Here is a 260,175-nt window from a genome sequence, read left to right on the forward strand (position 1 = left end):
GCTCACAAGCAAGCAGATTTGGGGATGTAAAGTCTCTAAGTGAAATATTCTGTTTGGAGACATGTGTCAGATTTTCTCCAGTAGATCTGCATTGATGTAAATTAGTTAATATGGTGATATTCACTGGACTTGGGAAATTAAGTCTGTGACTATGATGTAGCTCTTAATTTTATTTTACTTCCTGGCTAGGAAGGTAGATGATTTTAATTTTTTTAATAGTTTATATTATTTTTATTTATTTACTGAAAAAATGGGTCTTGGGGGAAGAAATACACTAAGTTTGGCTCTTCCTTGTGAATATAGAAAATGTGGAATAGGTATCATTGAACTCATGTTAATGATGTTTTATTTCAAGTACTGTGGGAAAAGCAAAGGAAGGAAAAAAAAAACTTTTTCATTGGCTTCCTGAGGCAGGAATAGAAGAAGGGAGGGATGGTGATTGCAGCTACCCTCATCCAAACAGGCAGCCTACATGGAATTTTGTCACTGTAAGGCAGATTTAAAGAGAAATAGCTATTTTGTTTAATGCACGTTTCATATGAGGATTTGGAGTCTCCTCTGAAAAGAAAACATGTAAGAAAGCCAACACTGAGGCTGTTCCTGTGCTTGTTGTTACCTTGCCAAAATAATCACTTTTACACACAATTGCAGGCACTTCAAAAGCACTTTTTGGCTACTCTTACCAGTATGACAACACTACTTGAGGACCATTATTTCCATGTCCCCCAAATTAAAATGTCTTTGGTTTCTTGTAAATCTTCTGCTACTTCTTCTGCTTGCAGTTCTGATGTTTATGATTCTCTGGACGTGCAGAAATAATCTGTAATTGTTATTACTTTCCACTCCCAATCTTAAGACACTTTTCCTTTGCATGTTTGCCACCCCGTCTCTTTGTCTTTTGTAATTTTATGCTCTGCTATTCTTTTCTAAGTTCTGTTATAAAACCAGCATGGGTGGCATTATTGAATCAAGCAGTAATCACTTAAAGAGATTAATTTTATGTTTTTTGTAATCAAGAACTTCGAAGCAGAAAGGTTTCAAGAACTTGACTTTTTGGATGCACTGAACATGAGGGCAAGGAAATATTGTGTCAATTAAGCATAAATCAGAAAATGCTTCTTCATAAAATCAAAAAGTTTTACAGAAATATATATGAATTTCAGTGAACTTTCTCCAAAGCCCTTCCAGGTTTTGATGAACTCGTGTAAAGCAGGGACTGATAATTAAAAGGTGATCTGGACAGGAACAAACGCAAATCCAAACCAATGTGGTTAATCCGACGTTCTCCGTTTATTGTTAACAGACACTAGTTTTTATGCACTTCCAGATAGTTTACAATCGTGAGCACACTCTCATTGGCAAGGAAACATTGTTTGTTCCTGTCTTAAGGTGGCTAAAGTTTCACCCTGCAGACCTATACTAATTCACACCTAGATAGCTCAGTAAATTGTGTTATACCTTAACAAAATTTCTGACTGCGCCACAAACTTATTCTTAACTGCGCCACAGGCTTCAAGGCCTCCGAGGCCCACATCTGAGGCCTAGGCTGGGGTAGCTCAGCCTTCACTCTAAACATATAAATCACACACGTCCAGATCGTGACCTCTTTCTCTCAGAAATTTCCTCTACAATTCCCCTTTTTTCTTTTTGAGCTACCCAGACTGATTCGAAGGCGTGGCTAGTTACTTTCCGTACACATTGCAATATGCACGGTATAAAGACTAAAATAAGTATAATAGTAATAAAAATTATAATACCAAAACCAACTAATTCCATGAACCATCCAGTGAAACCTAAAGAATTGAGCCAGTCAGCAAACTGAGAGTTTACAACAACAAGCTTCTTCATATTGTCCCTCAGTTGTGTTACCTGTCTATAGATTGAGAGTGGTCAGACAAATTCATGCAGCACATGCCTTCAAATTCTTCACACACATGTCCTTATGCTAAAAGAAGAAAATCAATGGCAGCTCTGTTTTGCAGAACTGCGTGACAAACGTCATTCACGTCAGTGGCAAGATCACTTAACGTATGAGATGTGGTATTAATTTGCTCTGAGGTCCAGCAGGCCAGGGATCTCAATTGTGTGAGAGCTTGCGCTGACGCAACCCCGGGGGCAAAAACTGGGGATATTACTACAGAGGCGCGCCCCCAAAGTGATACATGGTCATTACAATGGGGTTCTAGTTGGAAAGGACTTCGTTTGGTTCATCAAGGCTTCTGGGGCAAATCTATAACTTGATGGATGGTGGGAGCAAACAGGGTTAATTTACCAAGGTAACATGGGCCTCCCGTAGCTTTGTGAGGCACTGCAGACCAGGCTCAATCCCCACAAATGAGGAAAGTTCCTGGTGCCAGTTTTCTTGCCACACCTTTCGATGGCGTCACAGATTGTATCTGATTATTACAATATTCTGAATAGTTATAATACAGTTGGGATCTGGGAGACAACCAAGTGTTGCTATCATGTGGCTGATGTTCATTTGGTGTTGGTTTCATAGCATGAAGCCCAAATATCAAACAGTAATTTCCTGGGACAGAGCCCAAAAGATTGAATTCCTGAGGTGGGAGACTAATAAATTTAAGATTCTGCACAACTGCACCAGCTTGCACTTCTAGAACACTTTTTGCGTCTATTTTGGCTTGGGTCCAATTTTTGAATTCTGCCATGGAACCCAGTGGAACTCTGATTAAACAAGTACGACAAGGACTAGATGGTGTGTTTAACGACAGGTAGAACGAATCCTGCCCTGTTTGATTGGCCCACGTGACCCACATGTTTTGTCTTTTATCGATATCAAGGATTCCAGATACTTTAGTTACAAAAACACTACTTAACAAAAACACTGTGACCCACCACATATTTTTCCTGTTGGTGATTGTTCTGTTTAACATGAAAGAAACAAGCTTACTTCTAAACTTAATTCTGAATACAAACTATACTTATACTAAACTTAATATTATACTGATAATTATCTAATTTAATTTCTCATACTCTAAAAAAATCATTTCCATCAGAACTGGACTTGTTGTGGGATGTTCCAGGTAAATCGTTGTCGTCAGCGCTGTTATCACGGTTGGCTGGAATCTCTGCCTGTGGACATGCACGGGTGAATTTGCTCAGTACCCAAACTGGACCAGTACCTGTTGAAACACACATATAACCTCTACCATTAAACAACACAGGACGCAGCCCTTGCCAGTCATGTGTTTGCATGTCCTTGTGATAAACATAAAGTCCTGGGATTGCTTGTGGTCTTCCTTCTTTCACTGCTTGGTGGTGTATTACAACCGCAAGTTCCTCTCTACCTTCTGCTAAACACAAGTAATTTAGGGTAAGTTGTCAGTCTTAATTTCTACAGGTACACCCATAACTGCAAAGCAGGCAAATAAATGCCTTTTCACATGGAGAGCTTTTTCCCCTGTCTCTGCTGTTGCCCAAATAAACTTTGAATAAGTATCTACAGTGACATGGACATATTTCAGCCTACTAAACTCTGAAATATGAGTGACATCCATCTGCCACAATTCTAAAGATTTCAGACCCCTTGGATTCATGCCCAGACCAAAGTCAGGCCTTGAGCATCAATCAGGGGGGTCTGACATTGTCAGTACATGATTCTTGCATTGAACAGGTAAAAAAACACCCATTCAAGCAGAAATGTTGCTGAACCAGGTTGGGACTCCCCTTTTTTCTTTTGCCATTGAAAAACAATGGCAAGTGTGACATCTTGAACCAGGTTGCAAAAAAATATTCTTTCTCCCTTTTTTTTTTTTTTTTTTTTCTTTTTTCTTCTGAACCTCAAATCAGAGAAACAGGGCTCTTTGTTGTCCAGAGGTACAAACTTGAGGAGTGTTGGCATCACTTGGCCATGAAGCCAAGGCAGAAATGCTTGGAGATCATCATTGGGGATTCTTTAATGAAGCAGCTGCAGTAATGTGTCCTTGCTGTTACATGGTGTCTTGAATGGCTGCGGTGAATGCTGCAGTTTGATTGCTTTGCATCTTGCGCTACTCAGAGGAAGAGTCCTCTAACTGTGTTAGTTGAGCTGAGAGACTGGCAAGCTGGGCTATTTTTTGCTGTAGAATATTTGTTTTCGGTGTTTTATGTTGTGATCGCCTCCTGTTACAATTATTAAAATTGGGAGGGTCTGAATCTGATTTGTCTGTGTCAGAATTCGAGGGGAGCAGACAGTGTTGTGCAACTTCTGTGTGACGTGACCGGGCTGCTGTGGGCTGTACCTCTATAATCTGTGTCGTGGCTTCTGCTGTCCCGCCGCCATGGCCACGTTCACAGCTGCCCCTCCATGCGTGCCTCTGCCGGCAGCGCCGGCTGTGAAGTGGCTGAGCCGCACGCACACGTGACAGCGGCAGTGGCCGTGCCTCCTGGGGGGTGCAGGGGCAGCGGCACCTTGCTCCCGTTGTTGGCCTGGTCACCCTGGTCGCCGCCCTGGTCACTGCCCCCAAGGTCCGTCACCTGAGCCAGCCTCATTTTGTCATCAGCTCCACCTGTCTCTTCGGGTTTCACCCCGCCCCGGGCGTGGGGCGGCTGGCTCACTTCCTGATGCCCCTCATTCGGCCTGGTGGCTGGCTGAGTCACTTCCATTGCCTGCGCTCATGTCTCCAGGCGAGCTACAACTTCCTGCACAGAGGTGCTGACCGGGGCTTTCTGTCCGTGCGTTGGCCGCACATTATGAACACTAAAAAATTTTTTGACCTGAGATGGCTTCGGAATTTCTGTTTTTTCAACACTGGGTCCCTCAAACGCCTGAATTGCTGCTTCAGCTGCTCTCCTTCCAGCGGACATACTTTGCAAGGTTTGTAAGACTTTCTTTGCAATAGCTCCGAACTCTAGAACGGTCTTTTTGTCCCTTCTGCCCTCCACAGCCAAATTCCAAAGTAGTTGCCCTATTTCTCGCCATGCTGTCTCGCTAAAAAGGAGTGAGGGCTTCTTTAATTTGCCCTTATCTCTCACCCATAGGGCGAATTGCTCTAAATCAATGGCCTTTAGTTTTTCACCTCTCTTTGAAAGGATATAAAACAGGAGTCGCAAAGCCACGTCCCAATCATTATCCATTCTGCCTGCCTTCCTCTATCTCGGCTCGCGGCTTACCTTCCAACCACTGCGGGGTGCTCCGTATCTTCCAAACGACACAGCCGCGACACCGCTCCAGCCACCCTGCTCTGGCTTGTCCACCTCTGCCGCGCAGGTATTCCACCTCTGCCGCGAGGGCAATGCGTGAACTCCAGAGGCTACCAAGGTCCCCATTTGCAAAAAAGCAAAAACGATCTGGAGACCTTTTTACAGAAGGCTTCAATGCTCCGGCATACCAATCCCAGTCGCTTTTAAAAGTGATTTGGGATCTGAGCCCCCCCTGCCGCTCCCTCCTGCAAGCATTTTGGGGACCATTCCCCGTCAACTATCATAGAAGTGACAGTCGTTATTAAAGCAATGACTTTTTGGAACTCTTCGAAGTCTTCCTGTCCCTGTTGTTCACGGGCGTCAAGTAAAGCAGGGACTGATAATTAAAGGGTGGTCTGGACAGGAACAAACACAGATCCAAACCTATGTGGTTAATTCGACGTTCTCCCTTTATTGTTAACAGACAGTAGTTTTTATACACTTCCAGATCGTTTACAATCGTGAGCACACTCTCATTGGCAAGGAAACATTGTTTGTTCCTGTCTTAAGGTGGCTAAAGTTTCACCCTGCAGACCTATACTAATTCACACCTAGATAGCTCAGTAAATTGTGTTATACCTTAACGTAATTTCTGACTGCGCCACAAACTTATTCTTAACTGCGCCACAGGCTTCAAGGCCTTGCCCAGGCCCACATCTGAGGCCTAGGCTGGGGTAGCTCAACCTTCACTCTAAACATATAAATCATGAACATACAGATGGTGACCTCTTTCAGAAATTCCTCTACACTCTTGCCTGTTTTTTTGATGCCTTCTTGCCTTGCCTTTGTGCTGTTTTTAGAATAGTGATCCAAAATGCTTGACTGGTTGTTTGTTGGTGGTGCTTTTGCGGTTTTTTTTTCCTTCCCTTTTCATAAAGAAGCTTTTAGGGACAATATACTTTTTCTAGGATCCATCCTTACCTCTGTGCAGAAGCAATCCAATCCCCAGCTTCTGTCTATGCTCTATCAGCTGCTCTTGCTCTGTTCCAGTTCATCTTGTAGCAATGCCCAGGGTGATAAATGATCATCCCTGGGACCCTGGGCAGGCTTTTGGCAGAGTCCTGTCTCTGACTGTTGTGCATCTGAATGTTTCATTGCTTAAGTCCAAGGCAGTTCTGTTGTCACTTGTTTCCTGGAAACAATTGTAATTAAATCTGAAGGACACTTATAAAAATTGCCCTAATTTCTGTTAAAACTTTTTTACAGGCTCTGCTAACTGCTTCAATCTGTCCCCAAGCTCTCAGAAGGGCCCTGTGTGTTCTTCTGCCTATTTCTATGTTGTGTTTCATTTATGTAATTTTCCCATGTTATTTTTATTTGGTTTAGAATCATGGAACCACTGTGGCTGGAAAAGACCTTTAAGATTGAGTCCAAACATAAACCTAACACTGCCAAGGCCACCCCTGAACCATGTCCCTCAGTGCCACATCTTCATGTCTGGCAAGTGCTGAGGTTTTCTGAGAGGCTCTTCCGTGACCTGCACAGACAGGACCTGCAGATCACGCTGGTGATTTGTGCTCAGCTCTCTAAAACCACCTTGGATGGATCTTTCTCAGCTCCATCTTGTCTTGCACCAATTATTTCTCCCCTGTCCCTCTCCCTCCATCCCCATTTATACTTTTCCAGTTTACATACTTAAAAGAAAATAAAAATATGGCCAGACTTACAGCTCTCCATTTCCAGCTATGTTTGATTCTAATTTAATGACTGCTCATTTTAAAGCTATTTAGTGTGCCACTGTTGGTTTGTATGGTTGCAGTTTCTCAATCACTCTTTTGCACCACAATGCATCCCTCTCTGAATGTGTGACACTAGGCACTAATGCTTTAAGAATAATCTGTACGTAATTAATCTGTTGCCTTTAGATTGCCAAAGGCTTTCCACAGAGGAATCAGCTTCACCACAAACAGGGTGACCTTTATGTGGAAATGCAGTGGTGGCAACAGGCAGGATCTGCTGATTCCCAGCCACTTCCCCGTTACAGGTTGGCACTCTGAGTCCCATAAACAGAAACTCAGTGAAAACAAATGTAACTAATTATTATGAAACTCAGAGTTTCCTGTATGTTCTGGTTTCCCTCCAGAAAACAAAGCAGTTTGAATGTTTAAAGTTGGTTAATTTGGTCCCCTCTTGAGTGCTTTGATGGAAGGGCTGGCTTCAGTCTGGTTACATCTGATAGAAAGGGCTGAGGTCAACTATAGAGAACAATTAATTTTTACTCATTTAATCTTGGGATCCAGTGGAATTAGGAGATTTTGTTTTCAAGTGGCTTGGTTGCTGTGCTGGATGACAAAGTAACAATGCCACAGTCTGAACACAGGAATAAAAATCCATTGATGGATTTACAAAGGGGCTACAATGTGCTGCTGTGCAGCCCTTTCTGCTGGGCAATTTAAAATTCAAAGAAATAAAATCTCTGTATGGCAGTGTCCTCCATGCACGTACAAAACTGAGTGAATTCTTCTGCTCCTGGGAGATCTTCAGCTCCAACACTCAGAATCCAGAGGGAGCTGGAGATGCACCAATTGCTGGGCTTCAGCTGAGAGCAAGATCAAAGAAATCATCTGGAAGAAGGATGGAAATGTGGAACATTGCTATAATTTTAGATATTTATTCTTATTTCAACCACTTAATTTTTTTCCCTTTTTGGTTTAGTTTGGTTTGTGTTGTTTTTTTGGTGTTGTTTTTTTTTTTTTTTTAATTGGGAAAGATTGTCTCATTTCTTTCTCTCTTTCCCTTGGGCAAGAAGAAATACAGAGAAATGCAGTGAATGTCAATGTCTCCCTCTGATCTCTCCAGTGCCTCCAGGGCCAGCAGTCAGAAATACCACGGGAAAAACATAATTAATTAACTTAGTGTTGCCTTTTGCTCAACCTGGAAATGAAACTCGAGATCATTTTAGTAAAGACGTAATATAAAAGTGGATTTTTATTTAAAGGTTTCACGGGCAGTCATAGAAAGATGTGCACAAAAGCCCACCCCCACAGGGGTGAGTGCATTTTTATAGGTTTTAGGAAATTAGCATCATTGATAAAAAGCACCAATTAGGAGCACAAGTGGAGAGGCAATTCCCCCCCAGTCAAGCCCCTTCTCTGGAGTCCCCCCTTGGCACTGGCTGTTCTCTGTCCATGAAATGGATCTCCAAGAGTTGTTCATGGCCTTGGTTCCCAGGAAGAGCCAAGACAGCACTGGGGTCCTGTACCCCTCAGGGCTTGGAGCTCTGGAATTTGTTTGGTTTTCTGTCTAGGAAGAGGCCATAGGAAATTACTGGGGAAATGAGCCATTAATACAATAGGCTACAGAACTACAAATACATGTGTGAAGAGTACAGAGAACATATCAAAGAACTAAAGGTAAAACCCAAACAGCATCACAGAGGTGTGTTTAGTAGCAGTCACTGATTGCAGCGTGGCTGGTCGAAACTCCACATGTCACTCACAGAACAGAACAGTTCCTTTTAACCACCAGTGGAGGCTCAGCTTCTATCAAAAAAAAAAAAAATTTATTCTATTCACATTGTCAGATTTGGCAACAGATATTTTTGGCAGTTACAGAGAAACACCCCTAAAACTCACTCAGTGGATTTCCCCCCAGGTATTAAAGTCACCTGTGATTATGGGGATGATTTTATCTTTCTGTAGACACCTGCAATACTCCAAGCAAGCAAAGTCACCAAGCCATTCCTAAGAGGAATTTCTGAAGAGCTTCACAAATGCACAGAAATTCATTCCAGCAATTCTCAGGAAAAGCACAGCTTTTATTAGCAGAGAATTTGAAGGAAGTCCAGCTGATAAAACACAATCACTTCTAAAACTGAGCTGTATTATCTCAGGTTTTGTCACATTCTGTAAGTGAGAAAACGAAGGGAAAAAAGAAATCCAAAACAAAACCTGGGAACACATTGTTTTTATTAGAGCTTTAGAAAAGTGCTTCTTGTGTTTCATGTTTGCTTTGACACATTGAGTATGGATTGATGGTTTGCATTAGAGCTTGACTTTATGACAAATAGGTTTGGTCCATTTGCATATTGGGGGTTCATCTCCCAATTGCAGCTTCAGGTAATGAAGGCATTGACCCCAAGTTTGCTCCCCCCTGCTCACTTTTGTTTCCATCTCTCGGGGCCTGAGGCAGTGAGGTGTCCTTGATTCCCAGGCCTGGAGAGGAATTGTTGTGTCTGCCCAAATTTGGGAAAGCAGCAGCTCACACTGTACATGGAGTTTGGAGTTATACACTAAAGAATTGCAGGGTTACAAATATATGGAAAATAAACAAGTTAAAATCCTAAAGTATCAACATGAAATAAATGAAATGGATGATCCAGAGATGTTGCAATATTGGGAAAATTCCACTCTCACTAAATAAAACAGTATATGTTGATTTTGCCAAGTTGCCAAGGGAAGACTGGAGCTGGTGCCACAGGGGGTCACCAATCCCTGCAGCTCTTCCCCCCCAGCTCATGGCCAGAGTGCCTTTGCCATTTCCCAGCCATTTGTCACCCCTGCACACCCAGACTGTACACAGCTGGTGCCACTTAGAGCTTGGCCTAAATTAAAGCTGGCCCTAATGCTTGAACAAAGAGAAATGTTATGGTTTCAGGCTCTGTCTATTTACAATATAGTATCTCAATTTCAAGCAAGAAGAAAAGCAACCCTTCAGCAAATATTTCTCACTGATGGATGAAAAAGTTCCCAGCAACTGGATGTGCTCAGTTTTCTCCTCCTTGGCTTGGATTACACAGCTCTTGATTAAAATGTTAAATATTGATGTGATTTCTTTGCCATATCAGGATTTTTTTTCCTGGCTGAGGTGTGATTTCAGGCACCTTGGAAATTTCTAGTCCCTTCTGACCTACCTTATTTTAGGGAACTCTGCAAATTCTAATTTACCTGATACTGGACAGGTATAATCTAAGGGGAGGGATACAGGTAAATAATGTCAGAGCAATTATAGGCTAATTATATTTCAAAAATTATATTTTAAAATATAATTTTGAGCATAGGCCACATATAAATGTCATCTTTTTTCATTAACCAGACCACTCAATCTGCTAATTCAGATTATTTTACAAAAGAATCTCTATTTTCTCTATTTTTTTAGGATTCCAGCGGTGCTGGGCAACACAATACAGCTTAAACACAACAATAATAGGGGAAGCACGCCATGGACAAGGCCTGTGGAAATGGAATTGTTAAATGTCATCTTGGGAGGTTTTCTAGGATCAGTGGAAATAGCTGGGTTTGTTAACTGACATACAGAAAAAGAAGAATTAGCTTGCTTAAACCCATAAGGATGCAGTTATCCACCTTTTCCCTCTTCATCACTGCTTCCTCCAGGTTTGTAAGGATTTTCCTTTATCCATGTAACTCGTTTGCTATGGTTGATGCACAATGACAGTTAATGCAATGCATATTCCCAGATAATTTGCACATTTGCAAGGAACTAATTTTGTCTCAAAACAAACAATTTCTTCCATGGATGTCAACAGCAAGAAGTAGAGTTGTTCCAGTCTTTGTTGTGAACGATGGGGAGCTCAGGATTAAGAACTGTGGTGGGAAGGCTGTGACTGGAGGAGCTGTGGGTTATTATTCTGGTACCATCCCCAGCACTCAGAAGTTGCAGGCAGTTAAAAAAAAAAAAAAAAAAAAAAAAAGGAGAACATAAATTTTAGCTTTGAATGTTAAGTGTGCTGAACATGAGCTAAGTAGAGCACTTAGAATCATGGAATCACAGAATGTCCTGAGCTGGAAGGGACCCCCAGGATCACCCAGCCCAGCCCCATCCCTGCACAGACACCCAACAGCCCCACCCTGGGCACCCCTGGCAGCGCTGTCCCAACGCTCCTGGAGCTCTGGCAGCCTCGGGGCCGTGCCCATCCCCTGGGGAGCCTGGGCAGTGCCAGCACCCTCTGGGGAAGAACCTTTCCCTGATCTCCAGCCTGAGCCTGCCCTGGCACAGCTCCAGCCGTTCCCTGCCCTGTCACAGAGCAGAGATGGGAGCTGCAGCCCCGGTGGGATCTGACCTCAGGCTCCACAGCTGAACAGACCAAGTGCCCTCAGCTGCTCCTCATGGGCTTCCTCTCAAGGCCCTTCATCCTCCTCCTGTCCCTCCTTTGGACACTCTCTAACAGCTTTAGATCCTGTTTATATTGTGGTGCCCAAAACTGCCTCCAGAGCAGAGCAGAGTGGGACAGTCACCTCCCCCAGCCAGCCTGATGCACCCTGGGACACTCGGAACCAAAGCAAGGATTGTGCTCCTCAGGTCATGCCCAAGCTTTGATTTCACCCTAAACAGCATTTAAATCCTTGTTATTGTGCGTCCATTCTTTCCACACTGTGTGTCACTGGGTTTCAACATTTCCTCCTGCCGTGCCATTGTCAGGTCTTTTTTTTTTTTTGCACTTCTTTCCCTCTTCTGTTCGTTTTATTTTAAAATAAATTTTTCTATGGACAAACCCATGCTCTCTTCTTCCTTGCCTCTCCAAGACATTACCAACCCTCCCCAGACTCCAGTGTTGGCTATGCTTGCAGAGTCTGCCTGGGATCTGGGATGTAGCCAGCCTCATCCCTGGTCCCCCAGCTGGAGATGGGGAACCCTGGGCTGTCCTGTCACAGCAGCTGTGTGTTCCCATGGGACATGGGATGGACAAATGGACCAGAGAGGATCTGCAGATCCCTAATGATGGAAATTTGACTTTGATGTCTCAACACTATTTTAACAGCTCCGGGGCATCCTGGATGGACCCTGGAGCTGGTTCCTTGTCCAGGACTGCTGATGGCTCCTCTCTGCACCCTGTGGGACTGTAGCTTGCTAGTGAGGGCATGGCTTGCACAGGGGGCACTCTTGGCTTCTGGCTTGTCCCCCTCCTGGGGAAGCCGCATTCTTGCTGCTTTCTGATGCATCTTGTTGCAAAATCCTCATTTTGGAGTTCCAGTAAATTATTGTTGTCTTCCTGTGATGTTACAAGCTGCCTTCTGCCTTGTGTTTGCATGGAGCGTGAGCCCACAGCAGCTGCTTTGGGACGGAAAACAGAAGAGCAAGGATAAAGCAGGTGTTCTGTGAGCAGTCCCTCTCTCTGGCCTGGCAGCTGCAGCAGGAGACAGCTGCAGCTCCGTGGCTCAGCTGCTCTGAAGCTCATTCTCCCTCAAGTCTGCCTGGTTCACTTTCAGGCCACGCTGCTGCTGTAAGGGGAGCAAGGATTCAAAGTGAGCATCTCCTCGGGGGTGAGGACAATGATCACAGGTGTCACTTGGTCACACTGTCACCGCAAAGGGCCTTTGAGGCCCCTGTCACTGAGCCTCTGCTGGGAAAGGATGTGCTCCCAGAGCTGAGCTTGCAGAAGTGTCACTCAGCCACTGAGGAGAGGCTGAGGTAGCCCAAACCAGCCCCCAGCAGTTTCCAGCATTGCCTGCCTGATGCAGGGTGCTGGGAGAGGCACAGGAACCCCCTGCCTGCACAGGGAGGAAGAGGAGGCCTGGGATGAACAGACCTCAAGCTCTGCATGTCTGCACTGAGAGTGTAGATGAAGCATTTTCCTGAGGATGATGAAGTAAAACTTACAAAGAATATTTTTCCAATTGCTGAAAGATTACTTGATTATGTGACAGAAAAAAAAGAAAGGGAAAGGGAAAGGGAAAGGGAAAGGGAAAGGGAAAGGGAAAGGGAAAGGGAAAGGGAAAGGGAAAGGGAAAGGGAAAGGGAAAGGGAAAGGGAAAGGGAAAGGGAAAGGGAAAGGGAAAGGGAAAGGGAAAGGGAAAGGGAAAGGGAAAGGAAAGGAAAGGAAAGGAAAGGAAAGGAAAGGAAAGGAAAGGAAAGGAAAGGAAAGGAAAGGAAAGGAAAGGAAAGGAAAGGAAAGGAAAGGAAAGGAAAGGAAAGGAAAGGAAAGGAAAGGAAAGGAAAGGAAAGGAAAGGAAAGGAAAGGAAAGGAAAGGGGAGGGGAGTCTGAGAATGGAATGGGTGCTTTGAATTTTCAGTGTTATTAAAGGCATTTATGATAAAAGGTTTAAATTATGGAAAAGGCTTTTAAAAGCCATGAGAGAAAAAAAAATCTAAACCCAACAAAAACCAAACAAGATGAAAATAAAGCTGACTGCCAAGAGAAGAATACTCAACCCTAGATCATAAAGTTGCAGTCCAGACAGAAAGCACCCTAAACACAGAGACAGTCTGACTTAGAAATCATAAATGGAAACAACTGTCAAAATTAAAGTTCAGTATGATAAAGAACAGTCTAAATCTTAGAAAAATAAAGTCTTTTCATTAAGTGACTCATAACAGTACAATGATTGATTAAGCTCAGCTCTACCCAGCGACATTTATAGTTCCAAGGTGATTTTTTACTGTGGCATTTTGGAGTTGTTTGCCATGTAATTAGGAACACTCACATTTTTCTGCTCACCTTTTAAAAGTGGATATGTTATAGCACAATGTTTCTACTTTCAGCAGTCATTGCTTCCTGATGCTCTGAACGTGGCTCTGAGCTCCCTGGTGCTCAGCCCTACTGCTGTGCCCCTCACACAGCATACGGAAATCACTGAGCTCTTCTGCTCCACATGCCACGAGCACAAAAGCAGGTCAGGACTGCTGTCCTCATGAAATGTCAGGTTCCTGCAGCAGTGCAAGGGAGGAAAATACCACATCTCTTTGTTAGGCTTCTTATTTCTATCATTTTGGGCAAAATTTAAAGGCCATAGAGGTTTCCTGTGAGAAAGCCAATGAGAACCTGTCTCCACTTAACTCAATACAAATGTAATTTTAAATGCCTTCACTGAACACAAACAATTCCCTTGTATGCAATGCAAATCCCAGAATTGTGGGTTCTCAGCTTTGGCCTCTCATTGGTGTAGTCAAAAAGAAGCAGCAACTTTAGAGGAATGAAAGATCCTAAGTCTCCTTTATAGGAAGCCCTGTGAAAGCAAGAGACTCTTCCAGTATGGGTTTTTGTTTGTTTGGTTGGTGTTTTTTGGTTTTGTTTTTGTTTTGTTTGTTTTTTTTTTTGTTTTGTTTTGTTTTGCTTTTTTTTTAATTGCACTTTGGAGATTAAGAACATGTCAAAACTAATTTTTAAAGCTGCTTTGGCTATACCCAGTTCATCTGGGGCTATTTTATTTTGCTTCTCTCATGGGGTGCATGAGAAGAATTTAGAAATTCAGTTAAGGAAAAGACTTGCAGTTGCCTTTGGATGCTTGTACCTGATGCAGGAGTGAGGACTTGAGAGACACCTGAGCAAGCTGCAGCAGATGAATCTGTTAACACAGAAATGTAACTCTGTCCAGAATACAAGGGTTAAGGTAACTGTAAGAAAATCCAGATTTTTCAAGGTTAAATGCCCAATTCCCAATCTAAAATTGTTAATCAAAAAAGAGATCATGAGTACTGAAAAAGAGATACTTTGACTTTGTAGAATGAGCTAAACATCTCAGCACTGAAGAAGAATAGTGCAAGAACTATAAAAACATTAAATAAAAGAAAGCTTTGTTTTGGTTCCTATTTAGTGTCTGTTCCTGCTGATTTGTTTTTCTGAATCAGAGTATTGATGGGGGGAAAGTACTCATCAGGAAAGGGTACCTAGGGGATTTTATTGAATTGTTAACAACATTAACAATTAATAGCAATAGCTAATAGCAAAAATTGTAAAGGCAGTCTATAGACCTGATGGGAATCTGGTTTTACCCTTTCAGATGAGGTGATGATAAACCCTAATCCTGCAGTAAATGTTTGCAATATGTTATCCAAGCAGTTGATCAGTGCTACATAAAGACACCTGGACCTACTCCTCCTGCAGCCTGGAGGCCTCAGGGGGTGTAACCTCTCACCAGGAATTACTCCTGATCTCCAAAGTACTGTTGTGTTTCCATCTCCTGCCTCTCAGTGGATTGACTGCAGCCCTGACAGAGGAAAACACCAAATCCTTGAGTTTTAGCCCAGGGGTTTCCCCATGTTTAGGAGAATTTTCAGGTTCTTGTGTCCATATTCTTTCTGGGATGTAGGGTGTACTGCCTGGGGAAATATTCCTGCATAAACAAGACTAATGATATTTTTTTTATATCACAGAGAACCAGAGAAATAGGATGTAAGAGTGGTTGTGTTCAAACCAGGCCTCTCTGCTGCACCCAAATTTTAAATGAAGAGGCTCCTAATTGTGTGCAACTTCTGTCAAGGGCTCCCTGTCAAAAGGGAGGAGGCATGGAGGGTGTTTAATGTGCAGCAGGGATAATCAATTCCTTACACATGATCAGGATGATGCCAAGATGAGTTTTTGCTGTTTCTTTTAGATACCTTTTGTGCATCCTCAGTATTCTTAGCATGCATCCTTGTAATTCCTTAAGTCTGATAACTCAGTATAGTCCTGGTATCCTGTTAGGCCAGGAGACCAAACATCCTAAAGGCCTCCTAGCAGGAGACCATAAAATCCTACAGTGTCGTGGGAAACCAAGATCTCCTCTAGAATATATCCTGGGAACTGGAGATTTGGCCCATCCAAGGGGGAATTCCACAGATGGGGGATTATCATGCCACTCATCCAGGCCTCCCATTAGGGCATGCTTTTTAGATATGCTAATTTGTAAGGTCTATAAATTGTACATGCCATCTATTGTGTGTATGCATTGCAGCTGTCCTGGTTTGAAAAGCCAGGTGTCTGCTAAGGAAGGCAGGAGTCTCCCTGAAATGGAAAATGCAAAAACCCCCTCCCTCCAAATTATAATAATTTTGAAATTAAGGGGCTCTCAGCCAAAGATATGGGAATAGGGATAATAGTTCTTTATTAGAGAAGAAAATAAAAAATAAAAATGCAGTAACACAAATCAGCACTGCCAGAGTGAGAGCAGGCCCTGGCAGCCTGTGGGTCAGGGAGGTGGCAGCAGTCCCATCCCATGGTGGCTCAGCCCTCCTGCAGTGCCAGCTGTGCTTCTGCTGGAGCAGGGATCCTGCACAAGGGTGGAGTTTTCCTCTGAAGCTCCAGGGCTGCTGGAGATGGGCCTGGGCTTCCTCTGGGAATGCAGTGGGGAAGAAAGCTGCTCCTCTGGGAATGCAGTGGGCAAAGGCTGCTGTGGGGTTCCAAAGTCAGATTGGATCCAGGTAGGAATGCTTGGCTCCTCCCCTGGGCGGAGCATCTCCCCATGGGATGCTGGAATTTTCTCAGCCATGCAGGGACACTCACTGGCCATGGACAGCAGAGATCTCCTGGAGGGAGGATTGGCTGTGGCAGAGATGAAGAAAAAACTGCCCAGTGAACAGAGAGAACTGCTCCAGCTCTGACAGATGGGGACAGAACACACACCCCAGCCACATCCTCCATTTCCAACCTAAGACAGCAGCACATCCCACCTTGGCCAAGTGGTGCCCCAAGAGGATGCTTATTAAATACCGAGGTAAAATCCCCTTATCCCTTAACTGTGTCTGGCTCTCAAATTTTTAAGACCAGGAAAAGGCACCAAAGGGGCCAGAGGCCTGTGAGCCATCCCAGTCCCTGTGCCCATGGCATCACAGCAGAGCAGAAAGGCAGGAATTGCACTGGAAAGAGGGAGCATCTCTGGAAGATGTAAAACAAATGTGGCATAGACCTGCCCCTCCGCACAGTGCTCAGGTGCAGGGAGAGAGCCAGTGCTGGACTCTGGAAGAAGAAAATGGGGGGCTGTGAAAGAGTGCAGGAGAGATTAGTAAGAGTTCTCTCAGTAAAGAGACTGGGACCTAAAGAACTGCACTCCAGGTTTAGGGGATCTGGAAGTATTCCAGTGAATGAACCCTGGAGCCCTGGTTACTATTTGGCTGCTGTAAAAGAAGAAAGGGTTGAGCAACAGGCAAAAATGCGAAAATACCGCATTATTTTCAACACTTTCAAGGTATTTCTGAATCTAAAAAATGTCAACTATTCAGACTTTGAGGGAAGAGACAATTTCCTGCTGATCTGATCCCAAAACAATTAAAAGCTTCAGCTCAGCAGTTAAGTCTTTGAGGTAGAACCAGATGTGTTTTGTGCTGTTGGGTGAGGAAGGAGCTCAAGGTGTGACCCAGCGAGCCCTGCCTAGGAAGTGTTACTGCTTCTGACTCAGCAGTTGTAAAAACTCAATTAAATGCAGCTCCTGCGGTAGCAAATGGTCAGAGTGCCACGTGAGCTTCAAAAACAAGAGCAGAAAAGAAAGAGGAAAAAAATTATCCAAAGGAGCACAAGTCCAATGAAAGCAGAGAAATATATTTGTGATTGAAGGCTGCTGTTTGTGGTCTTTTAAATAAGAGCTGGACAGGCTTCCAATTATAACCAGGTGGCATTTAAAATAACTTTAATAGATGGCCTGACCCCAGAAACATGTCCATGTGTCTACCCTTAGGGTACGTAGATGTGGGAACAGCATGGGATGTATTAGAAGGTCTGGGACAGGCAGGAATATAGCTGTAAAAAATGAATATAACTGGAAAAAAAAAAAAAGAAAAATAATTGTGAGTAAAAGGAATAGCCTTTGCAGCTATAACTCCCTGGCACATTCCCCTGGGGAAGGACGGAAAAGGAGGGTGACTGGGCAAAAAGAAAAATGTTAAGACTTTGGGGAGCCTTATATAAATAATGCAGGAATGGATATGCAACAGGAGAAACATCAGCTCAGTATGGCAATGGACTTGAGGGATGGGGGAGGATATAAGACAAGGCTTCAGGATGTGCCCTACTTGATCCCCAAGCCGAGATCAAGATGGAAAAAGGGACGGTGAGACCAGGGCCTCCATCTCATCATGTGTGGATTACACAGGTGCTGGAAAAGCAGGTGAGGGACTACATCCTGCAGCTGCAGGGACTTCCCAAGGTGTCAGGGCAATAAAGGGCAAAAATGCTGCTGGGTACTGGTGTGTCCACACCTCCAGCATGTGGGGCCACCGCAACAACCATGAATCTGCTACAGGATGGACAGCAAAATCCAAAGGAATTTGATCTAATGAACTGCACATTGGCTTCAGAAGAGGAATTAAAGCATCTTGTGCACAGCCTAATGCTACTGCCAGAAGAGTAGGAGCAAGACCTTCTGCCACCAGCCTTTTTGTGGTAAACTGAATTACTACTGGGTTTAGCAAAGCAACAGCCTTGTTTTCTGTCACAGAGAAAGCTGAAATAGCTTTGGCCACAGCGATAAACAGGGAGCCAACCCTGAGAGGCTCGTTAGAGCAAGGACTGGTGGTAGAGTGCCACATTCCTATACGGATCCTGTTTAGCATATCCTGAAAGCAGCTCTCAGGGCTCCTCAGCAAACCTCTTTCTGTTTATTAACAATTCAATTTTAATTTTTCATGTGGGAATTTGTATCAACGAGATTTTTATTACTGATTTTTAGGATTTGACGCTGTTATGTACCAAACACCTGTTGTAGCTCACACCTGTGCTGGCAGCCCTGACTGTGAGGGGCTGGGACAAAGTGCAGTAAACTTAGCAGATGCTTTACTCACCCTGCTACTAAGGGGTGTTGCTACAAGCTTGTCTTGGTAAAGGACAGCAGCAGGGCTTGGGTTCAGCAAGGGTTTCACAGTGCCCAGCTGCATTATCCTTGCATCATCTGCATGCAGGAGAAGTTATGCAGAGTTTACCTGGAAAGCCTGTGTTTTGGATGTGGCTGTGATGTTTCATGGCCACTCAAATACAAGATAAAAAATTAATTACCCAAGCATTAGTTATGATTATGGAAACAGGATTTAAAATATATTGGGAAGAGACCTGCCTGGTACAGAACGAAATGAAATGCCTGGAAGTAGATTTGGGTGAAAAGGCTGACTTTCAAGGAGCTCTTCTGGAAACACACTCAGACCAGCCATGGTGTGTGAGCCAGGTTGGTGAGACCTGATAAAAGCTCTGAACCCCCAGACTGGAATTCTCTGCAGAGAATTGTGCAGCCTGGTAAGTGAGGCTGTAAGGGCCTTGTGCCAGCAAGGAGGCTGTGAACAAGGGCAGGGTTTGGGGTGATGTTAGCCAGCTCTCCAGCCACACCCATGGGCAAGAGCAGCAGTTGAGATAAATTAATTTGGATGCGCTTTGCATTCTCAAATAACACAATCCCCTCAGAGAAGAATCAAGACTATTGCCCAGACCCTGACCCGTGCAGCCCAAATAAAAGTGATGGGCGAGTATCTGCTTGTAGATTGTGGCATACCTTAGGGTTATGATATTTGTTTCTCCTTCTATTGGTTCTCAGTTTCTCCTTTTTTTATAACACCTCCCCCCCCGCAAGAAAAAAAACCAAAACAAAATAAAACAAAACAAACCCAAAAAAACTTCAAGCACAAACAGAGCCAAAGTCCCATGCTGGCAAATAGTCAGTCATTTATCCCTGTCTCAGAATTCCCCCCTTGGGTAACTGATCCTTGGGGTTTTTTCTGCTGGCTGCAAATTTAGGAATTAGAAGTATGAAATAGAAGCCTTCTCATTTCAGACTACACAATAAGGTCTCCAAAAGAGCAAATAATCCTGACAGTCTCAGGATTACAGTCACCAGAGTAAAAACTAAGGTCATAATTTGAAAGAGGGTGGCTAAACTATTAGAGCCTGTATAGGTCTTAACTTCAAAGGCTTAAATTCAGTTTTCTTTGGTGAATTCTCACAGTATGAACTAGAAAGCTATGTACATAATTTTCTTGTTTCCTCCTTCTTCTCAATTTCAAGTATGTCTAATTCGAGGCACATTTGCTAGATCTGAAATAATTTTTTTGTTGTTTCTGTCCTGCACCTCAGGCAAGAAATTCTCAACTAAAATCTCAACAAAAGCTGGCAAAAATATACCCAGCTCATATCTTGTTTCTTACCTGAATGGAACTGTTAGAGATAGACCACAGAAGCCATATGGGGCAGAACCACCACCAGCAGAGCCTCAATGCCTAAACAGCCCCAGCCTGCTGAGCCCTTGAGCATCCATGGATGGTTCCTGCCCTGCCCATGGTGCCCAGTGGCATCCTGACACTGCCTAGGAAAGCCTGTGCCTGCCCTCGATCCGTGCTAAAGTGGCATGAGGAAGGGGATTATTTCTGCTACAGGCATTTGAGTCTGCCCTGGCTCCATCCTGGTTGAGCCCGTGGGAAGCAGGACCAGAACTGCAGAGCTGCAGTGCCAGGACACTCTGGCTGAACCTCAATGAGCAAAGAACTCCCTGGTCCACTTCTGGATGTTGATTTTTCCGACTTGTAATAGGACCACAAATCAGGCAGGGAGCATGTCCTGGGGTGACTTTATGATGTTTGTATCCCCATTTGTCTGTTTAACCCAGAAATGAGTTTTTCACCTTTAAGGTGGTTCTGAGAGCCAAGGGGGGGAAGAAGAAGTGCAGAGTTTGTTTTCAGAAGCTGCACTCACTCCTCCACATTCCTGCTCCTGGACTGTGTGGTGAGGGCAATCATTTGCTCCATGTGGCATCAGTGGCATGGTGGCTAGAAGGAACCTTTCCTTTAAACATCCACCCCAGCACCGGCAGTCAGGGTGCCAGGAGAACTTGTACCTCTATGTCAGTCACCTCTGAGGCAGCTTGAACTCCTTCAGAGGCTGCTAAAACTAGAAACTGGGAACAGAAATGTCACTTCTATTCACATCTCTTGCTTGCCAAGGGGCTGAGCCACTGGATGTACCAGGTTTTGGAAATGAGGAGTGGAGATGTGGAGAGGAACAGGGTTTCTGAAAGGGGGGGAAAGAGAATCCTTTGCAGCTGGGTTTCTTTTTCCCATCTTTGTTTCTAAGGACGCAGAAGTTTTCTTTCTTTTCCTTCCTAGGAATTCAATAGATTCTCTAATCTGCTGGGATTTACATTCATTACAGAAAAATGTGTCTGGTCTTTCCTTCTTCTTCCTTTCTTTCTCTTACACACCATCCATTTTTTGCTCTCTCTTTTTTTTTTTTTTTTCTTTCCTGTAGAGACGGGGATTTCAAAAAATCTGCACTTAGCTGTGGCAGTACAGCTGTGCAGAGGTAATGTATCACTACATCCAGTTCTAGGCTCTTTGCCTTCTCATGAAGGAGACAATGGTCCTAATGACTGGGGGCATTTCCACTGGGTGATTGACCAAGGTTCACCATTTTTCATTGCGATTATTCTGATGCCATAAGGTTTTGCTGTTGACAATTCTGTCCTACATATAAAGGTGTAAGAAATTCTTCCTTGTGAGGGTGGGCAGGCCCTGGCACAGGTGCCCAGAGAAGCTGTGACTGCCCCTGGATCCCTGGAAGTGCCCAAGGCCAGGCTGGATGGGGCTTGGAGCAGCCTGGGACAGGGAAGGAGTCCCTGCCATGGCAGGGGGTGGAACTGGATGATGTTTAATCTCTCGTCCAACCCAAACCATTCCATGTGCTCCCAGGTGCTATATCCCAGTGAATAAGGATGAACTCTACTGCAGATTTATTCAGTTAATGTTGATGTTTTGATCCCCTCTTGTGTTTTTTTCTTCACACATTTCAAGAATCAAAATGTTTTGCTGCAGCCATACTCAAGCCATGCCAACTGCATTAAAACCAAAAAGTCAACTAAGAGGGATATTATATCATAAAATATTTCATAAACATGGAGGTAAGGCTGATACATCCTTTGTAGATAATATCTAATGTATATAATATGTTGATTTAGTTCTTTGCTAAGCAATAAATACCAGTTTTTAAATTCTTTGGGAATATAATATTTGAAGGTTATGGTGTGGTCAAACATATACTTTTAAGAATGATTGGGCAGTGAAGAGCAAACCATTTCCATGTTGTGTTTGGGGTTGCCTCAGGTGGTGCACAAGTCTTAACTTCTTTTATTCCAGTGCATGTCATTTTTATTACATACTTCTTTTCTCAATTATCTGATTTCTGCATCAGGAACAGAAAATTAATTCTTTTATCTGAATTACACAGAACAAATTTACAGGAGTTTCTTTTATGTCCCCCACTTTGCTCTGAATAACCTGACCAGACCTGAGTGTGTCCAATGGAGCACTGAAAACCCACCCGATTTATAGGATTTCTTCTAAAAAAGAAATCCAGACTATACCTTAGTACTACTGCCACTGCAAAATCAGTGACCCAGGAGATGATACAGATAGTGAGGGAATGCTTTTTCCTTAGCTGAAGAAATGCAAAAGAGCATAAGGGTCAGCTGGCACATAACTTGTAAACCCATAAAAGGGGCTGCTGTGCCCTAGGCCAGGGACTCAGCCAGCCCAGGTGTTATCACCAGGTCTGAGGAGCTTCCCACTGACACCTGGAGAGGGCTCAGCTCAGGGAGCAGAATTTCTCAGTCAGCTTCTTAATGTCTGTCCTCCTCTTGGTAAATACAAATATTCCCGATAGTCTTATGACTCTCTAGCCCGTTTCTGGATCCTCTTCAGTTCTTAACTAGTTTTATTTCATGTCCATGACTTTCAATCTATATCACTCAGGTAAGAAAACATCTGTTTGCAACCTGCTGCCTTTCACTTTGTTGTGTCTTCCCTTGATCTCCCATTAAGTAGAATAGAATCTGAACCACTAGGGCTGGAAAAGACATCCAAGATCATCAATCCAACTGTTAACCCAGCACCACGGTTCACCAAGTGCCACATCTGTGTTTTTTGAACGCCTTCACTGTTTCTTTGTGCAGCTGTTCCAATGACTTACCAGCCTTGCCCTTGTCTTAGGTTACAATGGAAGATGTAACCAGACGTATGTATTCTATCACCATTTTCATTAGCTGTTAAAAACAGCTGGGGCAGTGTTCTTTATCTCCTGCATCACTCATCCCTGAGAACTCCCTCTGAGGGCTCTCATTTGTTCATGGGCCAGTGAGTGTCCCTGCATGGCTGAGAAAATTCCATCATCCGTGGGGAGATGCTCCGCCCAGGGGAGGAGCCAAGCATTCCTACCTGGATCCAATCTGACTTTGGAACCCCACAGCAGCCTTTGCCCACTGCATTCCCAGAGGAGCAGCTTTCTTCCCCCCTGCATTCCCAGAGGAAGCCCAGGCCCATCTCCAGCAGCCCTGGAGCTTCAGAGGAAAACTCCACCCTTGTGCAGGATCCCTGCTCCAGCAGAAGCACAGCTGGCACTGCAGGAGGGCTGAGCCACCATGGCATGGGACTGCTGCCACCTCCCTGACCCACAGGGTGTCAGGTTGTGTTATCACTCTGTCAGTTTAAGCCAGTGTTTTCTGCCTTTATTTTAATTTTCCTATTAAATTGTTCTGACTTGGAATTTCCTGCTGGTTTGTTTTCAAACTAGTACACCCATGAAGAAATTTCTCCTAATATCCAATTCAAACCTTCCCTGGCACAACTTGAGGCTGTCCCTGTTCCCTGGGAGCAGAGCCTGACCCCTCTGCCTCTGCTGTCCCCTCCTGTCAGGAGTTGTGCAGAGCCACAAGGTCCCCCTTGAGCCTCCTTTTCTCCAGGCTGAGCCACTTTCCTAGCTCCCTCAGTTGCTCCTGGGGCTCCAGCCCCTTCCCCAGCTCCATTCCCTTCAGACATGCTCCAGAGAACTTGATTTTCCCCCAGTAACAAGCACAATCTTGTGTAAGTCTGTCATATTTCCACCTGTTCTTTAGTTTCTTACTGGAATGAAGGAATGAATTAGCATAGATGTATCTTTGCAATTTGTGTAACAACATGTGGAAGATATTTCAGTGCAAAGAACTTCTGGAAACTTGGCTATTTTCATATTTTTCATCATTTGTCAGTCTAAACATTAACATTTCTTTGAACACAAGGAACATATTTTATAATCAGAAATACTGTTTTTGCAGATGGCTCTGTTTCATCTCAATAAATAAAGCTTTGTTTGGGATTGCACTGAAGTAAACAATGTGGTTGAAATTTCAGAGAAGAGAATGCAAATAAAGGAAGAATGAAAATTGAATCTATTTAGCTTTGTCTCCACTTGAAAATCAAGTTTCATGTTTGGGACCTTTTTGTCAAATCAGAATTTTGCAACTGTTATAAAAACCTTACAGAGAGGATTTCATTCCCTTAAAGTCTTTCTGGTAGAAGAAGAGATGTCACTGCCTGGAGAACCATTTAATTTTGCAATCTTTCCATTACAAAGACATTAAATCTTTTCTCAAACCCAAAAGAATTATTTGAGCCTACTTTTGATCATAATGGAATAATTGCCCAGAAACAATAATTTTCTGTGTTTTTTACAGAGAAGACACCCAAATTTATAGATCCTAATATGAGACTGAGGGATGGGTGGATGCTTTTTGTTACAATATTTATAATCAATTATCCATTCTGTTTGCAGACCTAAATTTTGGGAGGAGGGATATGTTGCTTCACCTTTCTTTCTTTCTTGACAGACCATTGGAAACATCTTGAGTTTCCTGGGTGTAACCATCTCAAGGTGTGATTATGAGCTTGTCTTCAGCCTGGAGTGTCACTGGTTTCTTAGTCCTTCATTTCTCTGACCCATTGGGAAAGATTTGAGCAATAGCACTGAGTCATCAGTGAGACAGAACTTCACAAGGAATAATGTGATAATCCCCAGAATGGAGTTTTGCATGAGTGCACAAAGTGCTTGCAGATGGGATAAATTACATCAAATATCCTCAGGCAGAAGGACAATCTGCCTTACCAGCTCCTCTGGCTACCCAGACTTGCCACCCCTGTTTCTGGTTTCCTCTCACTATATTTAGAGTTTCCATAAAAGTATTATTTTACCATATCCAAGATAACTCTCCTGAAGTCTTCCTTTTGAAGGTTGCATTTTTGGCAAAGAAAACCAGCATTGTTTGTCCAGGACAGATGTGTCTTCTTGTTCCATCTTCTCCCCTCATTCCTGTCCTTTAAAACAATGCCAGGGATATTACTGCAACTTGGGATCCTCTTCTGTGTTGCAGATATCCTCAACACCACTTATATAATTTTAAGTTATGTGAAAGCTAAAGGAGAAGCAGCAACATTCAAAGGAAAAACTGTGAAGCAAAAAGATAAAAATGAAGGAACAGAAGTCAAAAATAATCAGGAATGAGGGAAATGGCTGAGGAAGATGGCACCTAGCTGCATGTTGAAGAAGGGATATTTCTCCTAAACTATGTCACCTTTTGAGATTGCTGGGTCTGCACAGGCAATCTTCTCCCAGCACTCCCAAGAGATCCCCACAACTGGCCCGAAATAGAAAGGTGCCTTTGGGTGCCCCACCATCCCCCTGCCCATTTTATGCATGTTTTGCCTGCTGATCTTGAATATAAGCACCTCAAATTTCCCTGGAGGTGCAGAGTGGGGCTCTGTGAAGTACAAGCTAGGACTCACTGGACTATTTGAGCAGAATGGTACTGTAATTGTTAAGACATTTGGGCTTTCCTCCTAATCAAACAACATATTTGAAATGCAGTAGCCTTGTATTAAAACATATTTATGACTCAACCAAGCATCAGATGACAGGAGAGATTGGAAAAGTACATTTTTGTTTCCCCAATCACTCTGTTGCTCCCTCAGAACATGTCCCCAAAATCCATGTCCAGGCCCTGAATCTCTGGCCCATCTGGCTTCACTGACCATCCACTGCACTGGACACCCCAGGCATGCAACTCAGGAGTTTGATTCCAGCCAGGCTTTTCCTCAAGGCTGCTGTGAATCCAATCCTCACCAACTTGGACAGCCTCCCAGAGAGATTCAAGAGCAAAGTGTGATTCAGGAATGCCAACCAAACACCTGATCAGCAACCTTTGCAAAAGTCAGCTGTTGTTAATGGATAAATCATTTTGGCAAGATGGCAGACAGGAGGCTGTGCCAGCCAACGTGGGAATGCAGCTCCCAGGGCAGGAGTCACAGTGCTGCTGCTGGCATTTGTTGTACTGCTTTCAGTGCAATCTTGTCACTTCTCTCTCAGGACTGGCTCTCCCTGGAGCATTAATTTAAGCATCCAAATCTGGCCAGCAGGATGTCCAGGATATCCCACAGCAGGCACCACAGAGTCATGGGGATCATCACATGGCACGTTCTCTACTGTGATGGTGCTGTGCTGCCTTTCTTCATCTCCCATTGAAGAGTCTTCAGCTAAACTGCATCACTCTGCACTTTGCATTGCCTAACCTTTAAACACAATTTATGGATTTTAGTGAGTGTGGTCTAGTGCACGGTAGTTCAGGAAATGTGGCAACTTGCCACCCATACCCTAAATTCCTCGTGTTGTTTCCTGGTTTAAGTGTCTCTGTTATGCAAAAAAGTATCTTTTTTATATTGCAATGCATAAATGATAAAGCAGACAGAAAGAGAAAACGTTGAGGCAGAAGTAGACAATGCTGTATTCCAGAATCCCAGAATGAGTCAGGCTGAAAGGGATCACGGTGAGGCATCTGGTCCCACCTCCCAGTTCCAGCAGGGCCATCCCAGAGCACATCGCACGGGGCTGCATCCAGATGGTTCTGGAATGTCTCCAGTGAGGGATGCTCCACACCCTCCCCGAGCAGCCTGTTCAGGGCTCGGTCTCTGCACAGGAAAGAATTTCTTCCTCTTGTCCAGGTGGAACTGCCTGGGCATCAGTCCCTGCCCGTTCCTCTGGTGCCATTGCTGGGCCCCAGGGAGCAGAGCCTGGGCCCTGCTCTGACCCTCCCTGCACACAGGGACACCCAGGGCTGAGGGCCCCTCTCTGACTGGGGCTGCTCTCCAGGCTGAGCAGCCCCAGCTCCCTCAGCCTTTCCTGGGCACCGAGATGCTCCAGGCCCTTGCTCAGCTGCGCAGCCTCCGCTGGCCCCGCTCCGGGAGCTCCCTGTGCCTGCTGTGCTGAGGAGCCAGAGCTGGACACAGCACTCCAGATGTGCCTCACAGGGCTGAGCAGAGGGACTGAATCCCCTGCCTGACCTGCTGGCAATGCTGTTCCCAGTGCTTTCCAGGATCCCAGTGGCCTTCTTAGGCCTAGGGGCATAACTCCGAGCACTGCTGGCTCATGGTTAGTAGTGAAGGACCAGGGGGATGGTTATTGCTGGTGTGATCCTTGTTACAGACTAACAGAAGCTGTTATTACAGGTGCCCTGTTTGAACTGACCCATTCCCAACCTGCACCAGGCAGTGTCGTGCTGATATGCTCCTGTTGCTGGCAGAAATGCAGCTCTGGAGATAGGCCAAGTGCCTGCCTTCCAGACAGCACTAAGAGTAAAGTACCTGAAATTTTCCTTGAACAGCTACTGATGCCTTGTGAAGGCTGACCTAGAACAGAGACTAGATGGAGCTAAAGAATAAAGTCAGGATTTATTAAGAGGCCTCAACAGATCCACCTTGGGCAGCACAACCCAAAATGGCCACAAAAATGGATGACGGGTCATGAGGTCTCACACTTCTCTAAGTTCTGCTCCATTTGCACATTGGAGTTCATTCTCCAATTCCAGCTCCAGCCCATGCAGTCCATCCTGCTTGTTTTTCTCTCTTCAGCCCACGTTGTTTGTGCTCTTGGGCCTGAGGTTTGGATCATTTGTCCTTGGTCCCCAGCTGGAGAAGGAATTGTTTTGTCTCCTTACTGTGTGAAGAGAGCTCACCATCCCATAATAGGAAACACAGACTCACACACTAAAGCAGCAAAGAGTCTGAAAAATATAAAAGCTAAAACTTGAGGCATTACTACATCTTCTTTTTTTTTTTTATTATTTTATTTGCTAAGGACTACAAGTTGCACATAAATCTCATTAAAAGCACATAATGGATATGTTAAAGCTGTAGCAAAAAATTGTCTGGTGAGGCCAAAGAAGACAACAAAAAGAGTGAAAAATGTTCCTTGGTTAAAATTAAAAAATTGACTTCATTACCAGATGATGAATACTACTCACTGGGAATTCTCAGTTCTCCTGTAAAACAATATTGAACTGCAATTTTTTATAGTGAGGTTTAAAAATAGTTCTTGAAGGCAACTGTGTGGAATAGAGCTATATTTTTCAGGAAACCTGCTATTGCTTTGAGTTGTAGAAAGTATTTGCTTCCTGCCTGCAAGCTGAAATTCTCCAAGGAAGTATATGACCAGGATGTTATTTGTACTTTCATTTCAGGTTCAAGTTTCTTGCAACAAATGGCTTCAATTATCACTGTAAAGGGGGATTTTAATTTTCTGATATTAAGAGACTTTGTTCTAGATTTTCCAGGGAGAATCCTTCTTTCTTATGTTACCAGTTCAGAAAGGATGTAAGTCTTGATCTGGGTTTTCTAAATTTCACTGTGTATTAAAAATTACAGCAATTGTCAGAACTTTTTAAATGCCACTTCAGGTGGAGCATTCAGGTAAACTGCCCCATGCCAGGATTTATGCCTGTGTATAATACCTGGATAAAACACATGCCTGCAAGCACAGGCTACATCCCCAAAGACAAAATGGTTGGAATCACTCCACAGATTTGTTCCTACGTCTCTCAGGGCAGGAATTGTCTTCCTATATACTTACAGAGCCCACGCTGTGAAAAAGCCATGGACATGAGGGAATCAGCCTAAGGAATTACCTCATGGATTGCTCCACGTGCATGCTGGCTCAGGCATTTCCAAGAGGCTTGGTGGGCATCTGGTGTCAGCCAGGGCCAGCCCACCACGTGCTGCAGAGGAAATTTCTGAGAGAAATGGGTCACCATCTGTATGTTCATGATTTATATGTTTAGAGTGAAGGCTGAGCTACCCCAGCCTAGGCCTCAGATGTGGGCCTCGGAGGCCTGAAAGCCTGTGGCGCAGTTAAGAATAAGTTTGTGGCGCAGTCAGAAATTATGTTAAGGTATAACACAATTTACTGAGCTATCTAGGTGTGAATTAGTATAGGTCTGCAGGGTGAAACTTTAGCCACCTTAAGACAGGAACAAACAATGTTTCCTTGCCAGTGAGAGTGTGCTCACGATTGTAAACGATCTGGAAGTGTATAAAAACTACTGTCTGTTAACAATAAAGGGAGAACGTCGAATTAACCATATTGGTTTGGATCTGCGTTTGTTCCTGTCCAGCTCACCTTTTTATTTTTGGTCCCTGCTTCAATGTGCTCATTCATCTCTGGGGGTGAGGAGAGATCCAGATTGTGCTTAAAACAGAAAGGGAATGAATTTCCAAGTTACCAGTGAGCGGATGAGCTAAACATGACTTTTTGGGCTGGATTTGTCCTGGATTACTGTTCCTTGTTGCTTACCATGGTTTGGCTTTGCCACTGCTGCAGCAATAATAAAGTCATAAATTTGGTCATGACACAGGACAGTCTGTTTCTCATAAAAAAAGGCAGTGATAACAATAGGCAGTGAATTGGTTTTTGTCCACTCCTGGCAACAAAGTGAAGTAACTTTGGGATGGCAGACTGCTTACTGCAAGGGACTTGAGTCAGTTATTGGGGAAATCTTTCAACAAATTAAGGACTCCCAGCTCCTCCTGTGCAGAAGGGACAGCAGGAGCTTCTGTCCCCCTCAGACAACTCTTTCCAAATGACTCCCTGGCTGGGCTGTCCCTTACCTTCCACCCAGTGTTTTGAGTTACAGCACAAATCTGTGCTTGCCCTGTCTGTGTGAACTGTGGCACCAAGCTCAGAAAATCACTTGAGTTGTGTCCTCAAGGAGTGCCCAAGAGAAGGAGATGCAAATGGCAGGGAAATGCTGAACATCAGGATCCCTGGGCTCTGCAGCCAGTGGTTTGGGAGCAATGTGTGATCCAGAGTAGAACAATAGCCACAAACCCTGTGTCAGCCATGGCAAAGCTGGGGTATGTTCTGACAGGCAATGGAATTGAAGTGAGATGGTCCAAGATGCTTTAGTGCACAGGGTTCCCAACTCTGGGCAGATTTTTCAGGGGAAAGAGGCATGTAGAAAGGGATTTTACTCCCTTCCCAGTGCTGCTGCAAAGATGTGGTGCTCACAGGCCAGGGAGGAAACGCTAAAACGGTCATATGCTGGAACTCCTGAAAATCAGGCTGTCTCCAAAGGGGCTTCTCTGCAGAAAGGGTTTCATTTTAGAATCAACAATCTCCCTCCACTGAGCCAAAATCTGCCCCTTCAGGGCATGATCCAAACCAACCTCCTGGTCTAAATCATTTGAGTGTTTCATGTAAACATCATCTTCCTGCAGGACTTGGGTCCAGCCTTGGCCGTGACTGTTGCATCCTCATTTGGGAAGTCAGCAAAAATGAAAAGTGCTCTCACGGGTGCTACTAGAGCTCTTCAAAACTGTGCAAACCTCCCAGCTCTTAATATATGCTCTTAGAGCACATTTTGGTAACTAAATAGCTTGAACCTTTTCAAGATGTAGATGGGGATGGATAAATCTGTGTGGCACTTCTATTCTTACCCGATTTCTATTCTTACTTCTATTCTAACACCCGACTGAAAATTAAAATCTATTGCTTGGAGTGGAAAATGCAGCCAAATGAGAGTGTAGTGTTCGAGAGCAACAAAGCAGCTGGGTGTGAGGCAATGCTTCATAAATCTCCAGGCACATTTCAGCTGTTTTGCCCATGCCTTCAGATGATTTAGAGATCAAGGTATCTGGAGAAGAAATATGGTTTTCACTTCTGCAACTTGGGCTCCTGACTTTTGTTTTCTTTCTCACTTGTCTCAATATAAACAAAAGTATTCAACACCAAGGCAGATATTTACTTGTTAGGAATGTCTCTTACCATGAAAGAAATACTTATGGGAAAGCATACTATTATGGGAAATACTTATACTGAAATTAGTCTTTGGGAGTCCAGAGTTTTCCAGACAGCTGCACTGGGAAGATGACAGTGCTACTGGCAGATCAGAAGGCGTGCCTGCTTCCCTTTTCCACCTAATGCCTTTCTTTTCTGGACCTGCATCCTCATGTTCAAACCCAGAGCTGGGAACCAATTTAGATCTGTATTTGCAGTTCAAAGACAAACCCCATTAGATGGGTGGGCAGAAACCCTGAGGTATTTGCAGCCTTTGCCCTTCCTTTTGCTGTGTATCCCACAGACCCTAAGAAGGGTCTCCTCCTCTGCTCCAGTGGCCACCAGGATGAGGCTAATTGGTACCTCTGTTTCTTATTCTCTCTTTGTTGTTGTTGTTGTTGTTTGGGGGTTTTTTTTGTTGTTTTTGTTTTGTTTTTTTTTTGGGGTTGGTTGGTTGGTTTTTGGGATTTTTTTTCTTTAGAGTGGTGTCAGTTGTGTTTGTCTTAACCTCTTTTTTTGTTTGTGAGCAATCTGTTGGTTTGTGACCAGTAATCCGTTTCTGTTTGGCTTATTGCTGTAACACAGAATATTTTCTCTGCAGCTGTCCATCACCTGCAGAGACTGAAGAGAGAAGCAGCAGCCAGAGTAACATTCCCTTGCCATGTCCCTTGCTGGAACAGGCCATCAGCTTCTGCAGATAAGCAGGACTGATCCAGGATTGTACACACACTAGCATAGAGGAGGGAAAGGGAGCATTATATAGAGCATTCTTGCTCCATAGGGATTCAGATTTCCTTCAAACATGGAGCTGGGAGACAGTTCTGTTTTTTCATTCTGTAAAAGTTCCACTCAGAGCTGAGTGCCCAGAACCTGCTGCTGTGAGGGCGTGTGAAGGGGAGGGAGGGACACAGGAGGCTGCCTTTGGAATTCCCTCTCCCAGCTGCAGCTGGGTCGTACCTACAGGTCCCAGGTGTAGGAGCTGTCTACCACTGGAGGTGCAGCAGATCCAGATGTGCTCATGTGCCCTGAGTGAGGCTTCCCTGGTGTATTTGGTACTGTTTGGTTCTGCCAAAGGTGCTCTTAGGAAAGGAAACACAGCCATTCTTATCCTTATGGAAAACATTTTGTATGGGAAATCTCGGCCATTGGAGCAAAATGAGATTTAAGGTCTCTTCTTGCCCAAAGCATTCTATAATCTTTCTTTGCTTTCATGCACAAGTACAGGCTCGGGTTTAAACTCCCAGACATTTGGATCCTGCAGACTTCTGGCTCTCTGGTGACAACAGGCACTGAAATCACCCTCAGCTCCCGGGATTAGCATCTTGTAAAGCACTAGGTCCAGCAACTCACCTGTGTCTGGAGCAAATCAAGTGTTATTTTTCTGAATAGGGATTTAATTATAGTGGTGCCTGCATGCTCACACTATAAACAATCTTTGTGCATTTCTTTTCAAACTGCTCATAAGATACAGAAGCAGAATTCTTGGCCCAACAGAGCTTGTAAATTTTTTTAGTACCTTGAAGACAGGTTAGCCTGAAGTTAGGATTTGCAAGGCAATTCCATGAAGCTAACAGGCTAAAAACATTACTGTTTGTAGAGAAAGCCCTATCTGATATTAATCTAAGACACATTTATCCTGTTTCACTGCATAACTGAATCTTCTGCCTGTTTTACAAATCTATTTTTCTTATTTTCTGCACCTTCACCTGCCGCTCAGATCCATCTGAATTCTGGATAATGGAAAAAATTCTTACATCTTGTTTAAAAACTGCCCCTTTGTCAGAGTTTGTTCCTAAGGAAGGCTGAGCACTGGTGTGCCCTGTGCAGGGGCTCCAGGGATATTAGAGTGAGAAATTAATGGCAGTTGGGCACTTTGTATCTTCCCAGAGCCTGGGGCAAAGTGTCAGCAATTCCAAGTGTTTCCTTCTGGCTTCCAAAAGGCCAGTGCTGTAAAGAGCATTGTAGGGGAGGATTCTGGCCCAGGAACTGCCACAACACTTGTGCAGCCCCACAAAACATCTCTGGCAGATCCTCTCCTGGCTTTTCAGGGGCACCAGTAGCCTCAGAGGGACAGCATTCCGTGCTCCCAGGGCAGCTGGGGTCTTGTGTGGAGCCAAAGGTCTGTGTGAGATGGTGTGATGCTGGTGCAGACACACAGGGACTCTTAAAAGTCTTTTTTTGCTCGTCCATGGGTGTGAGAGCCAAAGCACTGGAATCTATCAAAACGTGTGACTAATGAAACAATTAACCAAATCAACTTCTTTGTAATTTACTGAATGCTCTCTGTGGGTCTGCTGTCACCACTGAGGCAAAGCAAAGGGTTTCAGATTTGCAAAATACACCAACGTTCATGGACTGAATAGTTACACCTCCCTGTGAAGAAAAGGCATTTCCAGCTTGCTTCCATGATATTACTATTTGAAAATAAGATCAAAGAACCAAATATTATTTATTTTTGCTTTTTAAATAATGCATAGAATCAAAGAAGATCCTTACCATCAGAATGATGAAAAAAAGATGTTCATTTTCACACCAGCAGCTTCAAGATATTGGAGGCAACACTAGCATCCCCGAGAGCAAGGTCATGATATGCCCAGAATAACACTTCTCATTGTTCTTTTCAATGTGTACAAAAACCACTGAGCCTCCATTTTCCAACCACGACTGCACAGAAATCTCATTTAGGAATGTGGGTGAGTTGCATAGTGTCCCTTAACCCAGCTGACTGCTGGTGTTGGCAATTCTTTCCTACCTTGTACAATAATGTGCTAATCAGAAAAAGACTGAGCAGAACCCTTACGAATCCCCCTGATTTTTCCCCTGGAGCCAACAGCCCTGTCCTGGGTTGTAAGATGTGGTTTGGTGTTGTGTGTTCTATTTCCCATCTGTCAGAGCTGGGACAGTTCTCTCTGTTCACTGGGCAGTTTTTTCTTCATCTCTGCCACAGCCAATCCTCCCTCCAGGAGATCTCTGCTGTCCATGGCCAGTGAGTGTCCCTGCATGGCTGAGAAAATTCCAGCATCCCATGGGGAGATGCTCTGCCCAGGGGAGGAGCCAAGCATTCCTACCTGGATCCAATCTGACTTTGGAACCCCACAGCAGCCTTTGCCCACTGCATTCCCAGAGGAGCAGCTTTCTTCCCCCCTGCATTCCCAGAGGAAGCCCAGGCCCATCTCCAGCAGCCCTGGAGCTTCAGAGGAAAACTCCACCCTTGTGCAGGATCCCTGCTCCAGCAGAAGCACAGCTGGCACTGCAGGAGGGCTGAGCCACCATGGGATGGGACTGCTGCCACCTCCCTGACCCACAGGCTGCCAGGGCCTGCTCTCACTCTGGCAGTGCTGATTTGTATTACTGCATTTTTATTTTTTATTTTCTTTGCTAATAAAGAACTGTTATTCCTACTCCCATATCTTTGGCTGAGAGCCCCTTAATTTCAAAATTTTAATAATTTGGAGGGAGGGGTTTGCATTTTCCATTTCAGGGAGGCTCCTGCCTTCCTTAGCAGACACCTGGCTTTTCAAACCAAGACAAGCCCTCTCCTGTGTGTGCAGCTTCTGCTCATGCAGTCAACCTGGTCTGACCACAGCATCTGTCCCTGCAAAAGTGTGGATGCTGCTAGAGTGGCAAGCCTTGCAAAGTGAACAAAGTGGTCTGTGGGAGATGGAGAATGGCTTAAAATGAGGTTTTAAAACCCACTCAACATTTGTTTTTTTCCTTTATTGCAGATTTATTTTGGCTGGCCTTAAGTCAATCTCTTATAAATTTAGGTAATAGGAAGACAAGGAACTGCTACAGCGAAATATCTGCATTCACAGATCTGTGACAGCTTAGAAATGGATCTAATTGTTTTCTGGTTTTTTTTTTGTCAAGGTCTTTGTTGGAATTCCAGAACCAAGATGTAATTTGGGTCTGTTAACACTTAAACCCTGGTGTTGATTCATATTGCCAATTATCACCAGTAGGTATGTGTCAACTTGCAGTTAAGGGGCTGCCATGAGAAAATAACCTAAATCATATGTCCATGTGTATCCATTTTCCTCCTACTCACAACTTGTGAAAGAAGATGGCATTTCCATGACACTGGGAAAAGGTTTTTTATGCTCTTGTATCGCTCCTCGACACATCTTCAACATTTTTATCCACATGCAGCTTTCTGTAATATAGACCTGGAACAGACTGCTTCCTGGCCATTCAGTCAGGATTTACTCCCTCCTTAAATGGATGCAATTAAAATGTTGGGTGGGCCTGGACCAAAGCTAGTGACAATTTTTCCTGTGTGAGGTGTGAGTCAAAAAGTGCAGCAGTGCTTTGAACACTTTTGATCAATTAGCCTGCAAGGGAAGGAAAATCTCCAGTAAAAATGTGACGCCTCGACAAATGTGAGTCTTGCACGTGTTTTCTGTAAGAGGAGAAAAGGCTGATGGAGATAGGAATATCAATGCAGTTTTGATTATGTACAAAGGCAGAGTCCTCTGTTCCTCCTGTGCAGGAGGGACTGAACATCAACCTTGTTCTTGGCTCTAGGACCAACCCAGTCTCACCTGCTCTTTCTCAACCACATGTACAGCTTGTCCAAGCTGTGTGTTCATTTTCCTGGCTTTTTTAATACTCAAAGATGCTTTCTTTCTTTCTTTTTTTTTTTTTTTCAATCTGTATTGTAAAGGGTATCTATCAAAAGCTCTGTCTGCATATTATTTTATTCCCAAATGTGGTTTTTTTTTCTGTGATTTTTATCAAGCAGGGCAATAAACAGCAACAACCTGTGTATTAGGGCTCCAGGGAGCTCCTGGACAGACTCTGCACTGTGGCTATGAAAGCAGACTGGCAGAAATCCGACTAAAAAAGTTACATGACAAAAGGCCCCAGTTCCCAACATGAGCATTTCTCACACACTGGACAAAGCATTCACACTCTCTATGGCTGTCCAGGCAGAAATTTTAATAAACTGAGCTGTGACAGAGGGGGAGTTGAGCTCTCTACACCTACAGTTTTTGGTGAATTTTGAGTACCTGGTTTGTTCAGTAACTGTTGAAAATGTCTGCAAACGCCATGTTCAAATTATAGCAAAGAGGTGGAGACAGTCAGGAGAAGAACAAAGTCCTGTCTTCCCCTCTTCTTCTGAAATAGCGAGTGGTGTGTTTAAACTTCCCTCTGTAAGGAATGCACAAGCGGTTTCAACTATAAACCTCTGGATTCCCTGTTTCTGGCCAATTTGGACTGAGAGCCGACTGATCTTCCAATACTCTGGAAAAAATAGTGCTCTGAGCAGTACCACGAGCCACTGCGCCCCCACTCAGCCCCTTTCCAAACGAGGTGCAGGAGAAAGGGGGAAACCCCTGGGGTGCTGGGGCCAGGCTGCCGCGTCCGGGCTGTTTGCGGATGGCCGAGGGAATGCCGAATCCCGGTGTCCGTGCTCGGGCAGGGCCGGGCGGGGCGCTGCCGCGGGCAGTCCCCGGGAATGGCAGAGGGAAGTTTAAACACACCACTCGCTATTTCAGAGGGAATGCCGAATCCCGGTGTCCGTGCTCGGGCAGGGCCGGGCGGGGCGCTGCCGCGGGCAGTCCCCGGGAATGGCAGAGGGAAGTTTAAACACCCCGCTCGCTATTTCAGAGGGAATGCCGAATCCCGGTGTCCGTGCTCGGGCAGGGCGGGGCGCTGCCGCGGGCAGTCCCCGGGAATGGCAGAGGGAAGTTTAAACACACCACTCGCTATTTCAGAGGGAATGCCGAATCCCGGTGTCCGTGCTCGGGCAGGGCGGGGCGCTGCCGCGGGCAGTCCCCGGGAATGGCAGAGGGAAGTTTAAACACACCACTCGCTATTTCAGAGGGAATGCCAAATCCCGGTGTCCGTGCTCGGGCGGGGCGGGGCGCTGCCGCGGGCAGTCCCCGGGAATGGCAGAGGGAAGTTTAAACACACCACTCGCTATTTCAGAGGGAATGCCGAATCCCGGTGTCCGCGCTCGGGCGGGGCCGGGCGCTGCTGCGGGCAGTCCCCGGGAATGGCAGAGGGAAGTTTAAACACACCACTCGCTATTTCAGAGGGAATGCCGAATCCCGGTGTCCGTGCTCGGGCAGGGCGGGGCGCTGCCGCGGGCAGTCCCCGGGAATGGCAGAGGGAAGTTTAAACACACCACTCGCTATTTCAGAGGGAATGCCGAATCCCGGTGTCCGTGCTCGGCCCCGCTCCCGCCACCGTGGGCCCGGGCTGCTGAGCGCGGGCGCCCTCTGGCGGCGGCGGCGGGCGCGGCCTTCCCTCGGGATCCCCTCACGGATCGGGGCCCAGCCGGATCCCCGGGATCGGGAGCGCTCCGAGCCGCGGCTCCCGGCCCCCCGGGATGACTGCTGTGCCCATGGCTCTTCCCGCTCACGACCCACAGGGATCACAGGATTCCAGAACGGTTTAAGTGGGAAGGAACCTTAAAGCCCATGTCCTTCCACTCCCTGCCAGGGACACCTTCCGCTATCCCAGGTTGCTCCAAGCTCCATCCAGTCTGGCCTTGGGACACTTCCAGGGATGTGGCAGCCACAGCTTCTGTGGGCACCCTGTGCCAGGGCCTCACCACTTGTTCCTTCCCAATATCCCATCTAACCCTGCCCTCTGGCAGTGGGAAACCACTGCTCCTTGTCCTGTCACTCCAGATCCTGGTCCCAAATTCCTCTCCAGCTCTCCTGGAGCCCCTTTATGTACTGGAAGGGGCTCTAAGGTCTCCCCGGACTCTTCCTCGGGCTGACCATGATTCCACCACCTCATTTTAGGTGTGTAATGGCTATTTCAAACAGATGTGATGTCTTCAGGTTTTAGCACCGTGCCACAGTCTGGCTTCAGCATCACAGCGAGCCCAAGAGCAGGGCTCGGAATTCAGCCAGGCAAACCCATTAGAAATTTGTTTGGTGAGCTGGATAATACTCAAAAACACACTCACAACCTCCACAAGGGGGGTTCCCACGACTGGGATTTCCACTGTGCCATCCCCTCAAATTCAAGGTTGCATTTGAAGCTTATTCCTCCCAGACTGTGACTGCTCGTCCCTGTAACTTGGGTAACTGCACAGTACTTGTATTGCACTCAGATTCTGAGCTGCAAAGATCTGAGCTTTAGTTACTGAAGTTAAAATTCTACTTGACATGCTGGCTCATAGGCCTCTTCCTTATTGTCACAATGTGGGAACCCAGGGCACCGGGAATATTTCTGTCTGCTCTGGGGTGTCCTGACCCCCAAGGGAGCACTGACTTTGACCCTCATTCATGGAGAAAGCCTCCAAAGCTTCAAAGTAAACTAGAAACCACAAAAGTGTGAAATAGATTGTAGAGAGTAGTGTAATATGCCACACGGGTGAGAAATTTAGTTTTTAGGATTTTTAGGATGTTATTAGATGGGTTCAAGATGGAGGATATAGGGTGTTGTCTCAAGTTCATTTTACTTCCTTCGTCTTTTTGGGTTTGGGTGGTATCTTGTAATTGGGTAGAAAAATCCGCATTGCGGGTCTTTAGGGGTCAGTTATTGGGGTAGAAAGGAAAATAATTTAGGTGTCACTTCTTAATTGGGTAGCTCAGTTTTTGATTCAACTTAAAAGGCCTTGTAACAAGAGATTGTTGGCCATTTTTGTGCTGTTTTTCCTGCGCGCAGAGTATGGTGCAGACAGAGTGCTGAAGTTTTGATAAGATAACAATAAACAGAAGCTGAAGACCGAAAAAGTCCAATGCGTCTCTCGTTCCTGACACAGAACTGCTCCAGGAGCGTCTCCCCTGCCAGAGGAGCCCCCAGGGAGTTGCCCAACTTGGGCCTGCAAATTCACATCACAACTGTTGCTCTTCAATAAAACAAGAAAAACTGTAGAGTAAATCTGTCATTCTGTGTGTTTCTACAAGCTCTTTAACCCAGACTGTGCTTTTCTTTCCAAAACTTATGCAGGATTTTTTTTCCCCAAAATATCACATCAAAGATACAAGTTCCACCTGGTCTTGGCAAAATGTAATTGGTAACAACTAATTAACAACTGATGCACCAGTACTCTTCCATTTCTGGAGCCTGATTAATTCCCAAGGAAAGCAAGGAAAAAAAGAACAGGGCAGTCCTGCTTCCTGAACAGTCTGTTGGCATGGGAAGGGGAAAAAAATCAATGAAAGGTGAACTTTCAGGTGTGCTTTGATGTTGTGGGGCTACAGCCAGGAGCTTCAAAGACAGCTTTTTGTTGTCCGTGTGCAGAAACCCCAGCCTAGCACTCCTGGCAGCTCCTTTTCTCCTGAGGTTTTCCAAGTATCATTATGTTACCTGTTACTCATTAGGCAGCCCAGCTGAAGGGAGGGAATCTCAGGATCTTTGATCATCGAGTATCCCAATAAAACACATTGCCCAAGTTTTACTGACAAAGGAAACAGAGAATCTTATTCTAGAATGTGTTAACAGATATATTATGGATGAGGCATTAGGGAATTATCCGAGTTGGTCTGGCACTGCCTAGGAATGTGATGGAAGTGCTATGCCCAGAACTGCGCCCTGAGCTTTAGGAATAAGGACGTTAGGTGAGGGGTAGGAGACAGCAATGGAATCGAGAATAAAAAGGTTGGAGGGGCTGGATTTGCATGTTTTGAAAATGAAGGCTGTGGGGCAAGACAAGAAGGTGTACAGTGATTTTCCAAAGGTTATTACACAGGGAACACTGAGCTGGTGTGTCCTCAGGGACACCACAACAGCCACTGTGCTAAGTCACAGCAAGAAGGGTGAAGAAATTTTGTTGTCAGGCACTTGAAGAGGCTGCAGAGGGAATATCTATCCATGGTGATTTTTAATCACAGCATAGACACACATAACTGGGGAGGATACAAAAATATCATTATCCTGTCTCAGGACCAGAGGTTGGTCTAGGCGAGCCCTGGGCAGTGAGGAAGGTGTTGGGGCAGTGCAGGCACAGCCATCAGCACTCCATGTGCTCCAGCTTCATGCCAAGGAAAAGCATCCCAGAGCAGACAGTCTCATATGACAGGAGTATCAAAGCAAAAGTCTGCAGCAAAAGAAGGAAGAAGAATTTGGTGGGAGACCATGTTCACGTTCACGTACAGCAACACCAAACATGTCTGATCAACATATTTTCTCCAGTGACCAGGGACAGGACCGAAGCAATGGCTGGAGCTGTGTCAGGGGCGTTTAGGCTGGAGATCAGGAAAGGCTCTTCCCCAGAGGGTGCTGGCATTGCCCAGGCTCCCCAGGGGATGGGCACAGCCCCGAGGCTGCCAGAGCTCCAGGAGCGTTGGGACAGCGCTGCCAGGGGTGCCCAGGGTGGGGCTGTTGGGTGTCTGTGCAGGGATGGGGCTGGGCTGGGTGATCCTGGGGGTCCCTCCCAGCTCAGGATATTCTGTGACTCTCTGATTGAAGAAGAGCTGCCCGCAGTACCTGAAAATCTGCAGCATCCCTGTGAGACAAGAGCAAGCGACAAAGACACAAATATGGGGGAAATACCCAGGGAAATGGGGTGGTACAGAAGCAAGAAAGAAAAGTAGTCTTTTGAAGCTGGGTTTCATTCATAAATCCGTGGGTTTCAGGGGTTTAACAGATAAGTATTGTAGACATCTTGGGAAGAGCTGAAAGTGCTCCTGTCCTGGTGCCTGCTTTGTCTCCAAAGTGATGGCTTTGCTAACAGAGCATGCTGGGGGCCCTCACTGCCCACTGAGGCGAGTGGGAAAGGCAGAGGAAAGGAAGACCAAGGATAGACAAAATGTTTCTTGTAGGTGATGACAAATTTAAATGATAGAGTGTGTGTAAGTTTACATCACCTAATGGGAAGTTACGGGCCTTCAAGAATCCAAATGGTCTGGAAATATTAAAATGTAAAACAAACCCCATAACAATGTTTGGGCTGATGGCTCTGCCTGCTCTAACACTCTATCTTGCATGAAACAGATGACCTTTAAATGTCAGAGAAGGTTGGGAGGCAGAGTTTTAACATCTCATGGTAAATAGCTGTTTTTATTGTTTCATATTCTTGTATTAGGGAAATTGAACGAGGAAGGTGTTCCTGCCCATGGCAGGGGGTTCAACTAGATGGTTTTTAAGGTCCCTGCCTACCCAAAACATCCTGTGATTTTATGACAATGGGATTGGAGGATCTGAGATATGAGGAGAAGCTGAGAGAGCCTGGTCATTTAACCTATACAGATAAGGCTCAGGAGGATCATATCAGTGTGCATATCAGGAGCCAGACTCTTCTGGGTGACAGAAGGGGCAGAAGACACAGGCCGAAATACAGGAAATTCTGCTTAAACCTAGAAAAAAGATATTTTATTGTGAAGATGGAACAGGTTGCTCAAAGAAGTTGTGGTGGCCCCATCCTTAGAGCTACTCAAAACCCAGCAGAAGGTCCTGAGGAACCTGTTCCTGCTGCCCCTGTATGAGCAAGGAGCTTGGACCAGATATTCTCCAGAGTCCTTTCCTACACCCGCAAGTCTCCAATTCCGGGGATCACAGAGGCTGACCAACCAACCTGTACCCACACAAGCTCAGCAAGGTTAGCTCTCTTTTCCAGCTGGTACATGACACCTGCCTGGGGGCTTTAAGCTGTTTAGGAGGAATTTCTTCACAGAAGGGGTGATTAGGCATAGGAATGGGCTGCTCAGGGAGGTGGTGGAGTCACTGTCCCTGGAAGTGCATAAGGAAAGACTAGATGTGGCACTCAGTACCATGATCTAGTTAACACTGTGGTGTTGGCTAAGAGCTTGGACTCAATGATCTCAGAGGTCTTTTCCAGCCTAACTGATCCTGTGATTCTGTGATTCTGTATTCAAGAGTGAGAAGAGGCTCCTTGCAATAGGAACTGATTGTGCCCCAGGAGCCATGATCTCCAAAGGTGTTTTCACATTAATAAAAAGCAGAAGAGTGTATATTCTTACATACAAAAAAAGCCCTCGTTGTCAGAAGTTCTGACAATGGCATATTTACAACAGCATGTCCCATTAGAGACATCAAGGGTGCACTTTTAGGATATGGTGGAAATCTCTGTTCAGAGCCAGGTCAGGAAAAGCTCAGCAACCAAAGGAGACTTTCATGGGAATGCCAACATCCCAACACCAAGAGAACAGTGGCACAGCTGAAGGCCTGTCATTAGTGGTGTCCCCCAGGGCTCACTCCTGGGCACACTATTGTTGAACTTGCTCATCAATGACTTGGATGAGGGGGTCGATCTCTCCCCACCAGGGTCACTGTGCATCCCCTCAGAGGGATCTCAGCAGGCTGGGGATGGGCAGAGGAACCTTCTGAAATCCAGCAAGGGCCAAGGCAGGGTCCTGCACCTGGGGAGGAACAGCCCCAGGCACCTGCACAGGCTGGGGCCAACCTGCTGGGCAGCAGCTTTGTGGAGAAGGACCTGGGGGTCCTGGTGGACAAGAAACGCTCCACGAGCCAGCAGTGTGTTCTTGTGGCCAAGGGGCCACTGGGATCCTGGAAAGCACTGGGAACAGCATTGCCAGCAGGTCAGGCAGGGGATTCAGTCCCTCTGCTCAGCCCTGTGAGGCACATCTGGAGTGCTGTGTCCAGCTCTGGCTCCTCAGCACAGCAGGCACAGGGAGCTCCCGGAGCAGGGCCAGCGGAGGCTGCGCAGCTGAGCAAGGGCCTGGAGCATCTCGGTGCCCAGGAAAGGCTGAGGGAGCTGGGGCTGCTCAGCCTGGAGAGCAGCCCCAGTCAGAGAGGGGCCCTCAGCCCTGGGTGTCCCTGTGTGCAGGGAGGGTCAGAGCAGGGCCCAGGCTCTGCTCCCTGGGGCCCAGCAATGGCACCAGAGGAACGGGCAGGGACTGATGCCCAGGCAGTTCCACCTGGACAAGAGGAAGAAATTCTTTCCTGTGCAGAGACCGAGCCCTGAACAGGCTGCTCAGGGAGGGTGTGGAGCATCCCTCACTGGAGACATTCCAGAACCATCTGGATGCAGCCCCGTGCGATGTGCTCTGGGATGGCCCTGCCGGAGCTGGGAGTTTAGACCAGCTGCCGCCCTGTGGTCCCCTCCAGCCCGCTCCGTGCTGGGATCCCGGGGCTGTGCGGACACGGCAGGAACAGAATTCCGTTCCATTCCGTTCCATTCCGTTCCATTCCGCTCCGCTCCGCTCCCCGCCGCCCTCAGCGCTCCCGCCGCCGCCTGGCGCGTGCGCAGCGCGGGAGCGCCGCAAGTCGCGCGAGGCGGCGCGGCGGGCGCGCGCAGGCGCGGGGCGGGGCGGGCGCGCGGCGCTGATGCAAGAGCCGAGCACGGACTGACCCCGCGGCTCCCACCGACCCCGGCCCCTCCGGCCCGCGGCCCCGGCCGCAGACATGTCCGGCGACGAGGTGAGAGCCGCCGCCCGCCGCCACCGCCCGCGGGAGAGCCTCGCCCCAGGGCTGCGCCGCGCCGGGGCCGCCGCCATGTGGGCGCCTGGGCCTGAGGCCTGCGGCGAGCGCGGCCTCCGCCCTGCGTGGGGCCGGGGCGGGCGGGGGTCCTGCCGGGCCGGGCCGGGCCCGAGGCAGCGCGGGGGGCGCCGGCCGGGCCGGACGCGGGGCCGCCGCCTTGCCTGGAGCCCCGGCGGGCCCGCGGGTGTGTGCTGGGGCCGCGAGTCCCGGGAAGGCCTGGGGCTCCCGGTGTGCTGCCGGCGGCCGCCCCTGGCGCGGAGAAGCCGGAGAGGGAGGCAGATGGCACCGCCACCGCTGCTCCATCGTGTTCTGCGCTCTTTAGCGGCGTTTAGGCAGTTACCACTCGCTTTCTGGAGCTTTAATATACCGGGTTTTAACCTTGAGAGCCGAATAACAGCATCTGGGCAAATAATAACTAAACGTTTTCCGGATCTGGCGGTGTTTGTCTAGGCACAGTACCGGGGAAGTTGATACAACCGTGTGTGTCTGAGAAATTTTTCGGTTGTTATAAATGCCCCGTATTGGCAGCTTTACCGGCGTCATTTCCATTGCTCTCATGGGGAAAAGAAGAGTTTTCCGTGTGTGAAGTGCTCATCAGCCTGGTGTAGCCCGTGGGAAGCTGCTCCAGGAGATGGCTGCTTCTGGCTTTGTGTCTTCTCTCTGGTGTTTAAAATACCTGTGTGGCTTGTTTCCTTCAAAGCAAAGTGATCACTCAAGCCTTGGAAAGAGGCTTGTCCTACGTCATAAAGGAGAACTGGTATAATTACGACTTTAGTGGTAGCTGTGACTGACTTACTCAGCTGCTTTAACATCTAGAATGAATGCGTTGCATTTTGGTGCCTAGATATGTCATGGGAGCTGCAGTTCTCATGTCTGGGCTGTTCTCTGCACTCAGGAATGCTTGCATCAGGTACTGTCTGACTCAGGTGATCACAGGGCCATGGAGCAGTTCATGGAGTGTCCTGCTTTGAATTTAGTTTGTATCAGTAAAACTGGTTTTCTTGCATAGTGGATCACTTTGACGTTGAGGTGATTCCTGGGATTCGTAGTGAAGTTGCACCTCTGGGCTGCTTTATGTGACCGAGATGATGGCAGATAACACAGTGGAGCTGGCACTGTTCTTCAGGCTGGTGTGCAGTGAGTGCAGGTGCCTTCCAGAACTCTGGTTACTGGAAGCCAAATACTTTGATATTGGTGTTAAGTTGGTGAAACTTTTTTAAGCCTGTGAGGTCGAGGAAGGTCAAGACACATGAAGACAAATTTAACACTGGAAACTGGGATAGATGGTAAGAGGTTCATTGTGTTGAGCTGTAGCTTAAAGTTTTCAGAGTTGTGTATGAATGAAGGTCCTTGCTGGGAACATCCCTGAGTGCTGCCCAGAGCTGGGGCAGCACAGGCACTATTGTGAGAAGTGGTCTATTAATGTCTGTTCACTTTGTTAAAAATCCTACAAAGTACATAATCCCACTGAAGACCTAAAAGTTCTTTGAGCCCTGCAGTTTTGTGAAGCTTCGGGCAATAATACTAGAGAGTGCTGTGTTTTGACAAATTTAAGTGCTGCTTGGTCTTAGTAATTTTGCCCCTCTCCCTAGACATAAGGCAGTGTAGTGTAAGGACACCTGAACTGACTTGATCAGGGCAGGGGTGATGTCTGCTTCTTAGACATGCCTGTGTTTATTCAGACTAAGGAAATGGGATTTATTTGTGGCTTCTGTTGGAATCCCTGCCACTTGAACTGTCACAGCAGTTCAGAGGTTCATTGGCTTCAGTCTTGAGTTGCATTTGGTGTATGAAACCTTGATTCTGTTTCCCCCTCTGTTTGTTCACTTGCTAATCTTCTGTAAGTTGGGATTTGGACTGTGTAGGCACTTGAAGTAAGGAGCAGGTATATGGAAATGGATGTGAGAAGGACCCGTGTGGTCTACAGAGGAGAAACCCCCATATTTGGCTCTGAGAGTAGGAACAGGATGGGAATTTATAATTTTTTTCACCCAGGAAAAGCATCCAGGTTTGTTGTGTTTGTGCTGGGGGCTGAGGTTCCTTCAGTGGAAAATCTGCAGCTTTGTAGTTTGTCACACTAGCAGGTATCATAAAGTTCAGACTAAGCCAATGTGCTGAGCAGAGAAAAGCAATAAAGAAAGTTTGGGAACACCTGCCTCAGAAAGCCAGAACATGACTGGCTGGGTTATCAGGCTGGTTCATTTATGTCATGACTTGTTAAAGCAAATGTGACCTAAGGCTCCTGCTTGAGTGCTTGCTGAAGGCCTTGGTGAACAGAACATTTCAGGCTTAGGCATCCTCCTCCTCAGGTTGTGGAGTGTGCCATGTTCTGAGTAGGTGTTGGGTGTGCAGAAGCCTGGCTTGCCCTGCCTGGCTGGGGTGGCCCTGCTCAAGGCCACCTGGATTTGATGCTGAAAATCAATCTCCTGTATCCAGGAGTTTTCTTGGTGTGCTCAGTTTATGGTGATTCAGATGTCTTTTCCCTCAGAAAAAGAGAGATTTGGGGTGGGTGGGCCGGTTCCTTCTTAGAAACTTGTATCTGATCAAGGCATGATCTTAGGTTTATTTCACGTGAGAGAATAAAAACCTCTTCAGAGTCTTGCAGAGCATCTTCGTGGAAATGAGTCAGCCACTTGTGCTCGATCCCAAGGCTGTGCACTGGGCCCATGCAGGCAGCTCTCCTGCTGTCCCAGCAGGCTGGGGAGGTCCAGGAGGAAGCAGATGTGGAACCAGTTGGACATGCTGTGATTTCTGTGCGTTGCAGCAGCATGATTCACACCCCTATCTGTGGAAGCAGCAGAGAAAAGCCCTCTGGCTTTCTTTTGAAGATCATTCCAGCACAGTGTGTGCAACTAAAGACCCACTTCAGCAGTTTGAAAGCCTCAGGGGCCCCGTCTATGTGCAGGCTTTGGGGATGTTGTGCTGCAGACACCCATATGAGCAGTTTGATGCCTTTAGTAGAGCCTGTATGAAACATGTATGTTTCAGAAAATGGGAAGAATATGACAAGAGCATGTATAGGAGAATGAGAAATGCAAGGAAAGGTTGTGTTGTGGGGAGAGGGAAACCACCAGACTTCAGGGGGTAGCTAGGCAAGAAGTTGGAGAGCTGCTCCTTGGTGAAGTGCTGGCTCTTTCCTGAGTGAGGGTGTTCATGATGGTGAAGTACAGCTCTGTGAGAACGTTCTTCCATTACTGGATAAGGAACATTGGAGAAAGTGTCTAAAATTGTTGTATTTAACATAAACTATGGTGTGACAGTCCAGGCAGATGTGTGTAACAAACTGACCAACAGCTGGGATGTCAGCTTGTGTCTGAAGTGAAACAAAAAGCTTTAATGTGTTGGAATAAATCCCTCAGGTCTGCAGATGATGAATAGGTTAAAAGTGAGTCTGGGGTTAGTGCCTCTTTCACAGCCAGACAAGGTGAATTAAGCTGCTTTGCTGGCTAAAGAGCTCATTAACAGCTTTTAATCACTTGGTGTCTGAGGTTCAGTTTCTCACTCTGGGGAGGGAGAAGGATTAGACCTTTGCTGTTTCAGTGTTCAGAGCCGATGCAGGTCTTGCTGTATCACCAGCCCCTTCTAGGTTTCCTCCTCATCCAGAGTGTTCTTGTTAAGAGAGTGGTTGGCAAATCTTGCCTTGAATAAATCTGGGAATTAATGTGTCTCACAAGTGGAAGTGATTTGTGATCAGACAGTGTGCTTTGGTGGAGTTAAATTTTCTTCTGTGTTGAGTGGTGCTGTATTGCTGCAAAATTGGAGTCCATAATGGTCATTAAATAATGGTCATAAAATAGAGGTGGTAGCCAGTCTGTCAGAGTCACAGCTTTAACATTTTTTCAGCTGCACTAATAAATTGGTGACAGGAAACTTGGACTACAGGAAAAGTAGCAGGTGCTGTGAACTCTGTCAGTTTTCCCTTGTAATTGACACAGTTGAGGTTGAAGCTGAGGAGCAGTTTGGGAAAAGTGTTACAAATAATAAATGGGGGGTGATTATTGAGCTGCTAAGGAGCTCTTGACTTTTACAGATGATTTTCGATCCTACTATGAGCAAGAAGAAGAAGAAGAAAAAGAAGCCCTTCATGCTGGATGAGGAAGGAGGAGGAGACACACAAACAGAAGAGACTCAGCAATCAGAAACAAAGGAAGTTGAACCAGAGCCAACAGAAGACAAAGATATTGAAGCAGATGAAGAAGACAGCAGGAAGAAAGGTAAAGTGAATCCATGTAGATAAACTCTCAAAGGTGCTGTTTTGATATTACAGGCCAAATTTCAAGAATTTGGCATCCCAGAGTATAATGCCAGAGCCTTGGTGTGTTCAGAGATTTGTGAGTGATCTCTGCTGCCTGTTTGGAGGGCAGCTTGCCCTCTTACTTGGAATCACGTTCACAGACACCACCAAGCTCCCAGGGGCTTATGTAATTTCCAGTTTTCTAACTCAAACAGTCCTTTGTGTAAGGCACTGAAAATAGATTCCCTGAAATAGTGTGAAGTTTTAAATCTTCCATGTGCAGTTGTTGCAGTAATTCCACAATTATGGCTCTTTTTCATTTGGATAGTTAATAACAGAAACATGGTTAAAGGAGTTTCTAGTTTTTGGGCAATTCTAAAAATGATAACCAGAGTGTTCTTTGGAATCATTCAGGAAGTAAGTGTGTGATTGTGTATAAAACCATGCTTTTTAAATTGAGGCCAATGTAATTTCAAGATTACCTAATTCAGAGAGTGCCATTAACTTAAATCCTGTTTGTTGATAAAATTGGCTCCTCCTACAGACCAAAGAAACTGCATCTTCCTCCTGCACTTCTCATTTTTTGTCCAAGCATCTCTAATGACAAAAGTGACTAATTTATCTTGTACAGCAGAAAGAAAGATTAAACATTTAAAGAATCAAAAGGCACAGTTAGAAGGTGCAGAAACTAAAACAGCATTTAGGGGCCAAGGGAAATGATCTCTTCAAACATGAAGGATATCCACAGGGGTTACAGATCATTGCTCATATCTTACTGTGATGTTTTAAAGATTTGGATGTCAGAAGGTTTAATGTCTGAACTGTTTCTACAGTTACACTTCTTTAGGCAATCCTTTGTTTTTTAGATACAACAGATGATTTGGATGATTTAAACTTCTTCAATCAAAAGAAAAAGAAGAAAAAAACAAAAAAGATATTTGATATTGATGAAGCAGAAGAAGGTGTAAAGGTTTGTTTAGATAACTTGACTATGGCTGAAAATTCTGTTGCTTCTATTTTCTTGAGATTGGCAGTGCAGGAGTTATCTCAAGTCTGTCATTGTGTCTTGGTGCAGTTCATAACTAAACTTTAAATGTCTGTCTGTTTTTTTTTATGAACATGTTGCTCCTGCCTGGGCTTTTTGTCCAGAAGTGAAAAAAACCCGCCTGCTCTGCACAAAGAGCAAGTAATTCACTAGTCTGTAGGAAGGGCTGATTAACTTCAAGGTTAATTGTCTTTTGGGGTTAGAGAGATAACTGGTTGTCAGAAGCCACACATAGAGCAGTCCTCTAAAGGCCAGCACTTCAAATTAAGTGCACATATCTGCCAAGAAGTCTGTTTTCACTCTGGTGTTTCCTTTAGAAAGGATTGGCTACTGTGCTGTGTTCCAGAAGGTGTACAAGATATTTTTACTCTTCTCAAGTTTTATTCCAAGTAGTGTTTTTGTATCACATGTCAGTGTAACTGGCAAGCCCAGAGAGCAAGAGGACAGAGAAATGTTATGTTATGCATAAACCTCCTTTTCAGATTCTGTCTTTTGGGGAAGAATATGTTCCTCTGATCTGCCTCAGGAGACAGAATACTTGCTCTGTGTTCTTTCAGTGTGCAGAATTGTGATAACAGAGTAGCACAGCTTTGCTTTCCCTTACTGCTGCCATGAAGGGTGTTTGTTCCCTCCTGTCCTCAGATGGCTGCTGTCTTTAAGTGCAGTCTGACCTTGTTCCTGGCTAGCCAGAAGTTAAGCCAGAAGGTGCAAATCTGGCCCTGCTGATGGCAGTAGTGCAGGGTATAGGGCTCTCTTGAACATGCTGGAATTCCATTCTTACCTGTTGGGTTTCAGGGCTGTGGTGGGTGTCACCAGTATTCACCTCTATAGTGTACAGCTGGTGTTATTTCTGGTGCTATGGAGGGCTGTGGTTAACATGGATAAACTACAGTCTTACTAATTTGCAGGAATTGAAAATTGAAGGAGATGTGCCAGACACAGTAGAACCTGAAGATGACCTTGATATCATGCTGGGCAATAAAAAGAAGAAAAAGAAGAATGTGAAGTTTCCAGATGAAGATGAGATAATGGAGAAGGATGAAGGTAGAAATATAACCTAGCTCATTGAGGTGTCAGAAGTGAAATGTAGTCCACCTTGTATGTGAATAAGTTCTGTTCAAATGCCTTTTTTGTTCCAAAAATTATTAGAAAAATGTTCTATAAAAGCACTGTATAAATTTCCCATGGGTGCTGGTGTCCCTTTTTGACAGAGAAGACTTGAGTCCACATATTAATGGAATTTCCTCCTGTGTACCTTTTAGAAATCATGTAACCATGAGGTTAAAGAATGTTTCTTAATGAATCCCCAAAAACTTTCTTTACAGCATTTGAGGATGAAGATAGCAAAAAAGATGATGGAATTTCTTTTAGCCTTCAGTCAGGACCTGCGTGGGCAGGCTCAGAAAGGGACTACACATATGATGAGGTAATGTTCCAGAGACTTTTAAAACATATTTTCCATGTTCATCTGCATCAGTAGAGCCTTATGCTCATATTTCCTATTTCTAACTTCAGAGTGAAGGACTTACAGTTAGTAGATCATGAGCAGAAGCTAACAAGGCATGTCTTGTATCACAGTAATTTTCACAGGGGGCAATATTATCATAGTTCAAACACCCCTGCCATGGGCAGAGCAAACCCTTGGGGAAGCAGAGCTGGGATTTTGCATTTATCGCAACGTGTGTTAACACAACAAATGTGTTCTGAAGCAGGTGGGGAATTGCTCTTAGGCAAAGGTAGTCTGATACTCGCTGTGAATGCTGTTTCAGGTGGCTTTTAGAGGTGAGGTACTTTGAGGAATGGCAAATGCTCACGTGGGTGTGAATCCCTTCTTTTGCAGTTGCTCAATAGAGTTTTTAACATCATGCGGGAAAAGAACCCGGACATGGTGGCTGGAGAGAAGCGGAAATTTGTCATGAAGCCCCCGCAGGTTGTGAGAGTAGGGACCAAGAAAACCTCTTTTGTCAACTTCACAGATATCTGCAAATTGTAAGTTTCCCCTTTGGATTTCCCAGGAATAGCAGATGGATACACTGCTCTGTGCTCCTGTAGAGTTTTCTGGCAAGTGACTGTGGCAAACCAGGAATGGAAGCTATTTCAGTCAGAGAGCTCGTTACATTTCTCTGTGAGAAGATAATTCTGAACATGATTTATTGAGATAATTTCTAATTTTATACTCAAATTACAAAAATGATACATGGGCTGAAACTTGGTGAGTTCATTGGGTTCTAGCATGTTGGGTCAACAGTGACATTTATGTTCAAGCCTGGAGGAGAAGGGTGGGAAAAGTTCTTTCTAATTTGAGCTGATTACAAATGCTGTTCTCTTCATAAATGATATGGACTCCAGTAGTGTTTCCCACTGTTTTCTGCAGTGATACCTGTCTTAATTATGTCTGGTGAAGGCAGCTCTGTTCTTTGTGAGCATTTCTGGGAGTGCAGATCTGGTGGGTATCAGAAGTGTGCCAGAAAACAGGCCTGGTGAAACCCTGCTGAGGATCTGGGTTGTGCACTAAGGGGAGTTTTTAATGGTAGCTACTAATGTTTTTTCAGGGGTTGGGACAGTAAGAATGAAAAATCTGTAATAGAAAACTTCTTTTCACTAGTTGCTGTAATTTTGAGTTGGGAACAATGGGAATATTTTTTTTGTGTGGACTGCTCTTTGGTGCAGACCCCTGGCACTGCTCCCTTTGAAACTTTCTAACTTAAATTGGATTTATCCTGCCAGTCCTGCATAAATACCAAATTTCTCTGAAGGGGGAAGGTTAAACATTTCCTTACTTTATTTTCAGATTACATCGTCAGCCAAAACATCTCCTGGCATTTTTGTTGGCAGAATTGGGTACAAGGTAAGGCTGCTGGGCTGTGTGTGTGCTCTGGATTGATATTGGTCAAATACAACATTTTTGAGGTTAGATCTGTATAGATGTGCTGGAACATGAGGCTTTTGTTACCTGCACTTCAGCACTGTGCTGGTGACTGAGGAGAGAACATTTTAGTGAGGAGGTACAGAGGGAAACTCCAAGTCCAAGGGAATGGTCTTGTTCACTTCCCTGAGATAGACAGACAGGTGAGGGCAAAACTTCCTGTAAGAAGTAGCTCTTAAGTACCTCAGAATTTTGCATTTTTTTTTTGTCCCTACAACACAATTCTCTCTGTGCTCTTCTTGAAGAATGTATCTTTGTCTTGCTTCATGTTCCTGATTTGTTTTAATGCTTTGCACCTGCAAATCAAATAATTAATTTTCTTTTTTCAATTAGTGGTTCAATAGATGGTAACAACCAACTGGTAATCAAAGGAAGATTCCAGCAAAAACAGATAGAAAATGTCTTGAGAAGATATATCAGTAAGTAGAACTCCCTTTCCCACTGCAGATTTCTCTCAGCCCCCTTGTGATGCCCATGTATGGCCCAGGTGTGTGCCCACCATGGAGGAGGCTGAGGGGCCACAACTTTCCTTAATCATGGAATAGTGCAAATACAGGTGGTTCTGCCATGGTTAGACCATGGGCTGTACTCTGTCCTGCACTAAAGCATGCCAAGGAAAACAGAGCATTTGAGAACTGCTTGTTTTCATCTGAGCCTCATATCTTGGCTTTGATGAGGACTGTGGAAAACAACAGTAATTGTTGATTTTGCAATCTGTTGTACCCGTGAATTGACAGATGCAGAGTTAAGATAAGTTCTGTTCAAATGCCTTTTTTGTTCCAAAATTTATCAGAAAAATGTTCTATAAAAGCACTGTATAAATTTCCCATGAGTGCTGGTTTCCCTTTTTGACAAACAGAGAAGACTTGAGTCCACATCTTAGTGGAATTTTCTCCTATGTACCTTTTAGAAATCATGTAATCGTGAGGTTAAAGAATGTTTCTTAATGAATCCCCAAAAACTTTTTGTGCCACAGCTGGTCAGAGGACTCAGATTATGTGTCCCAAAGCTCCTGCTTTAGTGCTGTGTCAGTACCAGAGCTGCTAACACCTGGCAGTGCTGCCTCAGCAGAGGAGCACCAGTGGGAAATCTGTACCAGTTATTAACATTAAAGCAGTGTCAGTGTAATGCAGCCTGGAGTTCCCGGGTCCGTGCGAGCCCGGCTGCCGTAGGTGTCCCGGATAGCGCTGGGCTGATAAGCACAACCTGTCCCGGTCCCTCAGGCAAGCTCCCAGCTGCAGGCAATCTTAGCAAGCAGCTCAGCTCTTAAGTGAGATCAGCTCTTGGGTGAATTCAGCTCTTCAGTGATTTCAGCTCTTTGCTCGCTAAGTGCCTTGGCAGATGCAGGGAGAGAGAGGGGAGAAGGTTGTGTGAGGTTCCACAGGGGTGTCTTTATTGGCAGCTTCTGCAAAGGGTTTCAGTGACAGCTCTTCTGCCAAGCTGTGCAGAAATGGGGCTTTATATAGGGTACAGGGGTGTTGGAAATTGTCCAGTCACCAGGGTCAGGGTGAATGTGACCCATGGTCTTACAGAGAGATAACGAGGGTCCCAATGTGGAAGAGGGGCTGCTTTGGTCCAGTCATCATGACTGGGCATTTCTTACTGTAGGCAAGTGACCACCAGGGAGGCCTTGCAGGGCCTCTGGCTGCTACATCAGTGTCTGATGTACCACACAGAATCTCCTCCTGGTTAACCAGGGGCGATTTTTAGTGTTCACAATCAGCCCCTGTGAGCTGGTGGGTGTGTATGAACAGCTTTTGCAGAGAGCTGTGCAGCAGCAGCAGGGTTGACTGCCCTTTGTTCCCCTGCAGAGGAGTACGTCACCTGCCACACGTGCCGCTCCCCCGACACCATCCTGCAGAAGGACACCCGGCTATACTTCCTGCAGTGCGAGACCTGCCACTCCCGCTGCTCCGTGGCCAGCATCAAAACCGGCTTCCAGGCTGTCACAGGCAAGAGAGCACAGCTCCGTGCCAAAGCTAACTAGGTTTGCTAACCAACACTGGAGTTGGCAGAGTGTTCTGGGGAGATGGGACTGGACAGGTTTGCAATCGGAGTGGATTTACCATTGTATTAAAGCGAGGTTGTAAAAACAACAAGAAATTTGGCTTTTGATTGATTGGTCTGTGAAATCCTTGCAAGATGTAGATCCTCAAGCTGTTCACATACATTTGCTCATTGAATATATTTTACCAACTGTAAGGAGCGTGGTGGGAAAGGAGGTGCTTTTTAATTCGTTCAGACTTCTGTAAAAGACAAGATAAATTAAAGATACTATAACAGTGAGTGTCTTGGATTTGGATTTTTCCTTCAGTTTCCTCTTCAAACACAGGTGGGAATGGTTGGTGTGTTGTTCTGCAGATCATGTCACTGACCCAGATCATGTCCAAGATCTGGACACGTTCTGCAGATCATGTCCAAGACCCAGAATGAAGGTTTAAGATAAAGGTTATTTTGCTTTTACATAACAGGCTTATTTTAGTTATACTGTCATGAAACAGAGAAACCAGTCACAGAGTCCCAGGACTGACAGGCCAACATGAGCCCTGCTCCTGCTTGTACAGCCATGGGTGCCTTGTGCACAGGCTTAATTAGGCAAAAATAGCTCTCAGACAGTTCAGACACCAGATTGGTGCTGAATCTTAACACAGAATCAATAAACTGTACTGTAAGTTTTCATAGTGTCATAGTACTAAATTTTGCAATTTCTAATAGAGAGACATTTATATTTCTGAAGTCCTGCACTCTTCATCACTTTAAAAAGAATCTAAATGCAGCAAAAAACAAAAAAGTAATAGGCCTAAATGTCATTGTATGCTGGCTGCAACACAGTCTTCTACAAATCCTGAATTTGCAGGAGATACTGCCAAGTAATTTGGGTTCCAAATTAACACTTTTTGCTTCAGGATCTTCCCATGCCCTTCCTCTGCTGGCAGTGTCAGTGACCTCGAGGGGACACCTGGTGCTGTCCTCGCTGGGTTTTGTGTAGAGGTTCTTCCAGCTGTGGATGCAGATGGGGAGTGAAGGTCCCCCCTGGGTTGCAGAAGTGGGGACAGTTGTCACTTGGTTGCCAAAATGTCCCAGGGGGAGGGAAAGGTGCAGCAGCTCAGGGCCCCGGGCACCCACCCCTGCGGGTCAGGGGAGCAGCCTCCTCCCCAGGGGAGCTGGTCCTTCTGAAGGCAATACAGCAAACACCACAACTTGAAGGGTTTCTACTAAGTTTTAACCTTTGTATGTTAACACAGCACAGTATTGCTGGGGAGTCACTCACTTGCTATTTGAAAACTTTGACAGCACTGTAAGGTGGAAAATCAAGGTTTTATGGTTGGTCTCTTAAAAGCATTTTGAATTTCAAGTGAGCTATAACAATGTTGGATGTATCTTAAAGTGAATAAAGCCAGGATCAGTGCCTCTTGTAACATTATTGTTGTATTCTTGTTTCTTCCTCTAGCAAAGAGTCTCCTGTTGGAGGTTAACAAGTATGAGTTGCCTTTTTGTTTTGGTGACTTGCTGGTGGGACACCCTGAAATAGCTGAAGAGCAATGATACTTTGTTTTTAAATGCTTGTTTTTCCCTGGGTCAAATACCTTTAACTTACTTAAAAATACAGCGTGGCCTTGAGCTGGTGCTGTATTTCAGTGCTTTAAATGAAAAGCTTGATTTAGTGTAATTGGATCAAAAAGATCCAAGTTATTTAAGGAATAAATCATTGTTCCAGCCTCTCAGCTGTGAGCTCTGGCTCGCAGGGGAGTTGCAGAGGTGTATTTTGTAGATGTGCTTTGAGTCTGTGCATGAAACCCTGAAGGCTTTTAATGACTGATATTTGAGTGTAGCATCTTGAGCTGTAGGCTCAGATCCTGCTGTGGAATAAGAATCACCTCACTACTGTAGGAAAAGCCTGTCTAGGAGCAGATACCATTTGGGGCTTTTTTTTAGGAAAAAGTTCACAGTACATTCAAATAATGTTGTATGAACACAAATGCCTCATGCTGCCTGTGAGGCTGCTGTGAGTTTCAAGTGCAGTGGCGTTCAAAGGCCAAAAAGTTTTTACTTGAGCTGGCTGAGAGAAAGCAGCTTAGGGATGGAGCTCTTAACAGAGGAGCGGTGGTTCCCTGTGTCCGTGTGCAGATATCTTTTTGGAAGCAGAGCTGGTTTTTTCTCTCTGAGCTGAAAGTCGGCTGTGTGGAGATGTGGGAGCCAGATTGTAGGTACTGAAAGTCCCTGTGTGAACAAGAGCTGGGCTGCTCCTTCTCCGTGGATTTTGCCATGCCCAGTTCTCCACCTGATCCAAGTAATCTGAACAATGCAGGGCTGTTCCTTCCCAGCAGTGAAGGTGAAACATCTTCCAGCCCAGAACATTCAAGAGAAAATCATCTGAGACTTGTCCCTGGAGGTGCTGGCAGCACAGACAGAGTTGCTGTTGTGGTCAGTCAGCCTGAGTTTTACTGATGCCTTGGAAGAACAATCTCTTTATCCCCACTTCTGCCAGGATGTGCCTTTATCTCTGCTGTCAGGTGGTTGCAGCTCAAGGGTTTGGGGACATGAGTAACCAGGGACATGGCAACATCTCGTCCCCTAATTGAGCACAAATCCAGTGGGATCAGCTGCCCTGGGGCTTGTGTGCGTCTGTTCTGCTGAAATCACTGGTGGCTGCTATGAAAATCAGTGAGAATAAACTCCATTGCTGGGAGCTTCTGGCCAGAGCGAGAATTTAATCATTTTTGTAACCACAGCTGGTGTAAAGGAGACGCATTTATGAAATGGCTCCATGGAGAGCTGGGAGTTCCTGGTTGGTCCCAGACTGTGACGCTGTGCAGCGTGTCCTCCAGCTATGGCCACCACACCCTGAGATCTGGGGTTTGGGGCAGCTCTGGGGCAGCTTCTCAGGGAGACTGGGGCACCTGGGGTTGTCAGCAAGGAGAGGAAAAAAGCAGATTTTCAGAGCTGCTGCTACCAGGACAGATTTTGTCACAAACTGCAGGGGGTGCTGAGCTTTAATCAGGTGAAAGAACCTGATTAAAGGTCCTGGTGGTGGCTGGGGGGAAGGCACAGGAATAGAAACAGCAGGAAGTTGCTGAAAATCAAGAAATTGGGAAGTTGAGTGTGATGCTGACCGCTGAGAATCATTAGAATTTATCTGTTCATCTCCTAAATAACGTTTCTCCAGCTCTCTGTTCTGCCCCTGTGCTCAGTTTTTGCCTAGAGGATTATTCCAGATTACTGAATAGTATCCAAGGTGAGAGGCCAGGCTGTGAGAAGGATTTGAACACAGACGTTGAACAGAAATCAGTAGCTGCACAAGAATTCAGCAGTTCAGATTCTGGATGGAGACAAACTGCAAAGCCTCTCCAGCTCCTAAAAGAATTGCTCAATTTTCTTGCTGAGTTGTTCCTGCCATGGTGAGGGTCTGTGCCTTGTTGCCAGAGTAGCAGAGGATCCAGGTCACAGGGGGATCGGGACAAGGCTGTCCTGGTGAAAACCTTTCCTGGTTTTTGCAGCAGTGCCAGCAGGCCCACAGCTGGAGTCTGCAGAGGGGTGGATTGCCTCAGTGGCCATGGGAGCAGCCAGGGTTAGGCTGGACCCGGCTGGCTCTGCCCCTCATTCTGCTCTCTGCATTTGTAGGGACAGCTGGCAGTTCACAGCTTGCTCTGGTTCCAGGGGTTTGTCCACCTTGGGAAAACTCACGTGGCTCCAGTTTGGCTTAACAGCTGAAAGGATTGTGGGTGAACAGGCAAATCCTATGGCAGAGAAAGGAGCACAATTCCATGTGTCCTTTCCCTCAAAAGCAGGACCTGAGGGAGCAGAAAGGTTGCTCTGATCAGTTGTTTAAATGATCTTGTGACTGGGGCAGGAAAAAGGCTTTTGGGAAGATGTTATGTGGCAATATCTTCCTCCTAAAGTGAAACATCTTTTTCTCCTAAAGAGAACCAAGCTCGGGGGTTGGTGCTGATCATTAACACACATTATCTCACCTGGACAAGGCTTTGCTTTGAAGGGACCTCACCTGGCTTCAGTCCCTGGGCTAACAAGTTTGGTGTTTGCAGCTCTTTCTTTATCTTAGCTTTTTTTAGTCATTATTTTAGCTCTTTCATTATTTTATCTGTTTTGGTGATGAAGACAGGGCAGTGCCATCAGCCCTTCAGCCAGTCTTTAGTTTCTGGGAAAAGCCTGAAGCCAGCTTTTCCTGTAGGTGTTTCACCATATGTGGAGATAGATAAGCATTCACAGAGGTATCACAGCACATCCCTTACACTCTTACATATCCTTGATACAGGATGGTTGTCAGTCTGTCCCAAGCCCAAGGGAGCAGTTCTTTTTACAGAAGGAGAAATTCCAGCTGGCCCTGGAAATGTTGCTGCCCAACAAACCCAAGGAATTGGGTTCTCCTCACCGGAAGAAAAATACTCCCTCACTTCCCTCTGCTCTTGTCTGTACGGACAGGCTCATTCCTTGCTGTTCATCCTTTTTCCTTTTGGCACATGGCAAACACCTGCATAATTCTGGAATAAAGCAGTCACCACGTTACCTCTGTGTTGGGAAGAATTTTCTGCCCAGTACCCACCAGAAATGTGTGGTACCTCCATCCCTCCCTCCCTCTTCAGCCCATTGCATCCCCCACAGTGGTCTCTGGACTCACAGAAGTTCTGCTTTTTCTAACAGAAGCAGCATCCTTAATTCTGCATTTTATAGTAAAGCAAGTCGCTTTTAAAATCCATTGTTTCTTCCCCCAGCACTGCTTTGGGTAATTGTAAGTTTGGTGTATTTCTTTCTTTGGTGTGAGAGAGCTACACTGGGGGGGAGCAAGACTGTGGAAGCAGTTTGTGCCCTGATTTTCATCAGTGTCAGGTGCTTTATTACAGGGAGGAAATCTTAATGTGATTCATTTTGAAAATAAGGCACAGAAGGCCAATAAAAAAAAAACTTCAGTTACAGTTTTCCTTTTGTGGACTGAAACATGTCTGTGCTGCTCATGGCCCTCAGAACCTGCTGCAGACCTTGTACTATGTTTTTTGTTCAGCACCAAAATTGCCATTTTTCCACCAAGGCTGTGAAAAAATAAGTTCTGAGAAATGTGAGCTCATCTGAAATTAAGCTTAAAATATTTTTCTTTGCTGTCTTGCCCCACCCTCCCTGACACCCTCGGACAAGAGAGGGAGGAGTGGTTGCTTTTTTTATTCTTCTGAAGGAGCTGTCTGGGGTTCTCCTGATGTGGTGATTTGGGCTCGAGGTGTGGCTGTTGAAGTTTCCCTTTTGGTGGGAAAGCCCTTGCTTGGGGCTGCCTATGGAGTCTTGAATATTGCACACATGGCAGTTTGCTTTTAATTCCAGACCTTCTCCACTTTCCCAAAATTCATGTAAACAATGTGCTGAAGCACACTGTTTCCCTCTACTCTTTGTTCTGGATGAGGGAGGTGGCCTGTATTTAAATCCTGCCCCTGGCCAAGAACATCCCTGGACTTGAAGGTGGAGTGTGCTGGGGCTGGAGCCTCTCTGTCCCTCTGGACGTGCTGTTGGCACAGAGGCCACTCCTGAGCTGGCCCACAGAGCACACGGGCCAGCTCTGGCCTGTGGGGACAGCAGGAGGGGCTGAGCTGGAGCACAGGGTGCAGCCCAGGAGGAGCTGTCCCAGCTGAGCTGCCAGACCTGCTCTCCTCACCCCACCTGGCTCAGGCTCAGCCAGCATGAGGAAGCTCTGAGCAAACCCCTGGAGTGCTGGGGGCTCTGCACCCTTGTGCCTGGGCCAGCCTGGCAGAGGCAACAATCCCCCTGCCAGGGAGGAAATTGGGCAAGGAAAGGTGCCGAGCTCGGTGTTTTCTTGCTGGACCAGAGCAGGGTGTCCATCCTGCCACATGCCCTCTGTGCAGGGCAGGCAGAGCATTCTCAGCGTGGCTGAGTCCTTTGGCACCATGTCCCCATCCAAGGCTTGGGGGTGTTTTCCTGCCGGAGGATGCACAGGCTCCACAACTCCCTACCTGGAGCCTGTGGGGTTTTTGACCACATCTCCACATGCAAAACTTTATTGAGAATGATGCCTTGGGAAGGCTGACCTAGAACAGAGACTGGACAGAGCTAAAGAATAAAGTAGGGGTTTATTAAGAGGCCTCAATGGATCCACCTTGGGCAGCACAACCCAAAATGGCCACAAAATGCAAAACCTGTCATGAGGTCTCACACTTTTATAAGTTCTGCTCCATTTGCATATTGGAGTTAATTCTCCAATTCCAGCTTTAGGTTATGAAGTCCCATCCTTCTTGTTTTTCTCTCTTCATTCTGCCATTGTTTGTGCTCTTGGGCCTGAGATGTGGATCATTTGTCCTTGGTCCCCAGCTGGAGAAGGAATTGTTTTGTCTCCCTACTCTGTGAAGAGAGCTCACCATTCAGAGCTTAATATGAAGCCCAGACTTACACACTAAAGCAGCTCAGAATCTGAAAAATAAAAAAGCTAAAACCTGAGGCATCAAGAAGAGGGAATTGAACCTCCTGCAGTTAACAAGAAGACAATACAGGAGGGATTACAACCACTGTGACAGACACAGCAAGTGGCTCTCACAAATTCCCCGAAGGACAGTCCTGTTACAGCTGCAGTAACTGAAATGTTCCCCAAGTGCTGCACAGCCTGGAACTGTGATTCTCATTAAAGTCAATGGGAGTTAATAAAGTCAATGGGGGTTTTTGTTGCACCTCCTGACTCAGACTGAATGAATGATTGCAGACATTTTGGTCCCAGCAATTGTTTGTCCATGTCCAGAAGCAATGGAAGGAGCATTTGGGACTGGAGGAACCCTGCTCTGCTGCTCTAATGCCTGTCCAGGCCAGCGTGGGGAAACCAGAGCACCAAAGCTTCCCGCACATCTGCTGGTGCCATGCCATGCCATGCCATGCCATTTAACCCAAATTGTGTCAGCAGCCTCAGACATTCCTGTTTCCTTTGCAGAGGTGCAGGCAAGGCAGCAGGGACTGAGACTTTGAGGGTGTTTCTAAGCTAGACCACACTGTTTTTGCCACTGATGGGATGGGAGCAAACAGCAGCACAAGTGAGAAGCCAGCTGAGGTCCAGGACACTTGGGAATGGGACCTTCCCTCTGCAGGTGGTGGGGAAAATCTTTCACAAAAGCTTTATTTACTTATTTATTTCAAGCTCACACCGTGGCAACTATGTATGTTCAGTTGAGCTGCTCAGTTTTTGTTGGTCACTTTTCTTCAGAATATGCAGATGTGGAATTAATTGTTGCCTGTGGGGTTGTTCTGGAGAGAATGGACTGGCCCAACCCTTGTCTTCCCACATCCCAGCAGGGACAATTTACAGGGAGTGACTCTGTGGGGACACTGGACCATGGAAAAGGAAGTTGAGTGCAAATAGGGTGGGAGCCTTTACATTCATTCAAGAGCTAATGGGATCTGACACATCATTTTATGTCATGGATGTTTAAAGGGCCTTGGGGAGGACCACACCTCTGTTAGGCAGGACAACCCTAAAGGGCCAAGAGCTGGCTGTGCCTGTGAGCCAAAAGATGAGATGGGGAAGAAAATTGGCTTGGCTGAACTTCTGCTTGGAACTAATGAGAAAAGAAGAATTTTTGACTTTTGGAAGAACAGGGAAACAATTTAGAACAACTACAAGGATGACGTGGGGTTATGCAGGGAGAAAATAAGAAGGGTCAAAGTTCAACTTGAATTTATCTGGCTACTGCCATAGAAGACAATAAAAAATGTGGTTGTAAATACATCAGCAACAAGAGTAGGGCTAAAGAGAATCTCCCTCCTTTATGGGATGTGGCTGTGGGCTGGTCTCTTTCCCCAGCTATCAAGGGATAGGACAAGAGGAAATGGCCTCAAATTGTGCCAGGGGAGGTTTAGGTTGGGGATTATGGAAAATGTTGTCATTTTGTGTTGGTCAGGCATTGGAACAGCTCCCCAGGGCAGTGGTGGAGTCCCCATTCCTGGAGGGGTTTAAAAGAGGCGATGGGCACTTGGGGACATGGGTCGGTGATGGCCTTGGCAGAGCTGGGGGCAGTTGGACTGGATGGCCTTAGAGGGCTTTTCCATCCTAAATGGATCTGTGGGAAAACCATGCTCAGAGCAGGGGTGACCCCTCCTGAGCCCCCATTCCTCTCCTGACAGACGAGTGGAGCCAGCAGGGAGCTCTGCAGCTGCTTTCTGGCCCAAAGGCTGAATGGAGGGGTCAAGAGTGTCCCTTTCCCACCCCCTGCTGCCCCCTCACCTGGGTTCTCTGCACGCTCACAGACAGACCTCGCTTAGCACCAAAACCCCAGAGCTCCTGTCCTTGGGGCCCCACCCACAGCCAAGAGCAGAGTGACCTGCCCTGCTGAGAGCTCCCCGAGTCCCTCTCTCCCCTCCCAAAGTAATGAACAAAATCAAAGCAGCTCTTTGCTGGGAGGCCTCACCTATACTCTAAGGCTGAGCTGGAGCGAGCCAGCCTCAGCCCCCGAGGCCCTGCAGCTCTCAGAGCTGGGTATATGGCTCAGCAGACCGAAGGATGGGCTGATTCTCATCTTGACAGACAGTTTGACTTGGTTTGCTTTGGGATTTCCCCCCCCGCCGCCCCGTTGTTCCTCCTTCCAGCCACACAGACCCAACCATCAGCCTGATGCTGCTGCTGTCTCACCTTGGAGTGGACTGACGGCAGCACGGATGGACAGGTGGATGTTCAAACATCTCAGACCCACCATAAACTCAGGCAGTTTTGCTCTCCAGGGCTGGATGGTGGCCCAGCCAAAGAGCCCATCCAGGTTGGATGGGCCTTGGAGAAACCTGGTCCAGTGGAAGGTGTCCCCAGGAGATCATCTTTAAGGCCCTTTCCAACTCCAACCATTCGGGATCACTGGTCCCTCCTGACACCGCTCTGGTGTCACCCAGAGCACCACTTGTTTAAGGAGCAGTTTTTAGCACTGCTGGTTTGTGCAACCTGGCAAAGCAGCCAGATTTTTCCATCTGTTATGAGCTGGACCAGTGCAAAGTCCAGAAATTAAAGGCCTGGATTTGGCCCCTGCTCTCCTGCATCAGAGAAGCAGGGTAAGCCTTCCAAGGCTCCAGGAGAAAACCTCAGAACTCCTGTGAACACAGATGTTTTGCTCAGCCCAGTGGGATATACCTTGGGCAAGGAAAAGTAAATCCTGTGGGCAGCGCTGAGGGAAAGGGAAAAAAGACTTGGAAAGGAAAAAAAAGACTTTTCTGGAATAGAAGAAACAAGCATGTGTGTATGGCAGAGAGAAGAGAGGGGAAGCAAATTAGATTTCTTTCTTTTATTATACAGGATCATATGTACAAGGTCACTTCTCTCCCAAACAGCAGCAGCACAGTCAGTTCACAGCCAAACCTGCAGCTCATCTCTCCAGGCCTGGAGAACAGCTCGGGACAACTCAGTGCAGACCTTGCACAGGAACGGGGCAAGGGCAGGGCAAGCACGGGTCTCCCTCCAACCCCTCCTCCAGCAGCCCAAACTAAGAAATGCAAAGAAAACTTTGTGCTTCAAGAGCCATGCGTGCTCCAGGATGGCACCAGGGGCAGGGAAGTGTCACCCCTGGAGCTGTTTACCCTTCACCCTTCCAAGAGATGCTGTGGATGAGGTTGGAACACTCAGGACCACCCAGGTGTTGTGTGGGAAGGACTGGCCAGGGGGAAGGTGTGGACTCTGCTCTGGGTTCCAAGCACTGCTGTGTGTGTGTGTTCTGGAGGGAAAGGGGCGGGCAGGACACACCAGGTGTGAGTAAAGTGCTGTGTGAGTTTCAGTCCCCGGGAAAACGGGAGGAGCCCAGGAAGGAGAAACGAGGAGAGAACAGCTGAGGCCTCTCGGCTGCAGGGTCCCACCATGAGCCCTCTGCTCGCAGCATGGGGCAGGGGCCACAGCAGCTGGGAGCTGGGGAGCAGGGGAGGTGCTGCCCACCCACATGCACCGCGCCCAGGGCATTCCCTGTGCCAGCCTCGGGCATGCCGTCACCTTGGCCATGGAGCTCAGGCAGGAGCGGAGCGGTGGCACCATGCTCCTGACGTGCCCTGACTGGGGCAGGAGGAGGTGTGGGCAGCCAGGGAAGGGGCTGAGGTCTCTGGCTCCAGGCTGTAGGAGTTGGGTGCTCCACATCCCTTCCAGGAGCAGCTGGTCCAAGGAAAGGGTCTCATCCACGCTCCTCACTCTGCACAGGCTTGCTCAGCCCTGACACTGTGGACAATGAGCACACCAAACCACTGAGGGTGAAGTTTTCTTGCTTTCTCCTGCTTGGGGTCACTTGCTTTCCTGCAGCTTCCTCTCCCCTTCCCTCCTCAAGCAGCTTCCCAGAGCACAGCAGCTGCTCCAGCGCCGACTCCTTTCCACCTGGAAGTGACTGTGGACACACAGCAGCTCATGGGGCACAAGAGAGGTGGCAGGAGGTGGCCGTGCTGGAGGACAGCTCACCCCACAGCCTCTGATCAACAGGATCTTCAGCACAAGAACACAAACTGTCCAGACTGAGACACTACTTTTCCCTCAGTTAGGAAATGCTCTGGCTCTCACCTCGCACAGGAAAAATGTCTTTATTGGGCTGGGCTGAGCTCTCTCTGCTCTCCTGCAAGCAGCTCTAGAACACCTCTGGCTGCCCTGGGGACACACCTGCTCTCCTGGTCTCTGTGGTGGCTCTGGGTTGTGCAGGTCTGGCTCCTGCCTCCTTGGCTGGCTGCAGAGCTCCAAATCCATTGCAGGGGTGGTGGGGATCTGCTGGGAGGATGAGTTTTCTTTGCCTTTGCTTTACAGATGGATGGAAGATGTCGGGCCATGTTTCTCCTTTGAATGCCAGGTAGAGATGACAGCAGCACTTCCATTCAGCTTGCCTTGCTCAACGTGCCAGGACAGGGTTTAGCTTCGTGCTTTCCTCACACTGTTGCTCACAGCTGCAAGGAGAGAAGGGGGAGCTACAGCACTGTCCTTGAACCCCAGAGATTTGTCACTCAGGAAAGGGGGTGAAGGGCTGGCCAGTGACCCAGCTGAGCAGCCAAGCTCCATGCTAGGGAAACACAGAGGATCAGTGGAAAAGAGCCTCTCCTGAAGCAGCAACCCCCCAGGCCCAAGAGGCACAGAACGAGAGCTTTGGCTCCATCAGCAGCACGGGAGCTGTACCTGGTTACTGTAGCCTGGCATCCTCCACGTCTGTGTAATGGCTGTTCTCCTGCAGGGAAAAGGGAACCAGAAACAGTGAATCACCCTGTGTCCCTCCTGCCCTGCATGGGACACCTCACATGTGGTCACCAGCTGGTCCCCTGCTGTGGGAGAGCAGTGCCAGGGTGCTCAGCGTGATGGACGAGCTACAAAACACACCTGGTATGGACACCAGGCAAAACCACCTATTTCCTCTGGCTCCTGATTCTGAAATGGCTCTGCCAAACAGACCTGGGGTGTGCAATTCCCTCCAGGCCTTGGAAGTAATAGAATCACAGAATCATTCAGATTGGAAAAGACTTCCAAGATCAAGTCCAACCATTAACCCAGCACCTCCCACATTCACTTCTCAGTTCCAATGCCTGACCATTTCTTCTTTCAGTGAAGAAATTTCCCTGATCTCCAATCTAAACCTCCCCTGACACACTTTGAGGCCATTTCCTCTCATCCTGTTTCTTGTTCCCTGGAACTGCCCAGTGCTGCCAAAGTGCCTCAGTCCACGAAGGCAAATTCTGCTGCTGAGCACAGGAACGGGTCCCAGTTTGCAGCAGAACTCGTTATCCAGAATGGTAACACTCATCCAGCACTCCAAAGGCCACAATAATGGTGCTGAACTGCTCCCCAGGCAGGGCTTTGGAAAGCACAGCATGTGTTTGGACTGCCTTGATGGTCTTGGAAGTCTTTTCCAGCCTTTATGGTTCTCAGTGGAATTTGCTCCTGGAGCTGCTGTGCAGAGCAGCATCACTGGGGGAATGGGGTGCTCAGCAGTGGGGTTTAACCTCCTGCACAGGGCGAGTACTTCAGGGATGGAAATGGATCCAGGAGTTCTCTGCAGGGGACACGAGGGGCTTCAAAACGAAAGGAGAGGGAACAGGCTCTGCCTGAAAGCCAGGGGAGGTGGCCTTGCTCAGGGCAAGGCAGAGCCCAGCTGCACTGGGATTGCCTTGGAACGGGCCCTGAGGCAGCTGGGAGCCGGTGGGGGAGGATCAGGGCCAGCCCAGCTGGTGGCACTGTGGCAGGCATCCCCTGCACACCACTGGTGCAGAGACCCCAGGGGAACCCCCTGGCATCTGGAGGGGAGAAGCAGAGCTGGAGCAGGAAACAGAAGACTTTGGGACAGCATCAAGAGTAAGTTCTGGCCCAGCTGAGCAGGGAAGACATCATTCTGGTCCCTGATGGCCAAGAACACCTGGACAGGGATGTGAAGGTAGAGAGAAGCCTTGGCTGCAGAGCCCATGGGACTGTGAACCTGAGTACCCCAGAGAAGTGACCAACACCAAGAACAGGATCAAATCCCTGAACTTAAGAGAGCAGATTTGGGGTTGTTCAGGGATCTGCTTGGTAAAATCCTATGTGAGACATCTCTGGAGGCCAAGGAGGCCAGGACACCCAGACTCCTATGGTGTGAGACTTCAACAGGCACCCAGCACCAACCCCAAAAACTGTTTAGATGCAGACTGGGCAGATAAATGACCAAAACTGCATGAAACCAGAAGAAAATCTGACTGCAAATCAACCACATTGTGCTGTAAATACCTGAACACATCAGGAGTCCTTTAGCTTTCCCTCCAGAGCAGTTGTCTGTGTGCAGGGATCTCCCCTTGAGCAGGGCCATCCCTCAAGACACCCCTCAGCTGACACCAGGCATTGATGGGCTGGCAGGTGACTTTTTTTGCACACATGTGACATTTAAGGCATGTCCACAATAATCTTTGTATCCCCTACTAAGTGCAGTAAATAGTACTGTCCACCAATTCAGCTGCACTTACTCAGTGTTTTCCATATCCAAATTTATGGCTCAGAACTCAATAAACTCCCTCAGCTCTGTCTGAGTGATCTCTGCCTCTTCTCCTGCCACCCCCCTGCCCCTCAGAGCCAAAGGGATTTTAGGGACCCCATGTGGGTGCCATGTCCATGGACAGCAGGTGGTGACAGCCACACTGGGGTGTGGGATAAAGGAGTCACTCCCAGGAACTGGGGGGACCTCAGGACTGCTCAGTGCTGGGAGCCCTGGGGAGCTGCCTGCACACACTGCCCTGACCATCCAGAGCACTTGGAAGCCGGTCTGAGGCTGGCAGTGGAATATTTCTCGCCTTGATGCCACATCAGGAATAGGGAGTTACAGAAAATAGAGATGTGAGCTGAAACAGTCATCTTTTTCTTCTCCTCTTAATGAGGACCAGCTCTTCCCAAACCACTGCCAGCAGATGTCCCTCCAGTGTTTTCTTACCCTAGCAAAGGCAGAGAAATGCACATTTTTTGTTGACAGGCTCTGTGCTGCTTTATCATCATTAACATCAGCAAGTTTCCCCCTAATGTCTACCATCTGTTTGCCCTGATGTATGTCGAAACTGGCCTTCCTTTTCCTGACACAGATTGTGCCTTTCTTCTTCCCAGTGCCTGGTGTGACCTCTCCCCTCCAGCAGGGCTGAGGGACTCCAGCCTGGAGGCCCCAGACCTGGAACAGCTCAAGGACCCCGTTCAGAGCCCTCACCCAGCATGGCTCCAGCAGGACAGAGCAGGAGAGCACAAACCAGCTGGGAGTGTTTGGAGCTGGAGCAGTTTAACGCCTTGGGAAGGGCTGTGGATGTGCAGCGTGGGCACCCAGAGATGGAGGGTGAGGAAGAGGAGAGGGATGCTGAGCTTCATCCTCACTTCTGCTGCCACCAGTGCTGGGGTGGGGAGGGACTGAGCTGTTCCTGGGGCCACTCAGGGCAGACCACGCCCTTCTGCCCTGAAGTCCTGCTGCCCTCAGCCTGGATCTGGAGCTGATCCTGTTCTCAGCAGAGTTTTGGTTTGATAAATGACAGTGCTGCCACTGATACCACAGTGCCTGTTCTGTACCCAAACACTGGGCTCCCATCCAAATGCACAGATTTGTCCTGGGCTCACCAGGGACACCCCTGTTTGGGGCAGGACTAGGAGCAGTGGGGCTGCTGTGTGCCCCACACATTGCTGGGGTCAGACCTTGGCTTGTGCCATGGGACATGAGCCTCTGGAGAGGGACTTTGGACAAGGGCCTGGAGGGACAGGACAAGGGAAATGGCTTCACATTGCCAGGGCAGGGACAGATGGGATATTGGGAAGGAATTCCTCCCTGTGAGGGTGGGCAGGTCCTGGCACAGGTGCCCAGAGAAGCTATGGCTGCCCCTGGATCCCTGGGAGTGTCCAAGGCCAGGTTGGACAGGACTTGGAGCAACCTGGGATGGTGGAAGGTGTCCCTGCCCATGGGAAGGGGGTGGAATGAGAAGTTTTCTAAGGTTCCTTCCAATCCAAACTCTCCTGTGACTCCGTGAATGTCTGGTCAGCTGCAAGGGCACTGCAAATGCAGCTCATCTAACACAGCCTGTCCTTGCCGTGCGTTTAAATCCATCTAAGAATCAGCTGGGAGCAGAGTGGATTGGTTTAAACCACTCCAAGCTGTGAAATCAAGGATAAATGTCTGAATTTCAAGAGCCAACCATGTTTCTTCAGCACCTCCATGCGTGTTTGCATGGTCAGTGCTTCTGCAGGCTTGAAAGAACAAGTTGTCAGCAACAATCAGATTTAAATACTGCAATCTCTTTGCAGGAAGGAAAAAACTACTTTTCCTGGGGATTTGGCAAGTTCCAGTAAAACTGTGGCCCACTCCTTTGCTGCAGGGATGCTCTCTTACCAGTTCATCTTCACACTCCTCCCGTGCCAGCCCCTCCTCCTCGCCCTCGTCCCCATTGAGCGGCTCCTCCACGGTGGCCTCGGCCTCAGAGGCCGTGTCCTCCTGGGACACCTGGTTCTTGCTGCTCTCCGCCTTCTTCCGGGCCTCTGCAGGGGCAACAGCCACGTCAGGGCTGGCAACCAGGGCCACAGCCTGACTTCAGGACAGGGCTGGCAACAGGGGCCACAGCCTGAATCCCTGGGCCAGAGAACCCCACATCCACTGCGGGAGGGAAATAATAATGGCGGGAACACTTCCTGCCATGGGGAGTTCTGCTGATTTTGAACAGGCAGCCCGGGACACCGTGGAGAGGGCAGAGAAGGTTCTACATCCCCCAGCAGGATGGTGGGAGCCAGGGATAGGGATGGGGATAGGGATGGGGATAGGAAAAGGGGTAGGAAAGGGGTAGTGTAGGGTAAGATAGGATATGGGTAGGACATGGGTAGGACAGGGATGGGATAGGATAGGATAGGGATAGGGATGGATAGAATAGATTAAAATAGAAATAGGATAGGAAATGGATAGGAAAGCAATGGGAAAGGAATAGAATAGAATAGAATAGAATAGAATAGAATAGAATAGAAGACGATAGCATATGACAGACTAAAATAGAATAGTAGAACAAAAAATGCAAACTAAAAAAAAAAACGAACTATATGACAAAAGAAAAAGATCTCATAATTTTAAACCTCAACTCTGTCATCTCAGGAATTTTGGTGTGTATAATTTTGGCTTGTGATTCTACCCTGGAACCTGGAGGTTGACACTTCCCTGTCAGAACCTGGAGGAATTTGTGATGCCCAAGGCCAGCCCCGAGGCATCCCTGCCCCCACTGACCTGCAGACAGCTTCTGTTCCTCAGCAATCTGCTCCAGCCGCCCCAGGAGAGCATCAATGTTGGATTTGATCTGTGTCAGCTCCGTTTTGATTGTCTGCAGCTCGCTGCTCTTCACTTGGGGGGAGGAAGGAAGGAAAGGAAGGCACTCAGCGCCCTGCAGAGCAGCCCCACCCCACAGCTCCCCCAGGGCAGCTCCCTGAGCAGGCAGAAAAAGCAGGGAGGAACTCCAGGCTGGGACCTGGGGGCTTTGGCACCCGCAGGCTATGCCTGCACTGCAGCTCCTCCAGAACTTTACACTAATATTTACACTAAAAATTTTTGAAAGCAAATCAAATCATATCAAATTGGATAATTTACCTTCCTGAAACACCATTGGAACCTCAAAGAGTAGAGCTCCTGGGTTTTGTGAAACTGGACTTTTACGCTTATTTTAAACACACGGGAAGAAATAAGTCTAAAACTTTTAAAATGTTTCTCCCTATCACCCCGTGTGTAAGAATCAAAACTTTTGGTACAATTACACTTCTGGCAGCCTTTCTAAATCCAGTAATGCGGCTGCCATCAGGAACGGCTTTAGTTTAAAAAGATCAAGCCTCAGCCTTTTAGTGTCTGGAGTGGACTAAGTATAGAATAAGCAGTTGTACCCCACAATAAATTCGGATTGTTTGACCATCACACCGAATCCCCGTCTCTCTCTCTTCATCGCCCACACTGCACCTTCCCCAGGAGCACCCCTGCAGCCGGGCTGCCGTTCCCAGGTGTTCTGAGGCGTTTTTTGGGAGCTCCCCGCGCTGTGCCCAGCCCTGGCACATACTCACACTTGAGCTTGGCCGAGCTGTTGGCGATGGCGGCCGACCTGGCGAAGAGCTTGACGGGCAGCGAGGCCTTGACGCGCCGCACCAGGGGGATGGTGACGCGCGGCCGCTTCACCGGCACCACGCGCGGCACCGGCGACACCCGGCCCCGGTACTCGAAGATCCTGAGGGGAAGGGAGCCAGGTGGGACTGGGGCAGCCGAGCTGTGGGGTGCCCCAGCCCGAGCCCCGCAGCATTCCTGGTGATTGGGGCCATGGGATGCCAACCCACAGGCTGGGCTGGACCCCTGCCCCCAATCCCTCCTGCCCCCCAATCCCCCCTGCCCCCAATCCCTCCTGCCCCCAATCCCCCCTGCCCCCAATCCCTCCTGCCCCCCAATCCCCCCTGCCCCCAATCCCCCCTGCTCCCAATCCCTCCTGCCCCCCAATCCCCCCTGCCCCCAATCCCTCCTGCCCCCCAATCCCCCCTGCCCCCCAAAACCCTCCTGCCCCCCAATCCCCCCAATCCCTCCTGCCCCCCAATCCCCCCTGCCCCCAAACCCTCCTGCCCCCCAATCCCCCCTGCCCCCAATCCCTCCTGCCCCCAAACCCCCCTGCCCCCCAAAACCCTCCTGCCCCCCAATCCCCCCAATCCCTCCTGCCCCCAATCCCCCCTGCCCCCCAAAACCCTCCTGCCCCCAAACCCTCCCGTCCCCACCCCACAAAGCCCCTCGGGCTGGGCTCTCACCTGTCGTAGAAGTCGTCTCTGTAATAGTCATAGTCGAAGTCGTAGCCACTGTAGAAACACGGCATCAGGGGTTAATTAGTGCTGGTAGTTAATTATTGTTGCTCCCTCACTGCCTGCTGGGCCATCAAGGATAAATAAATGGGTCCCGGTGGTGAGGGACTGTGCAGGCTGCAGGGAGGTGGGCTTGGCCCAGGGGGGCTGAAGGCAGAGGAGGGTGGCGTTGGCAGAGGGGTGTTAACCTGCTTATCTCAAGGAGGAGCAAGAAGATGCGTGTGGAGAAAAGTCGGGACAAAGGGGTTATTTATGGGGATATTTATTGATTTAAACCTCTCTCCCCCCAGGCAGACAATGACCATGTCCTATTTTCTTAAGCCTGAGCTGCATTTTAACCCAAAGTAGGAGCATTCCCCACTCCCTGGAGACCCAGTAACACTTTTCCCCTTGCTGCAGGCAGATTTTTACAAGGCAGCACAAACCAGGTGGTTTGACCCCACACACTGGGAGCAGCTGCCCCAGCTGAACACGACACCCTTCCCTGGTGTGCTGAGCTCATCAACCCTGGCCAATTCAGACGTGATGCTGCTGCTGGTCTCCTCTCTGCTCTGAACAAACAGAATCGGTGCAGCCCCAAAAAGCAAAGTCTGTCCTGCCTTCTGGAAGTGGCTGAAAAGAATGAGAGGTTGGTGGGGGAGAGGGACTGGGCTGAGCCATGAGGGACTGGGGATGGGGAAGGATGGCCACTCAAGAGTGTAGCTGAGAGTTAATCTGGTGTCCTGCATCTTTGACAGAAGTGGCAAGAACAACGTGTGGCTGACTGGGGTGGCTGGTGGGAAGCGTGGTTTGGACCAGGAATTCCAGGTCTGTCCTGCCTATTGCAGCACTGAGCTTCCCAGCCAGTGCTCAGTTTCAGTAACTGGCTGGTTTCTGAAAGAGGATTTTTCCACGCTCCTTGGGTTCCCCAGACCTGAGCACCTGTGACACGGTTGGAGACACCACAGCTGCTTTTGGGCCAAAGAACTGGTGCCAGGGTTAAGGACAAAGAGGTGGCTCATGCACCTCCTGCCCCAGTCATGCCCTGCCCTGCCCTGGGGACTTCAGTGAGGAGATATTCCATAAAGCTGGGCCTTATCCCTGAGCAGCTGCTGCCTGTGCCTTTGCCAGCTGGCTGGGGATGGGATGGGATGGGCAGTGCAGGGTCTCACTGCTGAGCAAAGACACTGCTGGGGAGATGTGACTGTGCAGATTCCACTGCATGGTGGAAAAGAGCCATTTTTGACAGACGAATTCCAGATTCTTTTCAGGTCTTCTGATCTGAGTTGTAGCCAACATTCCTGCTGGGTTCAGAGGAGACAGGAACATCCCACAGCCTCTGTCCCAACCTCTGCCTCATCTGTGTTTATTTATTCCCTCTCTGGACTGAAAGAGAAAGGCAATTCCTCCCAGGGCAGCTGTTGCTGGAATGAACCCAGCTGTGTGGGGCTGAGGGGATGGAGATCACAGAACTTCCATGGAGCTTTTCATGATGGGTAACTGGATTTTTGTTCTAACCCACAGTGAAACCTGGAGATACAAAAACCCTCCAAGAAAATAGCTCCCCTCAGCCTGCCAATTCACTTTGATCACTGAGGATGTTTGACTCCAGGTCTGTTTGAATCCAATAAATACAAAATACCATCAAAATAGGAAGCCATTTGAAAGGAAAATTGAAGTAGGCTGCTTCTACGCTGTCAGACTCTCCCTCTTCAATTTTTCCCCCTCCTTAGATGCAACTCAAATGAAATTGCTGCAATTTTGTAATATTTTCAATCCTGACAGGCTCTGGTGAAGTGCTTCTGGCTCTCTCCAGCTGAGCCAATGTTGTCCCCAGTCCCAGGCAAGAGGAGACAGTGCAATTTCCCTGTGGCTCCAGGGCTCCCCAAGAGATGAAGCAGAGCCTTCATCCACAGCACAAACTCCCTCTGATACCTTGGGTTTTAAGATTTCTGTTCTGTTCTGGTGTGCAGCTTTAGCTTTACATTAAGTGTTACTAGGATCTTCTCACAGGGTGGTGAAGACAAAAAAATCCTGTTCTAGCTGGAGACTCAAGGACAGTCCCTTCAAACTTCAGGCCCAAAGCATAAACAACGTGAGAAGAGGAGGGCAGGCAAGCAAGGAGGATGAAACTTCATCATCTGAAGCTGTTAATTGGGCAGTTCACTCCTATATGCAAATGGGCTAAAATTTATAAAACTGTGAGCTCTCGTGACCAGGCTCTGTTTTGCTTCCATCTTGGAGCCATCTGGGCAGAGCCAGGACAGTGGCTCTGGTACTGCCAGGGTGTGGCCTTTGAAGGCTCTTCAATAAATACCCACTTTATTCCTCTTAGCTCCATCCAGCCTCTGTTCCAGCTCCTTGAAGCATCACCTCCATGAGGAGCTGCTCCTGCTGGGAAGCTCTCTGTGGCTTGGAGACCACGAGGCAGCTTTGGACCATTTGTTGATAAACAACACAAAGCTTGGGGGTGTTGGGCAAAATTCTGAGATGCCCAAATTCCTTTTTCCTGACCACAATTCACACTCCTGGTCTGAGCCAGAAATTCTCCTCCAAGCCTTTGGTCCCCAGCAGAGCTGTGGGATCAGCACACGGGTAGCTCCATGGGGCTGTGGGGATGGAGAGGAGCTGCAGCTCCAGCCCCAGCACACAGCAGTGCCCTGCTGCTGCCAGCACTGTCCTGGGCAAAGCCTGGCACCTGGGAACAAGGAATGTGGCTCTGAATGGGGTGGGCACCTCCACCTCCAGCACTGACCCTGCCCTGAGGCATTTGGGTATCTCTGCCCTGTTCCTGGGCTTGGCTCCAGCACCAATAGGATGAAGCTCAGCCTCAAATATCTGTAGATCCCACCTGGAGAAAGTTAGAGAAGGACAGAGATGCCCAAGAGCCCAGGTGAAGCCTCTTCCCAGACCAGTCAATCTGCTGGATGAAGTGGCCAATGAACCCTGTGGCTGTTACTGCACTGTGTTAGTCCCTATTTCCAAGGGGAATGTGGGAGCAAGGCTGGGCAGCCCTGTGCTCTCCTGGTGGGAATCACTCCTGGCACTTCTGCAGGGCATTCCCAGAGGCAGTGAGGGGGTCACACCATGCCTGCACTGCAGGGCAGGGGTCCCAGAGCATCTGTGGGTGCAAAGCCCAAGGGTGAGGGGTTCTCCTGCCCTGGCCCTGAATCTTTATGGGACTGGGAGACACTTCCACCCTTTCAAAATTAATTAGGGGCATAATTATCCCAGGGAGCTGGTCCTGACCTCCCAAAACATGAGCCCAGGCTCTGCAGTGCTGCTTCAATTCCTGCTGACCATGGGGCAGCCCTCAAGGAAGGCAGAGGGCTGGAATGAGGGATTTGGGCAGCCTGTGGCTGTGTGCCCTGCTCTAACACACCAGTCACTCACGGCTTAACAGATGATGCCAGGGAGGCAGGGGCTGGATGGTTTTAGCAGCATCCCTGGAATCAGGCTTTGAGCACAGGGCAGGTCTGCCAGGATGAATCCAGGAAAAAAGATGGTGAAAGTGAGTGCCTTAGGACAGGTGATTTATCCTGAAAATTCCACTGCACGTAGGATAAACCATCCTGAGACTGAGGGATCATTCCTCAGTGACCTGGCAGCTCTGTCTTTGTGTACAGGAACAGTTTTTGGTGGTTTTCAATCAGCTGGTGACATTGCACCTTTCAGAATAAAGCAGAGTGAAAGGCTGGAAAGCAGGAAGGCTTCAAGGAACACCATGCTTCCACCTCCTGATGCATTGCCTCTGCTTTGTTGGCCTTTAGCAATCAAACATTTCTACTGCCTCAGGCTCCAAATGCAACTGTTCATAACTGAGGGGTGATTGTTTGCATGTGCCGCCTCTCCACCACATTTGTGGGGCCACTTCTGAGCCTGGACCTGAACAGCAAGTGTGCATTTGAGCATCTGTGCTTTAATTACTGCCTGGTACTGCTAATCATGAGTGCCACGGCGAGCTCAGCTCCCACACTTCTGTCCTGGCATTACTGCAGTGGGCAAAGGAATCCCTGCTGGAAAGCTGCTTGGAAAATGTGGCACTGATCAGTGATCTTGTGGAGCTGTGTGAGACTCCTTCCTCCTGCACACAGCCAAGGCAGTGGGAAATAAAGGAACGTGGGATGAAGTCTGGCATTCCCAAAGTGCTGGGGCTGCTGTAGGTTGGGACATCACTGCTCACCTCCCCCTCTGCCCCGGGGCTGCTCTCAGCCCTGTCCAAGTGCATTTGGCACTGGGATGTCACTGCTCCAGCACTAGGGCCTGGGAGGGGTGTTTGGGGATGGGCTGACACCAGCTTTAGGTATAGCAGGGGATGGATGCCAGTGTTCTCTGGCTGTGACAGTCAGTCAGCAGTGCTTTGTCCCTGTCACCACTTCAGAGACCCCTCCTGGGGCCAGTGAGCTGCAGACACCCAGCAGCTCTTGCCTGGGCTGTCCTCTCTGTCCTTGTGGCCATGGAGCAGCTTTAACCCAAGCTCTGCAGGGCAGGGCAGAGATTTGTGCCCCCAAAAGCCCAGAGTGGCACTGGCAGAGCCACCTTCCCTTCCCAGCCAGCTGACAACATCTGGGTGGCATCTCTGGCACCGACCAGAACATGGCCCCAAATGCCCCAGGAAATCCTGTCCAGACATTTGCTGTACAGGCAAAAAAAAAAAAAAAAAAAGCATTGTCAGAAGGCAGACTGGGAGAGTTTGGAGGGGCAGTGAGTGACTCCCTGGGGACATGGTCACAGCAGCTCACTGCCCAGCCATCCCCACAGGCAGCATGGCCACGTCTGTGGTGGTGGCCAGCGTGCCAGGCAGGAGCAGCCAGGACCTGCCCTGTGCAAAGGGATGCTCTGGGAAGTGCCAGAGGGAGAGAGGCCCAGAGATCAAGAGTGGAGGAGAGCAGTGATGACAGCAAGGCCTTGTAAAAAGTGAAGGTGACTCGTGTGGAGACACCTGAGAAAACTGATGGTGGCACGAGCCTGGGTGGAGGTGGATGGGAGCCTACATCCCCAAGAATTTCTGTTTGACACCTGGACACCCACCTAGGCTGGTGGATAAGTAAAAATGTCACAACTGTTGCTTCCTGTATGTTCAAAATGGAATTTCCCTTGCCTTGCCTTCCCCTCAACCCTCCCATGCAGACTTGGAGTGATGCAAAGCAAAAGTCAGCCTTTGGAAAAAATCCTCTGCTGTGTTTAACACAGCACTTCTATAAATTACAGTGCTGTGATTTTTGAAGTCTAACATTTAGAAAAATTGATGGTGGTTTGGGAAGCTGTAACCACAGCTCGCTGCAAACCTGGGATCCCTGTTTTTCAGGAGATATCCTAAGTTCTGCCAGTCCAGATGGCAAAGTTTTAATCTGACAGCCAGTCTGGGAAGAAATATTGCTGGAGCTCAGAGCAGTGCAGTTCTCCGGCCCATATTTTAGCATATCCATATTTGTGGGAGGGAGCAAACATCTCTCTCAGCAGTCTGAAGTCTGAAATATTGGTCATTCCAGAGGAAGGGATTAGTGCTCCAAGCACGGCTGAGCAGTAAATGAAAAGCTCGTTAGTGCAAGATGTATGGAAGGAGCTGATGTGTGTTATGGCCCCAGCCCCACGTGAGCAGTCCACGTGCAGCTGAACTGCAGGATTTGTGTCATCTCTGCTCCCACTTCCTTCCCCTCAGGTGGCATCCCCTGGGAACCCAGACAGCCATGGCCTGTGAAGGTCCAAGGGGTCCCAGGGTGGGAGGAGAAATGTGCCTGAAAGCTGCACGGGAGGAGCTTGGCTGAGAGGCTCCTGGAAGGAAGCCAGGGATGCCCTGTGGGTGGTGGGAGCCTGCTGGGGCTCTGGGGGTCTGGCTGTGTCAGAGCTGCATTTCCTAACCAGGATTTGCCATTCCACACCACACTGGTGCAGGATCACATGGCTGAGTCTGAATCACAAGGTTCTCTTCCCCCCTCACACTTTTTTTTTTCTTTTTCTGGAAAAATCTCCAGTTCTCTCATGGTTTCCCCTTTTGCTACACCCACCTATAACCCCAATACTGATTTTAGTCTTTTCCTCCCAACCTCACCCCTTCCAACTCCTTACTCAGACCCTTGGTCTCCTCACCATGAGACTGACATCAAAATCATGACAATGTATAAATAAAACACATTTGAGGACCTTGTTACTTAGTTTTGGGTTCCTGAACACGCAGGGCACTCCTGATATACCTTTCCAAGTTTCCCCTTCTGCAGCAGAAACAAGAACTTCATGAGTTTCTCCCGCATTCCCCTGACTCCAAAGTCTGGGGCTTAAAGGAAAATCTTCACCTCTTGTGGAAATAACGATAAATTCTCTTGAGCTGAGGGCTCGCTGGCATCTGTAACACACTCCATGAGCCACAGACCTCTCCCTGTCCCACCTGCCCCTCCTGTTCCCTTGGTCCCTGGGCTGTGCTCCTCAGAACAGGCTCCCTTGGGATTTCCCCCAGCCACCTCCTTGGTTCAACTCCATTTGTCACCCCAAGGGCTTCCCACTTTCTTCCTTTCTCCTCTCCCTTTGACAATCACTCTTCCCTTTCCCTAAATGATCCCTGTTCCCTGTTTTTCCCCCACATCCAGCACCTCTGTGCCCACTCCTGCTCCCTGGCTGCAGGGGAGTGCTCCTCTTGCTACCCCTCCTCTGCCCACCCTTCTCCAACCCTCTCCAGGTCCAACACCTGCACAAGTGGGACCGTGCCCAGGAGATCTCCCATATCACCACAGGCATTGGCCAACCTCGGGGCTGCCCGAGGGGCACTGCCAAGGGAAGGAGCCCTTGGGAGAAGCTCTGGATGTGCAGCAGTGCCCAGGCTGCTGGGGGCAGGCAGCAGGGAGCTCAGGGCACTGGTTGGGGGGTGCTGGAGGGCAAACACCAGCCCAGAGACCTCACCCATTGTGGTGAACACGTACCTGTACAAGGCAGAGGCTGCTCTCTTCAGCCCTTTGGGTCTGTTGGGTTTGGGCTCCCCGGCCATGTTGATGTCTGCAAGGAAGGGACACGCAGCTGTGACATGGCACATCCCTGCCCCCTTCAGCTGTACCTGGGCACGGAGCTGGGGTGGACGCACACAGCCCTGCCAGAGAGAAATGAGCTCCCCCCACCCTCCACCCATTGCCACCTGCTTCTGGCATGGCTGGGGCTCCACAGGAAGGTGAATAAACCCCTGCACTTGGGAAACCTCTTCCCTTTCCTTTCCAGAGCCACCCACCATTCCCTGAGCAGTCAGCACCCTGCACATGGTCCAGTCCACACACACAAACCCAGAACAGCTTTCTTGGGAGAATTCAGTGAGATAAGGCAAAATCCAGACCTGCTGCAGGGTGCTGACTGCTGAACACCCACCCCTGGATCCTTTGGGAATAACCAGGAATGCTGGGCACCACCCAGCAGGGCACTGCTGTGGATGTGGCTGTGTTAAACTCTGCATGGTGCCCGTGCCTGAGCTGCTCTCTCGGGGCAGCCTCGTCTGCCAGGGGAGGAGAGAACGAGCTCCTCTAATCCCCTGAGGGAATGTCACTCCTTGGCCATGGTGCCAAACGTGCTTTTGATGTGAGAATACAGTGACACAGCCGATTTCATGGAGCTGCTGAGAGCCTGGCAATCCAACATCGGTGTGGAGCCATAACTCAGAGAGGTGAGCCGTGGCAAATGCCCCATTGCCTCCCCAGTCAGCCCTAAACCCTGCTGGTTCTTCAGGCCCTATGTGTATGAAGAGGTGTCAGACCTCTGGGCATGTCAGATCTGAGCTGAGCAAGACAGGCTTTCCTCATGTGGACCAGCATTGCCAAGCCCACCATGAAACCATGGCCCTCACACATGGCAGGAATAAAGAGGAAGAAGCATTTATGTAAAAAACCCTCATATTTCAAAAATCCAAGTAGCAGAAGGTGAGGGAGTGAAAGAGCAGCTGCTGAGTCCATGGGGTTGGTAAGAAGCCTCTCCATCAGCTGGTGTGAGGCCAGCGATCTCCAGGAGCTCGGAGGAGCCACACCTGAGTTTCTGGAAAAGGCTGGCTGGGTTCAGGAGACTTCATCACAGCTGGGTCACCTACTGAATGTGTTGGTCCTCAGGGGTGTGCCTTGACCTGCCCTGAGGGACCCGGTCCCCCACAGAGAACCAGGGGCTGATGTACCCACCCCTGGGCACATCCTGCAGCTCCATGAGACCAGTGCCCCATGGGAGCTTTGGGATGGACCAGAGAGGTGGTGGGAGAAAAAGATCCCAGAATGGTTTGGGTTGGAAGAAATCTTCCCTGAAAGCCCATGGGCAGGGACATCTTCCACTATCCCAGGCTGCTCCAAGCCCTGTCCAGCCTGGCCTGGGACACTTCCAGGGATCCAGAGGCAACCACAGCTGCTCTGGGCACCCTGTGCCAGGGCCTCAGCACCCTCACAGGGAGGAATTTCTTCAATGATGCCTTGCTTTCTGCTACCTGCACCTTAGGGGGAATCCAACCAACTTAGAGCACATCAGGCCATTCAAAACTTTTGATTTTTTCATGTTTTATGAAGGGGCTTTATTAGGAAATGTGGACAGGTGGGTCCACACCCCATCAAAATCAAGAGCCTACAAAGTGATCCAAAGGAACATCCTGCTGACTTAGGAATTAACCTGGAGAATCAGCTCCAGGAGCACAGGGAGGCCGCAGCAGTGCTGGGATGAGCTGAGCAGGAGGAGCACAGGCTGCACACGCAGGACACGAGTCCAGAGGAGCATGGACAGTCCCCTCAGCAGGGTGTCTGCAATGTCCCCTGGCAGTCCCAGCCTGTCCTCTCTCCACATTCCTACACAGCCACCCCTCCTCTATTTAGAAAAAACCTTCCAGCCTTGATTGTCTCACCACAGCTCTTCTCTGCGGGGTTCTCCTGCAAGGGGAGCATCCCAGAGCTCACTGCTCCCAGGAACATCCCGGAGCTCACTGCTCCCAGGAGCATCGCGGAGCTCAGTGCTCCCAGGAGCATCCCGGAGCTCAGTGCTCCCAGGAGCATCCCGGAGCTCAGTGCTCCCAGGAGCATCCCGGAGCTCAGTGCTCCCAGGAGCATCCCGGAGCTCAGTGCTCCCAGGAGCATCGCGGAGCTCAGTGCTCCCAGGAGCATCCCGGAGCTCACTGCTCCCAGGAGCATCCCGGAGCTCAGTGCTCCCAGGAGCATCCCGGAGCTCAGTGCTCCCAGGAGCATCCCGGAGCTCAGTGCTCCCAGGAGCATCCCGGAGCTCACTGCTCCCAGGAGCATCCCGGAGCTCACTGCTCCCAGGAACAGCCTGAGGAGCTCACTGCTCCCAGGAACAGCCTGAGGAGCTCACTGCTCCCAGGAGCATCCCGGAGCTCACTGCTCCCAGGAGCATCCCGGAGCTCACTGCTCCCAGGAGCATCCCGGAGCTCACTGCTCCCAGGAGCATCCCGGAGCTCACTGCTCCCAGGAACATCCCGGAGCTCACTGCTCCCAGGAACATCCCGGAGCTCACTGCTCCCAGGAGCATCCCGGAGCTCACTGCTCCCAGGAGCATCCCGGAGCTCACTGCTCCCAGGAGCATCCCGGAGCTCACTGCTCCCAGGAGCATCCCGGAGCTCACTGCTCCCAGGAGCATCCCGGAGCTCACTGCTCCCAGGAGCATCCCGGAGCTCACTGCTCCCAGGAGCATCCCGGAGCTCAGTGCTCCCAGGAACATCCCGGAGCTCACTGCTCCCAGGAGCATCCCGGAGCTCACTGCTCCCAGGAGCATCCCGGAGCTCACTGCTCCCAGGAGCATCCCGGAGCTCACTGCTCCCAGGAGCATCCCGGAGCTCACTGCTCCCAGGAGCATCCCGGAGCTCACTGCTCCCAGGAACAGCCTGAGGAGCTCACTGCTCCCAGGAACAGCCTGAGGAGCTCACTGCTCCCAGGAACATCCCGGAGCTCACTGCTCCCAGGAGCATCCCGGAGCTCACTGCTCCCAGGAACAGCCTGAGGAGCTCTCCTGCGCTCAGCCTGGCCCATGAGGGGCAGGCAGATCAAAGGCAGCTGAGTTTGCACCTTGTCCAGGACATGAACAGGACACTCAGCTATCACACAGTCATTTTGCCTCCTTCTGGAATTCCAGGCCCTTGGGACCAGCAGAGATCAGAGGTTTTCTGAGAGGAAGCTTTTCTCACAGCAAACCTTTCATCTCTCTTCAGCTAAGCGAGCAGGTGCTCCCTGTCTCTTGGCCACATCTCCTCTGGAGCATTACAAGGAGCTCCTGGGTTCCCCAGGGCCCTCTCCATCCTATCTCAGGCTGCACATGAGGGCAACATCTGGGCTGGAAGCATTCCTGGCATGCTGAGCTCTGCCAGATCTGCAGCTCCGCTCTCTGGAGCTCGAGAGAAGTGAGCAGAAGTTTCTGGTATCTGGATAAACCTCAGAGGAAGCAGCATGGCCTCAGCACAACCTCCTGTGTCAGGCTGCTGGGCCAGCAGCAGGGTGGGAATGGGCTGCAAATTGCTTTCCTGGGTGCCCGCTGCCCACAGCAGGCTTGGAAATCACCATTTTTCATTAAAAATCCCCTCCCCAGTTCCAACTCTCATCTTGGAGCTGGTGACACCTCAGAGCAATCTGAAAAAGCAAAGATGCAGCTGGGGGGATTTGCCCGTTAGTTCTCGTGCCACAGCAGTGCAGATGTGGGGGAAGTTCTCTTGTTTAACATCTGCTGCCTGAGGTTAGGCTGAGCTGGTCTGGAGATCAGCTCTCCTGACAGGCTAAGGCCTGGTCCTGGAAGGGAATCACTGAATCACAGAACACCTGAAACACTGGGGACTGAAACACAGGTGTCACTGAAACACAGGGACACCTTCCACTGTCCCAGGCTGCTCCAAGCCCTGTCCAGCCTGGCCTTGGACACTTCCAGGGATCCAGGGACAGCCACAGCTGCTCTGGGCACCCTGTGCCAGGGCCTGCCCACCCTCTAAGGGAACAATTCCTTCCCAATATCCCATCCATCCCTGCCCTCTGGCAGTGGGAAGCCATTCCCCTTGTCCTATCCATGTCTTTGGTACCAGGCAATGTCTTTCCCCACCCTTGTTCTTCCCCAGCAGCTCCAGGACAAGGCCATGGGATGACCCAGAACTGTGGTTTCGCTGTTTGCCTCCTACAGTCACAGCCCAGAGCTGAGGTTTTGGGCCACTATGTCACACGTGCCTCTGATCCCATCCTACACAGGAGCTGGGAGCCTTCAGCCCCTGCCTGGGGGTGCTGCTGGAATGCTGGTCTCCAGCTCTGTGCCTGGCCAGGAATCCTGCTGACCCTGCCTTGTCACTCTGGCCCTGCTGGGTCATCACTGGGTCATCTCTGACCCTCTCTGCAGATCCAACATCCCAGTCTGACTGGGCACTAGCCATCCCTTCATCATCCCCCATGGAACTGATGCTGTTTGGGTTTTGCCTTTTTAGTTCTTTGATATGTTCTCCGTACTCTTCACACATGTATTTGTAGTTCTGTAGCCTATTGTATTAATGGCTCATTTTCCCAGTAATTTCCCATGGCCTTTTCCTAGACAGAAAACCAAACAAATTCCAGAGCTCCAAGCCCTGAGGGGTACAGGACCCCAGTGCTCTCTTGGCTCTTCCTGGGAACCAAGGCCATGAACAACTCTTGGAGATCCATTTCATGGACAGAGAACAGCCAGTGCCAAGGGGGGACTCCAGAGAAGGGGCTTGACTGGGGGGGGAATTGCCTCTCCACTTCTGCTCCTAATTGGTGCTTTTTATCAATTATGCTCATTTCCTAAAACCTATAAAAATGCACTCACCCCTGTGGGGGTGGGCTTTTGTGCACATCTTTCCATGACTACCCCTGAAACCTTCAAATAAAAATCAGCTCTTATATACACAGAATTCACAGAATGACCAGGTTGGAAGAGATCTTCAAGATCATCGAGTCCAACCCAGCCCCAACACCTCAACTGAACGCTGGCACCCAGTGCCACATCCAGGCTTTGTTAAACACACCCAGGGATGGTGACCCCACCACCTCCCTGGGCAGCCATTCCAGAACTTTATCACTCTTTCTGTGAAAAACTTTTTCCTGCTATCCAACCTGTATTTCCCTTGGTGCAGCTTGAGGCTGTGTCCTCTGGTTCTGTCAGTTCCTGGAGACAGAGCCCAACCCCACCTGAGCACAGGCACCTTTCAGGAGCTGCAGAGAGTGCTGAGGTCACCCCTGAGTCTCCTTTTCTCCAGGCTGAGCACCCCCAGCTCCCTCAGTGGTTCCTCACAGGGTTTGTGTTCCCAGCCCCTCTCCAGCCTCCTTGCCTCCTCTGGATGTGCTCGAGCGTCCCAAGGTCCTTCCCAAACTGAGGGGCCAGAGCTGGACACAGCACTCGAGGTGTGCCCTCACCAGTGCTGAGTACAGGGGCAGAATGACCTCCCTGCTCCTGCTGGCCACACCATTCCTGATCCAGGCCAGGAGCCATTGGCCTCCTTGGCCCCCAGGGCACACTGCTGGCTCATGTCCAGCCTGCTGTCGACCAGTGCCCCCAGGTCCCTTTCTGCCTGGGCACTGTCCAGCCACACCATCCCCAGCCCATGGCATTGTAGGGGGTTATTGTGGCCAAAATGCAGGACTGGGCACTTGGACTGATTAAACTTCATCCTGTTAGACTCTGCCCATCCATCCAACTGTTCCAGGTCTCTCTGCAAGCTCTCCTACCTTCCAACAGATGGACACACACACCCAGCTTTGTGTCGTCCACAAACTTACTAACAGAATTCAATCCTCTTGTCCTGTCAGCTGCTGCTTGGAGAGAGAGACCAACCCCCGAAATATTACCTCCTTGCTAAAATTATCTCGAGTTTCATTTCCAAAAATGGGGAAAAATGCCACAGCACAGCCCACCCAGCAGGTTACTTGTGGATGTGACAGTCTGGTCAGAGAGAGAGAAAGCTAGATAAGCTTTCCCATGAATTGGTCTGGGAAATATTAGGGAGCTGGAGAGAAAGAATTGTAAACAACACACAGGTGGTGGTTTTTAACAAGTTGTTTACCCATGGATGTCTTCTTAATTAGCCGATCATGTGAAATGTGTTGATTAAATGACCAGTCAGGTCTCACCTGTAGCGATCCAAGATATAAAAGAAGAGGACTGACTAAACAAGCTGGTTTTAGTCCTTTGCTTTCTGATCTGAGTCTAGGTCATCTCTGACTCAACTGTGACAGCTACTGGGGAAAAAGGCCATGGCACAGCCCACCCCACCCAGCAGGCTGCTGGGGAAAAAGGCCATGGCACAGCCCACCCAGCAGGCTGCTGGGGAAAAAGGCCACGGCACAGCCCACCCAGCAGGTTACTGGGGAAAAAGGCCACGGCACAGCCCACCCAGCAGGCTACTGGGGAAAAAGGCCACGGCACAGCCCACCCAGCAGGTTACTGGGGAAAAAGGCCACGGCACAGCCCACCCAGCAGGCTGCTGGCCACGGCGGGGCCGGCGAGGGGACTCACCCAGGCTCTGGCCGGCCAGCACGCGGCCGTTCTCGCCCAGCACGGCGGCGCGCGCGTGCCGCTCGTTGGAGTACTGCACGAAGGCGTAGCCCTTGTGCACGGAGCAGCCGACCACGCGCCCGTACTTGGAGAAGATGGTCTCCACATCCGACTTCTTCACCACCGCCGTGTTGAGGTTGCCGATGAACACCCGCGAGTTGATGGACTTGGGGTCATTCTTGTTGGTGATGTTGCTGGTCTGCACCTTCAAGGACATCTTGGATGCCTGCAAGGATAGGTGGGGAGTCAGGAGGGTGTGAGAAGGAATTCACAGAAAAACGGGTGGGGGGCAAAGCTTTCAGTGGAGGAAGCAGCTCCTCAATTTCAACTGGTCACAGTGGGGCAGATCCCATCTCTGGGAGCCCCTGAGTGTTGGGAGACCACTGGCACAGTCAATCCTAAATTCATGATAGAAATTAATTGATCAGGCTGACACCTGGTTGGTTCTGTGCAGGGCCAGGAGCTGAACTTTAACGATGGATTGTGAGTCCCTTCCAACTCAGGGTATTCTGTGTTTCTAAGGTTGCTTTTAGGGGAGAAACCAAGATTTAAATCCATTTCACATCTAAGTAAAAGCTTTAATGCTGTCATACCAAAGCTTTTACCTCTCCATGCTAAATCACAATTCAAAGAACTCTTTCTGAAGCAGTCTGCATCCAGCACCTTGGCTCATGCCCACTTTTCCAGGCTTTCCCCTGCCAACACTTTCCAGCCCAGCCTTCACCACACACAGGGATGGGTTTGTCCTTGCGAGGCCACACTCGCACCTGGAAGGGGACTTGGGATTTCTGGATATAAATGAAGAGATGTAAGCAGTGATCAGCCCAGGTGCTCCTGCTGGCGCCTGCGTTGCACTGCCTGCACGCCGGGATTTGGGCTGGATTTTGTGCAAACAGGAGGTGTCACTGTTAGCCTGGAAATCACATCACATCGGCTGGGAGCCAAGCCAACCCCTTCCCGTGGCTGCAAGTCGTGTGAAACCCAAGGCAGTGTGGCCTGTCTGCTCCAACTCCTGCAAAACCCCCAGCTGTGCAGAGAGATCAGCTTGGTTCCCACCTTCCAGAGCCAGAGGGATGTTTGGGATCCCTGCTCTGCTGCACACACAGAGTGTAGGATTGATTAACCCAGGAGCTGTGCAAGGTGTTTTGTGATGCACATGGAGGTGCTGCTCTTCCCCAGCCCCTTCCACCAGCAACCACAGGTGCTCCCACTCCCAGGGGCAACACCACCAGGGTGTCCACAACTTCTGGAGGTCCCCAAGCCTGGCACAGGGGTTGTGCTGCTACCACAGGGCCTGGTGTCCCCTGCCTGGTGGTCTTCAGCACCTCTCCTGGTACTGCCTGGCTTTGGGGTTTTGGCTCTCTGCGCTCCAAGCCCAAGTCTGAACAGCCTGGTCCGAGGTGGGGCCAGCTGGTGACATTGCACCTTTCAGAATAAAGCAGAGTGAAAGGCTGGAAAGCAGGAAGGCTTCAAGGAACACCATGCTTCCACCTCCTGATGCATTGCCTCTGCTTTGTTGGCCTTTAGCAATCAAACATTTCTACTGCCTCAGGCTCCAAATGCAACTGTTCATAACTGAGGGGTGACTGTTTGCATGTGCCGCCTCTCCACTACATTTGTGGGGCCACTTCTGAGCCTGGACCTGAACAGCAAGTGTGCATTTGAGCATCTGTGCTTTAATTACTGCCTGGTACTGCTAATCATGAGTGCCTGCCCGCACTGGTGCAGCCCCTGTGGGCCCTGTCCCCCTGGTCCCCAAGCCCTGGCAGGCTCTGCTGCCCCAGCCCAGCCTGCCCGAGGCACTGCCAGGGCAGTGTGGGATGTGCCAGCTTTGCTGAGCCCTAAGCCATGGAGTTCCCTTTCCTACACTCCTGCTCTGGCAGGCTGAGCCTGCCAAAAGACCACGATATTTTGGGGTAGCATCCAAGACTTCCCAAAACCCCAGTCCTGCTTCTTCTTCGTGTTCTCCTGCACAGAGATTCCTCACAGGACACACAATCTCTGGTTGCTTCTCCTCTGTTAGAGGGGAGAATATCATCACACCCACCTCACCCTTCGCCAGGGGAGCCCTGTTTTGGCTCCTCAGGGATGTCTGGATGTTTGTGGGAAAGGGATTTGTAGAAAATTCTCAAGAAAAACTTGACAGAAGTAGCTAAAGCTGATAGGCCAAGAAACGTTTATAGTATATTGTAATTAAGAAATAGTTAATTTCTGATTGTAATGACATAAATTATAACATCTGCATTATCTCACCCTTCTCACGAGACTGAAAAAAAAAATCAAAATTTTTAAAATGCTTCTCAGTTGCTCCATCTCTAGGTCAGAAAAGGGCATAATCCAACAAATGTTTTCCCTTCTGAGCTCCCAGCCCCTCAGGATCTGCTCCTGCCACAGTCCCACTCTGCCCCAGGGTGCCCACACAGACAAGCATCAGTGTTAGGGCTCACCAGCACAGCTCTAAATCCCAGCATCTGAAATTCCAGTCCAGGACGGGGGCATGGGAGGAGACTGCCCCATCCCCACAGGCAGAGGGGGTTTGCAGCCTGAGCCAGGAGCCACAGGGTGCTGGAGCAATCCCCCAGCAATGGGCTCTGTGCCCAGCTGCCAGGGGCACGCCTCCACCTTCCAGGGGAGCACAAAGAGCTGGACGCTCCATCCCTGTCACCACCGAAAGCCAGGCCACACAGAGCACTGGAGACACCTGGCAAGTCTGAGCCTCTCTGTGAGGATGTGGCTCCACAATAAATCTCTAGCTCCAACCCCTGCCACTCCATTAACCTGCCACTGAGGCTGGAAATAATCTGCCTGCTAAATCAAATCATAAAAAAAAAAAAAAGACTTTGTCTGAGTCTGGCTCATTGTATTTTCCCTTTCACACTTACAGATTAAAAGAGCCAGCTACTTTTGTTTTATTACTTTAAAACCAATTCCTGGCAGCCAGAGTTTTCCTAAAAACACTGGGAAAAACAGCCAAAGGACAGGACTTTCGAAGGAATCTAAGTGAATTCAGTTCTCAACCTCTGGCAAGTGCTGCTCCAACTTCCACCCCTATATCAGCCCTTGTTTAATGCTCTCTATTCAGACTTATTTTTGCAGTGCCACCTGGAAGAGGTTCCCAAAGGAAACTGGTGCAGATGGGGAGAAATGGAGGCTTTTCCCACCTCTTTGGTCACTCTGGGTACCCAGCTTAAGCCTCATTTCAGAAATCCTGAGTATCTGCACCAAGCCCAGCTGGAGGCTGCTCCAGGGTGCCAGTGCCCAGGGAATCTCCATCCTGAACGTGCTGGGAGTGCCTGAGGCTGTGCAGGACCTTCAGAGAGCCTGCACACTCGTGGGGTATCTGCAGCCAGGTGGCCCTGGGTGGCCTTGCTGCCCCAGGACACTTCAGACCTGCTGTGAGCCCTCCTTTCCCTGGGGACTGAGCATTGTCACACCCGTGGCCTTACACCTGGTGACTCCTGGAGCTCCTGAAGCCTGTATTTTCTTGTTTCAGAGCCAGCCTGCCCTGGCACCTCTTTCCCCCACCCCAGGCCATGCCACGGAGACACCCTTGGTCTCTCTAAGCTGCTTCCCCTCTACAGGATGCCCTTCCACTTTTCCATCCTCATCTGCTGGAGTCAGGGCAAGTCTCCAACCCATTTTCTACCCACCCATGGCCCTCCTTTCCTGCAGACCTCTGAGAAATTCCCCTGGTCCCTGGGCAGAGTCTGAGCCCTTCTCCCCATCCTTGGAACCCACCATCCAGCCCGCAGTGCCCACCTGGATGCCAGGATGCTGCAGGACTGTGTCCAAAGCCTTCCTGAAGTCAGGGCAGACACCAACCATGTCCCTTTGCCACAGGAGAAAAGTAGCTTGGTCAAGTTTGGCCACACCATTTCCAGCTCTGGCCCTGCTGAGGAATGTTCCCTTCCTCAACATCAGACACAGCACTCACATCAAATATTCCTGGCTCTGCTTTCACACCCCAGCACTGCAGAGCTTCTCTGCTGCTACCCCCCAGTTCCAAATCAGGCAAAGCCCAAAGCCTCCCCAAGCACTTATCAGCCCAGTCAGGTATTATTTGCATGAGCCTGAAGCTCTGGCCAGCTGTTTGCAGCTGCAAACCCCAATTCCATCAGGGGCTGAGCTCCTTAAGCCTGTGTAGGAGAATGTGGGTAAAGCTGCCTCTGTGCCTGGGCTGGAACAGGCTGGGATTCAGGGGGGATGTGGGGAGGGTGGGGGTATAAAACCTTTGTTTTTCTCCAAATTTCATGGGCTCGCAGCAGGTGCCACGTGAGCCAGCTCTGCAGCTGTCAGTGGACCCTTCCCCACGTTGATTTGTGTCCTAGGTTTGTGGCCTAGTTTGCTATTAAAAAAAAAAGACCTGGATGAAGGTGAGGTGTGGGCAGGAAGGTGGATCTTCACTTAGGGAAGGAAATCCCCTAATGCATCTCCCAGGATGAAGATTTTGGCTGCCATGGAGTTTGGGGCAGTAGGAAAAGGGGAACCTGTGCCTCTCCTGGGTTCCTGCTGCCCATCCCCACCTGACACCCTCCTTGTCTGGCTCCTGTGACCTTCCTGCAGCTGTGCTGTGCTTGGTCCCTGTGCTGTGTCCTCTCCTGCCCACCTGGGAGGCTGCATCCCAACAATCCCATAGAGCTGGACGTGGGATGAGCAACTTCCACTTAGGAATTCACTTAGGCTTTATAAAGCCTTGCCTAAGGGTAGGACACCCCACATTGCAGGGCCCAGTGACAGAGCATGGAGCTCATCCTTGGAATTCCCAGCGGCCCCGTGGCCACCTCGGGACACGGCAGGTCTGTGCAGGGGACGTGCCTGGGCTGATGGGACACGGGACAGGGCCGCCAGATGGCCAAGCCAAGGTCAGGCAGGGTGATGGCCATGCTGCTGGGAGGGCTGGGCAGTGGGACCCCAGTGTCCCTGCAGATGGGAGCTCTCCAGGGCCATCTGCCCACGCTCTGCTGGCCCTGCCCGGGCAGGCAGCAGGGATTTGGCAGCAGGGACAAGGCAAGGCCAAGACTGGGGAATGCTCAGAGGGTTTGGGCCCATCACTGGTGTCTCACAAGCCCCTGGGCCCTGCTGTGCCAGCAGCCTGTGCACGGTGCTCTGCTGCTGCCACACATGAGCCAGGCATCCCCTGGAGAAATCAGCTCCCTTTCTCCTCTGTCCCACTCATCTGGGATTTCTTCTTAAACACAGCAGTCACTTGGCACCTCTTACTGGCCTCCTTACTCCAACAACTGGAAAAGGGCATTTAAACCATGTCTGTTTCATACTCCCCTCCCTGCATTCCAGCAGGGAATGTGTGTCCAGGTGAGATCCAGCAGAGCCATCAGCTGGGAAACAGCACAGCTCCACAGCTCAGGGGGAGAGCAGCCTCTCCAGCCACCATGGAACACCCAGCAGGGCTGAGTCAGAGCAGATGTGTCTGCTCAGAAACACCCACACAGCACACACACATTTTCCTGGTAATTCCAGGACATTCCAATAACCACTGCTGGCATCAGCAGGAGCATTTCCACAGCTCTGATTTCACCTTTCACCCCCCATCCCACAACTGCCACAAGATGAACTAGAATTGGAAAAGAGAAAAGATAAAAGGCAACAAGGCATAATACTTGGCCATGAATAAACGAAGGTGTAAAGGGGTTCTTCACCTCCAGCACCCCAGAGAACATCAAGGACAGAGTACTTGGGTTACCCCTGTTTTCTGCAAGGGAAACTGAAGTCTGGACAGGAGAGGACTGGGGTAGAGGGGGGTGTGCCCCCAGCCTCACCAAAGCCTCTAGAGATATTGAAGTGGCACTCCCAGTCCCAAATGCCCCCAAAGACACAAGGGGACTTAAGGATGAGATTGCCAGGAGTAAGATTTCTCCTTCCATACTTCCTTCCTTCTACCCTTCCTAGAATCACAGAATCACTTGAGGTGGAAGGGACCTTAAAGCCCATCCCATTCCACCCCCTGCCATGGCAGGGACACCTTCCACTGTCCCAGGCTGCTCCAAGCCCCAGTGTCCAGCCTGGCCTTGGACACTCCTAGGGAACCAGGGGCAGCCACAGTTGCTCTGGGCATTCTGTGCCAGGGCCTTGCCACCCTCTCAGGGAAGAATTTCTTCCAAATATCCAATCTAAACCTACTCCCTTCCCCCTTTCCTTGCTTTCTGCCTTCCCTCCCTCCTGCCTGTGCCATCCCCTCTGCACAGGGAGAGACCCTGTGAGTCCCCAGGGGACAGCACTGAGGCCACACCACGGTGACCCCAGGAGCAGCTGGGGACGTCCATCTGCACCCAGGCTGGGCTCTCCAGCACCCTCTGACCATCAGCCCTGCACCCTGAGCCTCCACACAGCCCTGGAGCCTGGCATTTACCCAAGGTTCTCCAGGGGTTCATCCCCCTGGGCACAAGGGCACCTGCGTGCCACCGCCAGGTGAGAAGAAAATACAGCGGGGATTAACTGAGCTTTGCACCCCAGAAATTCAAGGATCCCCTGTGCCATTTTTAGGGGTGGTGAGTGTCACAGGCACATCCTTCTTTCATTCAGGATTTTTCATAGAGGAGCACAGAGGAAAGAAAGAGAAAACAATTTCTATTTCTGCTCCTTGTTTTTCCCATGTGGAATGCGTTTGGAGAATTGTTCACCTGGGGTGATTGCTTGGTTGGATTCTGCTGAGGATTGTTTGAGCTGATGGCCAATCCAATCCACCTGTGGCTGGACTCTCAGAGAGGGTCACGAGTTGTGAGTAGTTAGATATGGTAGAGAAAGTAGGTTTGTAGTTTTAGTATCTCCTTTAAATAGTATATTAATGTATTATAGCATAGTTATAATAAAGAAATCATTCAGCTTCCTGAACTGCAGTCAGACATCAGCATTTCTTCCCACCAGGTTCACCTGCATTTACAATAGGTGAGGACCACTCCAGGGTCCCAGTGAGCTCCCACACCCCAGGACAGGCCGTGCCCACCTGCACATGCCCCTGTTCCATGCAGGGAGGGGGACGGATGCCAGCAAACTCCTCTCCCTGCCTCTGCTTCTCCTCTCCTCCTGTGACAGCACACCTGGCAGCAGTGTCACACACTGTCCCTCTGCTGCCAGCGTGCAGGAATCCCTTAAAAATCCTGCTATTCCAGCCCGGAACGCCCGAGGCTGGCACTGGAGTGCTGATCAGCTGTCCCCTCCCTGCTCTCAGCGCCTGTTTCCCAGATTCATTGAGAGCCAGGTGGCTGCAAACCCCAGGGGCCACGGCTGAGTGACAACTGTCACGGCAGAAGGGAGAGCAAAAAGCAAACCCAGCCCCCCCCGTGTCCTGCAGGAGCTCTTTGTGTCGGTGTGACAGCAGCAGCCTGGCTCTTCTGTCCCTCTCCTCACGTTTTCTCATGGGAGGGGAGAGGGGGATTTCTATCCTGGGGTTTTCTATCCTGCCCACATCTCCGCCAGGAACACCATCACACGTTTGTCCAGCTTGGAGGTTTGACAAATGCAGACATCCTGCAGGGACCTCGGGCACAGGGACAAACCTGGTCCCTGCCAGGTTTGGGGCAAATTTGGCATTTGGGGTTTTGGAAAAAGCACCAGCAACCTGTGTCTTGCCAGCACGGATGGATGGTCCAGCCTGTGGAGCTCCAGTGTGAGTGGGTGCACCTTGTTCAGGTGTTTTTAACCATCTCAGAAACTCCTGTGCAGGGCCATCCCCAGCCCTGACCTCACTGCTTTTTGGAGGCTGCCCTTGCTGCTTTCATCCCAAACCTTTCATGTCCAAACATCTTTCTTGCCACTTGTGAGGGAGCAGCACAGAAAATTTTGGTACTTGATGGGGACAAAACTCTGAGTAGGGTCTATTGTGACAGGATACAGGGGAAAGGTTTTGAATTGAAAGAGGGTCAGTTTTGGTTAGATAGTAGGAAGAAATTGTCCCCTGTGAGGGTGGGCAGGCCCTGGCACAGGGTGCCCAGAGCAGCTGGGGCTGTCCCTGGATCCCTGGTAGTGTCCAAGGCCAGGCTGGATGGGGCTTGGAGCAGCCTGGGAGAGTGGAAGGTGTCCCCTGCCCATGGCAGGGGGTAGGAACAAGATGGTTTTTAAGGTCCCTTCCAACCCAAACCGTTCTGTTTCTATGAACTTAAAGGCTGAATCAGCAGCATTACATGAGAAGACAAAAATCCACCACAGGAGTGATTTGTACTTTCTTGCAAGCAGCCAGAAAGATGGGTTTTAGGGAAGGCCTGGGCATTTAACATTCCCCAGCACAAACAGATTGTCATGGCTGTCCCACGGGGAGGATCTCACTTTGGGCAGCCATCAGGCTTCTCCTTGGCTCTGAGGGGTTTAGGAGAATCACAGGATCACAGAATGGTTGGGCTGGAAGGGACTTGAAAAATCATCCTCTCCCACTCCCCGCCATGGGCAGGGACACCTTCCACTGTCCCAGACTGCTCCAAGCCCCGTCCAAGCTGGCCTTGGACACTTCCAGGGATCCAGGGGCAGCCACAGCTTCTCTGGCCAACCTGCTCCTATTTGTTTTTCTTTCCTTTAAGTTGAAAAAAGACAGTTTTGAGACAGGGGATTGCCCTGCCCAGCTCCATGGGCACACAGAGCTGCACAAGCCGTGGGCGGCAGGGTCCCTGCCACCCCCAGTGCCAATCACCCCTCCCTGGGGAGCCCCGAGCCATTTCCCAAATTTCCTAGCGAGTCCCCAAACATGAGAGCCCAGCTCAGAAGTGTTGGTTTAATAACCAACACAAACCCTGCACTCTTTTCATTAACTCCTGAGTCCCCAGCAAGTCCTGCACACAGACCTGGGGGGCTCAGCCCTCCCCACAGAGAGCAGGGAGATCCTGCTCACTGCTGGGAGCTCCAACAAACAGAATCAACTGGGAAGAAACCAGTGCTTGGGTTTTCTGGGGAAAACAGCTTCAATCCTCCCAAACATGAGTGTTAAAGGACTGGGAAGTTATTAAAAAAGGGGGTAGATGAAGATGGCACAATTATTAGACTGGTTCTGCAGGCCCAGGGCTGTATTTTAGGGGAATATTTGCTGTGCTGAGAGCTGGCAGGGCTGGAAAGGTGGAGCTCAGCAGGAGCCAGACTGAAGCTGTGGGATCCCTTTGCAAACCTTGTTCCCCCTGTAAGTGCAACCAAGCACATCCCAGTAGGGGAGGATCCTTTCACTGCGGGCAGAGCAGGTTCTGGGGTCTCTTGAGTGCCCTTCTGGGCTGTCCCCTCTCCCATCCAACAAGGGACTCCTTCTACAGGGCCTGTGAATTTCTCCCAGCACTTCCCAGGGCTCCACCTTGCACATCATGGAATCATTAAGGTTGGAAAAGACCTCTGAGATCATCAGGTCCCAGCATCCACCCAGCACCACCTAAACTCTATCCCCAGGTGCCACAGCCCCAGGCTTTTTGATCCCTTCCAGGGTTGGTGACTCTACCCCTGCCCTGGGCAGCCTGTGCCAATGCTTAACAATCCTTTCCATGAGGAAATTTTTCCTAACATCCAATCTAAACCTCCTGTGGCACTACTTGAGGCCATCAGCATCCTGCCCATCCAGGCTCAGGCTCTGCCAGTGGCAGTCCCTGAGCTCCTGGTCCTGTGGAGGTGCACCAAGCCCTTGCTGGGGACCCCTGGCTGTCACCTACCCCCTCTCCAAGGCCAGCCCACCCCACCAGGGCTGTGTGGCCAGAGCAGAGATGCAGAAGGCACCGATGTAGCCCTGCAGCCCCTGTGTATCCCCACTGACCCCCAGGTACCTCCTGGAAAGGTGGGGTCCACGTCCTGCCCAGGACATGGCAGGCTCAGGTTCAGCCCAGCTGCCACCCTGGAAGAATGAAATGCTGTTCCCACCTGACCTGCAGGGTCAGCTGTCACTCCTCAGGCTGGGGACAGCCCCCAGGGACACAGGCTGAGATGCCTCTGCACCCCTGATCATGGCAGAGCACCCAGACATTCCCAGACATCCCTGCCTCTGCCATCACCTGGGTACCCCCAGGGGACTGGGGCTCCCATCCCCGTTTCTAACGTGACCCCGCTGCCTGCTCCACTCAGTTTATGGGCTGGGTGATGGTGGGTCAAGGGGTTAAGTTAGAACTGCAGTTAGCAAAGATCATGTACTGCGATTGGAGCTTAACAAGGACACTAATTGATACCAGGCGGGGATAACTGAAACAAGGCTGGGAAGGACAGGAGACACATGAAGTACTGTAAGAGTGCAGGAGCCAGAAATACCACTGGCCTCTGGACTGTGACCAGCAGGCCAAGGAGCCCTGCCAGCTTGACACCGGTGAAGAGTTTACCGTGAGGAAGAGGCCTCACTTCCTCCCCAGAAGCCCACAGACCCAATTAAAGAGGACAACTGCACAGCCATAATGGACATTCAGCTAATTATAATATGGGGTGAGAGCTAATGTTTATGTAATAGGCATCATAGAAACCATCCTGGAAACCACCTGAATATGTGAAACCTTCTTGGATAAACAGAGAGCAGGAGTTTGTGACCCTTCACACAGGGCTTTGGGAGGTCACTCCCTGTTACCCGAATTTTTACAAGTGTTCAGTTTTCTTTTATAGTTCTTTTGAAAGTTTTAGAGTTCTCATAAAATTTCTTTAACCTTCTGATGATGTTTACATATTTGAGAGTCAAGAGTTCCCACACAGTTTCATGTATAAATAGAATAGTTTACATATTCCTGTGTGTGTGGAGAGAAATGATTGATTGATCTTTGAACCAGTGTAGTTGGAGAAGTGGTATTTCTGTCCTCCAATCCACGGTCACCTTTGGAATTCTATAAATACCAGATATGTGAATAAAACTGGGTCTTTTTCTCTTTTGAACTTAACCAGGCTTCTGTGTACTCATTTATTGTCCAAAAACAACAACTCCCCAGGTGTCCAGAGCTGGAATAAATAAACCCTCTGCTGAGCTTGGCTGCAGAGCCGTGTGTCCGTGCCCCTTCCCCACGCTCGGGCGGAGGCAGCACCAGCCCAGGCTCGCTCTGGACACACAAGGGCAGAGCCAAGAGGCAGCCCTGGCTCAGCAGGGCACGTGTCCTGCACGATGCCAGCAATAATCCAGCCTGCCCTGGCAGATGTGGCTCTGCAGGAGGGCTGGCTCCAGCCCCTGATCCTGCCCCGCTCACGCCAGCCTGACGCACGGGAGCAGCCTGGCCTGGCACCTGGCTGGTGCCTCCGTGCCAAAGGCAGGAGCAGCTCCTTTAACCCCTCTTCTCTGCAGTGATGGCCCCACAAGTCTGGGGATACAAGTATAGGTTTCACAAAATAGATGTATTTCAAAAAACAAAAGTATATATATTTCACCCCAAAAAAAAAACCAATCACAAAACCAAAAAATAAATATATTTCAAAAAACACAAAAATAAAATCCCATAATTTAACATTAAAAAATTAGTACAAATAATACAAAAACTTTTAATAACTAAAAATAAGCTATAAAACCACTAAGAAATGAAACACACCTCTATAAAAAGCACATATTAAAAACAAAAATCGCAAAAAAACCCTTTCTCTTCCAACCAACCAAACAAATAACACAACCAAACCCAACTCCTATCTCAACCAAACCAAACCAAACAACCTACCAAAAAAACCAAACTTCCTTCCTAAAGTGCTTGCTGGCCCCCCATCAACTACCAACCAAAAAAAAAAAAAAAAAACCACAAACCACAGAGCCAAACTCTTTCCCAAAAAAATCCCACAAACATATAAAAAACAACATAAGAACATCATACTCAATAAAAAAATCAAATCCCAAATAAAAAAAATCTTAATTTTAAAACTAAAATCATCTTATAAACTATTAAGAAAACCTTTTTCCCTATAACACATAAAGCTATATAAAACATTTTCAAATTAATATTAAACAAAACCCTCTATACTAAAATAAATATTAAAAATAAACATAGTCTCATAAAAATTAAAAATAAAACTTAAAGGAAAAGCTGGTCAGCCCTGGCTGATACAGGGCTGGGGACAGAGGTGGCTCCTCCCAATCCTCCTTCAGCTCTCCACCCCGCTGTGCCAAGAGCCTCCCTTTTTAATTTTTAATTAAAACAAGTCATTTTAAACTGCAGAAATCCTGCCAATCCTTTGAAAAGCTGCCTCTGGTTTAAATTTCTGAAATCCACTGTAACGGAGCCATAAATAACCAATAGGTGTTAAAATAAGTATTTAATCAGCTGTTAAAGGTACAATAGTCACAAAGTCTATCAGGTCAGCACTCAATTTATAGCTGTGGCTCGTTACCATCTGTCCTATATATTATTTATGCCTGTAGAAGCTTAAAAATCTATTCATTAGAGCATGAAATCCTTCCTAATAAGTGTGATAAAGGATGACCTAGAGCTGGACAGTGGGAGCTGTCCAAGCAGGGCCTGCTCCTCACCCTGCCTTGCGTCCACACATCTGGGGCTTCCCCAAATGCTGCACAGAACTCACAGAATCGCTGAATTCACAGAATCGCTGAATTCACAGAATCACTGGATTCACAGAATGACCAGGCTGGAAGAGACCTTCAAGATCATCGAGTCCAGCCCAGCCCCAACACCTCAACTGAACGCTGGCACCCAGTGCCACATCCAGGCTTTGTTAAACACACCCAGGGATGGTGACCCCACCACCTCCCCGGGCAGCCATTCCAGAACTTTATCACTCTTTCCATTAAAAACTTTTTCCTGCTATCCAACCTGTATTTCCCTTGGTGCAGCTTGAGGCTGTGTCCTCTGGTTCTGTCAGTGCTGCCTGGAGACAGAGCCCAACCCCACCTGAGCACAGGCACCTTTCAGGAGCTGCAGAGAGTGCTGAGGTCACCCCTGAGTCTCCTTTTCTCCAGGCTGAGCACCCCCAGCTCCCTCAGTGGTTCCTCACAGCGTTTGTGTTCCCAGCCCCTCTCCAGCCTCGTTGCCTCCTCTGGATGTGCTCGAGCGTCCCAAGGTCCTTCCCAAACTGAGGGGCCAGAGCTGGACACAGCACTCCAGGTGTGCCCTCACCTCACAGGGCTGGGGTCACTCTAGAGCTGCTCATCTGCTGTGGCAAGCACATTCCTCTCTCTCTCAGGATTTTTTCATAGAGGAGCACAGAGAGAAGAAAGAGAAAACAGTTTCTATTTCTGCTCCTTGTTTTTCCCATGTGGAATGTGTTTGGAGAATTGTTCACCTGGGGTGATTGCTTGGTTGGATTCTGCTGAGGATTGTTTGAGCTGATGGCCAATCCAACCCACCTGTGGCTGGACTCTCAGAGAGGGTCACGAGTTGTGAGGTAGTTAGAAAAGTAGGTTTGTAGTTTTAGTATCTCCTTTAAATAATATATTAATGTATTATAGCATAGTTATAATAAAGAAATCATTCAGCCTTCTGAACTGCAGTCAGACATCAGCATTTCTTCCCTCTGGGTTCACCTGCATTTACAATAATCTGCACCCCCTCTGGAGACAGTTTTACCCCAGAGAATCATGGAATAGTTCGGGTTGGAAGGGACCTTCAAAGATTGAGTTGTTCCACCCCCTCCCATGGGCAGGGAGACCTTCCACTGTTCCAGTTTGCTCCAAGCCCTTCCACTGTTCCGGTTTGCTCCAAGCCCTGTCCAACCCAGCCTTGAATATTCCCAGGCATGGGGCAGCCACCGTCTCTACCTGCTTGACAAGGCTGAAATTTTGTCTTTGAAAGCATTTTCTCCATGAAAATATATTTTAAATTACGGCACTTCTCTCCTAGAAGCCCTCCCTCCCCAAATAGGAGCATCCTTTGACTGCAGAATATGCAACAAATGGAGTTTTCAGGAGTCTCTGCTTCCAATCATCTCAGAAATCTCTTCTTAACCGACCAACATTCTTTCTGACAGCAGCAAAATAAATTTTAAAGGTCAACTGAATCAGATAAGCCCAGTCTGGAAGCCCTTTCAGATGCAGAATTCCATGGACAACATTTAGGTTCTGTTTGAGAAAAGAAACAAAATTCTTTGGAGGAAAGAATCTTCAAAAGAAAAAAAAACAAAAAAAAAAAAAAAAAAAAAAAAAAAAAAAAAAAAACCCAAAAAGAGGAACAAAATGGAAAGGAAACAGCAATTAAATAGAATGTCATCTGTAATCCCACCAGTGCAAAACCTGATGATTACCTACCAGGCACTGGACAATGCTACATGCACTAATCTAATTAAAGGCCTTTTTTACAGGCAGCTGAAGCCAGCTCATTAGTGTGTTACTGAGATACTCATTAATGGCTGGCCATGACTAATTTCTTGAGAATTATTCTTTAATTCTTTATCATTCCCAGCCTAACAGAAAAACACAATGTTTTCATCCCCCACTCACATGGGTTCTGACGTTCCTTAATGAAAACCCCCCACCAGCCCAATTGCTGTTTTAACAGCAAATGATTTATTTATTAATGGGGAAAACCAAGTTTGGAACTTTCTTAGCTGGTAATGAACTGGCATCGCTGCTGCTGCTTTCAGATCCCCTGCCCCCATCCATGAGCCCAGGGCTCTCCATCTCACACAAACCCCTGTGGCCATGGCAGGAGCTCTCCCAGGCTCCAGGGCTGGACCACATCCCCCTGTCCCCAGGCCATGACAGGAACATGTCCCACGCTCCTGTGGGAAGGACACATGGATCTCTCACCACAGGGAAATGCTGAACTAGAGGGAGAATTTGGGCTCCAGGAAAGCTCCCATTTCGTGCTGCCAATTAATTAAATTTAACCCACTCCAGAGCCACCCAGCTGCCAAAGAGGAGCTGCTGGAGGTGCAGCTTCACTGATGGAATCCCCTCTTTGAGCTCCACTGGTGTCTTAAATCATTATGGTAGAAAAAGACCTCCAAGATGATCCAAGTCCAACCACTAACCCAATCTCCTAAGCAGAGGTGCTGCACTGTGCTGCCACAGCTGCTGCAGCACTCCAGAGCTGCTCTTCCCAGCCAAACTGGTGCTGCTCATCCCCCAGGTCACCTCTGCCAAGCCAGGAGGGCCATGGCTGCTCCTTCTGAGTGACTGAGCAGAAATCAAGGATTTCCTGTCCCTGGGGATTTCAGCACAGCCCCAGCCATCAGGAGACCTGGCAAAATCCTGAGCTGAGGATAGCAGGACAGGCCCCAGCCAGATCAAAGGGGTCCCAGAGACCCAGAGCAGACTGAGCCTTCAAAATGCCTGTCCATGTTCTCCTGCAGGGCAAACCATTAGAAGAAGGTTGTCCTCACACCTGCTGAAGGACTTTCTGTCACAAGCACCACCAAAGTCACATAGCTGCTCCCAGAGATTGGGCTTGTGGCATCCCCCATCCAGGATGATCCTGATGATGATGAGGAGGAGTGTGCAGAGCCTCCTGGGGGAGCAGCTGGTGCTGCACACAGTGCTGGGGGTGCAGGACTGTCGGAGTCCAGGACATCCCTCTGGCTGCCCTGGCTGTCTCGAGACCCTGGCAGGGGGCTCAGAGACCTTGGCACGAAGTCAAAAACACCTGTGGCTTCCATTTTAGCCCATGGAAAAAGCTGCCAACTTTGTGTGAGGAATTACAAGCCACAAGGGTTTGAGTAGTGTGGTAGTTGAGTTAACACAGGGTGGAAAAGTAGAATTTTGTGGCTTTTTAGAATGGGGTTCAAGGGGACAAGATGGAGGGATTTGGGCGTGTCCTGGCCTTCTTCTCCTTCTCCTTGCCCTCCATGTCTTGCTGTGATGGTGACACTTTTCAATTGGTTTAAGGTAGAGACACACTGTCCAACATAAATGACAGATATTGGCACGTTATTGTAAACATAATACACGTAGGTTTTGATATAAAATGTAAACACCGCCTCAGAGGGCAGACAGAACGCCACGGCTGACCTGCTGGACAGAGCTCAGCAGGTCAGAAAAAGAATGTTATAGATAAGAGAAAATAAACAGCCTTGAGAAGCCGACCCAAGGCATTTCAGAGTTCTTCTTTGGCTGCACGGGCTGGGAAACGAAGACTTTTACACTCTTGGGGTCACCTCGACATCCAGACCCCGAGACAGGACCTTGCTGGCTCTGCTCTGGGGTGGAGGTGGCTCCCCACAGACCATCCTGGTAAAGCCAAAGTGCCCAGGGCTTGTTCCTGTGAGATGGATGATGAACCCCCCAGGGAATCTGTGACTGACCCTCATGGATAAACCCTGAGCAGCCAACCCAAACTCATTTCCTCTGCTGAGTGCTCATCTGCAAGTGCTAAATGAGCTGCTGTGAACTGTGCCCCTGCTCCTGCACACAAACACAGGACAGGGGATGAGGAGTCTCAGGGAGCCTCACTGAGAACCTTTACCAGCTGAGGGTTTTGCCATGCTCCTTTCTTCTTTTTAAGTTAATTACCAGCTGATTGCCTTTCACAATTATTTCAGACACCTACAATATGCAGAATGACATGAACAATTAAGACACAAATCTCTGTGGAGTGGCTGGGATGTGGCTCCCACTTAATTTCTGGTTGGATTTGCTGAGGTTTGGTTGTCTAAATGCCACCTCTGACGCTCCACAGAGACTGGGGAGGCACCTTCTCTCCAGGGAAAGCATCTCAGGTGGGACAGGAGACCTGGGTTGCTCGAGGGGCCAACTATAGCAAGGCCTATGGTGGCAACATTCCTTTTCCTCGTGAAAAATAACAAATCCTGCTCCCCCGCCGGCCACTGGCCTTTGCCTCTCCAGCTGTCCATGATACCAGAACTAAAGCCAAGCTGTGCTCCCCTGGGGAACTGATGGTCTGGGGATTTCCCTCCCACGGCAGCAGGCTCTGGGCCAGAGCAGAGATCAAAGCACATCATCTGCTGCTCTCCTGCTCCATCAGCATCCGCTGCCAGCCACGCATGCCAGGATGATGGGTCAGGCTGGGAGGGCTCTTGGGACTCTCTGCTGATGCTGCTTTCACCCCTTCACTCCCTGCCAGCCCTTCCTGGGGACAGCATTCAGCTCCCATGGAAGGGGCTGAAGACACAGACCCTCTTTTAATAAAACAGCAAGATTAGTGGCCCATCATTGTTTGTTGATTATGGTCATTCTTTTCTGTAAATGAAGTTTAAAAGTCATCAACAGATTTGTCAGCTGTGACTTATGAGCCCTCCCTGCTGTAGGGGAGTGAAGCAATGACAAATCCCATCCACCAGCACCTCATCTGTTATGTGTGAGGAGTTGCCACGTTCCAATTACCAGGGACCCTTGGAATCCATAAACAAAGAGCTACAGAAATGTCCTCACAGCTGCTGGGACCATTCCTCAGAGCTGGCAGGGCCCTGCCACAGCCCCAGGCTCAGGGACCAGGGCCATGTGGCTTTATCAGTGTTAGCCAAGGCCTGGGCCCAGCTCTGGGAGGTGATGGAGCGTGTCCCAGGCAGGAGTTGTGGCTGAAGGGCTGCAGGAGCTGGGGGCTGGGGCACTGGCAGCATCCCCCATGCAGGGAACTGCTCCTGATGATGATGATGATGAGGAGGAGTGTGCAGAGCTTGTTGGGAGAGCAGCTGGTGCTGTACACAGTGCTGGGGCTGCAGGACCCTGCTGCCTCTGCTCTGGGATGGAGGTGGCTCCTCACAGATCATCCTGGCAAAGCCAAAATTCCATGGCAGGGCAGGGTAGGCTCTGTGGGGAGCCTACAACTCCTCACCCACACGAGATGCTCAAATCTTCCTCACACCAGGCAGGCCCTCCTGCTCCCACTCACATCAGGCTCCAAACACCACGGGCTGCTGGCCCCCGAGTCCTGGCAGGAAGGTAGAAGCTCTCCAGGTCTCTGCAGATCCTTTCTCTAACCCAGCCCCAGGGTGGGGGTTCCACACGAAGCTGGAGCCTCCCAGCCTCTCCCAGTGCCACTGGGGCAGGGCACACATCACATCTCAAACAGCCAGCATGATGCCAGGGGACACTGGAGAGCTTCTTGTTAACACAACAGCTTATTAAATCAATTAGATCAGGTTCAGTGGCAATTTGGCCCTCATCACACTCCACCTCCTCTGGGAGAGGACAGGGCCCATGGACATTTCCTGTTTGCCTTTCATGTGTTGGGCCTGGTGGAGGGGGCACTCACAATGGCAAACCTTGCTTTTCCAGGCACAAACCCCAAAACCTGCCACTAAAACCTTTGAGACAAGCTTCTCTCCAGAATCTCTTCTGCCAGAGGCAGAAGAGGTGTCCTGGGGGAGCCACAGCAGAGCAGGGATGTGGCACTGCCGTTGTGGGGCTGCACCAGACCAGTGTCAGGAGCTCTGGCTTGCATCTGGCAGTGGCCAGCACCCAACCCTGTCTGTGACAGCAGCAGAGATGACAAAAACAGCCCTTGAGTGCCCTGTGTGTGTGCCTGACATCCTCATGCCCAAAAGCTCATTCACCCCCACACGGAAGCAGGCAGGAATTCATCCTGTTACCCTATTTTCTCCTATTTAACCCAGGCAAAACCGACCTTTTATCAGCAAGCCTGGCTGCCTGGGACTGTGCCTTCCACCCCTGATGCCCAGACCCCTTGGGGCTCACCCAAGCCAGGGTGGCTTCCAGCTCTGCTTGCTTTCCTGGCTGTGCAGGGATCTCTGGCTGTCACAAAGAGCTGTGAGCAGGAACAGATCTGTCTGGACACGGCTGCTCCACAATTATTCATTTTAACAGTAGCAGTCGCTGGGAAAGCAGCAGCAGAAGAATGATTTCATTTTCATAACCTTGCGTGCCCCCTGCCCTGCTTGGATGAGTTTGCCTCTGTGATTTCCCTCCCCCAGGGATGCAGACCCCACGCTGCTCCTGCTCCAGAGTGTTTTCCTCCTGTGCTGAAGGCTCAGCCTCAGCTCTCAGATGCCCAGGGCTTGTTCCTGTGAGATGGATGATGAACCCCCCAGGGAATCTGTGATTGACCCTCATGGATAAACCCTGAGCAGCCAACCCAAACTCATTTCCTCTGCTGAGTGCTCATCTGCAAGTGCTAAATGAGCTGCTGTGATCTGTGCCCCTGCTCCTGCACACAAACACAGGGCCCAGCCCTGGCTCGCTGATGAGCTGAAGCTGATGAAGTTGAATGGGAAATTCAAACTGGTTTCTGGAATTTCGTGGTTCACTGCAGTGGGATTTCAGCCTTTCCCTCATCCCCCACCTAGCCAGGGTGCTGTTGTGCATGGAGTCACCCCCTGGTGCTCCCACAGCCAGGACAGCCACGAATCCTGTGCCACTCCTGGTCAGGCTCTGGTCCTGGCAAAGGCAGGAGGTTTTATGTTATGCATTTCTATTTTATACAAGAGTCTGAGCCACACCAGCACCTCAGTGCCACACGTGCTTAGGACCCCGTTACTGCACACTGCCAGCACCAGAAACTGAAAAATGAACAAAATTCCATTTTGGAGGGTTTTCCTAAGCCCACTCCATCCACATGGCTTTTGTTTTGTTAAACCAGTGACAGCTGCTTGGCTCTTGGCAGGTGGGGTCTGCAATGGCAGCACCTGGCACCCATTTCATGGCTGCACTGGGAACCCACTGGTGACCAGCACTTTCTCCTGGCACCATGGGATTTTGTGAAGCTCACTTTGATTTTGTCAACCACAACTCCCACGATGCCTCTGCAGTGGGGAACATCAAATGTACCCCAAACACTGCAGAATCCTAGGATTATTTGGGTCGGAATATCCTCTGAGATTGTTCAGTCCAGCTGTTATCCCAGCACTGCCAAACTCACCCCTAAGCCATGTCTTGCAAATATGGCAGGAATAAAGAGAAAAGAGTATTTATTTTAAAAATGCTCTTTTTTGTTGTTGTTAAAAGACCAAACTACTTAAGAGGGTGAGAGAAGAACTCCTAAAAGTTGTGTTTGTCTCCCTGCCCAGAGGGCCCCTCACTCCTGAGCACAGAGGAGGAAATATCCCTGCAGTCATCTCCTCCAGAGTTATTTAATTCCTTGTCTCTGTGGCTCACACAGAGCCTGGCTGCCAGTTCAGGAGGACATTTCAAATTGGGAGGGCTCTGCATGAAGAACATTCATACAAGGAGATGAAAACCTCCCCTTTGGAGCACCCATGGGAACACCTTAAATGAGAAAAATTCTCTTCCTTTCACTCTGATCTTTAACCTTCCCGTGCCACAGTCCTCTACGTTGCTTTTTGGGTTCAAGATGAAGCCAGGAAGGTTTGCTCGTGGCTGTGAATCACCTGAAAAGCAGCCTGGAAATGCCAATGATGGCAGTGATATCTGCTATAGATAAGGCCTGTAGGGTCATTAGTGCCAATCACCCCCACACATCCAATACACATCTTGTCCAGTGGAGAGGGACTGTTCTACAGCAAGATCCCAAGCTGGGTTTATAGACATAAAGAGGTTTCAATAAACTGAGACTTCTTTAAGATGTTTAACTTGGGACGTGTGTTTTCACTCTGAGATCTGAACATTTACTCTGAGACCTGGCTGAGGGCTGCAGGTGCTGCAACGGAGCCATGACAGCACCCAGCAGCTGGAGGATATGTCCAAAGTCAGATTATAAACCAGGTACAAACACTTTACACTGGGGGTAATCAGCCTGAGAGGCTCCTTGCTCTGACAGATCCTCTGTTGCTTTTAAAGCAGGGCAGATAATCTTCCTAAAAAACCTGCCACCTCTTATGTGTTCCTTTAATATGGAATTCAGGGCAGTCCTGGGGCCTGATTTACACACGTGGTCAGATTAAGGGATAATTTGACTTAATAAATTTATTCAGCAATTTACCATACACATGACAGCTCATGCACATGGTGCTGTTTCTCTCCAGTTTCACATCCAGAGGAGTTCTCCCTTTGTGAGCACCAGGACATCCTGGCAGAAGCAGGGGCTCCAGTTGCCTTGCTAAAGCTTGAGGTAGTTCTAACTCTTCATCTAAAATATCTAAGAATGAGCTTTTGGCTGTTAAACTGCAGGTTCCCCCTTTAAAGGATGTTCAGGACCTACCTTCATTGTCTTTGAAAGGGTGCCCAGAGAAGCTGTCCCTGGATCCCTGGAAGTGTCCAAGGCCAGGCTGGATGGGGATTGGAGCAACCTGGGCCAGTGGAAGGTGTCCCTGCCCATGGCAGGGGTAGAATGAAATGATCTTTAAAGTGCCTTTCCACCCAAACCATTCCATGATTTTATGAATCTAATGCTGTCAAACCAAAGTGGACTTCTGCAGAAGCTCCATGGATAAGCCACGGATGACACAATTCATGCCACCATCACATTTCATTTCTACCCTTCAGAAACAGTACTTCTCTGGAAATTGCACCATTCACTCTGTTTAAATCATCAGCTACAGCCTCTGGGAAATGCAACGCAGCTCAATGAGAGGGAGATGGGAAAATACAAGCATTAAATAGGTACAGGTGGAAAAACCTCAGCCAAGCTCAAATGTGGCCACTGAAGCTCTGCACAGGTTGTGCCCTGAGCTCCTCAGGAGGAGTTTGTGCCGTGCCAAGGGCAGCTCAGCAGCAGTGTCCTGGCCCTGGGCTGGTGCCAGACAGCCCAAGAGGGGCATGGTCCCTCCAGAACATGGTGGAGAGGGGTAAAACTCCCAGGAGGTGGGAGAGGAAAGGGTTTAGAAAGAGACCCCTTTCTCCTTAATCAGCTTTCAGCTCATGAAATCATCATCCCACCTTCTGGGCAGTGCCCTCCCCTGCTCCCCCTCCCGCAGTCAGGAAGGTGCCACGGCAGAGCAGGAGGGCATTACACTGGAATTTGGGGAGATTTCCACACCTTTACAAAGCTCCCTGCTGCCTGGAGGCCTCCTGACTAGAGAGATTAAAGGGATTAGAAGCTTATCAATGATGAGGCAGGGAAGTGAGGGGCTTTAGGAAACACCAAGGTCTTAATTTACAAGGAATGTTTAAAAATGAATGGAGTGAGGATTTTCTCCCACAGGAAGGCAGGAAGATTTTATTGTGAGGGAAGGTTATTTGACCAGTAAAATGGTTGGCCCATCCCACGTGGAAGTCCCAATGTATATTTTATACAGCACAGACAAAAAGCATCTCTTCTTTACAAGTGAGGTGAGGAGAGTGAAGGGGGCTGGCAGGAGGCCAGAGGACATGGCTTGATGAACACAGTGAACAAAGCACTGCTAGAGCAGAGTTGGGAAGCACATTTCCACGTGAGTAGTTCATTGACTAAAAACTGTATTTTGGGATAGGCTGAACACTACTCCCAAAACGTCCTGGTGGAGCCTTTGCAGGAGCAGTAAAGCGCAGATATTTTATTTTCACAGACACGTGGGCAGCGTTTTAGTTCAGCACTGGCAACACCTGCTGGGCTCCCTGCTTGTTTTCACCTCCACCCCTGCCCTGGGAGGGCTGTGCTATTCCCACACTCACTGGCAGCTTGGGCCAGTGCAGCATCCAGCCCTGGTTAACCCAAAACCTGACTGAGCATGAAAGAAGGAAGGGGTGGAAAGAGCTCTCAGAGGCTTTCCAGAGAGGGGTTTACAGAATGTGTTCTTCCCTCCCCATTCTCCCTAGGCAGAGAGAAGGGCAGGGCAGGATGGGCGTGCTGCAAAGGCTGCAGTGTCCTGGCTTTGGCCAACAGCTCCCAGACACTTGGATAAAAGCTCCCCAGGCCTGTTTCTGCAAGTTTCTCCTTGGCCAGGAATGCAATTCCTGCAGAAGTAATTCCCAGGGTAGGTTCCTTTCTGTGCTGGCCCTTTCAAGAGTGGTGTTCTCCATCCTCAGTCCCTGCTGGCTTATGTATCACAGGTAATTCTGTACCACCAGGAATCCAGGCAGTGTGCCTGCAATGAGAACCTCATTCTCATAGAACACAGAATGTCCTGAGCTGGGAGGGACCCCCAGGATCACCCAGCCCAGCCCCATCCCTGCACAGACACCCAACAGCCCCACCCTGGGCACCCCTGGCAGCGCTGTCCCAACGCTCCTGGAGCTCTGGCAGCCTCGGGGCCGTGCCCATCCCCTGGGCAGCCTGGGCAGTGCCAGCACCCTCTGGGGAAGAGCCTTTCCTTGCTCTCCAGCCTGAGCCTCCCTGGCACAGCTCCAGCTGCTCCCTGTCACTGTCACAGAGATCAGAGGTTGGAGCTGCAGCCCCTCAGACTCTGCTGCTCCAGGCTGGACAAACCGAGCGCCCTCAGCCACTCCTCCTATGCCCTTCCAGGCCTTTGACCATCTTTGTGGGTTTGTAGAGATTATCTCTAAACGCCCACCATGACTGTGCACAGCTGCACCGCATCCAGAAACCCTCTGAGAGCCCAGCATGGAAAGGACTCACAGTGAGACCCCTGTGTGCAACACTGCTGGGACAGTTTGGAGAGGCCCCTGCCTCTGGAGGCATCTGCTCTGCTTACACTTCACTTACCACAGCATTCCAGAGTGGTCTGGGTTGGAAGGGACCTTAAAGCTCTTCCAGTTCCACCCCCTGCCATGGCAGGGACACCTTCCACTGTCCCAGGCTGCTCCAAGCCCTGCCCAGCCTGACCTTGGACACTTCCATGGATCCAGGGGCAGCCCCAGGTGCTCTGGGCACCCTGTGCCAGGGTCTTCCCTCCCTCACAGGTGGTCGCTTATGTCAGGGGCTCCTCTGCCCAGGGTCCCAAAAGTCCCAGGAGGAGGAGGGATGGTGTGCAATGGCCAGGCAAAAAGGCATTTTGGATGATTTTTGGTGTCTCTTATCTCTCACAGAAGAGAGCAGAGCTGGAGTCACACGTTATTCTGGAGTCACACATTATTCCTGCTCGTAAAATCCACCCCAAGTCCAGACACTTCAGTGCAGAGTAGGGAGTAAACATGACATCTGAAGGGAAGGCGAAAGTGAGAAGGGTTTGGGTCTCTATAATTAACCTTGTGACACTTGTGAATGGCTGACAGTCTGTGAGTGTAAATTCTGACACACATTTTTATGTTGTTCAGCCTCTCCTGCAATGCCATAAACCACAACAAAACCAGGGCCATGCCAGAGGGTATGAACTGGAGTATTAAACCTGTTAATCTACTTATACTTCAAAACCCCTGTGCAAGGTTAAATTAAGGCAGATCAGGACTCTTCATGGAATTCAGTCATTTCTGGCACCTCAATTAAATTCCAAAATTCCACCCATAAAGTTGAGAAGGGGAGAAGTAAGGATGCCTCACTGGGGTTTCCAGGTCCCAATAGTCTGATAATGATCAGAAGGACTTTGGAGCCAGTTTGTCCCTCAGATCACTTGCTCTGTGCTTGGCAGAGAGGGGCTGCATTTCCTGATCTGGTCCCTGGTTCACTCCTGCAGAAAAATCAAAAATTTTTCCTGCAGAAAAATCAAAAATCGCTGTAAGCACACCCTAGAGTGCTCCTGATATGTTTCTCCTTCATTCCCTAATTTTGGAGGTGGACCTTGCTGCTTTCTATAATTTGCTCCTGATTTATTTCTGGGGCTGTCACCAATTTATCAGCCACAGTGTGGCCAGCAGGACCAGGGCACTGGTCACCTCTCTTTGCTCAAATCCTGGGGTCAGTTTTGGGCCCCTCATGACAAAGACACTGAGGGGCTGGAGCACATCCAGGGAAGGGAAGGGAAGGGAAGGGAAGGGAAGGGAAGGGAAGGGAAGGGAAGGGAAGGGAAGGGAAGGGAAGGGAAGGGAAGGGAAGGGAAGGGAAGGGAAGGGAAGGGAAGGGAAGGGAAGGGAAGGGAAGGGAAGGGAAGGGAAGGGAAGGGAAGGGAAGGGAAGGGAAGGGAAGGGAAGGGAAGGGAAGGGAAGGGAAGGGAAGGGAAGGGAAGGGAAGGGAAGGGAAGGGAAGGGAAGGGAAGGGAAGGGAAGGGAAGGGAAGGGAAGGGAAGGGAAGGGAAGGGAAGGGAGATGGGGGAGGGACTGGAGCACCAGGAGAGGCTGAGGGAGCTGGGAAAGGGGCTCAGCCTGGAGAAAAGGAGGCTCGGGGGAATCTTGTAGCTCTGTACAACTCCTAACAGGAGGGGACAGCTGGGGGGGCTACAGGGACAGGAGGAGAGGGAACGGCCTCAGGATGGGCCAGGGAGAATTTTGGTTTGAGATTAGGGAAAATTTCATCACTGAAAGGGTGGTCAAGCACTGGACAGGCTGCCCAGGGCCGTGGTGGAGTCCCTGTCCCTAGAGGTGTTCAAAAGCCCTGTGGATGTGGCACTTGGGGACGTGGGTCCGTGGAGGCCTTGGCAGTGCTGGGGGCATGGTTGGACTCCCTGCTCTCAGAGGACTTCTCCAAACTAAAATGCTTCTGTGATTCTCTGGCTTTCCAAGCAGCCTCTGGCTGCCTCACCGGAGCTGCTGGTGGCCCTGGGGCCCACGGGGATGGCTTTGGTGCCTCTCTGCCCCTCTGTGTGCCCAGGGTGTGCCCACGGATCCCGCCTGGAGCCAGCAGGGCTCAGCCTCCCCCAGCCTGAGCACACAAAAGCTGGTGGTTCAGAGAGGAGGCTCCAGTAACCAGGACACTGTGACTTGACAGAGCACTTCCCAAACTTGCCAGGCTCGGGGGGGTTTACAGAGCACCGGGTGTAGGGAGGTATTTCTTGTGGAGCAGGAGCGAAAGCAGCGGGCACGGGCAGCGCGAGGGAGCAGCGCGATCCATCAGCGGGGCAGAGCCAGACAACTGATGTGTTTGCTGCAATTGCACTTACAGCCAGGAAAAATGAGCCATCAGCACAGGAATTATGTGTGGCAGGGAAGGACAAACTGCTCTAATCAAATCAACAGCGGTTCAGATAACTCCTGGAAGAACCCTGGCACCCAGCTCCATTTGGAGGGAGAGATTGGGCCGGGAGGATGCTCCTGGCAGGACAACGAGGCACAGACACTGCACAGCCTCCCCTCCTCCAGGATGGAAAAATAAGCACTCAGGAAGCAATGCAATGCACCTCCAGAATACAGATTCCCTGGGGCTAATATTTCCTGGCTCCCTGCTACACAGCCAAGGTGATTTGATTTAAGCCAGAACATAAATAAAGAACTTCCCAACTGCAGGGTGAGGTGAGGCAGAAGAGGATGGTGGGGAGGAAATATGCAAGCAATGAAAACTAAAGCCAATCATGCAAGTTGCTGAGACTGATTGGCTCCCAGAAATCCCTGAACTGGCTCCTGAAGGCAAAGCTTTCATCTGGGTCTCCACTGCTCTGTTATTTTCCTCAAGAGAAGTGTGAACCTCGGGGTCAACACCTTAAAGCTCCTTTCAAGTTTGCTGATCTGAGCAGCAAGGAACTTCCTTCTGCCCCTGTGCTGGCACAGAGCAAAGCCCAGACCCTGAGAGGTTTTCTAATTCCAAGTTCTGGGGTCCTCACCATCAGAGGGATGTGGAGTTGCTGGAGGGAGTCCAGAGGAGACCACAGACATGCTCTGAGGGCTGGAGCCCCTCTGCTGGGAGAGCTGGGGGTGTTCACCTGGAGAGGAGAAGGCTCCAGGGAGACCTCAGAGCCCCAAGGAAAAACCAAATGCCCTCACTTAGGGACAAACAGGGCCATCAGGACTCTGACGTCCTGAGCAAGCACCCCTCTGTTAGACCTCATCTGGCTGCAGGTCCTGCCCAGGGGAAGAAGCAGCCTGCTGTGCCCACAGCTGCCCAGCAGGTTTGCCCGACCATTCCCCTCCGCAGCCAGGCTGCACTGGCTCTCCTCACAGCTCTCCCTGTTCCTGTGATGTACGACATCTGGAACTCTCATATATCCACTGGGCAGGCTCATTTATACCGTGCTTGAGAAATAGATGGTGTATGAAGTGCAATTTGGTGTTGTAGCACAGCTCTGTCCCCCTTGGGGTGTCAGGGCATTTGATTAAAGCCCTTTTATGGGAAATCAATATCTTCCTCATTATAACTTTCATTCTTAGGCCTAAAAACTACTGAGATGGACTTGTAAGATGCTGCACTACATGCATGCACACACGGGTCTATTCATTAGGGGACTAACCCCACAGCATTTATTTTTCTTTCATAAGCTCTGACAGAGGTAAATAAGCAGTGAGGGGATCTCTCTCTAATGGGTTAGACACCACCTGCAGCAGGCATGCACTGTTTACTGCTGGATTAAAGCATCCTGCTTCCAAAAACTGCCTCAGATCTCCCCAAGATCCCAGCCAGAATCTTGGACAAAACTCTTCCAAGGCCAAAACAGCCTAAAGCCTTGAGTTACACCCAAGGGCTGTAGCTGAGTCTCTGCCCTTGTGAGACCCCACCATGTGTAGGTCCAGGGGACAAGGACATGGAGCTGCTGGAGAGAGTCCAGAGGAGGCCACAAAGATGCACCAAGGGCTGGAGCCCCTCTGCTCTGAGCCAGGCTGGGAGAGCTGGGGGTGCTCACCTGGAGAAGAGAAGGATCCAGGGAGAGCTCAGAGCCCCTTCCAGTGAGCAGCAAGTGAGCACTCTCTTTACCCAGGCAGAGAGTGATAGGGCACAGAGAACAGTTTTCAACTGAAGAACAGATTTAGGTGAAGTGTTTGATGTCCCTGTGAGGGTGGGCAGGCCCTGGCACAGGGTGCCCAGAGCAGCTGTGGCTGCCCCTGGATCCATGGAAGTGCCCAAGGCCAGGCTGGACACTGGGGCTGGGAGCAGCCTGGGACAGTGGAAGGTGTCCCTGCCCATGGCAGGGAGGGATTGGGATGGGCTTTAAGGTCCCTTCCAACCCAACCCACTCTGGGATTCCATGGTATGATTCCATGCCCAGTGGAATGAAATGAATAAAGGACTGACTTGAGATCCATGAGACACAGACTTGACTCAGCTTCTGCCTCTGTCCTTTCCCTGGGAAGGGGGCTTGTCCCTCAGGAGCTCTGTGCTCTGGTTTTCCCTCCAGTAGCACAGGCTGAGGTCACTGTCCTCCATTGGGGTGACACCTGCACACACACATCCCTTAGGGGATGGAAAAGGAGCGGGATCATGGCTGGAATTTTGGCACAGAGCCTGTGGCTCTTCCCATGGGTGGTTCCAGGGGTAGCACACCCAACCTGCCCTGGGCTGCTGCTCATTCCCACCCTGCAGCAGCTACAGGAACCAGACAAGCAGCAGCATAATAAAAATAATGCTTAATAATGCCTTCCCATAGCAGCCCTGATTTATTTCTCCAAGGGCTTGCTTTGACTCCTGCAACCTGATCCCAAATTGGTGACACCATGGGAACAGCCCAGCTGCTCCACTGGGAATGCACAGCCACCAGCACCAGCACCCTGCCTGGACCCAACCTCATGATGGAATCATTTGGCTTGGAAAACCCTCTAAGACTGGTACCTCGGGTTTTAGCTTTTTGGTTTTTCTGATTCTGTGCTGCTTTGGTGTGTAGGTCTGGGTTTCATGTAAGGGAATGGTGAGCTCTCTTCAGAGTAGGGACACAACACAATTCCTTCTCCAGCTGGGGACCAAAGACAAATGATCCAAATCTCAGGCCCAAGAGCACAAACAACGTGGGCTGACGAGAGAAAAACAAGCAGGATGGGACTGCATGGGCTAAAGCTGGAATGGGACAATGAACTCCAATGTGCAAATGGAGCAGAACTTATAAAACTGTGAGCTCTCGTGACCAAGCTCTGTTTTGCTTCCATCTTGGAGCCATCTGGGCAGAGCCAAAGCTGTGGCTCTGGTAACTGCCAGGGTGTGGCCTTTGAAGGCTCTTCAGCTAATATCGTTTTTATTCCCCTTAACTGTGTCTAGCCTCTGTTCCAGCTGCTCAAGGCATCAAGATCATCAAGTCCAAATGCTTCCCCAGCACTGCCAAGCCCACTGCGTCCCCAAGAGCCACACCCACATGGAAATGATGATAAAGTGATGATAAATCCAATTTCCTTTCTGCTCACCACTGAGGAGGCAGATGAACATGTCCAGCAATGCTTCCTCTTTACAGTTTGAATGAAAAGCTTTCACACTCCAGTTTATTGTTGGTCATTGATTATGGTGATTTTGGGAGCCAGAATAAGGGACGTGTGGCCAAGATGCAAATGAGGCATAAAGAGAGGACAGGTCCTGTGTCAGTGTCCCCAGCCCAGCCCAGAGCTGTGCTTCTGACTCCACTCCTCTCTTGGGCACCTCCACTATGGACTCACTTGGTCCTGGAAAGATCAGAATAAACTTTATCACCTTCTGTTGAGAGCAGTTCAGCCACTCCACCCACCCAGTGTGACAAAAGGACAAACTTCTCAACAAGAAGAAAGGAACAAAGTGACTGTGATGGCAGAACGAAGGGACAAAGTCACAGCATCAGCTGGGGAAAGAAATGTTTCTGTTTGTTAGTTTTTTCATTCAAAATACAAAATTTCATTAACATCTGAAAGGACTGAATATCTTCTGCTTGCTCCCTGGAGGTTAGGAAGTGGGAAGGAAAGTTTGCAAACATTTGCCAACTCTCCTGCTGTTTATTCTTGGAAAAATGTCAGATATTCAAAATATATCTGAGGGTTTTGTGCCCAGCCACACATGGATAATGATGCTGCTTTGCAGTGGGATGAGTGTGTATGAGAAATGTCTCCATTTAGAGGAAATATAACTGGGTTGGGGTTTTATCCAGGATGAATGGGATCAGACAAAGGGAATTTTGAAAGGGACCCAGCTGGTTTTGTGGGAACAATCTTCCTCTGGGTGAAAGCTGGCAGGGCTCAGATGGGGATCTGCTGCTGGGAACAGCCAACACCAGCCTGAGTCTGATCCAGTGCTCATCTGTGCCCTGTTATCTTCCATGCCTTCATTGCTCAACCAGTCACACTCTCACAAAGCCCCAAAATGAATTAATTTGTCTGGGTAAAGACACCCAGACAAGACATACAGCACAAAGTCAGCATCAGTGTTCCAAGGGACAGCAAGCCACATCCCCAAAGGCATTCCCCAGGTCAGCCTGCTCCTTGTGTCCGTGCCCAGGAGGAAATACCTTCCCAAGGCTGGGGTGGCCAGGGGCAGCTCTGCATTTACAGCCCAGGACTAATGGTGGGCTTGTCCTCCCCTCAGGGGTGCTTGGGGCACATCCATCTATCCAACACCCCCCTGCCAGGCAGGATAAACCCCTGGTGCCTCCAGACCCAGAACATGACAGTGTGGATGTGCACTCCCCCTGCCCCAGTAATTTTAGGATTTGCCACTGAGGGATTTTCATCATTTTGAGAAGCTTAGACACTGGAAGGAAGCCCTGCTGCTTCCCAGCACTGGCAGGATTTACAGGCAGCGGTAGGGGAAGGAAACTTTATGAGATTTACACACTTTCTTTTCTTTAGAAAGTGTCATTTTCTATTTCCTGACCTGGTTTCCAGGCTCACATCTGCACGTGCACTCGCAGGAACCTGGCTTGAGGATTAGAGGCAAGCAGTGCCTTTAATGCCTTTATTTGATTTTAAAGGTGTCAGGAATAAACCCAGATGTCTTTCCTGAGCTCCCCGGTGGAATATTGTCCATCAGGGACCCCACAGCCTCCAGAGACAGGCACATCACCTGAGAGCTCCTCTATGATTTTCAGGAGGCATGAAAGCCACAGGTTTGTATTTTAAGCACCTTCTCCAGAACACTTGTGCTGTCAGGGTTAGCAGATTATCATGATTTGGGGTGAAACATGTCCTGGGAGTGTGACTGGGGGAATTAGAATTCTCTAAAACCCAGGGCAGTGCACAACTCTGGCTATCCACAACCATGACAAGTCTGACATTACTTGTTCCAGAAGAGAACCTCCCACTTAGAAGGTCCTTAAAAACAAGGTAGGTCTGCCAAGTTTGAGTAGGAAATGTGTTTTTTCCCCCCCAAATTCTGTCTCACGGAGGACCCTCCTGAGTGAAAACATCTTTTCTCTCTCTGAAGATGGTGAGGATTCAGGGTGCTACAAGAGAAAATGCTTCCTTGAACTTCCAGGTGCTTTCTGACACCTCTGGAGGGTTTGCTGGTGTGCTGTGAATGTCCTGTAATTTAACAACTCTGCACTCAAATGATTTAAAATGGTCACTCATAAGTTTGAGTTTTAAAAATAACTTCTATTTTCTATTCTATTTATTTCTATTTTCTAGATTGTCTTAATCAGGGGTTGGATGCTTCATTTTATTTTTCATTTGTATAAAAGAAGGTTTTAAAGATATGAAATTCCACAAGAGATGGAATTCCCTAAATCCACAAAAATCTGTGATTAAAAGATGCCAAAACAATTGTTCCTAATTCTGGAAACTGCTGAAAATCCTGAGAGACACTTGGTAACTGTAATAAAAAAAACTAATAAACACCTTCCACTCCTAAACGTGCTGTGTACTGGGGAGTAGACACATTCCCAACAACATCACATTATGTTCGTTAGAAAGATCATTACATTGCTTTTGATTAAGTGTCAGGAATAAACTGTGGATGAATGATGGAGTTTTTTTCATGAGTTCAAAGTCCATGAAATAAGTTTCTTCCCTGGGTCAATTAGAATTTCAAAGCAAAATTCCTATGGGACCAATTTATTGGGAGTGCAAAGAGGCTTTTGTTCTGCATTTCCCAGACACTCCGAAGGCTGCCTGTGTTTGGATATCTGGGATTTTGCTTACTCAGGCAAGGGGCTGAATGTCTCAGCTGAGAGCTCTGGGGAGCAGCTTTCCCTTTCTGCCTGCTAACACAGATTTTGGTGCTGTTACTTACTGAAGAAAAAAGAGAAATGTCCTGCACAGTGAACACTGTCCTGGGTTGGAAATGGGGCTGTGTGTTCTGTCCCCATCTGTCAGAGCTGGGGCAGTTCTCTCTGTTCACTGGGCAGTTTTTTCTTCATCTCTGCCACAGCCAATCCTCCCTCCAGGAGATCTCTGCTGTCCATGGCCAGTGAGTGTCCCTGCATGGCTGAGAAAATTCCATCATCCCATGGGGAGATGCTCCGCCCAGGGGAGGAGCCAAGCATTCCTACCTGGATACAATCTGACTTTGGAACCCCACAGCAGCCTTTGCCCACTGCATTCCCAGAGGAGCAGCTTTCTTGCCCACTGCATTCCCAGAGGAAGCCCAGGCCCATCTCCAGCAGCCCTGGAGCTTCAGAGGAAAACTCCAGCCTTGTGCAGGATCCCTGCTCCAGCAGAAGCACAGCTGGCACTGCAGGAGGGCTGAGCCACCATGGGATGGGACTGCTGCCACCACCCTGACCCACAGGCTGCCAGGGCCTGCTCTCACTCTGGCAGTGGTTTGGTTTTGTTTGTACTATTGCATTTGTATTTTTAGTTTTCCTAGTAAATAAATGTTATTCATCCTCCCATATCTTTGCCTGAGAGCCCCTTAATTTCAAAATTATAATAATTTGGAGGGAGGGGGTTTGCATTTTCCATTTCAGGGGAGGCTCCTGCCTTCCTCAGCAGACACCTGGCTTTTCAAACCAAGACAACACTTCCCCATGACTCATCTAACTATTCAGGGGTTTTTGCAGGCAGAGATGTTCAGTGTAATCTGGACAAAGTATTCCTCTTTATATGGGATCCTGCCTTGAATACCCACACAGGTCACCAAATGCTTCTGCGGTGGGATGTGGGACAGCACTGGACCGAAGCACAGAGAACATGCCCATGATTTCAGACCCTCTGTAAGCCAAATAATGCCAGTAAGGACATCTGGAGAAGGTGGCCATGGGCAGGACCCAAGCTGCTCTTGGGTGGCTGCTGTGACACAGCTGCCAGCTCCCCAAAATTCCAGCTGCAAGTCATCTTCCAAACCCCTCAGAGAAACGTGACAACTGCTGCTGGCACCACCAACCACAGGAACATCCCAACTGCTGGCCCAGGGCAAACCAAAGCTCCATCCCTGTCTCTCTGGACAGGGGACAGTGTGTGCAGGGCGATACTGAATATATCCAATAATTTCATAGAGGAAGTGAAGAAACATAGTTGAGAAACATTCCCATGCCTGGAAGTGCTTAAGGACAGGCTTGATAGGGCTTGGAGCAACCTGGAAGAGTGTAAGGTGTCCCTGTCCAAGGCAGGGGGTGGAATGAGATAGGCCTTGATGTCCTTCCAAGCCAGACCATCCTGGGATTCCATGGAACACAATAGGGAAGCTGGCAGAGGTGCCTGCTGCCCTCCTCACTCTGCCCTCAGCCACACCACTGCCTGACACAAGCCCTGACCTCCCCTTCCTGCTGCTCCTCCTTGCAGTGTCATCCAGAGAGGCAGGAAAAGCCTGGGAACTGCTGGCACCAAGCCTTTGGAGGGACTTGGGCTCTAGACTACAGTTTCTGCACCACAGACGTGGTCTTTGATTTAACCATCTACGAGTCCAGGGGCTGCGCTGGCACATAACACATCTGATCCAAAGCACCACAGCATCAGTTCTGCTAAATTCATTCCTTGCCCAGTAGGATGCACTAAAAATCAGGAAATCCATTCTTCAAAATTTCCCAGCATGTCAGCTCCTGCAACTTCCACAATAAAACACAGCCCTGGACTCCAGAGGAGGATAAGACATGGGCTCAAGGGATGCTTGGTCCAAACCTCTACTTGGCAGAGTGAATTCCCAGATTTCTGATTTTCTTGATTTTCCACTCAAGGCAGCTTTATCTTTGCACCCACAAGCACAGGTTTGCCCTCAGGGTGAAGGTTGAAGCCCATGAAGTAGAGGGGGTCTCAAGGAATTCTCTGTGAGCCAGCACAGCTGCAGAAGGGAATTACAGGAAAAAACACGGGATATCCTGAGCTGGGAGGGACCCACAGGATCACCCAGCCCAGCCCCATCCCTGCACAGACACCCAACAGCCCCACCCTGGGCACCCCTGGCAGCGCTGTCCCAACGCTCCTGGAGCTCTGGCAGCCTCGGGGCCGTGCCCATCCCCTGGGCAGCCTGGGCAGTGCCAGCACCCTCTGGGGAAGAGCCTTTCCTTGCTCTCCAGCCATTCCCTGGGTCCTGTTCCTGATCACCAGGGTCCATCCATGTGAAACCCTCTGCTCCACAGCAAGAAGAAGGGGCACTTGTGGAAGTGCTCAGTACCCTGGTGCTGGTCCAGGCACTCAGTTAATTATTTGTTTAAACCTGAGCCCAAGAGCAGCCTAATTAGATGCCACAGGACACCCCTCCAGCTTAAGTGTTTTGCTGGACCAGCTCCCTGGTATAAAATACAAAGCCAGGGGCTCTGTGCAGAATACAGAGGGATTTTGATTAAATTCTTCTGATGGGGAAGGCAGGAGGGAGAAATGTAGCCTTTATTGAATGCCCTCCTCAGTTTACAATTTATATTCCAGAAAGCTGAGAGCTGTGGTCTTAAGGCAGGGAGGAGAAGATCAGCATGGCCTGCAGAGAGCATCCTCCCCTGCCCACCACTCTGTGCTGGCATGGAACCTAAAAAGGAACCAACCCTATCTTATCTTTTCAGTCAAAAAGAGGAAAATGGAATGACTGTGCTTCCTCAAAGGCAGGGCAGGACTGTGTGACTCAGGCTTTCCCACTGATTTTGGATGTCCCCAAAGGACTCTGCACACACCTGCACAGAGCTGGTCTCTGCAGAGAGAGCTGAGCTGTGCCTCCCAGGAGCAGGTCCAGCTGGGCAGAGCCACCACCAGATCCAAGCAAACCTCACCTGGAGCCATGCAAAGGACAAAGGAAGGACTCTGCCTGTGGAACAGTGGGGTTCCTCCCCAGTTTGGAGGTGCTGAATTTGCCCAGCACTCAGGATGGCAAAGGGCGATTATCCCAATCTACCAACAACTCCCAGCCCTCTCCCTCCCAGCCCTCCTCATATGAATCAAACCCCTGAAATCCTCCTCAGCCAGGCCTGGCTGCACAGATACGTGCCTGTAATGACCAGAATGACAATTCATTTCTCCCTCAGCCTGCAGAGCTTCAGAGATTCCAGCAAAGCCAGCGACCTGCTCATGACCCACCATCAGCACTGCTGCCAGCCCTGCCAGGACTGCCCCAAAACCATGGGCTTTGCTGAGAGCTTCTATCAACCTGTGCCAAAAAATTCCCATATTTCCCCAAAAATCTTTGAATGGGCTGGGCTGGGAGGGAGACCATTGAAGACCATTTTGTTTTAACCTTTCTGTCATGGGCAGAGACAGCTTCCACCAGAACAGGCTGCTCCAAGCCTTGTCCAACATAGTCTTGAAAACCAAACCATGGAAAATCAAAAATATCCCAAACCAGCAGCACTGGAAACTCCCAGCTTCCACAAGATGGCAACTTCCTCCTGCATGTTTCCAGCAAGATTTCCAGAGGGTTTTTTACCAGCAGCTGGTTTGGAGGGGGTTTGGCTGCTGCCAGTTTGAACACACTGTGGCTCCGGGTGGTCAGCACTGAACTGCAAACCAAGCTCTGCACATCAGTAACAGTGTGGCTCCCCAGAGCTGGCTGCTCTCAATTCACCTCTGTCCCACTTCTCTCTTCATCCCAAGCCACTTTCTTCAGAATTTCACCCTGTTGTGGTTTAACCCCAGCTGGCAACTCAGCCCCACAAAGCTGCTCCCTTGCTTCCCCTGGGTGGGATGTTGGAACTGGAAGGGTAAAAATGAGGAAAGGGGGTTGGGATAAAGGCAGCTTAACAGGGAGAGCAAAAGCTGTGCATGCAAGCAAAGCAAAACAAAGAATCCATCCCACACTTCCCAAGGGCAGGCAGGTTTCAGAATCATTACAGATTCACGAATGGTTTGGGTTGAAAAGGGCCTTAAAGCTCATCTTGTTCCACCCCTACCACAGGCAGGGACACCTCCGCCAGACCAGGATTCTCCAAGCCCTGTCCAACCTGGCCGGGAACACTTCCAGAGCATCTCAGGGCTCCTTCACCCTAACAGTGACTGGGGCAGACAAACACCATCATTCCAAACATCACCTCCTTCCTCCTTGCCCCAGCTTTCCGTGCTCAGCATGATCCCACACGCCTGGAATATCCCAGGGGACAGCTGAGCCCAGCTGTCCCCTTCCAACTCCTCGTGCCAGGAGCAGAACAGACCTCACCCCTGCGCCAGCTCTGCTCAGGTGTGGCTACAACATCCCTGGAATACTTGCTCTGTTCCCAGCACAAATCCAAACCAGCTCCTGGGAGGACAATTAACCCTGTGCCATCCCAAACCAGCCCCTGGGGCTGCAGCTGCATCACCACCCCACGGCCTGGCCAACTCCCAGTGGGATCTGCACACAGCTCCAGGTGGCCCAGGCAGGTATTTAACCTCTGCAGGGCCACAAATGGAGCCCAGGCTGTGGCCCCAGCCCCTGGTAATCCATGAGCTGCCTGTGACTGCCGGGCACTGCCACCCTGGGCAGGGAGGGCACGGCCTGCCCAGGAAAGGTTTGTACAGAGGTCAGCAGGTGAACAGCAAACCCACAGCAGGGGCTGCTCAGGGCTTCCTTTTTTATTTTGGCCACACTCCTGTGCAGATTTGTACCTTGTAACACACTTGCCCTTTAAATCAGTTCTGAATTCTGGGATTGGGTGGAGGAGGACAGAAGGCGTGTTTCCTTCACAAAAAAAAAAGCCACTTTTGCAGGGAGCAGGAACTTTGTTCCCCCCAAATCCACCCTTGAGTCTCCCTGCCTATGCACAGCCACAGACAGGGAGCTCTGAGAGCAGCTGTGTGGTCTCAGCAATCCTCCACCTCCAAACAAGTCAGAAATATTCCTCAGGAGCAAAGACAGCAACCAGAGGCGCTGATTAGATGAAGAAACTAATAAAGAAAACCTTTCCCAGATCACAAAGGCTGTGACTCCAGGCAAAGCTAAGCTTTAGGATTATTCCACTTACAGCTTCAGAAGAAAATTCAATTAAATGACAGCCTACCCTGAGTGCCCCCTTTGCAGGGGTGCAATGGGCACACCCAGGAGGGCTCCTCTGGTATGACTTGGGGAGGGAAGAAGGGCAGGAAGGAAAAGTGTCCAGGGATGGGAGACAGGAGATGCAGGACCCAGAGCAGATATTGGAGCAGCTGGAACAATCCAGTCGTGGGAGACAATTTAAAGGAAGGAATTATGAGCTAGGCAAGGAGAGTCTAGAAAAACAAACCCCAGAAATTCATTCCTTTCCAAAGAAGAGGGGAGACAGAGTCAGCAGCAAGTGGTGCCCAGCAGGGTGAGCTACAAACCCCACTGGTGTGAGCAGCACTGGGGAGCAGGGGGCTGCAGAGTCAAAGCAGTGGCACTGCTCTTTGCTCAGGGCCTGGCCCCGGTGCCACCTCGTGTGCTGCTGGCCTGGCCCTGAAAAATATGGGCCACAAACTCAAAGGAGTGACCCAGCTGCAAAGACCTCCCTGACCCTGCCTGGGAGGTTCCCACTGCCCAGACTGGGAGCTCTGTGCCATCCTCTGCTAATCCAGCTCCTGTTTGGCCTGGGACAGCTCATTTTGGGAACATTGCTTTGCCTCCTTCCCACAGGGCAGGCTCAGGAACCTCTCAGACCTCCTGTTCTTTGCTCTGCCCTCCATCTGCTCTCCTGCCTTGCTGGTTTCCCTCAGGAGCTGATGGAAAAGCAGCATGGGGTGCAGGAGCAGCCAGGCTGCTGCATTTTGGCTGCAGTGTCTTTCTCCACACCCCAGAACTGCCCACAGGTTCAGGTTCACCAGGAAAATCCCACCTGGAAACCTGGGTGTCCCTGGGGAGACTGGCCCTGAACACCTCCATGCCAGACAGATGAAAATACTGAAGTTTAAATTGCTGGCATGAAAAACACCTTGGCATCTGGAGGGAGGCTCCTTGTTAAGCAAATACATGGAATATCTACAGAATTAAAAAATAAAATAACAAAACCAACAGGCTACTCGAGCATTCAAGACCAAATCTGTGCTGCTCATTAACTGCTGCCTGCTAAATGGCCAGGCAGTCTTTCTTAACCAACAACTGCAGCAGCAGACTCCAGTGACAGCAGTGCTCAGGAGCTAAAATAAATCTCAGAGACTTGCCAGCCATGGCGGTGGAAAGACCGGGGTTTGCAGCAATCTGGGATGCCTGGGGAGAGCAGGGGGAAGGACATGCAGAAATTGGCTGGGCAAGCTGTAACTACACTGAGCAGATCACCTCAGGTTAGCAAAGCTGGAGTCAATACCCAAGCCTTCAGATTTAGACTTTCAATCAAGTGCTTAATTAACGGAGCCTAGGAAAGCAGGGTTCTGCAATTTAATGAGACACTCAATGCAGAGCTAAGTGCTTCAGATATCCAAGCTTTCAAAAAACATGAGAGAGAGATAAAAGAAAGTGAAGACTATGCAAATATAACCCCTCTTTGGGTCGACTGCAAGGGTTGCTGCAAAGAAATGAGGATGCACCAGTGCTGGAATGGCTCTGAGACAGTGACAGGAATCTTGATTAAGGGGCTTGATCCTCCATGACTTCAGCTCCTCAGAGTTCAAGAGGATATCCCAGATTTCCATCTGCTACAGGGAGAGCTACCTCCTTGTCTTGGGTTGGAATTACAAGTTGTGGCTGGGCTGTGTGTTCTGTCCCCATCTGTCAGAGCTGGGGCAGTTCTCTCTGTTCACTGGGCAGTTTTTTCTTCATCTCTCCCACAGCCAATCCTCCCTCCAGGAGATCTCTGCTGTCCATGGCCAGTGAGTGTCCCTGCATGGCTGAGAAAATTCCAGCATCCATGGGGAGATGCTCCGCCCAGGGGAGGAGCCAAGCATTCCTACCTGGATCCAATCTGACTTTGGAACCCCACAGCAGCCTTTGCCCACTGCATTCCCAGAGGAGCAGCTTTCTTCCCCACTGCATTCCCAGAGGAAGCCCAGGCCCATCTCCAGCAGCCCTGGAGCTTCAGAGGAAAACTCCACCCTTGTGCAGGATCCCTGCTCCAGCAGAAGCACAGCTGGCACTGCAGGAGGGCTGAGCCACCATGGGATGGGACTGCTGCCACCTCCCTGACCCACAGGCTGCCAGGGCCTCTTCTCATTGTGGCAGGGCTGATTTGTATTACTGCATTGTTTATTTTATTTTCTTCCCTAATAAAGAACTGTTATTCCTCCTCCCATATCTTTGCCTGAGAGCCCCTTAATTTCAAAATTATAATAATTTGGAAGGAGGGGGTTTGCATTTTCCATTTCAAGAGAGGCTCCTTAGCAGACACCTGGTTTTTCAAACCAAGACACTCCTGCACTTCCCTCCCCTGGGTTATTCACCTGTATGGACCAAGCTGGAAGAACCCAGAAGTGGCCAACAGCTGTGGTGGGAATTCCAGCACAGTTTCACAAAACTGAGTCACTTTAGGTGTCTCTTTTTCTCCTCTGCATGTTCTGACAGGAGGATCAGAAAGCAAAATGCCCAAGGAGAGCTGGAGGTGCCCTCAGTGAAGGCAGTCATGTCAGGAAGGCACCAGGACGAGGCTTGGAGACACAAAATGCAGATCCACGTGCACCCTGTGTGCACCTGCCTTTGTCCTGACCCTGAGCTGGCCTTGCCAGAAGGGGTTAATGGGACACATCTGGAGAGTCTGGGGAGGCACCAGATCAGACACCTTGCTGAGAATGTCTCTGTGCTGTGTCACACTCCTGCTCTGAAGGCTGTGAACCACAGGAGTCCTGGAATGGTCTGGGTTGGAGGAACCTTAAAGCCCATCCAGTGCCACCCCTGCCATGGCAGGGACACCTTCCACTGTCCCAGGCTGCTCCCAGCCCCAATGTCCAACCTGGCCTTGGGCACTGCCAGGGATCCAGGGGCAGCCACAGCTGCTCTGGGCACTCTGTGCCAGGGCCTGCCCACTCTCACAGGGAGCAATTCCCTCCCAATATCCCATCCATCCCTGCCCTCAGGCAGTGGGAAGCCATTCCCTGTGTCCTGTCCCTCCATCCCTTGTCCCCAGTCCCTCTCCAGCTCTCCTGGAGCCCCTTCAGGCCCAGCAAGGGGCTCTAAGCTCTCCCTGGAGCCTTCTCCTCTCCAGGTGAGCACCTCCAGCTCTCCCAGCCTGGCTCCAGAGCAGAGATCCTAAATCCCAGGTTTTGGGGCTTCCTGCTTGACAAGCACCACAGGGGGCTCTGTTCAGGATGAGGTCCAGGCATGGGTCAGACTCTAAACTCAGGGCTTGGGGCTTGGCAGGACTTCGGCACTTCCAATTTGAAAACTGAGATGCTCAATTCAAGATCAAAATTCTACAGATTAAAAAAAAAAAATATAAAGTACAGCAAGTGGCCCCAAAGGTGATTCAGGGCTGGAGAAAATGCTTGACAAAAGGAAAATTAAAGGCTTTGCTCTGTTTAGCTTATCAAAACGGATAGGAAGGTGATGTGATTACTGTGTGTAAGAACCTTCATCTGCAGACAACACTGGATACCGAAGGGCTCTTTAATCAAAAGGGTAAAGGCACAACAGGAATAAATGGCTGCAAGCTGAAGCCCAACCAATTCAAATGGGATAAAGGGCACAAATTATAGCAGGGAAATGATTAGCCACTGGCACGAGTGACAAGGGGGCAGGGGAGTCTGACTGTTGACATCTTAACTGCATTTCTGTCTGAAAGAGACACTTTAGTCACGCCCAGCTTCCCAGGCTCAGTGCGGGGCTGGACTGGGAGTGAGCACAACAATGGTGGAACAACAGTGATGGGCTGATCCCAACACCCCCCAGACCCTCCAGCCTTCTCCTTAAGGAAATCCATCCCCAGGGATCCCTCCCACTGGTCAGAGCAGGTTAACTGTGCCCTCCCAGTGGGAGCTGCCAGCATGCCATGGGGTGCTCCTGGGGAGCTCAGATTTGGGAATCTATGCACAGCCCACCCCCTCTGCCACTGGGCTCTACCTCACATTTTGTTCAGACCCTGCCCGTCTGTGTAAAACGGCAGCACCAGGTGAAATGTTTTATTCTCTCCCTTAAATCACAGCTCTGCTTTTTTACACTACTCTAAACACCAGCTCCAGCCCCCAGCTCCATTATTTCCTGCATTTCACACCCAGAGAATATACCCTGGCAATTCCCCCTGGCTCTGGTTTTTAAGCACAGCGAACAATTACACTCGACTGCACAGGTAAGGCAGCGCTAAAGAGGCTCCTCCACACACACCTCACTGCCAGCAGCTGTGCACAAAGCCCTGCACTGAGCCAGGAGCTGCAGGGTGCGACCCTGCCCTGGAATCCAGCTCCTCCTTGGGTGGGAGCCCTGCCCCGGAGCTTCTCCTCTCACCAGCAGCTCCTGGGGATGCCCAGCTGGAGTTCTGAGCAGGAACCACCTTCCCACTGAGGTCAGGGCACGGCCACCATCGGCTCTGGGCACTCCCTGTCCAGGGAGAACCATGGAATCAGTGTGGAAAAGGAACCTGAGACCATCGGCTCCAACCCTTCCCCCAGCACCAGCACCATGTCCTGATTCGTGTCCCCAAGTGCCACAGCCACTGGCCTCTTCAATCCCTCCAGGAATTCACAGAATTCACACAATGACCAGGCTGGAAGAGACCTCCAAGATCATCAAGTCCAACCCAGCCCCAACACCTCAACTGAACGCTGGCACCCAGTGCCACATCCAGGCTTTGTTAAACACACCCAGGGATGGTGACCCCACCACCTCCCCGGGCACCCATTCCAGAACTTTATCATTCTTTCTGTGAAAAACTCTTTCCTAACATCCAACCTATAGGTTCCTATTTGCAAGGGAAATACATTTCCCTTGATGCAGAATGGGGACTCCATCACTGCTCTGGGCAGCTGTGCCAGTGCTTGACAAGCCTGTCTGTGAAGGAATTTTCCTTGATATCCAATCCAAGCAGCAGCCCTGGCTGGGACACTGCACACGGGTGCCACCCTGCACCCTGTGATGTCCTGGCAGCACCAGGGACTGGCAAAAGAGCACAGCTCCCTGGCTCTGCACTCCCAGGGAGCCCCAGCTGAAATCATTTGGTATTTTGGGGTTCTCCCCTCTGCAGACCATTCCAGGGCCGACATCCAGGTCATTTCTCAGAGCTGAAGGAGGAGCAGGATGTATTTTCCCTGATCCCCAAGGACACCCAGCACTCCCTAAGGGACTACACGTGGCTCTGGATGGAACTGGGAGCCCAGCCCTGAGCTGCTGGGGCACAGGCTGCTCTCCCAGGCCAGGACTCCTTTGTGCTGGTGGCAGATGTGTCCCCATCCCTGGGAATGCCTCAACAGAGTCACAGCTCTGACAAGATTTACCTGCAAGCTGCCAAGTGCTTCTCAACTGAGCAAATATTTGTGTGCACCCTGACAGCCCCCCTGGCTGGGAACAGCATCCCTGGGACATGGATCAGTGGGGAGCTGCACAGCCACAGCCCCAGCAAAGGCCAGCAGCTCCTCTGCCACAGGGGTGACAAGGGGACGTGCCCAGGGACACCTCAGGGTGCCTACCTGGGGGAAACTGAGGTGATGCCTCGTGCAGGCTGCCCTAGAACAGAGACTGGACAGAGCTAAAGAATAAAGTAAATATTTATTAAAAGGCCTCAATGGATGCACCTTGGGCAGCACCAGAGTCCAGCCAGGGCTGCACCCAAGATGAACCCAAATGGTCCCAAAATGCACGACTGCCCCCGGGGGCTCTCACTGTGATCAGCTCTGCTCCATTTGCACATTGGAGTTCATTGTCCAATTCCAGCTCCAGCCCATGCAGTCCCATCCTGCTTGTTTTTCTCTCTCCAGCCCACGTTGTTTGTGCTCTTGGGCCTGAGGTTTGGATCATTTGTCCTTGGTCCCCAGCTGGAGAAGGAATTGTTTTGTCTCCCTACTCTGTGCAGAGAGCTCACCATCCCCTAATAGGAAACCCAGACCCACACACTAAAGCAGCACAGAATCTGAAAAATATAAAAGCTAAAACATGAGGCATCATTTTCCCTGCTACCTTCTGCCACAGGGCTGGTCCTGAATCCTCCTGGGATGACCCCAAATCCAGCCCTGAGCAGAGAGGACACAGCTAACATCCAGTAACTCCCTGCTGGAAAAACCCAGCTCAAAGTGAGAGGCTTCAGAATTCTTTCTATGGAAATGATCCATGAAACCTCCTGGGCAAGGCTTTGTTTGGCTCCTTGAACCAGGAGACAGCAGGCTTTGGGGAGACCCAGCCTTTCCAGAGGGCACTGCTGGCAGCAATGGGTTGCAGGGTCAGGGGGCAGAGTTCCTGAGCTGCTCTGCCCCCCAGCACTCAGCCAGAGGCAGGAATAGCCTGGAGGAGCAGGGAAATGGAGAGTCCACAGAGGGAAATGGGTCCACAATTTTTCCTGTGTCTGGGAATGTTCCTGCCCCCTCCTGCTGATCTCTGCCATGAATCCCTGCCTGGGCTTGGAGCTGCCAGAGCTGCTGGATTTAGGCATCACAGGGCCACATCAGGCTCCTGCCCAGTCACAGAGGCATAAAAACTTATATTTGGGGTCCAGGGAAAAGTCCAGCTCAGCCACCCCAGAGATCAAGCAATTACTGCTAATCAGGAGGTGAAAATTGGGAGTGGCTGAGCAGAAAGGCTTTTGGGACAGGGACTGGCACTGAGGATGGAGGGGACAGGGTGAAGCATCCCTTTGAGGGAACCAAGGCAAATGTTTTCAGCATCTCCAGGAGGTCATTTGGTCAGCTGTGACCTGCCCAGGTGCTGAGCCCTGGTTGTGTTTCATGCCAGGAAAGGCTGGATATGGCATTCAAGGACCCAGGTTTATTCAGGGATCCGAGATTATTTTATTCCTCGTGTGCCAATTTGTCACCCTTATCTCCAGCAGCCCACGCTGCTCTGGCAGGGCTGGGAAGCAAATGTTGCCCTTGAGGAAGTGCTGGGAAAAGAGACCCAGCCAAATGAGATGCACGAGGTTTCCCTGGAATGGAGTTCTCAGCAATGGAATTCCCAGGTCTCTGGGAGAGGGACAGAGCACCTGCAGCAGGGAGTGGGGCTTTGCTGAGGAATCCTCTCTCTCCTATCAGAAAATACCCGCTGACAGTGCTGGAGAGCAGCTGGAAAGGGAGGGAAAGGGGTTTGCCATGAAATCAAAAAGCTTAAAGAAAAATGTATCAACTGTGGCCCCCTTTTCTTAGATTAAAACTCAAAATTTACTGGTTCTCAGTAAAGCTTACAGCTTTCATTCTTCCTGTTAAAAGCATGACAACTGCAAAATAAAAAACTTTCTATGACCATTGCCCCTGGATCCCTGGAAGTGTCCCAGGCCAGGATGGACAGGGCTTGGAGCACCCTGGGATGGTGGAAGGTGTCCCTGCCATGGCAGGGGTGGCACTGGATGAGCTTTAAGGTCCCTTCCAACCCAAATATTCCATGGTTCCATGATCTTTGAGGTCTCTCTCAACCCAAACCACTCTGTGATTCTATGATTCTGTCAATTTGCACTGAAAAAGTAATTTTTAACCTAAAAAACTTGAATTAAAACTCACCCTTTTAATTTTTCTCCTGTAGAACGAAATCGCCAATGTTATTGCTATGGAGAGCTATGAAATCTATAAAAGGTGGCCTTCCCATCAAATTCTGTGATCATGGCATTATTGATGTATCCCACTCCACAGGACTTCTCTGCAAAGAGCCTGAAAAATTCTGATTATCAAAAGCATTGGTCAGCAAACTGCCAAGTGCTGGACTATTTGCTGTGCAGCTCCCTGTGATAAATAAATAAAACTGCTGCTTTGCCCTTTATAGCATTGATTACAGCTGGGTAAAACAAACAGAAAAGGAAAAAGAAATCACAGGAGGGACTGACAGTTGCTCCTCAACTCCCTCTCACCCTGGGGAGGAGTTGCTGCTAATTGTGTTGTTCCCAAGGGGCTGCAGCAGGTGAAGATGGAACTGCCCAGCTGTGGGTCCATACCAAACTGGAGGGGATGGCACAGCCCTGGCTGAGGGTGGGCTGCAGGGTCAGGGGGCAGAGCTCCTGTGCTGCTCTGCCCCCAGCACTCAGCCAGAGGCAGGAACAGCCTGAAGGAGCAGGAAAATGGCAAGTCCACAGAGGGAAATGGGTCCACAAGCTGCAAAAGCTTTCCCAGTGAGGAAAAGCACTGCAAGAGCAGCATCCTGGTGCAGACCAGGAGCAACCTCTCCTTCCATCACACTTTGCAGAGTGCCCAGTGGCCTCTCCCACACTGGCCATGCTGCAGGAACACAGGGAGGGCTGGAACTTGGACCTTTCCTACAGGCTGAGCAACCTACAGGATGCCCAGAGCATCTGGGGCTGCCCCTGGATCCCTGGAGGTGTCCCACACCAGGCTGGACAGGGCTTGGAGCAACCTGGGACAGTGGAAGGTGTCCCTGTCATGGCAGGGGGTGCCACTGGATGACCACTAAGGTCCCTTCCAACCCAACCCATTCCAAATTCTGTCATTTTGCAAGTGGTTTCTCCAACACCACTGCTCCTTCTGCAGCTCCAAGCCCTTAAAAGCACAGCAGGCTCAGAGCCCCGGGGCCACCACAGAGCCCCAGGGCCACCACAGAGCCCAGGGCGGCTCCAAAGCTTGGGGAGGGGTGGATCTGTCCTGCTGGTGCTGCAAGACCTACACCAGGTGAGCATGAGGGTGTCCAAGCCAGCATCAGCTCACGGCCACCAGGACAGCAGATGGTGACGAGCTGGGGACAGCGGTGGCACACACCTGATCTCCCACCACATTTGCCAACCACAGGGATTGGTTAGGCTGGGAAGCACTGCAGGCAGGAGGTGCAGGCAGGAGCTGCCAGACCCCCAGGGCACACAGGAGGCTCTCAGTGGGGAGAGAGCAGGAGGGGACAGCCTGCAGAGGGGACAGCCTGCAGAGGGGACAGCAGCCATGAGATGCAGGTCTCTGTCCATGCACACCTTGCCCTTGGCTGTCCCTGCCTGCTTCCACACATGCCCTCAGCTCAGTGCCATCCTTCCCTTGTCCTGCTCTGCCACCCCTGCCTTGTCCTGCTCTGCCATCCTTCCCTTGTCCTGCTCTGCCACCCCTGCCTTGTCCTGCTCTGCCATCCTTCCCTTGTCCTGCTCTGCCATCCCTCCCTTGTCCTGCTCTGCCATTTCTCCCCTGTCCTGCTCTGCCATCCCTCCCTTGTCCTGCCTTGTCCTGCTCTGCCATCCCTCCCTTGTCCTGCTCTGCCATCCTTCCCTTGTCCTGCTCTGCCACCCCTGCCTTGTCCTGCTCTGCCATCCCTCCCTTGTCCTGCTCTGCCATCCTACCCTTGTCCTGCTCTGCCATCCCTGCCTTGTCCTGCTCTGCCATCCCTCCCTTCAGCACCCCCCTTCTCCCTCTCTCTGATGGGAATTGATGGCACCAGACAGCCCCGATTTCCTTCTCCACCCAAAATCCTGTGCCAAATCCTGATCCACCCAGTGAGTAAGAGCAGAGCCCATCTCAGTCCAAATGGTGATCTTTAACCTCCAGAGGCTTCTGCCACCTGCAATACAGGCTTCACTTCTAATTAACTTCTGGTGCTAACGAATCTGCCTGCAGTATCAAGCTCCCAGTGGTGTTTTTCCAAGGGCTTTGTGGGAATGACACAGGCATCCCATTGCCCCCCAGCCCCAATGTCCAGCCTGGCCTTGGGCACTGCCAGGGATCCAGGGGCAGCCACAGCTGCTCTGGGCACCTCTGCCAGGGCCTGCCCACCCTCACAGGGAACAATTCTCTCCCAATATCCCATCTAAATCTACCCTCAGTAAGCTAAAAACCATTAGAAGAATCCCAAATTTTATTTTCTGTTTGCAGCCAGAAACTTCCTCTGACCCAGGGGGCTTGTCCCACATTCCAGAAGGGAATGTGAAATAGGATCAAGCCACTTAAGCCAGCAGACCCTCTGCTTTTTCTTTTTGAGCCCCCAAACCTTCTGTTCCTCTCTGTCCATCCCACCTGAGGCAGCACCTCTCTCCCTGCCAAGAGCAATCCCTTGGACAGAGCTCCTTGTTACTGTGAATTTTATGGAATATAGATCTGCTTTCTCCCCAGCTCTGAGCTTTGCTGACTCAGAGGAAAGGATCTTTAATGATCCCCTAGATAGCTATATTTTTCTTACCTAAGTGCTCACAAATTGCATCCTATGACCAATTAAACAGACGGTCTCTCATTTTTTCACAACAAACATAATTTGTAATTCCAAAATGTCACTAAAAAGCCCTTCCTTCCTTTTTATATTCCACAGCATTTGCAACTCAGCTCGGTAATTTTGGAATCAATAATTAAAAAAAGGGGCAATTAAGGTATTAATTGGGAATCACCAAGTTACTTCAGAGAATATATTCCATATTTCTCCACTGCCTGCTCTGCTCCCACCACAAGGAATGCTGCTCCATCATCACAGCTGGGGCTCTTAGAGCAGCCCATCCCTCCTCCCAGCCCTTCCTCCCAGCTGGGCTCCTGGCTGGAAACACCAGACAAGTGATGGATCTGGTACAGGGCAAGGGAATGATGAATCCTGGAGGGATGAGCTGGATTTACCTTGAACTAAGCTCTGTTTGCTTTTTGGAACCAGGTGGGGAAAAGCAGCCTGGTCACTGTGGAGAATGACAGTGAGGAAAGGGGAAAAGGATTTTCTGAAAACGTTATTGTGCGCCATGATCACAACAGTTTCATTTTATAAATGATACATTTTGTTTCCTGCCGACTGTTCTAGGTTATTCCTAGAACTGGAAAATAGAAGTGGCCCAACAGACAGCAGGTTTTGGTACTAAAATACCAGTACCAGTAGTAATTTAGTACTACTAGTACTGAAATACTAGTAGTTTTGGTACTAAAATACCAGTATACATCTAGTATACTAGTGTACTAAAATAGTATACCAATATAATATAATACTGTTCTACTAGTATAATTTATTATTAGTATCACATCAGTATTATTATTATATTAATATCGCATTGTAGTACCTTAATATTCTAGTATAATGTTAATTAATATAGATATATTCTATTCTATTACATTATATGATATTAATTCAATTCTATTATATATTATACTATTAGGATAGTAGTATTATATATTATACTATTATGCTATATAATATTATTACACCAATACTAAAATGTTGCCCTGATTTTTAAAAGTGTTAAGTTTTCTTTTATAGTTCTTTTGAAAGTTTTAAAGTTCTCATAAGACTTCTTTAGCTTTCTGATGATGTTTACATATTTGAGAGTCAGAGTTCCCACACAATTTCATGTATAAATAGAATAGTTTACATATTTCTCTGTAAGTGAAAAGAAATGATTAACTGATCTTTGAACCAGTGTGGTTGGAGAGGTGGTAATTCCATCCTCCAATCCACAGTCACCTCCAGAATTCTGTAAATACCAGATGTTTGAATAAACTAAGCTTTTTCTCTTTGGAACTTACCAAGCTTCTGTGTACTCATTTCATGTCCCATAGCGACACTAAAATACTGCTTTTTGCTACTGAAACACCAGTGGTGCAGTTAGCAGCCCAAATCACACTTCAGACATCCAGGCATCCCTTCCCTGCCCTGGGAAAGTGTCTGGAGATGGGATCCCTGAGGCAGGCAGGGTCCCCAAACTCTGGGGAGGCTCAGGACCCCGCAGCGACCACGGGGCTGTGGCCTTGTCTCTCACCAGGGGAGGGAGAGGATGGGTGTGGATGATGAGGGAGGAACAGGGAGTGAGCACCTCTGTGCGGTGAGGCTCAGTGGAAGCCGTTCCCTGCGCCCTGTCCCTCCATCTGTTATCCCCAGTCCCTCCCCAGCTCTCCTGGAGCCCCTTTAGGCTCCGCAAGAGGCTCCAAAGTCTCTCCAGAGCCTTGTCTCCAGGTGAGCACCCCCTGAATGTCCCCAGTCCTGCAGACACAGCCCAAACCAGCTCCCCCAGCGCTGTCCTCCTCCCTTGCAGCCTGACATCTCTGGAAGCAGGCTGCTGTTCTCTCTTCTCCTTTCACAGCAATATCCAGAGCCACAGGAGGCACTCTGGATGTGCCAGACTGGGCAGCTCAGCCACAGCCAGTGCTCACACGCCAGCCCAGGCACATGGGAAATGCACTCTGCCTTCCCCAGCTCCCCCTCGCAGGGATCCTCCCCTATCAGGAGGGATATTTCTGATATCACAGCGCTAATGCAGCCTGGCTTTAGATGGATTGGCAGCTCACCACCTGCAGTGCTAAGACTTCCCATCAGCTGGCTCGTCACACGAAGAGCAGAGTCTCTATCAAATCCTAATACCTGGTGATTCTGCAAGTTTGGGATTAATACCAAGGATAAGGAGGAAATGCAAGTCAGCTGAATGCAGGGGGATGTTATCCCAGTTTGGGAACAGCTCCTCTGCACCAGCACAGAGCCCGGGCACCGAGTGCACACACAGGAAGCAGGGCATGAAGGCACAGAAGCACAAACATCCCAAGGGACTGCAGGACTACTGCAGGCACTGGAAATAGTTCTGCAAGTGAAATGAGGTGAGGCAGAGCACGGCCAGTGAGGGACAGGGAAGTTCACACGTGAGGAGGTCTCACTGAGCCCACCAGAAGTGGTCTGAGGTGCAGCAGTGCCCTGTTCCTGCACCATGAGGCAATGGCAGCCCCAGCCCTCGGGCCCCAGTGCAAGAAAGAAATGACTGAAACTTGAAAGAAACAATAACTGAATGAAAAAAAATCGATTTTGATTGAACAAAATTGATTTTTGATTGAATAAAAATTATTGAGACTTGGCAGAACAAGTGGCAAGGAGGCCACGGAGATGCTCCAAGAGCTGGAGCCCTTCTGCTCTGGAGCCAGGCTGGGAATGCTGGGGGCGCTCACCTGGAGAGGAGAAGGCTCCAGAGAGAGCTCAGAGTCCCTTGCAGGGCCTGAAGGAGCTCCAGGAGAGCTGGAGAGGGACTGGGGACAAGGGATGGAGGGACAGGACACAGGGAATGGCTCCCAGTGCCAGAGGGCAGGGCTGGATGGGATATTGGGAAGGAATTGTTCCCTGTGAGGGTGGGCAGGCCCTGGCACAGGGTGCCCAGAGCAGCTGTGGCTGCCCCTGGATCCCTGGCAGTGCCCAAGGCCAGGCTGGATGGGGCTGGGAGCTCCTTGGGATGGTGGAAGGTGCCCCTGCCATAGCAGGGAGTGGGACAGGATGAGCTTTAAGGTCCCTTCCAAACCCTTGGAGCTGCAGAACCAGTCCTTCAGGAGGGACTTTGGGATCAGCCCTCGGGACACTCCCTGCTCCCCCCAAGCTCTGGAGGGGGCTCCAGGTAGGGCCAGAGGCAGGAGCTCCCTGTCCCTTCAGGAACGGTTTCCAGTGCAGAATCCTGCCACAGCACACTCCTCCTCGCGTGTGAGGGGCTGTGCTGGCCCCAGGGCAGGGCTGAAGGGACACTTCAGTGTGCAGGAGGAGCTGAGACCAGCTGGATCCCTGTGGCCAGAGCTGGGACATCCCTCCCTGGCTGCACGCTGGGAGTCTGCAGATGGGAAGGGCAGCAGTGAGCAGCTGGCAGAGCCCTCCTGGGGCTGGCTGTGCTGCTGACATTCCATGGCTGCTGGTAAGAGATGGTGAAGGATTTTCCTGCCACGTGTGGCTCTGGCACGGAGCTCCTGATCCACGGATCACAGTTCACCCAGGAGACAGCTCTGAGGAACAGTGCTCAGGAAGAAGGAAAAGTGCTCAGGGAACCATTCTTGGGGTCAGTTCTCTTAGAAAAACTGCCCTGAGAGTGACAGAACAGCTCCTAACTGAGCACCAGGAGCTCTGCAGCTGGCTCTGAGCAGATGATGGACTCATCCTCCAGGCTCATGGAACCACAGAATCATTGGAAAAGCCCCTGAAGATCGCTGAGCCCAACCATTAACCCAGCACCAACCCAAGTCCCCAAGGACACTTTTTGAACACCGCCAGGGCTGGGGACTCCACCTGGTGCAATGCCTGACCACCCTTTCAGGGAGGAAGTTTTCCCAATATCCAGTCTAAACCTCCTCTGATGCAACTGAGGCCATTTCCTCTTGTCCTGGGAGCAGAGCCCGACCCCCCCAGCTGTCCCCTCCTGTCAGGGGGTGTGCAGAGCCACAGGGTCCCCCCGAGCCTCCTCTTCTCCAGGCTGAGCTCCCCCAGGAATTCTCCAGCCCTTCCCCAGCTCTGTACCAGTAGCACTTTAGTACTAATAGTAATAAAGTACTAGTGGTTTTGTACTAAAATACCAGTACACATATAGTATACTAGTGTACTAAAATAGTATACTACAATACCAGTATATCTCATATATATACATTATACCAATATATAGTATTATAGTATGATATAGAGGATATATGATACAATTAGTAGTATACTAATAGTATATATACTATTAATAACAGTATACTATATATACTATATGGTATAATATATACACTATACTATATAGTATATATATTATACTATACTATAATATATATACTATTAATAATAGTATAATATACTAATAGTATACTATACAAATACTATAGTACAATACCAGTATATAATATATATATTATACAATTATATGGTATTATAGTATTATATACATTATATACGATACAATTAGTATTATATCAATATTATTACTATTAAATTAATTTTGTATAATAGAATATTAATATTCTAGCATAATGTTAATTAACAACGAATTAACATTAAATATTATATTATATTTTACTACATTTTACTACATATTATATTTATTATATTATATTAGTAGTATTATATATTATGCCTTAGTATTTCATTAGTATAGCATTAGTATATTATAATGATGTATTGTATTATATATTTTATGCTAAATAATAGTATAATACCAAGACTAAAATACTGGGTTTTGGTAGTAAAACACCAGTGGTGTAGCCAGCAGCCCAAATCACACTTCAGACCTCCAGGCATCCCTACAAACTACTTCCCTGGACACGCTTCCCAGGCTGAGTGTGCCCATGAGCTGTACCTGCACCCATGGGAATTCCTGCACCACAGGCTCCTGGAGCCAACATTCCCCCAAGTTTTACACTGCTCATCAACCTTGCAGCAGCTCCAATGAACACTGCTGCACCATGTCCAGCCCTGAATTCCTCCCTGAATCATACACGAGGCACCAGCAGGCACCACAGCCCTACAGGAGAAAGGTTTTCCCTTCTTGCAGATGGCTCTCAGCAGACTTTCCACAGCCAGGAAAGGCAAGTGCAGCTTCCTCCACCCCTCCCAGTGCATCACTGCTGCCAGTCCAGCAAACCTTGACCCTCCAGCACTAGAAACTCCAGCATTTATCCTCTGCTTGTGAGCACGAGAAAGAAAAAGTTCAATGAAAGACGTGGCTGGCTCCAGATCAAAAACTTTCCATCCATTTAATACTTTTTCCTCAAATTGCACAATAATATCTGATTTTACAGTTCTGCAGATTTCATGTGCCACAAAGCAGCATCTATGTGTGTTCCAAATTTCTGCCTGCCTTTGGCTAGGAGCATCCCTTACCTGCCCGTTTTTATTCCCAAGTACAAAGGCAAAGCTTCAGTGCAGCTTTGCACCCCCTGCAAAGAGAGTTATTGGTGTTTATTTATAGCTGCTGGTTTGCAGAGAGCCCATGGAGCAGGGAAGAGGTGTCATCCCCAGGGGAAGGCAGATGAATTGAATCCATCACCACACAGAGAGGCCTGGGGTGTTCCACAGCTCACAACAGAAGAGAAATTATCCAAACAGATCCAAACACGTCCTGGTCCGTCAGTCACTGTCTCCATGCAATCTTCACTTGGAGCAGGATGCCCTCTCTGAAGTCTATCAGTAAAGTACAGCTTTCTTCTCCAGATTTTGAGCTTGCTCAAGCTGGAGTCTCACTCTGAATCCCAAACTGTGTCACTGACTGACCCCCAAATGGTCTCCAGCTTCTTTCAAGGTTTCCTTTGACAACAGGGAAAAAAATCCTCCCAAAGTGCTGCGCACTGCTCTGCCATGGACTGCTTGAAGGGTTTGGGTTGGAAGGGCCTTCAAACTCATCCTGTTCCACCCTGCCATGGCAGGGACACCTTCCACTGTCCCAGGCTGCTCCAAGCCCTGTCCAGCCTGGCCTTGGACACTGCCAGAGATCCAGGGGCAGCCCCAGCTGCTCTGGGCACCCTGTGCCAGGGCCTGCCCATCCTTCCAGGGAAAAATTCCTTCTCAATATCCCATCTAACCCTGCCCTTCTTAAGCCTAACGCCTTTCCCCCTTCCCCTATCACCCCACACCTTTGTAAAAAGTAGGGTAAGGTAAGGATGGATAGAATGGGGGGCTGCTCCTACATGAAAAAAGGATATTTCTGTACCAGGAGACAGAGGGAGAAGAGAGCCAGTCTCCTGTGCTCGTGCATTGATAGAAATTGTCAAAGATGGACGAGGAGAGCTTCTTAATTTGGAAAAAAGGTCAGCACCTCACAGACACCCACAGATCTCCCTGACATATCAGGGAACTGACCTACCTGTAGTGCCTAACTCAGCTGAAGAGGGAAGAATGGGAAATGGGGAGAATGAGGGAGAGAAAAGCGTAAGAGAGAGATAACAGAATAAAACCAATGGAATGAACAAGCTCCCATGTTCTCCACACACCCCTGCTGAGCACAGCAGCCAGCTCCTCCAGGCCATGGGCAATTAGAGTCCTACAGTTCCCACATTTGATTCCCTAACCAAATCCAACCATCCAGCACCTCACTGTGGAACTACAGGTATTTATAACAAATCACCAATTAAACCAATGAAGCTGCCTTGGCTCCTCTGAGATCTTCTAAGCTCCACATGACCCATGCAGTGCCTGTTGTAGCTCCTCATTTGCCATATGGTGATAACATCCCTATTGTAAAATGTAGGTGAACCCGGTGGGAAGAAATGATGTCTGACTGCAGTTCAGAAGGCTGAATGATTTCTTTATTATAACTATGCTATAATACATTAATATACTATTTAAAGGAGATACTAAAACTACAAACCTGCTTTTCTAACTACCATATCTAACTCCCTCACAACTCGTGACCCTCTCTGAGAGTCCAGCCACAGGTGGGTTGGATTGGCCATCAGCTCACACAATCCTCAGCAGAATCCAACCAAGCAATCACCCCAGGTGAACAATTCTCCAAACACATTCCACATGGGAAAAACAAGGAGCAGAAATAGAAATTGTTTTCTCTTTCTTTCTCTCTGTGCACCTCTATGAAAAATCCTGTGAGAGAGAGAAATGTGCTTGCCATATATCCCTGGGCTGTTACACTCAAGGGTTACCAGTCTGATGTCCTGGGAGTCAGCAGGTGGAATGAATGATAGAATCATGGAATGTCCTGAGCTGGGAGGGACCCCCAGGATCACCCAGCCCAGCCCCATCCCTGCACAGACACCCAACAGCCCCACCCTGGGCACTCCTGGCAGCGCTGTCCCAACACTCCTGGAGCTCTGGCAGCCCCGGGGCCGTGCCCATCCCCTGGGGAGCCTGGGCAGTGCCAGCACCCTCTGGGGAAGAGCCTTTCCCTGATACCCAAAGGACATGATATATCCAACCACATCCATTGCCAGAGCCAGTTTCAGCCCCACATTTCATACACCCTGCTCCTCCATCAGGCAGAAGCAGCTCAGCTACACGAGATCCCAGGAAAATGGAAATCCCATCTATGAGCACAGCTCTAACCAAAGTATTTTTTAGCAGGAACAGGGAACTATGTAGATACCCACTCTTTTGAGCCTCAGCCTGCTGTGTTTTGTGCCTGTTCTACAGGGGAGCAGGTAATAGCTCATGATCTTGCCTTGCTGTTTGTTTTTAACAAACATATGGGTCCCATCCCTCTGACCCCTTTCCCACTTTTGGGCTCAGCTTGCAAATCACATGGCCACAGATGACAAAATAACCTGAATAACTGCAGTAATGTGCTTTCCAAAGCCATCGTGGTAATGGCAGGGACTGCTCTGTAAGTAAATGGACCATTTATGGTGGCAAATAAAAGTCCTCAATCCTCACCGCCATGGAGCAAAGCGGGGGTTCCCTCTTTGTCTGAGCTCTGGGAAGCTGGGCTGTGGCAGCCACAGGGCAGCTAAAAGACAGAAGGAAAGTCATTTGTTCCCTCTTTCCTTCCACAATTTCCTCAGTGTTTAAATGCAGACCAGGAAAAAGCTTCAGAGCAGCAGGAGAGCTGGGCTGGGAGCAGCCAGGGCTCCCCAGGGCAGCTCCAGCTGCACATCCTCATCTCCAGGATAATGGCAGGAATGCAGAGCTGCCGGGGGCACAGACTTCCCTCCTTGTTCAGAGCTGGAACCAAGCAAAGCCCATCCCTGTCCCTGGGACACCTCCCTGCCTGCAGGGAGCTCAGCACAGCAGCTGCTCCAGGTGATGGCCATCAGCCCCTGGATGAGACTCCCTGGGAAAGGAGCTGTTTCCTCATCACAGCCACGGGATGGGAATTGCCCAGAGGTGATTTTGAGACATCTTGGGGGGAAGCCAAGCCCAAGCAAGGGAGGGGATCCAACAAGCAGCAATCCCAGCCTTGTTGGGCCAGGAATTACAATGCAGCAAGGTCAAGAATGGGGAGAAAACTCATCCAAGCAATTCTGAGTGGGAGGGAAGGGTGGGAGATGATGCTGGCAAGCACAGGGTGAAATCAAACTGGAGAAATCAATAATGGGAGAGGACAGAGGGGGTGCAAGGGACACAGAAAAAAGATAAATGAAAGGCTTGCCCAGGTGTTGTGATGGCTAGTGAGCAATAAATTAAATAAAAAAGGGCAACAGGGACGAGCAAGGCACTGTGAAAAATTAATTAAAAGGAAAGGAGGCATAACCAAGGCATAAAACATGGGTGCTCCTGGAAGGATTAGAGGAGCCAGGCAATGAAGAGGCTTTGGGAAGTGTAATGGGAGCCAAGGCAGAGGCTCTAAAGGCTGTGACCACATGGGAGGATCAGGTAAACAACACAGACACATTTCCAGACCCTGAGAAGCAGGAAAGCATCAGAGGAAAAAAGAAGTCTCCTCCAGAAGGAGGTGCTGGCATAGCAAACTTCACTCCTTGGCTTTTGTAGCCAAAATGCAGCAGGATGTTGAGTCCCCCCTGCTGCCTGCTGCCATCCCCTGCCCCTGTGCCCCACGAGGGACAGGGTGCTGCTGCAGGTGGGGCACTGCCCTGGGTGTGCCCCAGGGCTGTTTGCACAGACACAGGGAAGGCGTGAGCGGGGCAGGATGGAGCTGGCTGCCCCCAGGGCTCTCCCAAATGCACCCCAGGCTCCCTGCAGCCATCCCTGCAGCCATCCCCCAGCTCCTGAGCAGCATCCTGGCTGCTGCAGCCCAGCTCAGCCCATGCGTGGGGTGGATGCATCCCGCTGCCTTCTGCAGGCTGCTGGGACGGGCTGGGTGTGGGTGAGGCTGCAGGACAAGCACAGACTCACAGCCACATCCCTGCTGGGGCACTCAACAGGGCTGAGTGCACTGGGGGACACCCTGCTTCCCTCCAGGCCTGAGCCCTTGGACATGGGAGCTGCTCCACTCTGAACACGGTGGTGCCATGAGCTGGGAGAGCCAGAGCTGGAGAAGGGCTGGCTGGGGAGAGAACAGCTCAGGCACCTCACTGGAGCATGGGGGGAGCAGAACTTGCCTCAAGTCCCATTTGTGTCCCATGCCCATCACCCAGGGGCTGTATGGGGTCAGCCCAAAGCCCTGCAGTCATTCCCTGCATCACCTGGGACAGTGGAAGGTGTCCCTGCCCATGGAAGAGGTACAGCCAGAGGAGCTTTAAGCTCCCTTCCAACCTAAACCATTCTGGGATTCTGTGAGATGATTACAGGAATATTTTCAGGTCCTTCAAGCCACAGGGGAAAAGAAAGAATCGGACAAGTCTGGCTCACACCTGCCTTTAATGCAGCTTTCTTTGAAATGAACAGGCTGCCTCAGTGCTAAGGAGATTATAAGCAGAGACACCTCTGCCAGAGGAGGGAAGAAGGAATAATAAAGGCATTCAGAGCTATGACAAGAAAATGGCAAAAAAAATAAAGAATGCAAGAATGCAGCAGATTTTTGGATCTAGCAGGAGGGGTACAAGGAAGATCAAGGCACAGACAGTGACAGGCAAAGTTGGACAAGGAACAGATTCAGAACATCTCTGTGGGGCTGACCACCAGCCCAGAAGAAGCACAAGGACTTTCCTGAGTCCCAGCAGACACTGAGCAGGCAGGGAAGGCTTGTAGGGAAAGTAGGGCAAGAAATGATGGATAATTAACATTATCAGAGAAAGCTCAGTGGCCCACAAACCTCTCCCTGCCCTGACCAGCTTCTCCTTGGCTTTGGAGCAGAACTGTGGGAAGCCAAGGGATGGTTCCCTGCACCCCACCCCTAAAGGCTCAGGGAAGCTGTGATATGAAGAGAGGGGAAAAGGAGGGATTTCTTCTGGCTCTCCACAACTCTGGGTTCTGCTCCCAGGGAACAAGGGACAGGACAAGAGGCAATGGCCTCAAGTTGTGCCAGGGGGGATTCAGATTGGATATTGGGGAAAATGTCTCCATTCAGAGGGTGGTCAGGCATCAGAAGAAGCTGCTCAGGGCAGTGGTGGAGTCACCATCCATGGAAGTAGCCAAAAAACATGTGGATGTGGCACTTGGGGACATGGTTAGTGATGGTCTTGGCAGTGCTGGGTTAAGGGTTGGACTTGATCTTGGAGGTCCTTTCCAACTGTGATGACTCCAGGGTTCTCTGAGGAGGTACTCCATGGGAGGTGAACGGAGTACAGATCTCCTGGCTCCCCACAGCACAGCAAGCCCAGGCAAAGATGTGGGGGGATGAAACAAGGTTTGGTTACAAGGCTTTCCCCCAGTGCAACAGGAAAAACAGGCAAGAGACCAAGGCTGCCACGGTCCCTTTGTGTCTCTCTCCTGGGAAGGGGGTAGGAACAGCCCACGATCAAGTGTTTGTCCCAAAGAATCTGGAATGTCCTGAGCTGGGAGGGACCCCCAGGATCACCCAGCCCAGCCCCATCCCTGCACAGACAACCCAACAGCCCCACCCTGGGCACCCCTGGCAGCGCTGTCCCAACGCTCCTGGAGCCCTGGCAGGTTTGGGGATGTGCCCATTCCCTGGGGAATCTCTGCAGAGTTCACCCACCAGAGGAAAGCTGGGGACCCACATCAGCCCTCCAAGCTTGCCCAGCACATCCCAAGGTGAGCCTCACTGACCCTGCCTGTCCAATGGAACCTCCACCCTCAGGAAGAAACCAAAAATAAAGGATTTTAGCAGAAAAAAACCCAACACCCTAAGTCAGAGAGCTCTTCACAAGCACAGGGGGGGAGGCACCATCTCCCACGCTCCGGATGGCACAGCCCAGCCTCTCCAGGCACCACAGGGTCCCTTTTGCTTCACCACATCTTTTGTCACAGCACTGCCTGTGAGAGGTCAGTGCCTCAGGGAAGCAGCACATTTGATGATGAAATGGCAAAATAAGGAACTTTGGCTTGTTTCCTGAAATCTCCAGTTCAGGCTGAGCTGGAAGCAAACCTCCGGCCTGGATTTCTATAGATGAAGGACTGTGGCCACCTCACTCTTTATCTTTTCTGCATTTCTTGCTAACCCTTATTTGTCCCCTTAAAAAACCCTTAAATGTGACATTTGATGCATCTGCCAAGGCCAGAAGCCATCATATCCCATCCAGCACACGTCAGTGCAGCCTTGTAAGGGGAAGCTGAGAAAAGAGGTGCAGGGAGATCTATTTTTGTACTTTCATTTTAAGGCACCCCCTTGACTCCCTCCTTTCTGACTCACATTCCAGCTCCAGAACTGAGGAATGCAGCCACAAAGCTGCACCCAGTCAGGAGAGGACATTCTGCCAATATTTTCACCCAAAGTTTGAGCAGAGCCACAGCAGAAGAAGGGACTTGTGCCATCATCTGTCTGGTGTTTGCACAAGCAGTTACCTGGGAAAAGATTTTACATTTTCCATTCATGCACTACCTAATCTGAATTAAACTCCAATTTTTGAGAGGTTCTGAGAAACAGATGACTTTGAAAATGAAATCCAGGAATGAAAAAGGAAAAACAAAAATCCCCCAGTCAGGTAATTTAAATTGCCATCGTATTTCAGTAAGATCAAGATTTGCAGAAAACTGAGTGTTCATTAAGAATCACTTGCTCAGCTCTTAAAAGAATCAAACATTTGGGTTGATCACAGAAAACCAGCTCAGCTCTAGAGATGAATCACTGGCTTAAGAAGGTGCTTTTTAACCCATGGCTTTCTTGGGGCATGGGAGTTTTTAACCCATGGCTTTCTTGGGGCATGGGAGTTTTTAACCCGTGGCTTTCTTGGGGCATGGGAGTTTTTAACCCGTGGCTTTCTTGGGGCATGGGAGTTTTTAACCCGTGGCTTTCTTGGGGCATGGGAGTTTTTAACCCGTGGCTTTCTTGGGGCATGGGAGTTTTTAACCCATGGCTTTCTTGGGGCATGGGAGTTTTTAACCCATGGCTTTCTTGGGGCATGGGAGTTTTTAACCCATGGCTTTCTTGGGGCATGGGAGTTTTTAACCCATGGCTTTCTTGGAGCATGGGAGTTTTGCCTGAATGTACAGGTTAACAGCTCCATGTGCTCGAGTTTCTGTGGCTGCTCCAGGTTTTACATCCCAAAGCAGGCGTGGTGCAATGCACTGGGTCATGTTTGCTGTGGGAACTCGTGTTTCAGGGATCAAACATGATTCTGCTGATTTTCTGTTCAGCCTTACAGCCCTTAAATAACACCCAATACTCTGCTCTTCCCAGATTCCAGCCACACAACCTTCCAGCCCCAGACTGCACCAGTGGTCCTGTCCTGCATCACTTGGCACCTCTCCAATGCCTTGGCAGAGATGAGAGTTCCAGGCAGTTAATTTGGTTATTTAAAAGCCCATGCAAGCCCAGGGACAAAGCCATGAGGGGGTTTTTCAAGGGTTAATTAGCAGCTCATCTTCCCTCTCCCCCGCAGTGTCCATCTCTGAAGGCTCCAGCATCAAGAATGGTGTGTCAGGGCTTGGCTGTCCTGCAAAACCTGATCCTGGCTGGGCCTGCCTGGGTCCCCACTCCCAGCCAGCCCAGCCCAGCTGCCCCAGGCACCTGGGGCTCAGGGAGGGGATGGCTCCATCCCTGGGAACTTCAGAGCTGCACGCCCCCAGGGGCTGAGCCTGCAGACCCCACTCCTGCTGTGTGCAAACACTACATGTCCCCTGATCATCCTCAACCAAAACAACCCCTCATGCTGCAGGTGTCCCAGGCCAGGCTGGACAGGGCCTGGAGCACCCTGGGATGGTGGAAGGTGTCCCTGCCATGGCAGAGGTGGCACTGGAGGGGATTTAAGGTCCTTTCCAAACCAAGGCTTTCTGGGATTCCGTGCTTTGCTTTCACTACAGACTGTGTGCCAAGAGCATCCCAAAACTCCTCTGCTTCCCTGCAGAGTGGTCAGGGACTGGGCTCTGTGTGAGGAGAGCTCTCCTCTCAGCCTGCCTTTGCCAGGAGGCTCCACAGCCCACTCCCATGGGACAGGAGTGAGCCTGCTCCAGCCAAACCTCCTCCAGACCCTGGGGAACTGGGCCACCTTCCACCATCCCAGAAGCCCCACATGCTCCAGCCAGCCTCTCCCAAGAACTGCATGTGCCATGAGATCATTCCCAGCACAGACAAGGGCAATCCTCCCCAGGAGCCTACTCAGAACATGAGCTGTAACTTCAAAACTTTGTTTGTGTCTTTGAATTTTTTTTTTACAGCAGATCAAGATTGGGAAGAGTGCTTTTGGAGGGGAATTTCTGCTTGTGCCCTCCTCAGCCTGGTTTCTGATGGGTCACAACTCCTGTGGAGCCTCTGGAATGAGTTCCCACCTGAGTGATCCAACCACCCACTCCCTGACAGAGGCACCTCAGGCACAGAGAGGAACTCAGTCCTAGAGTTTGGCTTTTTTAGGCTCAACCAGGAGCCCTGTGAGGGTCCCATCCCACAGGCTCCTCTGCCCTGGACACTGCAGCCCTTCCCAGCTCCTGCCCCCACCAGGCTCCAGGATCTGCAGCCTCCTCCTGACCCGGTGCTCTCTAAATTAAGAAGCTGTTCCATCCCTTCCTTCCTTCCTTGGCCCAGGGGGTGCTAAGAAGGTCACCACAAATCGTAGCTTAAAGGGCCCCCCTAATCCTGGCCAGACAGAACTGCCCGAGCTGATAAGGACCTGAGCAGGTGATTAGAGCCTGGAATAGCTGTGCTCAGAGCCCTGCCGGCCCCTCCAGCCCGGGCTTTTCTGAGACACACAGAAAATTTCAGCCATGCCTTTTTTCCTGAGCCACCTAAGGCTGCTCCTCCTCGTCCTCTCACTATGGGGCACTCCCAGCCCTGTAAGGATGGACTAAGGAACAGCTATTTCCAACACTTTCCCTGCATTCCTGGAATCATGGGCATTTTCATCAGCCTTCCCTGTTCTCCAGTCACTCTCTGTGTTCTTCTCTAACTGCCTGAATGACAGATATTTCCCCACTGAAATATCTCCCAAGGAACAGGGAGCTCTGCAGCTCCTTCTGGAATCTACCTTTATTCTGTGTGCCACCAGTAAGTGCAGGGAGAAGTGAAAAATGAAAGAGCAAATGATCAGCCAGCAGTGCTCAGGGGCTCAGGAGTCCTGAGGAAGGGAAGAACTTGCTGGATAAAAGACAATTCCCTCCACTTACTGTATATACCTTGTAAAAAAAGAAGGATCCACACTTCAAAACTCTACTGAATATGCCAACAGCCAAACCAAAACTTGGAAAAAATTTCTGGCAGTATTCTTTGTAAAAATGTCTTCAATAGTAAAAATCCATGGATTTCTTCAATGCTGCTGAACCTCACAGTTTCATTTGCTGAGTTAAATCCTGGTGTGTGGAATTAGGCTACAGTACCTGTCTTTGCCATACAGAACAGGGGTTTTAGTCAGGTCATTTGTTCAAACTCTCCGTGTGCCAGAATATTTTGTGTCAAAATATCCTCACTACCACCATGGGCAGGTACACTAAGCTGGAACAGAAAACGGTTATAGACAAATCTGATCAAACCCAAGTTCCCTTTCTCCTTCAACTGCCTCATTTTGATTTGAAGAAGTTCAGGTGAATCTTTTCCCTGCTGTTATTTGGAGTTTCCTGGATTAGATTTCCAAATAAGATCCTTATTTACTGTATGTGGTATCTCCAGGGGTCCATCACACAGCAGCACAGCTCCTACCTTCTGTGCTAAGAAGCTTTATCTGATCATTTATTTTTTCTCTCTTCTATGCAATATCCAAAGGAAAACTCCAACTGTGATACCAATTAAAACCTAAGTTCTGCAAACCCTGCTGAATTGGAAACTGAGGACCCCATCCCTGGAAGTGCCCACAGGCTGGAGCAGCCTGGGAAGGTGGAAGGTGTCCCTGCCCAAGGCAGGGGGTGGCACTGGATGGTTTTTAAGGTCCCTTTCCAACTCACTCCGCTAATCCGTAATTTCTGCTTTCATCCATCTGCCCAGGAACTGGAAGAGAAAATCCACTGCTGAAAACCACACTGCTGCATCTTCCTGCCAAGAGTAGAGCACAGAACAAGGACACCCTGAAATCTCCACCCTCTGCTGAAGCAAACTCCAGGTTTTACTCCCCTGAAGTCCTGCTAAGCCATTCTTACCACAAGGAAGCTCCCAGCTCCAGCGCTCCCTCACCTCATGGCTCAGGAAGCACAGCAAGTTTCCAACAGGCACAGCCATTCCCAGGCCAGCATTTCCCAACCCTTAGGTCATGCTGCACCTGATCCCTAAATCCTTTCCCATCCATCCATAAAGCCTCTGCTTCACACAGAGGTGATTTCAGCTCAGCACCCTGCCCAAGCTAGGTGTGGGGGATGTTAAACTTCCTAAAATGTGGCCCGAGGACACCCCTGTACCCTTCGGGGAGGGGGAACTCCTCTGTCCTGACCTAAGCACTGACAAACACAGCCCCAAGAAGGAAATATCACGGGAATGTTTCCTCCCAGCCCAAGTGCCAGTCAGAGCCAGCAGCAGAGGTGTGAGCCAGCCCTGGTCCCCAGCCCCACACAGCAGCTCTGCACCCTGCCTGCCCCAAGCACAGCCACTGATGCCTTGGCTTTCAGCTTTGATATTTCCCAAGGTCTCTGCTGCCTGGTGTTAACTCTGAAACTTCCTGTTAGGCGTTAGCAGGTTCTCTTCACAGGGTAGTTGGACAAAACAATCCCTTCCCAGCTGGAGAATCAAGGACAGCCTTTACCCAAAAAGCACAAACAATGCAAAGAGAAGGGGGCAAGGCAGGGGGCTGAGGCTTCATGACCTGGAGCTGCAATTGGACAATTGAACCCAATATGTAGATGAACCAAAACTGATAAAAGTGTAAAACCCGTGACCAGGATCCATCTTAGATTCAGCCTGGGTGCAGCCCTGGCCAGGCTCTGGTGCTGCCCAAGGTGAATCCTTTTAAGGCATTTCAATAAACACCTGTTTTGTCCATTTAGCTCTGTCTAGTCTCTGCTCCAGATCTGCCTCTCAAGGCATCTCCAGCTGCCTCTCCCTGCACGCCCTTGCTCTGGGATGAGCCCAGCAGAGCCAGCAGCAGAGTTCACCTCCAGGTTACTCCCAGCTCACACTCCTTTTCACCTCACCACAACAAACTGCAAACAGAACTTCTAGGAGCAACGCAGGCAATGAATCTGAAAAGCAAACATGCCCAAACCCGTGTCCAGAGCAATCACAGACTGAAAGAACCACAGAATTAGGCTGGGAAAGACCTTTGAGATCACTGAGTCCAACCTCTGACCCAACACCACCTTGTCAACCAGACCATGGCACTGAGTGCCCCATCCAGACCTTCCCTGAACACCTCCAGGGATGGTGACTCCACCACCTGCCTGGGGTTAAAGTGACCCAACGCCATCACCAGTAGCACAGGGGACAGGGGCAGGTTCTCAGCAAACCCACCAACCTCTGACTCCCTGAATCCTCACACGAGGCCAGGGTGAGGGGACGTCAGCCTCTCCCAGCAGGCTCCAAGGGAGGAATCCTCAGACTGCCCCAAAACCAAGGTTCTGTACAGCTCCTCTCCTGCCAGGTGGCTGCTGCCCCAAATCCCAGTGCTCTGGGAATCACAGGGAATCACAGGGCTCTCTCCCACCCACCACACCCAGGAGCACAGGCAGAGTCACTCACCAGGGCTGGCTGGGCACTTGGGCTCTGTCGCTGTCCCCGTGCCCGCAGCGGGAGCAGGCGCAGCTCCTCTCTGTGCTTCTTCACCCTGCAGGAACCAGGACATGGAGGAGGGTAAGCAGATAATCCACGACTTTCTGGGAGGGTGTGCAGTGCTGGGAAGCAAAGCTGCTGCTGTCTGCAAGGATCAGAGCCGGCACTTGCTGAGCTAAGACTCTGAGCTGCTTAGCAGGGAGCTGGAAGCAGAGCAGACAGAGGTGGTTGTGTTCCCAGGGCTGAGCACTGGGGGGGTGGTTTGGGCTGCCTCAGGCACCAGAAATCCCACCAAAAGTGCTCCATCATGCTAGCAGAGGACAAGGATAGAGGCGGGCAGGAATTTTTGGTCATGATGGCTCAGGGAAAAACCAGAGTTTCTTCGAAGTGAAATATCCCACAGTAAAACTTTTTCATAATTTTGTTCATTTATTTATTTAATATCTGGAAAATGTGCTTTTGAAACTGAAGATTTTACTTTGGGTTAGGGCAACTTGAAACTATTCCTTGATGGAATTAAAACATTCTGCTTTAAGTCAGTTCCTCTACATCCCCTGAGATCTTCCTGGAACTTTAAATTAAGGTGCTTTCCTTTTCCTGCCATGGCTAAGATACCTGGCTGACCTGCCCAGCATGAGAGATGTGCCAGCTGGGGACATAACCAGGATTCAGAAGTGGAAACTGTAGGACTTTTACAAGTGATTTTTTGGCTGGGTCACCCTCAGCACCCTCTGGCTGAGCTCCTGGCACAGTGAAGTTGGTCCAGACAGGGTGTCCAGGGATGCTCCTCACAGGGAAGGGTGCAGAGCATGGATGCTCAGCTCTTTGTGTCCCCAGGGATGTTAAATTAAACCTGAGTGAGGTCTCAGAAGTTGACTGATAACCTGGAGTGGAAGGAGAAAAGAGGTGCCAGAAAAACCTCACCAAGAGTGAAATCAAGGGAGCTGCAAAAGGCCACCTTCCACTGTCCCAGGCTGCTCCAGCCCCATCCAGCCTGGCCGTGGGCACTGCCAGGGATCCAGGGGCAGCCACAGCTGCTCTGGGCACCTGTGCCAGGGCCTGCCCACCCTCACAGGGATGGGTTCCTTCCTATTCTCTAATCTAAATCTACCCTCCTTCAGTTTAAGGCCATTCCCTGCTCTGTCATTGAATTCCCCTTTACTATTCCAGTCCTATGGAACTCAGGCAGCAAAAGCAGCTGAGCCCAGCCCTTGCAAGGCTGGAGCTGATCCATCGAGTGCCCCATCCCATGATTTTTGTAGAATCACTTCAACCCACTTCACAAAAGTGAAGGAGAATGGAGGCAAGTGCTCTGCCAAAACACAGCATCTTTTGAACAAAGTAACTGCACTAAAATGTGCTGCTTTATTTCCACTCTGGGCTCCCCAAGCCTTTCCCTTCTCTCCCTGAATGATAACGGGCATAAAAATTAAACAGAAGCTCTCCAAGAGCCAACGAAACGCACAAAGGACAATAAATCACAGGGCTGATGGCATTGTGGGGGAGCAGGGGGAGGGGAGAGGGGATGGAGCAGCGCAGATTCTGACCAAGATACATCACAGACCCTTCAAAAGCCACCACTTGTCCTCGGGGCAGGGGCTGCACACGCTGGGCTGCGGATGGAGCAGCAAAGGGAGCGTGCCCAGCACGGCTGTGGGGCTGGAGTGTGGTGTCCCTGGTGCCACCAGGCTCAGACCACAGCCAGTGCCACCCCAGCAGCACACCTGCACCCCTGCTCACCTGGGGATGGAGCCCCTGACCAAAACACCTCCTCGCTTCCCAAAAGCCACAATTCCGTCCCCACTGCTGGCTGCTGAGGGCAGGGGATCTGCCACCAGATGGGGTTTTTGGGGCATTTCCAAAAAGTGCCCTTCCTGCTCAGCCAAAAGGCCCTGCAGGATGGACACATGGGGCCAGGGCCTCTCCCTTCCCAGGGCTGACTCCGGGATCAGCTGGGGACTCCAGGAAAAGGGAAGAGTCACAGTGAAGGTCAGCTCTGAGCAGGAGCTGTCCAACATGGAAGGCTCTCCCATCTGACCTGGGATCCTGACAGCAGCACTTCCACTCACCTGAAACCCTCCCAGGACATCACACACAAGCCCAGTGCTCTGGAAACACCAGCACTGATTTTCTTCTAGCAAACAAGATCTGCTTTAGTTTCACAGGCACCTCCTACTTCGTTAAAGAGCTTGCTCTCCAAGGATTTGCTCCTCAACTGGGGCAGGAAATGAAAGGACAAAAAATGCCATTTAACTGGGGATACAGATCCATCTTTGCAGTGCCTATTATAATGATGTGTCCTTTAAAAACAAGTGTGGAGCAGGTGTGAGATGGCACTGGCTCTGGACGTGCATAAAAAGGGCTGACAGAGCAGCGTGTCTCAGAATCAGGTGGTGCAACTTGGAAACTCCTGCTCATTTGGGTTCTCTCTTCCTCTCTCCCCTCAAACTTCTCTGCAAAATTGACTTTTGAAATGGGTGAAAACAAATGACACCTCAGGGAAGCCAAGGGGTTTGAAAGGACGAGAATGGCTCCTGGAACGGTCCCAGTGATGGTCCCTGAAATTGTGGGGCAGGGCTGGTGCTGGTGCGGAGGATGGAGAGGGGAAAATCATCAGCACAGCCAAGGTTCAGGAGACCAGAGCTGTCCTGATATCCAGCCTAAACCTCCCCTGACACAGCTCCAGCCATTCCCTGGGGCCTGTCCCTGACCAAGTGACACCAAGGTGCTGAGGTGTGCCTTGCGAGCCGAGGCAGGTGGGAGGAGGTTTCTGCTTTCCCTCAGATCTCCCAGCCCCTCTGTCCATGCCCCATGCCTGGAAGAGAGATGTGATAAATCACTTTGATCCTGAGGGTTTCAGAGGACCTGCAGGGAGCAGAGTTAAAGAGCCAGGAGAGTTTACGGATGTGTTATGGTCCTTGTTCTAAGGAAAGGGAATCCTGGAGCTCATCTTTTGGGCTGCTGGGGAGTCTCCATGCCATTCAAGGCAGCTCAGTTGGCTCAAGCCTGCCCAGAACAGCTCCCACAGCTGAGGCTTTTCCTTCTGAAGAAGCTCCAAATCAGAATCCTCACATGTGTCCTCACACCGAGAACTTCTCCAGCTTTCCATGGGAGCTGAGGGCTTGGATCTGATTGTGCCCCAGCCTCTCCTGGGCATTAAACCAGGGGATGAGCCTGACCCCTGAGCACTGGGAGATACTGGGAGAGACTGGCAAGAATCCTGGAATAACCAAACCATTTGAGTTCATGCCAAAGGCAGAGTGGCTCAGCTGGAAGTGTGAGTGTTCCTCCAGGAAAAGAGCCTGAAGCACCAGAGCAGAGGTCTCTGCCCTCTGTGCTTCTCCAGATGTTGCCTGTAACATCCTGGATTTATTTAAATCTATTTTTCTAACAAGTACCTTTTTTGACCTTCCTCCCATGGCAGACAAAATAGGGAGGAACCTCGTTTAATTGGTGCACTTTAATTAACTGCCTGTTTTGTCAAAGCCCTGCTCCTGTATTCTGATGCAAACTCCCAGCTTTTCATTGTAAGCAATACCTCAGTTTGGCTTCAGTCTTAACTGATCTTTAAATGTCCTGTTTTCCTGGATCCATACCCACAGAATCCCGGTGTGGTTTGGGTTGGAAGGAACCTTGAAGATCATCTTGTTCCAATTCCCTGCCATGGGCAGGCTGCTCAGATTCTTCAATTATCACTTCTCTGCTCATCCCACCTTGGGCTGGGTTTCTTTAGCCACTGAGCACATCAGCCACTTTTCCTGACCCAGCTTTTGGGCCAGGATGCTGCTCAGGGAGTGTGCTGGGAGCTGGCTCTGCTCCCACCTCTCTCCTGCTGCAGAAGCCTCTGGCTGGGAGCAGGATGTGCCTTGCAGGAGGCAAACAGGAGCATCTTCTGTAAGAGACAGGAAACCCTAAACCACATCCCAGGCCAGGATGGGAGCAGGGATAGGTTTTCCTGTTTCACTTCAAGGGGCAGACACAGCTCCCCATCACCCCTAATTTTATATCCTGACGTCTCCATCTTCTGCCTGTGAATTCTCTCCTGCTGTCAGAAGGTCACCAGGCCAGCTGGAAAGCCATTTTTCACACCCTGGCTAATCCAGAGGCACCTGGCTGCCTCCTTCCACTGGCAAAATGCTGACAACAAAACTAATTAGTGGGCAGCAGGACCGTGGCTGGGTGACAGCACTGGCCTTTACTGTACCAGCCAAAAATTCAAGGGATTCAGGAGCAGCTCCTGGCTCTTCCCCAGACTCCTTTTGTGACCCTGGGTTCCAGCTCTGTGCCCTGCCTGCTGAGGCTGGTAACACTGCCCAGACGTGGCCATGCAGGTAAATTAATTTATGGTAAGGAAAGAATTCATTAGGATGGGCACAAAGGTCTGTTTAGAATAAAACTGTAACTTGGTTAAGCTTTGTGCATTAGCTGAATATTCCCAATATTCTCACAATGTCTGGCTGAGCAGATTGAGTGGAACAGGGTGCCCAGAGCAGCTGTGGCTGCCCCATCCTTGGAAATGTCCAAGGCCAGGTTGGATGGGACTTGGAGCAACCTGGACCAGTGGAAGGTGTCCCTGCCCATGGCAGGGGTGGGATGGGAAGTGCTTTGAGGTCTCTTCCAACCCAAACCATTCCCTGACTGTGAGAAATTATACTCACTTCCAAAATTTAAAAGGTTCATTAAAACCTTATCAAAAATACAACAGAAGACTGAATAGAGAAAATATTATAGCACCTGGAGCAGAGGATTTTCCCCACCATGTGCTCACCCACACAATGGAGGTTTCACCTTTTAACCCTTTAACCCTTCCCAAGGTTCTGTCCATAGACTCTTTCTTCACTGTCCAGTGCTGGAGATCACTTCCTTAAATCCTGATTGGAAGTCAACTGCTGCCAGAGTAACAAACTGACCCTCCCAAATGTCCCAAACCCAGGGCACCCCTGATAACAACACAAGGGGGTAAAACATCACTATAAATGTATAAAACTTCTCTTAACATACATACATACATGATATTTGCATTTCAATTGTGAGAGTCAGCCATGGCATTACCCATCTATCACACCGACTCTGTGAAATGTCCAGGGCCAGGGGATGCTCTGCAGAAGGAGGCAGGTCAGGAAGGGTTAGCTCCCCCTCACTCAGCTGGTGTTGTCATGACACCGATAAAATCCACCACCAGAGAATGGTCCATGGACCACCACCCATTCTGAAATCAGATCAGGGCTGGCAGAGCGCTCTCCCTGTGCCAGGCAGAGCACAGCATCCCCTGGAGCCCAGCTGCTTTCCCTGCATCCCTCCCCAGCACTGCCCCTGCCTGTGGGGCACCATGCCAGCCTCCAGACACCCCCCAGCTCCTGAGGAGCTGGATAACCCCAGCTCGGAAAGGGAATGAAAAACATCTCAACATCCCCAGCCAGATGGTTCCTCCTGCCTATAAAACACAAAGAGGGGCTCAGTGAGCAGGGCAGTGTCTCCTGAATCCCAGCACACAGGGACACCCCGGAGACAGGAGAGAGGAAAGAGAAGCCCTGAGCAGCCTGTCAGAACCTCAGCAGTGGGGATAATTGGTTTGTACACATTTCTCCCACACCCAATTACCAGCTCGGTTTGGTGGTTGATTGTACACCACTCTGGTGCAGCAGAGCTGCTGCTGTTTCCATTCCTGCACATATCACCCAGTCCCTAAATCATTTTTAATAGCTCCTCTCCTCGCGTGCCCTCCCGGCTCATTCCAGCCCCATCAGCACGAGGCAGGTTGCAGATATGGAGGAGCTGACATTTCTCTTTTGAGTAATTTGCAGTGGATTCCTTGCCCGTTTGATGTAGTCATTTTGTTCTCGGCACTGATGTGACATTAATTATTGTTAAATATTCTTATCTGTTACACACAGTTCTGTTTAGATAAAGGTCAGTGCGTGAACCTCTGACAGTGCTCGTTGCTGCCATGCTCCAAAGCCAATTTGTCATCCTCTCCCTTCAATACCTTCATCTTGGTCTCAGTTCATTTTTCCATTAATTCAGGCACAGTAGAGAGCCATTAAAAAATGCAAAATCTCTCAGCTGTTCAGCTCAGAACTTGGACAGGGAATTTTAAGGCTCAGGAGCACCAGTTGCACAGGGAGGGCAGGGAATAATGCCCAGGAAAATCCAGCAGCAGCTTCTTTTAAGGAACTGAATGTCTGCCCCCCAAAAATCTGTGCATAGTTCTGCTTCAATGAAGATCAGCTCAGCCTTGTGCAGCACACGGTGCCCTCTCCCAGCCTGGTGTGATGGGATAACAGCACAATCCAGAGGCCCTGGCACAGGGTGCCCAGAGCAGCTGGGGCTGCCCCTGGATCCCTGGCAGTGTCCAAGGCCAGGCTGGACAGGGCTTGGAGCAGCCTGGGACAGTGGAAGGTGTCCCTGCCCATGGACTGGGTGGGACTGGATGGGCTTTAAGGCCCTTTCCAACCCAACCCAAGCCATCCTGGGGTTTATGATTCTCTGAGATGCCCACACCACCCTCTCCTGGCAGAGGACAAGGGCAAGCTCAAGCTGTCACAATGTCCCAGAACAGAAGCACTCCCAGCAGTGACCCTTCTCACCAGAGACCTGAGGAGCAGCTGGGCCTGCTCGTGGGGACTGAAACCTGCACCAGCCTCTGCTCTGTCTTGCTTTTAATCTCTCTGCCCAAATAATTCCCCTCTGCCACCCTGAGGTGTGGCTTCCCACCATGCCACCTGCAAGGAGGGGACTGCAATGCAGGGACAGCCCTGCTGGGACTCACTCCAGCACCCTGCAAGCCTTGGGACCCCTTGAAGAGCCAAAATTGGGTCTCCACAGCCCATCAGGAGTAGGGGTGCTGAGAGCTTCCAGCAGCCCCCACGTGGCTGTCCCTGGGCCCAGGTCACACAGTCCTGCAGGGACACATGGCAGCAGGGCACAGCCAGGCTGGCTCAGCTGGCAGCAGGGACAGCCCCAGCTCAGCTCCCACTGCAGGGAGCAGGGCTGGAGCCCCGTGCTGAGCAGACCTGTGCTGCTGCCCAGCTGCACCTCGTGGGCTCCTGTGCTCCATCCAAAGCTGTTGGGATCCTGGCTGCTGAGAATTTGAGACTTTCTGTGCTGACAGACTCTGACCCCCAGGAGAACACTGCATTGAGCTGAGGCCGTGGAGAAGGCTTCCAAAATGGAATGATGCAACTGGGATTGTGGGGCTGGAGTTTGAATAGAAGTGTGTGATATCACAGGGTTGGAAACTTAAGAGTCTAAGGGTTTAGAATATAGTAATAGATATAAAGCAAGATGGAAATTTTAGGGCAGAGGCTGGTCCTTCTTCTTCTCCTTCTTCTTCACCTCCAGCACAACCGTAACCCAGAGCAAGCCTGGTCACACTCCAGAGTCCAGGCCAAGGGAGGCTGAGGGAGCCCTGCAGAGCACACGTGGGGAGCACAGGCCATGGAGAGGAGCTAACCCCTCAAGCCAACCAATTCAGTGACAAGGGCCAGGGTGAAGATGCTCAGGAGGCTCCAAACCCAGGAACAGGACAATCCAATGGCTCAGCTGCCTGGAAAGGTGGGTTCTGCAAAGCTGGATTCAGCATGACTGAAGTACCACATCATGAGTCGTGCGCTCGTCCCAGCACTTGGCAAATGGAAGAACATTCGAGCCTTTATTCAAAGTGGCATTTCATTTTGCATTGTGCTAAATCATTCTGTACTTCTAAATAAAAGAGAATAAACTCCCAAACTTGTCCCCCACTCAGTGAAACACAAAGAAATAGTGCAATGTGCTGAATGTAATCAAGTGTGGGTTTTTTCCCTTCACCTGGAATCTCAGAATCATTAAAGCTGCAAAGGACCTCTGAGACAACTGAGTCCAACAACGCCAAAGCCATGTCCCTAAGCCCCATGCCCACATGGTTTTTGAACACTTCCAGGGATGATGACTCCACCACTGCCCTGGGCAGTGTGTTCCAGGGCTTGACCACTCTTCCTGGGAAAACATTTTCCCTCATCTCCAACCTGAACCTCCCCTTGCACAACCTGAGGCCGTTTCCTCTCACCCTGTCCCTTTTCACCTGGGAGCAGAGACCAACCTGGCTGCACCTTCCTGTCAGGGAGCTGAAGAGAGCCAGAAAGTCCCCCCTGAGCCTCCTTTTCTCCACACCAACCAACCATCTCAGTCATCAGAACCACAAATGAACTCCTGTACAGAGGGATATTCCCATCCCAGGTCCCTCTGCAGCAGAGCCAGTGGGAAGCAGCAGCACTGCCCCCTCCCCTCTGCTAAATCAGGAGCAGGGCAGGGCGAGAGCTGGCTTCACACGCTGGGAGAGGTATGAGGCAACACAGGTCCTCTCCAGCCCTGGGGACACAGTGTCCTGAGGCTAAAAATACAGAGACAAACCAAAAAGTCAAGGCTAGCAAGAGGCATTAACAGAGCCTGTTTATTTCTGTAGCCAGGGAGCATCCAGAGAGAGCCCCGGCACTTGCTGCCTGCCTGACGGACAGGCTGCTGCAGCTGGAGGAGTTGGGTTTCCTGCACACACAGGGCTGTCCCCTTGTCCCCTGTCACACCTTGCCTGCCACTATTTTTAGCTGCTGCACAAAGCAGGGTGATGTGCAGGAGCAGAGGGACAAGGTAGAGCATGGAAAGCAGGGCCCTGGTGAAGGCTCTTGCCTTGCTGCCACCACGGGGACCCAGGTTCTTCAGGGTTTGTGAACAAACTCATCCAGAGCCAGCGGGATCCAAGATGGAAATCTCTGTACCAGCCTTTAGCAATGGGAGATGTCCCACACCCAGAGCAGGACTGGGCTGCCCCTGCTGCCCACAGTGACCCCGCCACACTTGGCCCCTCTGCAGCCCCAAGGGCCAGAGGTCCTCGGGATGTTTCCACTGCCAAAAGCAGTGGGATGCAACTTCACTGGGCTGGCAGTGGCAGCTCCAAGGACAGGGATGTCCCCTGAGCCTGCTCCAAACAGAATCATCACAGAATCCCAGAATGGTTTGGGCTGGGAGGGACATTTCAGACAATCTCTGTCCACCCCCTGCCATGGGCAGGGACACTCTCCTCTATCCCAGGTTGCTCCAAGCCCTGTACAACCTGGCCTTGGACACTCAAGGGATGGGGAAGCCACAGCTGCTCTGGGCACCCTGTTCCATGACTGGAGCTGTCAGACTTCAGCTCCCCTCACCTGGCATGAAAAACCCCAGTGACACCAGGGTGGAGCCACTGGAACACCAAGGGAACACCACAAGGAGCCTCTGGCACTGGCTGTGTGCCAGGCTGAGCCTCCCACACAGGGCTCTTCAACTCAATTTGCCTTCCTTCATTAACCACAATGGATTCACATCCAAACCAGAACTGAAAACAATCAATTATCTCTCTATTTAACCTCACTGCCATGTTATCATTCCTTCTGTCCCATGTCTGGCTCCCCTCTGATATCCAAATTCTTGCAGGGCTGACAGAAATTTGGCATGGTCTTCACACTGCAGGACAAACTTCCAAGGTAAAGAAGGGAAAACATCCCAGTTTCTTCTGCAAGAGTGATTTCAGCACTAACTACTGCAAAAACATGAACAGAAAACTCCAGAGCTGTAAGTGCAGCTATCCCTCTGCACCTTGCACTCCAGTGCATGGACTGAGGTCTATGTTCCTGCTAAGGAAGCACATCCCTCTGATGGGAATGCTGCTGGAGCTCTGGGATAAGCAGGCACTTGATTTTCAAGGCTGATGGCAGAGGTACCTCATGGGAAAAGAGCACCCGAGAAGTTTTACCTCAGCAGATGCTGCTGGCTCCAGGTGCTGGTGCAGCACTGAGAGTCACAGAACAAAAGATCCCCAGTGTGGGATAATTAATTTGCTGTGCTACTTTGGCCTCTGAGAGCACATCAGATGAGGCAGAGCTGGTCTGAAACTGAAGGGAAGGTGGTGCTGCTGCTCTGCCATTGCTGAGCTTTGACACAAACCCCAGTAAATCCCAGTCCAGCAGCCTCCTGCACCTTTGGTCATGGTGCACAGACCATGGTGCCTCAGAGTTCTGACCAGCTTCTCACCCTCACCATCACAGGCACCCTGAGAGCCTCCTCCCAAAGGAGCCAGTGATCCCCGGGCAGCCACAGGAGACTCCCCACAGCCAGGGGACCTCCAGGGATGTCCCCACCATCCACACAGCTCCAGCTGGAGAGGGGGATGTTCATTCTGCATTCAGCTGGGTGGTTCGTGGTACACAAGCAATTCTTTTCTGTACTGGAATGGGGGGTGTATCATTATGATTAGGCACAGTCCTTACATCCAGCCCTTAATTAGATTTGTGTAATTAGAAATTCACTGATTTATTTCACACAGTGGAAAAAGTCCTGCCTGGGTGGGGTAACATGAGACAGCCACAGATTCCTCTGGAGCTTCCAGAGCTGACTGATAACCTGGAACAAATGACATCTCCAGTTCTGGGACCTCCACGAGGTGTGCATAATGCTCAACATCAGGCTGATTCTGCATGGCTGAAAGGCAGAAATCAGGCAAAACCACACGGAAAACGTCATGACAGTTCCTACCAGTATTTTCTTCTCCTGCAGAGATATTCAAGCAGCACAATCAGGAGGGTGATGCTGCAGCCCCTGATGCTGCACTGGAGCCCCAAACACCCAGCTGGGACCAGGAGATGGGATGTCCCCATGCCACCACTGTGGCCTGGACACAGGAACGAGATATTCACGTACAGAACACAGAGAAAGTCACTGGGAGATGTCCTAATGGATCAGAAGGCTTTTGCAGCAGGCCAGGCAGGCAGATGGGAGAGCTGACCACAGGACTCAGATCTTCCCCACTGCTGCACCAGCTGGGGAGCACCAGGATCAAGCAAGCTGGCTGCCTTTTTTGGGTTGTTTATCCTAGAAAATTCACCTGCTGAGAGGTGATCCAGGCTGCTTTCCACAGGGGCAAGAGTCAGGTCAGACAGAAAATCACCTGGGCTGAAAGAGAAACTGTACAGAGAGAAATCAGAGAATGGTTTGGAGTGGAAGGGAATTTAAAGACCATGGCATTCCAGCTCCCCTGCCTGGGCAGGGATTGCACCCACCAGAGCAGGTTGCTTTGAGCTCCATCCAACCTGGCCTGACCAGGTTGCAACCAGATATTTTTACACTCCAGCTGCGGGGGACACAACCCAAAGTAATTTTAATTCACTCCAGGGCAGAAAAGCATCTTGTGGCATGGTCAGGAGCTGATCTGGACTCATCCTGTGGCCCTGCAGCTTTGAAAAGCTCCCTGGGCATTTCCTGCTGGGATGGCTGTTGGCACAGCACTGCACCAGGCACCTGTAATGGGCTGAGCTCTCTGCACCCCACAGGAAAACAGCAACAGCACAAAACATTCAGGGAAGCAGCAAGAAAATGCTCTCCTGAGAGACCTGAGCCTGATTTTTTTTTTTCCATTAGACTATTTTGACAGATGGGGAAATGAAGCAAGAAGCCAGAAATGGCCCCCAGCCACAGAGTTATTTACTGGTTAGTGAACAGCCAGCTCTGCTATCAGAGGGACACAGGGCTGCATTGCTACCCTGAGCCCTATCTGCACCTCAAGGAGCTCCTCCCAGCCAGGCAGGCTGTGCTCAGCGATGAGGCGGCAGCCAAAGGCATGCTCCACACCTTCCCCTGGCTGGGTCAGGGGTGGCCAAAGGGCCACCAAAGAGCCTCTGAGAAGGGAACACCTGTAACACCCTCACTGGCTCTGTGACACCTCCACTGGCTCACATCCAGCTGGGAAAAGTCATGGCAGGATTTGAAAAAAGCTGGAAGAGAAAGAAAACAGCAGGTCTAAAAGTGGAGCTAGCGATGCCAGAAAAATCAGGGCTTCTCCTGGAAAGCTTTTTTCCATGAAACTGGCAGGTGGGAAAAGAGGCAACCAGTTACACAAACAAGTAACTCGTGAGGATAAGAGCATTTGATTAAGGGGCACTTTAAAGGAAGGTCTTTACAAACATTTGAAGGACTCTAATACTTGTTTGCAGTCATGCACAACCAGGTGGGAGTCAGATTGTATAGTAAATTCTGGGATTTTTCCTCTTCCACAGCTTTCCCTTAGGTTCATGGTCCCTGCTATTCAAATTTCTCCCAGTCCTGTTTGTGGGAATAACACTTTTCCTGCTCCCCTTCCAGCTCTCAGTGCTCAGTGACTGCAATCACAGCCCTGAGTGCCTCTCAGGGACCCTCCAGCTTCTCAAGCCAATCACAAACAAACAGCAAAGCTGGAATTTCAAACATTGCTTGAAGCTGGATAACTCTGAGAGCTCTTCACCAAAACCACTTGATGAGCACGCTTGGGAGAAACCTCCTGTCTGGAGCAGGGGCTGGTGCAGAGGAACCTGTGTCCCACAGGAGCCTCTGAGTCCCTGGAGAGCTACTCCCAGTGCATCATCCCAGCACGGTTTGGGTGGGAAAGGACCTTAAAACTCATCCACTTCCACCCCTGCCATGGCAGGGACACTTTTCACTGTCCCAGGTTGCTCCAAGCCCAGTCCAACCTGGCCTTGGCACTTCCAGGGATCCAGGGGCAGCCACAGCTTCTCTGGGCACCTGTGCCAGGGCCTGCCCACCCTCAGAATGAGGAATTTTTCTCTAACACCCAATCTAAACCTCCTCTCTCAGTCAGAAGCGATTCTCTTCTCCTGCCCCTCCATCCCTTGACCAAAATCTCCCTCCAGCTCTCTTGGAGCCCCTTTATGCACAGGAAGTTTCTGAGGATGATGGTCCTTTAACTCCAAGAACAGGGGTGGGGTAGATGGAATTAGGACAGAAGTTCATTTTCACTTCCAGGTGAAGAACACAGAAATCCTCCAGTTTTAATCCAAAACTACTCACTAAACCAGAATAGCAGGTGTGCTAGCTGTAACATCTACTGTGGGCACCCCTGCAGCTCCCCACTAGTTCTGCAACTCAAACCTTGCACAAAAACCCCAGGAGCTGCTCTCCCAGCCCCTGACTCTGTGGCAGATCCCACAGCTGGCTGGGACTCAGGGATGGGATGTGAATCCTTGCTCACACAGTGGCTCCAAATCCAGCTCTGCACCTGCATCCCAACACAGTTCTGACCTCCACAAAGGAGCAGCTCTTTGGAAATCCCTTCTTACCCCAGTGTCCCCAGCACAGTGGGGCTGTGCAGGGGGACCTGACAGGTCAGCCAGGGTCAGCAAAGCCACGAGGCAGCTGGAGCTGTCCCCTGCTGGCTCAGCAGCTCTGCAGGGCCCTCCTGGCTCACTTTACTGCTGGACACACGTGGCTGCTGCTGGCCCAGACAGATGGAGGCAGGTGGGTGCACGGAGGGGACGGCCTGAGCACACCCCCAAAGGTTTTGGAGAGGGTCCCCCTCAGGCAGCACCCAAACATGGCCTTCTCCCCTGTTCCAAGGACCCACCAGCAGTGTGAAAGGTCTAACTCAGGTCCTGAGCTCCTTCCTTTGCCAAAGCAGCTTGGACCAGCCCCAGCACCCTCTCCTTGCTCTGCCCACAGCCCAGTTCCCCTCAGACCCCCCCTTTTGGGCACTCCTGCTTTGCAGACTCCTGCTCAGCACAGAGCAGGGGATCTCTGCTCAGTGTGCTCCTTCCCGCAGGGCTGGGTAAGCCCAGGCACAGATGAGAGGCTGGATCCTGGAAACAGGATCTGGGAGTGGGAAGGGACAGCCCAGTCCCCCCTCCCCGCTGCCATCTCTGCACTCCTGCTGGGCCCTCGCAGAGGTGGAGCTGCTGTGGATTAACAGGAACCTGCTGGGCTCTGCTCCTGCAGCCAGCAGATATGGAACCGGATCCAAGAGGGTCCTGACGCAAATCCCTCCTGCTCCCCACCCCTCCCCAGGAGAATGACTGTCCATCAGTCTTCTGGCAGTGAAGGGGATGCTCAGCCTGTGTCGGTGTGGGGGAGGGAAGAGCCACAGGAGATGGGAGTGGGTGTAACACGGGGGTAATTACAGGAGAAAGGTAATTGCCTTCAAGGTAATTACAGGGCAGAGGTGCCTTACAGGGCTGCAGCCATGCCTGGCTCTGGTAATGGACACTGCCAGCTGAACTGCCCTCTGGGATCACCCTGAGAGTGAAGGAGAAACACCTGTGTCCCTCAGACACAGCCAGAGCCAGTTCCTGGGCAGTGCTGTCCCAAGAGGGAACACCTGCCACACCTCCTGCAAAGGACCGTGCCTCCCTCCCAGAGCAGCAGCAACACCTTCACCCCCCAACACACCAGCAGGGTCTGTGGTAGCTCCACAAAGGGCTCAGCACACCCTGACCAGCCCCCAGCCACCATCCTCACGAGCAGCTCAGTGCCAAGGTGCCAGGGCAGGAGATACAAGAACTTCCCTGTCCTGGGCTGTGAGATACGTGTGTGTTCTGTCCCCATCTGTCAGAGCTGGGGCAGTTCTCTCTGTTCACTGGGCAGTTTTTTCTTCATCTCTGCCACAGCCAATCCTCCCTCCAGGAGATCTCTGCTGTCCATGGCCAGTGAGTGTCCCTGCATGGCTGAGAAAATTCCAGCATCCCATGGGGAGATGCTCCGCCCAGGGGAGGAGCCAAGCATTCCTACCTGGATACAATCTGACTTTGGAACCCCACAGCAGCCTTTGCCCACTGCATTCCCAGAGGAGCAGCTTTCTTCCCCCCTGCATTCCCAGAGGAAGCCCAGGCCCATCTCCAGCAGCCCTGGAGCTTCAGAGGAAAACTCCACCCTTGTGCAGGATCCCTGCTCCAGCAGAAGCACAGCTGGCACTGCAGGAGGGCTGAGCCACCATGGGATGGGACTGCTGCCACCTCCCTGACCCACAGGCTGCCAGGGCCTGCTCTCACTCTGGCAGGGGTTTGGTTTCTTTTTTTTTTTTTTTTTGTACTATTGCATTTGTATTTTTACTTTTCCTATTAAAGAACTGTTATTCCTGCTCCCATATCTTTGCCTGAGAACCCCTTGATTTCAAAATTATAATAATTCAGAGGGAGGGGGTTTGCATTTTCCATTTCAAGGAAGGCCTCCTGCCTTCCTTCACAGACACCTGTCTTTTCAAACCAAGACATTCCTTGATTTCAAAGAGCATCCTCCTTGGGTTGATTTAGCCCAATTTGTCTTAAATTGATTTCCTATTCTCATTGGCATAAGGGAAGAGCAAAACAGCTTGGAAGAGTATTTCTGATTCTTGCAGTAGAGCAGATCTGTGCTGGTTAGAAAGTGTAAAGGTCTTGTTGAGGCAGGAATATCTACTTGGGATTCCTGGTTGTGTGTGTGGAGAGGAGACTTTCCCCTCCAATGCTGCCCCAGCTCTGGGGTCCTGAGCACGGGAAGCACCTGGAGCTGTTGGAGTGCAGAGGAGGAGATTCTCCCCAGATCCCCCTGAGATGCTGCAGGGGCTGGAGCCCCTCTGCTCTGAGGTAAGGCTGAGAGAGTTGGGGTTGCTCAGCCAGGAGGAGAGAAGCCCTGGGGAGAGCTCAGAGCCCCTGCCAGGGCTAAAGGGGCTCCAGGAGAGCTGGAGAGGGACTGGGGACAAGGGATGGAGGGACAAGACACAGGGAATGGCTCCCACTGCCAGAGGGCAGGGATGGATGGGATATTGGGAAGGTATTGTTCCCTGTGAGGGTGGGCAGGCCCTGGCACAGGGTGCCCAGAGCAGCTGGGGCTGCCCCTGGATCCCTGGAAGTGTCCAAGGCCAGGCTGAATGGGGCTTGGAGCAGCCTGGGACAGTAGAAGGTGTCCCTGCCCATGGCAAGGAGTGGACCTGGATGAGTTTTGAGGTCCCTTCCAACCCAAACCAGTCTGTGTTTCTCTGATCCCCCCCCTGCTGCTGGTCCTGGCTTTTCAAAACGACCTGGGGAACGTTGGTGATCCAGCACCCCTGGAATTCATTAGGACTGCAAATGAGACACAAGTCAAGAAGAGACCTGAGCCCCATTCAAATCTGCCTGTTCAACATCTAAATGTTAACACTGAAACCATGTTAAATATGGTTTACTAGGTACAGTCTCACCTCCATTATAGCACCTCTCACTTCCAGGGAGCCCAAACCACTTTTCCAGCTGCCCTGGCTCCACCTGCAGAGCCACACCTGCACTTGGAATGTCACATCCCACACAACAACCTGCCAGAATCCCAGAGGAGGTGCCACCAGGACAGCATCCCTCACCCTCCTGGTGTCCTGCTGTCTCTGTGGTCCCTCCTCTCAAAAAAGCCATCATCATCCTTCCACAAGACCAAGTTTCCAGGAGATATTTTATGCCCAGCCAAGCTGTGCCACTGGGCACAAGGTCCCTTCTACATAAACCCAACCCTGCAGGTCCAGCCTGGCTTCCTTCCTGGGATGTATGGGCAAGGAGGAGTAACAATCATGGACATACAGCTATTCCCCACTCTTACAAACCCCAAACAAAAGGAAATCCAAACCCCACAGTGCTTTTATGGGGGGTATATTTCACTGAGTTTGAAGAGGAAGCACTGGGACAATAAAAATAGTAAAATCCACACAACTGCTCCCCACTTTTCTCATTAAGATTCCATGTTACTGACCACATTCAAGTCATAGAATTCCAAATGTGTTTTGGAGCTGTTTGGCACCAGTATCCACCCTTCCATGTGGATCTGGAAGATTCTTCTCTCTCATTCTACAGAAACAACTTTTAGTCTTTGTAAACTGTGGCGCCAGTTCAAAACTGGACAAAAATCAAAATGCATCAGCCCGTCTTCCATGCTGGGCTGCTCCATAAATTAACCAGCTCAGAGAGCAGGGACAATGAATTGGTGGCACTGCTGTGCCTGGAAAAGCAGCCAGAGAATCCTGGAGTCCAGAGCTCACTGGAGCAAGAAAGAGCAGACAGAGGCTTCACACCTCCTCTGGCTGCTGCACCACATCTCCTCTCCTCACACAGAGGTTCACAGAGACCCCCCCCCCCCCCCAGCTTCCCAACACCTGGAAATTTCCCTTATTTCTTCCCATTTGTAGGAATGATGCTTTCCACCCCAGCTCTCTCATAGGAAGAGCACTGCTCAATTTGCTCTGAGCCCTAAAGATCATCCCATATTCCACTTCCTTCGCACCCAGACTGTGGCTGTAATGTCTCCTTAAGATCTGCAGCAGAGCAGAGGATTCCTGGGGATTTTTCCCCAGTACAGCTCAAACTCCCTGTGATCCTGGCCTGGCTCATCAGTGATGCAGAGAGGCTGCAGCAGTGCCCCGGGCATCTGTGCCCTCCTCACTCCAGCTCAGCAGGCTCCAATGGGCATTTCCCCACCAGGCCAGGGATTCAGCTGTGCAGATGAGCAGTTCCCTCACACCAGGAGCCTGCAGCTCCCCTGGGACACCGGGAAAAGGTTCCAGCAGGGCTCAGGCTGATCACTACCAGGTACCAAGGCAACGCTGAACCACAAAGGGACTGGTACCCACCGGGTCAGAGATCCTGGGATGAGCAGTGCCACCTCCCTGGCTGCAGATGGAGGTGTCCACTGTGAAGCAAGGACAAAAACAGAAGATCTGGGGGGCAGAGGAGCCTGGCAGGGGGAAAGGAGGGAGCTGAGCTTGCAGGGGCATTGGCTCACTGCAGCATCACGTGCAGCATCCCACAAGGCCACTGCTGCTCCAAGCAGCCTCTAAAGCAAGCCCTTCCCAAGGACACAGGGCTGTGCTGAGAGGTTTGGTCCCACTGATCCAGACTGGTCCAAGAGGACAGCTCTGTGGGCAGAGGGGAAGTGAGAGAGGTTTTCCCTTTATCCTTCTTCACCATCCTCCCTAAGGGCAGGGGAGGGGCAGGCACCGATTTCTTCTCTGGGATCAGGGACAGGACCCAGGGAATGGCCTGAAGTTGTGTCAGGGGAGGCTCAGGCTGGAGAGCAGGGAAAGGCTCTTCCCCAGAGGGTGCTGGCACTGCCCAGGCTGCCTAGGGGATGGGCACGGCCCCGAGGCTGCCAGAGCTCCAGGAGCGTTGGGACAGCGCTGCCAGGGGTGCCCAGGGTGGGGCTGTTGGGTGTCTGTGCAGGGATGGGGCTGGGCTGGGTGATCCTGGGGGTCCCTCCCAGCCCAGGATGCTCCATAATTCTGTGATTACCAGAGCACAGGCTGAGATCCCAGCTCCCAAATCCACAGGCTCCCTCTTCCTCTCCCAGCTCAGTGCTGGTGCCAAGCAGAGCATCCCTGTGAGATCCTAGAGCTGCTGCCCTTACCTACCCCAAATTGCAGAAGCTCAGGTGCCTCCCAGCCAGCCAGCCAGGATCCAGCTCCTCAACTTACAATGTCCCAGTTCTCATCTTTAAACAGTTTTAAAAGCAGCTCAGCACGTCAGATCCCCAAATGTAACCTCACTGTGCCTTATCAGGGGGTCAGAGCAAGGCAAGAGTGGGAAACAGGAACACACAGCCAGGAGCATCACCCCTCCCTGCCCAGGATGCTGCCATGGGGCATCCCCTGGGGATCTCTCCCAAGACACACTGACCTCTCATTTTACCACATGGTGAAGGAATCCAATGCACACCTTGCCTCCAGCAGCACAATATCTTGTTGCAATCCACCCGTGCACACAAAGCAGGCAAGAAACAAAGCCTGTGGCTCCAGCAGTGAAGGACAAATTCCCAGCAGCTGACTGCACATGGGGTGCAGCACTGGAGGGAAGGGTTTGGAGCCATGTGCCCAAAAGGGCTTGAAGGAAGCACTGGAAGGAACCTGTGTGCACATGGCTCAGTGAGATCCAGCTGCAGCTCCTGGGATACTGCAGCTGTGGTGCCTCCAAGCATGAAACTCCATGAGGAGTCTGAGGATTCCACCTACAAGGACTGCTCCTTGCAAACGTGACTCCCTCTGCAGAATCAGAACCTCTAAGCAATGATGGCTTCTTTTCATGGGTAAAAAATCTGGACTAGCTCAAGGCAGTGTTTGGGGCAGCCTCGTGCTCATCCCATTGCCAAGCTGGGGAGGGTCCAGTCCCAGTTAATGTCTGCTGAGAGTGCCAGGATGCCAACCTCTGAGCAAACAGCCTCCCCAGGTTTTCATTTCAGGTTATCACCAACACTTTGCCTTTGAAGAAAGAGCAGGTTTGATGGAGTCACTCCTCAGCCACAGGCAGCTCTAGGTACAAAGCCATCACTCACTTTGGTCCCTAAGTCCTTGCCCAGCATCCAGCTGCTTTTCCACAGCCCAGAGCTGGGCTGTGCCCTGGAGAGCAGCAAAGCCCAGCCCTCAAAATACATCAAATTAATTGGGGTCTTGAATTAGTGAGGCCAGAGCCAATTAGCTCAATTTGACCCAGCTGCTTTAAGCAACATTTTTCTAGCATATTGGAGCTTGTTATCACACAGATTCATCTTGGGCCAGGTGAAAAATGAGCTGTCAGAGCAGGTGTGACCTTTTGGGATGCATTTTCATCCTTTCTGGGGGTGACAACAGGAGAGAGCAGCCTGGTGCTGCAGCCCAGCACTGAGAGCTGCTCTGGCCAGGAACAGACTCTTTGTGTCCACTGCTGGCCAGGGAAAAAAATGTCCAGACACCCCTTTCCCCCTGGCAACCCACCTGCTCCACATGGAACCTGCTCAGGATACAAAGTTCAGTAACGCTGCGTTATTAGTAACTTATTAAACTTAATGTTTAATAACTTTGTGCCCAAGCAGGGGCAGCCACAGAGCCACCACTGCCCAGGTACCACATTAACTCCAGCAGTGGACCTGCAGTTGACCAAAATTCCTTTTCTAGACACATTTAATCTGCAGAGAGAAAGGCCAGGCTGGATGGGGCTTGGAGCAACCTGGGATAGTGGAAGGTGTCCCTGCCATGGCAGGGGTGGCACGGCATGAGCTTTAAGTCCCTTCCAACTCAAACCAGTCTGAGATTCTGTGAAAGAAATAATCCTGCTCTGTCCCTTTTCATTTTAAGAATGAAAAATGCAGATCAGAGAAAGCCCAAGGCACAGCACCCACACAAGCAGCAAATTCAGCACCTGAGGTTTTACAAAAATGAAAGAAACCTCAACAAAACTTTTCCTGAAAGAAAATGTACAGTTTGAGGGGCTCTTTTCTAATGAGAAACATGAAAGCAAAAAAAAAAAAAACAAAACAAAAAAAAAAAGTTTGATTTTTTTAAATCAGTATTTCAAAGCAACAAAATACGCAGCAAAATAACCCCATTTTATGTGTCACTTTATTGACATCCCCAGCTATGTGAATGGCACTGCAAACCCCCTCACTGAAGTGGAAACCACCAAATTCTCCAAATTTGTTTTTCTTCTGTGAGCACTACTTTGAGCCTGTCAGATGTTCTTGTCAAGATGTCACACACTGAAGCATTTAGAATTTCTTACAGACAAATCCCCAGCTCCAGAAGCTCTCCACAGGCAGCAGTGGGGGCTGCTCATCACACCTGGCACCAGCAGCAGCTCAGGGCACTGCTCTGTGGGAGAGGCCTTCAGAGGAATCCAGGAGAGGTGACCTAAAAGGTTCCCCTCTACATTAGAGGCCATTCAGCCCCAAATTCCCCGCTGCAGGTCCAGCCTGTTTGGGCTGATCATGGCTGGCACACCCCAGGCAGGAACACAACGAGGAGCTGTCACAGCCAAAGGATCACTGAGTGACTCAGGTTGGAAAAGACCTCCAAGCTCATCAGGTTCAACCACTCCCCACCACTGCCAAGGTCACACTAAACCACGTCCCCAGGTGCCACATCCACAGGGATTTTAAATCCCCCCAAGGACGGTGACTCCACCACTGCCCTGGGCAGCTGTTCCAATGCTTGACAATCCATTCAGGGAAGAGGTTTTCCCTCATATCCAACCTGAATCCCCCCTGGTAGAGCTTGAGGGCATCTCTTTTTGTCCTGCCACCCATCCCCTGAGAGCAGAGCCCAAACCCAGCCTGGTTGCACCCTTAGGGAGCTGTGGAGAACCACAGAGCCCCATGAGGTGTCACATCCCTTCCTCTGGTCACTGGGTCAGTGAGAACCCCTAATCCCAGGGCTTGGGGCTTGAGATCGCCTCTTAGGGCTTCCCACAAGTTTCCACCATGGAAACTTCTTGTGTCCCCCCAGCAGCTGCAGTGGGGAAACCCCAGCTCCTCACACCGACAGCACCCACCCCATGAAAAATCATTGGGGTCACCCCTCTGTGTGCCCACAGCAGTGAGGAGAGAGCTCTGGAAGTGCCCAGGGCCAGGCTGGACAGGGCTTGGAGAGCCTGGGCTGGTAGGAGCTGTCCCTGCCCATGGCAGGGGTGGAATGGGATGAGCTGTAAGTTCCCTCCAAGCCAAACCAGTCCAAGGTACAGCTGCAGGGCTAAGATGGCTTTTTTTGCCCCCTTCACTAAATAGAGAGATGAGATAGATCAAAATAAACGCACTCATTGAGTAAGCACTCACTACTGAGAAGTGTTATGGAATCAGCCATGAACCCTTCCTGCCTACCTTTGATTGAAATAATGGATTTTTTAAATTCATCCTTCCCTAACATCCCCTTATTATCATAACCAAGCCTAATGAATGCAATTAAACCTAGAAGTCTCTCAATTTCTTTCCTTTCATAACAGGTTCCATTTATTGTATGTTGTGGTTTTTTTTATGAAGCCCTGGAACAGAGGAGCAGCTGAAGTCACAACTCACACAAACAGAATTAGAAACAAAACCCCAGCCTGAGTAGTTCCTCCAGGATTCCCAAACACACAGCCTCAGAGATTAGGGAAATGGAGGGGGTTTGTGCACAAAGCAACGAAAATAAAAGTTAAATGTTGTGTTGGGCCAAGAAGAAAGCAAATTCACCAAGGAATAGTTCTTTCTGCCTCTGTTAGTTTCAGCAGGCTGTGGTGCTTCCCACAAGCCACTAACGCAAGCTAATCGGGAGGGGAGGGATGGAGCTCAGCAGCTGCTTAGCAAACTTTATCATTATTTTTCATGAAGTCCCAATTTTCCCTGCTGCCTTGGATTCGCTTTGCCTCTGCACATTTTGCTGTCCTGTGCTTTGTTTTCTTTCCTCTCTTCCTCCTCCTCATCTCTCTCTGCTTTATCATAACCCCTAGGGCTGGCTACTGAGAAAGAGCCTTCCCAAGCCCCTCAGAGCCTGGCAGCAGCAAATCTGCTCTGCCCCAGTGGAAGAGCAGGAGAGCACATTCCTGCATCCCCATGGGCAGCGGTGGCTGGCCCAGGGCAGGGTCAGATGGGATACTAGCAGGGAATTCTCCCCTGGGAGGCCCTGGCACAGGGTGCCCAGAGCAGCTGGGGCTGCCCCTGGATCCCTGGCAGTGCCCGAGGCCGGGTTGGGCAGGGCTTGGAGCAGCCTGGGACAGTGGAAGGTGTCCCTGTCCATGGCAGGGGTGGCACTGGATGTGCTTTAGGGTCCCTTCCAACCCAAACCATTCCAGGATTCCATGATCATCAGGACCAAAGGCCCTGCCTCCACCAGCTACAGCCAAGGTGATGGAGGCTCTGTGGAGATCAGGATGAATCCAAACCAGCTGACAGGCTGGAAACACCAGGTCAGGCTCATGTGGTGGAAAACCCTCAAGAATTTTTCACCACAGCCTGTGAAACAGATGGGCAAAGACTCTAAGGATACACTCCCAGCAAGGATCAGACAATCAGGAATGTCCTGACTGGGAGGCACCCACAGGATCACCCAGCCCAGCCCCATCCCTGCACAGACACCCAACAGTCCCACCCTGGGCACCCCTGGCAGCGCTGTCCCAATGCTCCTGGAGCTCTGGCAGCCTCGGGGCCGTGCCCATCCCCTGGGGAGCCTGGGCAGTGCCAGCACCCTCTGTGGAAGAGCCTTTCCTGATCTCCAGCCTGAGCCTCCCTGGCACAGCTAAAGGATGTAGGACCCAAACCCCACCTCCCACCCAGAGAAGCTGCTATTGATGACCTCCTGATGAAGCTCTAAGAGGTCCCAGGCTCCATCCAGGTCCTTCCCTGGGTGGGTTCCAGCCTCCCCAGGCCTGAGGACGCAGCTCAGGAATTATACACTTCATTTTCTGTCGTTTGCTCCCCCGGAGAAAGCAAGGCTCCAAATTGAATTATCACAAAGAAATCAATTCCAGATTAAACCTCTGTGAAATTATAATTGCTTTAATGATCTGCAGGCTGGAATAGACAGGGCCCAGGGAAAGCATCATCCACGTTCCCTCTTCAGTTCATAAGGCTCCTGCAGGAATCAGCCTTTGTTCACAGGGAGCATTAGTGTTTTCTAATTATGTATTAATTTAATCTACTATTAATTTTCAATTATTGTTATTACACAGGAACTTCCCTTTTCCCAAATGTGACTGCTATGTAAGATGCTGAATTCCAAGCAGCTCTGGGGTGAGCTGACAGGCAGCTGCTTAGCCTTCAAAAAGGTGGGAAAAAACCCTTCAACAACCAATTTTGATGAAGACATTCCAACCAAACAAAATTATATTAAAAAAAAAAGACACATGCAAACCTTTCTGATTCATCTGAAAATGAGCAGCATTTCACCAGCAGCCTGTTTAGCCTAAAGGCTTAAATCACTTAGGTATGGCATGTCTGTGGAGATTTTCATTAGAATTGACATTTTGACAACTGCAAAAAAACTTTACAACAACCCTGCTCACAACATGATGGGCAGTTTAAAAATAATTATCAACCACAGGACAAAGGCAGCCAGGGGAATGAAGTTTCACTGAAGTCTCTTCTTCATAAAGATGGTATTCAGAAAATAATCTACCCTCCTTATTTAATTAATTGAAGATGCAAAAATAGCTCTGGATCTTCAGCATTACACATGAGCAGGAGCAGAAGGGACAAGGCTGTGAGCAGAGCTGCCCTGGATGGGCAGCAGAAGTGTCTGAGTGTGGGGGGATTTCATTCTTGGATTTCACATTCCAGAGACTCCACTGGTCAGAAAGCTGCTGGCACTGGGGGTGGGCTCTCTTCACTATGGAAAACATCCAAAAGATGCCCAGGGGAAGAGGAAGCTCCTGAAAAACACAGATTATGTCAAAGCCAACCAGTTTGGTTTCACAGAATTCGCAGAATGACCAGGCTGGAAGAGACCTTCAAGATCATCGAGTCCATCTCAGCCCCAACACCTCAACTGAACGCTGGCACCCAGTGCCACATCCAGGCTTTGTTAAACACACCCAGGGATGGTGACCCCACCACCTCCCCGGGCAGCCATTCCAGAACTTTATCACTCTTTCTGTGAAAAACTTTTTCCTGCTATCCAACCTGTATTTCCCTTGCTGCAGCTTGAGTTTGTGCAGCCCTTCCCAGGAATTCCAGGGATGAGGCTTGCCAGGGGGAATGCAGAACCCCTGTGCCTGGACCTGGAGCCTGTCTGCCCTGGCTTGGCAGAAAATGCTCAGATTTTCCACAAACAGGTAAAATCCCATCCAAGAACTTGTAAACTCAGGAGAGACTCTGCAAAGGCTTCCAGGGCTTTGGAGCAGAGGGACTCACACACACTGGCAGTGCATACAGAACAAGCAATCAGATAATCCTGGCCATGAAGGCTTAGGAAGTGTCTTTGGATCTCCTGCCCCAACACCAGTGGGATGAGCCCCTTAGAGCAGAGACCAGGGAGCACCAGAGTGACAGACAGAGCTCCTGGAGCAGCAGGACTGAGCCTGCCTGCACAATGCCCCAGGAGGAGCTGACCCACAGCCTGGGCAACCCCTGGGCACATCCCCTCTGTGCCACCGCTGAGCTGGGGTCAGCCTCCCACAGCCCACTGAGGTGACAACACCCCCAGGCTGAGGGCACAGGGAGCACCCCAAGGTCTGTGTCCCATTCCCTGAAATACACAGCCTAAATCCCTGCAGGGAAACCTTTGGACAAACCTGCAGAACACAAAGAATAGGAGAAACCTGATTTTTTTTTTCAGGAAAAATAAAGTCTCAGGTTACTTCATGAGGTCAAGAAGGTTTCTTTTGAGCCATGTGGTCCAGGTGTGCCATCTGCCAGGACTCCTGCCCTGTCACAGCCCCATTTATCACAGAGCTCCATTCTTCTATTACTGTGTATCAAAACAGCTGTAGTGAAACCAGAGTTACTCCCAACTCAGACCAGAATATCAGCAAGCCAAGCTCAGCTCATCAGCTGGAAAAGTGTTCTGGCATGGAAAAGCTGCACAGTGAGTAAACTCTTCCTGGTCCAAGGAAATAGCCTGTTCTGAGGAACACCCCTGGCATCTCCCAAGAGATGTCACCAGAAAGGTCAAGAACTTGGCAAACTGAAGACAAACTGGACTGACAGAGAGACAGAGGTGATAACTCAGGACATCTTCAAAAATGAGTACCTTAAAGCCCCTTCCAGGGCTCAAAGAGGCCCCAAGAGAGCTGAGGTGGGACTTTGGACAAGGGCCTGGAGGGACAGGACACAGGGAATGGCTCCCCACTGCCAGAGGGCAGGGATGGATGGGATATTGGGAAAGAATTCTTCTTTGGAAGAGTGCAGAGGCCCTGGCACAGGGTGCCCAGAGCAGCTGTGGCTGCCCCTGGATCCCTGGAAGTGTCCAAGGCCAGGTTGAACATTGAGATTTGGAGCTACTTGGGACAGTGGCAGGTGTCCCTGCCCAGGGCAGGGGGTGGCTCTGGATAGGCTTTAGGGTCCCCTGCAGCACAAATCATCCTGGGATTCCCTCACAGACAGCACATGGTGGGATTAAACTGGAAGCAGGGATAGGAGAGTGCCCATAAAGTGAGAAAATACTTCACATGGACGCACAGACACGCTCGTCCTACAGAGAGCAGGGCTGAGGATGTATCCCTCACAACACCCCAAGACTCCTCAAACTCTATGATTTTTTTATGTATTACGATTTTTTTTTTAGTATCTACCATAATTACTTCCCTGTGCTGCTTTTTCAAGTTCATTGCTGCAATAGTGGATGAGCACACAGGAATTAAAAACACTCACAACAGGGGAGCCTTAAGGAACCTCAAGTATTTAATTGGCTTTTGGGGTCTAAATCAGAATATAATTTTAAAAAATAATAAAAAACTCCCATACCTCCATCAGATGCAAGGGTGCAGCACAGCATTTTAAAGAGACCATCAGGGACCTGAAATTGCAGCACAAGTCTCTCCAAACATGCACACAAGGTCACCAGCTCCCACCATCTTCCAAGGTTTGGCAGTGTTTATTATTGGGTTCCTGACACCTGGGGCTCCTGAGGTCAAGCAACATGAAAATCCTGAGGTTTTTTTTTCCCCTATGCCTGCTGCTGGCCATCCTGCTGAAATAGCTGCAAGAATAAATCTTGAAAACAACATCCCTGGAGGAGGACGGGCAGCAAAAGGTAGAGAGGAAAGAAAAGTGCAACACTCAAAAAATAATACAGAATCTGAAATCATGAGACCGCTCATTCCAGGATATTTATCTTGGGACAGAAAAGGGTAACAAAAACCCAGCAAGAATGGAAGACTTATATATGGACAGCAAAAGTTTACTGAAAGATAGTTTACTCAGTGAATTACCACAAATAGGAATGGGGTTTGGTTCAACATTTAACTGCTTGTGCCAGATTATTACCTGGAAATAGCTGCAATTCCACCCAAGGGAAATGTGCAGCAGTGATGGGACAGTCCAGATGTGCAGGGCTCCTGCTCAAGTCTCACAGAATGAGCCAGGCTGGAAAATGCCTTTGAGATCATCAAGTCCAACCTACAACCCAACACCTCCTCATCAAGTGAACAAACCATGGCACTGAGTCCCATGTCCAGTTTCTTTAAACACATCCAGGGACAGTGTCCTGGGCTGTGAGATATGTGTGTGTTCTGTCACCATCTGCCAGAGCTGGGGCAGTTCTCTCTGTTCACTGGGCAGTTTTTTCTTTATCTCTGCCACAGCCAATCCTCCCTCCAGGAGATCTCTGCTGTCCATGGCCACTGAGTGTCCCTGCATGGCTGAGAAAATTCCAGCATCCCATGGGGAGATGCTCCGCCCAGGGGAGGAGCCAAGCATTCCTACCTGGATACAATCTGACTTTGGAACCCCACAGCAGCCTTTGCCCACTGCATTCCCAGAGGAGCAGCTTTCTTCCCCCCTGCATTCCCAGAGGAAGCTCAGGCCCATCTCCAGCAGCCCTGGAGCTTCAGAGGAAAACTCCACCCTTGTGCAGGATCCCTGCTCCAGCAGAAGCACAGCTGGCACTGCAGGAGGGCTGAGCCACCATGGGATGGGACTGCTGCCACCTCCCTGACCCACAGGCTGCCACGGCCTCTTCTCACTCTGGTGGTGGCTTGGTTTCTCTTTTTGTACTATTGCATTTGTATTTTTAGTTTTCCTATTAAAGCACTGTTATCCCTAATCCCATATCTTTTCCTGAGAGCCCCTTGATTTCAAAATTACAATAATTCATAGGGTGGGGGTTTGCGTTTTCCATCTCAAGGGAGGCTCCTGCCTTCCTTCACAGATACCTGGCTTTTCAAACCAAGACATACAGTGACTCACTCCTGACTCCTGAGCCCTCCCCAGCTCCCACCACTCAATCACCATGAAACCAGCACATTTCTTCCCCAAAAGGGGCACAAAAAGTGACTTCTCCCATCTCCTGAGCCCCTTTCCAAGGGGGAGAGGGTGCCACACACGGCCACCAGCACTGACTGACAGCTCCAGCCTGAGCTGCAGGAGCTCCCCACTGTCCCTGCAATATCGATAAATGTAAAGTTTGGCCAAATTGCTTGGGCTGGCATGTTTTCTGCCTTCCTTTAAACCAAGTAACTCATGCTAATCTGCAGCTAAATCCCACCATCCCAGAGGCACTGCTGACATCAGTCAGGAATAATTCCCATTCCAAGGGACAAACCAGATCCTATTGACAAAATCCAGTGTCACATTTTTTATTTAAAGGAGTCTCAGGCTCTGCTGAACAAGCAGGAGACACCTTGTTTTGAGCATTATTTCAAGGATGGCCAGATCTGAGCTGCCCCAGAGGAGCAGCAGGTTTTGGCAGGGTCATGTATAAAACATGACCCAGCACTGCAGCTTCTGCAGCACACAGCTTTGAAGAGTTATTGTTTATGCATGGGGATTTTAATAAACTGGAGTGAGCAGGGGACACAGGATTCCCAACTCCTCTGGCATTCCCAGGTGATTTAAGATCAAAATAATCCAAGGAGGCAAATCAAAGCACAGCCTTGGTGGCACCCTGGGGTAGCAGCAGAGGGACAGGCAGCACTTCCCAACTGAGCACCAGAGACTCCAGCTCCTTTTTAACACTGCAAGTTAATGGAGACAGCCTCAGTGGAGTGCTGGAGACCCTGAAGTGCCTCCTGGACTCTGACCAGGGTGGTTTGCTCCTGAATCAGTAACAGGAATGGACAAGGCTCCATGTGGAGAGGCTCCCTACAGAACAGCTCTCTAGGCAGGCAGGTGTGGAATCCAGCCCAAAGGGGGCAGTTCCACCTCAGTTCCCCCCAGCCTCACCCTGTCTTGGACAAGGAGCAGCCAGACAGAAAATTACTGCAGAAGGTTAATAAATTCCTCTTAGAAAAGGACTGGATGCACACAGGGTGGTGGCAGGGTCAGGGACAGAGCTCTGCAGACTTCTGACAATCCCAGGACCTCTGTGGCCCTCGTTGCTCCTCCTGAGTTGTCACATTTGGTTGTCACAAAAATCCTTCCAGCAGCTCAGGCAGAGGACTGATTTCATTCCAGTTGTGAGGAGGGAGAGAACAAGCAGGCTGCTGGGAGAAGCAGCCTGGTTCTGGAAGCAAACCCATCCCAAAACTCCAAGAAAAACTCCAAGAATGCAGAGCTGCTGCCTCCAGCTGTCACACAAACATCACTTCCCTGGCACCACGGGAGCAGCTGTGCCCAGTCCCTGCACAGGGAGAGCTCTCTGCTTCTTGGATCCTCAGGGCAGGATGGTACCCACCATCACCACAGCACTGGTACCAGTATGGAACTGGCTGCATGTGCTCCTCTGGAGCACTGGAGCCGGACAAGGGCCCAGGAGACACTCACCAGAGCCATGGAGAGATGTCCCCAAAGTGTCTGTGCCTTCCAAACACCTGAGCTTTGCTGTATTTGGCAACTGAGACCTTCAAGGTCTTTCCCAGGAGAAAGGCAGCCTCAACAGCTGAAGAGCCAGTCCTTCACAAGGCCACTTTTTCCATGGATGGAGGTGAATGCAAAATCCTCTTTACCTCTGACCTTTCAGGAGGAAAACCTTCTCAAAAGACTAAACTCAGCCTTTAGCCCATCTTCTCCAACTCGAGGTTGCATCAAATTAACAAAAGCCTTGATGAGCTCCTGGGAGGCTCAGCCAGGCTTACTCCCCTTGAGGCACAAACTTCCTCCAAACCTTTCTCAGAAGGACTTTCTGCCATGAAAATGTTTGAGATTCATTGTTTTGGCCAAAGCAGTCGTTTCATTTTTGCTGTGAAACAGAGGATGGCACAGGATCCTTCCTCCCTTCTTTCATCTCTGAAAATAAAGAGTTTACACCCCACTTTTAAAACCAAGTCAGGACAAAACTGAAAAATACTCAAGGACCTCTGTTTGCATCACAACCAGAACAGCTGAGAGACCCCCAAAAGCTGAGGAGACTCCACTTGTCTCACCAGAACCCAGAGCACAGCAAATTCACCCCCTGCTCTGCTCTCTGCCTCTACTTTAAACCCCCACAGTCCCCACTCCATCCCCTGCCCAAAACAAGCTCAGATCTCCTGGTGGGACTCCTGACTCACCAGCACATTTTCCTTTTAAAGGTCAAAACAAATGTGTTGTGGCAATAGGGATTTCATTAGTTCCCTCTTAGTTTCAGTTGATCAGCAGGAGTTTAAGAGATTGGTTGCACTCTGGAGCTTCCCTAACAAGGCACTCTTCATCTTCTTCAGGAAGAAGGGAAGGAGCAACCATGGGAAACGTCTCATCCCTGGATCTGTGGCTGAACACAGCAGCAGAGCAATTAGCAAGATGGTCTCTGCAGCAGAGAGAACTGCACTGGGATGTGCTCACACTCATTTACACACCCAGAACCAGGACTGCAGCTGGAATCCTTGTAGAGCAGGACAAGCAATTTTCAATTAGTCCAATTTCATCTCAAGTGCTCCAACACTGCTTGTTTCCATGAAGCTTTGAGCAACTCTGTGAATTCCAGAGTCCATTTCCTCCCACTGGAAGCCTACTCCAACCCAAGAGCAATGCTTCCAAATCCATGGACCAGTCACAACAGATCAGTGCTCCACCTACGACCACTTACTGCTCCAGTCACCAGGAGCTGCTCATTGCCACTGCCCCGAGCTCCTGAGTGCTCATCCAGCTGCTTCAGGACACAACTTCCCATCGCACGTGGAGTCTCCTGGAAAGCTGTCTGCACTCGTAGACAACCCCTCCTTTCCTGAATCCTCCTTTGTTGCAGATGCTGCTCATTTTCTGAGGAGGAGCTGGAGCCCTTCTTTCAGTTCAAATGTTTCTTGGTAAGACTTGTGGAGCAGGCAGAACAGTTTTGATACTGGAAATATCTTCCACCCTGCTCTGGGTTGCATAAGGACATCCACACATCCATCTTCATCTGCTCTGATCCCCCTCAGCCACTGCTCCTATCGTGGTGGCTTTCAAGGTCATCTCAGCTAAGGAAAAGTAATGTGGGCAGCAAAGCCATTTCCCTCTTCAGATTTAAATGAACCTTAGGTCCTCTGTTTATCTCATTTTAATGGATTTTCAGGGATCCATTTTCAAGATCTCTCTCCAAAAAAGCCCCTTCTGTGAAAGTTCCCACAGAACCCCAGGAATGAAGACACAAGGAAGCCCCAACACGTACAAAGCAGCCAGACTGGTTCAGCTCTCCTGTTCCAGGGGCTGGGATCAGACTGAGGAGATCAGAGGACCCTGATGAGGGGCAGAGCAGCAGGAACCGTGTCCTTCACCCCTGTTAGTTTCACCCCAGTGGAGCATCTCCCACAACTCCACGCACACCTGGATCTGAGGCTGTGTCCATGAGCAAGGGGAGACTCTACTGCTCTACAAGGCCTTAGATCAGGTCCCTAACTTGCTCCTGGGCATGACAGGTTGCCAGTTTCCAGCTCATTTTCTCCTCCACCACTGCCAGAGTCAGAAGAGGTCAAGGAAGCCCAGAACAGGATTGGCTGGGGGAGAGGAAAGGGGAGGGAGAGGCATTTGCATGTGAAGAAATACAGCAAGAGAAATACAGGCTGCAGAGATTAGGGAACAGGCTTTTTAGTGGGAGCAGAGCAAAAGGCAGCTGCTGGAAGCAGGGCGGGGAAGCATTCAGCATTTCCAGCAGCAAGGCTAATCTGATATGACACTGGATCAAGCCTGGATACACAGCTCCGATAAATCTTTCATCAATAAAGCTCACTGTCAAAAACCTGGAGCACACCAGGAAGGCAGCAAACCTCACCTGCACACACAGCCCCTGTGGGGTCTTCCCTAAGGACATTTCTCACGGAGGCAGCATGTGAATTCTGTGATCCTCCCTCACTGGCTGCAGCGAGGAAACGCTGTCAAGTTTAGTCTTTGTAAAGAAGCAACTACACATCTGACCTACATAGAGTGCACAGATGTGAGTAGCCTCACACAGCACACCACAGATTATTTTTTTTTTTAATGCAGAAAAAAATTAAACACCACCTGCTTTGCCTGGGAACGTGCAGGAACAAAAGGCAGCTGTGCACAGGAGAGCTGCACCAGGATTCAGATGGGAACTCTGGAGCAGCACATCCATCTTTTTTTGTTTAAATAAACTTCCCAGGATTGCCCGTCCCTGAAAGTGTTCAAGGCCAGGCTGGAGAGGGATTGGAGCAAGCTGGGCTAGTGGAAGGTGTCCCTCCAACCAAACCATTGCAGGATTCTGTGATTTTCAAGACTGGGACATAGCTTTTGTTCCCAGGACTGGCAGCCCTGTAACCTTGGGCAGGAGTGTGAAGGATTGACATCCATCCCCCAGGGATCCTCACAGGATGATTAATGGAACCAACACAGGGACAGAGCCCTGGGGCTGCTGAATCAGGGCACAACCACAGCACTGCTGCAAAACCTCTTCACCTGAAATAAGCTGCACGCTCCTGCAGCACCCAGGTGACCTGGCAAAGTCCAAGTCCATTAGGACAGGTTGGGGTTGGGCTCTTCTCTCAGGGAACAAGCAAGAGGAGCAAACAGCCTGAAGCTGTGCCAGGGGAAGTGCAGATTGGATATTAGGGAAAATCTCTTCACTGAAAGAGCAGTCAGGCACTGGGGCAGCCTGCCCAGGGAAGTGGCTCAGTCACTGGAAGTGTTCAAAACCATGTGGATGTGGCTCCTGGGGACATGGGTTAGTGGCAAACACGGTGCTGAGTTAACAGTTACACTCCATGGTCTTAGAGGTCTTGTCCAACCTCAGTGATTCTGTAATTTCAGGTGTCTGTCACCTCCCAGAGTTTAACCCTGACACAAGAGAAGGTGGGGAAATCAGCCAATGCAGCAATAGGAAACAGGTGCTGAGGGCAGATCGGCCAAGCAGGGTGCCCAGAGCAGGGCCAGCCCCTCAACACAACAGCAAGCCCGGCGAAAACAGCTGCTGTGCAGCTGCACCGAGTGACATCCCACATGCCAGGCATTCCCCAGAGTCCAGTCCCTCCGGGAAAATCAGCTGTGACAGGGCAAAGCCCGGGGAATGGGGTGGCAGTGGCCGGGAGCAGCAGCCTGGGCTCGGGCACCTGCACCTGGCTGGGGCTGGGCCAGGGGTCTGCAGGGGCTGGGGGAGGCCAGAGCGGCACAGAAAGGGCACAGAGGGGAGCTGGGAGCTGCACCTGGCTTTGCTCCCAGCTCTGCTGCTGCCCAAGGTCAGGCCAAGTCACATGCCCTCCTACCTGTTTTATATTTAGAGCACCAAGGCCAGAGCTCCGCACCAAGCCCAGAGTTTCCTTTACCACCCTGCTGCAAGGGCAAACGGCAGCACTGGCTACCAAGTCCTACAGATTTCTCAGATTTGGTTAAATTTTTTTGGGGGGTGGGAGTAAACAGCAACTCTAGAGGGTGGGAAGCCTTATCAATACCTCCTGGCTGTCTTTATTCTAACTTTGAGCAAGCAAAATTCAAGGAAGTGATCACAGCATCAAGCCTGCCAGAGCTCAAGGGATACTTGGACAATGCTCTCAGGCACAGGTGGGATAGCTGGAGTGTTCAGGAGTTGGACTTAATCCTTGTGGGTCCCTTCCAGCTCAGGGTATTTCATATTTCTAATAAAATAACTGGTTGCATCCATTTTATCAGCTGGTCTATTTGCTGGAGATTTCTTCTTGCTCAGGACTGTGAGACTCAGAGTAAAGTAAGAAGTAGACAAGCTTCAGGGTAAGGAAAAAAAAAAAAACCAAAATCCAAACTTACTGCCTGATTTAACCTGGAAATTTATAAAGCAGTCACTGGCAGTATAAGACCTGGCTCCCTGCACCTCAGCAGCATCAGCCTGTTTGGTACTAACAGGGAAAACAATTCCAGCATGGGCTGAGGGCATCTATTTCCAAAACCACTTTATTTTAACAAAAAATCAGTGGATCTAAAGGCTATTTGCCATCACTACACAAAGCTTTCCCTCTCACATCACTGTCACATTACTGCAGGTTGTGGAGATGTTCAGGAATGCTCCCCTCCTGTTATAACCCAGGAAAGAATTTAAAATTCACTGTATTTATAAGATTGCTGGGCTGCTTTGCCCAACTGCATTTGGCCTCAGGATATGGCACCTACTCAGCCTGAGCAGCCTGTTAAAGTGGCTCATCCTCTTTTCGGGGACTTGGAGGGAAAAGGCTTTGTGTAAACATGCAATATTTACTCCCCAACATGCTGTAGTTTGGCAGCCCAGCTGTGCAGACTTGGGGCAAGCCATAAATTACTCACATCACTGAGTGGGTAAAAGCCTCTGACTCACTGAGCCAGAATCCCCTGCACCAATGCCTCACAACAAAGTACAAAATATAGATGTTTATGCTACATATAAGGCTAAAATCTATTAACTCTGAGGTCACACTGTTTTTCCCCCTCTTGCAAAGGAGGGGTTGAGAAGGCAGAGAGCACCAGTACACAGAAGGGGATGGGGATATGGAATCTGCAAATTGAACTGCAGAAGGAGATTGGAATGAGATGACCCTTAAGGTCCCTTCCAACCCAAACCAGTCTGTGACTATGATATGATAAACGATGATAAAAGCAATGAATGCAGACACCAGGCTGGATCACGAACCCACACACAGCTCCGGCTGCTGCATCCCCCTTCACTGAGCCAAACTCCTCAGCCCAAGCCCTCCAGGACCTCCTCTCACCAGTATTTTGGGACATGCACCAGGAATTAGGGTGATTGTGCATCTAAATAACCTGCTCCCTTCCAGCTCTGCTTGGGAGAGAGGCTGGTATGACCTGTTACCAATTAAATGTTAACGACACCACAAAAAAACTGTCTGCATAAAGGAGCATCAGAAACCTGCTCCAAATGATTGATTAAACCTTCCTGCCTGTTCAGCTGTAGCTCTGGGCTTTTCCATGCTGAATTAACCACCTCTGCTGTCTGCTTGACACAGAATAAATGTTCTGCTGTTAGCCAGTACTTTTTTTCCCAGATCTCGGTGCTCAAATGGCAAAGGAAGAGATCCAAAAGTTGCTTTTCCAAACTTCCCTGCCAGCAGCTGCCAGTGTCAGGCATCACCTCACCTCTGCACCCCATTGTCTGAACAGCATCACCCCATGGAGCCCCCCAGCCCTTCCCTAGGGAGCAGCAAGAAGGAAGATCCCACTGCTGCAATAAGGGGAGGAAAAGTCATTTTTAAACAGGATCCTGCTCCCCAAACAGAACACTGGTAGATTCTGCCTCGAAATTAAGTTGCACTTTGGCTTTCATCTTGTCTGGAATCCCTGCTGCTTTGCAGACTGGGCTGCAAGATGAATCCAGGAGAACTGGGCAAAAACAGAGGAGCAGCTGATTTATACTTTGGCTGAAAGAGCTTTAATTCTCCCGGCCCATACACACAGCCCGTTCATTTAGGGGGAAAGAGGTAATTTAAAATATCATTCCTAGTGTCTGCTGGCAGAACAAAGATGAAGGACTGTAAGAGATGATCAATGTTTAAGGCCATCTTCAAAGCGATTTGGGGAACTGCTGAAGATAAACAAGCAATTGGGGCCCAGGAGCCAGGCTAAAAGCTGACAGAGAAATTGCTTTTTTCCAAGGCAAACAGAAGGCAAGGAACGGCTCAGTTCAGAAAGACTGTGCTTCCCCCTCGTCATGTGAGCAGGGCAAGAGACCAAATTTAATTTTTTCCTCACAACAACTTTAATTAAACCATCTAAGCCCTCCCTGCCTCTCTCCTGCCACGAGGTGTGGCTGTGCTCACAGGAGGTATCAGCAAACTCGGCATTATTCCCGTGGCCTCCCTGGAAATGCTGTTTATGCAGCAGTCAAATGGCTGGGGAGCCCAGCTGCAGGGAAGCACGAACAGGAAAACACCCAAATCCCACCCCTGATGTGCAGCAGGCACTCCCCCAGCGCTGGAGATGCTCCCCAGCATTACCTGCACAGCTTTCCTGCCAGGGGAACTTCCCAAGGGGTGCTTCTCCTCACCCTTACCTGTGCCCTGTGTTCCACCAGAGGTACAGGATGGACACGGGCTGCAGGGCGTGAGCTGCACCAAGGATTTTCATCTCAAACGGAAATTTCAGAGCCAGTTCCTTGACTCTGGGCAAGGGATGGAGGGACAGGACACAGGGAATGGCTTCCCACTGCCAGAGGGCAGGGTTAGATGGGATATTGGGAGGGGATTCTTGCCTGTGATGATGCTGAGGCCCTGGCACAGGTGCCCAGAGCAGCTGCCCCTGGATCCTTGCAAGTGTCCAAGGCCAGGCTGGATGGAGCTTGGAGCAACCTAGGATAGTGGAAGATGTCCCTGCCCATGGCAGGGGGTGGCACTGCATGGGGTTTAAGGTCCCTTCCAACCCAAACCATCCTGGGATTCTCTCAGAGTCATCACAGAGACAGGTGAGGTTTTATTGGCCTGTTGAAATATGTGAACATAAGAGCTGCACTCTTTGGAGCAGAAGTTTAAAAATTATAAATAAAACCAATAAGTTTAAATTACTAGAAGAGCTCAAGAGAATTTCTGCAGTGCTTACAGCTTTTACCAGCTCCAGAAGGAGCTTCAGGAGCTGTAAGAGCTCCAAGCATTGCAGATTGCTGCAGCATCAACAAAAATACCTGTTTTACAGCAGACACAGCTCCAGGGACAGGAACCAGGAGCTGCTGAACCACCAAACCCCTCCAGTGCTGCCCCTCAGCAGGAACACAGCTCAGGCCAGGCAGCACCATCAGCTCTGCAAGGTCTGTCCCACAGCAACCACCGAGATTTTTGCTAGATTAGAAAAAAAAAAAACCCAAACAATTATGTTTGAGCACCAGCCACCTGCAGCCTTCTACACAGGGGCCACAGCCTGGGCCAGAAGAGTCACCTTGAAGTCCTGGCAAGTGGAGGATGTCACTGGAGGCCAGGTGAAAAGGCAGCCATGAGCACTGAGGGCACTGACACAGCAACAGCTGCCCTGTGCAGAACTGGCACAGCCAGGGCTCCCCACATCCTTCCAAAGGAACTTCTCTCACTAATGCTCCCAAGAGAGTTTTCCAAAAGAAAGTCTGCTGAAGGCAGAAGGGCAGCACAAGATTTAGACGAATAAAGACATCAAGAGGTTTGGTGGGGGAGACCTGCAAGCACCTCCTCCATCCACCCTGCGACCTTCGCCAGCCTATCCTGAACTCAGGAATTCACACATTAAAATGAACACCAATGGTTCCACAACGAGTGTCCACTGCCACCTCTTCATCAACAGCTTCTCTTGCAGAAATTGTCTCCTGTTTAAGTGCCAGCAGGCAGAGCCCCAGGGGAAGGATGTTCTCCCTCCAGGGGAGGTGGGACACAGCAGGAGCCACTGGGAATGGAGCTGCACTGCCTCAGTTACTCCTCCTGCTCACACATTTCACCTGGCCATTCTTATTCTGCCTGCAGTAGCAAGCCGAAAATGAGCTCACATTCATTCCCAGCGGCTGTATTTGTTGAAATGTAAGCTGCTTGCAAAAGCATCATCATCAGATAAAGCCCTGGCACTTCTCAGCTCCTTTTGTTTGGTACCATGCCCACACGGAGGTGATGCTGCAGATACCACCAGGGAGTCACTGAATTCACACAGACACAGCCCAGAGGTGCCCATCTATTTACCTTACTCTTGGTAGAAATAAGCCCTAGCAACCTGGCATTGTATTTTCTATTTTAAAAACAGATCGTTTGGAACAAATTAAAAAATAAAACAAAACCAAAAAACCCCAGAAACTAGACAGTTGTGCAACATCACTGGCAAAGTCTGTGGATGTTTAGTAAAGGAAATACTCTGCTGCAGGTGCAGGGATGCTCCTGGAACAGAGCTCAGCATCCTGCCAGGCAGCTCCAGCAAGAGAGGGGAAGGAAAAGCCCAGAAGCCCTGAAATCAACTGAGGACCTTCCCTGTAAAGGCAAGGCCAAGTCTTGCCTCAGGTCGCCAGCACCACTTGCTCTACACACTTTCAACACATACTCGAGGCTTGCTTTAAAAAAATAATCAAATATTAGGATTCTGAGGTGCCAGGGTGAGAACTGCAGGAGCCAGCTGCTGCAGAAGCTGCAGCTCAGAGGTGTCCCTGGAGAGGCTCCATCCAGTCCCACATCTCAGTGCTGGGCAGTCCCCAGGGAGCAGGACAACAGCATTGTTTGGGTGTTACACAAGAGCCAAAAGGATGACTCAGGCTGCCCTTATAGCCCTCCCTGGCTATCCAGAGCCAGGGCTGAGGAATCTGCTGCTCCCAGGGACAGGGGGCCTCCAGGGACACCTCCTGCCCAGGTGAGACAGCCCTGGCACTGCTCCTGCAGCCAGAGCTGCTTTCAGGCAGATTTTCAGACAAAACCTACTCTGGTTTTATTTAAGAACAAGAAGTCATTACAACACTCGCAGGATTTCACCTTTCTCTAACAAGGAGCATCTCGCTGGGAGCTCACAGCACTCCAGATTGCAGGCAGCAGACTTTTCCACATCCATGCTCCAGCATCATCTGTTACATCCTGCACAATATTCCCCCAGCTCAGGCTCTACAGGAGCAGCTCCTCTTGTTTGCCCACAGCCTGGCAACACCAGGATGCTCCTTCTCATTGTTTAGGCTGCAAGGAACCTGAGAAGCCCCAAGAAAAGCTTTGGATTCACTACATGCACTCAGATTGGCCTCTGTGAAAGGAAAAAGCCTTTGCTCGTGGCTTGAAGCCTTGGCTTTAGTATTTTCAACATCTCAAATACTAAACTAGATGCAGACAGATGTTAATTCTGCAGAATATCCATCTAAGTCAATCCCTGCCCGGTTATCACCTCAATTCTGCCTTTTATAATGCACCTACAGTTAATTTTCTATTGGAGACTGAGCTGGCAGACACCTGACCCTCTCATTAAATACACACTTTCAGGTGAGACCCCCCACCCCCCGGGCACTATTACTCACTGGAATTAAACAGGTACACCAGGACTGGTGGCAAAAATAAAAATAGCCGCAGCTCTGGGCACGCCGGGGAAGACAGTGGTTTTCTGTGCACAACAGCAAAATCAACTTAATCACAAATGACAACTTCTGAAAGCCTTTACTTTGGATTCATCCTTGGCATTTTTCTAGGCCAGCTTGAAAACAAAAGCTTTGTCTTCTTAAAATGCAATTGCCTGAGGCACCTCTAAAAAAAGTGACATAACTCAGGTTTGAAAAATGCCTCCTGGGTTTCAGATCCTCCTAAGAGCCTCTTTACTATTCAGCTTGATTCAGATTACCCAGATCAGCATGAACTCCGCAGATTTAGCCCCAGCTACCAGCACAGGTATAAAATGCACACATTTAGGATTATTTTTTTTAACTATATGATTAAAGCTCTACAGTTATAAAAAAACGTGTTATTGATCTGAGTTGTTGCTCCCTCGCTTTTCTCCAGCAGGTTTATAAACATTCTCTGATGACAGTTTATTCTGAATTTCATTCTCTTTGGCTTATTCCAGATTTTTTTTCCCCAGCCTGTTTTTCTTCCTGGGTGTTTTCAACCTTTCCATCACAAACCTCAAGCTGTGAGAAGAATGAGCAACTTGTTTTGGAATCACAATTTGAGCCTAAAATTTGATTCTTGTTTTTTCTCCCTGCACAAACCTTTTTCATTTCAGTAATTTTACGAGCAGTGACTCTGTGCTTCTGCAAACCCAGGAGCACAGATCTGTGCCAGTAACTTAATGGGAGGGGGTAAGGAAGGAAAAGCTGCAATTCTCCAAGACAGACACAGCTACTTCCAATGCCCATAATTAACACCTTGGATAAATCCACAGTACCTTTAGCATATCACAGATTTTTATCCCCATTTGTATCTTTGAGCAGATACAAATTTACTGCTAGGTCTGAAAACACCTTATGCCACCAGTGAAGAACTTAAATAAAAAAGAGTTTCGTTGCTTTTATTGAATGATTTGGGACACAGAGCTGTCTTGGTGATGGGTAGACGTTACAGTCTTTTTCTGAATTATCAAGTCCCATCACTTACTCCACATAAACTGCCCTCTGTCAAGAGCTTTAATCCTCTCTTTTCATTCCTTAAATAAAACATCCTCCCCAAACTCACTGCCTATTATCAGCCATTTCTAAAGAAAGTGGTTCTTAAGAGACACGCCTCTTTCTGCTTTGCCGTTCTCCTGAAATCCATCTCCCACATTAGCCTGACAGAGGTAAAACTGAAGCAATCTTCCCCAGCTCAGAGAGCCGGAGGAGTGTCTGAACACCCACCCCTCTCGAAGGAAGCTTTCACACGCGGCCAAAACCACAGAAAGGCTTCCAGGAACGGGAGCGATAAACCTTGTGACAAGCTGTCAGCCAGAGCAGGCAGCCAACGAAGGTGCTCCAGGGTCACACATCTGAGGTTCTGCTTGTGGCACAGCTCCTCAGCTCCGTGACAACAGCAGCACCCATCCCTGCATCCCGGAGCTCACTTGGAAGCCTGTCCTTTAGAACAATGCAAAGAGCCCAAATCCCAAGGAACAGCAGAATAAAGGACAGGGCAAAAATGAAAGGGAAAGCACCACCTCCCACTTCACTGCTGGAGGGAGACCAGGAGCAGAGGCACCTGTGGAAGAGCTCAGCCCTCCTCCCGCAGCAGGGACAATCCGGAGGGGCTGGGACACAGCCCAGCCCTCCTGGGCTGATGACACAGCCAAGGAAAACAGTTTCAGCCAGGGCGCTGAGGTCCAGGGCAAATGCCAAGGGCTTGTGCTGGCCCTGCCAGCTCGGGAAGGGCCGGCAGCAGGCTCCGACCTGCGCTGCCACCGCGGTCCCTCCCTGCCCGGCCGCCGCTTGCACCGGCCATCGGTCACCACACGAATTTACCGGTGGGGGAAAAGACAAGAGTTTCCTCAATATGAAATAAGAAGGTCTTTTCTTCTGGCCTTGAAAGTCAGCCCAAGCCAGCGTGATGCCATTGACTTGTCTCCTCAAAAGCCGGAGCAGCCGCTGCGGTGTGGGAAGGCCCCCGAGCCACACAGCACGGGCTGGTTCCCAGCCCTTCCCCAAGCCAAAACCATGCGAGAATTACACTCAGAAGTGGTGGAGTCACCTTCCCTGGAGGGATTTAGAAGAGGTGTAGAAGCGGCACTTGGGGATACGGTTTAGTGGTGGGCTTGGCAGTGCTGGGTTAATGGCTGGACTCGATCTTAGCGGGCTTTTCCAACCTAAGTAATTCTGGGATTCAGGTTCCGTGCTGAAGCACTGCAGCAAGCACAACTGCGATGGGTCGTTCCCGCAGGCGGGCTCTTGCTCTTCAGGAGCAAGTCAGAAAATAAAGGTGTACATCCACCCTGCTGTCCATCCCGGCAGCTTGTGTCTCAGCCGCCTGGGCTGTCTAAAGGGAATCAGCCCCGGACACCCTCCCAAAGGCACGGCCAGATCTGACTGTTTCACACTCACCAAAGCTGCTCTGGACCAAGACCCGGAGTTTCGTACATCACCTCAAATCAACGGAATCATTAAGGTTGAAAAAGACCTCCAAAATCATCAAGTTCCAACCTCTGACCGAGTCCCCCCGTACCCGGTAAAACGTACGACCGAGTGTCACATCTGCTCATTTTTAACATTCCCAAGGATGGTGACTCCACCACTTCCCTGGGGAGCGTGTTCCCAAATACAACTCCCGACAGACACCAGCAGCCCCAACATAATCGCGACAGAGGGCGGCTTCGGCACCGCGCGCTGGAGCCCGCAGGGCTCCGCACGGTCCCGGGGGAACGGCGCGGCTCAGCGCCGCTCGGGCTCGATATTCCGCCCGTTTGCTCGCTACGAAGCCGCTCCCGGCCGCGCGAGGCCCCGCTGGCAGAGCAGCCGAGCATCTCCGGTTTGCAGGAGGCACAAAGTAGCCCGCGACCGCGCGGCCACACCGCGGACATCCCTCCCAGGCGCCCGGGACTCGCGGAGGGCTCAGCCCCGGAGCCATCGCCACCCCGGCCGCCGCTTCCAGGCGCGGCACTTCCCCATCCCGTCAAACGGGGAAAACGTGCATCGGGGGCGGAAAAACCTAACCACACACAAGAAAACGGGTGGGGAAAGTGAAGATTGAAAAAAAAAAAAAAACCAACAAAACACTAATTCACTGGCAGGGGGACCCGCGCTGCCAGCACTGACCGCACACTCCGGCTGGCGGGAGCGGCCCCCCCGCAGCAGCCGGGGGAAGGAGCGGCAGCACTCACCGGGCAGGTCGGTGCCGGGCAGGTCGGTGCCGTGCGGACGGAGGGCCGGGCCCGTCCCGCCTCGCCCGCGGGAGCCGCCGGCTCAGTGCCGCGCACCGCCCCGCGCCGCGGCTCCTTCCCGCCGACCGTACCACGGCTCCGAGCCGGGGGGGACCCCCGCGCCGCGGAGAGCCCACCCCTCTGCCCACCGCCCGCTCTCGCGGCTGTCGCGGCACGGCCTGTACCGATCCGCCCTCACGGGGCTCTGCCGGGCAGGGCCGCGCAGCCGGGGCTCGGCCGGGGGTAGCGCCGCTCGCCCCGCACCGCCCGCTCCCCTGCCCGCGCGGTGGAAGAGTCCAGAGCGGGGCGGGCGCGGGCGGGGCCGGGCGCGCGGGGCTGCTCCGGGCGCGGGTCCCCGTGAGGGAGCGGCGGGCGGCCCGCGGGGCTGCGCTGCGCTCGGCTGCGCTCGGGGCTCTCGGTGTTGGCGGTGCCGGCCCTGCAGCGCGGTCTGGGAGCTGCGGAGCAGCCGCTCCCAGCGCTCGCTCCGGCACCGCTCGCTCTGTGCCTACACCTGGTTCACCGGAACCGCAGCCGAAGTTCGCACCCGCGGCGTCCCCGCCGAGCGCGCAGCGGAGTCGCGGGTCCAGCCCGGAGCTCCAGCCCGGCCGCTCTTCCCCGGGGGCTCTCGGTAACAGCGCGATGCTGAGCTCGGCCGCTCCATTCTGTGTCCGCCTGCTCCTGGCACTCACCGGGCAGAAAACGGTTCTCTTGGGAAAATGATGTTTCCTGACCGAAATTAACGTCCGGCATTTCGCCACTGTCTAGAGGTGTGGGAAGGCCAGGCTGAGAGCCCCGGCGCTAGAGGGACGGGCACACGCGGAGCTGTGCGGGGAACGGCATCGCTTGGAGGTGGCACACGCTGTGTGCTCCCAGCTCACGGCAGCGGGCTTCAGGTGACATCAATGCAAATAATTTCATGCAGCTGCTCTCGACAGCGTGTTACGGAAGGGCAAGAGCTCACCAGCAGGAGCGAGGCATCACAGAGACATAAATCATAGAATCGCCATCAAGTCCAACCATTATCCCAGCGCTGCCAAGCTCACCACTAACCCATGTCCCCAAGTGCCACATCCCCACAGCTTTTAAATCCCCCTGGGCAGCTGTGCCAGGGCTGGACAGCCCTTTCAGTGAAGAAATTTATTCCTGTTATATGGCTGGGATTGTGCAACAGCACAAGTGATTAATTGACAATCAAGGCTAATCCCCCATAAGTTTTCCCCACCGGCCCCAACAGAATTATGGTAGTATTTAAGTGATCAGTTACACAAAACTACCCAACACAGTGCTGATTCCTGATGGGGCTAGGGGAACTGTTGGGGTGTTCAGAAGATACCTCTGAAGGTTGCGTAAAGACCCCTCAGTACGGTGAACTCTCCTGTCAACATCAAGATGTCTCTGGCTGTGAGCTGGAGGCAAGAACTCCGTACCTACCAACCCAAATGAGAGCAATTAACTGGCTTTTTAGTTTAATTTTTCTTGGGCAATTCATGGCTGACAGAGGGCAGGGATTAGACTGGATATCAGGAAGAAATTCTCCCCTCTGAGGGTGGGCAGGCCTTGGCACAGGGTGCCCAGAGCAGCTGTAGCTGCCCCTGGATCCCTGGCAGTGTCCAAGGCCAGGTTGGACAGAGCTTGAAGCACCTTAGGATGGTGGAAGGTGTCCCTGTCCACAGTAGGGGGTGGGATGAAATGGCCTTTAAGGTCTCTTCCAACCCAACCCATTCCATTATTCCATGATATCCCTTCCAAGCTTCAGTTTTTCACCTGCACCATGTGCTTTCCCTTGGCAGGGCTGAAAGCCACATCAGCTTCCTGGTGGAGTACATTGTTTTCCCATGAAATCCAACTCCCCCAGTGTGACACGGGCTCTTGCTGTCCCTCTCTTCTCGAAGAACAATGTCCTCTTTGGGTTTGGCTTTCCATGATAAATGCCCCCTCAGAGTGAGATCACAGAGGGCATCACAGCAGTGCTGTGATCAGGGCATCAAAGTGCCTGTTCTGGCCATTGCATCTCCTGGTTTCCTTCCAAATTCTAATTCCCTTGGAGCTACAAAACAACATTTCAGAATCATTTAGTGATATTTTCCCAGGGCTGGAACATTCAGAGCTTTCACCAAAATTCTCCACCCACCAAAGCTCCAGGAACATCTATAAACTTGTGCAACAGCAGGTGCTTCTCTTATTAGTCCAGAATTAAGTTTTCATCAGCCCTGATTTCTTTAGAGTCCTATTTATTATTGCTTAACAATCACTTGAAAGTCTATGGCTGGGAAGCGATACAAAAGCATCTTTCATTATTCATTAAGGACAAGCGATGCAGGGCTTTTGGAAGGGAATAGAAAGTACACAGGCTTTTCTGCATTTAAAACAATTATTTCTTATTAATAACCCCCGCAGAAAGGTGCCCCGCAGAGATGTGCAGTTTGGGTGTTTTGAAGTTCAGTCTCTTGATCACAAAAAGAGTTTTTCTTCTCCTGTGACATTCCTCAGCAGAGATCCTGGGTAATGTTTTGTCATTTTTATTTTTAAAAATTATTTAGGTGATTATTTTGGGGGGTGTCCCCCTCCTGGGATGGATAATAATGTAGTGGTGATTGTGGAGATCAACACCTGATCTCCATGAGAGTCTGTCATAAGAATAAAAAAGCTGCAGCTACAGAGCAAACCTGCAGCACGTTTGGGAAGAGGACTGGGGAACTACAAGATCCCAGGAGAGCTCAGGTTGGAAGGGACATTGAGGGTCTTGTTTTGGGGGTGGATTTCTCAGGTCATTGCTATGGCTATTAGGCATGTCCCAGGAAACACCCCTCAGGGGTCTTGCCCCTTGTAACTGGCACCCAGGTAGAGCCCAACCCATCCCCAATCCCCCTGGAGCCCAGGGCCCATCCAGCCTTTGCAAAGCCACCCATCTGCACTGTGAGGTGCTGACTTGGTATGCCAGGAGAACGTAGGAGAGCACACCAAAGCCATTCCCAGCACCAAGGCACTGGGGTGCTGTGGGATTCCGTGTGAGGAACCACAGAAGATGCTCCTTACCAGCCTTAACCCAGGGAGAAGTGGATGGGGACCTCCAGCCTGCAGAGCTGAGGATCTGCTGATCCAAGTCCCTTGGTCTGCCCTGAGCAGTCACACACTGCTCTGAGGCTGAAGAACCACACAGAGCAATTTTGCTGAGATCCCACAGGTGAGGAGGAGCTCCAGGGCATGGCCCAGCTCCTCTGGCTGTGTCTTCCCAGAGGATCTGTCCCTCCAATCCTGAATGGGTGTCCTTGAGGCTGCAGTCTGGGAAATTCAGAAGGCCCTGGAAGAAGTCAGCACAGGCAGAGTGCCCCATCACCAGAGGAGGAGGCACTGGGAGCCCACCAGAGCACCCTTGTGGTGGGGAGCTGTTCCAGAGCTGTTCCAGAGTCCCACTGCCAGCAGAGTCTGGCTATGCCTCAGATTCCCTGAGTTTGTCCCCTCCCTGCCACCTCCTGCCTCTGCCTCCCTGCTTGGAAAAATGGGGCAAGCCAGACTAGAGGTGATGTCTGTGGGGACTTGGGGCCATGTGGGGCCTGGGGGTGTCTGCCCAACTGGAAAGGGAAGAATGTGGGGTCCTGCCAGGCTGGGAGAGCCTGGAGGGGCCATATGGGGATTGTTTGTCCAGCTGGGGAAGACAAGGCTGAGGTCAGGCCTCATCAGGGGCTGCAGCTCCTCCGGGGGCAGCTCTGATCTTTGCTCTCTGTGACAGGGACAGGGAATGGCTGGAGCTGTGCCAGGGAGGGTCAGGCTGGAGATCAGGGAAAGGTTCAGGAGATCAGGGAAAGGTTCTTCCCCCTGGGCACTGCCCAGGCTCCCCAGGGGATGGGCACGGCCCCGAGGCTGCCAGAGCTCCAGGAGCGTTGGGACAGCGCTGCCAGGGGTGCCCAGGGTGGGGCTGTTGGGTGTCTGTGCAGGGATGGGGCTGGGCTGGGTGATCCTGGGGGTCCCTCCCAGCTCAGGACATTCTGTGATTCTGTGATTCCCTGAGAGCAGGGCTGAGGGCAGAGCCTTTTCTTGGGGAGCTCCCTGGGGCCATGGTGCAGCTCCCAGAGCTCCTCTGAGAGGTTGCTGCCTGCTGAAACATCCAAAAGAAAGTGAGTCCACCTGTGGGACCCCTCCCTGGCTCCTAATTGGAAAGTTGGACCCTGAGAAGATGACAGGTCCTTTTTATTTTTTTTATTTTTTATTGGCATGTTTGTCCTAGACACTGTGTGTGGCTGGATCCTTTAGACATTTAACTCTCGCCCTTCCCTTCCCTTCCCTTCCCTTCCCTTCCCTTCCCTTCCCTTCCCTTCCCTTCCCTTCCCTTCCCTTCTCTTCCCTTCCCTTCCCTTCCCTTCCCTTCCCTTCCCTTCCCTTCCCTTCCCTTCCCTTCCCTTCCCTTCCCTTCCCTTTCTCTCTTCCCTTCCCATCACCCTGTTTTCACTCTTCCATATTTGATTTTTGTGCTGGGAGATAGAGAAATACCAGTGGGTTTCTTTCCTCATTTTTTCCCTCTGTTTTTAATGAATTTTTCATTTTGTTTCACTCATACAGAAAGAATAACAATGAAGCAACAGTGTCAACATAGAAAGAATTTGCTCCAAAGTCACACCATGGCCAATCTACAGCAGCAATAATAGATTTTGTGAATCCCACTGAAGGGAATCATAAGTGGAAGGGGTGGGGAGTGCAAATGAAAGGCTCTGAACTAATTTGTTCAGAGCGAAGCCCCATTCTAAGGAGCTGTTTAAAGAACAAGCAAAAAAATAAAATAAAAAAGAGCACTCTGCCAAAGCAGATTTCTAATAGGAGAGGAGCAAGACGTACACAGGTGCTTTGTGATGTTTAGAAAAATACATTGCCTGAAAAGGCAGCTTTCTCCATCTCCATCTCCTGGGAGATGACCAGGATGCTGCCAGGGGCTGGGATCACATCTGGGCTGAGCAGGCATTGGAGTTGGGCTGGATTTGCTGTCATGCCAGACTCTGCTCTGCAGTGGCTGCCCCAGTAATGGCTGTGCTTCCCAGTCTGAGCCAGGTTCTCCTTTTATATTTGTTGTTCTTTCCAGGAGGTGTTAACACCAATTTATGAGCTCAGTGGGATGACAGAGCCGGGTGAGCAGCACTGACCTTGGAACTCACCTCTCTCAGATTTCTTTTTCCACCCTATCTCAAGTCAGTCTAAAAGCAATAAAAGCATGTTGGAAGGGGGGAGCTGTGGCTCATCCACTTCATGTTAAAGGAGGGAAAACTCAGTGAACGTGATCTCAAAAACCTTGCAGGTGGCTGTATCCATACTGCTGTCATCTCGGGAAGGGCTGCACGTTTCCCCTCAGTCTCCTGCCCGCAGGAACTCCTGCCAAGGAATCACAGAGTCATGGATCAGAAAATCCTCAGCTGGAAGGAGCCCCCAGGATCATCCAGTCCAACTTCTGGGCCTGCCCAGGACACCCAACAATGCCACTCTGTGCCTAAAAATGTTGTCCAAATGCTCTGGCAGCCTTGGGGCCATACCCACTGCCCTGTGTGTATCCAGGTGCCTTTTCTTCCAGGATCTGCACACTACATGCAGCTGAAAACATGCTTAAATAAAAACCTATGCTTATTTTCTTACATTTTTCTTACTGTTACATTGAGGAAATCAAAGATTTGCTGCTAAGCACTCCCTCCACTCTTTAGGATATGCAACAGCTCACAGGCCCTGAATAGGAGGCAGCACAAAGAGGATTCTCTCAGAAAAAACAGAAAAACAATGAATGTGTTAGTGAAGGGGGAGCAAATAAAGAATATTACTTCCAAAGATCATTAAAAAGAAACCAATTTTCCTGAAGTGGTTAAACAGCACTGGCACAGGTTGTCCAGAGAAGCTGTGGCTGCCCCTGGATCCCCAAAAGTTTCCAAGGCCAGGTTGGGCAGGGCTTGAAGCAGCCTGGCATAGTGGAAGGTGGGGTTGGAACGAGCTGATATTTTGGTCTCTTACAACACAACACATTCCATAATTTTAAGAGTTTCTTCCTCAAAACAACACTTTGTCTGCCAAGGTACTTTTTGGCCCAGAAATGCTGCCCAGCTCCAGCAGTGACGTTGTTTATGAGCTACCAAGTGAAGGTGACTTCTTTGAGTGAGTGTCCCGAGGGAAAGGAGCAGGGACACTGATCACACAGGGCCACACCTGCCCAGGTAGCTCCTCATCCCTTGGTTGTTGTTCCTGGGCACAAGCACCCATAAATCTGCCACTGTCTGGGCATCAGCAGCGTTTCCCAGATCGACTTTGCTCTATTTGGTTCAAGTGCCTGACAAATGAAGGAAGCAGGAGAACGATAAAAACTAAATCTTATCTTAATAGCCTTCATTATTAACTGTCTCCAGATTTATGTGTCACTGGAGGAGGGAGGGAGGGAGTGAACCAGGCACCACTGGGGTGAGCCCAGGCAGGTTCCTGCCTTTCCCCAGCTGTAGGATTTCCATCAGTGAGGTCTGGCTTTGTGGTTAGTTTTTTCAACATCTACACTGTCTGTAAGAAAACTGTCCACCTGCTGCTCCCACCATCTGATGGCTCTTGGCCTCCAGGTCCTTCTCCTCTTGGATCCCCCTGTGGCAAGCACATTTCTCTCTCCCTCAGGACTTTTTCATAGAGGAGCACAGAGAGAAAAAAGGGAAAACGATTTCCATTTCTGCTCCTTGTTTTTCCCATGTGAAATGTGTTTGGAGAATTGTTTACCTGGGGTGATTGCTTGATTGGATTCTGGTGAGGATTGTTTGGGCCTGATGGCCAATCCAACCCACCTGTGGCTGGACTCTTAAGAACAGGGTTACGAGTTGTGAGTAGTTAGATATGGTAGTTAGAACAAGTAGGTTTGTAGTTTTAGTATCTCATTTAAAGAGTATATTAATGTATTATAGCATAGTTATAATAAAGAAATCATTCAGCCTTCTGAACTGATGTTGGACATCAGCATTTCTTCCCACTGGGTTTGCCTGTATTTTACAATATCTGCCTGGGATGGAAGTCCCATGGTGAGGCAGAGGCAGGGACCAGCTCCTTGTCCCAGGCTGCTCCCGGGAAGAGGGGGAAGTGGGGACTGTCTCAGCTGGAAAAGAACACTGAGGAGCAGGGTCATCCAATTCCCCACCAGGATGGTTCCCACTGCCTTTGCCATGCTCCAGGAGAGGGATGTGGCTGTGCCCCAACAATGCTTTTATTTCACAGCACTCTCCTCCCTTCCTTTGCCACCAGACAGATACCTGCCTGGTGAAACCTGGTGTTGCAAAGGATTTCTTACCTGGGAAAGCTGACAAAGCCCTGCTCACTGGCAGCTCCTGTGGGTGTGCATTGACAAATGGATCCAGCACCATGGGAGCTGCTGGGGAGTAGGGGAAGAACCAACCTTCACCTGAATATGGAGGAGAAACATGGGGCAGTGTGTGGGGGAGAGGAGGGGTCTGGCAGCAGGGACAGGGTGCTACACCTGAGCCCAGCACCCCTGCCTGGCTGCCAGAGCCTGTGCTGGTGGCAGGAGAACAGCAGCAAAAAGAGAAAAATTCAAAGTAGCTTGGGAAACTCAGATCAATCCCTTTGCAAACCCAGCCAGTGCTTCCCAAACTGTGTGGTATTTCTGCCTGCTGGAAGTGTGGGATCGTTTCTTAGGCAGATCTTAATTTGTGTGTCCTTTAGCACTTTTCCCTAAAAAGCCCCAAAATGAGACTTTCTGCTGCAGTTGCCATCCAGGAGTTCCCATTCTTAGCTGGAGCACATCCACTTCCCCGAGTCCTGCTGTCATTAGGTGCCCAGGCAGAAATCCCACAGAAATGCTTTAATTAAAACGGACATTAAGAGCTCACTCATTCAAGCCAAAGAACATTAGGAGGAATTTAAATGAAGAGATTTTTAAATCTGTGACATTTGTTCTAATGAGAAAACACTTTCTAATCCTAAGTGTCTCCTAATTCAAAACAGATTGGAAAGACTGCAAGTGAAAACAATTTTTTTCCTCCCAAAAACATGTCCTGTAATTAGTAGACCTAACTGGCAAATACCATTTGTCTTTTCCCTACAGCTTCCACATCAGCTTGGAAGCAGGAGGTGACAAACAGCCTAGGAATGCACCCACAGGTGTCTGTATTTTATGTTAGGACAGGTAACAGAACTCATGGAAAATTCCACCACATCAATCCCAGCAGCTGGGGGGGAAACTGATACAGAGGATGCAGGATGCTCCTGATCCATCTAATGAAAGGGATATTGCTGCAGCCAGGGGCTGGATGCTGAGGAGGGGCAGGGAAGCAATCTGTTTGCAAGAGAGGAAAAACATCCAGTGATTTGCCAGAGTGGGACTATTTTTGTCTGGAAACGCTGAGATAATGAAATGTGAAATAACAGCAGACAGAAAAGTGTGAAGCCTCAAATGAGAGGAACTTGGGGATGCAGCAAACCCTTTTGGGGGGGTTAGACAGATGTTAGGTGAAATACAATCCATCCTCTTTTGTTTTAATCACAGAAGAGCTGGCAGGAGAACAGAGGGTCCTTAATTTTTAGTGTGTTTCACAAATAAAAGTCCTACACGGTAGAAGGTGACATGTCCTGCTCCTCCCTTGATTGTCTTTTATTTGTGAATATTGCCCTCAGCATAAAACAGTAAGGCAAGAAACATGCTGGTTACTACTGCAACTTTCTGGGAGTCCCAGATATCCACAGTTTGTAAGGACTTTATCATTTTCCTTAGGAAAAAAGAGACTTGATTGTACCAAAAGAAATCCCTACAATATTGTTTTGGTTTGAAAAGACAGACGTCTGCTAAGGAAGGCAGGAGTCTCCCCTGAAATGGAAAATGCAAACCCCCTCCCTATGAATTATTGTAATTGTTGAAATTAAGGAGCTCTCAGGCAAAGATGTGGGAGTAGGGATAACAGTGCTTTAATAGAAAAACTAAAAATACAAATGCAATAGTACAAAAAAAGAAACCAAACCCCTGCCAGAGTGAGAAGAGGCCCTGGCAGCCTGTGGGTCAGGGAAGTGGCAGCAGTCCCATCCCATGGTGGCTCAGCCCTCCTGCAGTGCCAGCTGTGCTTCTGCTGGAGCAGGGATCCTGCACAAGGGTGGAGTTTTCCTCTGAAGCTCCAGGGCTGCTGGAGATGGGCTTGGGCTTCCTCTGGGAATGCAGTGGGCAAGAAAGCTGCTCCTCTGGGAATGCAGTGGGCAAAGGCTGCTGTGGGGTTCCAAAGTCAGATTGTATCCAGGTAGGAATGCTTGGCTCCTCCCCTGGGCGGAGCATCTCCCCATGGGATGATGGCATTTTCTCAGCCATGCAGGGACACTCACTGGCCATGGACAGCAGAGATCTCCTGGAGGGAGGATTGGCTGTGGCAGAGATGAAGAAAAAACTGCCCAGTGAACAGAGAGAACTGCCCCAGCTCTGGCAGATGGGGACAGAACACACAGCCCCATTTCCAGCCTAAGACATACAGAAATCCCTATAATATCAGCAGTCCATCAGCTCTCCCTGTCCCTGTCTGCTGGAACAGTGACCTGGTGCTGACAGCTCATCCTGTCCGAGGGCTGAGCAAGATCCTCTCTGCTCGGGGCCCTCCCAGGCAGGGCAGGGCAGGGCTGCTCCAAAGACAGAGTGTCCTCCCTTAGCAAGCACCTGGATTTGGGAATGAGGTGTTCTGGTGCAAACTGGACAGACATCAGCCTGGATTCAGCCTCCCACCTCCTTTCGATTTTGCAGAAGTTGGCTCCAGAGCTAAAATTCACCATCAGCCTTACTCCTCCAATGGGACAAAGAAAAGGATCTGGATGCAAAGACCCAAAGTCTGTATTGGGATGTCTGTGGCATGTATCCACCTTTAGTTCCATGCACAACATGATCTTCCCTAACAAGGAACATGGTTGCAGATGACATGATCCTATTTAAAATCCAGATCTGCCTGGTTGCTGTGCTGGAGGGGATGGTTCTGCCAGTGGTTCCAGATGGATCAGGTTTGCCTTGTTTCCTGCTGGCTCCCTGTAAATCCATGAGCACAAATGACAGCACAATTCCCAGAAAAACACCTACACAGTAACCCTGTGAAAGTGTCTTTGTGTTCATCCTACTTTAGAAACATGAAACACTTTACCTAAGAGTCCAATTAAACCAACTTGGGCTTTAAAGCTTGGGTACTCAGAGCCATCTTCTTGAAAGAATAATCCTGAGCTGGCGTAAATGGATACAAATCAATGAAGATCAAGAGACTGACACCCAAGTGTGCTCACTGACAACCCAACTTAGATCTCAGTAAATCATCTCAAATACTGTGCAAAAACTCAGAGCTGTTCTGAAACCTGCAAACGCAGAGACAGAAAATACATCCCTTATTTTGTGGGAATTCATTTGCTGGAAATATGGAGTTCCTCAGGTTCTGGGTGCAGAATTTGTAAACATAAAGCATTTAAAGCAATTTGCCAGTTTTGAAATCTGGTCTCTTAATCCCGACTGTCTCCTCTGAGATTCCATCTGCATCTTCAGGTGGTTTTGTAGCTGCTCTAATCTGTCCTCCTCCTCCTGCTTTGACTCATCACCACGGATGACCCACCATGAATAAAAGATTAGGATGTGCCAGATTCAAAGGAAATCTTTGCTTCTGGGGTCAGTGCTCCAGCTCCTGAGCTGCAGGACATGGAGGCTGAGGAGCCCAGAGGGGTCAGCACTGGTCTGGATCATGTGGATGCACTTCCAGTCACCTCCTGGTCCAGGTTGAGAAGATAATGCTTTATCTGTGAGACCTAATGGGGCCAGTGCTGTGAAGGCTGTCAGTTCTGGGTCTGTTTTCAAAGAGATAACAGGGCCTGTCACCAGCAAATCCATAGAAAGAGGGATGAAGGCTACACATGATGGGAAAAGGCTCCAATGATGGCCAAAGGGAAAAAAAAATAGGATCTAAACTTTAAATTTCTGCTCAGGATTTCAAGGGCCATTCTGCTCCAACCCTGCACCTGAATGCATGTGCCATGTGGTGCTGGGCACATCATCTCCTTGGATGTCTGGTACTTTCAGTGGGGTTTTGCTCAGTTGTTGCTGCATTGAGAACTTGGACAAGCTTCAACCTGGTTCATGTCTTGGTTTGAAAAGCCAGGTGCCAGCTAAGGAAGGCAGGAGCCTTCCTTGAAGTGGAAAATGCAACACGCCCCCCTCTGAATTATTATAATTTGAAATTTAGGAGCTCTCAGGAAGAGATATGGGAGCAGGAATAACAGTTCTTTACTAGGAAAATTAAAAATGCAAATGCAATAGTAGCAAAAAGGAGAACAAACCCCTGCCAGAGTGAGAAGAGGCCCTGGCAGCCTGTGGGTCAGGGTGGTGGCAGCAGTCCCATCCCATGGTGGCTCAGCCCTCCTGCAGTGCCAGCTGTGCTTCTGCTGGAGCAGGGATCCTGCACAAGGGTGGAGTTTTCCTCTGAAGCTCCAGGGCTGCTGGAGATGGGCCTGGGCTTCCTCTGGGAATGCAGTGGGCAAGAAAGCTGCTCCTCTGGGAATGCAGTGGGCAAAGGCTGCTGTGGGGTTCCAAAGTCAGATTGTATCCAGGTAGGAATGCTTGGCTCCTCCCCTGGGCGGAGCATCTCCCTATGGGATGATGGAATTTTCTCAGCCATGCAGGGACACTCACTGGCCATGGACAGCAGAGATCTCCTGGAGGGAGGATTGGCTGTGGCAGAGATGAAGAAAAAACTGCCCAGTGAACAGAGAGAACTGCCCCAGCTCTGGCAGATAGGGACAGAACACACACATATCTCACAGCCCAGGACAGTTCAGCTTCTGGGGCAGCAGTGGAGGGGAAGGTGCTGAGCTTCTCTTTCAGGTGATGCCAAACAAGGTGATGGAAAGGAGCTATGTCAGGGAAAGTTCAGGTGGGACACTGGGGAAAGGTTCTTCCCCCAGAGGGTTGTTGGTCCCTGGAGCAGGTTCCCCAAGGAAATAAATGGTTATGGCAGAGGCTGCCAGAGCTCAAGGAGCACCTGGATAATGCTCTTAATCCTCTGTTTACTTCTGGGTATTCCTGTGAGGAGAAGCGAGTTGCTGATCCTTGTGGGTCCCTTCCAGCTTGAGGCAATCTGAGTTTCTATGAAACTCCTGAAAAGCACCTGCCCAAGAAATCTGCCTTGAGGAGAAGGGATTGTGAGGTGTTTAGGACCCTTTGGCCACCCCTCCTGATGGTTCATCTCCCTTTTAAACACGTGCCTTGATTCCTCCAGAGACTGTTCATCTCTCTGCTATGCTGAAGTGACCTCCAACACTCACCTTTTCCCTCTGAGAACATTTCCCCAACAAGCAGATGCCCCGTGAGCATGGGCACCACCCAAACCATTACAACCTCCACTTCAGAGCACTTCTCCCATCTTTAGTTCATTCCTGGGCTCCTTTCCAGGCACAATCTCCCCTCCAAAAGCCTTTTAATCCTGCACCATTGGTGCTGGGCCTGGTGCTGCTTGGAGAGCTGTGCACAAACCAGCCCAGCCTGACTGCTCCCCTGCTGAAACTCTCAGGGATCACACTGGGAGGAGATAGGAACTGATTTTGAACAAACTGATTTCTTATCAGCCGGAGGTCCGATTTTGTGGTCTGATACTTTCTCTGGCAGCAGCTGTATGGGAATACCAGGACAGCTTAGGGGCTATGGTGGCTCTCAAAACAAACAGGGATGGCAGAACTGGGTCTGCTGAAGGAAGACAAATTAAATGCACCTTCCAGCATTCACTGCAAGTGAAGCTGATCTGCATTTCTTATACCAAGCAAAGGCTACAGCTCAGATGCTAATTTTATCTTGCTGGCTTTGTAGTGTCCTTGATGTTCAAGAGAATTCAAAATAACATGGAGCAAATGTATAACTAAGTCATTTTAAAGAAGGAACTGCAAAGTGCATAACTGCTCAAGGGGAAGCAGCTTCTCTGCTAAACACGGAGTATGAAATCAGATCATGCTGGCAGACTGAACAAACGGGCTCTTTACTCCTCACCCTCACAGCAGGGCTCTTAGGGAGCTCATTTCCACCTGCCCTACAAACCCATCCTGGTGGGAATGTGCAGGAAAGCCAAATCCACCCTCACCTCCTCATGGCTTGTGACAGATTGTGACAGATTGTGACCCTGCCCTGACACAGCTTCATTCCATCTCCTTGTTTGGCATCACCTGCAAGTGGAGATCAGTACCTTCCCCTCCACTGCTGCCCTGGAAGTTAAACCAGGTTTAAGCTTGTCCAAGTTCTCAGTGTGGCAGCAACTGAGCAAAATCCCTTTGCTGAGCAGACACAGGTGATTGATGACGCCAGGAGCACTTTGTGTAAACACTGGGCACAGTTACTGCAAGGGACCCTCTGCATGTGAACAGCCAGCCCCAAGGGACCCTCTGGTGTGAGCAGCCAGCCCCGGTGCTGGGGCAGGCAGGGCTGTCTCCAGAGGCAGGCAGACACCTCTGAGAGAGTCCCAGCAGTGCCAGGAGAGGAGGAGTAGGGACACAGTGTGTGTTGGCATGGCTGGGAGGGGAAGCACAAGCCCAGGAGAGCTGGGCTGGAGTGTTTGAAGCTGTGCCAAGCTGCCAGTGCAGCCCCAGGGTCAGAGCCTGGGCTCCCCTCCCTCTGCAGAGCTCCAGCTGAGGCAGGAGCTGAGCAGGAGCTCCAGGGCTCGATGCTCTGCTCCCAGGAGCAGGATCAAACTGTGCTAAACTCACTGTGCTAAACTCACTGTGCTAAACTCACTGTCCAGGTGCACCTGCTGGAAAGGTCCTCGAGCCTTTAGGAGATCAGCATGGGCTGCTGTAGCAGCGTGGGGTTTAGATGGTGGTTGCTGCTTCCTATTTCCCAAAAAGCATCTCCTGTGGAAAAGCCGCTTGGGTCAGCATTCAGGCAAGGCAGCTGAGTCGACACACACCACACTCACCACAGCCAGCTCAGCAAGGAGAGGCAGAAGGGCCTTTATATGGTCAGTTCCAGCGAGGTTTATTCCAACATGCCTGTGGGGAACCAGGGACAAAAGACGGACCAAGGGCAGGGCAAAGGGGATTGGCTTTCAGGGAAGATGGGGCTGCCACCAGGGGTATCACAACAACGAGGAAACAGGGAAAGGAGAAACCAGGGGAAGTGGGGACATATGGGGTGGATCAGTGTTGCAAGGCTCCATGGGGGAAGTCTTCTCTTTCAGCCTAGGTAGAAGACTCTATGGTGTATTCTTCCAATGCAAGACCTTGGGGATTTCCCTGAAGAGTTCAAAGGATTCCACAGGCTGGTACAGCTGTAACTGGCTGGGAAGCAGGCAGAGGTCACCTCAGGGGTCACCTCAGGGCAGGGGACATCCTTGTCCCTCGGTGCAGGAAGAAAGGAGGGCTCAGACAGCAGCCCTCCCACTCAGACTCTGCTCCCCAGGGCAGTGCCTGCCACCAAGGAATACTGAACAATTCCCTGTAGAAAGCAAATGCTTCCTTCTTGGCTGCTCTCCAGCCATGGATCCTGCATATCCCCACCCCACGTCAGGTTACAGGTGAGCTGGGGAGTGCCTGGAGTGCCAAGCAGCAGATTGAAACCAGGAGCAGCCACAGCTCTCCCACCATCATCCCCAAATTATTGTCTTAGTCTGTCCCACGCAGAGCTGTCTGGCACCGAGGAAAAAGGAGTTCTCCATGCAACAGGGAAACATTCTTGTCTTTCACTGGTACCAAACTCCAGAGCAGTCCCTGTTTTCCAGGTGAGAGGTGTAGGGGTGCTGGAATGGTGCTGCAGAGCTGTCACAGGCTTGGGAAGGGACAGGAAGTCCCTGGGCAGACAATTCCCACAGCAAGGATGCTGTGGGGATACCAGCATATGTCCTGCATGTCCTTTCAAACTCCTACAAAAGAAAAATGGAGAAAAATGCATGTCGGGTCAGAGAAACACCCACCATGGCAGGATGGAGGGCAGGCCCCAGAGAGCTCTTCTGGAGGGAGCTCAGAGGACAGAGATGGGTACTCTTTCTCATCACTCTCCATGTTCACCTCCACACTCATCAGGGCACAGGGTGGAATTCCTGGGGTGTCTGTGCAGGGTCAGGAGTTGGATAGGATGATCCCCGTGGGTTCCTTCCAGCTCAGGATATTGTGTGATTCTCTGAGGTTGTTTGGCCATCACCCTCCCTCCTCAGCCAGGGCTGGAGTCTCACAGCCCCATCACATCTGCTCCTGAAGGATTGGTCAGGACATATCCTTGTGAAGGTGAGTACACGGAAGGATTTAACCTGATGGCACCACAACCTAATGCCCCACCCCTGCAGAGCTGAAGACATCAGCTGGACTCCGTAGAAGCAGGACATCTGCCAGGGAGTTTAGACTCTGCTCCATGCCTGTATTTTTTCCCAGTTGGAGATAGACAAAGTGAAAAATAAACCAACAAAACAAAACAAAAAAACAGATAAAAACCCCCAAAAAACCAAACCAAACAAAAAACCAACCAAAACAACAACAACAACAGCAGCACAAACTGGAGAAGCTGCTGAATTGAAAATAAGACATGAGCTGAGGTATTTGTTTTCTTTGCTTCGATTTAATTCTCCATGGAATAAAGTAGTGAGAACCAGATACTCTGTTCCTGAGCCCCTCATGCCAGCCCCACTGCTATGCCCTAGACTCTGCTCTCCCATGAACCCCTGCCCATGGACTGGGACTCTGCACACAAATGCTGAAGGTGAACCATGAGAGGTGCTGAACCTTCCTCTTTCATGAGCACATTTGGCCTCAAATCCTTTTCTCCAGCCTCTCTGTGCTTTCATTAAGTGTTTCCCTTATTTTCAGAGCAGGTGCTTGCTCCTGTTCTTAATGAACCTCTCTGCTCCCTTGTAAACAAGCCCTTTATTAGCTGCACAAGCATGTGCTTGTTTCTATTTATACCTTTTCCATATCAATATTTGAAAGCACACTCCCCTACGCTGCATTCCTTCCCTGTGCCCTTTTCCATCCCTGCTGCCTCTTTCCCACCTCTGCTTTCTCTCCCAGGTTTATACATGCTCCTTTAAATCAAACCTAGATTTTTCATTTCCTTTGTTGGCCTGAATTAAATAACTGGGAACTTTGTTTCTGAATGATTTGCATTCACAGACATCTCCATATCCCTCAGAGGTGTCATCCTCTACATGAACTAGAAATAGGTGGGAAGTGAACACCTAAATCCTCCAGGCATTCTTCTGAGTGCCTGCTGTCCACCTGGCTTTGGAGACAGCTACACACCTATTTTTTTCTGGATTTATAGGGGTGGGATACCTCTCCTAGGAGGAAAGGCTGAGAGAATGTGCCTTATTTGGCCTGGAGGAGAGAACGCTTTGGGGTGATCTAATTGTGTGCCTAAAGGGGCTCCAGGGGAGCCAGAGAGTGACTTGGGACAATGGATGGAGGGACAGGACAAGGGGAAATGGCTTCCCACTGCCAGAGGGCAGGGATGGATGGGATATTGGGAGGGAATTGTTCCCTGTGAGAGTGGGCAGGCCCTGGCACAGGGTGCCCAGAGCAGCTGTGGCTGTCCCTGGATCCCTGGCAGTGTCCAAGGACAGGTTGGATGGGGCTAGGAGCAACCTGGGACAGTGGAAGGTGTCCCTGCCATGGCAGGGGTGGAATGAAATGAGCTTTGAGGATCCTTCCAGCCCAAACAATTCCATGACTCTGCTGCTGCACCTTTGTGTTCTAAATTCTCATCTCATTAATAGAGGAATTACTGCTCTGGTGTGGCAACCTGTGGAAAGAGGAGCTGCTTCCCCTCTCCCACCAGCTGTACCCAGGGACAAGACTTCAGCTCCTCCACCCCAAGTGCTGGGAGAAGCTTTGTAATGTAAATAGGCACTCCTGGTATTTTTAACGAGCACCTGCTTTATCCCTCTGCCTAATGAGAGCCTGGACAGAAATGCACTGAAAGCACAAGAAGGTAAGACTGCCATTTAAGCTAATTAACAGCAAATTGAATTAAACTGACACACACATATATTTTGGGCTCCTGCATCTAACAGGAGGCAATGCTGCAGAGATTTCATTATTCTCATTTCCCATCACCTGTTTTTTTTTTTTCCCCAGCACCTTCCTACCCAATTACCTGGGGAAGGCAAAGGGAGAAAGATACTAAAGCCAATAAGATAATTCTCATTTACATAAAAATTTTTCTGCTTTTTGTTTAATAGTCTGCGACTAACTACAGAAGAATATATAGTCCATTCTTTAAAAAGCTCCAGTGCACTAATTGAAATTAAATTACATGGAACCCAGTGTCTGGCTCCTGCTCGTTGGGAGATAATATGCAAACCCCAGCTTTATGTGTTATTATTAATATTGATGGATGAAGCACTGGAGTCACCACAGAGCCACCCCCCAGGTGCAATTCCCCTTCCTCCAGCTGCAGGGGAGCCTAAACCGATGGTTTTCTCCCCATGAATATTCTTCATTTGCTGCAGGCAGGGCTGGGATCCCTCGGCATTCCGGACATCCAGCGCTGCAGCTTTTGGTCCCTCTTTGCTGCATTAACCCTGGCTGATGCAGCTGCAGCCTTTCCTTCAGGTTCCTCTGCTTCTCTCACAGCCCAATTAATCCCTCAGGGGGACGCTGCGTCACAAACAAGATTTAAGGGAATTTAACGCCAAGTTGGCAGGCCTGGAAAGGAAAGGCTGGTGCTCCCTGGAAGAGGCAAAGCACCAGGACCCGTTTCCTCACCTTCCCGGGAGCTGCTGGGGTTCAGTGTGTGTGGAGCTCGCTGCTCACCTTCTCAAGGAGCTAGCTGCTAACAAGGGAGCCAATTAGTGGCAGTTGTGATGGGAGCCCTTTTTCCACCAGGAGCTGGATTGAAACCTTTAATTCATTTTGCACAGGCAGAGGAACACAAAATGTTCAAGCATGGATAAAATCCACAAGTTGTGAGGGTTTAGGGTACCCCTATGGATTTTAGTCTTTGTTTCAGACTCGCAGCTTTCATTAAAAAAAAAAAAGAAAAAGAAAAAAAAGAAAAAGCAGAGAGGAAAAAGAGAAAGGTTTCTTGCCCTTTTGATGATGAAACTAATTCTTCTCATCCAAACTAATACCAGGCTTTCTTGAATGACTCATGCTGAAATGGTCCCTCGGTGGTCTGGGACCTTGGAATAAGGAGTTGCCAAGGTTGGACATCAGCCCCTGCTGCTGGGGGCTCCAGGGACAGCCTGCCAGCCCCTGCCAGCCTCCCAGTCCTCGTGACATTCCCACACGGAGCAGGAGAACCAAGGAGCTCTGTGCTACTGTCCTCCAGCTCTGTAAGATCCAAAGGGAGCAGGACACGGATGGAGAGCCCCTCCACCACTGGCTCTGTCCCGAGGGGCCCAGCAGGGTCTGCCAAGGGTGCCTGGTCCTCAGTTCCATCCCATTCCAACGTGGGAAGGGCTTTGAGCTGCTTCTCTGCCTTTTGCTTGGACCTATGCAGGGTTAGAGAGAAGACAAATGGTTGTCTCCCTCCAAGACCTGGTTTCTCAACTGAAGATAGACTTTTGGATGATGCAGAAGGTCCCCTGGAGCTGTGCAGAACAGTCCCAGAGGAGGGTTAACAGCACGCGGAGTCCTGCCAGTGGTCCTGCAGCTCTGAGCAGCTCCATGGAGTTCCCATCCCCAGGCTTGGGAGCATCACTACTGCCTTAAAGAAGGCTGGACCTCGTTTAGGTCACTAAGTCCTGCCCTAAAGACTAAAGATCATCTGGAGGGGTGAGGATTCCTTTCAAAGGAGTCATCAAACACAGCTCACACCCGGACAGGAAGGAATCATCTTCCAGTGAGGTAAATGGGAATGCAGGCTCCCCCCTGTGCTTCAGATGAGTCACCAGGCAAATGTTCCTGAAACCTCCTGTCAAACAGACTTTACATTAAAGGCAGCATCACAAGGCAAAAAGTGTTTTTCTCAGGACATTTATTAAGTTCTGCAGCTAATTAATCCACACATTTACAAAAGAAATGCTTGACAATACACAGAGTTCAGCCGAGTTCAAGGAATGAAAGAAAATATCAGATCAGGGAACTTGCACATCTCCTTTGGTCCGTGACAGATCTCCTTAGCAGCAAATCCCAGCAAGAAACCTTTCTGGTTTTCCCCTCAAGTCAAATCCTTTGTGTCAAGCCCTATTTTTAACTCAGCCCACTGAGCTCATGAGGGTGAAACCCCCATGCAAGGACCCTGGGTTCTGTACCACTGCTTTCAATGGGAATGCACTGGGGAAAGATCATCCAGTGCAGCGGGAGGTGCAGAACATTGGAGTGCAGAGGAAGCAACACAGAACTTCTTCCTCAAAGACACAAAAGTTGTGCTTGGATCCCTCACTGGTACCTCAGGAGCCTTGCTTGTTTGCAGCTCTCCAGATCTTTCACTTTTCTGTTCTTTAAAATGGGGGTTATATTTTCTTTTTTTCCAGTCATCAGGAACTTCACCTGGCTGCCACAATTTTTCCAATGTGATGGATAGTGGATTAGGAACTCCATCTGCCAGATCGCTCAGTGGTTCCTTGGAGGAGGTGATCCCTGGATTTGAATGGAAAGGGGGGAAATTTAGGCTAAGTATTGGGATAGCAAAAGATGGATGAGGATAAAAACATCCTGGGAGCAAATTGACACTGGGCTTGGAGGAGAAAGAAGAAAGAGAGGCTGTACCAGGCTAGTGGTTTAAGAAAAAGCAGCAGCCACCAGTGCAATCCCAGAGCTCAGACTCTATGGGATCAACAGAACTGCTCCTCACCTTCTATACCAAGCAGGACTGTGCGCTCCCTGGATCTTTTCCAGAGGGGAATTGGCAGTCAAATTACACTCATTGTTAGTTCCCTGGTTTTGGGGGCTTCTCTAGTAATTTTTATAGCTGTGAAGTGCAACTTTGGGCAATGAACGAGGCCCTTTACAGAGTTCTGGCTGGACTGTGGGATTTAAAAGCTGAGCAGACTTGGGAACAGTAGGAAGGATTACACAGACTGTGCCTCTTCATGAAGATGCAGGCAGGAGGTCCCCATGGAGCTTCCAGCAAGGAAGGAAAAGCAAAGCCTTACTTTAATAAACTCCTTGAATTCAGCACTGTCACCATTGTGGGGTTTTGAGCTGCTAAATCTTTCTTTTTTAGCTTCCCAGGAATGCACAACCACATACAACATTTGCTCGAGGAAACACTGGCTTCCCATTCTCAGCAGCAGAGTAAATATGGCAAAGATGAATTGGAGAGGATACCAGTCAGCTGCTGAATGGATTTCAGAGTGAATTCATCCAGCCTTGCCCTGCAGAAGCTCAGGGATGGTGGCAGCACACTCACCTGGCACGTGCAGTGTCCCTGGGCAAGGGGAGGCAGCTCTGGGGCCCCCTGAGGTGTCAGACAGACCCTGGGGTCAGCACTCAGTGCTGGCAGGGCTCTGGCTGTGCAGGGCTGTACCTTACAATGGGTTATTAACACACAAGGCTCATTTCACCTTCCTTGTGCACTTTAGCCAGGAGCCAGGATCATCTGAATGGCCTGAGGGCTGCCAAGGCCTTTTACATCAGCTCTGCATAGGGACCTCAACAGATGGGAAGGTAAGGGACAGAGTGGATCTCAAATTATTCCATGTAGCCTAATTATCTCATAATAACATCTTTAATGCATCTGAGAAGCTTGGAAGGACTCCTTTCATGCCTAATTGTGAGGCTTTCTGAGAGAGCAATCACTGCTCAGAGGTATTTTCCAAGGATTTTTCTGTCTTTTGCCTTTGTAACATCAGTCAAGCAAACCACTATTGAGCAGTCTCTGTAGTCTGGCTCCCTTTTTAACCTCTCCTGTAAAACCTTTGGATATTATTATCCTTTCCCTATTTGTTCATGTCTTATGAGTGCAGATGCTTATTTGGGGCTTGCATTAGTGTACTCACCAAACAAAGAGGAAACATGAAAGGAGCAAAGAGAGCAGTTAGGTTGAAAGTCTCTGGGATGAGCTTGGAAGTTCTTTGTTAGCGAGTAAGGAGCCCCCTTTCATCTGCCTTCACCTGGCAGCCACGGGGAGGAGTGAGGAGTGTTTGCAAAGAACCCCAGCTCGTGTGGGAAAAGGCTCCCTCAGGGGGTGCTGGAACACTCCAGCCCTGGGCTGCAGCTCTGCAAAGGCTCCCGCTGAGCAGAGGCCTCTTCACTGGGTCACTCACTGCCCACGGCTTCCAGGGGAGTCAGGGCAATTCTTGTGCTGGGCTCAGTGCAAACACAGCCCCCAAACACAGCCCTCCAAACAAACACAGCCCTCAAACAAACACAGCCCCCAAACACAGCCCTCAAACACAGCCCTCAAACAAACACAGCCCCCAAATAAACAAACAAACACAACCCCCAAACAGACACAGCCCTCCAAACACAGCCCTCGAACAAACACAGCCCCCAAATAAACAAACACAGCCCCCAAATAAACACAGCCCTCCAAACACAGTCATCCAAACAGACACAGCCCCCAAACACAGCCCCCAAACAGACACAGCCCCCAAATAAACACAGCCCCCAGACACAGCCCTCAAACAAACACAGCCCCCAAACAAACACAGCCCCCAAACACAGCCCTCAAACACAGCCCTCAAACACAGCCCCCAAACAGACACAGCCCTCCAACAAACGCAGCCCTCAAACAAACACAGCCCCCAAATAAACACAGCCCTCCAAACACAGTCATCCAAACAGACACAGCCCCCAAACACAGCCCCCAAACAGACACAGCCCCCAAATAAACACAGCCCCCAGACACAGCCCTCCAACAAACACAGCCCCCAAACAAACACAGCCCTCAAATAAACACAGCCCTCAAACACAGCCCCCAAATAAACACAGCCCTCCAAACAGTCCTCCAAACAAACACAGCCCTCAAACAAACACAGCCCCCAAACAGACACAGCCCCCAAACACAGCCCCCAGATACAGCCCCCAAATAAACACAGCCCCCAGACACAGCCCTCCAACAAACACAGCCCTCCAACAAACACAGCCCTCAAACAAACACAGCCCCCAAACAAACACAGCCCTCAAACAGACTCAGCCCTTAAACAAACACAGCCCCCCAATTACAGCCTCTGACACAGTTCTCAAACACAGCCCTTCCCAACCCAACTCCCCCAATCACAGCCCTCCTAACACAGCCTTTCTAAACAAACACAGCCCTCCCAATCACAGCTCCTCAAACACATGTCCCCAAACAAACACAGGTCCCCAAACAAACCCAGCTCCCCAAACACAGCCCCCCTCAAACACGGGTCCCCTAAACACAGATCCCCTAAACAGTCTCCAAACAGACACAGCCCCCAGCAGCTGCTGCCTGGCACCCCTGGGAGCCCTGGCCAGCACAGACCACCTGAGACAGGGGAGAAGCAGCTTCCCCTGGTGCTCAGGTCACCAGCACAAGGCTGTGGGCACAAGGAGAGTGGGGTGAGGGGAGCACTGGGCTGTGGGAGCATCCCCCAGAGAGCCAGGACATGGTGTTCTCCATCCCCCCTGCCAGAGTGGCTTCAGAGACCTCCTGGGAGTAAACACACAGCAACTGTGACCTTTGGAAGTGATCTTCCACTGAGGAATAGTTCTCTCTAATCACACAGCCATTACTGGTTCAGAATAAACTCGTTGCCTCAGTGGTCAGTGGGAGTTGGACACAGTGGCTCCAGCTTTGCTCCAGCTGTTCCTGTGCTCCTGATCCCACAGATATCCTTTGTGTGCAGGCCAGGCCCAATTTAAACAGAAAGGAGACAAGACTGTTTGGTCTTGCATTTCTGGTGTCCCAAGGGACATTAATTCCCCTCCCAACCAGTTTAATTTCCTTTCATTTTGTCTGGAAACCAGCCCGTGGCTCATCAAAGAGTTTGAAGAGCCACAGCTCCAGCTGAGTCAGAAGTACCCAAAGAGCTTCTCTTCACCCCTGACCTGTTTGTTCTCCCCTCTCATGCCTGCAGAGTAACCTGGGATGATGTTCAGTTGTGGTACCACCAGAATGTCCCCTGTTACACATCAATCCACACCCTCCATCTCACATGGACCATAAATCCTTGCTGGGTTCCCAGGTGAGAGAGAAGAACAGAGTTAGATTTGCCTGTGGGTGTTGGTCTGGGATAGGGACATGAATCTCCTTCATAATTGGTTTTGCTATCTTTAATATAATTGCTTCAATAGTGCTTCAAAACCAGTGCACTGTTATACTGATAGTTATCATTTATGTTATACTGATAGTTAGAACTCCCATCCTGTGTAGTAAATAATTCAGATGGAGATCTTTTAGTCTAATCATTATCATCATTAATAATTTATTTTTATATAAACATATCTGGTTTGCCATCCTTATTCCTGCAGCACAAAGGTTCAATTACACCTGTAAAATCCTTTAAACTCCCCTGACAGGGAGCTTAGAAAGCAAGGGGGGTCCTTGCTGTACCTCCTAACTCAGTGGGAGGGTCTCCCTGAAAAACTCTGCCTGAAGCTCCCACTCTGCCCAGGACACTCTGGAAAAGTAGGGATGGTGGGGATTTCCCCCTGCTGAGCATCATGACCTCTCTCTGATAACCCTTGCACATTTAACATCCAACCCTACAGTAACAAGTCAGGCATCACTTTCCCAGCTACATTTTGTCTGTCATTCTGGGAAGATAAAGAGCAAAGGCAAAAAAAAAAAAAAAAATTAGAAGAGCGAGAAACCCACACTGGTAATGGCCCTTGCACAAAAGCCAGGGAAGTTTGCTCTCTTAGCAGACAGCATCAGCCTGCTGTGCTGCTACAGGACACCGAGATGTCAGCCCATTTCGATTTCCTTTTGATCTGGCAAACAGGCACCAGATCTGCTGCAGGAGGTGTCTGTCACACAAAATCCTCAGCTGGCACCTGCAGCACCTCTGAGAAACCGCACACGGGGAGATGGAGCAGCTTCAGGCTCTTCCTGACACAAGCTCAGGAAGCTCTGGGAAGGGTCCCTTTGGGAATAAACCCAGGAGTAGCACTGGTTTGAATTTGATGAGGGTTTGTTAATACTCTTTCCATTCTCCAGCACACTGAACAGGTTTGCTGGCCATAAGATCACAGGTGAGGTGCAGGAGGAGCATCCCTGGGGACAGGCCTTGCCCTCAGACCCCACACTGCTCATTCTCCGGGCTTTCCAAGTGCTGCTGCTCCAAAACCTGAATGGAAGGGGTGGGAGAGTTCTTCAGGATTTCTCCTTTCTTGTTTACCTGTTCATTTTAGCTTGGGAAGGAGGCAGATTCTTCTCATTTGTGCTGTGAATAGAAACAAACCAAGGTTTCCCAGGTCTCCATTCCACAGGGAACGGTGTCAGTGCCAGCCTCCCAGCCAAAACCACTCAAATACACCCCCAAATGCTAATTCCACACCTCCTACATGGCACCAACATCACAGGAGCTCACTGGCCCTAAAGCAGGAGGGAGGAACTGTTGCCAGACTTTGAACTTTCAGCCACAACCTCAAGACCTCTCATTTGTCCAGGAGAAGCTTTCCATACTCCCAAGGAAAACTCACCTGGCATGCTTTTGTTGGTCCTGTCAGTATCACCCTGACACTCACACATTGCCCAGAAGTTGAAACAGCACAAGGAGCAGAATTAGACATAAGGGTATGAACAGGGAGCTGATATGTGTTAAATCAAAGCATTCAGTCATGAGGCCAGAAATATTTACATCAGAGGGAGATCAGAATAGAAGTGAAGCAACAAAGCAACAAAGATTTTGGCCACTGGAGTACCAGAAAGGGCCACCAACCCTGGTATTTCCACAGCCGATTTTCACAGCCAGGCCTTGGTATCTTTGTTGTAAGCCCACAGTCAAAGCAGTTTGCACAGACTCTTTTCCTACAAGTCCATCAAAGGCTTTGCTGGCCCAGCTCCAGGAGAGGAGAGCTACCAGATCTGGCTTTGGAGAACACACGGTTGAGCAAGATCTGTGCAAAGCTCCCCACTTATATCAGTGTCATCCTCCACCTTGATAACAACTAAAAATAAAGTGCTGCAATAATCAACTAGATTGACTAAGACAGATGCTGCTTTTAACATGTGTACTGTAATTAACTTACAGAGGGCTAGAAAGCTCCATCTCAGCCTCTTCCCACAGTGGAGGAAGTTTGCCTTTCTAATAATAGGAGCTGGTAACACATGTTGAATTATAAAGTAATGAAAGTTGGTTTTGGCAGGAACAATCCAGATTTATCGTGCTTCCATTTAATTTCCAAGTCTGACAGGCGCTCTGCTCCCAGCGGACCCGCTGCTTTTCCTGGAGCTCCTGCTGAATTTCTTTCCTCTGGCATAAGGTAGGGCACAAACCCTTGGCAGGAGGAGGGGGCTGTGTCTCAGGGACCCTCCTGACGAGGCTGTGCTGGCTTTCTCTCACATGCCGGATGGTTTGCACACACTCGTTAGCACCACACGCGGCGCGCACACCCACACACAACCTGCCCAGCCGCAAGTGAGCTTCCCCCGCTGGCCGCACCCTGCCCCGCCGCAGATGGGATCGCACAGCGCTGTGTGAGCAGCGGATCAAAGATGCTTCCCTGCCCTCTCCCGTTTGTGCTGCGAGGAGAAAGCAAACCAAGGTTTTCCAGGTCTCCATTCCACCGGGACGGTGTCTGTCAGCGCCTGCAGGCGCGTGTGGGGCCTGCCCTGCCCTGCCCCCGGCTGCTGCTGCCTCAGGGCCGCAGTGCTGGGACAGCCCCGGCTGGAAATGGCACTGAGCACCTCCTGGCCTACAACTTCCCTCACAAATTCCCTCCCGGGCCCAGTGTTCAGAGCTGGATTCCCTCGGCTCTTCGCGCCCTTCTTGGAACCCGCTGTCTTGCAGCCATCTCTGGTGTCAGCAGCTCCCTCCCGCATGCCTGAGCTGCTCCCTGCCTCTGCAGCTCCCCAGCTGCCTTCTCCTGCCCTCCTTGCTCAGCCCTGCTGGGCCAATTCCCACCTTTTGGCCGGGACATGGCAGTTCAGGCAGCCAGGCCGTGCTGGCTCTGGTCTCCCAGCCACAGGAGCCCGTGCCAGCGGGGGCTTGTGCGGGTTCTGAGCCCCAGGATCCTCCTGAGTGCTGTCAGGCCATGCTCTCTGCCCTCACACCCTCACATCTCTGCTGCCGGCACCCTGAGGTGGCCCTGTCCCTCCGCAGCTCCCCGCTCCAGATCAGCCTGGCCAGCAGTAACTGACCCTCCCTCTCCATCCCCCCAGGCTCAGGGATCTGTAGAATACTTTGTGCCAGTCTGGTTCCTGCTTCCACACATTAAAAAAACACCTCCATGATAATATTTGTGCACGGTTGGTGTGTGCGTGTGTGCAGATATCTGCTACAAATCCTCGTTCTTGAAGGGGACACAAAAGCAAGGCCAGGAAGGCGCTTGGTCAGATGTGGCCAAAGAGTAATTTTTAATATTTTTTCCCTCATTTTTTAAATTATTAGGGCTCCAGAGGAAAGGTTTTTGGCATGTCCATATAACATAGCATTGGTCTGTCTGGCTTCCATCTGTCTCCTCTGAGCCCTGGGGAGGTGAGCTCAGGACCCACCAGGAATGCAATGCCCTGAGCGGATAAAGGTAGGAATGAGATTCCCTTCATTGCTCCAGCAATGATTCAACAAGTTCAACTTTAAATTTGCTTTTTGTAAGACCTGGTGTATCTCTTACCATTCACTTGCTATTTATTTACTACATTTGGCTTCATACAAAGCCATGGCCACCCACAGCACAGGCCTGGGGGGTCAGACTGAGGGGATCAGGGGCAGAACCAGTGCAGCTTTGCTCCCACTAAACAAGGAAAAGGCTGCTTTGTGTGTTCACACAGCAACAGGGAGGTCCTGGCCCTGATGTCCTCGGAGGTGCTGCAGGCTGGCTGCACAGACACATCTGGGGGAGATGGGTTTAGTGACAGGACCCCAGCACACCTGAGCAGGGCTAGCAGCAGCACGAGCAGGTGAGGGGGTTTCAGTTCCCCCAGGAACCTCGCTCACTCCCTTTTTTTTCCACAGCCTGTGCTGGGTGACTCCTCAGAGGAGCTGGCCATGGTGGCCACGCCACAGCTGCTTTTCGCACGGGAGAAAGGCATGGTGGGGAGCCTGTCCAAGTCAGAGATTCTCTGTTTTGTGATGCAGAGCCCAAACCAGGACATCCATTCTGCTGCTGTGCTCCCCAGGGCTTTACAGCTCTGCGCCCACCAGACGAGAGCTCAGATCTGCTCTGCTGCACTGCTGCTCTCCTGGAGAGAAGAAGCCTTGTGTGGTGTGAGGAGGTCAAATAACTGCAGGAAAAGGGAGGGAAAGAAGCAAACAGGGCCCTCCCAGCACCACCAGTACCGGAGGCACTGTTACAGGTCACATTTGGAACCCAATGCTGCATTTCAAAGCGTGATATTTGGACTCAAGCTAAGCACACCCATCATTAAATTGAAGTCCTAGGCAGCATTTGTTGTATCACAGCTACAGAGGTGATTTTCCAAGGATTTTATTTCATTTGGATCAGATTTTGTATCTAAACATGCAAAATCTTCTCAGGTAGACACATGTAATGCAGGTGTAACTCTCCCAGCTCTTTCCAACCCAGAAGAGCAGAGATCATTTCAGTTTCATCAGGGCTGTGCCTTTGCACCAAGGGTTAACCCTAACCAAGCTCTAGCTCTCACACATGGGGATCCATAAAAGGGGAGATAGAAACACATAGCAGAGGCTCTGGCTGCTGACTTCTGAAGGTTTGCAAATGCCTCCAGGTGGGGAGCACTGCTCAGAACATCCCAGTGATCTGCAGGAGAGAACAGGCTTGGAAATACAGCACATACACAGCCATTGCCTGGGAAAATAGCAAATGTTACATTTATCCTTCTGCTTTGGCTGGACTCAATCTTAGAGGTCTTTCCCAAACTTAATGTATCTTTGACTGTGTCCCTTTAATGTAAATTGTGGCAAGTATACTCTCTCTCTCAGGATTTTTCATAAAGGTGCACAGAGAGAAATGAAAGAGAAAACAATTTCTATTTCTGCTCCTTGTTTTTCTCGTGTGGAATGTGTTTGGAGAAGCATTTATCTGTAGTGAACGCTTGGTTGGATCATGGTGGATTGTTTGGGCCTGATGGCCAATCGGATCTACCTGTGTCTGGACTCTGGAGAACAGGGTCACGAGTTGATGGTTAGTTAGATATGATAGTTAGAGAAAGTAGCATGTCGTTTTTAGTATCCTCTTTTGTATAGTATATTAATGTATTATAGCATAGTTATAATAAAGAAATCATTCAGCCTTCTGAACTGAGTCAGACATCATCATTCTTCCCATTGGGTTCGCCAGCATCTACAACAGTAAATCACTTCTTTTCCCCTCACATGTCTCACTGCTCCTTAGCAGCAGGAGTTGAGCTGGACCAAAACAATGCTGCAGCTGGAGAATTTTATGCTTGGTGAGAGGTCACCCTTCCCCTCCAGTGATAGAGGAACAGGGAAAACCCTCCCTGCCTGGGCCAGGCTGTCTTGGGAGGAGCAGAGTCCAGAAGAGCCCTGGCTGCCAATCTGAGAAGGAACCTCATTTCCAGAGAGAGGGAGAGGGAGCCCTGTGAGCAGGCAGGGACAGGTCCCAGCTCACAGGCCATGGCAGAGGAGGTCGCATCCCTGGAGGTGTTTGAGAAAAGCCTGCATGTGGCACTCAGTGCCATGGTCTGGCTGACAGGGAGGTGTTACCTCAGAGGTTTGACTCCATGATCTCAAAGGTTTTTTCCAACTTAATTTTGTGTGATTCTGACTGGCAGACAGAAAGGAGGTGTAAAAATTACTGATGAGGTCAAGAGAGTAAGGAGTGGGTGATGTTGTGGGAAACAGAATTCTTAGAGATGATAAAATACCCTGTTGAGGACAGAACCTGGACAAGGATGGGTCATTCTCTGTTGAGTCCCACATTCTGGAAGCTGGGACCTCCCTAAGTGCTCCAGTGGAAGGCTGACCTAGGGCAAGGCACTGAGACCTCATAAAGGCCTTGGTGCTTCTTGAGAGAGTGACAAATAGGTTGAGGAGCTTTTCTTGCAGATTCCCTGAAGCCCTGGGGGCTTTAATTGTTGAGGGCAACATCACTGTAAGAATTGGAGCTATTTCCTTTACTAATATCAGTAAAGGATGCCCCAACAAGGATTTAGGATGTCTGTGTGGGTTCAGATATTTATCAATAATTCCTACATACATTCAATTTTGTTCTTGCTACAAACCATCCACTTGCTAGGACCAGCACCTCACTGTTTGTGTCTCCTACCCTGTTACTCCTAAAGTTTCAGGGTGGCAGGAAAAAAATAAACAAAAAAGCCCCTTCAAACCAACCAAGCCCTGCTGCTGCCATGGGATGTCCAGCCCTGAGGGAAGAGCAGAGCACAGCCACACCAGTGCTCTCTGCCTCCTTCTCACCTAGCTACAGCCACAACCCTGACTGCTGGGTTCAGCAGAATTACCCTTTATTGCCAGATGACAGCATGCAGCAGCTCTAAAGGCAAAAATTTCATCTGGCTGCCTTTTCTATGAGTATCTCTTCTCAAAATGCAGTCAAAGCCACTTTCAGCTAGTTTCACTTATAAAAAGTCCAGCAAACCTGCGAGTTTTACACAAAATGTGAGCCATAAAGCATCAAAGGTTCTGTTGGAGGGTTGGTGAACTTTAGCAATGCCTTTGATGAAAATGGTCTGAGTTTCAAGTGTGTAATGAAACCCCAAATCATTCAAGTTTCACATGGTTGCAAATATTTCTCACAGTTCTGATCAAAGGTGTATTCAGCAGGGAAGAGGCTTTGATTTTGCAGTACAGGGGACGTGCTGAAATTTTCAAAGCCAGGCCCTGGGATTTAGCTGAGCAGTTCTTCTTGGAAGCAACACAGCTAAACTTAGCAATGCTTAGGGGGAAGGAAGGCAAAGATGCCATGTTTGGATTACTCCTGTTACCCCTAAACCCCTTCCCAGGGGGAAGCTTTAATCCCCTCAGGGAGCCCAGGGGGCTGCAAGCCCCAGCAGCAGGTTTGGCTTCTACAGCTGCCCTCCCTGCATATTTATTTCCAGTGCTCTTCCCTGACTTCTCTCTCCTGGCTGCTGACACTGCTGCTCTGTGCACGGCACTTCAGAGGGAAAGCTGGAGTGTTTGGAGGAGGAGGAGGCATTAATGCTGCAGGACTGGCTGCTGACCCACATTCCAGCAGACAGGCACTGGGAAGGGCTCCCTGGCTGCCCATGCAGGATTCCTCCACCACCTTGAGTGTCCCTGGCCAGCAGGAAACAGGAAAACAGCCCCATCCTTGCCTGTGCTCAGCCAGGAGACCCAAATCCGCCAGGAGACCCAAATCCCCCCGGAGCCAGAGGCATATGTAAATGTCTGGGTTTAACACCACTGCCGTGCTGGGAAGTCTTCATTTGTGACAACAATTGCCATAGCAACAGACTGAGCTGGCTGGCAGGACCGGGTCCCCTTGGAAGAGCAGGTGGAAGGAGGGAACAGAGAAAGCACAGAATGCTATGGAGAAACAGCTAACAGTGTTTGTGTCAGCAGAGTGCCGGGCTCCAGCAGGGCAGAGCTCCCGAGGAAAGGGAATTCTGCAATCCAGTGCGGAGGATGCTGTGACAGCCTCAGGCTGGGGATAATGACACACAGACTCTGCCCAAACCTCATCGTGCACAGCCCGGGGTTGCTCTCCCTGCTGGGACACCTCCCCTGGCCCAGGGGACACCTTACAGGAGGCAGAAGAGCACTTGTACCCTGTGGGCAGGGATGGATCCCAACCAGGGCAGGGGGTTGGAGCCATTCCCACAGCCCTGCAGGTGGTGGCTCTGGCCCCATGTCACCTCCCTGGCCTGTTTGTGTCCCCTGAAGGCAGCAGGCAGCAGCCCTGACCGGCAGCCTGAGCCAGGATCAGCCCCAGACCAAGCCACGTTCAGACACTGCCTTTCAAGCCTCAGTTACCTGCAGAGAAGCAGAGCTTTGTCTGACAGCCACAGCTCTGTTACACCACAGATCCACTGCAGAGGCTGTTTTTCCTAAGAACAGCTCATTTTCCAGGCAGCCTGGCATGATTCTACAGTTCAGTCCACATCCAGTATCCAATCAGTACAAATAATATGCACAAGCATCACAGAGCCATCAACTGCACCCCCAGGGGCAGGAACAGAGCCTGCTCAGAGAGGGCTGGGGCAGCCAATGACTTTTTTTTTAAGGCAACAGCAAGTTTATCTGGCTAATGTGTTCTGCTTCTTGAAAATTTTGTTATTTTGCCTGAGACATTACAGTAAGTGGCCTGGTAGCCCCTTGGGATTCCATCCAATAAATCACATCACAGCAATTTAACCCCAGAGGTGGCACCTGGGGCTGGCACATCTCGCTTTTGGGTGTCCAGAAGCCTTGATGCAGAGAGTCTTGCAAAGCCAAGGCAGATTTTTCCTCCCTGCCTACCCAACTCCCTGTTTAGTTGTTTTTTATTGTCCAAATAAGAGGCTACTGTAATAACAGCTTCGAAGACTGGAAGCCCCTAGGGCAGAGAACATCCAGCACCACAGAAATCTTTAGTAGCTTTAGTATTAATTGATTAAACACTTCATCCAGCAACACCAAACACCCCCATCCCTGAAATTCAAACCTCGTAAAGACCTTGATGCTTCTTGAGAGAGTGACAAATAGGTTGAGGAGCTTTTCTTGCAGATTCCCTGAAGCCCTGGGGGCTTTAATTGTTGAGGGCAACATCACTGTAAGAATTGGAGCTATTTCCTTTACTAATATCAGTAAAGGATGCCCCAACAAGGATTTAGGATGTCTGTGTGGGTTCAGATATTTATCAATAATTCCTACATATATTCAATTTTGTTCTTGCTACAAACCATCCCCTTGCTAGGACCAGCACCTCACTGTTTGTGTCTCCTACCCTGTTACTCCTAAAGTTTCAGGGTGGCAGGAAAAAAAATTAACAAAAAAACCCTCCAAACCAACCCAAAAAACCCCTAAGTGCAAGGAAAGCTTTCTTACAAAGCTGACACATATAGAGGCAGTAATTTATCCAGGTTAAACCACACTGTTCCCAATCTCCAACCAGCATCCCAAGCAAGAACCATCTCTCCCCTCACCCCAGCACACACACAAGAATTTTAGGAGCCAATCCTTTATTCCTCAGGAGGGCAAACACTCAGCTTCCTGCATAATTTGCTGAATTGGGTATTTTCTCCCCCTTCATGCAAACGAGCAGTTAATTATTTACCAGCCTGTCCGTAATGCTCTAGTTTACATGCTGGAATTTACATGATCTATTAAACAAAATAGCATTTAAAAAGGAATCCTGTCATAGAGATGTTATCCTTAAAGGAGACCGAGCAGTTTTTCCTGGAGAAGGAGGTAAATTGAGGAATTGCAGCCCATGCAGCCATTTCCTGCCTGAAGGAGCTCCCTCCTCCTGCCATCTCCAGGTCGGGGCTGAAGTCTCAGCAGCTGACCAGGTGAGGATGTTGGTGAGGCAGAGGGAACTGCTTCCTGAGGAAGATTACACATCAGACATGAATTCCTAAAGAATTGTCCTAAAAATTGGGAAGGTCAGCTTAATCTCTGTGGCTTTAGTGGTCCTGGGAGCACTAAAGTGAGAAATTAAATGGGTGTTTAACCCTTGCAAGGGGATTTCTTCTCTTTTAAGACAACTCTGTTCATTCTTCTGCTGTGAAAATCTGATTTAGTCTGACAAAACCTTCCATAGTCGTGGTGGATCATATGGCTGAAAAGCTTTGCAAATGTAGAAAAAATGTCATTTTCCTATTTTTTTTTTTTTTTTTTTTTTGGTGCTGTAAAACAATATCCCATTTAGGAGGAAACTGCTGCTGCCTATTCTTGAGCATTATTCATTCCAGAAAGAGGCTGTGATGCTGTAGAGCCTGACTAATTCCTGACTGGGAATTACTCCATGCTTCTCAGAGCTGGACCTTCTGAAAACTGAGCCAGAGCCTCCAGCAATTAGCTGAGCTCGTCTCCCTTAAGTGCAAATAAACCCTGATGCATGTAAGGATGAGTCAAAATGATAGAAACTGAACTTCAAATAATAAACATATCAATCACTGTCCCTCCAGTGGATCACACCTGTATCAATCACGATCTTTGCAGCCACCACAGTTCCTCCACTGCTTCAAGAACCAGTGTCCTTGCACTTGGCACGGGCATCCTGCAATCCCTAACTCATCTATCGTCAGCCAAAATGCCTTCTAATTTCCTATTTTTGATAAGCAGGAATGATCCATCACTGCTAAAACAGTAGGTTCATTTGTTATTGCAGGATATGATGCAACTGAATAGAAGTTATGCTGCAAAAATCTGTAAATAAGAGGGATTTGGCTGTAAAGTGCAAGTTAGATGTATTCAAATAGAAACAAAGTGAACTTTTGGGCAGTGGCAGTGCTTAAATCACTGAGCCAGGTTATTGAGAGATGGATATGGAGCCTTTTGAACTGTGGTCCAGTGCCCTTTTCAAACACTCAGCTCTGCTGCCAGTCCCTGGCTTTGATGTAGAAATTCTGGGGTGAACTTTGGGTTATCAGGGAGATCAGGCTCGATAATCAGAATGGGCCATTCTGGCCTGAAAATCCCTGACAAGCTGGAGCAGAGAGTGTGAGGATGAATTTTTCAGCACTGACACTGATATCTCTCTTCTTTTGCAGAGCTGAGCTGTGGAAAGACTCAACAGCAGCAGACTCATCACAGCAGAGTCTGTGGAAAACACTCAGTAAGATCACTGGGTGACTTGGTTTGAAAGGAGAGGCGTCTGCTGAGGAAGGCAGGAGCCTCCCTTGAAATGGAAAATGCAAACTCCCTCCCTCCAAATTATTATAATTTTGAAATTAAGGGGCTCTCAGGAAAAGATATGGGAGTAGGGATAACAGTGCTTTACTAGGAAAACTAAAAATACAAATGCAATAGTACAAAAAAAGAAACCAAACCACTGCCAGAGTGAGAAGAGGCCGTGGCAGCCTGTGGGTCAGGGAGGTGGCAGCAGTCCCATCCCATGGTGGCTCAGCCCTCCTGCAGTGCCAGCTGTGCTTCTGCTGGAGCAGGGATCCTGCACAAGGGTGGAGTTTTCCTCTGAAGCTCCAGGGCTGCTGGAGATGGGCCTGGGCTTCCTCTGGGAATGCAGTGGGCAAGAAAGCTGCTCCTCTGGGAATGCAGTGGGCAAAGGCTGCTGTGGGGTTCCAAAGTCAGATTGTATCCAGGTAGGAATGCTTGGCTCCTCCCCTGGGCGGAGCATCTCCCCATGGGATGCTGGAATTTTCTCAGCCATGCAGGGACACTCACTGGCCATGGACAGCAGAGATCTCCTGGAGGGAGGATTGGCTGTGGCAGAGATGAAGAAAAAACTGCCCAGTGAACAGAGAGAACTGCCCCAGCTCTGACAGATGGGGACAGAACACACCCCCAGCCACATCTTGTAACCCAGGACACTGGGGAATATTGCCTCCCCTACCGTGGGGATGTGACCAGTGGAGTGGGTGATTCTGACCCGCAGTGACAGCAGAGGTGTGCTCCCACCCCTCCTGCTGCCTGACTCCCTCAGGATCCTGGGCAGGCTGGAATGAGTGGAACTCATGTGTCTGCAGGCTTTTCTGATCCTCCAGCCTGGGGGGATGCACACAGTGAGCCTGGTTTTGTGTTTTTCTCTCCTCTTGCAACACAGCAGAAAGAGGTGTGCATAATCACAGGTAAGGACATCTAATCAGTGAGATCCAGCACTGCCCAGCTCCAGAGATAAAGCTGTGCCTAAACCTCCTTTCAGCTGAGCCCAGGTAGTGCTGGGCCCAAGAGCTGCTGCAGGTAAGACACAGAGAGAGTGCTGGATGTGATGTGGGAAAGACAAACTGCCCTGACATGAATTCCCCCTGGATTGTGGCCAAGCATGCTGCTGCCGGCCCCATTCCCTGTTTAATTAATGCTCTCTGAACAAAAGGATGAGCAAATCATTATCAGATGAGGCAAAACCAAAAATATCTCAAGACACATCTACCCCCTGCCTGTAAGGATGGAATTGCAAGTTTTGGTTACCAGAATAACAGCAGCAGTATAAATTTCTACCTGGACTCTGTGTGCCTCAGCTGTGACCTAAATGTGTCATCTCCACAACAAAATGGGAGTCTGGCACCTGAAAATGTGGAAATTTAGATTGGATATTGGGAAGTAATTTTTTTACTGTGAGGGCAGTGGGGCCCTAGCACATGTCCCCCAGAGAAGCTGTGGCTGCCCCTGGATACCTGGAAGTGTCCAAAGCCAGGTTGGACAGGGCTTGGAGCATGCTAGGACAGTGGAAAGTGTCTCTGCCATGTCAGGGGTGGGACTGGATGGGCTGTAAGGTCCCTTCCAACCCAAACTATTCAATGATTCTGTGAATGGTGCCTGAACACTCTGGAAATGATCTGCAGTCAGCAAACACCCTGGAGACTCACTGGGAGCTTGTCCACCAACCCCTGTGGGCACTGGAGTGGATTTGTAGGGTTTTAACTCAGATGAATCCTGCAATATCCTTTGGGATGCCCTGTGGGCTGTGAGCAGTGCTCAGGAGGAGCTTCATGGGCTCCAACCCTTGCTGACCCAGAGATGGGAAAGCTGAGGTGCTCCTGGCTCAGTCCTCGTGCTCTGAGCCAGCACTGCCCATGGTTTGCTCATTTTGTGAACATGTTTATCCTACTCCCTGGTGGCGAGTCAAAGGATCCCTCTCAGACAGGTTTTATATGGGTTTGCCTGTCAGACCCTGCCTGCAGCATCCTGGAAGGAAAATTCTCAGCAAGGATGAAAGTGCCACCTGGAACAAGGAGCCTGGAGAGGCCAGAAGTCCTCAGGACACAGGGCCAGGTGTGTGGCTTTATGAGCAACCTGTCTAGAGCATGTGTTCCCCTGGGACTGAGTAAACCAAGGCCGTCCTCTGCTGTGTGCATCCCACTGGAGCAGCTCTGACTGCAGAGACAGCACTGAGCTGCCACAGGGAGAGAGAACAGGGAGAAGTTGTTTTGGACTACAACTTCTAACTCTGTCTTTGGAGCTGAGTTTTTGTCTGTAAACTTGGTTCAATTTACACAGGGCATCCTGATTCTCCCTCTCATCTGCTTTAAACATGGGATTAGGCAAAGCATTCAAAATCGAGGACAACCACCAAAACCCCCCCTTGGTCACTGAATAAACAAAGCCAGGCCTCCAGAGGATTAAATCAATTCCTGTTAATATTCTGTGCCATGCAACAGGAGCAATTCCACTTAGCTCTGCCTTAAATGCCACTGTGTGTCACCCTGTGCAGAAAGTGATAGTTCCATTTTCAGCACATTGATCTCCCATGAAATCAGTGACTTGGAGCAGGTTCACCTGTCCAGTGCTCGGAACAGACTCAGCTCCCCAGTCCCTGCAGGGTGGGGACTGGAAATGTCACTGCAGCAGCAGGAGCTCCTGTTGTGCTGCTCACACCAGGAATCCCCCAAATCCTTCCCCAGCAGGGAAATCCCCAGGGCCTTGCCTTGGAAGAATGTACCATCATGTTTTCCCCACCTGGGCTAAAGAGAGGACTCAGCCCATGGTGCTCTGCAGCACCACTGCCATTCCACATTAGATTGCCTCCCCCATGGGCCAGCTGACACTGCCCACCCCAATTATTCATCCCTCATTGCCCCACAGGTTGCTGCCCTTTGCCCGCCCCTGTGCCCTTGGGTCATTGGTCACTGACCCCACACTTATGTCTGTGCAGAGCACATGGTTTTCTCTTTGTGCCTGATCCCTTCAGCATGCTTTGGAATAAACCTCTGGAGTACATGATACAAAGACCCTTCCTGTCCCTCCTCTGCTGAGCTACCTGTGGGGTGTGTGTGTGCGTGTATTGTAAATGCAGGCAAACCCGGTGGGAAGAAATGCTGATTTCTGACTCCAGTTCAGAAGGCTGAATGATTTCTTTATTGTAACTATGCTATAATACATTAATATACTATTTAAATGAGATACTAAAACTACAAACCTGCTTTTCTAACTACCATATCTAACTCCCTCACAACTCGTGACCCTCTCTGAGAGTCCAGCCACAGGTGGATTGGATTGGCCATCAGCTCATACAATCCTCACCAGAATCCAATCAAGCAATCATCCCAGGTAAACAATTCTCCAAACACATTCCACATGGGAAAAACAAGGAGCAGAAATAGAAATTGTTTTCTCTTTCTTCTCTCTGTGCTCCTCTATGAAAAATCCTGTGAGAGAGAAGAATGTGCCTGCCACATGCATGGACTTGAAATGGCTCTTCTGGTGGCCTGTGTCTCTGAGCAGCTTCTGAAGGACACACTTCGAAGAAGGCTGCAGCATTTCTACCACCCTGCCATGCTACAACAGCAACCCCAGCTCCAGGAAAAAGGAGCTCCCTTCCTTCAGGAGCTGATTCTTGCAGGAGCACCAGAGGTCATGTCTGGCAGGAGGTCACACATGGCAAAGGAATCTGCTCCTGTGTTCCACTGCCAGCTTGAGAACTTCACCCTCAGGCAGAGCCAGCCTGAGGGCTGTCAGAGAAGTTCTGTGAGGAGCCTGTGGAATGACGTGGAGGGAGCTGGAGGCTGGATGAGGTGCTCTGCTGGAAGGCCAGCTCCTGGCAGGGTCAGCTTTAAGCCCCTCCAGGACTGTGGTACTGTCACCCTCCAGGGGACACTGCGAGCTCCACGGGACATGAGCAGGACTGGCAAGGTGAGGAGACTTCCAACCCCCGGGGCTGCCTGAGGCTGCCAGGCCTTTCCATCTGGTCACAATGGTGACACAAGGGAATGCTGTCCTGAGGAGCACCCTGGAGCTCACCATCCTCCCCCACGGGGCACAGACACATGGGATGTGCAAGGGACACTTCAGAGCACCCACTGGTGTCCTGCCAGCCACAGCGGACATTCTTGCTCCCAAGGTCAATCAGACTGGGGGGATTTTGCCACTTGGAGGGTCCTGAGATGGCTCCAGGCTGAGTGGGAGCAGGGCTTGGGCACCTCCAGGGCGGTGTGAGCAGAGTGTGGGTCAGGGAGGCAGGTCCTGCTCAGCACTGGGGGAGCAGCCGGTCCCAGCTGTGGGGTCTGGAAGGGATTTTCCCCTGGGACAGATTGGCACTGGCTCCCAGGGGCTTTTGGCTTCCTCTGCAGCATGGAACATCCCCACTTGTCAACCTGGTCCCTTCTGGCCAGGCTGCTGCCTGCTCACACCCCAGAGGTGTCCTTGCAGCCTGCACTGGGAGGAGGAAGGCTTCTTTTCCCACTGGCCAGACTGGGCAGTGTCCCTGGGCTTTTCCTGCCTTCCTGTGCAGCACTGAGCACGGCCAGGGCTCCTCTGGGCCACTCTGGCTGCGTGGCTGCTGCTCATACTCAGTGATGCCCAGGTGCCTGCATTTGGGTGGGGAGAGCTTTCTTTGCCCCCAGGGTCAGGGACTCCACTGGGCCTCGCCTGAGAAGTGACAACACCTTTTTCTGCAAAAAAGGTGCAGGAAGTGCATGCTCAGGTGAGTCTGTAAGCTCCAGGGAGAGCAAAGTCAGGAGTGTTGTGGGTAATGGAGCCCTGGGACAAAGAGCCACCTTTGTCCTCAGTGAGGAGAACACTTAGGCTGGATGGTCCTGAGTCTCCCCTCAGAAGAAAAGTGCCTGAACACATTTACACGGACAGACAGGACAGGGAGGAAAGGTTTATACTGCAAGAGGAAAGATTTAGATTAGCTGCTGGGAAGGAATCCTTCTAGCAGTGAGGGTGGGCAGGCCCTGGCACAGGGTGTCCAGAGCAGCTGTGGCTGCCCCTGGATCCCTGGCACTGCCCAAGGCCAGGTTGGACATTGGGGCTTGGAGCAGCCTAGGACAGTGGAAGGTGTCCCTGCCATGGCAGGGGTGGAATAGGATGAGCTTTGAGGTCCCTCCAACTCAAACCATTCCATGATTTCTGCCACTCCTCTTCTTGAGGATCTCTCAGGATGTGCAGAGGACAGATGGAAAGCATCCCATATGGGACATTGGTAATTATGGGGCTCAGCTGAGATTCATACAATGACTGGGTACTATCTCTGAGCACTGAGAACCATTTTGGGCACTGGGGACCTTTCCCAGTCAGGTTTACCGGGGGGTGTGGGGGGGTTGACAGAAACAAAATGCAAAATAATTTGCCCGTCTTGCTCCTTAGGCAGAGCAGGAGGGCAGATAATGCTTGAAAAGGGGCTGATGAGGGGCTAAGTGAAATATCTGATGAGAAAGCTGCTCTGCTTCCTCTGCTGGGCACACTGGGAGGGAAACCCAGCTGGTGGAAAACAGAGTGCAGGAGTTGCATAAAGTTCTCCAGCTGCACTCGAGGTGGCTGAGTTTTACTCAGATATTTTACATCCTTCATTCCCATGCCACTGATGCTCTGATGGGTTGTATTTATCAAGCTCCTGTGACAGTCTCTTCTGAACTTTGACCATCAATCTATCTCCTTCTACCTGTCTGGAGCTGTCTCCATTTTTTAGGAGCAGAGGAAGGGGCTCTGCTCTGCAGGAATTTGTCACTTTGTCACTGCCCTGCACACGCCCCTCCGGAGGCGAGTGTGGCCCTGCTCTGTCACTCTGTCCTCAATTTCTGGGAGGTTTGTGGTACAAAACCCTCTCCCAGGGGCAGGAGGGCTTTCCTGGCATAGCTTTGCTCCACAGACATCTTCTCATCCCTCTGAGCCTCCATGTGCTGCCACCCCTGCAGAGCAATAAGGGATGGACTGGGGAGCACAGGGATTTTCTGACTAAATATTATGGGAAGTATCTCTGACACTTTTGTTATGTTCTTGCATCACTGCCTGCTGCAGGATCTCAGCTCAACAAACCCAGTTTCTCTCTGTATTTTGGGCAATGCTCTCAGGGATGAACAGGGTGGGGTTGTTGGGTGTCTGCAGGGCCAGAAGTTGGACTGGATGATCCTGGTGAGTCCCTTCCAGCTCAGGACATTCTGCAATTCCACGATATTGAGAAACCTCATAGTAATCTGTGAATTTCCTAGTGTGTAAAGAAATATCATAATAATAAAGAAATAGAAAGGATAATAATAGTAATAAAAGAATTAAAGAAATAAAGAAGGAAATAAAAGAAGAAGAATATTTTTAATAATATAGAAATATAAAGATATTTGCTCAGTGGGCATTAGACCCATAAGAACTAATTGTTCCAGTCTGGTTTTGGGTTCCTGTACAGGTCTGTCCCTCTCAGTCCTTTGTTGTCCCTCTCAGCCTCTCTGGGAGCTTGTAGGGAAGTCTAAAGGCAGGTCTGAGCTCTCTGCCTTGGCCCTGGTGCAGGTGACAAGCCTGAGCAGCCCAGAGCAGCTCACAAACTATGTCCAGGGTTGAAAGCCCAGAGAAGATTCAGAATGACAAATGAAAATATCACAAAATAGGAGCTGGAAGTGATTTCCTCCCTTTTTGACCTATTGTTAATGCAGTTGTAGGGGAAATGCTAAACTCCATTGCTGGGATCTTGGCTTGTAACAAGCTCTCCAGCACCTCTGCAAGGATTTTTATTTTAACCTGACAGGTTTTAGAATTTAATTTTCGGTGGTTTAGAATTTGTGACCTCCCCAGCTCACCTGAGTTCATGGAGCCCAAAAGCATTGGCTGTCTCCTCACCACACAGGAAGACACTTCCCCATAATTCCCTTGGAAGTTTTACACCTAGATATGTGGGGTATGAAGGAAATAAAGTACTCCTCATGAACATTAATCTGAAGCAACTCTGCTTATTCCTAGAGCTGAGCAGCTTTGGAGATTTTCCATCTGGTTTCCGATCATTTGTGGAAGGTGTGGTTTTCATTTGAAGCAAACATTGGCCAAAGCAAAAATCTCCCGAGTGCCTGGGGTCCTGCTGCATCTCTGTGGCAGCAGGATCACAGTGCTGGATCCTGTTGGATTTTCCTGTCAAAGCACACAGGAGCAGATTGATTCCAACATCTCCTGCAGAGTCCAAGGCTCTGCAGGTCTCCATGGCCTCTCAGCTGAGGCAGAACATGGACTGGAGGTCAGAGCTCAGAGCACGGTTTAGAAGAAGTTTTCCCTGGCCCACATTGTGCCCCTCAGGGTGTGGGCCACCATGGGCAGCTCTGAGCTGGCCATCCTCTCACTGCTGAAGGTGCTGGGTACAGTTTGATGTGGTGGGGTCACAGGGATGAGGGACCCAAGTAGCTTGGCCAGAGCCACCACGAGCAGCACCTTACCCTGCCCGTTTCCCTTTGGAAAGAGCTCCCCAGCCAGAGCAGGGTGGGAGGTGGCCCACGGGAGACTCTGCAGAGCCAGCTGAGCCCAGGGACTCTGAGTGAGGAGGAGGAGGAGGAGCAGAGACCCTGTGGCTGCCACTGCCATGGACCAGATCTATTTACAGAGGTGGGATTTCCTTCTCATCTCCTGCTGAGCCCTGCCTGCTTCGTGGATCCCGACTGCACAGAAGGCAAGGCAGGGCACGGCACGGCAGGGCTTGTTCTCAGTGTGTGCTGATTTTTAGGAAAACTGGGACCTAGAGCCTGCTTCACGTTGGAAGTGAAGAGAACTTGAAATGGCAGGATACACCCCTGCCACCCCCATTATTGTCAAACTAGCTGTAAAACAGGTGTTTGAAGCCTTTAAATATTTGTTGGCCCGGTTGGAATCTTGCTTTTAATAATCTAAAATACTTGTCTAGACCTTCAACAGCTCCTGGGTGCTGTTTCTGGAGTAGGATGTGCTCTCACGCTCTTCCAGTGCTGGCAAGGCAAGGAGCAGAGCCCAGACCAAAGGGCTGAAAGGGTTAAAACTCGCCCATTTGCCTGGCAAATAAACAGCACCCAAATCAGTGACAAAGGCATAGCAGTGCTGGCACTGAGGAGCTGGGTGGGATGGGCCATTAGCCTTTGGCTGAAGCTAATCCAGGACTGGGGAATGTGCAGCCCAATTCCCAGGGCCTGGAGGAAGCTGGAACCAGACCCTTGGGGTGGGTGATACAGGAGGAGAATGTGCAGGCTGGGAAAAATCCAAATATAGCTTTAAAATGCAGCTTGAGCTGAGTGAGGGCTTGGGCTCAGCACGTGGGGAAAGCAACTTGATGGTGACAGGTGCCTGAGCGCTGATACCGTCTGCAGCGGGGTGCATTTGCATTAGAGGAAGCACAAGGAATAGATTAAATGTATATTTAGGAGAGTCCTTTCAGGCTTGGAGCTGCTGGGTGGCTGGAGGCAACTTTTGTTCCAGATAGGGCAGGAAGCTGCCAACAAAGTCAGCCTTTTGGGGCTTGATTATTGAGGAGGAGTAGAGAAAAGGGAGCCTAGGTAAGAGCTGGGGGCGAGAGGCAGGTATGGGAGGTGGTTTGGGAGGATGTGCTGAGAATGACAAAGGAGGACATGGGCAAGGGCTGGAGAGGACTTTAGGAGAGGCTGGGGATGGCAAGAAGTATCCTGAGGCATTAATCAGGCATTTATCTTTGCTGTCTAGTAAACAACTGGTAATCATCTCCAGCCCTTTGTCCTGGAGGTCCTGCAGAGCTCCAGCAGCTTTCTGCTGCTCCTCATTATAGCCTAGCTGGAGGACTTGCTGTGGGTCAGAACATCCAAATCCTGCTGATTAACTGGGTGGGAAATCAGTGCTGCTGGTCTGTAGGATATTTTTTCTTCTCAGTTTTTAGTTTTTATAAGAATCCATGAGCTGGGGGCATTTGTGAGTTGGCAAAGTTGGGATCTCAGAAGTTGGGCACTATCTGTGTGTTCTAAATCCACCTCTGGTTATGTGGGATGCAATTCCTTTTAATGAACTGTGCATGCAGGAGCTGCCCTGCCCCTGCCAGCACAGTCCCTGCAGGTGCTTGGTTATCAGCTATTTTCTATCAGCTATTTTCAGGAGGTTGCCTGGCTGATTAGCTGGGATTCTAGACACCTTGTCTTGACTGGTAACTCTTTCAGCACGTGCACATTGGGAAATGGAAAGATAGAAACTACCACAGAGCCAGGAGGGTTTGATCTGTGACCTTGGAAGGAGATTGGATTGATGTAAAAATAAAGTTACACAGACATTAAGTAGGAGAATCATAAACGTATGTTTCTATAGTTGTAAATAAGAATATACCTTAAGTAAATAAGGAACTGTATTGTGTAAGATGGTAAAGACTCTATAGTATAGTAATGTGATTGTATAGAGTAAGCTGAGAGTTTAAAAGTTATAATAGAAGCATATGTGTATATGTGTGATAATTGTCTATTAGGTAAAAATATCCACAGTGCAATAGAAGTGAATAAAAGTGACAAGTTAGAAAAGCAAAATAAACCTTGTAGCAACTGTTCTATTAGATGAGAAAGTTATATATTGTTTTATAACAAAGAACTTGTAACTACTTTAAACTATGACCAACTTGCTTACTCCTTTAAAATCTCACAGCCCTGAGACTAATGTTTATCTAAGCAACAAATCGTTCTCAACCCAACAATAGTCCCATTCCTTTATTACAAAGCAGTGGCAATGATAGGAACTGTGTCCCGAGATGGAGCCCCAGGGGATGTAATTCAGCATTCTCCAGGATGAGCAAAATAGTTGAAATTTAGTTCTTATACAGATGATTGAGAAGAATCTGTGCAGGTGTCCCAGCCTGCCCAGCCCAGGGCTCAGTCCCAGCCCAGAAGTGCTGATGATCTTTCTTAACCAGCCTCTAATGTCTTCCTTCCAGCTCCTTCCAAGGTAATGATCCTGCTGCTGCACAGGTTCTTCTCCTCCTGAGCGAGGAAAGCCTTGGGTGGTGTCTCAGCGACCTGGGAGGAGCCCCTGGCTTGGAAGTGGCCAGGTGATGATTCAGGGGGATGTAGAACAGGGAAGGGATTTTTTAGGGATCAGGTCCTGCCTGCTGCACTTTTGGAGAGGGAACTTGCAGTGCCTGGGAGGTGAAGCTCTCTGACTGACGTACTTTACAGCAGCTGCCAGAGTCAGAAGTGATTTTGGTGCCAAACCTGAGCTGTAATTATTGCTAATGGTGTCGTGTTGATTTTGCTGCTTGTAGTGCTCGGCACAAAGGTGGGCTCAGTAAACACAGGAAACTAAAGCCAATTCATAATAAAAACCATGACTTCTGCAAATGTGTGCCTGAGTGAACAGAGTAATGTGTGGGAACACTCATTCCAATCAAAATAACAAATTTCCCAGCATTTTCTGATCCATTCTGTCCATTCCTCATCAGCATTCATAAAAGTAAATTGTGTTTGTGGAAAGTTCTGTGAGAAAAGGAGTGTTTGAATATTAATGGGAATTACAAGAAGTGACATGCAGCTGTGTGTGGAAAAGCTGGAGGAGAAGCTCTCCGATGCCCAGCATGTGATCTTGGGGGATTTTGCACAGTTTTGCAACATCTCTGGCAACAAAAGGGGGTGCAAATGTAGGATCAGGTGACTGACCAAGCTCTGTGGGCAATAAATAGCTGATTCTCAAGCTAAATGAACTCCAGAGAAAGCCTTGGCTTAGACCTCTTCTGCCTACAACATTTAGCTCATAAATAAATAAATACATAATTACAATAGTTACTGGGTTATTAGGTTAGGCAGTGAAAAAGCCACCTACTGACTCCAGCAGTGTCAGGTTTTTGCCTTAAACTCTTCAAGCACAACTTGTGAGCTCAGTTTGTGAAGAAACTGGAGCTGAATTTATTAGTCAGTCCTATGACCGAGCAACTGTGCAGTTTTGTACTGAGGCCAGGGACTGCTGCCTCTGCTGCTTCCAAGGAGAAAATTACCCACCAAACAGGGCACAGCAGTGACTCCCTGAATAGAGATCTGTGTATTAATGTGAGGATAAAAACCAACTGCTTAGAATTTGGGATTGTTTCCTGGTTTGCACGAATGCAGATCTTCAGCTGGGCTGATGCCAAGGTGTGGTTTCTGTTCCATCTCCCTCCTTCTCCTCCAGTCAGGGGGTGATCATCCTAGTGCTGCCTTAGCTGCTCTTTGTGCCTGTACTGTTAATTTGTGTAATTTGTGTGCTCTCAGTCCTTCTGCCTCAAGTTCCAAACTTGCTCCTGCATTCCTACCTGAATCTGAATTAGGGATGAATATGAATTTTTAGTGAGATCTCTGCTCAACCACCCTGGACTGCTCTCTAGTTCTGGATCTGTGTGTGTTCCCATTGGAGTCAACTCTTCCAGAAATTTTCCTAAGGGTTTTTTTTTTTTTTTTTTTTTTTTTTTTTTTTTTTTTTTGTTTTTGGTTTTTTTTTTTTCTTTTTGCTTATCAGAGAATCCCAGAATGGTTTGGATTAGGAGGGACTTCAAAGACCACCTTGTTCTGCCTTCTACTATCCCAGGCTGCCCCAAGCTCCATCCAACCTGGCCTTGGACACTTCCAGGGATGGAGCAGCCACAGCTCTCTGGCAGAGTTTATTTCCTTTTTAACCAATGCTTGTCTTTGACCTCTTTTCCTTATTTTGAATGAACTATTTCAAACAGTTTCATTTTATTTTGAAGGAGTGTTCTAGCTGGTCCCCATTTCTGTTTCTGCTCCTCTATTGAATGGCCCACCCTCCTTGTATTCTCTGAAACTACAGGCTCCAAATCTGCTGTCTGTGAATATTGTGGATATTGATGTACTGTCTGGTTGGATAAGGTTGCCTGTGAAGTGCTTATAAATAATAATAATAATAATAATAATAATAATAATAATAATAATAATAATAATATAACCCCAACCAAAGGGGGTCCCCCGAAGGACCAAAGTTAATTTAATGGAAAATTCTTGGGAACATTTAGGAGTATTTTCTTGGCTTTAAAAGCTGTGGTTTGTCTCTGCAGGGCCTTGGGAAATAGAAGCAGGATGAAGGACAACCAAATTAAATTTTACCTCATAAGACTGGTTTAAATTTTTAACTGCTTAGACTGCTGCCACCTTTTGGTACAGAACCACAGAGAGGTGTTGCCAGACTGATTTGGGGGAGAAAAGCCTTTTCCATACCTAAACAGAAGGGAAGGGATCACCTGGACATGACCTGCTTGACAAGAGCGTTATTCCTGGAGCTGCTTCTCCTTCTCTGTTTATTGATTGTTGTGTATAGTGAAGTATATAAGGTATTATTATTAATATTGTTATTATAATATTGTATATAAATTTATTTTGTAAATTTTTTTTAGTTAAGGAGTAAAATTTTATTTTTAAATAAGTTGTTTGATGATGATTTATTGTTTGTTTTAATTTGATATTTTAAATATTTTAGTTTTTGAAGTTGTGGGTGGATTTTGAATGGTTAGATACATTTATATAATATAATTTTCTAAAGTTTTTTATAATTATGTTTATGTGTTAGTAAAAGAAAATTGATAGTGGTTTTGTTTTGTAAGGTCGTATGTTTGATAATATTAATATTTGTTATTATGTTATTAATTGAAATGGAAGTAGTATTGATTTTCTGCAATTCCATTTCCCACACTGCTCCTCTGTGCCCTGCCCCCACTCCCAGCTGTTTGCCCGTGGCTCTCCCCAGATGTTTGTGGTGCTGTGCCCGGGACAAATGCAGCCCCAGGCTGCTCCCAGCACTCCCAGCCTGCAGCAGGGATGCTCCAGTGCTCCTCTGAGGAGCAGCAGTGGCTCAAATCAAAGCCACGGAGCAGCGGAGCGGACTGGAGAGCATTGCCTGATGGAGAAATATGGCTTTTGTCAGAGTGCTGGTCTTGGGCTGGAAATGGGGCTGTGTGTTCTGTCCCCATCTGTCAGAGCTGGGGCAGTTCTCTCTGTTCACTGGGCAGTTTTTTCTTCATCTCTGCCACAGCCAATCCTCCCTCCAGGAGATCTCTGCTGTCCATGGCCAGTGAGTGTCCCTGCATGGCTGAGAAAATTCCATCATCCCATGGGGAGATGCTCCGCCCAGGGGAGGAGCCAAGCATTCCTACCTGGATACAATCTGACTTTGGAACCCCACAGCAGCCTTTGCCCACTGCATTCCCAGAGGAGCAGCTTTCTTGCCCACTGCATTCCCAGAGGAAGCCCAGGCCCATCTCCAGCAGCCCTGGAGTTTCAGAGGAAAACTCCACCCTTGTGCAGGATCCCTGCTCCAGCAGAAGCACAGCTGGCACTGCAGGAGGGCTGAGCCACCATGGGATGGGACTGCTGCCACCTCCCTGACCCACAGGCTGCCAGGGCCTCTTCTCACTCTGGCAGTGGTTTGGTTTCTTTTTTTGTAATATTGCATTTGTATTTTTAATTTTCCTAGTAAAGAACTCTTATTCCTATTCCCATGGGCCTGAGAACCCCTTAATTTCAAAATTATAATAATTTGGAGGGAGGGGGTTTGCATTTTCCATTTTCAAGGGAGGCTCCTACCTTCCTCAGCAGCCACCTGTCCTTCCGAGCCAAGGCAGGGCTGCTGTGTACTGGCACCGTGGGCAGGGCTGGGCGCTGAGCTGAGCTCTCAGCCTGCCTGGAGGCAGAGGTTCTGGGAACGCTGCTGCTCCCTCTGTGCAGGAGCACAGGGAGATGAAGTGACAGTGGATGGTGTCTGGTTGTGCTTTTCCTCCCTGCCACTCGGTGTTTAAATGACGCTGTTGAAAGCTTTGTGCAGTTTAGCCCCGAGGAGAAGGCAGACACTCAGTAGACAACTGGAGATTGTTTTCACTGAGGCTTTTTGCGCTACTGTAAAGAGACAGGGCCTAAATGGAGATCTCAGCTTCTCACAGAAGGAAGCTTTTTGGGAAGATGCCATCTAGAAGCACTCTTTTAACTTCCCAGACTTTGGGATGAGAGGTTGGATGTTCAAATATCTGCAGTGATCATAGAATCCCAGAATGGGTTGGCTGAAAGGACCTTACAGGCCATCCAGTGCCACCCCTGCCATAGGCAGGGACAGCTTCCACTATCCCAGGTGGCTCCAAGCCCTGTCAAGCCTGGCCTTGGGCACTTCCAAGGATCCAGGGGCAGCTACAGCTGCTCTGGGCACCCTGTGCCTCCCCACCCTCACAGGGAAGAATTCCTTCCCAATATCCCATCCATCCCTGCCCTCTGGCAGTGGGAAGCTGCTCCCCTCTGTCCTGTCCTGCTCCTCTAAATTCTGTCTCTCCCTCTCCTTAATCCCTCGTTCCTGGATCCTGTAGGGATGGAGGCAGTTCCTTTAAGCAGGACATGGCTGCTGTCCCCCCAGAGCCCTGTGCAGCACCAGGCAGGGATGTGTGGGGTTGATGCCATGGCAGAATTCCCTGAGAGCTGCCAGGGTGGGCTGGCTGAGCTGCAGTCCCTGGCTGGGCAGTCCTGGAGTAGCAGCATGCAGGGACCCAGTGGGTGCCTAAAGGATTTTAATCCCCATTGCCAAGGCTGGGAATGACAGGAATTTTTTATTAAGTGAGAACAGTACCCATTGCTTCCCTCTGTAGGCTCCAGCTTATAACTGAGATTTAAATACCACTATAATTCTCCTTTACAATGCATCCAAGATCTGTTTTTACAACCCTGAGTAGTTCTTTCTCACAGGAGTAGAAACCTTGACTTTAAAGACATCGGTCCCTTGAACAAAGACGCAGAACTGTGTTTTCCATCTGCATTGTACAGAACGTAAATTATGGGATGGATGCTGGAATGATTATTATTATTATGTGAGGAAGGTGGGATTTCCTCTGTCCTAGGGTAAGAACAACCTGTTGCAGGGGAAGATTCCCTGCCTGTGGCAGCAGGTTGGAATGAGATGAGCCTTGAGGTTCCTTCCAACCCAAACCATTCTGTGATTCTGTCACTCTATGAGTCTGCAGTGAACAACTGGGGAGTAGCTCCAAAGGAACCTTAGTGGTATGCAAAATACAAGATGTCAAGATCTGACATTCTTCATTGCTCCTAAGGAGACATCTAATAACTCATAAGTGAAAGTAAATGTCATATCACTCCTAAAACATTGGGCATTCTCTATCAACCAGAATAGTGACTGATTATAAATGTTTCAGTGCACAAAACACCAACAAAACAAAAGGGAAGCGTGAAATTGAATTAAAGAAATAAAGGTAATAATAATAATAATAATAATAATAATAATAATAATAATAATAATGCTACTCTACCTTGCTTTTTTAATCCTCTTCATCTGGAAGGGTCCCACAGCCTGTGGGCAAGACTTCTGCAGACAAGTCTGACCACACAAACAGAAACCCAAGTTGTTCTAATTCTTTCCGGACTGGCAGTGAGGCAGACACAGAATTCTGGGGAAATTGAAATGCTTTTGGAAGGTTTCTTTGCAGTTGCAAGCACTGGAAAATGAAAGTTGGCAGCAATAGCAAGTGAAATCACAGAACTCCAGGAGCTGAATCCTGCAGTACCTCCCAGAGAGTGTCCAAATGGGGGATGTTCCCTTTCCTCTAAAACTCCCAGCTTTTCTGAAAGAGTCAAGGAATGAAGGGAACATCCTAACTTCTTAGTTTTTCTTATTTCTGTCTTTGTATATTCTGTGGCAAATCTTCTTTGAGCATTTTTATCTCTGTTGTGCCTAGAGTGTCCATGGTATCATTTTCACACTTCCTTGTTCTGCCCATTTTTAGTTTTCTTTGGGGATTTGGGTAGAAAACACAGTTTTCTCCTGTTATTTGTCATATTTTGGATTATTTAATCAAATGCCAAGTTGTTGGGTTTTGGTTTTCCCCAATAACTTTGAAAAATACTCACCTGCAAAATGTCGTAATGTGCCTCTGGAATCTGAAAAAAAGGTGGGTTTAACAACTGGTGGCTTAGATTGCAGGAAAAAGTGGGTTTGTTTCCTTTCCCATGCTCTTTGTGAGCTGTGCTCATTTTAAAAAGTGACAAAGCCAAGTGGTGTTGAGAAAAAAGAATGTTTTAGAAATCACATAAGGGCAAATTCAGGAGGCATCATAAGCCTGGCACGTGGTGGGATCCCGGTCCCAAACTGCAGCTTGCCTGTAAAAACTGTCTCCCTTGCCATCCATTTGCAAAGGAATATTTCTTCCAGGGCAGCAGGAACTGGGCTAAGCTGGGTACAGGCACACACACTGCAGAAAAAGCAGCTCACACCTCACACTAACCCTGTGCTCCTGCAGCGTGGCCCCTGAGAATCCCAGAATGAGCCAGGTTGGAAAAGACCTTGAAGATTATCAAGTCCAACCTATGACCCAACACCTCATCAACTAAATCATGGCACTGAGTGCCACATCCAAGGCCCTTTCTGTAGGAAAGTCACCTCCCAAAAAATGCCCAGGGCTGTCTCCTGCTGCCAGCAGTGCCTGCAGTGGCTGTGGGGATGTTTCCACACATGGTGGGTGGTGCAGCTGCCACACCAACAGAGAGTGACAGATGAAAGGGCAGAGCTGGGGTTTTGGATGGTGTCTGGATGCACAGATTGGGTTTGCTGGGAGGGTGACTGGGGGGATGGCTTGGCCTGAGACTCCTCCCTGGCATTGTCCTGTCACAGGGATAGCTGGGAAACTCCACAGTTCTGGCCTGGCTTCTCCAATAACTTTTGCTTCCTACCCTGTATGTTCCTTTGGCATGAGCAATCCCCCCCTTCCTTCAGCTGTCTGAGTGCCAAAATTCTTCCTGCTGGATGCTCCTATCCCATTTCTGTCACCATCAAAAGGCATTTCCTTCTGGCTTGCTCTTGCCTTGTGGGGTCACCTCTTCCTGGCTCCTTCCTTCCTCCAGATCCGTGGAACTCACTGTCCTAAATCCCTTCTCCTCCAAGAGAGGAGGCTGCATCCCTCACTGCACCTTCCAAAAGCCAGCTGGCTACAAGTTCTTCCCCCTCCAAGGGTTCACCAGGGGCTGGCTATTCCAAGAACTTTGGCTGCATGTCCCAGAGCAGGAAGAGGAGAGGAGCAGCTGCAAGGAGGAGAGGGAAAGTATTGCAAAATCTCAGCTGGCAAGCCAGAATCCAGAGGAAAAGTGGTGAAAGAAAATGCTTGGAGGTCAAAACAGCCAGAAAAAGCCCAGGGCCTTGACTTGCAAGGTCCCTGTGATAATGAGAATCTGTATTTTGGGCTCCTGACCTGAGTTTTCTGAAAGAAACAATGACTAATTGTGATATGATGCTGTCTGAATACAAAACCAGGGTGGGAAATCTATTTCCAAGCCTCAGCTGTTGTGTTCTGTGCTCTTGTAAAGCTCAGGCCCTGATCATCCAGGTTCCCTGGGAGCACAGTGTTGTTTGGAAGTCCATGGAAATCTGTGCCCAGAATGGTGTTTTTAGTGAGATCTCCTGGCAAAGGGACAATTTTTAGGAGCTCATGTCTTGCTCAAGAAACCCAGATGCAGGTTGACTTCACCCACCACGAAATCAATCTTTAGTATTTCTGAATCACCCCCAAAATTCCTGTGTCTGTCTTCTGTTAAGTCATGTAGGATTTTCACATAGTTTACGTAGAACATTATTATTGTTGTTATTTTTTTCTCTTTTTCTCTGCCACGAGATGATCAGAGCCAGAGCATCCTGCCCCCAGCCCATTCATTTCCTACTTCTACTTTAGTCCCTCCTCAGCCTTCGCTCAGTGGATGGATGCCAGTGGGCACAGTCTGTGCCAAGGCTCCATGCAGGGCCCTGGTGAGCACCTCTGCTTCCCTCTGCCCTCCTGCCTGCAGGACATTTCTCAGCAGAAACACTTGCAGGGTGAGGTTTGCCACCCCTGCCCCCAGGTGACCACCCCACTCTCGTGCTGCAGCACAGAGATGTTTGTGCACACAGTGCTGAGCTCGTGGCCATTTGAATTGTCCCCCAGAGCTGGTGCCTCTGCAGAGCTGTGCTGATCTGAGCTCACAGCATGGATTATGACTTTAATAAACTAATCCATTTTCCCACAAGAAGCTCCTGCAACAGCATCTTGACCTTGTTCCTTCTCCTGGCCCCACACAGGGAGCATTTTCAGAATTTCTGTTCATACCTGTTCTCACTAATGAACAAACCTCTTGTGGGAACCCCCAAGCAGGCAGCAGTGTTTGGAAACAGAAATTATACCATCTACTAAATCATTCCAAATGAAATAGTTGGTGCACCAAATCAAGTAAATGCATTTTACTGTTGTCTCATTAGAAATGCTTCATCCCTTCCAGCAAAGCCCAGTGTATGCAGATATAAATATCAGCTCCCTCTTTAAAAAGCCTTACGGGAAAAGGGACAAAGCTGCAAAGGACCACGAGCCGGGGGCAGCTCAGCAGAGGCTGCCAGAGCCTTCCCTGCACCCTGGGGTTTGTTGGAGGGGCTGCTTTGCTGTTCCAGGCACTGAACTCGCTGCCCTGACCTCGATTCCTCTTTGTGACACTGGTCAAGGCTTTGGAGAGAAACAGAAAATGGTATTGATCATGCAAAGTGTTCATAAAACATGTTTTTATGAGGGAGATCTGGGTGCACTGAAGCAACAGGCTGCTGGGATTTAGTTGGAAAATGGAGCCTGAGGGAGAGCGAGGGGATGGATTGGAGCCATCCCAGCCCAAAACCATCAGCAGTGCCTCCCCTGGGAGTGTGGTTCTGGTATTGTGGTCTGGTGCCTGTGGCAAGCCTGTCCCTGACTGGTTATACTGGTTTATGCTTGAGTCTGTTAACGCTGCTTCGCTTCATCCAGGACCTAATTTTTGTGGGAGCAGTTTTCCTCCATCATTCTTTAAGGTAAGCACTAAGCTCAGGAGGTCTCGGGAATCCCTTCAGTTACCAGCAGGGAAACTGAGGCACACAGGAGTGGCAGGGACTGCTCAGGCTCATCCAGGAACACATACACAGCTCCCAATTCAACATCCTCCAGCCAGGGCTGGATTCCCTGGATTCAGGGCTTGGCAAACACCTGGGGCATGCTGGCAACCTGGTACAGCAGAAGAGCAGGCTCCAGGAGAGCTCAGAGCCCCTGCCAGGGCTAAAGGGGCTCCAGGAGAGCTGGAGAGGGACTGGGGACAAGGGATGGAGGGACAGGACACAGGGAATGGCTCCCACTGCCAGAGGGCAGGGATGGATGGGATCTTGGGAAGGAATTGTTCCCTGTGAGGGTGGGCAGGCCCTGGCACAGGGTGCCCAGAGCAGCTGTGGCTGCCCCTGGATCCCTGGCAGTGTCCAAGGCCAGGTTGGACACGGGGGCTTGGATCAACCTGGGACAGTGGAAGGTGTCCCTGCCATGGCAGGGGTGGCACTGGATGGGCTTTAAGGTCCCTTCCAGCCCAAACCATCCTTGAATTCCATGATTCTGTGGAAGAGCAAATTCCCATGATGTTGGACTGATGTTCTCCTGAGTGTGGTGTGAGGCTAAGTGCTGCGTTTTTCATTTTCTCTTTTATTTGAAAGGCTCAGAAGGAGGAAAACCATGGCCAGAAGCAAATCCCTGAGGCCTGTCCTTGGTGAGCCCTGTGCTAGCTGGTATTTCCAGCTCCTGGAGTTCATGGGACTCCAGAAAGCTTTGGGTTATTATTGAGGGGCCATAGCAGGGCGGGAGGAACCCTGCAGCTTATCCAGCCTGGTTTTCCTGCGAGTCTCCACATCATTAGGGGGCACATCTTCATGGGTTTGCGGCAGAGAAAGATGAGCAAGTTGATAAGATTTTCTCTGCTCTCCAGTGCAGAAGTTTCCTACCCACCCCACGCTCTCAGGTGGGGCAGCATCAGATGGAGCTAAAAGAAATAACATGGAAATTAATTAAAATAAAATAATTAAAAATTCAGTTAATTTAAAATCCAAATAAAAGACAAAATTTATTTTTTTTTTAAAGCACATGGTTAACTTTGTAAAATGCCTTGCTACAAGAACAGGCTGGACAGATTTCTGTCATGACAGATTTCTTTGTCCCTCAAAAGCCAACCCTCACCTGGGCTGGCCTTGGGTTACACCCCTGGGCTGTGCCCAGGGATGGGCAAACCCCCTGTGCTCCTGTCAGCTCTGGGCTGCTGAAATAAAGATTTTACCTTGGGAAATTGTGTCTGAAATGGCACAACTGAGAATACAAATCTGGGGTACGGGGAGGTGAGGGAAGGTTGACGTTGTGGAGAAGGGGATCTCCATCACTTTTCTTCCAGGGAGGTCTCATCTGCTTTTTCCTTTGTCCTTTCCCGTTTGCTCCTTTCCAACAGGATCCTGGTGTGGGGAATTCTTGTGCTGCTCCTGTCTCACCTGTCTGTGCATCTGAGGATGCACCTCCATTGGGAGGATGTGGTTTTAATTGTGTTTTTGGGAAGCCCTTTGAGATGGGTAAATTAACTTTGATCTCCAGCTGCTAAATGAAAGGGTTTTGCCTGGGTCAGACAGGAAAAGTTCCCTTAAATAACTGGGATGAAGAGGAAAACAAGAGTAAAACTGACTTCAAAGAGGTCAAAACACAAGAAATCCTCAATGCAAGGCCAGGCTGAGGAGAGCTTCCCAGAGATTGAGGTGATGGGGGCTAGAGTGAGACCAGACCTCAGTGCAGAAGCTGAAATGATGAATGTAAAAACAAAAACTGTTGGTAATGGTCTTGGTACAAGCTGAATTTCTGCTTTTACTGTGAGACAATGCCAAATTATGGCAAAATGTCTTTATCATGGACAGGTGGATTGTGCTTTCCTGGCTCTGTCCATGAGGTGGTTGATGTTTGCATCCTCGCCTGCCTGAGGACAGATGAGCTGCTGCTTTATCCCTTCCTTGCTTGTTTCAGTCCTTTTCCCTCCTTCTTGTCTCAGTGCCCATAAATTGGTCCAGCCAAGAGTGTGTTGATGTCACTGGTGTTTTAATTAATTCTCTTGATTGCTAAAAGATAAATGGGACTGAGGCAATTGTGTTGGCTCTTGCCAAACAGGCAACTTGGTGCAAGGAGAGTGTGGGGAAAGGAGATGTGAATGTGAGATCCCTGGAGAGATGGGTGGTGTAGATGCAGACAGGAAACAAGACATGGAAAAGGCAAATTCTGAGCTGCTTCACATTCTGAATGGGCAATCTTGCAGGAGCTGAAGGTTTTTAAGGACTTCTAGGAGTACCACAAGGAGAAGCCTCTTCAGAGCTATTTCATTTTTCAGCCTGCCTGCATGGAGGCAAAGCCCTGCTCTCACTAACACATAACCATCAGCTTTCCAAGCAGAATTAAACCAGATGAGATCCTTGTATTGAATGGAGATGTAGACACAGGAAATAGTGATCAGGGAGGAATTCTCAAAGAAATGAGATTGAATTTGGCTTTAATGAAGCCCTTCCTTTTCCCTTCCTTTTCCCTTCTTTCCTCATTTCCTTTCCTTGACCAAGACTAAGAGCTTCTTTCTACCCGCCTTAGCTTTGAATAACCTTTTTTTTTTTTTTTTTTTTTTTTTTTTTCCTTCAGGAAAGTGCTTCTAATTAGCAAAGAATTGTATTTCATGGTGGGAAATTCTCCCATATCAGCTACACAGAGAAAAACATTTCCAGGCTAAGAACATTGTGGTTTAGTTGGGAAATGCCTGCTTGATTTCACTTAGTGTCCTGCTAAACAGCAGTTTCTGTGCAACAGCAGCAAAGGTGTGTTGGGTAAAGCCTTGGCCCCCATTCAGATCTTCAATGAGCCCCAGCTCATTGGAGCAGGGGATGGGATCTCCCAGCTGGGTGTGCTCACCCCTGCCAGCAGGCTCAGAAATATTTAAGCACATGAAGTGTTTATGTTATACTGGAGGCACAGAAAGTTGTTTGCAGGACAGAAAGAATTGATTTAAGAACAAAAAATCAGGTTACCAAGAAAGATGGACCGAATCAAAAGCTTTTCTTGGAGCCTCAGTACATTGGGGTTTGGGGGGCGTTCCTGAACCTGGATCTTAACCATGTCCTGGTTTGTGTTTGAGGAAGCCCCTGAGGTTTTAACAGGGCAGGCACTTGGGGTCACTTTATAGGTGAACTGATTCCAACTGGGGCACGTGGATCTCACTTGAAAAACTGGAATTCAACATCCCATCCCCTGAGCACCCTGGGGGAGTCTCAGCTCCCACAGAGGTGTCTTGCTGGGGTCGATTTGCTGTGATGTGCAACCAAGGACATCAGCATGAACGTGCCTCTGGAACCCCAGGAAATGCAGGCGTGCTGTGCCCCTGGACAGGCAGCTCAGCAGCTCAGCTTTGCTGGTAGCAAACCTCAAACCAATTAAGCTAACATCAGGCTTTTAATTGCTTTGGTTAAGCTGATGCAGCCTTTGGTGTGAGCGCTCATAAATCAATTTAAATGCAAGTTGTAGGAAAATTTACATTAAAGCAGCATTTCACCGGACTGCCTTTTAAACAAAAACAAGAACAGAGAGGAAACCATTCCTAGTGACCCTTTGCAGACTCCCTGGGATGCAGGACTGGGCTCCAGCACAGGCTGTTCTCTCATGGAGCTGCTGGATGTGGAATCAGGAGCACAGCCTGCCTTTAGGGAAGGGACTGGGCCAGCCAGAGGTGCCTCAGCAGCACAGCAGGGGCTGTTGGGCCCCAAAGCATCCCATAATAACCCCCCACAAGTAGAAGCAGGTGAAAATCCCTGACCATGTCAGCTGTGCCTTGGCAGAGCCAACTGCAGGTTGCCTTTCCTCCCCAAATCCTGCTGCTGTCACCTGAAGTCTCTTGTAAATCCAGCTTTGATTCAGTGATTTTATCCTCATGAGATTTTCTGGATGGAAAGTGGAAACAGCCTTTCTTCTCTGCCGCTCTCCATTAACTGAAACCTCCCTGCACAGAGTTTCCCTCTCAGCCCACCTGCTCTGCAGGCTGGGGGACTTCTCAGACTCCTCGGGGAGAGAAGCCACTGCTCCAAAACTCACTGTAAAGCCACGACCATCCCTGGGAGGAAGGAAAAAGGACATTTCTTTGCTCCTGCTCCCACCTGCAGAGGCTCCATGTGCCAGCTGTGATGGGCACTGTGAGTGAGCCTCCCCAAACCCCACAGTTCTCACTCCTGTTTTCCTTTGGTTTCAAGGGTTTTGTTCTTAATCAGTCAGGGAAGAATAAACACAGCCACAACAATTTGAGAAATGTTTAAGCCATGACTGCGGAGTCACATTGCTCTGGCTCTTACCCTGGGCACAGCCCTGCTGGAAACTGGCAGGGCCAAGGCAAGAGCAAGAGGAGCCCATGAAAAGCCTCGTTACTCACACCTCTTGTTAGTGCAGGACAGCAGGGTGGGAGAGGATATTTTCTCCTGGAAAGCTACAGAAATTTCTCAGGGCAAACTTCTGCTGAGGGACCTCTCAAAAGTGAGGAATTCTAATACCCCACAGCAATGCAGGTTGCTGTTTTACAGTTTGTCAAGAGCTCTTTTTTTTTTTTTTTTTCCTATTAATCCTGGTTCCATAAATAATCACTGCAAAACAGGACAGTGAGCACACAACAATCTTGCATTCACTGAAGTTCCCAGAGATGGAATTCCTGCAGCTGGCAAGCAGCTGCAGTGTCCTCAGTTGTGATGCTGAGCTGTGGGATCAGATAATGATCATTTAATGATAAACTTCTAATACCTGGCTATGATGATAAAAAAATTGCATCCATCTGTGCTTTGCAGCACAACCTGTGGAACTGCATGGAAAGCACAAATGAGCTCTTTCCCACCAGAGCTGTGAGCCCCTGTGTGAGCTGAGAGCACACACAACTGGCTGTAGTGCTGTAGCAGCACAGTCCATGCACCATTAATTGGAACTTGCTTGTGTGAGTGATCCCAGAGCAAATTCCCTTAAAACCCCTCTGCAGGAGGGGACAGATTGGGTGAACAAGGTGAATTGAGTCCTGCATGTCGGGTGCTTTGATAAAGAGACGCTGCCTTGAGGAGTGATTTGGGTTTTGGAACACACTGAGCATCCTGGAGGTGGTAGCTGAGCTATTCCAAATCTGCCAGAGTTTCTCAGTTGGGTTTTGGGTGGGAGCTGGTGAGTAAGGATGGGCTGGAGGAGGGTGCCAGCCCCATCAGCTGTGCTAGCCAGCAGGAGCACGAGTGGAGACAAGGAACAGAAACCTCGGGCTAGAAAATGCAGAGGATTAACAATTAACTCATTGCTGCCCTCTGACTCAGTTTTAAACTTCTCCTGTAGGAACTGGCCCAGATGGGACTTGGAGTCAGCCAGATTTCACCCCAAAAGACCTGGGTGTGAGTTTCAAGGCCTGGAAATGACTTGTTTAACTTAGGGTGAGCCTGAGAGTTCCCTCATAAGCCTTTGGTGTTATGCTAAGCTGTCCAAGTTCTGCTCCTCTACTGGTTACTAGTTTCCCCTATGTGGTTATAGTTCAAGGATGTTCTACCCCCAAGTGTATAAATTGTTGCTTCCCCTTTGTTTTGGGTCTTTGGATCCTGTCCCTCATACTGTGCTTGACTTCTCCATGTTTACTGTTCTCACCCTTCATTAAAGTTCTTTTTGGGCAATTCCATCAAACCTGCTCCTTTTCATTTTCGCCACCCTCACTGCCCTGAAGTCAGGGACCAGAGAGGTTTTCACAGCCACCCTCACTGCCCTGAAGTCAGGAACCAGAGAGGTTTTCACAGCCACCCTCACTGCCCTGAAGTCAGGAACCAGAGAGGTTTTCACAGCCACCCTCACTGCCCTGAAGTCAGGGACCAGAGAGGTTTTCACAGCCACCCTCACTGCCCTGAAGTCAGGAACCAGAGAGGTTTTCACAGCCACCCTCACTGCCCTGAAGTCAGGAACCAGAGAGGTTTTCACAGCCACCCTCACTGCCCTGAAGTCAGGAACCAGAGAGGTTTTCACAGCCACCCTCACTGCCCTGAAGTCAGGAACCAGAGAGGTTTTCACAGCCACCCTCACTGCCCTGAAGTCAGGAACCAGGGTGGTTTGTCACAGCCATCCTCATTGCGACATTCTCCGAGGTGTCACTTCATTCTCCACCCATTTTCTCCTTCTGTGTCTTCCACTGGGTGTTTTCAGGCAGTGATTTCAAGGTTGGGGCTGGGGCTGTACCCAGGGAAGGGAGAAATCTCCATTCATGTGAGGACAGCAAATATTTGCCAGAGTTAGGATGGAGCTTGACTCGTGCTGGTCCAGAAGGAAAGGAAGAAGCAGCATCCTAAAGAAAACGTTGAAGTGCAGGAGGTCCTTGTGCACAGAATCCCGTGTGAGAAGCCTGCAGGTGAAGGTGGGCGCTGAGTACAGAGCTGTAACTCAAGGACATTATCACAAAACCATCAAGCAACTGTCTTTTATATTGATATCATATTTGTGTATTTTTCCTCTCCTTCTCCCTCCTCTCCCTTAATTGGATGTCAGCCACGTGGCAAGGTTATTCTGTTAGACAAGCTGGGAAATGACAATGACAGGATTATAATTAAGTGCCAGGACATGCAGCCAACACAATTACCATGCTGTTATTACACTGGATGATGTGCTAAAGAAGCTCATAAAAACACTGTAAAGAATATAAATCATGGGACATGTGTACAATTGGGGAAGAAAATGTTTCCCCTTTTGCTAAAGCCCAATCAGTCCTAGATAAGGCCAGTGAAAGAGATGTTTCCTTGCACCGACAGATTCCTACTTTCAAATGACTCCAGGAGCAAGCAGTGCTTGTTTTTATTTCCGCTTCAGGTGTGCTGCTGCAAATCTCAGCAATTTTTAAGCTGGTATTTCCCCTCTGTTTTCAGCCACTGCCTTCCTCTGTACTTGCACCACTGGGAAGTGTGGCCAAATCTCTCCAGTTTTCAGGCTTTTCTTGGCCTGGTGCTGGCATTTGTCACTGCTGGCAGTACTGTCCTGTTCTCCTGATTTTCTGGGTTTTCTTCCTCATAAAGTATTGAACTAAAGGCTGAATCTGCCACTGAAGGCAGGAGACCTGAGGGATTCCTGTGAAAGATGCCACTTACACCAAACACTGATTAACAGCTGTAGCTCCATGCTCTGTTTGCAGTCTTTTCTCCTTGGGCTGAATGGTGAATTTGAAGTTTGTGCTTGTAAACCTACCTTGAGTCAGGAAATGTTGACATTCACTTCCAAAGAGAAGCTGATCTGTCAGACAGATCCGTGGCCTTGCAGAGCTTTGGGCTGGAGCTGAACTTCTCTAAAAGCCCAAACTTCCCAAAGCAGGGCTGCCCAGGAGCTCTGCTGCTTCCATAGCCAGAGGCTGTTCTGCTGAAGTTTGGCCACGGTGCTGTTCTGACAATATTTTTGCTTCAAATAATCTTCTCTTTAGAAAGCTGCCACTCTGATATCTTCAGAAAAATTACAACCTCCCCCCTTTTTTTTTCATCTTTTAATTGGCATGCTTTGCTGCTGTAATGCACAAAGCTGAAATTTCTAATGGTCAAATTTTATCAGTTCGAAAAACCCAGCACTTTGAAATGAAGCGTAAAAGAAGTTAAATTGTCTCCACTGCCTGTTTTGATGTTTGATCTAAACATTCTGATCATTTGAACGATGTGAGGATATTTAGGGGTTTGAATTCCTGACTAATGTGCTGAATTCACAGCCCTTGAAATGCTTGTGATAGCTCAGATCTGCTCCCACGACCTCCAATACCTTGATTCCTTTCTAGGCTAAGCAAGGAAAGCTTGGGTCTGAAGGAATAAATGTCCAAAGAACCGATGGTTCAGTAACCCTGCAAAACACCCTGGGCTCTTTTGTCCAGCACAAGATCAGGCCTTGAGGCCTTGCTGCTGGACTTCCATCTTATTAAACAGAATAAAAGCAAAGAAAAGGGGTTTCTGCCAGGCCTATATTGTTACAAATGTTGAAATATGGAGTTGGTGAACTTGATTTACTGTCCCAGTGGCTGGTAATTAGCGTGGCTATTTGTAAACCTTGTGCAGCCTGATCTCCACTCCTGGGAGTTTCAGCAGTTTTATCTTGCCCAGACATTGGCAGTTCCTCATGCTCTGGAATTACCTGACAGGAGTTTTGGGAGGGTGGTCTGAGCCAGCCCACCGAGCCAGATCAGCTTGTGGGGCTCGAGTGACATCCCCAAAGGCCCAGGGATGCAGGGGGGGCTCTCTGCACTCTGCCCCTCCGATAAAGGGCTGCTGAAAGGTCCCTTTGTGATAAAAAACCAAAGGCTGCTGGTAGGGCCGTGTTGTCTGACTGGGGTTTCCTTTCTGCAAGTTCTTATCACATTCAGCCTTACATAAGGGAGAGAACTCCAGAGATGACAGGGCTTTATTATTGCTTGTTATTATTTTAAGCTTACTCCTTTACAACAGGCAGGCTGAGAGGCTGCTGCCTGACATTTTAGTGGATTCCTTTGTTTCATGTTTTAAACCATAATGAGGAGCCTGATGTCCTGCCTGGCAGCTTCAGGAGAACACCTTCCTCATCAAAAGATTTAAATAAAAGGGGAGCTGCAGGTTCAGCACCAACCTCCTGCTGGGTCTGTAAGGAACAAAACAGGTGCACACGTGCTGGGAAGGGTTTGCAGGTGTCTTCTGTAGGTGCAGGGGGTCAGGAATGAAGGGAGAGCACAGGGATCACCCATGTGTCACTTGTGTGTTGGCTGATGCGTGGGACAGCACTGGCACGGGGTAGTCAGAGAATCCTGGAATCTCCTGAGCTGGGAGGGACCCCCAGGATCGCCCAGCCCAGCCCCATCCCTGCACAGACACCCAACAGCCCCACCCTGGGCACCCCTGGCAGCGCTGTCCCAACGCTCCTGGAGCTCTGGCAGCCTCGGGGCCGTGCCCATCCCCTGGGCAGCCTGGGCAGTGCCCTGTGGGGGAAGAGCCTTTTCCTGGCAAGAGTTGCTGCATTTGTTGGTGCTCCTCTGGGCCATAAAGGCTGTGAAACTATTGTTTGTGTCTGAGCTGTGCCTGAGGGATGGACTCATAGCCTGCTCCTATGTGCCAAAATCAGGGAAGGCTGTCCTCAAGCTGTGCTCCTGGGGTCCCTTCCCAACCAGGAGGAGTTTGCTTCTGTCCCCACCGCTGCCATGACCCCAGTGCCCAGAGCAGGAACCACTGAGGAAAGGCTGGCAGAGCTGGGCGTGTCCAGCCAGGAGAACAAAAGGCTCCAGGAGACCTCAGAGCCCCTGCCAGGGCCTAAAGGAGCTCCAGGAGAGCTGGAGAGGGACTGGGGACAAGGGATGGAGGGACAGGACAAGGGGCAGTGACTTTCCCCTGCCAGAGGGCAGGGTTAAATGGGATATTGGGAAGGAATTGTTCCCTGTGAGGGTGGGGAGGCCCTGGCACAGGGTGCCCAGAGCAGCTGTGGCTGCCCCTGGATCCCTGGCAGTGCCCAAGGCCAGGATGGATGGGGCTTGGATCAACCTGAAACAGTGGAAGGTGTCCCTGCCCATGGCAAGGGGGTGGAATGAGATGAGATTTAAAATCTCTTCCCACCCAAACCATCCTGGAATTCTGTGATACACCCATGGATTTGGTTTACTCAAAAGTTCCTGCAGTGCCCTCATACAGGGCAGGGCATGGATGGCACAGGGATTGTCCCAGCATAGAGCTGCCTGGCTGTGCCAGGGCTGTCCCAGGCAGACAAACCCAGGTGCAGAACCCTGTCCTTGCTCGGCCACTGCTGCCTTTGGATCTGCCCTGTTGCTGCCTCATTGCCAGCCCTGCTCCCCTTGCAGGGTCTGTCTGTGCTGCTCCTCTTCCTTCTGCTCTGAGCTGTTTCTGTCTCTGGCTGCTGAGTGGGTGAGTGTCTTGGTTTGAAAAGCCAGGTGTCTGCTGAGGAAGGCAGGAGCCTCCCCTGAAATGGAAGATTCAAACCCCCTCCCTATGAATTACTGTAATTTTGAAATCAAGGGGCTCTCAGGCAAAGATACGGGAGCAGGAATAACAGTTCTTTACTAGGAAAACTAAAAATACAAATGCAATAGTACAAACAAAGAAACCAAACCCCTGCCAGAGTGAGAGCAGGCCCTGGCAGCCTGTGGGTCAGGGAGGTGGCAGCAGTCCCATCCCATGGTGGCTCAGCCCTCCTGCAGTGCCAGCTGTGCTTCTGCTGGAGCAGGGATCCTGCACAAGGGTGGAGTTTTCCTCTGAAGCTCCAGGGCTGCTGGAGATGGGCCTGGGCTTCCTCTGGGAATGCAGTGGGGAAGAAAGCTGCTCCTCTGGGAATGCAGTGGGCAAAGGCTGCTGTGGGGTTCCAAAGTCAGATTGGATCCAGGTAGGAATGCTTGGCTCCTCCCCTGGGCGGAGCATCTCCCCATGGGATGACGGAATTTTCTCAGCCATGCAGGGACACTCACTGGCCATGGACAGCAGAGATCTCCTGGAGGGAGGATTGGCTGTGGGAGAGATGAAGAAAAAACTGCCCAGTGAACAGAGAGAACTGCCCCAGCTCTGGCAGGTGGTGACAGAACACACACATTACCTTGCAGTCTAGGACAGTGAGCCAGGCTGTTTGTGGCACGGGACAGGGTGAGGGAGCTGCCAGGCTGAGCCTCACTGGGAATGGGCTCCATGGACCTGTGCCAGGCACTGCTGGCTCCCTGTGGATTTCTCAACTCCTGAAACACAGATCAGCATCCAGCCTTCCCTTCTGGGCTGGAGCAAGAACAGTCCAGTCACAGTTCTGTAAAGCTCTGATGGAAGCTTTCCATTGGCTCTGTGCTGGCACACATTGCCCAGCCATGCCACTGCTGCAGGTTGTTGGATTAAACCCCTTTCTGACCCAGAGCTGGGGCAACTGAGGGGTGTTTTCAAAACTTCTATTCCATTTTCAGTCTCATGAGAAGGGTGAGACAACACAGATGTTATAATTCACACCATCACCATCAGAAGCCAACTATTTCCTAATGACAAAACACTATAAGTGTTTCTTGGCCTGTCAGCTGTACCCACACCATGCTGTAAATGCCTTCAAGCCAATCCTCTAAAATTACCCTCATGGGTCCCGCTACAGTGCACCTTTCATAGTTCTATTTCTCCAAAGTATCTTTTATTAACACTTCTTGTCTCAAAGTTTTCATACAAATTCATACTATGTAAACCTTCTGCCCAACTTTAAAAATTCTCTACAAATTCATTTCCCACAGCCAGAGACCAAAATATACCTGGGCTACAGGTATGGGATCTTTGTAGGAATGTCATTGGCCCTGTTCATCTCTGCACACAACCTGATCTTCTCATTTAATTCCCAACCTGCAGAAATGGGATTAAGTATGAATTCCATCTTTCCCTCCTCATTTTCTCTCCCCTGCAAAGGACTTTTTAGTAGTCTTGGTTGCATTTGATCTGTTATTTGCAAGTTCTACATTGCTCTTTTTTTTTTTGGTCCCATTTTTTAATGATTTCTGGACACTGTGGGTAGGCAGATGCTGTGTGGGATCCTTTCCTTTGCCTGGGTGCTCATATAAATAGATATCTATATCTATATCTCTCTATATATATATATAGATATATAAAATCTCTCCTCAATTAGCCCTTAGCCTGCTGGGCTCAGATGATGCCTCTTCATCTGCAAGCATCAAGGTGCTGAGCTGTGCCACACAGCCAGGAACAAAGTGAGCAGTGCTGAAAGCCAGGAGGATCATGGAGTTTTACTCAATCAGGCTGTTTGCAAGCTTGCCTGAAATGGTTTCTGTTGGGGTAGGGGTGAGAAATGTCTGGAGGCTGTGGCAGGACTTCACATCTGTGGCAGCTGACCCTATTTTCAAAATGTCACTGACCCCAAAAGCTTTAGCATGAGAGACAAGGGTTTTGTAAAGTGTTGTGGTGTCTGAGATTCAGATTCTGCCTTGGAAAGGCTCAGGGAGGTTTTGTCTCTTCACAGCTCCTGCCACCAACTGAGTTTGAAAAGGGTTTTGTTCCCCTAATTGTGATGTCAACGAATACAGAAATAACAGTGGGACAAGAGGTGTCAGTGGGATTCAGGGCTTGTGTGTGCCCAGCAAAGGGAGCTCAGGGTGTCTAAATTCAGAGCTGGATCCTTTTGGGGAGGAAGAAGCAGCAGGGTAAGATGGAAAATTGAACCTCAGTGTGGCTTGAGTTTTACATCCACACTGCTCTGGTTTCAGCATTGAATCAGGAGACCATCGCTGAGATTTGGGGCTTCTTTTTCTTTTTCTTTTTCTTCTTTTTCTTTTTCTTTTTCTTTTTCTTTTTCTTTTTTTTTTTTCTTTTTCTTTTTCTTTTTCTTTTTCTTTTTCTTTTTCTTTTTCTTTTTCTTTTTCTTTTTCTTTTTTTTCTTGTTCTTCTCCCAGAAGATTCAGAAAAACAGCACCAAATGTTATCTCAGTAACTACACTGATAAGCTGCACAACTGGAATCTGGGGAGTAAAAGATCAGCAGGAGCAACTCCCTTGACCTGTCTCCTGGGATTTTGCTGCTCAGGGATGATGGGGGGCTCCCAGAAAATGGCCCTGGTACAGCTGAATGAGGAGGAGTGAGAGCCCCAGGATGCAGGGATGGATCCCTGAGGCGTGGGAGCTCACTGTTCTTCATGAGAATCTCAGAGCGGATGGGAAGGACCTGGAGAAGAAGACTAAATGTATTTGGGGGAGGAAATATTAAGGGATGGATGGAGAGGCTGCCTTCCCATGGACTGGAACCCAGGGAGATGGGGCAAGGTGATCTGTGGGGGTATTCAGACAGAAGAGACCGACTTGGGGAGGGATGGCTGGGTTGCCATCAAAACCTAAATAAAAGAACAGACAGAGTAATTCCTGGTGTCATCCTGATGGGAAACTGAGGCAAACTGTTCCACCTCACCAAAGGAGCTGCCAGGGATCTGCTTGGCAGGTGTTAAAACAGCACAAAGAGCAGAGCCCAGAGTGTGCCCAGCCTGGCTCTGGTCAGAGCTGCCCATGGAACAGGGAATTTGTCCCTTGTGCTCTGTGAGATTCCAAGGCTCCCGTTGTTGGTCCCTTCCTGGGGGCAGTACAGCAGGTGCTGAGGGTTGGATTTTGGAGCAGGAAGCAGCTCCCAGGGGTTGGAGCTGCAGGGCGTGCAGGGCCAGGACTGCACAGGGCCCTGGGTTTGTGCTCAGTGGGAACATCAGACAAACCAGGAACGGTTTCCCCACAGAGCTGGGTCAGATCCTCCTCCTGCATCCAGGGCAGGATATTTGTGAGTCTGGAATTTCCCTCCGGCTGAGGATTTGCATCGGGGCTCAATGGGCCATGGATTTTGGGTGAGGTGCTGTAGCTGCTGCTCCCTGTCCTGCAGGCACAGCCCAGCCCCTCCTGCTATAGTAAAAATGCAGTGAACCCCAGCTCGGGGAAGAAATGCCGATGTCTGGCTCCAGATCAGGAGGCTGAAGGACAGCTTTATTAAAACTCTCCTATATGACATTAATATACTATTTAAAGAGATACTGTGCTATTCTACATACTTACTTCTTACTTACCTATCTAACTAACTCAAACTCGTGACTCTGCTGAGAGCCCGAGCCACAGCTGGATCCCATTGGTCACTGACCCCAAACAACCTTCACCAGAACCAACCCAGCAATCTCTGCAGGTGAACAATCTCCACACCACATTCCACATGGGGAAAACAGAGGGGCAGAGATAAAGATTGTTTTCTCTTCTTCTCTCTGTGCTTCTCCTGAGAGACAGAGTTATGTCTCTCTGTCCAGAGAAGGTGAATGCCGCTCTCCTGCTGCCAGGGTGTGCAGCTCCAGCCCAGACACCAAGTGCTGTCCCTGGCCATGCAAAACTCATCTGGAGGCAAGTGTTAGGTGAGGATGTGGCAGCTCTGTGCCACCCCTCTGTGCCGACTTGCCCAGCTGAGTAGGAAATGGATATTCCCAGAGCCTGATCCCAAATAAATGACCTGCTAAAAATAGCTGTGCTCATGAGCAGGGGAACACCAAAAACCTGCTGTAGTGACTGTGGCTTGCTGGCCTTGGGGACCAAAGTGTTTGGTTGTTTTACCTCTGTGGAAGAGCAGGTGGTGATGCCTCCCAAACTCAGGGTTTGCTGCTCTTTAGTTTTTATTTGGATAAAATTATTCTCCAATAATTAATTTAATTAAGTAAATTAATTAAGCTAATTATTTAATTACTATCAAATAAAATTATTTTATAAAAATAAAATTATATATATTGTTATCCATATATCCATTTAGAACTTTGATAAATGGATATATGGATAACCCTCCCAAAAACTGTTTTATCTCCTCACAACCCAGCAGGCCAAGAAGGGATCTCGGTGATCCCATGGGAGCTCCTGAAGAAGCTCTGCCTTGTCTGTGCTGGATCCAGCAGCACAAGGGATGTGTCAGACTGGGGAGAAGTGGCAGCATTTGCAGGAGTTCCTTAGCATCCATAATTCTGGGGTTTGTTGTCACCTGACAGGATAAAGCTGGGATTTACTAGAAGATGGGGAGACTTGACTTAAAAACTTGGGCAACAGGATTTGTTTGGCTTTTTCCTATCAAATTTGCTGCTGAAACAGCAAACAGAAACTTTTCTGTTGTATCACCCGAAAAAACCAAAATCTTTCTCTAGGCTGTAGTTCTTGTGCTTTTAGGAATGGAAAAGCTTGCAGCTGTCTCTGGTTGTTCAAAAGAAGCAAATGTGAGACAGATCTTTCTTGATTCTGTTTTCATGGCTCTGCTGGGCACTTTCCCCTCACCTCCTGGTAGCAGATGTGCAGAGGAAAGGTCAGGAAGTGCTGTGCTGGAGTCCTTCCCCAGCCACCCCCTCCCTGGCTGCTCTCCGTGGGTGACGTGCTGGGGATGTGATGGGACAGATGTCACATCATGACAAGCCCTTGCACTGATCTCTGGAGAAGTTCTGCATGCTCTGAATGTCATTTATGCAACAGAGGGATAATGCTGTGATTCCCTGGCATTTTAGGGAGCTTGTGGCATGTCCTGGGCTTGTCTGGTTCACTGTAGGTGCTGAGATGTCAGACAATACTTTTTTTTTTTTAGAGATGGGGTAACTGAGAGGTGTTTGAAAAATTTTTATTCTATTTTTAGTTTCATGAGAAGGGTGAGACAATACAGATGTTATAATTCATGCTATCAGAATCAGAAGCCAACTATTTTTCCTAATTACAATACACTGTAAGTGTTTTTTTGCCTATCAGGTTTTTTGCCACACCATGCTGTAGATGCCTTAAAGCCAATCATCTAAAATTACCCCTCATGAAACAAACTATTCTTTAATTACAATACACTATAAGTGCTTTTTGGCCTATCAGTTTTTTACCACACTATGCTGTAGATACCTGAAAGCTAATTATCTAAAACTACCCCTCGTAGATCTTACTACAATACATTTTTCATAGTTCTATTTTTCTAAAGTATCTAGTCTTATTTGTGAGAACATCTTTTGAATTTTTTTTTGCTCCATTTGTCTCTCAACAATATCTGTCTTATTCTATAGGATTTCTAAATCAGTATTTCTTATCTCAAAGTTTATATACAGATACATACTGTGTGAGCTTTTTGTCAAGCCCTGAAAACTCTTTACAAATCTATTTCCCACACTGAGATAATTCTGGCTTCCTCCTTGGACTGAATCCAGGGTTTAAAGAAACTGAAAAAGTTAAAAGTTTAGCTAGATTTAGTTAGGGGGGATAGAAACAATTAAGAGTATAGCAAGAAGAGTAGAGATAATAAGGGATAGTTAATTATTAGCAGATGGAATAGTTAAGGCTAAGATGTAAATAATGTATTTGTCTTTACTGTGTTTAAAGAAGCAGGATGGGATGTGGATCTAATTGTGAAAAAGAAGAGGCCCATGGCTGCACCTGGGCCCTGAACCTTGAGCTACAGCCAAGGGGTCCAAAGCCTGCCAACAAGGCAAAGGTAAAGGCTCACTGTGACCTCAGAAGACCAAAGTCCCTTTTCAGACCCACTGACCCATTTCAGACCCACCGACCCATTTCAGACCCATGGACCCATTTCAGACCCATGGACCCATTTCAAACCCACCAACCCATTTCAAACCCACCGACCCATTTCAGATCCCACTGACCCATTTCAAACCCACTGACCCATTTCAGACCCACTGACCCATTTCAGACCCATGGACCCATTTCAGATCCCACTGACCCATTTCAAACCCACCAACCCATTTCAAACCCACCGACCCATTTGAGGTAAAGGACTGTGCAAGAACTTTGGACTCATTTAAATACATTTTAATACAAAGCAGGGGTAGGTGGGGTTGGTTAATGAATATGCATTAGGTGTTTGGGGAATTATATGAATATGTAAGGTGTTTTTAGAGAAATAGAGAGCCAGAGCCTGTGATTCTTTGCACATGCCTTTGGAAATACTTCTCTTGTGCCTGGCGCTGTAATAAACATTCCACTTTTCAACTTTAATTAGTTGGAGAGTCCTCTGTCCGTGCTTCAGGATGTGTTCCCATTTTGCACTGGCTGCTTGGTGCACTGTTCCTCACTCAGGACCTCTTCTGGTGCCTCTGTTCCCCTCATGTGCAGCCCTGGGAGGTGGCTCTGAGGGCCTGTGGAGATGCCTGGATGTCGATGCCCTGCCGTGGTGATGGAGCAGGAGCTGCCTCGGTGTGCACAGCAAAGCAGCAGTGCTCAGGGAGCTCTGCAGGGCTGAGCAGCCACCCCTGTGCTCTGCCAGACCCCCCGCTCTGGGCTGGCATTGCAATCCAGCCCACTCCTAAATGACTTACCAGGCACCAAAGAATGATAAATGCTTGGGAAGGGGAAAAAAATAAAGGCAAGCAGAGCAGCACTCACCAAGCTCTCTGCACACCCATTTTGGATTGCCCTTTCCTTCAAATCAAACAATGCAATTCTGAAATCAGATATTTTCTGACAGAAGAGCACAGAGCACAGTGTCACTAAGCAGATCTGAAGGGCTGACCCTCTCACAGAGGGCTGGGCATAAATAATTTGGCTAATGGTTGTACCTAAAGGATCTATCCTGAGAAAAGGAGGCAACTTTGAAAGGTGGCCTTCAAATTAATATGAGCAATGGAGAAACATAAGATTTGTCAGGCTGGATCAGGCCCTTCTTGCTTAGGTTTATGTTGAGATTTAAAACTAAAATAGCTGCTTCTTCTGAGCAAAGCAGGAGCACTTAATGGAAGGGCTCGCCCACACGGTGTATCTTCCCTATCTTTAACAATTAATCTTCAGTTTCAGGCCTGATGAACAAAGAACCCCCTTCTGCTGGTGTAATTGATACCTCTAAGTGCTCCCTATTAATGTAAATGCTTCCAAATCTTCAGATTTCTCCTGTCTTGCTGAGCATTGACTGTGCTTGAACTCACCTGGGACAAGGAGTGGAGACAGAGACGCAGGGTTCCTTTTACATCCTTTAGAGTCCCCACCTTTGTCCTCATTGACTGTTCTCTTTTCTGGATATTAATCAGCAGAACCCCTCAATTTTCCTAAAGTACTGTCACATTCATTGCTTTAGACAAAAATATTTCCAGTTACATTGCTTGTGTCTTTTTTTGAGCACCAATTCTGTTCTTTCTGGTTCACCTTAATGAGCATTTTCTGGGTGTTTTATTGTTCCGTGAATCCTGCCCCTGTTTTGAGCCAGGGTGACACTTGCATGCATGAAATGAGACCTCTGTGTGTCCAAGGACACGGCAAATTCCTGGAGCCAGTGGATTTTGGTGTCTTGTCCCAGCCCTGTGGAGCTGTGGCTGAAGGGGCAGGGCAGGAGTGTCTGGGGCTCAAGGGTTCATTCCCTGAGGGTCTGAGCTGCTCCAGGAGGGAGGGGGATCCCTGAGCCCCCAGGGTTGCCTCTGCTGCTCCTCTTGCTGTGACATTCTGCTCTGGCTCCTTCCTGCTGTGCACCTGATTTATGCAATTTATTAAATCCTTCTCTGTTTCCTCTTTTCCCTGAGAGGGCTCCTTGCTCCTCTGGAAATACATTTTCCTTCCTGGATTTTGTGTAGATGGAGTTCTTTCGTCATCCCAAGGCCATTTCTGCCTTGAGCTCTGGTTTCTGCTGGTTATCCAGCTGGGAAACACAGGACAGGGTGGGAGCAGACCAGCAGCAGGTAC

At 49.7% G+C, this 260,175-nt stretch overlaps 2 protein-coding genes across 8 annotated transcripts; one reads left to right on the top strand and one right to left on the bottom strand.

Annotated features, from left to right (window-relative positions):
* Positions 1 to 42,863: 42,863 nt before the first annotated feature.
* On the top strand, positions 42,864 to 53,563 carry EIF2S2 (eukaryotic translation initiation factor 2 subunit beta). 3 transcript variants are annotated; one of them, XM_068207450.1, is made up of 9 exons: positions 42,864 to 43,012; positions 47,103 to 47,286; positions 48,173 to 48,276; positions 49,260 to 49,395; positions 49,677 to 49,777; positions 50,192 to 50,340; positions 51,143 to 51,199; positions 51,611 to 51,696; positions 53,089 to 53,563. In XM_068207450.1, exons 1-9 carry the CDS (start codon positions 42,998 to 43,000, stop codon positions 53,262 to 53,264), a joined length of 1,008 nt encoding a protein of 335 aa, XP_068063551.1. In that variant the 5' UTR covers positions 42,864 to 42,997; the 3' UTR covers positions 53,265 to 53,563. The 3 variants fall into 3 exon arrangements, with proteins under 3 accessions (XP_068063551.1, XP_068063549.1, XP_068063550.1); XM_068207448.1 differs by lacking the exon at positions 42,864 to 43,012 and adding an exon at positions 43,861 to 43,998; XM_068207449.1 differs by lacking the exon at positions 42,864 to 43,012 and adding an exon at positions 43,998 to 44,048.
* An 8,963-nt stretch (positions 53,564 to 62,526) lies between these two features.
* On the bottom strand, positions 62,527 to 190,312 carry RALY (RALY heterogeneous nuclear ribonucleoprotein). Of its 5 annotated transcripts, XM_068207469.1 has the most exons (10): positions 189,471 to 189,643; positions 147,756 to 147,840; positions 83,982 to 84,246; positions 77,444 to 77,516; positions 70,500 to 70,547; positions 69,777 to 69,937; positions 68,959 to 69,072; positions 68,083 to 68,228; positions 64,389 to 64,437; positions 62,527 to 64,162 (listed from the first exon to the last, which is right to left on the bottom strand). In XM_068207469.1, exons 3-9 carry the CDS (start codon positions 84,235 to 84,237, stop codon positions 64,393 to 64,395), a joined length of 843 nt encoding a protein of 280 aa, XP_068063570.1. In that variant the 5' UTR covers positions 84,238 to 84,246; positions 147,756 to 147,840; positions 189,471 to 189,643; the 3' UTR covers positions 62,527 to 64,162; positions 64,389 to 64,392. The 5 variants fall into 5 exon arrangements, with proteins under 5 accessions (XP_068063570.1, XP_068063571.1, XP_068063569.1 ...); XM_068207470.1 differs by lacking the exon at positions 64,389 to 64,437 and having other exon boundaries at positions 189,471 to 189,662; XM_068207468.1 differs by lacking the exons at positions 62,527 to 64,162; positions 64,389 to 64,437; positions 189,471 to 189,643 and adding exons at positions 65,663 to 66,645; positions 190,199 to 190,312 and having other exon boundaries at positions 68,069 to 68,228.
* Between the last annotated feature and the right edge of the window lie 69,863 nt (positions 190,313 to 260,175).

The sequence above is a fragment of the Anomalospiza imberbis genome, chromosome 17 (assembly GCF_031753505.1).
Source record: "Anomalospiza imberbis isolate Cuckoo-Finch-1a 21T00152 chromosome 17, ASM3175350v1, whole genome shotgun sequence".
Taxonomy (NCBI): domain Eukaryota; kingdom Metazoa; phylum Chordata; class Aves; order Passeriformes; family Viduidae; genus Anomalospiza; species Anomalospiza imberbis.

Excerpts from the sequence above, each read along its gene's own strand:
- EIF2S2 (XM_068207448.1), top strand. The coding sequence starts at position 43,894 with ATGCGTTGCATTTTGGTGCCTAGATATGTCATGGGAGCTGCAGTTCTC. Across the intron at positions 49,778-50,191 it reads GGGACTACACATATGATGAG|TTGCTCAATAGAGTTTTTAA; the intron begins GTAATGTTCCAG and ends CTTCTTTTGCAG. Across the intron at positions 51,697-53,088 it reads TGTCTTGAGAAGATATATCA|AGGAGTACGTCACCTGCCAC; the intron begins GTAAGTAGAACT and ends GTTCCCCTGCAG.
- RALY (XM_068207468.1), bottom strand. The coding sequence starts at position 84,237 with ATGTCCTTGAAGGTGCAGACCAGCAACATCACCAACAAGAATGACCCC. Across the intron at positions 69,073-69,776 it reads CAGCTCGGCCAAGCTCAAGT|TGAAGAGCAGCGAGCTGCAG; the intron begins GTGAGTATGTGC and ends CCTCCCCCCAAG. Across the intron at positions 68,229-68,958 it reads GGAACAGAAGCTGTCTGCAG|AGGCCCGGAAGAAGGCGGAG; the intron begins GTCAGTGGGGGC and ends TTGCCCCTGCAG.